Raw genomic sequence first — 288,358 nt, 5'->3', positions numbered from 1 at the left:
TGCTGCTTTTTAGTTGGTAAGTGTAGAAGTTTTTCTTAGCTTCATACTTGGAGATTTTCCGGAAATGCTCCTCGTCTTTTGATTGAAGCTTGATTTCGTGAATAATGGTCGGCAATGGAGAGGCATACTCTTCGCTCCAGGTTTTTGGAGTAGTAGTTTTTCGAATCGAAGAGCAAGAACGCGCTCTCACATCTTCTACGGCTAAGGGGTTCTGCTTGGATTTTTCGGTTGTTTGTGGTGTTGCGTCAAAGATATAGCTAAAGTAAGAGTTATTTTTGGCCAAAGAGAGTCGCTGCTCGACTTGCTCGCGCTGACGTTGGGCACGGGTATCATAGTGACTCATCGAAGTTAACACTTGCTCAATTCAAATTCTATTTGATTTGCTTATTGTTTATATATTAGTTTAATTACACTTTCAAAACTAAATTCATGATCGTGCGCATCTTACTAGGGGGCTCTTGGCGTAATTTTAGATTTTTTTACCGCACTTGGGTACTATTTAATTTTGATTAATTCTGAGCGCTTTACAGAACCACGTCTGCACGGTCCGAAGGTTGATTGATTCACTTGCGTACCACAGAAATCTCTGGAAAATCATGTCAGCTGCTTAGTGATTGTGAATGGCAAATTGGTTTGCTTACATTTGTAAAGTGCTTAAGTGAAGAAAGGAAATTCAAAAGATGTCGCTTGCAAGATTGCTGGACATTGTTTTCTTGCGGAGGGAACAGTTCACCAAGGAAAGGATCGATCGCAGGTTTCTTCGAAGCGCATCGGATCAGCTGGTGAATGCTAACAGCACGTATGCGCTTTTATGTTGAAAATGTAAAAACACAGAAAAATTATAGCTATTCTTATTTTGAACAGATTTAGGTATAACTACCTTGTCTACAAGGACACATTTATGATGATCGAAGAAGACATGCCATATCTTTCTTATTTTGTGTAAACAAGCCAGCTCTTCTTCTTACTAAAAACATTCAAACATACCACAAACACAGCAAAAGTTGCCACTTAATGAAAAATAGAAGTGCTGCATTTCCTCTTTTTAATTTCCACTAAACTCCTCACTGCTTATAGCTGCAATTTTGTCCACTAAAACTAATATTTTTTTATGTTCATTTAATATAAAAAAACTCAATCAAAATAACACATTTAAGACTAGGTGGCATCTCGCTTGCTCGGGACAGTTTTGTGCGTTACAAGTGAATGACATAATGCACTAGAGATTTTCTATACATTTTGTATAATTAAGAATCGCGAATTAAAACCTTTGTTATATTAAAATGTGTTAACACAGATTGTTATGAAATTGAATGACCTTTCCAAAGCAGTAACATTTATTATGCATAACAAGCTTTATATTAGTGAGCTTGATCAAATCTCCGGCAAAAATGATGGAGATTTAAAAATCATCTTGAACTGGGGTCTGTGTCACCTTAAATCTCCTAAAGTTGGTTTTCGGTTGGTTTCGAATTCTGTGGCACCCCTGATTATACCCTTTTTTCACAATTTTAGTGTGCTCATACAAATGAGCGAGTCAATTAAGAGCAGAACAAGAAAGCGATATTTTGATGATTTTGGAAAAGTGGAATGCCGATAAAATGAAGAACGCAGATATGAATAAATGATAAAATTAAAAAAATTAAATTAAATATATGCAATAAGCATGCATAACTATGAAATTACAAACAGACAATGATAATTATTTTAACGTATTTCTTCATTTTATTTGGTTAAATTCGCTTTAATTTGTTTTTGTCATATTTATACCCGTTAATTAAAACATAAGTAAAAGGGTATATTGTGTTCGTTGGAGTGTATGTAACAGGGAGAAGGAGGCATCTCCGACCCTATAAGTATATATATTCTTGATCGGCATCAACAGCCGAGTCGATGTAGCCATGTGTGTCTATCCGTCTGTCCGTCCGTCCGTCTATCCGTCTGTGTGAGTGCCTAGATCTCAGAGACTTTAAGAGATAGAGATACCAAATTTTCACCCACAGACTTGAAATGCGTTGGAGCAGGTCAAGTTTATTTTAAATTTTTGTCACTGCCCATTCCGCCCTCATAAATCGCGAAATCCCGTTCATTCGTCTGTATAAACAACAGTATCAGAGACTATAAGAGATAAAGGAACCAAATTTGACACACAGATTTCTATAAACCAAACGCAAACCAAGTTTATACACACCCACGGTTTATAAGATCCCAGTGAAACTGAAATTCCCTGTTCTTGATTTTCCCTAACGTTTACTTGATGTTGTTGTCATTTCTTTGACGTTTTATTGTTAGTGTTGTAATAATTCTGCCGGCGTCAACTGCCTGCTGCTTTTTCAAAACATAAAATTGGAATCAATTGCTACATTATTGTTAAGCAAAAAATTTCAGCTTCCGTGGCTCAGAGTCGCCGAGTGTGGCAGACAAGCAGAACTTTTCAGTTCGGGGGCCCCGGTTCGAACACCACTAGAACTGTCATAAATAAAACAAAAATTTAATACAAAATAAATTAAAAGAAAAAAACAAAGTAAAAATTGTAATAAAAAAAGAACAATTAACAAAAAAATAACAAAAAAAAAACTCAAAATGAAAAAAAAAAACGTTTGAAATAATTTTTTTTTAGTTTAGTGCCTGGGGATTTTTTGGCAGAATTCTACGAGGAGTCACCAACGTTTCTTGTTAGGGAAACATTGAGAAATGTATATGGAAGATTCCTCATTCCTCGTTCCTAGGAACTCCCAATGTTAAATTCCTCAATCATTTTCATACAAACGGATCGACGTTTCCTCAATGACCAGGGAATGTTCCTCAACTTAGCTTATGAGTGTACACCGGGAGCGTCGATTTGATTTTATGCATGACACTATCAAGCCACACTCGGTCGAAGGCCTGGGAGACGTCGAGGAATATTGCACTGCAGTTTTCCCGATGTTCGTATGCTGTACGTATTTCTGATGTTATTCGGTTAATTTGCTCGATAGTTCCATGATTTTCTCGGAAGCCAAATTGATGTGTTGGGATTATGTTGTGAGTTCTCAGATGAGGAATTATGCGCGTCAAAAGGCATTTTTCAAAAAGCTTAGACAAGCACGGTAGTAGGCTGCTGGTCTATACGATGATGGTATTGTATTATCTTTCCAGGTTTGGGAATCATTATAATGACAGATTTCTTCCATTTTTTTGGGAAGTAGCCGAGTGTTGTAATCGCGTAAAAAAGTTTACAGATGAGGGAAATAGCACAGTTTGGAAGTTCAATGATCATTTTTTGAGTTATTAGATCGCAGCCTGGGACTTTCTTTGGTTTCATCTGTTCTTTTATGACTTTTGCAATTTCATTTGGCCTAAATTCAGGTGGTTCAGGTTCGCCAGGACTATGAGATGCACAGGATGATAGTAAAAACGAATTTGTTGCGGGATTTGGTTGGAATACATTACGTAGGTGAGCAGCAAGTGTGTAAGCTCTGTCTTTGTCGCTATGGGCCCAGCAGCCTGAGGAGTTTCTTAAAGGCGTTATCGTTACGATCTGCGCACTTAGCGTAGGGTGAGCCCTCCTGCTTGGTACTGGTTGGTGATAATTATTCTATGTATCGGCGTTGGGCATCTGCTTCGTCTTGCTTTAGAGCTTTACTGAGTCTGCGTGAAGCATCTTTAAAGCGTTGTTTTGTAGATGGCGACCGGTGAGACTGCCATTCACGTCGCGATCGTCGCTTTTGCAGAAGAAGCTGTTCTATTTGAAGATTAGTTTTGCGTTGATTGGTGTGCACATGCGCGTGTTGTGGAGTAGAGATTTTAGCTGCTGCAACAAGTACAGACTCTAGTTAATCAGCAGAGCAGTCGATGTCCGCTTCGATGTTGAACTGCGGGGCAATATCGAGGTTAGAGCTAACGTATTTCTTGTACTTGAGCCAGTTGGTTCTGTGTGTTGTAAGTCTATTAGAATATGCCACATATTCCGGGGATTGGAGTAGATTTAATAACACGGGGGAGTGGTTGGATGAAAGATCTAAAAGTGCTTATCAGATTGCGTGGAATGTTTTTGTCACAGCAAAATCTATTAAGTCTGGTTGTTTGTTAGGGTCTGTTGGACAGTATGTTGGACTACCCGGGGAAACATAGTTGAGTTTTTTTGCTTGGTTTTATGATTGCGGTGTATAACTGCCTTCCTTTTGTGGTCACAAGGCGAGAGCCTCAGTGCGGGTGTTTCGCATTGTAGTCTCCTGCTGCTATAAATCGCTGTCGCAGTGAATTGTAGAATTGCATGAATTGATCTTTAGAGATTGTAAAGCTGGGAGAACAGTATACAGCGGCAATAGTCAGATTGCGGATGTCCGATTGTAAAATTATAGATGTGGCTTGTAGATAGTTTGCCGCAAGCATTTTGTGGAATTCATGTTTGATGCGGTTTCTTATTAGAATACCGGTTCCGCCGTGTGCTTTTCCATCCGGATGATCTGTACCGTAGAATATGTAGCCGCATATTTGAAAGTTATATTTGTTAGTAAGGTGCGTCTCAGAAATCAGCATTACATCAATGTGATTGTCGTATAGGAATTGGGTAAGTTGGCGTTAGCGTTCCACAGAGATATTCGTAGAGGAGCCATTGATTATTTGGATTGTTGAGATGTAAGCATCTGTGTCAAGGTGTTTTGATTTTGCATGAGATTTTTTATAGTTGATCTCATAAACGACATGAACTCTATCATACTTTGTTGTGGGGTGAAAATCATCAAGGAGTTGATTTTTGAAGGCCAGATTTTAAAGCATTAGCGAAAGATATGCCGTTGATAGTGTTTGCGGGACCAAATGAGGACCTAGCTGTTTTGCCGAAAAAGACGTCGGGTGTAGTTTGGAATGCTGTAACTGCACCTGGCAGGTGCTGATGGCGCGCTGTTGGTACTCGTCGGTTGCGGCTTTTTAGTTCGTTGTGCACTGGACAGCCTCTGTAGTTAGCTGTGTAATTTTCACCGCAGTTACCGCACTTTTTTGTAGTAGGGTCATTCTTGTTGACTTGGCAGGAATCAAGGCCATGGGAGTCTCCACAAGCTACACATAACGAACGCAGAGTGCAGTACGTCCTGGTATGCCCATATTCCTGGCAGTTTGAGCATTGAACTGGACCATTCCGTTTTTGTGGTTCCTCAACAGTGATCCGGCGATGCAGCAGGAGCTGTAGTTTGTAGATTGATACCTTTAAGTATCACCTGTAGGCCCTTGCTGCTTTTTAGTTGGTAAGTGTAGAAGTTTTTCTTAGCTTCATACTTGGAGATTTTCCGGAAATGCTCCTCGTCTTTTGATTGAAGCTTGATTTCGTGAATAATGGTCGGCAATGGAGAGGCATACTCTTCGCTCCAGGTTTTTGGAGTTGTAGTTTTTCAAATCGAAGAGCAAGAACGCGCTCTCACATCTTCTACGGCTAAGGGGTTCTGCTTGGATTTTTCGGTTGTTTGTGGTGTTGCGTCAAAGATATAGCTAAAGTAAGAGTTATTTTTGGCCAAAGAGAGTCGCTGCTCGACTTGCTCGCGCTGACGTTGGGCACGGGTATCATAGTGACTCATCGAAGTTAACACTTGCTCAATTCAAATTCTATTTGATTTGCTTATTGTTTATATATTAGTTTAATTACACTTTCAAAACTAAATTCATGATCGTGCGCATCTTACTAGGGGGCTCTTGGCGTAATTTTAGATTTTTTTACCGCACTTGGGTACTATTTAATTTTGATTAATTCTGAGCGCTTTACAGAACCACGTCTGCACGGTCCGAAGGTTGATTGATTCACTTGCGTACCACAGAAATCTCTGGAAAATCATGTCAGCTGCTTAGTGATTGTGAATGGCAAATTGGTTTGCTTACATTTGTAAAGTGCTTAAGTGAAGAAAGGAAATTCAAAAGATGTCGCTTGCAAGATTGCTGGACATTGTTTTCTTGCGGAGGGAACAGTTCACCAAGGAAAGGATCGATCGCAGGTTTCTTCGAAGCGCATCGGATCAGCTGGTGAATGCTAACAGCACGTATGCGCTTTTATGTTGAAAATGTAAAAACACAGAAAAATTATAGCTATTCTTATTTTGAACAGATTTAGGTATAACTACCTTGTCTACAAGGACACATTTATGATGATCGAAGAAGACATGCCATATCTTTCTTATTTTGTGTAAACAAGCCAGCTCTTCTTCTTACTAAAAACATTCAAACATACCACAAACACAGCAAAAGTTGCCACTTAATGAAAAATAGAAGTGCTGCATTTCCTCTTTTTAATTTCCACTAAACTCCTCACTGCTTATAGCTGCAATTTTGTCCACTAAAACTAATATTTTTTTATGTTCATTTAATATAAAAAAACTCAATCAAAATAACACATTTAAGACTAGGTGGCATCTCGCTTGCTCGGGACAGTTTTGTGCGTTACAAGTGAATGACATAATGCACTAGAGATTTTCTATACATTTTGTATAATTAAGAATCGCGAATTAAAACCTTTGTTATATTAAAATGTGTTAACACAGATTGTTATGAAATTGAATGACCTTTCCAAAGCAGTAACATTTATTATGCATAACAAGCTTTATATTAGTGAGCTTGATCAAATCTCCGGCAAAAATGATGGAGATTTAAAAATCATCTTGAACTGGGGTCTGTGTCACCTTAAATCTCCTAAAGTTGGTTTTCGGTTGGTTTCGAATTCTGTGGCACCCCTGATTATACCCTTTTTTCACAATTTTAGTGTGCTCATACAAATGAGCGAGTCAATTAAGAGCAGAACAAGAAAGCGATATTTTGATGATTTTGGAAAAGTGGAATGCCGATAAAATGAAGAACGCAGATATGAATAAATGATAAAATTAAAAAAATTAAATTAAATATATGCAATAAGCATGCATAACTATGAAATTACAAACAGACAATGATAATTATTTTAACGTATTTCTTCATTTTATTTGGTTAAATTCGCTTTAATTTGTTTTTGTCATATTTATACCCGTTAATTAAAACATAAGTAAAAGGGTATATTGTGTTCGTTGGAGTGTATGTAACAGGGAGAAGGAGGCATCTCCGACCCTATAAGTATATATATTCTTGATCGGCATCAACAGTCGAGTCGATGTAGCCATGTGTGTCTATCCGTCTGTCCGTCTGTCCGTCTGTGTGAGTGCCTAGATCTCAGAGACTTTAAGAGATAGAGATACCAAATTTTCACCCACAGACTTGAAATGCGTTGGAGCAGGTCAAGTTTATTTTAAATTTTTGTCACTGCCCATTCCGCCCTCATAAATCGCGAAAACCCGTTCATTCGTCTGTATAAACAACAGTATCAGAGACTATAAGAGATAAAGGAACCAAATTTGACACACAGATTTCTATAAACCAAACGCAAACCAAGTTTATACACACCCACGGTTTATAAGATCCCAGTGAAACTGAAATTCCCTGTTCTTGATTTTCCCTAACGTTTACTTGATGTTGTTGTCATTTTTTTGACGTTTTATTGTTAGTGTTGTAATAATTCTGCCGGCGTCAACTGCCTGCTGCTTTTTCAAAACATAAAATTGGAATCAATTGCTACATTATTGTTAAGCAAAAAATTTCAGCTTCCGTGGCTCAGAGTCGCCGAGTGTGGCAGACAAGCAGAACTTTTCAGTTCGGGGGCCCCGGTTCGAACACCACTAGAACTGTCATAAATAAAACAAAAATTTAATACAAAATAAATTAAAAGAAAAAAACAAAGTAAAAATTGTAATAAAAAAAGAACAATTAACAAAAAAATAACAAAAAAAAAACTCAAAATGAAAAAAAAAAACGTTTGAAATCATTTTTTTTTAGTTTAGTGCCTGGGGATTTTTTGGCAGAATTCTACGAGGAGTCACCAACGTTTCTTGTTAGGGAAACATTGAGAAATGTATATGGAAGATTCCTCATTCCTCGTTCCTAGGAACTCCCAATGTTAAATTCCTCAATCATTTTCATACAAACGGATCGACGTTTCCTCAATGACCAGGGAATGTTCCTCAACATTTCCTCAATATTTCTTTGAGGTCCAGTTCTACTGGGATAATACGTTTTTTGTGGGTATTAGAGTTGCAAGATGCTATTATCTATTATCCTACTTAATCGCAGCAAGATCCGACAAGTAGGACAGCACGGTTTATAAGATAATACGTTTTTTGTGGGTATTAGAGTTGTAAGATGCTATTATCTATTATCCTACTTATTCGCAGCAAGATCCGACAAGTATTAACGTGCCGAAGTTCTTGAAGCAAAATAAGCTCCTTAGAGTATGCAATAGTTTTAATATTGTTAGACTTAACAAAAATGCATCAAATAATTCTCAACTGGTTCTGACAACGCAAATATGACATTCGGCTTGAATCGCCAATCGAGGCAACCCAAATGGTACTGATGATCGGGACTGGCATCTCTTGAATCAGCTGTACCATGCCATGCTCCACGACAGTAAACCAACAAAAGACACAATTTTTTGTTTTTGCCTAACTTATCTCATACAATATTTTGTAAACCATAAAAGTTTGAATTGATTTCAAACTATGCAGAAGTTTTTTTCTTAGACCTGAAGCAGTTCCCAGTGGATCAAAGTGCGAACATTGAGCGAGCATGTCGCAAAATTTTCGAAAATGAGCTTAGAATCGGACAAGTTGCGGACAACAAATGAGCGATGACTGAAGTTCCGCAAAGCTCTCGTTTTAGAGCTTAAGAACGGTCGGTAATCGGATCATAAGCGAGCGAAAAATAAAGTTCCGGTCAACACTCGCCAGCAAGCTCATCAGCGCGCAGGAAACGGACATGAACATGTTGCAACTCAACACTTTCGTTATGTCGAGTGCGATGCTGCTTCGGGACGGTAAATAAATGACTTCGGCCTACAGAAATAAGTTTCGGCCTACGACACGACAGAAAATGTATTGACAACAATTGTTGTTGTTGTTATGTTTTTGGTTGTGTCGTCCGCTGTGTTTTGCGTTCTCCATGCAAGAAGAAAATTGGCAAGAAGAAAATTGTGAAGAAGAAGTAAGTATTTAACTGCATTCTACTTATATGTTTTATATATTGGTGAAAGCTGCGGAGCCTTAACCAACAACAACAACAACTTAATAGTTTGAGAAGTTTTGCTATATTTATAACTTGTATGTACGTATTATACCCTTTGTTTTTTACATTAAAGCGTGAAGCACTACACCTGCTAAGATCGCTACAATTTGAAGTGGAGTTTATTTATTTTTATAACATACACATACATATATATACATATATAAATTGTAAATAGTAATTGTTCTTTTATATATATTTGCAGCGGCCTTTTAACAAAAATTTGCGTTGGAAGATTTTGATCGGACTACCCAGAGATTTTTCCAATACACCCACGGTCCTTGTCTAAATTAAACAAAAAATTTAAAACAAACAATATAATTTAGATGTAGTTATAGATTATAAATTATAATGAATTTGTATTTTTAGCTTTAAATATAAAAATATATTTTTAACCGTGCTTTTTTAATAGGGCAAAAAAAAACTCATAAAATTATTGCAAATTATATTTTTTTCGAATTACAAATGATATCATTGCCGATACTGTTTCGATATTGTTTACGAGTTAAAAACAATATCATTTAAGATACGTTTTTAATATCATTAGCGTATCATATAATCAATTACTCCCGACTCGTTTTTAATATAAAAAGCGTCCGACAAAAGTATCGGAAAAGGCTCGCAAACGATACTTTTGTAAGCTATCGCGAAGGAGCGTTTCGTTGCCACAAACTAAAAGACAGATGATTCGTGTTATTATCGTTCTCGGATACTCAGCTGAGAGTTTTGCACGTTTTAGATCCGGAAAAGTTATCACAAAAGGCTCGCAAACGATACTTTTTCGAGCTATCGCAAACTAGCTTTTCGGTGCCACAAACTGAGCGAGAGGTGATTCATTTTCCTATCGTTCGTGGATCTGAAAACGGACGTTTTGTCCGCTTGAAACCCGCAAAGCTATCATTAATGATTCCGTCAACGAAGTTTAAGCCCACTGGGGTTGCTTCTTGAATGAAACCTGAAGCAGTTGCTAATATAAAGCAGTTGATAACCTGAGAATGTTTAAACAATTGTGAACACGAAGCAGTTGATAACCAAAATCAGTTTTTAACCTTAAGAATCAGCTAATTTTCAAATTTGGACAAAAGCCTTTCTTTTCGATTCTCATAATAAGGAGGAGGAGGCAAATTGAGCAACAAGCCATGCCCCAATAGGGGATTCAGGTCCTATAATAATACATTTAAATAATAATAGTAAATTGTTTACAATTGTTTACAATACTTTTATAAATATTTAAATTAAGTAACGGGTATCCTATTGTCGGGATCTCGACTATAGCCTTTCCCACTTGTTTTTTTTTTATGAACAGCTGATTTGGTTTAACAGGGCTCAAGGGCGCAGTGTCGCTTAAATACGTATATCGATAACAAAAATACCAAAATTCTGTACATAACATAACAGCCGATTTTCAGCGAGGAAAAAGGGAAAACGTAACGATTTCAGCTCGCTCCGAGTGTAAACTAGGCTATAATAAAAAACAGTTTTAGGAAGACCCCAAGAATTTAATTCTTTTGACTTAAAACTGCTGGCGATGCTAAAGAAAAACTTTCCGGCAACACTTATTATTTCTGCCGCGCAAAAGCTGTATGCTACATAGGTTTGCTGCTATATCAAGATATTGCTGCTGTCGTAATTCAACTCTACGTAATCACTGCGGACGGAAGTTCGCGAAAATAAAACTCCCCCTTTTTTCAAACCGTATAAGCTACAGATATGTCCTATAAATCGTTGAAAAGCTAAAATTGGGGGCTTTTAAACTTTTTTTCTAAAGTGCTCAGGTACATTTTTATAGGTGAAAAAATTTTTGTTGTCTCACATTTTGACGATTTTAAAAAAATTGACACATGACATCTTTATCAAACTTTCATATGTTTTATAGGCTATTTCCACGACCACTCACATTTGCCACATTTGCTCACATTTGAATGAGCCTCATATTTGGCTTTCCACGACCAAATGTGAAACTGTGAAGACACTTAAAGCAAAGCAGCTGTTCGACTAATGTGCACAAATTATAAAAAGCAGACAATAACAACATTTTATTATTTATTATGATATTATAATTGGCGCAAATTTAATGCCCACCGATTTTATTGATGAAAGCAGCTGGTTAAGGTGATAATTGCTTTTTTTTAAGAGTTTATCGATAAACATCGCGTGCTCGATAAAAAAATACTGAAATTCGAATGACAAAAAATCGGCTCATTCATTATGAATGAGCCAAAATGATCATTCGGATTTTGTACTGAAATGAAGTCCACATTTCGGCCAAATGATGAAAATGGCGTCGAATGAGCCAAATGTGCTGTCGTGGAAATAGGCTATTAGTCAATGAAATTCTGCATTTTATTTACACATATCTGTAAAAATTAAATTTCACAAGATATTTAGGTGGATTGAAAAGTAAGATCCTTGAGAATGAAAAACATTTTTTGTTTTCAAATTTTTTTATTTTATTCATTGTTTTTAGAGTGATACCCTTATTCCACTGATTTTCAAAATTTTTGATCCCGCCCGAAACATAATTTTCCAGAAGGTCTACAAAATACTACTCTTCGGCGTCTATAATATCCTTGCGCGATTTGAATTTTAAATTTATGAATCATATTTTGTGGTTTGGGAAGTGATAATTGTCCAAGGAACTCAAATCGGGTGAATCAAGTGGATGCGGAGGCAATTGAAGCTCAAATCATTGATTTTAGCCATGGTTTCGATGTTCGTGTTTGTGGTCCGGAGTCAGCAAACGCGTTCCCCGTCGGCAGATTAACATTTTCGAATGCAGAATCTCTTCTAAAATATGGAGGATGTGCTCAATACTAACCCTTGTAGAATCTGCTATCTCATGCACCTTCACTTTCTGGTCATCCAACATCATGTCATGTTTTTTTTTAGATTGTTCTGTGTATTGTCCTCCTGCATTGGAGGACCTGCCGATGAGACCTTCATCGACAGTGGAGTTCCGGCCACCATGAAGCTATCGAAACAAATATTCACAGTGTAATCCGAAGGATCATTAGCCTCATAATATTTATCCAACTTTTCTTAAGTTTCCTTCGCCGTTTTCCCTCTCAAAAAATAAGTTTTTATGAGAAAATGAAAATTTGGTTTCCCAAACTCAAAATGTTGCCAAACACGTTAACAAAAATTGTCTGTCAAAAAAGAACTAATGTCTATATCGCTCTGAAATTTTATATGTCTGCCTAAATATGAATGGACTACAAGGCAAAATAGTTATTTAAGCGATATCAGCGCATTAAGGCTGTCAAGGAGGTTACTATTCACCCCACCTATTATAGTATACATATTACGTAGTGTTGATATAAGACAGCAGCAATAACGTGACACAGCAGCAAACCTGTGTAGCAGACAGCTTTTGCGAGGCAGAAATAATCAGTGTTTCCAGACATTTTTTCAGAAATTAACAGTGTTGCCAGAAAGTTTTTTTTTGCATAGCATTTTTGGCAGTTATAAGTTTAAAGAATTAAATGGTTGGGGTTTGTTTTTTTATTATTAGTGAAATAACAATCAGGAACATATGAGACAAAAAAAATTTTGATATCTTCCAAAAAAAACCTCTTCAAGAGAGTAAAAGTCTAGTGACGAAAGTCTAGATGCCACAAAATTTCTGATATCCAATTTTGTGAGCCCTGTTCAACCAAATCAGCTGTTCATAAACAAAACCAAATGACAAAAACTAATTTTACCAAATAAAATGCAGGAAAGCGTTAAATTAATTATGTTTGTTATTTGTATTTATGTAATTTCATAGTTATGCATGATTATTTCATATATTCGATTTTATTTAATTAATATAATCGTTGAAGAAATTTCTATTGAATTTTGATATTTATATTTTTATATTTATTTATATCTGCGTTCTTCATTTTTTCGGCATTTATAAACTGCACCTTATCACTGCGGACGGCAGTTCGCGTTAGTGACGAAAGCATCACGAAGGGTGCGAAAGGCGACTAACTATATATACAGCTAAGTTGGAAAATTTGCAACGACTGTCCGATCAGATCGAGTTATATACCGATCGAAAGGTTTAGTCTTTACTTACAAAATGGCATACTAAATACTTTTTTACTTACTTTTTCTAACCAACTTGGGTCATGAGATACGGGGGTGCAAGTAGGAGGGGATAAATTTAGATGATTGCAGCTAATGGGGCTGTTGGGGCCTTTTGGTAAAATTTTTTTGGAATTCTACTTAAAATACGCGTCGATTAATTCCTCAATCACCCAAAGCCCATAACTGGTTCAAAAGATAAATAAATTTGAAAATTTTAGTGGACTTATCAAATTGAAATGAAAAGTCAGTTTGTTTGTCTGTTTGTCTGTTTGCATCAAAGCGCTAAAGGAGCTTAAATGTAATGATGGGCATTTATTCCTTTTCGAAAATCTAGAAATGTTTGTTTTACGACTTTTTGAAAAAATCGCTAGTTTAGCGGGAAAACGCTAAATCCCGCTAAAATTGAAACCTCAACAGTTTCCAAACCATAAAAGCTACCGTTATGTTCTATATATCATTGTAAAGGTGTGATTGAGGGCTTTTATGCTTACCTTTTTTTCTAAAGTACTCAGGTAACATTTTACAGGTGAAATAAAGTTTTTTAGCTTACTATTTGGCGATTTCTGACAAAACGGCTCTAACGATTTCTGTTAAATTTAAATATGTTGTAATACGTACAATTTCGCGTTTTTTGGTTTGAGAAACATAAATTTTGGTTGAGGGGTTTGGAAGATATTACCTGTTAAGTGAATAAATACATACGAAAACCTTTTTCGTTTTATAAGATATCTCAACCAAACTGATACAATATGCATTTTACTTGGTTTTACATATCCTTTCCAAAGTTGGTTCAAATCGGACCACTATATCATATAGCTGTCATAGGACCGGTCGGGCGAAAATCAAGTCTTAGTATGAAAAACTTTTTTTGTTTTATGAGAAATCTTAACCAAACTAATACAATATGCATTTAACTTCGGTTTATATATCCTGACAAAAATTGGGTTAAATCAGACCACTATATCATATAGCTGTCATGGGACCGATCGGTCCAATATTAAGTCTTAGTATGAAAAACTTTTTTGTTTTACGAGATATCGTAACCAAACTAATATAATATGCATTTAAATTAGACTTATATATCCTGACCAATGTTGGTTCTAATCGAACCACTATATCATATAGCTGTCATAGGGCCGATCGGTCGAAGTCCGAGTCTTAGTATGAAAAACTTTTTTATTCATAGTTATTACGGGGTCTCCGACAGTAACTTAACTTGGTTTTATATATCCTGACCAAAGTTGGTTCAAATCGGACCACTATATCATATAGCTGTCATAGGACCGATCGGTCCAATATTAAGTCTTAGTATGAAAAACTTTTTTGTTTTACGAGATATCGTAACCAAACTTAGAGAATATGCTTTTAAGTTAGACTTATATATCCTGACCAAAGTTGGTTCTAATCGAGCCATTATATCATACAGCTGTCATAGGGCCGATCGGGCGAAGTCCGAGTCTTAGTATGAAAAACTTTTTTTTTTCATAGTAAGTACGAAGTCTCCGACAGTAGATGCTCGGCTGTAGCAACGCGAGCAAAGCGAGCAGGGGGTGGAGCCCCCTAGTTTTTCTTTATAATTAAAGAAAAAAAATTTTTAAATATGAAATACGTTCAACAACTAAACAACTTTTACTATTTGCCTGCATTAATGATAAAGTTACAATGTCAAAAGCAAAAGCAATTGCAAAAATTTCTGATATCCCACAAAAAAACCTTTACACGAGGTAAAAGTCCAGTGACGAAAGATTTCTAGCAAAATTTCTGATATCAATTTTGTGACGAACAAAATTCAGTTTAATCTAAAAATTTTAAATAAAATATAAATTAATAAAAAGGCGAAAATTGGCATTTAAAATATAAAACAATAAAAAAAGGCGAAAATTGGCATTCGGCACTGCGCAAAAAGTAATTTTCATGTACAAAGAAGCTCACCCTTTTTGCTCACAGTGCACAATGCCAATTTTCGCCTTTTTTTTATTGTTTTATATTTTTAAATGCCAATTTTCGCCTTTTTTTTATTAATTTATATTTTTATTTAAAATTTTTAGATTAAACTGAATTTTGTTCGTCACAAAATTGATATCAGAAATTGCTAGAACTCGTACCTCGTGTAGAGGTTTTTTGTTTGTCCACTTTTCCAAAATCATCAAAACAACGCTTTCTTGTTGTGCTCTTAATTGGCACGCTCATTTTTTTCTTTGTTGACTGACGAAAATAGGTTTAAAACCTAGTTATATTTAACATAACGTAATGTCGATACCGAGAGTTACGTAGCGAACAGTTTTTGATTCCGCGGTCGTTTCGCTCTAAGTGTAACCAGGCCTTAAGACTTGATTTTCGCCCGATCGGTCCTATGACAGCTATATGATATAGTGGTTCGATTTGAACCAACTTCAGTCAACTAATGTGCATATTCTAAGGGTTTCGTTATAATACCTCATAAAACAAAAAAGTTTTTTATGCTAAGACTTGATTTTCGCCCGATCGGTCCTATGTCAGCTATATGATATAGGGGTTCGATTTGCACCAACTTCGGACATGAATTAAAAGAATTTCATATGCTGTTAGTTTGGTTAAGATACATATCTTATAGACTTGATTTTTCCCAAGCGAAATGTGCATTTTCGAGATTTGTTAAGAAGACACATACATATAAAACATAAATATGTGTTGATGTTAATGTACATAAAAAAAAAAATTATCAACAAAACAAAAAAAAACATTTATCAAAATACCATATAAAAGTTGACGGAACCGGAAATCGATCCCACCACTCAATTGTAGAAGAAAGTTTAAGACTTCGGGCCACTCAGGGTGTTGCGTACAACTTGCCAAATTGCCATATTGGTTTTACAGTACTCCATTTCATAATTTCAAAAATGTTTATTAACATTAAATGTTTATATTATATATCATCATAACATTAATAAATACACATTGATTGTCAATGCAAAATTGTTTAAATAAAAAACAAGGCTGCAAACCTCCAAAATTTTGTTAAAGGTTCCGTTCGGAGCTTCGAACCATAGAGCAAGACATCGGTTCGGTTCGCGAATCGGTTTAAATACCCCCTGAGCCCAAGGTTTGGGTTCAAACCTTGGTTCAATGTCATACAAAAAAAATATTTTTATTATATATCTTTCTCTACATTTTGAACTAATTGAAAACGGTCATCCGTTTTTAAAATAAAAATGGAAAACTAATAAATATTTCTTTTCGAATATTTTTATTATATATTAAGAATTGATTGTCTGACGTTTAAACTGCTATTTTACAGAATTTTGTTAAACAATGAATTTGTGGAAAATTTAATTATGACCAAATAGATTGCAATTTTAATCGCCAAAAAAAATATATTGACTAAATCTATCGATTTGTGAATTAGACTTCTAGTAGGTAATATTATTATCTTATGTTTTGTAAAAAAATAAATACAAAAATGCAACTTGAAGTATTCTTAAAAAGCGAAAAACTGAAGACCGTCTGTTGACGGTCTTGTCGGTTTAAGCGGAAAAAGTACGGCCGTTCGCTTGCATCACAATGGAATATCGTACGCGAATTTTAACGATAAGTTTTGTCATTTCTTGCTTCTAAAGTTCTTTTTCATTTGGTAATCACTAATATAATTATAAAAATGCAATTTACTTGAATTTAAGTGTCTATTATTTATAAAAATATATTAATAGTAACAAATTTTAAATGAACATTTGCTTGAGTTGTTAGTTTCGGTTGAAGCGATGCTAAGTTTAGCAGTGATAAAAGTGATGGGACTCCGATTATGTTGTCGACAACATTTGATCTAGAAACACATACTATTCCAAAACCATTAGAAAATTGGAAAATTGTTGAAAAATAATAATTCCGATGCATTTCTTAAAGATTTAAGCCTTTCATTCAATGCTTCCCAAGACACTCAAGCAACAGTTTCACCTGAAGTGTGGGTCCTATATCCATCGACATAGAAGAACTATCCTCATCAACAACTGCATGCTTCAAGCCATTCTAAAGCATTCGATCTTCATTGCCCATACTTAAACCAACTAGTCCCCAAATCCAGTCTACTTCCCGCCCAGTTCTGCTCCAAGATTTAAGCAGTAATTGTTAGTTCGGTATTGTGGGAAGATAACAAGTGCGGTAGGCTGGAATGTATATATTTTGGAATAGCACCACTCCTCAGAGCCAATTCCAATTAGGAAAGAGCTAAAGCACCTCAATTTGGGAAGATGCTGAAGCTATATATAGAAATCAGTTGCCTGCAAATAAATGAGGAATACAATAATCACATTTGAAGGAGTCCCTTTGATGGACGGCCTTATGGGTAGTTACAATCCAAGGACGAAGATAGGAAACCTAAATTCATTTCGTGAACATGAATACCACTAATGCAAACATATTATACAGGTGGGTTCTTGTATAGAAAGTTTTCGAATCAGAGTATGTGATCGGAGAGCAGCTAAAGCATGCAGAGTTCCTGACAAAAAATAGCAAAAGGACTTGTGTCCTTCAAGGAAATGGCATGCAATGACTTGACCGGCTTAGCAATCACTGGTAACGAGCTGTTCTTCTGATATCAGATAAAGATATGATAATACAAATCATTTTTCAATATGGCTGGATACAATTTAAAAGTATGCATATATTTAGTATTTTGGTAGAAGTTAATGCTCAATTTATACAAATCAGTCTCCCAAAATTTTTTTTGCGACAACCATTATAAAAATAAATATATTTTAAGACATCTAACTTAACAAATTAATGTAAGCAGGGATTTTCCACATATTACATAGTAGCGGTCAACTCAAGCAATTGTTCATTTAAAATTGCTAATAAATTGATATATTTTATAATAATTATTTGAATTGATCCCGCCCGAAACATAGTTTTCCAGAAGGTCTACAAAATACTACTCTTCGGCGTCTATAATATCCTTGCGCGATTTGAATTTTAAATTTATGAATCATATTTTGTGGTTTGGGAAGTGATAATTGTCCAAGGAACTCAAATCGGGTGAATCAAGTGGATGCGGAGGCAATTGAAGCTCAAATCATTGATTTTAGCCATGGTTTCGATGTTCGTGTTTGTGGTCCGGAGTCAGCAAACGCGTTCCCCGTCGGCAGATTAACATTTTCGAATGCAGAATCTCTTCTAAAATATGGAGGATGTGCTCAATACTAACCCTTGTAGAATCTGCTATCTCATGCACCTTCACTTTCTGGTCATCCAACATCATGTCATGTTTTTTTTTAGATTGTTCTGTGTATTGTCCTCCTGCATTGGAGGACCTGCCGATGAGACCTTCATCGACAGTGGAGTTCCGGCCACCATGAAGCTATCGAAACAAATATTCACAGTGTAATCCGAAGGATCATTAGCCTCATAATATTTATCCAACTTTTCTTAAGTTTCCTTCGCCGTTTTCCCTCTCAAAAAATAAGTTTTTATGAGAAAATGAAAATTTGGTTTCCCAAACTCAAAATGTTGCCAAACACGTTAACAAAAATTGTCTGTCAAAAAGAACTAATGTCTATATCGCTCTGAAATTTTATATGTCTGCCTAAATATGAATGGACTACAAGGCAAAATAGTTATTTAAGCGATATCAGCGCATTAAGGCTGTCAGGAGGTTACTATTCACCCCACCTATTATAGTATACATATTACGTAGTGTTGATATAAGACAGCAGCAATAACGTGACACAGCAGCAAACCTGTGTAGCAGACAGCTTTTGCGAGGCAGAAATAATCAGTGTTTCCAGACATTTTTTCAGAAATTAACAGTGTTGCCAGAAAGTTTTTTTTTGCATAGCATTTTTGGCAGTTATAAGTTTAAAGAATTAAATGGTTGGGGTTTGTTTTTTTATTATTAGTGAAATAACAATCAGGAACATATGAGACAAAAAAAATTTTGATATCTTCCAAAAAAAACCTCTTCAAGAGAGTAAAAGTCTAGTGACGAAAGTCTAGATGCCACAAAATTTCTGATATCCAATTTTGTGAGCCCTGTTCAACCAAATCAGCTGTTCATAAACAAAACCAAATGACAAAAACTAATTTTACCAAATAAAATGCAGGAAAGCGTTAAATTAATTATGTTTGTTATTTGTATTTATGTAATTTCATAGTTATGCATGATTATTTCATATATTCGATTTTATTTAATTAATATAATCGTTGAAGAAATTTCTATTGAATTTTGATATTTATATTTTTATATTTATTTATATCTGCGTTCTTCATTTTTTTCGGCATTTATAAACTGCACCTTATCACTGCGGACGGCAGTTCGCGTTAGTGACGAAAGCATCACGAAGGGTGCGAAAGGCGACTAACTATATATACAGCTAAGTTGGAAAATTTGCAACGACTGTCCGATCAGATCGAGTTATATACCGATCGAAAGGTTTAGTCTTTACTTACAAAATGGCATACTAAATACTTTTTTACTTACTTTTTCTAACCAACTTGGGTCATGAGATACGGGGGTGCAAGTAGGAGGGGATAAATTTAGATGATTGCAGCTAATGGGGCTGTTGGGGCCTTTTGGTAAAATTTTTTTGGAATTCTACTTAAAAATACGCGTCGATTAATTCCTCAATCACCCAAAGCCCATAACTGGTTCAAAAGATAAATAAATTTGAAAATTTTAGTGGACTTATCAAATTGAAATGAAAAGTCAGTTTGTTTGTCTGTTTGTCTGTTTGCATCAAAGCGCTAAAGGAGCTTAAATGTAATGATGGGCATTTATTCCTTTTCGAAAATCTAGAAATGTTTGTTTTACGACTTTTTGAAAAAATCGCTAGTTTAGCGGGAAAACGCTAAATCCCGCTAAAATTGAAACCTCAACAGTTTCCAAACCATAAAAGCTACCGTTATGTTCTATATATCATTGTAAAGGTGTGATTGAGGGCTTTTATGCTTACCTTTTTTTCTAAAGTACTCAGGTAACATTTTACAGGTGAAATAAAGTTTTTTAGCTTACTATTTGGCGATTTCTGACAAAACGGCTCTAACGATTTCTGTTAAATTTAAATATGTTGTAATACGTACAATTTCGCGTTTTTTGGTTTAAGAAACATAAATTTTGGTTGAGGGGTTTGGAAGATATTACCTGTTAAGTGAATAAATACATACGAAAACCTTTTTCGTTTTATAAGATATCTCAACCAAACTGATACAATATGCATTTTACTTGGTTTTACATATCCTTTCCAAAGTTGGTTCAAATCGGACCACTATATCATATAGCTGTCATAGGACCGGTCGGGCGAAAATCAAGTCTTAGTATGAAAAACTTTTTTGTTTTATGAGAAATCTTAACCAAACTAATACAATATGCATTTAACTTCGGTTTATATATCCTGACAAAAATTGGGTTAAATCAGACCACTATATCATATAGCTGTCATGGGACCGATCGGTCCAATATTAAGTCTTAGTATGAAAAACTTTTTTGTTTTACGAGATATCGTAACCAAACTAATATAATATGCATTTAAATTAGACTTATATATCCTGACCAATGTTGGTTCTAATCGAACCACTATATCATATAGCTGTCATAGGGCCGATCGGTCGAAGTCCGAGTCTTAGTATGAAAAACTTTTTTATTCATAGTTATTACGGGGTCTCCGACAGTAACTTAACTTGGTTTTATATATCCTGACCAAAGTTGGTTCAAATCGGACCACTATATCATATAGCTGTCATAGGACCGATCGGTCCAATATTAAGTCTTAGTATGAAAAACTTTTTTGTTTTACGAGATATCGTAACCAAACTTAGAGAATATGCTTTTAAGTTAGACTTATATATCCTGACCAAAGTTGGTTCTAATCGAGCCATTATATCATACAGCTGTCATAGGGCCGATCGGGCGAAGTCCGAGTCTTAGTATGAAAAACTTTTTTTTTTCATAGTAAGTACGAAGTCTCCGACAGTAGATGCTCGGCTGTAGCAACGCGAGCAAAGCGAGCAGGGGGTGGAGCCCCCTAGTTTTTCTTTATAATTAAAGAAAAAAAATTTTTAAATATGAAATACGTTCAACAACTAAACAACTTTTACTATTTGCCTGCATTAATGATAAAGTTACAATGTCAAAAGCAAAAGCAATTGCAAAAATTTCTGATATCCCACAAAAAAACCTTTACACGAGGTAAAAGTCCAGTGACGAAAGCAATTTCTAGCCCCAAAATTTCTGATATCCAATTTTGTGACGAACAAAATTCAGTTTAATCTAAAAATTTTAAATAAAAATATAAATTAATAAAAAAAAGGCGAAAATTGGCATTTAAAAATATAAAACAATAAAAAAAGGCGAAAATTGGCATTCGGCACTGCGCAAAAAGTAATTTTCATGTACAAAGAAGCTCACCCTTTTTGCTCACAGTGCACAATGCCAATTTTCGCCTTTTTTTGTTTTATAATAATTCGCCTTTTTTATTAATTTATATTTTATTTAAAATTTTAGATTAAACTGAATTTTGTTCGTCACAAAATTGCTATCACTAGACTTTTACCTCGTGTAGAGGTTTTTTTTGTTTGTCCACTTTTCCAAAATCATCAAAACAACGCTTTCTTGTTGTGCTCTTAATTGGTACGCTCATTTTTTTCTTTGTTGACTGACGAAAATAGGTTTAAAACCTAGTTATATTTAACATAACGTAATGTCGATACCGAGAGTTACGTAGCGAACAGTTTTTGATTCCGCGGTCGTTTCGGTCTAAGTGTAACCAGGCCTTAAGACTTGATTTTCGCCCGATCGGTCCTATGACAGCTATATGATATAGTGGTTCGATTTGAAGCAACTTCAGTCAACTAATGTGCATATTCTAAGGGTTTCGTTATAATACCTCATAAAACAAAAAAGTTTTTTATGCTAAGATTTGATTTTCGCCCGATCGGTCCTATGTCAGCTATATGATATAGGGGTTCGATTTGCACCAACTTCGGACATGAATTAAAAGAATTTCATATGCTGTTAGTTTGGTTAAGATACATATCTTATAGACTTGATTTTTCCCAAGCGAAATGTGCATTTTCGAGATTTGTTAAGAAGACACATACATATAAAACATAAATATGTGTTGATGTTAATGTACATAAAAAAAAAAAATTATCAACAAAACAAAAAAAAACATTTTAGCAAAATACCATAAAGAAGTTGACGGAACCGGAAATCGATCCCACCACTCAATTGTAGAAGAAAGTTTAAGACTTCGGGCCACTCAGGGTGTTGCGTACAACTTGCCAAATTGCCATATTGGTTTTACAGTACTCCATTTCATAATTTCAAAAATGTTTATTAACATTAAATGTTTATATTATATATCATCATAACATTAATAAATACACATTGATTGTCAATGCAAAATTGTTTAAATAAAAAACAAGGCTGCAAACCTCCAAAATTTTGTTAAAGGTTCCGTTCGGAGCTTCGAACCATAGAGCAAGACATCAGTTCGGTTCAGAATCGGTTTAAATACCCCTGAGCCCAAGGTTTGGGTTCAAACCTTGTTCAATGTCATACAAAAAAATATTTTTATTATATATCTTTCTCTACATTTTGAACTAATTGAAAACGGTCATCCGTTTTTAAAATAAAAATGGAAAACTAATAAATATTTCTTTTCGAATATTTTTATTATATATTAAGAATTGATTGTCTGACGTTTAAACTGCTATTTTACAGAATTTTGTTAAACAATGAATTTGTGGAAAATTTAATTATGACCAAATAGATTGCAATTTTAATCGCCAAAAAAAATATATTGACTAAATCTATCGATTTGTGAATTAGACTTCTAGTAGGTAATATTATTATCTTATGTTTTGTAAAAAATAAATACAAAATGCAACTTGAAGTATTCTTAAAAGCGAAAACTGAAGACCGTCTGTTGACGGTCTTGTCGGTTTAAGCGGAAAAAGTACGGCCGTTCGCTTGCATCACAATGGAATATCGTACGCGAATTTTAACGATAAGTTTTGTCATTTCTTGCTTCTAAAGTTCTTTTTCATTTGGTAATCACTAATATAATTATAAAAATGCAATTTACTTGAATTTAAGTGTCTATTATTTATAAAAATATATTAATAGTAACAAATTTTAAATGAACATTTGCTTGAGTTGTTAGTTTCGGTTGAAGCGATGCTAAGTTTAGCAGTGATAAAAGTGATGGGACTCCGATTATGTTGTCGACAACATTTGATCTAGAAACACATACTATTCCAAAACCATTAGAAAATTGGAAAATTGTTGAAAAATAATAATTCCGATGCATTTCTTAAAGATTTAAGCCTTTCATTCAATGCTTCCCAAGACACTCAAGCAACAGTTTCACCTGAAGTGTGGGTCCTATATCCATCGACATAGAAGAACTATCCTCATCAACAACTGCATGCTTCAAGCCATTCTAAAGCATTCGATCTTCATTGCCCATACTTAAACCAACTAGTCCCCAAATCCAGTCTACTTCCCGCCCAGTTCTGCTCCAAGATTTAAGCAGTAATTGTTAGTTCGGTATTGTGGGAAGATAACAAGTGCGGTAGGCTGGAATGTATATATTTTGGAATAGCACCACTCCTCAGAGCCAATTCCAATTAGGAAAGAGCTAAAGCACCTCAATTTGGGAAGATGCTGAAGCTATATATAGAAATCAGTTGCCTGCAAATAAATGAGGAATACAATAATCACATTTGAAGGAGTCCCTTTGATGGACGGCCTTATGGGTAGTTACAATCCAAGGACGAAGATAGGAAACCTAAATTTATTTCGTGAACATGAATACCACTAATGCAAACATATTATACAGGTGGGTTCTTGTATAGAAAGTTTTCGAATCAGAGTATGTGATCGGAGAGCAGCTAAAGCATGCAGAGTTCCTGACAAAAATAGCAAAAGGACTTGTGTCCTTCAAGGAAATGGCATGCAATGACTTGACCGGCTTAGCAATCACTGGTAACGAGCTGTTCTTCTGATATCAGATAAAGATATGATAATACAAATCATTTTTCAATATGGCTGGATACAATTTAAAAGTATGCATATATTTAGTATTTTGGTAGAAGTTAATGCTCAATTTATACAAATCAGTCTCCCAAAATTTTTTTTGCGACAACCATTATAAAAATAAATATATTTTAAGACATCTAACTTAACAAATTAATGTAAGCAGGGATTTTCCACATATTACATAGTAGCGGTCAACTCAAGCAATTGTTCATTTAAAATTGCTAATAAATTGATATATTTTATAATAATTATTTGAATTTAAGTAAATTGCATATTATTATAATTATATTAGTGATTACTAACTCAAAAAAAACTTTAGAAGCAATAAATAGCAAAAGTTATCGCCAAAAGTTGCGTGCGATATTCCCTTGTGATGCAAGCGAACTGCCATATTTTTTTCCGCTCAAACCGCCAAGACCGTCTACAGACGGTCTTCAGTATTTTGCACCTAGAAGTCGTTCCAACCAACGGAAAATTATGAAATTTAAAACTTAAGCTAAGTTAACCTATATCTACTTATAAAATAAATATCAACTTGATTGAATGACGATTTCGATTTTTCCTGTTAGAGGGTTAAAGAAAGAGAGAGTTCTTTGTTTGAGCGAATTACACGTGTTTTATTTTGCTCGTAAAGTTTTATCTGTTTCTGTGAATTATAACACACCGTTTTTTATATTTATTGATCTAAAATTGTGCATTAGTGAACAAGCTATCGACTTGCTGTGTAAGTTGTAATCATTTGTGCATTGTGGTCCTAATATAAAGCATTTTAGTTTTGATAAACTTAGTTTTGCAGTTTCCCTTAAATAGTTACATTCTTGTGCGTGTGTTTGTTTGTGTATTTCGGCTTTTGCTTTACACCTCGCTCACACAAGTTTGTTGTTATTGTAAGCACAGCGATTGATTTTGTTTGTGTTTACATCTCCTTATCTCAGTTTCGGCTCTTCGCACATCTTAATACATTTGTTTGTGCGTGTGTTCGCTGTGGCATTTCGTTTTTGTTTAGCAGCGAACTCTCACAAGCAAATTGTTGTTGTGTTTTGCTCTCTTGTTTAGAGCTTCAGTTGAGGGCCTCCCGCTCTATTTAAGTGCGCAATTTCTACCTATTCTGCCTATTGAGTATTTGTTTAACCCCTGTTGGAAATATGTCGTGATGCAAGAAAAACTGCAATATCAAGTGTGCTGATGATTCTGAGCAACCGAGATTTATTTTTTGTTGGTTGTGTGAAAATATCATGCATGCAAAGTGTGCTGGTCTTACAGGTCGAGAATGTGATAAGATCATTGGCGAGCCAAAAAGTGCTTCTTAGGTGAACTATTTCGAGTTCGGTTCACGTTACTTCTGGTGTACCTCAAGGTAGTCACTTGGGGCTTTAATTTTTACTCTGTTCACTAACGATCTACCCACTATTCTGTCCCATTCATATACATTAATGTATGCGGATGATGTAAAGCTTATCTTTTCATACACTGACCCTCTTCCTCATAATCGTCTACAAGACGATTTGAACGCTATGCAACTATGGTGCTAGGCCAATAAGTTGTATCTCAATTGTTCAAAGTGTATGTTCATGACATTTAGTCGTACTAGGCCCTATTTAGGTTCTTAAACGATTGACAATACCCCTTTGCAACGTATAAAATCTGTAAAGGATCTTGGAGTCTTATTTGATTGCAAATTATGCTTCAATTTGCACATCTCCACTATAGTTAATGACGCCAAAGGAGTACTTGGTTTTATTAAACGTTGGTCGAAAGAATTGAATGATACTTTCACCTCTAAACTCCTTTACGTTTTTTTAGTTCGTCCCATCCTGGAATACTGTTCATGCATTTGGAGCCCACAGTATCAAATAAACCAGAATCGAATTGAATCGTACTCCCATAGGCTTCGTCTTCTCAATCTTCCGTCTTTAATTAATCGTAAGAAAACTCTTGGTGTTGTTTTTCTTCACAAATTGATTATTGGCGAGATTGATTGTAGTTCCCTTCTGGCCCGCCTCACCTTTTCGGTCCCCCGCAGGTCTACTAGGAATTACAAGCCTTTATTTTTATCTACATGCACAACTGATTACGCTTCACACGATTCTCCCTCTCCCTTCCCTAAAATCCGCAATTTTCCAATACCTATCGTTAAATCCCTGACCTTACTAATACTAATAACTTGTTATGTTACTTTATACTAATCTAAAATTCATACTATTGTTTTTAACAATTCTAATCTTAATTAATCTGATTGGGTTTTTCTGGGTTTTCCCCAATCCTAGCAACAAATGTTGGGTCACTTATAATTTTTGCTTACCCTAGATCTAACTTTAATTTTTTTTTCTTTACAGTTCATAATTTATTTTTAATTGCATTTGTATTTTTAATCTTTAACTTAATTTTTATACTTGGTAATTTTTGTCTTTGCCGACAGCTTTTAGTCGTGCATAAATAAATAAATAAAATATACAAATAAATTTTTATGTTAATTTAAATTTATTTGGTGTTTTAAGGTCTTTTTCGAGTAGATCAGAAATTTCCGCCGGAGGAAAGTTTTGAATGGAATAGTTGTCAAATTCTTCTACTTCTCTTTTCGGCACCGAAATTTTTAAATGGAATTTTGACCCACCAGAACGTTTTCTGGTCTACTCGAAATAGATTAGAAAACCATATTATGTTGTCTAAAATTAGAAAGCCTCCGAGCTGATAGCTATAAAATCTATTACACAGATGGTTCAGTAAACATCCGTCATACCAGTTTTGCTCTTTTTCAGGCCCTAGAACTGGCCGCAGAAAGTTTATATACGGACAAAGTCCTCTCGTCTCTTTCAGCTGAGTTACTTCTGCACTGAGCGTAAAAAAGGGTGAGCTATCACGAACATAATAAATACTCTTTGCGCAGTGCCGAATGTCAATTCTCGTGTTTTTCTTTTTTTTTTATTTATATTTTTATTTAAAAATTTTATATCAAACTGTATTTCGTTCGTCACAAAATTGGATATCAGAAATTTTGGGGCTAGAAATTGCTGCTGTCTCTAGACTTTACCTCGTGTAGAGGCTTTTTTTGTGTGATATCAGAAATTTTTGAAATTGCTTTCACCTATAAAATGTTACCTGAGTACGTTAGATAAAAAAAGGGGGAAAAGGATGCAATGAGAACAATAAGAACTTAGCCAAGATGGAGTGTTTATTTTTTGCCCTCTGAGCATCAAGTCGACTCATAGGTGGAAAGTCCAGTAATGTTCCTTACACCCCTTTCCTTCGGAATTGGACCTCCTCGTGGTATCCCCTGGTAACGTACAGTTGTACGGCTTAATTTAAGCGGCGACAGCAATCCCCGTTTCATCCAATAAAACGATATCTTGTCTACAACCTACCCTTATCCAATACCTGGGCAAGGGTCTTTAAACGGCCTACCCTCAAGTCGGGGGCGTTACGGGACCCGTACCCGATGACTAACAAAATTCGCAACAGAGGGGTTAATTCTAGCTGTGTTCGGACGGAGCCTTCCCGGAGGCCGGGCAACCCCGAGTCCTAACTAGCCTTGCCAAGATATGGGGCACTGCCTTGGTCGACCACCCGTCTCCCCACCACCTTTCGGGCCCGCGGCGCTTGCCTGTCGAGCAATGTGGGCGTTTATGATCATACAATGAACCCCCCAACACCCGCCTCGGATAAACCGAGACACCAGGAGGATGTCGATACTAGTGATATCGACGAGGAAGCACTACTCGGCTCCAGCCAGAAGACGTTAGTGCAACAACCAGGGGGTGTTGCTCAGACGAGCACGCCCCAAACCGACAACACCACCAACGACCATCGCTGCTAATCCCGAAGAGAATGGTAAACCGAAATCAGAATACCAGCTGCTCAAGGCAAAGGCCAGTCGTTGCCGTTTCGTTCTGCGTAAGATCGCAAAGAACGAGGCAGATGAATCGATTGACCCGCGCGACGTTGAGGACAAAGCACGTTGTCAAGATACGATAGCTAAGTTAGTAGCACAACCCCTGCAAACAATTGAGCGACTGTACAATCGCGGGTCGCCGAAAAGAGTCTTCTGGGAGTCGCGCGGGAGATTGATAGAAGATTGAATCTTCCAGGCGACTGTTTAGCGATAGTACGTTGTGTATCGATAACGAAGAAATGAATTAAGTACCTAAAATAACGGTGGCGATGACAACTTCTCCTTCTTTCTTCGTCATTAGCAGAGCCTTTTGCGTTGCGCACTTGAGAACTGTGCGTACCAGAAAACACGTGTTTTAGAAATATGAGATCTCAACACATTTTTTCAGGTAAGTTAACATAGAAAAATAATAATATCTACAACATATTAAATATTTAATTTCTTGCACAAGTGCCAAAGTCGCGCCTACTCAAATTGCCCTTCACTAAAATGACGGAACTTGAGAACTTTAATGAAGTCTTGCAATCAAACGAGACTATGTAGAGCCAATTGGTAAGTCAATCCATAAATATATATATATATATATATATATATATATATATATATATATATATGTATACGAATATTTATATTTCCAATTTTAGACTTCCGATATACACAATCATGGTGGAAAACATGAGGCTTCTTTTACAAGAAACGCTTTAAAAGCCATACTAGCCGATGAATTGGCGTTGGGTTTGACATGGCGTGGAACAAATTCTAAACCCAGCATCCAACAGCCTTATCTGTTTTCCATAATTAGAGGTAAGGGCTTTATAACTTTTCGTATATTTTATACATATAATAATCTTTCTCTTTATATTTTTCAGACATCGAACATAAAAAATCTCCTTTAGCTACCGATGAGGAAATTAATAAGATGCGTCAACAGTATTTGGTACATGCACAGGACCGAATTAACAAAAAATTAATTAATTGAAAACTATGAATAATTAATATTGATTTCTCATTTATGAATAAATAATATTTATATAATATGTATAAATAAGAATTATAAATTTATGGTTATATTAGGGAGACTCTTCTGCGAGTCTTCTGCGCGACGCTTTTGCGATACTTTTAGGCGTCTCTTAGGCGATACTTCTGGAAGACTCTTTTGCGACCCTTCCGGAAGGCTCTTCCGCGATACTTCGAAAAGACTCTTCCGCGACACTTCGGGAAGACTCTTCCGCGACTCGCCTAAGAAGTGTCGCGGAAGTGGCTCACTTTCTCCCGAAAATGTTTGCTGGGACGAGCTAGCTTAGCAGCGGTGCAGGCCACAAAGTCGATGCCGAAACCAAAGAGGGTGGCGAAGGAGAAAGGGAAGCGCAATAGGTCCCAAGAGGAGGGGCACAATGCGCCAAAGAAAGCGGGGGACGCACTTGGTGAGCCCCGGGCTACCTCGTCTGGCAAGGCCGAGACCAGGACCTTCAGCGAGATTTCCAAGGATAACCTGTCCATGGCTCGCATCTGGCTACCCAAGGGGCAAACGGATCATGACAAGCTGATCCGGACGCTGAGAGCAATGAACCCAGACATCAAGACCGATGACTGGGCCGTCTTCAAGGCAGAGCAGGTCATGAAGGCGAGCCAGCCATTCCTTTTGTTGATCAATGAGGAATGTCTGGCGCAGCTGGAGGCCGAAGACAACAGATTGTGGTATGGCGTACGGAAAGCCAAGATTAAGGTTTTCCGTAACGAACCGCCAGACAACATTCTGGAGGAGGTCGACGACGCCAGTGGGCTGTTGGGCGACCTGCTGCTGGCCGAAAAGTCGGATGTCGATACCGGCACCGACAACACCACCGATCCAACACAATGATGCCAAAAATCGTGCAGATAAACCTAAAGCGTAGCAGGGTCGCTTCAGACAATCTGTTGGTCCTTCTCCGCAAGGAGGACATTGACATTGGCATCATCCAAGAACCCTGGACGAGTGACTCCAAAGTCATGGGCCTGGCAACAACAGGCTACGAAACCTTCTACCCAAACACCGAAGGTAGCCCGAGGGCTTGTTTACTAATAAGATAAATATTTAAAGCACTTTTAATCCCTAGTCTGAGCAACGAGGATGTGGCAGTTGTCAGAATCGAGCTGAGCCAGGGCAAAGCCCCACCAGCATCAGTGAAATGACTCTTCGAACACGCGGAGAAGAACCGAATAGACTTACTGGTAGGCTGCGACGCAAACTGTAGGCACACAGTATGGGGCAGCTCCGAGAACAATGACCAAGGTGAGTCCCTCTTTGATTACATTATCAACAGGAATATTACTATCTGTACCAAAGGCAGCACCCCAACCTTTGTATTCCCCAGTAGTGAGGAACACCCGGGTTGGGAGGAGGTCCTGAACTATGTACCAAGAGCCTGGAGGGAGGCGAAAGTAAAATTCATTCCGAAATTAGGAAGAAGAGGGCATGTCCTCGCAAAGGACTACAGACCCATAAATCTTACATTATTCAGCCTTAAGACGTTGGAAAGAAAATTGGATATTCATATACATAATAAGATTGAGGGGAAACAGTGCAAAGCCCAACATGCGTATACAAAGGAAATCCACGGAGACAGCACTCACGAAGTAGTGCGACAGGTGAAAGCATCCCTTGCAGCGAAACAGTACACACTGGCCTCCTTCTTGGACATAGAAGGAGCCTTTAATAATGTAAAAGCGGATTTCATCCTGAAATTACTCATAAATCCCAGATGTCGAGGGATACATCGGTTCATAGATCGGGTCTATGCTGAAGAGTAGGAAATAACAGCCAACATAGGTAGCGATAATCTCACGCGATACGTGAGCAGAGGCACACCTCAGGTGGGCGTACTGTTTCCTCTACTTTGGCTAATAAATATGAATAAGATACTTCAACAGCTAAACAAAGGGGGGGTCAGAGCTATAGCCTACGATGACGAGGTGGTATTGCTCGTATCCGGACTCTTCGTGGATACAATCAGCAACATAATGGAGGGAGCACTTAGGAATCTAAACGACTGGGCTACTTCGTGCGGCCTAGGTGCAAACCCAGATAAAACAGAACTGAAATTTTTTACTAGGAAAACAAAAGTTCCCAGCTTCAACCTGCCAAAAGCTCAACGGACGCACGCTGAAGCTATCTCACAAAACAAGGTATTTCGGAGTAATACTGGACCGCAAGCTATCATGGAAATTAAATATAGAAGAAAGAGTTAGGAAAGCATGCATAGCTTACTTCTCATGTAAGAAAATCTTCAGCGAAAACTGGCGGTTACACCCAAGAATGACATTAGTCAGTAGTCAGACCCATACTAACATATTTATTTATTTATGCATGACTAAAAGCAGTCAGCAAAGAAAAAATGACCAAGTATACAAATTAAGTTAAAGATTACAAACACAAATAAAATTAAATATATATTATGAGCTGTAAGAAAAAAATTAAAGTTATATCTGGGGTAAGCAAATATATATAAATGATCCAACATTGCTGCAAGGATTGGGAAATAACCCAGAAAAACCCAATCAGATCAATAAAGACTAGTGTTGAATGTTAGACTATTATTAAGTAACATAACAAGTTATTATTATTAGTAAGGTCAGGGATTTAACGATAGGTATTGGAAAAGTGTGCATTTTAGAGAAGTGAGAGGTCGAGAGAGTTCTGAGGAGAACACGTGAAAGAGGCTATTATAGTTGGTGCATAAAGCACGAAACGAACTGTGTGAAGCGTAATCAGTTGTGCATGTAGATAAAAATAAAGGCTTGTAATTCCTAGTAGACCTGCGGGGGACCGAAAAGGTGAGGCGGGCCAGAAGGGAACTACAATCGATCTCGCCAATAATCAATTTGTGAAGAAAAACAACACCAAGAGTTTTCTTACGATTAATTAAAGACGGAAGATTGAGAAGACGAAGCCTATGGGAGTACGGTGGTAAACGAAGGTTGGGATCCCAGTTAAAACCGCGTAAGGCGAAAACAAGAATTGCTCTTGAACTGATTCAATTCAATTCGATTCTGGTTTATTTGATACTGCGGGCTCGAAATGCATGAACAGTATTCCAGGATAGGACGAACTAAAGAGACGTAAAGGAGTTTAGTAGTGGTTGGCGTCAAATAAAACTCCAAGATCCTTTACAGATTTTATACGTTTCAAAGGGGTATTGTCAATCGTTTAAGAACCTAAATAGGGCTTAGTACGACTAAGTGTCATGAACATACACTTTGAAAAATTGAGATACAACTTATTGGCCGAGCACCATAGTTGAATTGCGTTCAAATCGTCTTACAGACGATTATGAGAAAGAGGGTCAGTGTATGAAAAGATAAGCTTTACATCATCCGCATACATTAATGTATATGAATGGGACAGAATAGTGGGTAGATCTTTAGTGAACATAGTAAAAATAAGGCCCCAAGTGACTACCTTGAGGTACACCAGAAGTAACGTGAACCGAACTCGAAATAGTTGACCTAAGAAGCACTTTTTGGCTCCTACCTCTAAGTAGGTGGAAACCCAACGTACAAAGGCGGGAGGGAAACCTATGCAATTAAGTTTGTCAAGTAAGAGGTCATGGTTCACAGAGTCAAAGGCTTTACTGAAGTCAGTGTATATGACATAAGTTTGCCTTTTCTCTGAAAATGCATCGTTTAACAGGGAGGTAAACTCAAGCAAGTTGGTCGTAGTGGATCGACCCTTAATAAAGCCGTGTTGTGCAGGGAAAATGATCAACTTACTTTGATGCTGCAAAAAAGAAACAAGGATTTTTTTTAGAAATGGCTGACAGCTTTGCAATGCTTCTGTAGTTCGAAATATCAGACTTACCACCTTCTTTGTGGAGGGAAATGGTATAAGATTCTTTCCAAAGATATGGAAAGATTGAAGATTCAAGGGATAGATTAAAAAGCTTATGCAACGGAGCAGCTAAAAGAAGAACAACATTCCTTAAGGACACAACTAGGAATGTTGTCTGGCCTAGGAATGAAAGAAGATTTTAAAGAGCTAATAGAAGAGATTATAGTGTTGTAAGAAATAGAGGGAGCAAACATTGTGTAGATTGAAAAATAGAATAAGGATAAGATGAGTTGGAAGTGGAGATTGGAGAGTAGGTGGATTGAAAAAAGTTTGCAAATAGTGCAGCTGCTGCAGAGTCGTTGGTGGCATTATCTATCCCATGAATAAGAGAGGAAGGTAAAATGGGAGATTTACGCTTCAAGTTAACAAATTCGTAAAATTGTTTAGGGTCACGGGAAAACTGTCTTTTGAATCGAGTTAGATAGTTCTCGTAACATAGCGAGTTTAAATTGGCGAAGTCCGACTTGGCTACTGTGTACTTAGACCATTCAAGACTTGAACCAGACTTCTTATATTTTTTAAAATATTTGGATATATTCTTTAAATAAGAAAGTCTATGTGAAAACCAAGGAGGCGTTATAGAACCAGACGGTGGAACATAATTTGGAATGCACACATCTAAGAGTGCATTTAGGGTGTCATTGAAAAAACTAAGGGCAATATGGATGTCAGTAGCTTTTTCTAAAAAGCACCAGTCGGTAGCAAGGATAAGGTCATTAAGCAATGAATAATTTCCCTTGCGAAAACAACGACGAGGTGATTGCTGATATAATAGAGGTGGACTAAAAGGTTTTGAGATTGAGATAGAAATTTCAATAGTAGGACGATGCAAATAATAAATAAGTCGTTATCTTTGACTTGAAGATTAATTACTTCAATACAGGCAATATGCTGCAAGTAAACTGCCGGAGAAGCTTTTGGAGGGATATAAAAGCAGGTGATAAAAATTGATCGAGTTGAAAAAGTAACTTTGACAGCAACAATTTCAATATCAGTAGTATCAGTTCAATATCATTAAAAGTAATGCCTTCTGACTGAAGTGCCGATTTAGTGGCAATAAGTACGCCACCACTTCGAGTCGGTCGATCATTTCTAAAAAGATAATTATTTGACATAACTTCAGAATCAGATATTGTAGGACTTAACCAAGTTTCTGACAAAGCAATTATATCAGAATCAAGGACATACTACTCAAATATAGATTTTTGAGCTTAGTAAGGAGGCTCCCAACATTTTGATAATGAATACAGGCAAAATCGGGGCACAGGTCTAGTTTTTTGAAGCCGTATTGGTGGGCTCCTGTACGTTAGAGCTGCCGGCTGTAAGAGAAACAGGCAAGGATTCACTACGTTTTTTGGGCTTAAACTCATGGACAATCATGTGGTGGCAAGAATTTTGGATCACAAATGACAGTAAATGAGTAGTGAGGGACACTTTAATTAAATTTAAGTTGTCTGAGTGATAGAATCACCTGCAGAAGGTGTAAGAGAATTGAATAGGTTAACAATACCCGGAGAGGCCGATAAAGACAAAGTTGGCGAAGCGTCTTGATAGTGACGACATGCCAATGGAGTCACGGAAGGCTGAGTAACTGGTATAATAGGTGGAACTTCTAAAAATTTAGAATCATTTATATTGGCTAAGCAACTCCAGAATAGAGTCAAAATCACTCGAAAGAAGCTTAGCCATTTTATTAAGTTTTGAGAATTGGTTTCTCACAGAACTATACATTCTTGAGAAATCAATTTGTATGTCGATGCATACTGGACAAGACCATTTCACTGCACCACATTCCTTTTTAGAAACGGCAATGATCTTATCACATTCTCGACCTGTAAGACCAGCACACTTTGCATGCATGATATTCTCACACAACCAACAATAAAAAAATCTCGGTTGCTCAGAATCATCAGCACACTTGATAGTGCAGTTTTTCTTGCAGCACGACATATTTCCAATAGGGGTAAACAGATAAAAAAAAATAGGCAGAATAGGCAGAAGTGCGCGCGTAAATAGAGCGGGAGACACTCAAATGAAGCTCTAAACAACAGAGCAAAACACAAAAACAATTTGATTGTGAGAGCGCGTTGCTAAACAAAAACGAAATGCAACAGCGAACACACACACAAACAAATGTATTTCGAAACTGAGATAAGGAGATGTAAACATAAACAAAAACAATCGCTGTGCTTATAATAGCAAGAAACTTGTGTGAGCGAGGTGTAAAGCAAAAGTTGATATTCACAAACAAACACACCAAAGAATGAAATTATTTAAGTGAAACTGCAAAACTAAGTTTAGCAAAAATAGAATGCTATATATTAGGACCACAATGATTACAACTTACACAGCAAGTCGATAGCTTGTTCACTTGTGCACAATTTTAGATCTAAAAATATAAAAACGGTGTATTATAATTCACACAAACGGATGAAAACTTAAGAGCCAAATAAAACACGTCTGAATCGCTCAAGCAAAGAACTCTCTCTGCAACAGCGAACACACACACAAACAAATGTATTAAGAGGTGCGAAGAGCCGAAACTGAGTTAAGGAGATGTAAACATAAACAAAAACAATCGCTGTGCTTACAATAGCAAGAAACTTGTGTGAGCGAGGTGTAAAGCAAAAGTTGAAGTTCACAGAAAAACACACCAAAGATTGAAATTATTTAAGTGAAACTGCAAAACTAAGTTTAGCAAAAATAGAATGCTATATATTAGGACCACAATGATTACAACTTACACAGCAAGTCGATAGCTTGTTCACTTGTGCACAATTTTAGATCTAAAAATATAAAAACGGTGTATTATAATTCACACAAACGGATGAAAACTTAAGAGCCAAATAAAAAACGTCTGAACGCTCAAGCAAAGAACTCTCTCTGGTAACCGAAAAAATGGTCCTGTCGATTATTCTGGCAAGGGCAAACAAAAAGAATGTTTTTGTTGGATTCAGCGACCTAAAATTTATCACTCCCGAAAGTCTCATTAAGAAATTCAAAAAAAAAAAGCTCAGGACGGTTCGGGTTAATGTTATAGGCTATTTCCACGACAGCACATTTGGCTCATCCGACGCCATTTTCATCATCCGGCCCGAATGTGGACTTAATTTCAGTACAAAATCCGGATGATGATGTTGGCTCATCCATAATGAATGAGCCGATATTTTGTCATTCGACCCCGTGTATTTTAGTATTTTTCTATCGAACACGCGATGTTTATCGATAAACTCTTAAAAAAATAGCAATTATCACCTTAACCAGCTGTTTTCATCAATAAAATCGGTAGACATTAAATTTGCGCAAATTAAAATATCATAATAAATAATAAAATGTTGTTATTGTCTGCTTTTTGTAATTTGTGCACAGAAGCCGAACAGCTGCTTTGCTTTGAGTGTCTTAACAGTTTCACATTTGGTCGTGGAAAGCCAAAAATGAGCCACATCCAAATGTGACCAAATGAGCCAAATGTGAGTGGTCGTGGAAATAGCCTATTACAATGGGTGCGTTAAACAGAACTCATCAGTCAACAATCATCCATCACCTATCAAAAAAATTGTGATGGACTTCTGGTGAACGTTTTGATGAAAATTTAAGACATAATCAAAGTTGTCATTTCATTTTCAGTGTGTTGTTGTTAATAGTGTCATTTGACAATAAAAACAGAGCTCAAGTTCGCCAAAAACTTACCTCTAACAAAATAGAAAGGCCGCCAAAACAAATAAACTCCATTATAAAATGGATTTTTACATTTGTTATTTTGTAACCATAAGCGGAAGAAACGTTGGACTGCTTTGTAAGAAACACTTTCTTGCTTCTCACGCAGAGGACTGACACACTTCGGTGTGTAGGTCTGAATCAGAGAACTGAAACGGGTAAGAGATGTTCGATCAGACTCGAACATTGACTCGTACTCGTTGTGATTTTTTCACTTTGTTCAAGCGATCGGATCGGATCGTTCGAACTGAGCGTTTGATTCGAATGCTGATCGTTTGTGAGCGTTCGTTCCGATCCAATCACGCTCGAGTAGCAATGATCGAAATGATTTTTGAGCGTTTGTGAGCGTTCGTTTCGATCGAGTCACGAGTCATGATCGAACTTGCTGGTTGATTTGATTTGATTCATACCCGTTTTGTTCAAACGATCGGATCAATCATCGAGTCATACTCGAGTTGACTCGTTCAGAAAATGTGCGAGGCAGAACGCGCACGTGGCCGCGTTTGCGCTTGCAATGATATGTATTTATGCGCGTAAATATGTATATACATAAATGCAATAGTATTTATGCTTAAGACGTTTATTGTAAAATTAATTACGGGCTGCGTATACATACGTACATACATATGCATATACATACATACATACATGCAATTACATATGCCCATAATAAAATAATACTATTTTAATTTTTTTAATGACTGGAAAAACTATCAAACTTTAAATTATTTAAAATAAATTATACTTTTATAATATTAATTAATTTATTTTTTTCATTTTACTTTTAATTTAAAATTTAAATTTTTAGCAGACATTTTTTATCATTTTATTTTATATTTTATAAACTATTCTAAGTTGACATTAAATAAATAAAAAAATATTTAAAACTAAATAAATAATAAATAAATTATAAATAATAGTTTTAATAAAATGTGTGTACATAATTGCGTTCATATAAATATGCATTTACATAAATATAATATAATTACATAAATATAAATGTGTGTACATGTATGCGCACATTTACTCAGAAGAAGAAGCAGAAAAAAAAATACAAAATCAACAGTGTCGTTTTCGATCGTACTCGAACAATCACAATCAAATCAAATCAGTCAGCAAGTTCGATCATGACTCGTGACTCGATCGAAACGAACGCTCACAAACGCTCAAAAATCATTTCGATCATTGCTACTCGAACGTGATTCGATCGAAACGAACGCTCACAAACGATCACGATCCATGACGATCGTTGCTACTCGAACGTGATCAGATCGAAACGAACGCTCACAAACAATCACAATCAAATCAGATCGTATGACTCGAACGCCACTCGACCCGAATTGTTCGAAAGCAAAAAAAATCATACCCGCGACTCGATCGTAAACAAAGAGACCCGTGACTCGATCGAACCCGTTGCGACCGAGTCTCTGAGTTGATTTGATCGAACTTATCGCTGTGGTGCTCAATCATACTCGAACTTACCCGTTGCAGTTCTCTGGTCTGAATCAAACCAGGCAAGACTTGCCTAATGTTATTGGACGAAAATGCCGATGGTGTTTCAACTCAATAACAACAACAACAACAACACACAAAGGGCAAGATCAGCTTTTACAGCTATTTTGTCAATTTTTCGTCTTAGAATTTTCAACTGGTTCTAACGACGCAAGATTGACATTAAGCGGTACTGATAATAGAGATTGGTGTCTCTTGAAACAGCTGTGTGCCGAGTCATGCTCCTTGCATTTTGCAAGTGCTTTGTGTGTTGTTGTTAATAGTGTCAATTGAGAATAAAAACAGACCTCAAATTCGCCAAAAATTACCTCTAACAAAATAGAAAGGTCGCCAAAACAAATAAACTCCATTATAAAATGGATTTTTACATTTGTTATTTTGTAAAAACAAATAAACTCCACTATAAAATGGTTTTTTACATTTGTTATTTTGTAACCATTTCGTTTGATGTTACAGCTGAAAATATATTTCAAAAATAACAGAGCAATTTTGCGCATAATGCTTAATGAAATAAAAGCCGAAGAGCAAGAGGACAGATTTGAAATAATAGATGATATGACGTTAAAAGAAACAATTAAGTCATTGTTGCACGCTCATTTAATAATTTATATGAAAAGATTTAAAGCATTTTTCGAAGCCAATTTCCTACAAGTAGGCTGCATATCCTCCAAAGACCAATAAATTTGTTTTAGTATGTATTTTCAGTATTTTTTTTTTAATGGTAATTGTCTATTCGATGCACGACCTCTCAAAAAAATACGAAAAAAAAATCCTCAATGGACCGCGATTTATCGTGAAATGTCATGAAATTATTTCTTCTGGGTCATCCGCGGTCTCTTTTCAAATGCACTTTAAAGTTTCAGTGTAAAAAACATGATTAATCAAAGTAGGCCTTTCAAAAATTGTTTAAATTTATTGCTGCATCCCCAAATAAAAATGCACTTGGTGGTAATCATTTGTTCTATATTATTAAATTTTGCTTAATTTGAAAATTAATAATTAAACCGCTATGTTGTGAAAAGGCAAAAACCCCATAAAAAAAAACCCTACACGAGGTAAAAGTCTAGTGACGAAAGCAATTCCTAGCCCCAAAATTTCTGATATCCAATTTTGTGACGAACAAAATTCAGTTTAACATAAAACTTATAAATAAAAATATAAATTAATTTAAAAAAAAACGAAAATTGGAATTGTGCACTGTGCGCAAAAAGGGTGAGCTTCTTTGTACATAAAAGTTTTTGTACATAAAAGTTTTTGCGCAGTGCCGAATGCCAATTTTCGTTTGTTTTTTCAATCATTTATATTTTTATTTAAAATTTTTATGTCAAACTGAATTTTGTTCGTCACAAAATTGGATATCACAAATTTTGGTGCTAGAAATTGCTTTTGCCACTAGACTTTTACCCCGTGTAGGGGTTTTATTGTGGGATATCAGAAATTTTTGCAATTGCTTTTACTTTTGACATTGTACATTGTCATTAATGCAGGCAGATAGTAAAATATATAAATTTAGTTGTTGAATTTCTTTCATATTTAAAAAAAATTTTTTTTTATTATAAAGAAAACTAGGAGGCTCCGTCCCCTGCTCACTTCGCTCGCCTTGCTTCAACGATCATACTCTACTGTCGGAGACCCTGTACTTACTATGAAAAAAAAGTTGTTCATACTAAGACTTGGATTTCGCCCGATCGGTCCTATGACAGCTACATGATATAGTGGTTCGATTAGAACCTACTTTGGTCAGGATCTATAAGTCTAACTTAAATGCATATTCTATTAGTTTGGTTACGATATCACGTAAAACAGAATACTAAGACTTAATATTGGACCGATCGGTCCTATGAAAGCTATATGATATAGTGGTCCGATTTGAACCAACTTGATATAAGACCAAGTTAAATGCATATTGTATCAGTTTGGTTGAGATATCTCATAAAACCAAAAAGTTTTTCGTACTAAAACGTGATTTTCGACCGATAGAAAAGTGTAAATATTCAGTTAACAGGTAATATCTTCCAATCCTCTCAGCCAAAGTTTATGTTTCATTTATCAAAAAACGCAATTTTACGTACTACAACATACTTACATTTAATAAAAATCGTAGAGCCGTTTTGTCAGAAATCGCCAAAATGTAAGCTAAAAAACTTTATTTCACCTGTAATATGTTACCTGAGTACTTCAGAAAAAAATAAAGCCTAAAAGCCCCCAAACACACCTTTCCAATGATATATAGACCATACCTGTAGATTCTATGGTTTGGACATTTTAGCGGGACTTAGCATTTTTCCGCTAAACTAGCGGTTTTTTCAAAAAGTCGTTGAACAAACATTTCTAGGTTTTCTTATTGGAGTAGATCCTCATCATTACACCAAAGCTTTTTTAGCGCTTTGATACAAGCAGACAAACAAACAAACTGACTTTTCATTTCATTTTGAGAAGTCCACTAAAAATTTCAAATAAATTTATCTTTTGAACCGGTTATCGGATTTGGGTGATCGAGGTATCAATCGACGGGTATTTTGAATTAGAATTTAAAAAATAAAAGATTTAACCAATAGGCCCCAACAGCCCCATTAGCTGCAATTATTGAAATTTTTTCCCTCCCACTTACACCCCCGTATCTCATGACCCAGGTGAGTTAGAAAAAGTTTTAGTATGCCATTTTGTAAGTTAGGACTAAACCTTTCGATCAGTATATAACTCGTCATATTTGCACAGTCATAGCAAATTTTTCAAATAAGCAAATAGTTAACCACTAGCAGAATTTTGTAGATCCAGAGACCCGTGCACATTCACAAAATTTAGAGAGACTCTGGCGACATATGCGCGCCAATATTTCACATTATGGAAGGAGGAAGAAGCACTGTCTTGGATACCTCGCAAATTCCACTTTCACAAAAGATATAAGGATCCATGAAGCGTTCAAGGCCTTTGGACGTCTTTATGATCCGGCCAAGTAATCCTTGGTACAATTTTTTAGTATGAATTTTAATCGATATACTTACTAAATATCCGTCTGTTCGTATGAACTAAAGGATTTTAGAGAATGTAAGAGTTAGGCGTACATTTCGAATGTGGCCTTCCTATAGTTTCAGGCAGATCCAGTAAATATTAAAATTTTTCCACGCCCACTATGGAAGGCGTAGTTCGCAAAAAACCGAGACTATTAATAAAACTTGGTGGTGATATGTGAATACTGGCAAGTGTATTCCTATTGTCAAGTTAAGTTTAAGTTGATGATTTAGTTATAGATGAAAAGACGTCTTATTGGTCTTAAGGCTTAATCGAGAGTGTTCTCTCGGTTTTATTCAATTTTATATTTGGCCTATTACATACAATATTCTAAGTGAGCTCTGCCGCTAAGAGCGTCGGCAGAGAGAGAGAGAGAGTTTCAGTACATATGTGCCTATGCAGTTATGTATATACATATATATGTACAGATGGTACATACTCAAGAAGTGCTTACGCTAGCCATCTCACGCTGCGGCCAGTCCGCATAAGTGACGGATTCTATTACTGCAATTATGTATATTTATGATTGTATAAACACAGCAACAAAGTGTCGTTATGTTATGAATTGTTACTCTAACTTTTAAGTTGGGCATATGACTTGTTATATTGTATACTCTACAACACTGTGGGCATATGCTCATTTGGCATAAAACATACTACACCTCCCTTTTTAAAAAAAATAACGTAATATATTGTAGTTATTTAATATAAAAATTATTATAAGTATTATTTTTATATCTTTTATATACTATGTTGTATATAAAAAAAATTTTTTTTTGTGTAACTTATACTATAATATTTTATATAGACTTCGTTAGTTTTTTTTTTTTTCTCTGTCAGAAAAAAAAAATATGATGGAATTTTTTTCGAAATATAACGTTTTTGTCTTTTATATCCAGGAAATTTTAAAATTAAAAAAAAAATTATTTATTTTATTATTATTAATGCAATATTTTTATTCTGTTGCACATTTTTTTTTTATTTATTTTAGTTTTGGTTGGCCAAACAGTTTTCATGAAAACTACAGTTTGTTTTAAACTTTTTTTTATCCTATATCTTTTTTTGCTATTTTATTATTTCTTTTATTACTATTATTTTGTTTTCTATTTATATTGACCTGTGGTCCTATTATAAGATTCTAATATATGCCTTTTCTTCTTTAAATGATCTCTATTTCTATTTTAAAATTAATCTTTTTATCATTTATTTTGCTTAATTTTATTTTTTCTAAAAGTATTCGAGCTCTCTTATACGCGTTTTCTAGTCTAATCTTAACTTCTTTGGAATAATCCTCTATATTATATATAGGTTCTATGGTATTTACGCTGTTAAATTGTATTGGTAAGTTATTTTGTCTACCAAATACTAGTTCATATCGGCAATAATTATGATTTACTGATGGTGTTGTGTTAAAACAATACACGAAATACTGTAACCATACGTCCCAATCAGTTTTATCTACTGAAATATATGAACGAATGTACTCATTGAATGTCCTATGACTTCTTTCAACGGTACCTAATGTCTGGTGGTGGTTTGCTGTAGATGTTATGTTATCTTTTTTTAAATAATTGCACAAGTCAGTTTTGAACGTCTTCATTGGACCGTACTTCAGAATAAAAGATTCGAATATGGCTTTTGCGATAGTTGTTGCACTTTTGTTTGCAACAGGAATTGCTACTAAATACTTTGTCAAATCACATATTAAAGTGATTGCGTATTCATTCCCATTTTCCGAACGTGGTAGTGGACCAATTGTGTCTACTATCACTCTGTCAAAAGCATATTGTGGAGTTTCGGTTATTATCATAGGTGATCTTGTTATTTCGTTGATTTCGACGTCAGGCATTTTGGACATTTATTTATGTACTCTTTTACATGTTTAGTCATGTTTTTCCAATAATATTGTCTCTTTATTTTTGATATCGTTTTATTTATGCCTGTATGACCTCCTTAAATTGGATCGTCATGGAATGTAGACAATATAGCTTCTTTTTCTTGTTCATTATTTATTTGGGTCACCGGCTTGAGTAGCGCTACTCTTAATGATTTTAAATTTTTATTGCCCATGTGTTTGAAAGTATTTATTGAAATTTATTCAAGGATCTTTTCGCTCGGTGTCACTTTTAGTTGGCTGATTTTAAAAACACCGGCTTGCCATTCAAGCCTTCGGAAAAACTGACCTAAATCGAGAATTCCATTGGAGTACAAATCGCTAACATTAATTCTTGCTACAACTGTTTTTTCATGTTTCAATAAACATGTCGAATCTGTTATTCGCAAGGTCACTACTTTTCGTACCTCGTCATTTGTGATGACTTCGTATACGTTGGGCTTAGAAGCTTTTTCAAGACTTTGCTTTGGCAATAGTTTTTGTTTATTTTCTGCGCAGAAATTGTTTTGTCTACTTTGGTGCCTGGTAGTGACGTTCAGGACTTTTCTATTCATGTCAATTAAGTCGGATATTGTTATCCTAGACGTCCTAGGGCGTCTGCCACAAAATTATCTTTCCCTCTCAAATACTCTACCGTAAAATCATATTCTTCTTATTCGAGTCGCATGCGTGATAATTTTGAAGTTGGGTTTATCATAGAAAATAAATATGTTAAAGGTCTGTGATCAGTTCTTACTGTAAAATGTTTGCCATATATATATGGTCGAAAATGTGTTATTGTCCAATGTATTGCTGCTAGTTCTTGTTCTGTAGTACTCTTATTGCTTTCACCTCACACTGGGCCGGATTGCCGAATAAGTGGCATAAAGTCGAGAATTGCATATATCGAGCTGAAACTTGTCATATTTATTGAATATACCACTCTTAATATTTAAGCAATTTTTTGAGTCAGCTTGACCACGCCTACCCCGACTGCCCATATAAGACAACATGACGTATACGTGATTTAAATTGTATTTTGTTATTTTATACTTCTGTTTATTATTTTCTTATGTAGCATACTTATTTTTATTCTTATTATAAACATGATTTTTTTGTGTGGCTTGAATAATAGGAACAATAGGAACTATATTAATCTGCTAAATTTATATTATTAGATTGAAAATGTAAGATGCACACAGGCATTAAAAACTTAAATATATATATTATTCAGTCGTTCTCTACAGCTAATTCAAACGAAAATGGATTTATCTGATTTGATTCCGAATCATCTGAGTTATCCGATATCATTAAAACTATAGTCATTTGATCAAGACTTTGTATTATTATGGAGTGCTTTAAAGAGATCAATTACATCTTGCGGAAGGGGTTGTTTGTTATTTCGAGCTGCCCTTTTCTTAATACACATGCTAGAGACAAGAGGATCTGATGAGTCCATAGATCCATAGAAATTTCGCATCTCCGCGTGATTTTCCAAAACAATTTGTAAAGACTTTGATAGCCCTGTGAATGCTTTTCTCTGAATGTTCGCACATTACGGCTGCACTTTTGCAGATTGGACTTAATATAAATTTAGAAGCTTTTTGATTTTTTTGTTAATTTCACTTCTTTTTTCGTCGGTCAATTCACATTCATTTAGTTGGCTAAATATGCGACCGCTGTCGATCCATACGTCCAGCAAAGTTGCATGACAAGCGCATCTAGAAAATTAAGCCATCGGAAAAGTCGCAAAAAGCCGCAAACCGGATTGTTATTATATTTGTATGAATAGGTTATACTTTTTTTTAACATACATTACACATCGCAGAAATACGCAGAAGACTTTTTTTTTCTCTACAGAAGACAAACACTTTGGTTAGATTTTTTCTTATTGGACAACACAAAACAATACACATGTTATCACATATAACAAATTTTGACACAAAATCTTTTCATTCAACTCAATTTACATACCTCGGTCTTCAAAATCCATTTTTAATAATAACCAATTTGCTTATCGTGTGGAATTGCCAAGCGCACAAAGTCGACAAAAGTTTCCCGCCAATTTTGTCACAAAAATCAGCTGTTTAATCGGATGACTTTGGAGCTTGATAAAAAATGCCAGGGTTGCATTTTTAGCAAAAATATTTATTGATGCTTTCTACAGAGGGAATCTAGTATATATGTTAAATAAAAATGTAGATTTTCTTCAATTAAATTTTCGATTTTATGCCACTTATTTGTCAATCCGGCCCAGTGTTCAATGTACAGAGGCTCGTGCGCAATTGTAAGGTATTGCAATGCGAACGCAAAACAGATGGATTGTCAGTCGACGAACTGAGTTCTAGTCTTTGATGTGTAACACGGATGGTGTAACTGGAGTGTTTTGCAGCCCATTGGAAAGCACTACGATTGGGGAGAGCTTAACTAAAGGACAGCACGCTATCCTCATTGAACCCGTATTTTGATGCTGATGACCAAGTTATTCGGCTGGGAGGCAGACTTCGTGATGCTACCAAAAATGGAAAAGTACCCGTATATACTTTCGTATAAGCATAATTTTACGAAATTGGTAGTACAACACGCAAGCACTTTGCATGGAGGTGCAGCGTTGACCTTAAACTATGTACGATAGAGATTTTGGATAGTCAATGGAAGAAATGCAGTATGTTCAGTAAATTTTTGGTGTGCTATAAGTACAAGCCCCGCTTAACTGAACTGCAAATGAGAAATTTGCCTGGAGTAAGTGTACGACCAGCATCAGCCTTCACAGCAGCAGGCGTTGACTACGCTGCACTCATAAATATATCACCATCCAAAGGCAGAGGACGAACTGCACTTAAAGAATATATAGCGGTATTCATTTGTTTGGTAACAAAGGCAGTTTATTTAAAGTCAGTTGGGGACTTGACATCCCAAGCATTTATCGGCGTATTACATCGGTTCATGGGAAGGCGAGGACTGTGTCGAGATCTTTACAGCGATTTCGGTATTAGCTTTATCGGCGCAAATAAGAAAATACAAGCAGATAAGTTGGCGTTTCAAACATACATATCAAAAACGATCATGCCGAGTTTTTTAGACAACGGAATAACTTGGCATTTTAATCCTCCCTCCGCAGTGCACTTCTGCGGACTTTGGAAGGCCGGAGTAAAATCCATGAAGTACCACCTTAAGCGTTGTATTGGAGATCGTGTTCTTACGTTCAAGAAGATGTCGACGGTGTTAATTCAGATCCAATCCTGCTCAAGTTCGAGACCACTGTGTCCGTTGTCAAATGATCCAGACGACCTACTAGTGTTAACTCCGGGTCATTTTTTAATCGGCGAGGCCCTTATAGCACCACCTCAGTACGACGTTCAAACTTAGTTTGACGGACCGTTGGAGAAATTGTCAGTATTAAGTGCAGCAATTTTGACGACGTTGGAGTACCGAGTATATGTCACGATTACAGCGTAAGCCAAAGTGGGGTCAAGCTAAAAAAAACTTGGGGATAGGCGAGTTGGTTCTTATAAAGGAAGATCGAGTGCCATCAAACCGATGGATTCTTGGATGAATCACACCCACGCATTGTGGAGCCGATGTTTTGATTCGAGTAATCACGTTAAAAACACAAAATGGTGCTATGGAGCAGCCAATAGCGAAATTGTGCCCATTGCCTATTGATAACGATTTAATAGATAGTGACCCTGAATCCACACTATCTAGTTAAAATGTATCTTTTTCGTTCTAGCGTTTTGAGCGTTTCAGGTACTACTTGATGGAGCCATGAAACCGTAGAGCTGGAAGTGATCTGATCTGATGATGCCTGTAGCGATCATCAAAGGCGGAAGAATGTTTGCACTGCAAACTAAACAAAGAGCACAGTTCTGCAATAGCAGCAACGCGCTCTTTACAAAGAGAGCGAACAATGCGAAGTGTGCGAGCGACGGAGAGCAAAAAGTCAGCAGCAGACACCATGGTCTGCGCTTACTGGAGATGCGCCGTTAGTTGTTCCGTTTTCGATCCAGTTAGCTTGTTAACTTTGTTAAATTCGGTGAAGAAAAGGCGCGCTTGCTCTCAATTTTTGTAGAAAAACGTCTGTCAGCCCAACAAGTCAATCGCAACTCTGTTAGATTTAAGAATTTTATTATAAACATTTTGTTAAAGAAATCTAACAGTTTCTTAGTTTGAAAGTGGACAATTCGCCAGGTGTTGGGAGCCTCAAAGCCGCCACGGTTGGATAACATACCGCTGGCCGCATCATACAAATCTAAGCAGTCTGGGGCTCCGCACTGGGCGCTGCCAAGGGCCAGCACACAAAGAATATTCTACTCATTTCTTTGCGAGGGCTATTCTTAATATTCTGAGACTTCTCGCAAGATATGTCAATTTATAATCATTTTGCGGGAAAAATGATTGATTCTAAGGCCACACTAACTTATATGTTCATGTTTATTTATAAACATTCTGCGGCGGGGATAATAATTATATTAATTCTAATATAATGGACTGTATTCTTTTTATTTTACCAACATTTTGAAATTGGAAATCTTACTGATTCTAAGGCCGCACAAATTATAAGATCATGTTTATTTATAAACATTTTGCGAAAGAGATTTTTTTTAATTCCTTCTGATTTAATGGACTGTATTCTTGTTGTTGTTGCCGCGAAATTTGATGTTAATAGCTGTTCGGATTTTTGTATATTTTAAAAATGCGCAAATAAGGGTATATTGTGTTTGGCAGAATGTATGTAACAGGCAGAAGGGGGCGTCGCAGACCCCCAAAAGTATATATATTCTTGATCAATATCAACAGCCGAGTCGATTGAGCCCTGTCCGTCTGTCTTTCCGTCCGTCTGTTTGAACACGTCGATCTCAGAAACCATAAAAGCTAGGGACTTCAAACTTTGTATGTAGGTTCCTGGATACCATAGGCATATAAAGTTTGTTTTTTTTTTTAATCGGACCACTATATATGCATCTGGGCTGGTATTATATACCCTGACCAAATTTGGTTAAAATCGGTCTACTATATCATAAAGCGGCAATAGAGACGCTCTATCGAAAATTAAGTCTTAGTATGAAATAGTTGTTTGTTGTTTGAGATATCTTAATTAAACTGATAGAATATGCATTTAACTTGGTTTTGTCCATCCTGGCTGAAGTTCGTTCAAATCGGTCGACTATAACATATAGCTGTCATAGGACCGAGATTTTTGTTTTTTTTTAAGACATCCTAACAAAACTTATAGAATATGGATTAATGTTGGTTTTGTACACTCTGTCCAGATTTGGTTCAAATCGGTTCCATATATCATATAGCTGCCATAGGAACAATTGGTCGAAAATCAATTTTTATAAAAGAGTACCTGGGCTCGGGGTATCCTACTGTCGCTGTATCCTACTGTGCTCGACTGCGACGTCGATCGTCGCTGCGATCAAGCTTCCAGTCACAGTGGAAGTGCCGCGACAGTTGAAAATACACGTGCAAGCACGTGCAAGAGGCATAGGTTAGAAGGAAATCAAGTTTTCAATCAACGATTTACGATAGCTGGACTTGGCAGTTTTAAGCATCTCCCAAACCAGAGCGAATAAATCGCAGCGTCAGCGGCGCGAATAAACCGCGTGATGTTTTCCGCGCCAAAATCGCAAGTGTGTTCACACCGCGGCGAATTTATTCGCGGTTTCTTTATTCGCAAAAATGTCTTCGTCAAATGACAGCCATGAAAAAAGACATTGCGCATAAACAGCTAAACGCATAAACGCTAATAAAAGTGAATGATTAAAATTTAAAAACTGCTTCTCGTATTATATTATTATTATTATATTGTATTAAAAGCCAAAATATAGTAATTTAACATGTAAACAAGGCAAAAATTCAACACACGCATCACATGTGACGTCATCAGCGCAGAACATGATCAAATTTCTGCGCAATCTAATTTTATCGTTCTTGGCGGCAAGCGGAAAAAACGCTGCATGCGCGGATCTGGAAAAAAACGCTGCAATTTCGCCGTCGAAACGAATTCGCTCCGCTTTGGTGTGCATACGTTCATAAGACGCAATGTTATTATATATTCGCGCCGCTGCCGCTGCGATTTATTCGCTCTGGTTTGGGAGATGCTTAAAGCAATTCGATCTGTCCCAACCTCACAAATGGACTTCTTATTTGGAACGCTTCAATTTATTTCTGCTGGCCAATGATGTTAAAGAAGAAGATAGGAAAAAGACGGTTTTTCTGAATCTCGCTGGCGCGCAGTTATATGAGCTCCTCACATCATTGGCCTCGCCAACAAAGGTCAGTGATTTGAATTTATCTCAAATTTGCAAGCTCCTCACCGACCACTTGTCTCCACGACCATCGGAGATTGCGGCTTTCTGTCATTTTCATAAACGTGATCAGCAAAGTGATGAGACCGCAAGTAACTACATGGCAGCCCTGCGTTCGTTGGCAAAGGATTGCGTTTTCGGAACGGCTTTGGACCGCATGATGCTTGACCGTTTCATTTGTGGCATGAAGGATGAAAACCTGCAAAGAAATTTTCTGGCAGAAGAAGCGTTAACCTTGCAACGAGTTTTAGATCGTGCCATAACCAGCGAAGCCGCTGCAGCAAGTGCCGCTGCCATGAGACATGAAAGCGAAGTGGAAACCACCGAATCAATACATGGTGTCTTGGCAGGCCGCTCACGGCCAGTTCAGCGTAGTCGCGGCGACAATGAGCAAGCGTGTGCTGGCTGCGGTGGTCATCACACCCGAAAAAGTGCCCTCATCAAGTGGCATCAAGGGCCATTTGCAGCGTCGCACCAATACGTCTAGGGACAGCGCAACAACGTATAGTACAACAAACACACGCGGTAACGTCGAGTGCTGCAAACGCACACAAAGGAGCTCATCGAGTAAATCAAATACTACCGCTACTTAACCAAAAGAAATCGGTATCCATCGTTATCAACAGTCGCACCTGCACTTTTGAGGTGGACTCGGGGTCACCTGTGACCATCATGATAGCGTCAACATGCCGCTACATTTGGCCCAAAAGAACTCTGAATCTCCCCAAATGCGATTTGGACCTAAAAGACTACCAAAAAAAATCCGATACCTGTAAGAGGAGCTGCCGACGCGATTTATCTATTTTGACAATCAACGCAAAATCGAGAGTTTGCCGCTAGTTGTTGTGTCTGGTGGTGACGCGAATTTACTCGGTTGCAACTGCTTTGACGCCCTTGCCATACGAGTTGAAGAAAAATTTTCGATAACGAGCAACACAACTATTAAGGATGTACTCAGCCAATTTAAAAATTGTTTTCTCCCGACCTTGGCCGACTGACTGGGCCGCCGTTATCGTTATGCATCGATGCGGCTGTTCCACCTGTACGATTGCCTCCACGCCGTATACCTTGCGCACTCATAGAGTTGTAGAAGAAAAAATAAACCGCTTGTGTAAGCAAGGCATATTAGAAAGCGTTGAGTACTCGGACAGGGCAACGCCAATCGTACCAAATCTCAAAAGGGACGGCTCGATCCGCAACACGGCTTTATTAAGGGTCGGTCCACTACGACCAACTTGCTTGAATTTACCTCCTTGGTGAATGATGCATTTTCAGAGAAAAAGCAAACTGGTGTCATATACACTGACTTCAGTAAAGCCTTTGACTCTGTGAACCATGACCTCTTACTTTACAAACTTAATTGCATAGGTTTCCCTCCCGCCTTTGTATGTTAAGTTTCCACCTACTTAAAAGGTAGGACCCAAAAAGTCCTTCTTAGGTCAACCATTTCGAGTTCGGTTCACGTTACTTCTGGTGTACCTCAAGGTAGTCACTTGGGTCCTTTATTTTTTACTCTGTTTATTAACGATCTACCCACTATTCTGTCCCATTCATATATTTTAATGTATGCAGATGATGTAAAGCTTATCTTTTCATACACTGATCCCCTTCTTCATAATCGTCTACAAGACGATTTGAACGCTATGCAACTATGGTGCTAGGCCAATAAGTTGTATCTCAATTGTTCAAAGTGTATGTTCATGACATTTAGTCGTACTAGGCCCTATTTAGGTTCTTAAACGATTGACAATACCCCTTTGCAACGTATAAAATCTGTAAAGGATCTTGGAGTTTTATTTGATTGCAAATTATGCTTCAATTTGCACATCTCCACTATAGTTAATGACGCCAAAGGAGTACTTGGTTTTATTAAACGTTGGTCGAAAGAATTGAATGATACTTTCACCTTTAAACTCCTTTACGTTTTTTTAGTTCGTCCCATCCTGGAATACTGTTCATGCATTTGGAGCCCACAGTATCAAATAAACCAGAATCGAATTGAATCGTACTCCCATAGGCTTCGTCTTCTCAATCTTCCGTCTTTAATTAATCGTAGGAAAACTCTTGGTGTTGTTTTTCTTCACAAATTGATTATTGGCGAGATTGATTGTAGTTCCCTTCTGGCCCGCCTCACCTTTTCGGTCCCCTGCAGGTCTACTAGGAATTACAATCCTTTATTTTTATCTACATGCACAACTGATTACGCTTCACAAGATTCGTTTCGTGTTTTATGCACTACCTTTAATAGCCTCCTCAGAACTCTCTCTCCCTCTCCTTTCCTAAAATTCGCAATATTTCAATACCCATCGTTAAATCCCTGACCTTACTAATACTAATAACTTATTATGCTACTTTATACTAGTCTAACATTCATACTATTGTTATTAGCAATACTAATCTTAATTGATCTGATTGTGTTTTTCTGGGTTTTCCCCACTCCTAGCAACAAATGTTGGATCATTTATAATTTTGCTTACCCCAGATCTAACTTTAATTTTTTTTCTTTACAGTTCATAATTTATTTTTAATTGTATTTTTATTTTTAATTTTTAACTTAATTTTTATACTTGGTAATTTTTTCTTTGCCGACTGCTTTTAGTCGTGCATAAATAAATAAATAAATAAATTACAATCGATAGTGGATGAGCACTCAGCAATGCTCCAAACAATTAAAACAAATTTGGGCACCTTCAAGTAAATAGATTTAATTCGGGATTTCGTCTGGTCCAGGAATTTTTAAAAAATGCCTTGAAAACACTGGTATTCCTGGCGTGCTACCGTATTTCGACGACATAGTGATCATGAAAAAGTCTGAGCTGGAGCTTTCTGAGAGGGTGCACGACGTTCTCACACGTTTCGACAAGGCGTGACTACATTTACGCCAAGATAAATGCGAGTTTGGCAAACCGTCTATTGAATTTCAGGGTTTAAAAATCGATGCATTAGGAGTTCGACCGTCTGCTGATGAAATTAGGTCAATTCGACATGCACTAACACCAGAAGACAAGAAACAACTGCAGTCTTTCCTGGGATTACTTAATTTCTAGCACATAAAGCAACGTTGGCCGAGCCTTTACATTGTTTACTGGATAAAAACGCTAAGTGATTTTGGAAACAGGAGCATGCAGACGCTTTCTCTGCATTAAAGGAGCTAATCACATCAGACAAGTAATTAGTGCACTACGACAGCCGATTGCCATAGTGCTTACATGCGACGCATCACCTTACGGATTGGGAGCGGTTCTTAGCCACAAATTTCCGGATGGATCTGAAAGACCAATTTCCTTTTACTCGCGCACATTGTCCAAGTCTAAACGAAACTATGCACATATCGACAGAGAGGCGGTGGCATTGGTAGCAGGTGTTAACAAATTTCATAACTATTTATATGGACAGTCATTCACTCTTATCACCGATCACAGGCCACTGCTAGGAATATTTACAACGTTAAAACCAGTGCCAAAAGTAATTTCTAACATAATGCATCGCAGATCTGTATTCCTATACAACTATAATATAATTTATCGCAAAGGAAGTAAAATGGGTAACGCGGATTTCCTAAGCCCAATATCTACCACAGATGAAATGACGACAACAGAGGAAATCCTCATGATTGATCTGGCAACTGCGCCTGTCGTCAATCCGGAACTATTGGCGTCATATACAACGAAAGAAAGTTAAGGGCTTGCAGTTATGTATGGTGGCCCAATAAAGACGCAGAAGTCGAGGAAATCGTAAAGAGCTGCTCCACGTGCCAGGAGGTTCGGAACCAGCCACCAAAAGCGCATATTCATCATTGGGAATCAGCTAAGCGCGCCTGGTCACGCCTGCATGTGGACTCTGCAGGGCCTTTCCGGGGCAAAACATTCTTCTTAGTAGTGGATTCACATTCTAAATCAGCGGTGGGCCAGAAATTTGCAATCGGGAGCACTACAACAACATCTACAGCAAACACATCTTCTGAAGTCATAAATTAAAGCAAAATGAACACATTTATGACTCTGTGCGTCGCGACGAAAAATCTGTGTGGTTGTTGTTGGTTTTAGCAAACCAAAACAATTATACACTAAAAGAAGTTCTAATTAATTTTATTTGCAAGTCGAACGCTTATTTTGTGTTAAAAATCAAAAAGCATCAAAACCAACTTTACTTTTTCACACAGTGTACAAAACGCTGCTGAAGTCATAAATCATAGCAAAATGAACATTTTTATGACCGTACGCGTCGCAGCCGAAACTCGAGCATTTGCTATGTGTTTGTTGTTTAGTTTTATTGGGGGTCATAAATGATTTGCGCGCAGCGTCAGCCGGAGCACTGGGAGCAGCGAGAGCAAGGGCTTGCCCACCGCTGTTCTAAGTGGTTAGAAGTTTCTGTGGTCAGCTCAACTTCGGCTTACTGTGCGATTAAATTACTCTGTCAACTGTTTGCTACACACGGACTACCCGATGAACTAGTTTTAGATAACGGGACGGCATTCACGTCAGCGGATTTTAGAATGGTCATGGAAAACAACCTAATTCGTCACACTGTCTGCACCGTTTCACCCGGCTACGAACGTCCAAGCAGTCCAAGAAAGTATGGTTTAGAGCACCAAGAACTATTTAAAGAAGTTTGACTACAATACCGACATTAATTTGAGCCTTGCCAGATTCTTTTTTAGTCAGCACATCACGCCATACGCAACGACGAATCGTTTTCCTGCTGAACTATTGTTTGATAGAGAACTCAAGACATACTTTGACAAGATCCAACCTACAGTGATGTCGCTTGAAAAAAAACAAGCCAGGTTATGCATACTAAAGGTTTCGTTTGAGGTTCTCCGGCTTGGGCTAGAAATTACTCAAATGGCCCCAAGTGAACCAAAGGATGGGTAACTACTCAAACTGGATCTATTTCGTATACAGTTCGTTTAAATGACAGCCGTATAGTTAAGCGACATTACGATCAACTTCGCACTCGCCTGCCGTCACGCAACCCTGTAGACAACAAAGACTATGCTGCCACTGACTGCAGTGAGTCTGAACATGTTCCACTACAAGGATCATCATGTCTTGTATCTTTCCCTGTGCCCGACCAGCCTCCAACTAATGCACCGTCAGGCGTGCTATGCAGATCTGGACGTAACCGGCAGCCCCCACAATTCTACGAAGCATCTGGGTGTTAAGGAGTGTTGTGTATGTCATAGGCAGTGTTGACAACCCTGTGTCAACAGCTGTCGTGACTTCGACACTCTTTCGGTTTTTCCCAGGTGATATCAGACGGTCACATTGGTCACCACAGCGCTGCTTCTGCGGTCATCAATTCAACGCAACTTAATTACACTTGTTCATTTTCCATCTTGTAATTAATAAATAAGCTCGAGCATATTTTATTTCACGGTCAGCAGAGCTTCGATCATAATCGATTTTATGTTAGATAAAAAAAAAAGTAAAGTACGATAAAGAAGCATCCTTTACTCAAACCATTTTTTTTTATTGATATGTGAACTCTATTAATTTTATTATACTCTATATATCAATGCCTAAACTTAAGTTAATAACCTAAAATTTGCATTGACATTCAAAATTAAAGTCGAACTTCTTCTGTCGCTTCATACATAGGGACGAACAGGGAAAGCGATATGACAGAATCTAATACAAAAAAAAGCTAAAATTCTACTTTAGCCTTACTGTAATTTATGCAAAATGTTGAGTCTCTACCTTTAAATTTAGAGTATATGCTAAATATTGGACCGCTCAACGAATTTTAGACTGGTATTCCAGTTCGATCCTTTATCTTGCCAAGTACATTTACATGTACTTTCGAGAAACCGCTTGACTTTTTACTTTGCGCAGGTGGATTATCGATAAGAGGTAGCACTGCGGTAGAAATGCCTAAATCCAACGAAGCAGATGACAATGGCGACGAGTGCTTTGAGTCATTCATATGTATGGAGCGTTGAGTACTAGTGTCATGTGACAGAAGCAACTCATTGCTAGTAGGTCTTTCATGCTCTGAAGAAGGAGTGTTAATGGGCTGCAGTTTAATAATCTCATCATCAATTGCCTTAAATTGCCAACTCCAGTTGGCACGATAAAGGAAAGGCCGGTGATCAAATCGATTATCGTCAGGGCTATAACTCTCTGCATGCACTGAAGGAGTTAGTACGGTCATTTTATGGCGATTTATAGCGTAACAGCGAAAAAAATGCTTAACTTTATCAGCCACTTCTTTGGGACTCAGATCGCCCTTCCAGGTGGCAACCAGTTTGCAGAACATACTGTAGGGTCCGCAAAAAGATTGTTTGCGTAGGCGTCCATACTCGCTTAACTCTGCATAGCTCATTCCCATGTCTTGCTCGTCGGTTTGTAAAAGTTGGCCGTTTTCCTGCAATGGCTCTAGTTCGGCAGTGGGCGGCGCCTGGATGATGCTTTCCAGTGCAGAAAGATTGTACCTGCAAGATTGTAAATTATGATGCACAATGATAATGGTCATTAATAATTAAATATTGTATTCCTAACCTTTCTTTGGCGTACACCAAAAATCGTCGCAAATCCGACTTTGCTATGCCCCCAATTGGATTAATATCTGCTGAGGAGCAATCATACTTGGTCAAATAACCACGTAGTGATTCGTCAACATTGGCCGAACCCAAGACAAGCAGACCACCTGGACGATTGCGGACCCACAACATTAGTTGAGCAAATACATAGGCAAGTACCATGCGTATGCGTGACTGAATATTCTGTAGCGCCAGGTTTTGTCTAGCGCAGCCACCTTGGGTACGAAAGACTGGCGTCAATCCGGTTACCACATTGAAAATACCCAATAATGCATTTACGGCCAGATCGATGCTGATTTCAATATGGTAGCTACCTAATTGGCTAGCCAGTTGCGCAGCACGACTTCTCGTTTCTTTGCTGCTGTTGACACTTCCCATATAACAGGTGACTAGCAGTCGGCTGCAAAGTGATGCCGCATTATCCGGCGTATAGTCAGTATCGGCTAGGATTTTACGTATGTCGTAAAGAACCTGTGCATCGCCATGTTGTACAGCGTGAACTACTTGTCGACACATGGAGTATACTATTGTTGCTGAGCTGCTGGAGTCAACGCCGCCACTAAGTGGTAGGAAAAAACCACCCTGTCCGGAACGCCGTAAATAGTCCCAGAGCCAGCAGGCGGGTCCCAAGGCAATCTCCTCTTCAACCGTGTGGCTGGTGTAGTGAAGAGGCGGCGTTGATGTTATGAATATGTCACTGCGTGTGGACATCTCAAAATCGCAACGAATTCGCGGGTATGCTGCCGCTTTAGCAGCTGTTATGCAACGCGAACGCTGACTTATACGATGCGCACGAATGTCTTCCAAGTCAATGGTGGCGAGTGTTACCTCTACATCTTGAAGAGCAAATTGCTGGCTACGCGCTAACAGCTCACCATTAAGCGCAATGGTCGAGCAACCATTAAAATATACTCGTTGGCCGTCACATCCGCGCAAGTTGCTAAATAGATAAGCTCCTCCAGCCTTGAAACTAGCGTTGCGTATGAGATCGGCAGTAATATGCGCTTTTCGAAGCTCCATATAGCTAGCGGATCCGTTTACTATTATTTCCACGCCCGATAACGACATGTCGATGTGCTTACTGCTTACGTTCCACAGTTCTTCACATATCTCATAGCCGATGCAGGTATCGCGCGTCTCTATGACAGCATCACCGAAAGGCACCGTTTGCTGGCCTGTATGTTGGGTGATAAGGAGTGGAAGCAGATACTCTTCCGTTTTTAAGGCTTTCGTCCAGGCGGTAAACCAGCGCGTTTCACGATAGTTACCATCGTCACACATTGCCATCTTGGGACGAATCAACAATAGTTTCCGATTAAAAAAAGCCACGCGGCAATTGTACGCAACGTTGTGATGCATCACTGGCATGCCTACATCCACAAGCATATTTTCGCTGTAAAACAAAACAAATTTCAATAAAAACAAACAATAAAAAACCCTTTTTGTCATTTTTAATGGGTACAGGGTATAACTAGGTCGTATGCTAACCAAAAAGGTGACATCATGATTTCCAAGAGTGTCTCCCACGAATGCAGAAAAGTATCCGACTCACGAAAATGATCCTCGCAGCTGTAACCACTATGAGAATATAAGAAAATATAACATTAGAGTTTTGGGTATGCATAACATATCTATGTAAAAAGACGATTTATGAGCGGTAAATGTCTATAATGTCGGTCTTATCTCAAAAATAAAAACCCAAAACACAAATTGCAAGATTTTTTAAAAATAAACCAAGTGAGACTTCAATCTCATTTTTACTGTTAAAATCATCATAAACCGCCTCATATTTGGGTTTTTATTACTTTTATTTTTTGAGATAAGACCGACATTATAGACAGTTACCAAATTGTATCACTATTAAAAATCGGGTGAAGGTCTGTTAATGGGGGCCTTGCTTTCAAAAAAAAAAAAACAACAAATAGAGGACGATTTATCAAGAATAGCCATGAAAATAATTTAAAGACTTAACTAGTTTACTTTTTAAAAAACTTTTTAGTTTCCATAAAAATGAACTTTTTTGTTATTGTTTTGTGCAACTTGTCATTATGGTGGCCTGTTTACCAACACCGGTTTGGTCACACGCTCATACGGTGGTATCTCAAACACCTGCATTATCTAGGGAGTGGGGGATGTAATAAGTGGGCCATAGACAACATTTTTTTTATCGATCAATTTTTGGTTAAGGTCTAATAGCATGGGCAAACTCAAAAAAAAATTGTGAATCCGCCAAAAATCAAGCAACTCACTCTCACTTAGAGTTATAAGAGCTATGACGGGCTTACATACGAGCACAGAGGGTCATAGTTGACAGCCACAGGGGCACAAGGAAACGTGAACACAAATGCTGTGACATCAAATTCAAGTGGCACAGAAACTGTGTCACTTTCAATGTGAACACCAGTGTCATTCCGTGCCTCACATTTTCTGTGGCAGACGCTGGCACGGATTTTACAGAAAATAGTTTGACGGCTGTTTCAGTGCAACCAGCTCAAATAAACCCCTTTTTTCCCGTGGCAAGCATATCGAGCAAGTTATATCTTTTGGGACACTGTGGTACGACCAAATATGTTTTTTTAAGCAATTCTTGTATTTTGGAATGCATTCTATTTTGTTTTTGTGTTCATTTTCTAACTTTTAAATTAATTTGATCTTGTAACTGATTCTCTAATTGACAATGTGATTTAGGCTCAAGGAGATATGACGCTTTAAAACGTAATACTCCGCCGCTCTAAAAACAACATATCTCCAAAGTTTCACAAACAGCATATCCCTGCAATTGAGTTGTAGTAATTTACTTTTTTCACACCGCAATAATAAAGTAAAAAAGAGCATTTTTAGATTTAAAACATTATTTACTACTTCATATTGTTTTTCACATAATTTTACTTTTTTATTTATTTGTATTTGTAATTATAAATTTTTTTTTTTTTCATATAATATCACATAATTTTTAATTTTGATTTCAGATAGTATACTGCAAGCTATTAATTTTATTTTTATTTTTTGAATCACTACTTTAAGGCCAATATAGCTAAAAAAAATAAAATAAAATAAACGTAATCATAAAACGTTTTATTAACCCGAATAGCCCCAGCGCGCTGCGGGCATTAGACATTTGGTAAAACTTAAATTTAAGGCAACATATTAACATTAGACTAACTTTAATATGATATTCTAAGAGTAAATTGTTATCTCTAACTGATAACAAGTTGATTGAAACAATCTCTTGAAGGTAGCTAATCGAAAAATGCGCATTAAATTGCATTCTGCAGTGCAAAAGAACGGCATTTGGCAATTAGTCGCAAGTAAATTTAAATCGTTCAACTAATTTTAGTTCTGAGCTATGTGCAATGCACACATCATTACAAAGGTAAAAAAGTGCTCTTTTTAATTATGAAAAAAATTAGGAAAAATTTTTTTTTGTTACCATATGGTAACGCTAGTACCGACAGGGTACAGGTTTTTTTTCATACATTTTGTTCGCAATTGGGTATTGTTTTGTTCACAAAATATGATTGTTCCTATGACAGCTAAATGATATAGTAAACCGATTTTAACCAAATTTGGTTAGGATGAATAAAAATAACTTACTTGAATATTCTGTGAGCTTGGTTGAGATATCTCAGAAAACAAAAAAGTTTTCATATTAAAGGTGAATTTGACCCCGATTGTTCCTATGACAGCTATATTTGATTTGAACCAAAATTGGTCAGATATACCAAGGAGGAGCCCCCGTGTTGGATAAGTCTTTGTTCATTGGACTTTTTCGTAGTTATTTGTATTTTGTAGTATTAAAAACACCAGTAGCCTGTTGGTACTAGCATTACCATATGGTAACAACCGAAAAAATGGTCCTGTCTATTATCCTAACAAGGACGAACAAAAATAATGTTTTTTCGGATTCAGGGACCTCAAAACAGTCCTGAAAGTTTCATGAAGAAATTTGCTCAGGGCTATTCGGGTTAAGCATTGGAAAATGTTGTGATGATCAAAGGCGCACAGTGGGACATTCTCTGATTTTGCTGTACAAAAATCATATCTTTTCAACCAATTAAGATATTTCAAAAATTTAAAAAGCATTTGATAACTTCTTGAGCTTTATAATGAGTCTTTGCACTGCGTGATAGGACCACTGGTTGATTCAGGGCTTTCGGTCAAAGTTGAAAAATATTTTCAGTGCATATTTTACATGTAAAATTAAAAAAAAAATTAATTTTTTTTGCACAAAATATACATTTCATTCTTTTTTCATTCTTTTAACAACATTTATTAGTATTTTAAATAGTATTCTTATGCTAATTAAAAAAAAAAAAACATTTTTTTATTTGAAAAATCTCTTATGATGCCTTGCATAGCGCAAACGTATGTAATTGCACTGCGCTCTTCTTCTTCCATCAGCATTTTATTGCGAGGTTGCATGGGATAGTGGCCAAATGTGGCGAAGTTTTTTTTTTCTTCCACTTAAGTTCAAAAATACCCTAATTTTAGTGCTATTTTGAAACACCGCTGGGATAAAAATTAAAGAAGTGAAGAAACAAATTTCTCAGACATTTGATTAGAAATGAACGCAACTTTTCATATAAGACTAGAAACATAAAGATCGGTTGCATAACTTGTCTACAACTCAGCTTTAAAGTTAGCACTTTTTGTAAAATTTGCACATTTGTGCGCGCACTGAAAAATTGGTCAACTTTGAGTGGATGCCCACAATTTTTACCTGATTTCAAAAATCTTTTGGATTTGTAATTTTTGAAGATTTCTCTATCGAATGCATTTATTTTTTTTTAAATCGCTTTCATCGAAAAAATGATTTAAATACAGTCCCACCCCCTTCTGTCCCACTGTGAGGCGTAGGAAAAATTGTTTTTAAGAAGAGCCGTTTGAAATGTTTGGAGCTCATTAAATATCAGAGATTTCATTTTTCGGAAATATGTATTTCCGAAATCACAAAAGTCAACTGCCATAATTTATTTTCAATAACAACAAAACTATTGTATTAACTTAAACGTATGTTTTATATAATTACACAAGGCAACAAATTTGAAGTTTTTGGCTATTACAAGAACTAAACCCACTTTATTGGATAGATTGGATATGACGAAAAACATTTTTTTTTTTAGAACTTTATGGGGAGTGCAGTTTTAGAGACAACCCACTAATCATAATAAAAGTCAATTGTATTAAAATGTGAAGTAGAAGAAAGAGAGAACATACATGATAGCGATGTACTATGACAATGTTTAAAAATATCGTAATCTGTGGTTGAAAGAATGCCAGATCACCACAGTACTCGCTCCTAGACTTTAAGTCGTGAAGCGAACGGGAAGTCTTATTGTGCGGCGAGGTCTGACTGTTGGTGTCCGATTTTTTTGATCGATTGGCGGATTTGCAGATGAAGATGATGATGTTGAATCTGGAATCACTGGCGATGATGGTGCATCTGAAACAAATGAAGTTGAGTGCCCCTGTGACTCAATAAAAGCTGGTTTGAGACGATCAATCGATACATTGTTATCTCGACCGTTAATTACAATGTTGAAAAATGTTGGCTGTTTTGCTTTTACTTCATAAGGTCCATCGTAGAAAGGCTGTAGAGATGCACGTACCGTGTCGAAACGTAGAAAAACATGCGTTGCTTCGTCTTAGTCCTTGAATACGAAGGGCTTAGAGGTGTCGTGGTGAGCTGTTTGTACTGGACGAATGTCGTTCATCATTTGCGCTAAATCTTTGGCGAAATCGGCTGGAATTGGCTATTGGTTTTCCACACCAATAGTCAGTTCTCCAGGAAGTCGCAACGTTGTGCCATAAACAAGTTGTGCTGCTGTTGTTGGGATGTCGGGCTTATATGCTGATCGTAGTCCGAGCAATATTTTTGGAAACTTGTTGGGCCACCCGCTCCTATTTTTACACATGATAGCTGCTTTTAGAGTGCGATGCCAGCGTTCGTTGATTCCATTGGCCTGTGGATGGTAATCTGTTGTGCGAAGATGGTTGACGCCGAGAAGTCTTGATAGCTCATTGAAAAGCCTGTACTCAAACTGCCTGCCCTGAGCCGTGGTGATGCGAAGTCCAATTGGCGAAGTTGCCGTGGTGAAGCTTTCTCGGGCTTCTGTACAAAGGCGAAAACCAATGGCTTTTGGACAGTTTGGACATCAAATGCTCTTCCCTCCAGCATGTAGCGAAAGTGTTTGATGCTAAGATAGATCGCTAGAAGCTCACGATCATATGTGCTGTAATTTCGCTGAGTGTCAGTGAGTTTAACGCTGAAAAATCCCGTTGGTTGGTATTCTTTGTTGACAACTTGGTAAAGTACAGCGCCAACTGCTATGGTGCTTGCTTGCGTCAGTGCTCAGTGAAAGGAAAGCATCTGGTGATGGGTGAACCAGGAGTCGTGCTGTGGCAAGTGATTGCTCTCATTCCTCGAAGTGCTTGGTAGTTTGTTCTGTCCAGTTTATAGGGGAAGAGTCGTTCTTCTTATTGCCTGGAATGGGATGTAGCATTGGTGCTTGATGTGTTATGGCTTTGGGCAAGAGTCGTCTATAGAAATTAATCATTGCCAAAAATCGTCGAAGTTCGAAAACCGAAAATGGTCTTGACTTTGTCAGGCAGCGGTGTGATGCCGTTTGTGTCAACTTGGTGTCCAAGGAAATTGATAGAAGTTAGCCCAAAACGACATTTGCCAGGATTGATAGTGAGATGAAAACGTCGAAATCGCTCGAAGACTTGTCTTAGGTGAATCGCATGTTGTTCCATGCTGTCTGATGCGATGGCGATGTCGTCAACGTAGACGAAAACTTAATTTAAATCCCTAAATGCTGAGTCCATATAACGTTGGAATGTTTCTGCACCGTTGCACAATCCAAACGTCATATACGTGAACTCAAATAATCCAAACGGTGTGGTTATTGCTGTATTCGGGACATCACGGGGTATGATTGGAATTTGCTGGTACGCACGGTTAAGGTCGAGCTTTGAAAATATTTTCTTGCCATAGAAAATATGTGTGCAGTCCTGTATATGTGGTAGCGGGTACCGATCCGGGACTGTTTGTGCGTTTAGGGCTCTGTAGTCGCCACATGGCAGCCAATCGGCTGTTGCTTTACGAACTATGTGTAGAGGTGATGCGTACGAGCTTTTTGATGGTTGACACACGCTGATTTTGAGCAAGTACTCAAACTCTTCTCTTGCAGCTTTAAACTTTTCTGGAGTGAGACGACGTAGCTTTGCAAATGTCGGCGCACCCTTGATGTTGATGCAGTGCGTCATGTTAGCTTTTGTTGGCTTAGGAGCTGAATCGTCGATTAATGTCGACGAGAAGGTTGAATTGATGCAGGAAATTTGATCATATGATTGGTTGTGTGGTATCAGCAATAATAAAATTACATGAGCATGGACAACGTAACCCAAGATAGAGGATGAGGCGAGTTGTACCATGCGTCTTAATTACTGAACCATTAGCTGCAAAGAGTGGACTTTCGTTAGAGGATGTATATGCTGGGCGCTGCTGCCAAACTTATTGTGGTACCAGCAAAATTGATTTGATGAGTTGCTTGCTTGCGGTGTGCTGCTGCGGTTGTTGCTCTGTGATCGACCACGACTGCGTGCGCGTCGATTGTTGTTGTTGTTGCCAAGAATCTGGGAGAGCTTGCTGTTAATTTGCTTAAACATCTTATCCTGCTCGTCGTTGCGTTTCTCGAGACGGCTGATTTGAGCTGAATGGAACCAGCTGTGTGATAGAGCTGAGATGTTGTCGCCTGATGCGTAGTTCAGCGAGTCCATGACAGCATCAGCTGTGGTAGCAAGCTGCGACAGCGAAGTGTTTGGTGCGCTCTCAAGCATTCCCACAATGAGGGCGCGAGCTGCAGGAGGTAAGCGTTTGATCTAATAACGGACAACAGGTTCGCCGTTAGTGGGATTTGTTCGCTGCAGCTGGCTAAGAAGATGGCTAGGGCGTCCATCGCCGAGCTAAATTCCGGTGGCTAGCTTGTCAATACGAACCATCTCAGATTCTACAAATTTAGCAAAAATTGCTTGCTTGAGTGTGGTGTACGGATTAGCTTCGTGAAAAAAATTTCGATATTAGTAATACATAGTGTGGAGTTGTGGAAAGGGCATCTTGACGAAAACAGAATTGACATTGGCTGTGTTTTCTGCTTCGCTTTCGGCATCAGTAAAACTTTAATCGTCCGGCATTTTGAATTGAGCCTACTACGTAGTTGCAATTCGTGGAACGCTTGTGTGCATGTGTATGCGTGTGTGAGAGAGAGAGAGAACATATATGATAGCGATGTACTATGACAATATATCGAAATATCGATAAATTATGTATGTTTAAAAATATTGTAGCCTGTGGTTGAAGGGATGCCAGATCACCACAACTTTTTAAAATTTAGCCTTTTTTATTACTTTTTTCATAGGTGCGCCCACATTTGTCATCATTACTAGAAATTGTTAAAACCGTATTTCAAAAGCCTTACTTTTTCTGAAAGCCGATGAATATATGCTTAATTCATTTATTCAAAGTATAATATTTAAGCCAGTAGTTTAAGAGACATAAATTTTTGAATTCATAAAATAATAATTTTTTTACAGCATTTTTTTTACTTTTTTTTTCTTTAAAATTCAAGGAATGTCGAAAAATTACATAACATTTAATTTTCATTTTATTTGCATACCTGCATTAATTACACTTCGTTTATTAATGAACCTTAAAATCTATGGGGAGACGGCGATATAATATTATTTTGTGTATAGCAACATTACCGTATTTTCAGTATGAAAATTTTTTATGATTTTTTAGATATCTTAACCAATCTCACACAATATAAATTTGTTGTTATTTTACACATTTTGACCATATTTGGGACAAATCGGTCTACTATATCAAATAGCTGCCATAGTAGAGATCGGTTCAAAATCAGCTTTTAGTATGAAAACATCTGATGTTTTTTAAGATATATCATCCAATCTCGTTTGTGAATCTGGTAACGATTTTATATCCCTATAGAATTTAATTCAAAATGGTTGTCTTTTCAATATAGCTGCCATAGTGACGATCAGTCGAAAATCCAACTTTAGTATGAAAAACTTTTTTATTTTTTAAGGTATTTCAACCAAACTCACAAACTGTGTATTCTATATTGTCCCTTACAATTTTGGTTCACATCTGTCCACTGTATCATATAGCTTCCATGGGACCGATCGGGCTCAAATCAAGTTTAAGTATGAAAAACCTTTTTGTTTTTTGAGATATCTTAACTTAACTGATAGAATATGCATATAAGTTGATCTTATGCATTCTTACAGAAGTTGGTTCAAATCGGACCTCTATATTATATAGCTGTCATAGGACCGATCGGCCGAAAATCAAGTCTTAGTATGAAAAATTTTTTTGTTTTATGAGATATCTCAATCAAACTTATAAATTGGGTATCTTTAATTGCCCATTACATACTAACCAAATTTGATAGAAATCAGACCACTATCATATAGCTGTCATAGGAACGATCAATACAAACGGTCGATAAGCAACCTTTAGTATGAAAAACTTTTTTTTTAAGTTATCTGTACCAAACTTACAAATAATAAGCCTCGTATTGCCTTATACAACCTGTCCAAATTTGGTTGGAGTCGGACAACTATAAAATTTAGCTCCCATTGGACCAATCCGTCGAAAATCAACCTTTGCGTAAAACTTGTTTCATTGCTTATATGCTAATTACTTAGCCGTCTCTCCATAGATTGTAATCAAAATCGGTTTTGGCATTCTCGAGTAATGATGACAAATGTGGGCGCCCCTCTAAAAAAAGGTTCGCAAAAAGAGCCAGCTTTTTCAAAAATTCTAAAAAAATCTCACCATAAATAAAAAAACAAAAATGTTTTTCGTCGTATGGGGCCCCAAATCTATCCAAAAAAAAGTGGGTTTGGTTCTTGTAATTTTTTGGCTGTTGCCTAGTGTTATTAAATTCATTAAAAATATGTATGAAGTCGAACTTCCCTAACTCCAATCACCATTATCCAAAGAAAACGTTTTTTATTTTTTAAGTTTATCACTGCGGACGGCAGTTCGCGCTAGTGACAAAAGCAGCACGAAATGTGCGACAAGCGACTACCAAACTACTACGACTAACCAAACTAACAAAATGGCGTGCTAAAACTTTTTCTAGTTCACCTGGATTATGTGATAAGGGGTGTAAGTGGGAGGAGAAAAATTAAAATGGGGAATTGGAACCTTTTGTTCACATTTTTAATTTTTTATAAATTTAATTTAAAAATATGCGTCGATTGAATCCGAATCCGACAACTAGTTCAAAAGATAATTAATTTTGAAATTTTAAGTGGACTTCTCAAAATTAGATGAAAAGTTAGTTTCTTTGTTTGTCTGTTTGTATCAAAGCGATAAAAAAAACCTTAGATGTAATGATGGGGATTTATTCCTTTTCGAAAATCTAGAAATGTTTGTTCTACGACTTTTCGAAAAAACCGCTAGCTTAGCGGGAAAACGCTAAGTCCCGTTATAATTGAACCTCAACAGTTTTTAAACCATAGAAGCTACAGATGTGTTATATATATCATTGGTAAGGCGTGTTAGAGGACTTTTAGGCGTGCCTTTGAATTTTTTTCTAAAATACTCAGGTAACATTTTACAGGTGAAATAAGGTTTTTTAACTTACATTTTGGCGATTTCTGACAAAACGGCTACAACGATTTTTGTTTATTTTCAATCTGTTGTAACACGCAATATTTCTCGTTTGTTGATATATGATATACTTAAAATTGGCATTCGGCACTGCGCAAAATATAATTTTTATATACAAAGAAGCTCACCCTTTTTGCGCACAGTGCACAGTGCCAATTTTCGTTTCTTTTTTTTTTATTAACTTATATTTTTATTTAAGATTTTTATATTAAACTGAATTTTGTTCGTCACAAAATTGGATATCAGAAATTTTGGGGCTACATAGTATAATACGTAAATTTATTTGTTGAATTACTTTTACATTTAGAAAAAATTTGTTTCCTTAATAATAAAAAGAAAACGATGACATAAATTTAATAAGCGTTGCACGAAACTACAACTATAGTAATTTAATTAATTTAACCTTGTTTAACAGCGAATTAAATAAAAATCAAAACTTAACTGTATGGCAACCCTGACTTTTACTGCAACACAATACAAAATTTACTGGCAGCACTGTTTTTTTTTTGCCACTCAAAGCTGTCTGCTACATAGGCTTGCTGCTATGTCACGTTATTGCTTCTGTCATATTTCAAATCTACGTAATATGTACATATACACTTAAATGGTAATATCTTGAGAATGCGAATTTTTACAGATATGTGTGATATACTAAAAATTTTATTGACTTTAATGTTTTAAAATTATAAAATTATATAAAATCAATGATTAAGATGTTGAATGTAATTTTTTCTTAAATCGCCAAAATGTGAGACAAAAACCTTTTTTCACCTGTAAAATTTTACCTGAGCTCTTAAGAAAAAAAGTTCAAGGGTACGCATAAAAGCCCCTAATCTTAGCTTTCTAACGATTTATAGGACATATTTGTAGCTTATATGGTTTGGAAACTGTTATCTAGATCTAGCGTTTTCCCATAAACTAGTGGTTTTTCCAAAAGTCGTCAAACATTTCTAGATTTTCGAAGAGGAATAAATCCTCACCATAAAATCTAAGCTTTTTTAGCGCTTTGATACAAACAAATAAACACACAAATAAACTGACTTATCATTTCATTTTGAGAAGTCCACTAAAAATTTCAAATTTAATTATCTTTTGAAGTAGCTGTCGGATTCGGGTGATCGAGGAAGCAATCGACGCGTGTTTTTAATATAAATTTTTAAAAAATAAAAAATTTTACACAACGGCCCCATTAGCTGCAATCATTGAAATTTTTCCCCTCCCACGTACACTTCCTTATCTCATGAACCAGGTGAGTTAGAAAAAGTTTCTTTATGCCATTCTGTTAGTTAGGACTAAACCTTTTCATCGGTATGTAACTCGATCTGATCGGACAGTCGTAGCAAATTTTTCATATTAGCTGAATATATTGCTAGTCGCCTTTCGCACCCTTCGTGCTGCTTTCGTCACTAGCGCGAACTGTCGTCCGCATTGACTCACAGATTATGTATTTGAGACTGCCTGTTACACCCTGACCAAATTTGGCCAACATCGGGTAACTATATCATATAGCTGTCATTGGAACAGCTGGATGAAAATTAACTTTAAGTATGAAAATTATTTTTCTTTGTTGAGCTATCTCAACCAAGCTCACAGAATATATATTTTTTACAATATGTCACACCCTGTTCATATTTGTTCATAATCGGATGACTATATCGTATAGCTGCCATATGAATTTTTTTTTTAATTTTTGCAATATCTTAACCAAACTCACAGATTCGTTTTTGAACACCATATCGAACTTCTCTACCAAATCTAGCAGCGTGCATACAATTATTCGTTTGTTTTACAAAAAAAAGTTATATTATATAAATTTGTTTTGTTTATTGCCTTCAGCAAGAAATTTCCAACGACAAAAAATTTCAAATTTTATTCGGATATATGATAACTGATAATAAATGCTTCGTACGAACGGTGAAAAAAAGGAGTAGTCTGATCTTTCAGAAGTAAAAAAGGCATTACTGATTAAAAAACCTGTCGAATAAACCCAATGTTAGAAATATCGACCCTTTGCTCTTAAATGACAGAAACTGCAGTTAAAATGTCTTCTCTTGCACATACTTGTGCTTCTTTCATTCTTCTCTTACATACAAACACGTTAAAGTGATCGGATATTAGAATCAACAAATTTGTGCGGTGGTTACGAAATTTTTAACAGATAAAAATTGAGTGTCAGAATTATCAGGCTGTTCGAATTAACAAGTGTCTGAATTATTGAAATAGTACAGTATATCATTTTTTCGTTAAAGAAGTTTATTTAAGAAAAATATTAGAAGTTCTCCTTTTTCACGCTTCAATTCCGCGATCGAAGCGAGCCGGGGGCGGAACCCCCTAGTATTTTATAAATTTGTTACTTCTTCTTGCATTCAGCAGGAAACTTCCAACATTAAAATGTGTCAACATTTTTTTAAATTTTATTATAACTGATAATAATTGCTTCGTACGAAGGTTGAAAAAGTCTGATTTGCGTAGGAAGGTATAATGTCATTAAGCAGGTACTGATTACTGATCCATCAGGAGTAAAGAAAGGATTACAGACTAAAAAAAAACCTGCTGAATAACCCCAATCTTAGAAATAACGACCCTTTGCTCTTTAATGACAAAAACTGCAGTTGAAATGCCTTCTCTTGTACATTTTTTTGCCACTTTTATTCTTTTGCATACCAACACGTTAATGTGATTTCAGAATCAACAAATTTGTGTGGTGCGCTTTTCCGGCCAAGTCTAGCGTTATTCCTTTGCCATATCTGGCGATTTCCCCAAAGTCCAATTGCAGGAACACATTTAAAACAGTGGCCAGCGTGAATACAATAATTCGATTTTTTTTTCAAAAAATTTTAAATATTAAAAATATTGTTGGTACTTGATACATTCAGCAGGAAATTTCCATAAACAAACAAATAATTACTTCGTACAAAAGGTAAAAAAAAATGTAGGATTCTGATATGTATAAGAAGGTATCTTGTCATTAAGCAGGTACTGATTACTGATCCATCAGTTAAGAAAGGATAACTGATTAAAAACCCAGCCGAATAAACCCAATTTTAGAAATAACGACACTTTGCTCTTGAATGTCAGAAACTGCAGCTCAAATGCCTTCCCTTGCATATAGTATTGCTACTAGTATACTTTTCTTACATAACAAGTTAATGGGTTCGGATTTCAGAAACAACAAATTTGTGTGGTTACAAGATTAGTAAGTAAAAATAAATTAAACGTCCGAATTAACGGGTTGTCCGAACTAATAAGTGTCCGAATTATTTAAATTGTACAGTAATTTATTTTTGCGTATAAGAAGTTTATTCAAGAAAAGTTTTAAAAGTGTTCTTCTTTTCACGCTTCAACAATAAATCAATAAATAAATATTTACGGAGATATTGGCCTGTCAATTATAACGTAAACAACACAAGACATACGAAACACGACACACGATAATTAAAAAAAAACTCTAGCTAGATAGGCAAAAAATAAGCTGACAAAGAAGCTGGGTTTAAAAACTCTATTTTCCTGGGAAAATTTAAGAAAATAACTGCTTTAATGTTAATATATTAATTCTAAATTGTAACTTTTTAATTTATGAGATTTATATTGTATTTATTATATGAGATTCTTGTTAAAATAATAATAGTAAGTGTTCAAAAAAATGAATTTTTTTACCGAGGAGCTTTGTAAATCTTATGTCAGTTGATTCGTCCAAAAAAAAATAATAAAAAAAAAACGAAAATTGGCAGTTGGCACTGCGCAAAAAGTAATTTTTATGTACAGAGAAGCTCACCCTTTTTGAGCACAGTGCACAATGCCCATTTTCGTTTCTTTTTTTTTTATTAATTTATATTTTTATTTAAAATTTTTATATTAAACTGAATTTTGTCCATCACAAAATTGGATATCAGAAATTTTGGGGCTAGAAATTACTTTTGTCACTAGACTTTTACCTCGTGTAGAGGTTTTTTGTGGCATATCAGAAAAGTTTGCAAATATACCCACAAAAAAACCCCTTCACGAGGTAAAAGTCTAGTAACGAAAGCAATTACAAGCCTCAAAATTTCTGATATTTAATTTTGTGAAAAACAAAATTTAGTACAACATAACAATTTTAAATAAAAAAAAAATTAATAAAAAAAAATTGAAAATTGGCATTGCGCATTGTGCACTGTGCGCAAAAAGGGTAAGCTTCTTTGTACATAAAAAATTACTTTTTGCGCAGTGCCAAATGCCAATTTTCGTTTTTTTTTTTGTTTTTTTTTTTTATTAATTTTTTTTTCTATTTAAAATTTTTATGTTTAACTGAATTTCGTTCGTCACAAAATTGGATATCAGAAATTTTGGGGCTTGAAATTGTATCGTCACTAGACTTTTACCTCGTGTAGGGGTTTTTTCTGGGATATCAGAAATTTTTGCAATTGCTTTTGCTTTTGACATTGTCATTATTGCAGGCAGATAGTAAAATATATAAATTAAGTTTTTAAATTTCTTTCATATTTAAAAAAAATTATTTTTTTAAGACCCCGTACTTTAAAAAAGTACAGGGGTCTATTGGGTTTGTTTTAAAAATATGTGCGTAACAGGCAGAAGGAGGCGTGGCAGACCCCATAGTAAGTATATATATTCTTGATCAGCATCAATAGTCGATATAGCAATGTTTGTCTGTCCGTCTGTCTGTCTGTCTGTCCGTCTGTCTGTCTGTCAGTATAAAGTAAGTATAAACACCTAGATCTCAGAGACTATAAGAGCTAGAGACACCAAACTTGGTATGTAGGTTCCAGTTTGTTTCAAAACTTGGCCACGACCCCTTTATCGCCCACAAATCGAAAAAAAAATGTTCATATCCAAATTATAAGAACAATTTAAAAGCTAGTGACACCAAATTAGGTATGTAGATTCCTCAATATGGCAAGCACATCAAATTTATTTCTTTTTTTAATCGGACCACTCTATCATATAGCGCCCATAGGATAAATCGGTCAAAAATCAAGTTTTAGTATGAAAAACTTTCTCTACTAAACATGGCCACTATGAATACCTTCGTATGCCATTTGGATTAAAAAATGCACCCGCAACCTTTCAACGTTGCATGAACAATGTTTTACGACCGTCACTAAATAAACATTGTCTGGTATATCTTGATGATATAATTGTATTCTCAACATCCTTAGAAGAACATTTGCAATCACTTCAATTAGTTTTCGAGAAGCATTCCAAAGCAAGCAAATCTCCAATTACAACTTGATAAATGCGAGTTTCTAAAACAAGAAACTTCATTCCTAGGACACGTTATAACTAAGGATGGAATAAAAGTCAATCCTAATAAAATCAAAGCAATTCAGAAATATCCAATTCCCACAAAAACCAAAGAAATAAAAGGTTTTCTTGGATTAACCGGTTACTACAGAAAGTTCATTCCAAATTTTGCAGACATAGCCAAACCAATGACAGCAGTACTTAGAAAAGACTCAAAAATTGACATTTAAAATCCTGAATACATTAGAGCTTTTGAAAAATTAAAACAACTAATTTCTAATGACCCAATTTTAAAAATTCCAGACTTCAAAAGTAAATTCGTTTTAACCACTGACGCAACTAATGTAGCTCTTGGAGCAGTACTCTCTCAAGACGGACATCCCATTAGTTTTATTAGCAGAACTCTCAATGACCACGAAACTAACTACAGTGCCATAGAAAAAGAGCTTTTAGCCATTGTATGGACAACAAAAACTTTTAGACATTACCTACTAGGACGACATTTCGAAATCAATCGTGATCATCAACCATTATGTTGGCTGTACAAAATGAAAGAACCAAATTCAAAATTAACCCGATGGAGAGTTAAATTATCTGAATATGACTTTGACATAAAATATATAAAAGGAAAAGAAAACCACATGGCTGACGCTCCATCACGAGTAAAAATAGAACAGACTTATTTCGGAGAAGAAACACAACATAGCTTTGACGAAGACATAGGTAATTTAATATTCACTACAGAGAAACCAATAAACACATTTTAAAGACAAATTATATTTTCTAAAGGCATTCCAAACATAAAAAAAGAAAACTACTTCAAAAAATTAATAATTCACATTACATACGATAACATGACTAAAGATAAAGCCGAAAAATATTCAATAGACCATTTTTGCACAAAAACCAGTGCAATGCTTATAGACAGTGATGCAGATTTTGAAATAATTCAAAACGCACACAAGGAAATTATTAACACTAGCCATACTAAAATTCTTCCAAGTCTCATTCAATTAAAAAACATTAACTCCTATGCCGAATTCAAATAACCCATTTGAAAACCCTTGAAAAACTCCTACACCCCGGAATTCAAAACAAATAAACTTTTTTGTGAAACCTATTATTTCCCTAACAGCCAAATATTAACACAAAACATAATAAACGAATGTCATATTTGCAACTTAGCAAAATCAGAACATAGAAACACAAAAATGCCAATGAATTTTACACCCAAGCCCGAACACTGTCGTGACAAATTTGTAATTGACATTTATTCTTCTGAAGGCAAACATTACCCTAGCTGCATGGACATTTATTCAAAATTCGCCACTCTTGAAAATATTAAAACAAAAGACTGGATAGAATGCAAAAATGCATTAATGCGTATATTTAATCAGTTAGAAAAACCAATATTATTAAAAGCTGACCGAGACGGCGCATTTTCCAGCTTAGCACTAAAAAAATGGGTTGAACGTGAAGGAATAGAAAGTGAAAATAGAATAGAAAGACTACATAAAACAATAAATGAAAGAATCAGAATAATTAACACTTTAAATGACGAAGAAAATAATCTCAGCAAAATAGAAACAATTCTTTACATTTACAATCACAAAACAAAACATGACACAACTGGACAAGCTCCTGCACACATTTTCTTATATGCCGGACAACCAAATTAAGATACCCAAGAAAAAAAAGAAAAAGTAATAAATAAAATTAACAGTGACCATTATCAAATTACTAACAGAAATAGAATTATACGCTACTATAAAACACAATTTAAAAAACTAAAGAAAATTAACCAAATTCAAATTCCACAGGTTTCTACTTCATAATCATACTATCGTTCACCCTCTTTAACATATGTCACACCCAACAAATCCAGATAAATAACTTGGACACGGATCACGGATACTTGCTATTTTCAGACAAATCTTTAGAATTACCAACAAGGTTCGAACATCACTCATTGCGAATTAACGTAACTGAAATAATAATAGCAAACGAATATTTCCGTAGATCTATTCCTTTATTTAAAAATTCAACACAAATTAATCACTTATACAACAAATTACAGCAAGAATTAAATGGTATAATCTTTCATCATGAAAATCGTAATAAACGCGGACTGTTCAATGTAGTAGGCTCATTATACAAATTCCTTTTTGGTACACTTGACGATAACGACAGAGTAGAATTCGAAAAAAACATTAATAATCTATCTTTAAATATTGTTCAAATTAATGAAATAAATGATATAGTAAACATAATCAACAATGATATGAAAAGAATACAAGAACATCAAAATAAGAAAAATATACAAGATACTTTTACTTACCAATTATCACAATTTATAGAATATATAGAAGACATTGAAATGGGTATGCAATTGTCAAGACTAGGACTTTTCAATCCAAAACTACTTACCTATGACAAACTTGACAGCGTCAATAACCGAAACATACTACTAATTAAAACATCCACTTGGATTAACTACCAAGATAATATCATACCAATTATATCCCATATTCCAGTTGACTTTCAGTCCACTAACACTATCAAAATTATCCCATATCCTGATCATAATGGCTATCAACTTGATTACATTAGTACTACTTCCTATTTTGAAAAAAATAATAAAATTTATAATCGAGATAATAAACCAGTAATTGACGAATGCATAACAAAAATTTTACTACACACAACACCAATTTGTAACTTTGAACGCATAAATAACAAAGACATGATAAAATACATTGAACCAAATACCATTGTAACTTGGAACATAACTAATACAACTGTAAAACAAAATTGCCAGAAAAATAATGTTGATCTTAATATTCAGGGCAACAAAATTATAAGTATAAATCAATGCAAAATGCAAATAAATGACATAATTTTAAGCGACAACTATCTACAACCAGAAGTTGATCTTACACCATTGTATCCCCCCTTAGAAATAATTAAAGTTAAACCCATCAAGCATGATGACATTGTAAAAATTGTATCACAAAATAATGTCTTTACGTATCAATCATCATAATCATAACCATCATATTCATAATTATATTCTTATATCTAAAATATGTATCTTGTTATCCCATAATGTTAATCCATAAAAATTTAAGAAACAAATTCACGAACCCAAGAACCAAACAACGCCATCGGTTCGTCCAGAAGAAGAAGAACAAAGAGACACAATTATCGAGATGACACAAACAACATTGCCAAAACTTTACCCTTCAGTGTCACCTTGACTCGCAGGCTCGCCTTTTAAGGAGAGGGAAGTGACATATTCTATGTCTACGTTATACATAATATATTCTATGTCCACGTTATACATAAGTCTAGACACCAAAATCCCCATTCCAATAATGTTAACTTTCACAATTATCTGTTAGTCTTAATTTGTTCTTGAATAAATGAACTCGTCGTGTAATATCGCCTTGTCTTTTATTTTATAATAAATTCAACTTAACCGTTAGAGCTGTGAGCGGTTTTTATAAGATTCAAACTCACAGTAAATAGAGAAAAATCTAATTATATTCATATTCTTGATTAGGTTCAACAGCCCAGACGATGTAGCCCTGTCCGTCTGTCTGTCCGTCTGTTTGAACGCGTCGATTTCAGAGACTATTAGATCTAGAGACTTCGAAATTGGTATGTACGTTCCTGGATACCGTACAAAATCTAACCCCTATATCATAAAGCTGCCATTGGATTGATAGTTCTAAAATGATGATTTATTAGGATAAACTTCTTTGTTTTTATATTTCTCATCCAATCTGACACAGTATTCTTCTGGGCCCGCGGGTGTTGAGCATTATCCTGTTAAGTGCTTGCCCGATGATTGCTGCTTTCTTGCCAGCATATTCAAGGTGCTCTCTAAAGCTCAGCCTTGTGTCGATGATGACCCCAAGATACCGGATGGCTCTGGTCGATGTGATGGTGACTCCCCCGACGTGAATGCGTGCCACTTCTACTATCTTACGACTGCTTATTAAGACCGCTTCAGTTTTATGGTCCGCAAGTTGGAGTCCCACGGAGAACAACCAATCCTCAACCGCTGCTGCTGATGAACTGCAAAGTAACTCAGCCTCATGCAGATGTTTTGCAGTCATCATAAGCGCGACGTCGCACACTGGGGCAGGAGGCCGAAAAGCGTGGCAAAAATCATTTTTTTGACGAAAGCGTTCGTAAAAAGTAATAATGGCATTCGATAGAAAAAAGTTGAAAGATTTTTGAAATCAAGTAAAATTGTGGGCGTGACAGCCTCTCAAAGTTGACCCATTTTTCAGTGCGCCCAAAAATGTCAAAATTTTATAAAAAATTCAAACTTTAAAGCTGATTTCATGACAAGTTATATGACCGATCTTTATGTTTTTGTTTTCATATGAAAAGTACATTCATTTCTAATTAAATGCCGTAGAATTTTGTTTCTTCACTTCTTGACCTTTTATCCCATAGATGTTTAAAAAAAGCACTAAAATTAGGCTATTTTTTGACTTTGATGGAATAGAACTAAAATTGGACTCATTTGAACTCGATTCCACTACCACAGGAGTCTTTGTTAATCAATTCTCTAACGAAATAACCCCGGTCTTTCATGCATCTGGGTGCGCCTAAGCACACTTTTAGTCGAAAAACTGAAGCAACCTCGCAATTTACTAGTGTGAGAAGAAGAGCGCAGTGCAATTACATACGTTTCCGGTATGCCTGTCTGTTAATGAATAAGATGCAAAAAAATAAAGATGCGAATATAAAGCATTTGCATTATTGTAACTTGTACCTGTTTTAAAATCGTTTAGATCCGTTTTTGCGCAAATTATGTTTGGGAAATTTTGAGCAGGTATGTACTACAGGTTAAAACCGATAGTTGAGGAAATTTATACGAACTTCTATCTGTTCTGATGCAGTATGAATGGAGATCACTGCCTTTTCTTTTTCAATAGGGTTTTAGTTTTTTACCTAGTTAATGAATCAAAGGCAAAATTGGGTAAACTAGGTGTTGTTTTTTTACCTAATTAAAAATGAAGTATGTACCAGTTTAATGAATTGTTTTACCTAATTAAAGAAAAACTATTTATTGAAATGCAGTCAATGTTGTTAGACAGTTCATTTTTGACTTCATAAGAGCCATTACATAGCTGGAACTGCTTTTTTCTTGAACAGTATTTTTAAATATAATTCAGAAAATTTTCGTCAGTACTAGAAGTGAAGTGTAATCATGGCTTAAAATCATTCAAAATGTTTCGAGATGTTCATTACCAAAAAAAACAAAGCTGAATTCCAAATGGCTATACTGAATGAATTGAAGGTACCCTTAGAAGATGTGTCAGCTGAGTTAATAGTCAAAATTACCAACATTTATCGGAACTTGGACAAAAAATGGCAAAAATGCCAACGATCAACAGAAAAGTTTCAAAGAATCTTTTTGGACTGGCTTAATGACGTTACGGAATTTGAGGTGGCAGAAGCAATATCCACGGAACATGTGAAAATGCAGTAAAGGACAAAATCGGATATTACAAAAGCAGTGAAGATCGCAAGTCCATTACGGCTGAACAGAATAAAGGAAAGCATTCCAACGCCACCCGGCAACAAGTTGTACAGTTGACGAAGCGTTTGCTTTATTTATGGACTTGGGGTTGACGAAGGAAAAATATTACATTTTACGAGGCTCCATACTTCGACATAATATCGATGTTCTTCCCGTATATAAATAAATTGGATTTGCTAAAAAGGAAGCCGTTCCAATTGCCAATAACCAATGTATCTGTTGAGGTAGGACTTCAGGATTTGATAGATCACACCGCTAGACGCCTAATACAAAGTTTGCCTGAGGAAGAGGTTGAGCTGCTTCCCGAACAAATTACATAACTGAGCAAGTAGGGATGTGATGGATCGACCGGCCAAAGTGCATATAAGCAAATAATACATACAGAAGACGGAACCATTTCTGGTGAAAAAATGTTTATGGCGTCTCTAGTTCCCTTACGACGAAGAAGTAAAAGCTCTGAGCATTGGAGAAATCCTCGACCATCCTCTGTTTATTACTACCGTCCAATTTTCTTCAAATATGCTAAAGAAACAAGCGAACTGACGCAATCAACTAGAGACGACATGGATTCACAAATAGATCGATTGATTCCAACTAATATTACAACCAAGAATGGGAAAACCTTGAAAGTTGATTTTTCGTTTTTTTTTCACCATGATTGATGGAAAAGTCTTAAATGATGTTGCAAATAATAAGTCAACCCTGAGGTGTGCAATTTGTAAAAAGACTCAATCACAATATTCGAAAAAAGGCGATTCAACGAAGGGAAATAATCTGGACGATTCAACGAAGGAAAATAATCTGGACGATTCAACGCAGGATAAGGAATGCTATAAGCATGGAATTTCTCCATTACATTGTAGAATAAAGTGTATGGACTTTAATTTAAAGCTTGCGTACACACTTCCACGGCCAGGAGAAAAATATGACGATAAACAAACACAGAAGGAAATCAGAGCTGACTGGAAAAAGATTATTCAAGCAGAGTTTACTAACAGGCTTGGATTAAAGGTGGACTACCCAAAGCACAATTATGGATTTACCAATGATGGGAATATGTCCAGAAGATTTTTTGTCATTCACAACGACATTATTAAAAGGCTGTCTGTTATCCTTAATGTCATAAATTTTAAGAAATGGATAAATTGCTCAAAATCTGAAGAGTATGCATCAAAAACAAAGCAACTTTTGATTGAAATGTACCCCAAGAAGTTGCTTACACCTACCGTTCACAGGATTTTGGATCATGGAGGAGATTTAATTGAGTCCGAAGAAGTACAGGAATGCAAAAACAAGGAATATAAAAAGTTTAAATACACGAATACTTGCAAGATTTCACGTGAGAGACAGAATGAAGACCTTTTTAATATGCTGTCGGCCTCTTGAGATCCACTTTTTTCATCCTTTAGACATGTTAAATCACGAAAGAATTTAGAAGAAAATAATTATAGTCCCGAAATGTTAAGTTAATTAGATAATAATCCAAATGTTGATGAATATTTTGAAGAAAATCAGGCATAAAATAAATATTTACACAGCTCAGCTCAAATTTTTTTTTTTATTTTGTTATTAGGTTGTTAAAACTATTTAATATGTTAAAAAATATTGTTTAATAATGAAATAAGATTAAAATAAATATACTACACACAAAAAAAATTGTTTTTTTTTAAATTTTACATATCAAAAATGCACCGAAAATATTTTTCAACTTTGGTCAACAACCCTGAGTCGCCCTGTGGGCAAAACACCCAGTATAAACATTCATTTTAAAGCTTATAAAGCTTTTCTATCAAATGCTTTTTAAATTGTGAAAATATCTTCACTGGTTCAAAAAATATGATTTTTGCAACGCAAAATGAGTGTCTTTCCTGCGTAATAGGCCTACTGGTTGATTCAGGGCTTTCGGTCAAAGCTGAAAAATATTTTCAGTGCATATTTTACATATAAAATAAAAAAAAATTATTTATTTTTTGTTCGAAATATAAATTTCAATCTTTTTTATTCTTTAAACAGCATTGGTTAATGTATAAAAAAGTTTTGTTACGCTTATTCCAAAAGAAAAAAAATTTTTTTTTTGATAAGTCTTGTATGATGCTTTGCATAGCGAAAACGTATGAATTTGCACTGCGTTCTTCTTCTTCTCACACTAGTAAATTGCGAGGTTGCTTCAGTTTTTCGACTAAAAGTGTGCTTAGGCGCACCCAGATGCATGAAAGACCGGGGTTATTTCGTTAGAGAATTGATTAACAAAGACTCCTGTGGTAGTGGAATCGAGTCCAAATGAGTCCAATTTTATTTCTATTCCATCAAAGTAAAAAATTTGCCTTATTTTAGTGCTTTTTTTAAACATCGCTGGGATAAAAAGTCAAGAAGTGAAGAAACGGTATTTAATTAGAAATGAATGTACTTTTCATATGAAAACAAAAACATAAGGATCGGTCATATAACTTGTCATCAAATCAGTTTTAAAGTTTGCATTTTTTATAAAATTTTCACATTTTTGGGCGCACTAAAAAATGGGTCAACTTTGAGAGGCTGTCACGCCCACAATTTTTACCTGATTTCAAAAATCTTTTGGATTCGTAATCTTTTCTCTCTCGAATGCCATTATTATTTTTTTCGGACGCTTTCGTCAAAAAAATTATTTTTGCCACGCTTTTCGGCCTCCTGCCCCAGTGTGCGGCGTAGTAAAACGCCTGAGAGCCAGAAAGGCAAAACTGCGTAAACTGCTAAATAGCAACGTGCCGTGGAGCACAACTGTGAAATTGCACGCGGAGCTCGATCACATCAAATCGTTGCTAACAGAAAACAAGAAGCAAGAGCCGATGCACACAACCACCTACACTGCAATACAAAATATATGTAAAATACTAATCAACACTCCACCACCCCAAGCGAAGGAAATACCAACATTAAAGAAGACATGCCCGAATGACTGCGAGGGACCTTTATACTCGCCGTATTTCGAATAAACTTGTGCAGCCTGCACCGGTGCCCCAACACATAAGCAGTAGCAGCCTGTGCAGCCAGCACCGGCTTCGTCTAGCGCGACAAGCTAGACCCGGAGCAATGAACTGACAGCGCTTCTAAGAGCGCCCACCGATAACAAAATATTTTTTTTCAATGCACTGCGATGCATAAAATTTAATTTTAAAATTTAAAATTGTAACATTGAGCGGAATAACATCTGCCCAATTAGAGTGCGGCCTGTAAAGCCACACAAACACTAGGCAGGAAATAATGTAAACAAAAAAATATATTAGGTGCGCAACTAAGTTCCCGCTGTTTGTCAATAGATGCTGCCAACAGTGTGTGCTAGTCGATTCTAACATAACGTAAACGTTATTAACCAAGCTTAGACATATGGTAAACAAACTGCTTCGACACATTAGTGATTTTTTTTTTTTTTATCATACACTTTTCGTTTTGTGAAAATGTCTGATTTTGTGCCGAATAATCGTCATTTGCGGGAAGTGTTAATTTTCCTCTTTCATTCGAATAAAACAGCGGCTGAAGCGCATCGAGAGCTACAAAAAGTTTACAAAGATGCTGCTTTAAGTGAAACAACTTGCCGAGATTGGTTCCGTCGCTTCAAAGACGGTGATTTCAATGTTGACGACTGTCCGCGTGAAGGAAGGCCAAAAACCTTCGAAGACGCTGAATTAGAGGCATTGCTCAATGAGGATCCGTGTCAAACGCAAAAAGAACTTGCTTCAGTATTAGGAGCTATCCGCCAATCCATTTCCAAGCGATTGCATGCTTTTGGAATGATTCAGAAACAGGGGACTTGGGTTCCTTATGATTTAAGACCAAGGGATGTTGAACGTGGTTTTTTCGCCTGTGAACAACTACTCCATCGGCAAAAAAGGAAGGGTTTTCTTCATCGTATCGTGACGGGTGATGAAAAATGGATTCATTACAGCAATCCAAAGAAAAGAAAGTCATGGGGACTGCCCAAGTCATGTCATGCCTCTACGTCGTCGCCTCGGCCGAGTATTCACGCTGCGAAGGTTATGCTATGTATTTGGTGGGACCAGGTTGGTGTTATTTATTATGAACTGCTAAAACCAAGCGAAACCATCACTGGGGATCGGTATCGACTTCAATTGAAGCGGCCGCAAGTGAATCTACAGCATGACAACGCTCGGCCTCACGTTGCCAAACCCGTTAAAACCTACCTGGCAACGCTGAAATGGGAAATCTTAACCCACCCGCCATATTCTCCAGATATTGTGCCGTCCGATTATCACCTGTTCCGATCGATGGCACATGGACTAGCTAACCAGCAGTTCCATACATATGAAGACATAAAAAAATGGCTTGATTCGTGGATAGCCTCAAAAGATGAACAGTTTTACCGCGACGGTATACGAGATCTGCCAGAAAGATGGGCAGAAGTAGTAGCCAGCGATGGGCAATACTTTCAATGATTCAAATGTAACCATTTTTTCAGAATAAAGTTGTATTTTCATTAAAAAAAACAGCGAGAACTTAGTTGCGCACCATAAATTAATTAATTTCAAAATCAACTAAAGATATAAGTTAACACGAGCAAGAGAGCTTCGGTCAGCGGCGACAAAGTTGCAGCCGACAACGGCGCTAGACCGGACGCGGAGTATGCGACAGTCAGCAGATTCCTGGAGTTGAACGGCCGGCGATATCCATTGACGTCGCACGCGCGCTCTGAGTGTCCAACAAACAACGGTCGCTAGATGCTGACGCTGCATTGGGCTGGGAACAGAATCGTTGCAGCGGAGTCTTGAAGTCAGCGGTCTCTGGGGCTGACATCCGATACCGACATTGACGTCGCACGCGCGCACTGAGTGTCCAACAAACAACGGTTGCTAGATGCTGACGCTGCATTGGGCTGGGAACAGAATCGTTGCAGCGGAGTCTTGAAGTCAGCGGTCTCTGGGGCTGACATCCGATACCCTTGCATGCGCATTGCAAGTGATCAGTGATGGACGACACGATGCGCTGACACTGGGCTCTGCCGGCAGTGCGGCCGATACATTAAAGCTTCGCGGGATAGCTTTAGCTTAGAGTTAAGTTAGTTTTTTAATTTGGATCTGCAACGGCCTTCACGGGTGTTGTCAATTAACTCAACAGTTAAGTCTTCAACTGCCCTCACAGGTGTTGTTAATAAATCCAACAAATAATCTAACATAACTCTGTAATATTATAATGAATTTGTCTTAAAAATAAATAACTACGATTGAAATATAAACGAGTCTGGTTAATTGGCGCCCAACGATAAAAGTACCCGCGAACGAAAATCAAAAGATTTTCCAAAAAAAGAAACGAACAAACCGTAACGCGCCGCGGAAATATTTTTTCTTTGTGAAAAAAAATCAAAACACTTAACTTACAAAAGTCTTTAGTGACACACAATCGCGACACAAAAAGTACTTGCGAGACGACACAAAATTTTTGTAAAAAAAAAAATAAATAAAAACACAAACGCAAACCTATAACGCGTTGCGTGGTGTAACAATAAAAAAAAAAGAAAAGAAACAATTTAAAAGAATTTTATTGGTGACAAGTTGTGCGTGACAAGAAAATACCCGCAAAAAATTAAGACTGTGAATAATAAAGGAAAAGCTAAATCGAAATTTTTTATGTTTTTTAATTTAAAAAAAAAAACTTAATATATTTTTTTTTGTTTGTGAGAAAAAAATAACAAAATAACTGTTTGCATTATCCGCAAAAAATGTGAAACTTGACATAAAATTGTGCCGACTAACAAAAACTGCCTGCAACAAGATTAAGAAAAACTTATTAGAAACCTGCAGTGAAATTTTTATTTTAATAAAAAAAACCCAGAAGAAAGTACATTGTCGCACCGAAACTAAAGCAACAGCGACCGTGCCATCAGGAATTAGCAAGTCAAAAATTCGACACAATCATGTAAGTGAGATGTTCACTAAGAGCTGTTAAATAAACGATTTAATAAAAAATACAATCCCTTTAAACCCTAAGTCGTGTTGTTCGGGCTTCAGTTGGTCTGAACGGGACAAACAGAAATAATTTACAAATAGTGAAATATTGTTCAGCTGTGTTTTTTTTCCAAACCTCTGCTAGGTATTGATGACCAATAATTAACACTTTCCCATGAGCAGCGACGAGGATTTTACTGAAAGTTATAGGGAAATTTTAAACGAATAAAATGAGTACGGATACGGTCGGACAGTTACAGGGAAAGAATAGCTTTGCTAAGTTCTCGTTTATCACCACCACCAAAAAGTCACAGTATGGCAGTCACTCCTGAAATGATTTCCAACATGGAGGCCGCTATCAAAGAGGCCCTAGAACAGCAAAAGTTAAAATTTCGAGCACAAATAGATGCCTTAAGAAATGAAAGGGCAGAAAGAACGGTAGCTGGCGTGCAACCAGAATACCAGAGAGCATTTATTGATCGGGACGTCAAATGTGACGAGCCCCTGGACGCAGTAAAAACGGTGCCAGAATTCGACGGCAGCCAAGCAAATTACGTCTCCTGGCGACAGGCTGCACAGGCAGCGTATGAGCTGTTCGAGCCGTACGTTGGAAGCAGCAGACTCTTTGAGGCGGTCCTAATTATTAGGAACAAAATAAAGGGGGACGCTGACGCGATGCTCGCGTCACACAATACGGTATTGAACTTCAGGGCTATAATAGATCGGCTTGACGATACTTATGCTGACAAGACTCCTATACAGGTGCTGACACAGGAGCTTAATTTCTTGAGGCAGGGAGAACTTCCCCTCACTCAGTATTATAAAAACATCCAACAGAAGCTCACACTGTTGACGAACAAAACACTCATGACACTAGATACGGTTTCCGCCACCATCTTGAACAAAAAATTCAGAAAGGATGCCTTGCCACGGGATCTGCCATCAGCATTAGCTCTCGCTCGAGAAGCAGAAGCTAGTAACGAACGGGACATTTTTGCGGCAACTTTTGCCAAGCACTCTGAAGAAAGAGTACAAAAGCCCCCAAGTCAGAGAAATTCGTCTTGGCGCAACAGCGCCCAGCAAAACAGTTTCCAAACCCAGCAAAAGAGTTCTCAATTCGCGAAAACTCAGAACCAAGACCAGGTGAACGCAAGTTCATCTAGCGGCAAACAACGCTTTGCTCAGGCCTCAGGTTCACAGACTTTGTCTGCCCCAGAACCTATGGACGTCGATTCGTCCTCACGTTTCAGGCAGCGCAAAAAATTTTAACAAAATAGTAACAACACCTTCGGAGGTAACTCCAAAAGAGGCCAGAAGATAAATTATACTTCACAAGAGCCAACAAACAACCAAGAATACGAATCGGCTGCCCAAGACGCGGTAGAGGTCATGAATGATGACCTCTCGGATATAGACAGCTGCAATTTTTTAGAAGTCAGTTCCTGTTACCGTTCATCACGATAACAGTAGCAGGGCGCACGATCAAATTACTCGTGGATACAGGGGCTTCGAAAAACTACATCAAGCCACTTCCAGAGTTAAAACACATAGTGCCCGTGGAAACCCCTTTTAAAGTAAAATCAATTCACGGCAGCACTTAGGTTAAAAAGAAATGCCTCATTCACCTTTTCGAAATAAAGACATATTTTTTTATCATAAACACTCTTAAGGATTTCGACGGCATAATAGGCCTCGATCTTTTATAAAAAGTAAATGCAAAAATTGACTTCACATTGAACATAATTAAAACAGACTACAGTTCAGAACCCATTCTATTCACATACTCGCCAGACGTTAACTTTATTCAAATTGACGACAGTGATGTCCCAATCGCTGTCAAAGAACCTTTCGATAAAATGATTCAGCAGAGAATAAAAGCTTTCGCAGACCCCAACGAGGCTCTGCGTATAATATCAACACTATTCCAACAATACGAACTGATGGAGAACCGGTATATTCTAAATTATACCTTCACCCAATGGGAGTCGCTGATTTTGTCAATGCAGAAGTTAAACAATGTTGATAAATAAGGAATTGACGAACAAGGTTTCCGAAAGAAAAGATTGGTAATTGATTTCAGGAAACTGAATCAGAATACAATCGATGACAAATACCCGATTACCACAATCTCGACGATTTTGTCAAACATGGGTAAGGCTCAGTATTTTACAACACTGGACCTGAAGTCGGGCTTTCATCAGATTGAACTTGCTGAAAGAGACAGGGAAAAAACAGCATTTTCTGTTAACAACGGAAAATAAGAGTTCTGTAGATTACCCTTTGGGCTCAAAAATGCCCCAAGTATTTTTCAGAGAGCCATCGACGACGTCCTTAGGGAAAAAATAAGTAAGACTTGCTACGTTTACGTAGACGATGTGATAATCTTCTCTGAAACAAAGGAAGACCACATTAAGGACATTGATTGGGTTCTCAAAAGTCTTCAAGAAGCGGGCATGAGAGTATCACAGGAGAAATCCAAGTTTTTCAAAAAAAAAGCGGGATAAAGACTTCGCCGGATAAAATGCAAGCAATTTCAAACTTTCCAATCCCACAAACTCTTTTCGACCTTAGGTCATTCTTAGGCCTCTCGAGCTAATACCACTGTTTTATAAAAGATTACGCAAAAATCGCCAAGCCCCTCACGGACGCATTGAAAGGCGAAAACGGTAAAATAAGTTAAAACCACTCGAGAAAGGTGGAAATTAAACTCAGCGAAAAACAACTGCAAACCTTTTCCAAGCTAAAAAATATTCTGGCTTCAGAAGAAGTTCTGCTGACATACCCGGACTTTAAGAAACCATTTGACTTAACAACTGACGCTTCTAGTTATGGCTTAGGGGCTGTACTATCCCAAAATGGCCGCCCCATTACAATGATTTCTCGCACTTTACGCAACAGCGAAATCAATTTTGCAACGAACGAGAGAGAACTCTTGGCCATTGTGTGGTCTTTGAAAAAACTCAGAAACTACCTCTATGGAGTCAGAAATCTAAACATTTTCACTGATCACCAGCCACTTACCTTCGCGGTGTCTGACAAAAATCCCAATGCTAAGATAAAGCGCTGGAAAGCCATTATCGATGAACACGGCGCTAAAATTATTTACAAGCCTGGCACAGAAAATTTCGTTGCTGACGCCCTATCGCGTCAACACATAAACGCGTTGGACGAAACTCTCAATACAGACATGGCGACTTGCCACAGTGAAGAATCACTCACAAACACAATAGAAACAATAGATAAGCCGGTTGACTGTTTTTGAAACCAAATCATTTTGGAAGAAACAGAGACCCTGTGCGTAAAGCACTTCATTCTATTTAAAGAAAAAACCAGGCACATCATACAATTTTCTGACCGCGATACATTATTTCAAACCCTACTTGACGTGATAAAAGCCGACGTAGTAAACGCAATACACTGCGAGCTACCAATTCTGGCGATCATCCAACATAGGTTGGTCGAGGCATTTCCCTCAACAACGTTCAAACATTGCAAATTCCTTGCTATCGACATTGTCGACCCTTCAGAGCAGAGGGAGAATTTGACGGCAGAACATAATCGTGCTCATCGTGCAGCCCAGGAAAACATAAAGCAAGTTCTGAGGGACTATTTTTTTCTGAAAATGAATCGGCTAGCTACAGAAGTAGCACTGAATTGTAAAACCTGCTCGATGGCCAAGTACAATCGCCATCCAACAAAACAAGCACTCGGACAGACCCCTATCCCATTATATGCTGGGGAAATACGACGTATTTTCAACAGACAAGAAATTCTTTCTCACCTGTATCGACAAATTTTCAAAATTCGCCATAGTACAGCCAATAGAGTCTCGGGCAATAGTGGACATAAAAGCCCCAATATTACAGTTGGCTTACATGTACCCGAAAATAAAAACAATCTATGCGACAATGAGAAATCTCTGAACTCGGAGACAGTTAAATCCATTCTATTTAACAATTTCGATATCCACATTGCAAATGCACCTCCGCTTCATAGTACGTCTAACGGTCAGGTTCAAAGATTCCACAGCACCCTGACAGAAATAGCTCGTTGCATCAAAATTGATAAGCAACTCGAGAATACGGTAGAGCTCCTACTTATGGCTACCATAAAGTACAATCGGACAATTCACTTAGTAACGAATAAAAGCCCCATTGAAATTATTCACTCCGCTCTTTCACTTAAGGCTCAGGAAAAAACTCTGGAGCAAGTAAATAAAGACAGGGAATACAAGTCTTATCAGAAAGGCGATAAGGTCTGGGTAAAACAAAACAAACGCCTAGGCAACAAGCTCACGCCTTTATGCTCTGAGGAAACGATAGAAGCGGACCTCGGGACGACGGCCCTCATTAGGAGAGGGTGGTCCGTGAGGACAACATTCGTTAAAAACCGGCAAGGACATTTCTTTACCTTTTTGTAGTTTTACGCTTTACAAATTAGCTCATACCTTTTTTTTCATCGTTTCTATTTTAACATATAGGTTAGGACTTCGGACAGTACTACTGATAACAGCCACAGCTTTCGTGGCTGCCGTGACCAAATTAAACGACTACTCGCACGCACGCCACATACCTATAGAAGAAGGGGACGTGACAATCTGGGACAAATTTGGATACCTGGGACATACTACTAACATTTTTCTTACCAAGACTACGCAGACAAGACTCCAACCGCACTGAACGCCTTCACCATGGACCACCTGACTAAAGTACTTGACGCCGACCTCGGACGAATTAACACTCTTATAGCCTCTTATAGCTACACTGAGGGTTCACCATAGACAGGCTCGCAGCATAAACCTACTAGGTACTGCATTAAAGGTAGTTGAAACAATCCTGGCGGAGAATAGGATAATTATCTCAGACTTAGAAAATTTACTCTTGACCCTTACATTAGCCAAAATTGACCTAATCAGCCCAACTATCCTTAACAACATCGACATTAAAGACCTGCTAAGTGAACATCTCACAAATATTAGCGTAGCAAATGTTTTAGAAGTATCTAGTATTAAGGCTTTTCAAAATAACGATATATTACATTTTTTAATTAAGCTTCCAATCCCTCAGCAAGTTTGCAAAAAATTAAATATCTACCCAGTACAATTTAATAAGGTAGTTTAAGATTTTTGAAGATGGTAACACGGTCGCTGATTGCGGCACACACACCTTCGCCGTGGGAGATCCGAGACGCAGTGAGCACCACTTTCTGCAAGAGGATCAAGACGGAAACATGCGCCCAGCAGCTGGTGTCCGGAGCCACAGCCACATGCAACACACACACTGGACGTTTGGAACCTGTCACGCTGGTTGACGAGGGGATGGCAATCATAAACGACGCAACCATGAACGTCGTGTCGTCCGATGGAACAACACAACAAATCTCCGGAACTTACCTAGTCACGTTCCCGGACTATATCTACCTGAACGGGAGCCAAATCAACAATCACCTCGGCGTCCTGAAGAAGAGCCCAGTCGTTTCGGCGATGTCTCAAGTCAACGTGACAGCGCACCGAGAGAGGCTTAGCTTACCGTTCCTTCACCAGCTAAGCATCAAAAACCTCCAACACATCGGTAACCTGAAGCAGGAGCTGCTATCAAAACACATCCTGAGCAGTTGCGCCACGGCATTCGTTATTCTCGCCTTCTGTGGAATCATTTGGTTAACTCAACGCCGCCTAAGCTGTTGCCCTACGTCAAGTGAAGCATTGGACACAGAGGCCGCCGTAAGGAGTACCGAGGACGGCCCTCACTTATCCGTGGGAGGAGTTAACACGAGCAGAGAGCTTCGGTCAGCGGCGACAAAGTTGCAGCCGACAACGGCGCTAGACCGGACGCGGAGTATGCGACAGTCAGCAGATTCCTGGAGTTGAACGGCCGGCGATATCCATTGACGTCGCACGCGCGCACTGAGTGTCCAACAAACAACGGTCGCTAGATGCTGACGCTGCATTGGGCTAGGAACAGAATCGTTGCAGCGGAGTTTTGAAGTCAGCGGTCTCTGGGGCTGACATCCGATACCCTTGCATTGCAAGTGATCAGCGATGGACGACACGAGGCGCTGACACTGGGCTCTGCCGGGATTGCGGCCGATACATTGAAGCTTCGCGGGATAGCTTTAGCTTAGAGTTAAGTTAGTTTTTTAATTTGGATCTGCAACGGCTCTCACGGGTGTTGTCAATTAACTCAACAGTTAAGTCTTCAACTGCCCTAACGGGTGTTGTTAATAAACCCAACAAATAACCTAACATAACTCTGTAATGTTATAATATAATTGTCTTAAAAATAAATAGCTACGATTGAAATATAAACGAGTCTGGTTAATTTATATACAGCAGTATAAAAGTAAAAAAAAAAATTTGTATTAAATTATATATGTCAATAGAAACAAACAAAATAAGTAAATCTGAAGAAATATTTGAAAATTATGTACAAAATGGGCTTAGTAGATGTAAAATCGGTAGATTCGACAGCAAATGTAATAAACAAAGTCGAAGTCGATAACACCGACCTTAAGTTAATAAAAATACCTATTGCTATTATTTTCATAATAATCATAGGACATCTATTATATAAATTGTATAAGCTACACAATAGATGCATTAAAAAACGATATCAAAGCCAGGCAAATGACCTAGACAAAATTTAAAACAAATTTATGGTAAACAGTAACAAAAATTTTCTAAAAATAAAAGAAAAAGTCCAAAAAGAATACATGAATAATAATAAATAATTATTTGATTGAAAATTTATATATGTTTTTGCACATTTTAATAATTTATTTTAAAATGGAATGGCTTAATATTAATGCCGCATTAATTAAAATAAGAGAAAATTTTGATAAATCATACAAGTGTCTTCCACAAAATAGGACTATTTCAAACGAGACTATAAGTAGACACGCAACAATACTAGTTGCATGTTTTAACCAAGCTCGTTCCAAGATACACGACAAAAAAGAAAAGTTAAATACTCAACATTGGTCGAATGTATCAAGATTTTTGCATAGATTAAAAACTAACTTAAATAGCATTAAATCAAAATATTCGCTAGACATAACTATACCTTCGATTTTGACTACTCCAGTATTAGTCGAGAATGAAACAAACACAGATTTAGAGACAGTAAGCGAATCTGAAATCGCAAGCGGTTCAGATACAAATATAAAAGAAGAAGACCTAGGCGATCTTACGATACCAGCGGTAAGCACACTAGCCGAACTATCTGAGTCTGAGTCACAGTCTATTACTGAAGTAAAAACTCTAAATATGGCCATGTCACAAGTAGAATTTCTTAAGCTAGCCTCTTCACTCATACCTGAGTTTAGTGGAAAGTCTGAGAATCTACAAAGTTTCATTGATGCTCTTAGTTTAGTGGATTCACTAAAAGGAACACATGAAGCTACAGCAGTCAGTCTAATAAAAACTAAACTCAAAGGCCATGCTCGAAACTTAATCAATACTGAACAAACAATAGTGTCCACAATAGACAAACAAGAAAGCGGTATAAAAGGCGAATCAGCTAAAGCATTATCCGCTAAATTGTTCAATCTGCAGCAAAAGCAAAAGACAGCAAGTCAATATATTCAAGAAGTTGAACAGCTGACAAGGGCTTTGCAATCGGCACATATGATTAACGGTGTTTCGCAAGAATATGCCGAAGAACTGAGCCTACAAGTTGCTGTAAAATCAATCATAGCAAACAGCACAATTGACGAAGTTTGGTCAGTAATGAAATCACGAAATTTCAACACAATTAATGAGATCACAACTGTGTTCGTCGATAGTTGCACAGACGCAGTAGGACACCCAAATATAGTCCTATATGCTGCGCAGCAACAAAGATATAAACCTAACCGGGGGTATAACCGCGGAAACTACCGTGGAAATTACCAAAATAATAGTAATAGATATAATAATAATAATAATAATTATGGCAACAATAGAAATAGAGGCAAATATAGAGGAAACTCTGGAGGCCGCGGTAATTCAAACAGAGGCCACAACAATAATAGTGGCAAAAACAATAATGTGAGAACTGCCCAGAATGCTGCGGGAAACTCACAACAGCCCTTAGGTGCACAGCAATAGACAGTAAAAAGGTTCATTCGATTAATCTTAGTGTAAATATATTCGTAACATTCACAAACGTAGCTACAGGGAAGAAATATATATTTTTGATAGATACTGGTGCAGACATATCTCTGTTAAAAGACAATTCAGACGCTTTTAATGATATAAACACGAACAACAAAATAAATATTCAGGGAATCAATCAAGGATTAATTCAATCTAAAGGACTGACATCCTTAGAAATACAAACAACTAAATATATAATTCCACACAGCTTCCATATTGTCGAATCAACTTTTTCTATACCGTGTGATGGAATTTTAGGAATAGATTTTATTAAAAAATATAATTGTCAACTAGATTTCACACCTTCAAAAAATCTGCTCATAAAAGGACCAGACAATCTAAACTATCCTATATCCCATAAATTACAGCTCTGGTAACAATACAATAGTGTTACCAGCCAGATCCGAAGTTGTCCGAAAAATTAAGTTAACTTCAAATAAAGATAGCATTTTAATTCCGAACCAGGAAATTCAACCTGGTATATATGCAGCAAACACAGTCGTATCAACTGCAAATGCATTCGTCCGTTTACTTAATACAACTAGTACCGATCAAATGATTAGTATAAATAAATTGAATTATGAACCATTAGCAAATTATAATATATCCGAAATAAATAATGAAACTAGAACGAACGATGTTATGTCAAAGTTATCTAAAAATTTTCCAAAACTATTTAATAAACAATTAAAAGAACTTTGTTGTAAATACACAGACATATTCGGACTTGATACCGAATCAATAACAACCAATAATTTTTATAAGCAGAAACTAAGATTAAAAGATGATGAAAATGTATATATAAAAAATTATAGAAATCCTCATAGTCAAAAGGACGAAATTCAAGCTCAAGTCGAGAAATTAATTAAAGATAGAATTGTTGAACCTTCAGCCTCAGAATACAACAGTCCACTGTTACTAGTACCAAAGAAATCCATAGATAACGAAAAGAAAAAATGGCGATTAGTAATTGACTATCGCCAAATTAATAAAAAAACTACTATCCGATAAATTTCCACTTCCTAGGATCGATGATATCTTAGATCAATTAGGAAGAGCAAAGTATTTCTCTTTCCTTGACTTAATGTCATGATTCCATCAGATTGAGCTAGCCGAAAACTCTTGAGATATAACATCCTTTTCAACGAGCAACGGCTCTTATTTGGTTTGAAAATAGCTCCAAATTCATTCCAAAGAATGATGACTATTGCATTCTCTGGACTTGAAACATCACAAGCATTCCTTTATATGGATGACTTAATAGTAATGAGTTGTTCCGAAAAACATATGCTTAACAATTTAATAAGTGTTTTTGACATGTGTAGGAAAAACAACTTGAAGCTACATCCTGAAAAATGTTAATTTTTCATGCATGAAGTCACATTTTTGGGACACAAATGCACAGATAAGGGAATCTTGCCAAATGACAAAAAGTTTGATGTCATATTAAATTATCCAGTTCCACATGACTCTGATAGCGCTAGACGTTTTATAGCATTTTGTAATTACTACAGACGATTCATCAAAAATTTCTCCGATTATTCTAGGCATATAACAAGATTAAATAAAAAGAATGTTCCATTTGAATGGACTGATGAATGTCAAAATGCATTTGAATATTTTAAAGCTCAATAAAGCCTACTCTGTTACAATACCCAGATTTTACAAAAGAATTTTGTATAATCACAGATGCAAGCAAGCCTGTGGTGCAGTGCTAACACAAGCCCACAATGGAACTCAACTTCCAGTAGCTTACGCATCGAGAGCATTTACCAAAGGAGAAAGTAACAAAAGTACGACGAAACAAGAGTTAACAGCTATTTATTGGGCAATCACCAAATTAAGACCCTATATCTACGAAACTCATTTTATAGTAAAAGCAGACCATAGGCCATTAACATTTTTGTTTTCAATGACAAACCCTAGTTCTAAATTAACGCGTATGAGACTTGAATTAGAGGAGTATAATTTTACGGTAGAGTACCTCAGTGGCAAAGATAATTTTGTAGCCGATGCATTGTCACGGATAACAATATCTGAACTAAAAAATATACACAATAAAGTCCTGATAGTCACTACCAGGTATAAAAGCAGACAAAAATTCTGCGCAGAAAACAATAAAGTAGAGATGCCAAGGCAATCTACAGAAACAGCTTGCTTGCTATAATTTTTTTTACCATGTTTAAAGAAACATAGCATATCTTTTTTATGCAAGGTCACTACTTTACGTACTTCATCATTATTAATGACTTCGTATAGCCCAACGTATACGTATAGCCCAACGTATACGTATAGCCCAACGTATACGAATAGCCCAACGTATACGAAGTCATTAATAATGATGAAGTACGTAAAGTAGTGACCTTGCATATAAAAGATATGCTATAGTTTTTAAAACATAGTAAGAAAATTATAGCAAGAATTGATATTGGAGATTTATATACTAATAATGGAAATATTGACTTAGGACAACTATTTCCAAGGCTCGAAAAAGAAGCCGGTATATTAAAAATCAGCCAATTGAAAATTGCACCGTGGGAATATATCTTTAAAAAGTTTCAATAGATAATTTCAAAATTATGGGCAATAAAATATTGAACACATTGAGAGTAGCGCTACTCAACCCGGTGACCACATTAACAAATGTTAAAGAGAAAGAAGCTATATTGTCTACACTACATGATGATCCAGTACAAGGAGGTCACAAAGGCATTGCAAAAACCTTGGCCAATGTCAAAAGACATTATTACTGGAAAGGTATGACTCGTGATATAACAGAGAACATCCAGAAATGTCAGAAATGTCAAAAAGCAAAAACAACAACAAATATTAAGACCCCTTTAACAATTACTGAAACCCCGAGTGATAGTGGATACAATTGGTCCACTACCCAAGTCAGAAAAAGGCAATGAATATTCAGTCACGCTCATATGTGAGTTGACTAAATATCTAGTTGCTATACCTGTCGCAAATAGAAGCGCAGCAACTGTTGCAACAGCAATATTTGAATCATTTATTCTCAAATACGGTCCAATGAAGACGTTCATTTCGGACATGGGAACGGAATATAAAAATTTAATTATAAATGAGTTGTGCAAATATTTAAAAATAAAGGATATAACATCAACTGCACATCATTATCAAACTGTTGGAACAATAGAAAGAAGCCACAGAACATTTAACGAATATATACGATCCTATATATAAGTAAATAAAACTGATTGGGACGTATGGCTTCAATATTTTGTTTATTGCTTTAATACAACCCCCTCTATGGCGCATAATTATTGTCCATATGAGTTAGTATTTGGTAAGACTAACAATCTACCAAAGTATTTTAACAGCATAAGTAATATAGAACCTATATATAACATAGAAGACTACGCTAAAGAAAGTCTGTATATATTAGAAGTAGCATACAAAAGAGCAAGAAATATGCTCGAATTAAATAAACAGAAAAATAAAGAATTATATGATTTAAAAACTAGGAACATAACTCTATCAATAGGAGATAGTTTTACTAAAAAATTAAGTAGGCCATAAGCTAGATTTTAGATACACAGGGCCCTATAGAGTTGAAAAAATAGAAGATAATGATAATATAGTTATTTCCGGAAGTAAGAGTAAAAAACAAACAGTTCATAAAGATAGGTTAAAAATTTTGAGTTCATAACAGACACAAAATAAAATAAAAAAAAAATAAAGAAAATAAATGAATTATACAATATATGCAAAAATATATATATACCCAAAAAAAAAAAAAAAAAAAACACTAAATACATTATAAATACATTACAAATATAATAAATCATTAAATTTAAAAAAAATTTTATATAAAATAAATTTAAGTAAAATAACTCCACTTAATTACGTTATTTTTCAAAAGGAAGGCAAAGAACATAAAAGTTTTTCATAGGGCAGCTATGTTATATAGTCATCCAATTTAGACCAAATTTGAGCAGGGTGTAACATTTAGTAAAACATACATGTTCTGTGCTCAACAAACGAAAGTAATTTTCATACTAAAAGTTAATATTGATCCAATTGTTCCAATGTCAGCAATTTGATATAGTTACCCGATGTTGACCAAATTTGGTCAGGGTGTAACAGGTAGTCTCAAATACACATTCTCTGAGTTTGGTTCATATGTCTTAAGAAACAAAAAAGTTTTTCATACTAAAGGTTTATTTGAGCTTGATTGTACTTATGAGAGCTATATGATATAGTCAACCGGTTTTAACCAAATTTTGTCAGGGTGTAAAATATGGTAAAAAAAAAATACATATTCTGTGAGTTTGGTTGGGATAACTTACAAAACAAAAAGGTTTTTTTTTTAAATTTAATTAAATTAAATTAAAAAATAAAATCTTGCCTTTACAGGGGTTTGATCCAGAGGAAACTTGTTAATAAAGGTTAATTAAAAAATAAAAATTAAGACTTGACTGCCCTGGGATTCAAGCAATGACCTCTTAAGCTTAAGTCTATACACCATCCTTTGCGCCACCTAGGTAGGCTTTCTGACCAAACGCGGCTATATGTAAATCAAAATAAACGCGAACTTTGGCCACAATTTTGACGCACTTGCAGGTCGAATTTTACACAACGCCGTTTCAAACGCCGATGAATTTCTCATATCTGTGTTGTGGTAAAATTTCAATCTTGTATCTGGAGCCGATGGGCCTGTGCAATGCTCAGTCATTTGGAAAAAGAGAAATATATATATAGATGAACATAAAAAAATGAAAGGTTAAGTTCTGTTACAAAATTGCAGCTCTAAGCAGTGGAGTTTCGTGTAGATTAAAAAAGTTAATGCAGCACTTATATTTTTCATTAAGTGGCAACTTTTGCAGTTTTTGTGGTATGTGTGAATGTCCTTAGTACGAAGAAGAGCTGGTTTGTTTACACAAAGTGGGAAAAGCCGCCAAAAAGGATCTCAACTATAGCCTTTCCCACTTGTTTAATATTATTTTACGCTAGGTGCTTAGGGCAAAACATCGTACACCGCAGCAGGTCGCAATTTTTTTAAGTTTAATGGGGAGGCATGTGGACATTGCTGAAACAGGCTGTGGATGGAGTGGAAGGAGCCCAGGCATTTGGACTTTCGTCCGAGAGCTTTGCCATTGTATTCCCAAGAAGACGGTAATGTTACACATGCTACTATGCTGAGGAAAACAAAAATTTTAACAAAAGTTTAGTTCAGAGAGCCCAGTTAAAAAGCTAAAATTGGAGAAAAGGGCACTCGATGTGGAGGAGCCATTGGAGACGCCACCCAAATTGCCGGCGAGTGCTGGTACGAGTGGTAGCAGCAAGAGAAATGCATTCGGATTATCAGCGCTTGTTGCTGAGGAGAATCTGACAAAGAAGCAGATCTCCAACGATTTTCGTAGCCTGAATGCCACGGCGAAGACAGGCGTAGAGGCCATCCTACAGATGTGCAGTTTCATGCAACAGCAGCTGGAGGACTATGCACAGGACAAAAACCTGGATCTGCAGCAATCAAATACAAATTCCATTTCTCAATCAACCAATTTATTACCTCAACATGCTAGGACCCATTATAACCCACATGTATGTGAAATATCTGCCTCACAATCAACATCTGTATCCAATAGTTTAAATCTTAATGTCACGCCAGCCGGTACGGCAGCCAATCCACTGACAACCGAACCGCCTCGCCTTTCAAGGCCTCTCCAAGGCATTCTCCCTCCGAATCCTAAGAGACATGTTTTTATCTCTAGGCTTTCTAAAGATCAGTCTTCGTATGATGTTAAGGCTTATGGCCAAAACAAAATACAAGATGCTGATATTTCAGTGGATAAATTTAATTTCATTATTTAAAATATCGTGCTTAAAAAGTGTTTTTGCTAATTTTTCAAACACACTTTTGGCCTGAACATATCTTTGTGGCTGAGTACAAAGGAAATGCAAATCGAAAAAGAGATCGGAACCCGATATCAGGTTATATCTTCAAACGTAGTCCCAAAAAACTAATTTACTCTATCTCTTTAGCTTACCAAAATGTACGAGGCCTTAATAGTAAGCTGTCTAGCTTATTTCTAAACAGTCATTCCTTTGACTTTGACATCATCTGTTTTACTGAGACCTGGCTCAAACCTGCTACATCAGATTTTTCTATTGTTTCTTCTAAATATACTACATATAGATGTGATCGTATTACTCGAATTGGAGGTGGAGTACTGGTATCTGTTGACTAAAATCTCGCTTCGGAACCGATTCCAGCCACTTTTGATTAGGACATTGAATTCATTTGTGTAAAAGTAAGTTTCAATAAATTTCCTATTTATTTAACATGTTCTTACATTCCGCCCCCTGCTGATGAGACAGTGTATGATACTCATCTAAACGTCTATTAACAGTACACTCGACCTGCTATTTGTATTGCATACTTCCAATACCATTGTATGTAGGATTGACCCATTGGTTATGCCGAAGACCCATACCATCCAACTCTTAATACATGCATCTATTTACCTTTGCGTTCAGATGTATTATCATCTGATACCGCTGTGCGCAGTCGGTGTACTCTAAATTCTTTACTTGATATCTGCGTTCCGCTCCAAGCTATTTAAAAAAAATAAAAAGGCTGTTACTTTGTGCTAATTTTCTGCTCCCGTCAGATTTTCTTATCAAAATACATGAAATGTTTATCGAAAGTTTTCTTTGTTATCAATGTGCAACAGCAGCAGCAGTTTTTCAATAACAGTTAATTTATTTTAATTTATTAGATAGTTTTAATTTAATTTCCTATCTGTGCTGTTCATAACTTTTATCATCGATAATTCGATTATCAGGTGGTGGCAGATAAATGTATTAAAGCGTTCACAAGGAAGTAGCAGTAGCATAAAATTTGTGTGATACTTGATCATGGAGCATGTTTTCTGGTAAATGCGACCATTGCATTAATACTCAAATATCCCTTCCGGTTTAAATACTGATGATCGGCATCTGGCGGCCTCATTAGTCTCACGTGTGTTCCGTCGATGCACCCAATTATTTTTTAGAAATATATTAAAAGTGATATATCCAAACTAATATAGAAAGACTGTTAAAAATAACTGCTTTTAAATTATTTTGATACCTCTAACAGTTTAGCTGCTACCCGATTCTTAAGTACCCTTGCACGAAATAAGCTGTGAGCCACTGTATATCGAAATCTGTTCAAAATAAGAATAGCTATAATTTTTCTGTGTTTGTACATAATCAACAGTGGATCCGAAAATACCTGCGCTCGATCCTTTCCTTTGCCAACTGTTCCCTCCGCAAGAAATCAATGGCCAGCAAACTTGCATCTTTTAAATTTTCTTTCCTTACTTAAGCACTTTACATATGTAAACAAACCAACTCGCATTCACAAACAATCGAATATGAGACTAAGCAGCTGACATGATCGCAGGGTTGTCACACAACTTACATTTTTTTACGGTCAAAATAATTGAATATTTTTGTACTTATTTTACAAGCGATTAGTCACAAAAATATTTTTATTTTTCCACTGATCAAATATCACTGCGGACGGCAGTTCGCGTTAGTGACACAAGCAGCACGAAGGGTGCGGAAGGCGACTAACTATATATACAGCTAAGTTGGAAAATTTGCTACGACTGTGCGATCAGATCGAGTTATATACCGATCGAAAGGTTTAGTCCTAACTTACTAAAAAACATACTAAAACTTTTTCTAATTCACCTGGGTCATCAGATACGGGGTGTGTAAGTGGGAGGGAAAAAATTTATATGATCGCAGCTTATAGAGCCATTGGGTCTTTTTGGTAAAATTTTGTATTTTTTAAAAATTTTTATCAAAAATACGCGTCGATTGATACCTCGATGACCCAAATCCGATAACTGGTTCAAAAGATAAATAAATTTGAAAATTTTAGTGAACTTCTCAAAATGAAATGAAAAATCAGTTTGTTTGTCTCTTTGCATCAAAGCGCTAAAGAAGCTTAAACGTATCGATGGGGATTTATTCCTTTTCGAAAATTTAGAAATGTTTGTTCTACGACTTTTTGAAAAAACCGCTAGCTTAGCGGGAAAACGCTAAGTCCCGGTAAAATTGAAACCTCAACAGTTTCCATACCATAGAAGCTACAGATATGTTCTATATATCATTGGAAATGTGTGTTTGAGAGCTTTTAAGAGTACCTTTTTTTCTAAGGTACTCAGGTAACATTTTACAGGTGAAATAAAGTTTTTTAGCTTACATTTTGGCGATTTTTGATAAAACGGCTATAACGATTTCTGTTAGAATGCTGTAATACGTACAATTTCGCATTTTTTGGTATTTGAAAAATAAGTTTTTGTTGAGGGTTTGGAAGATATTACCTGTTAAGTGAATAAATACATTTTTCTATCGGTCGAAAATCACGTTTTAGTACGAAAACTTTTTGGTTTTATGAGATATCTGAACCAAACTGATACAATATGCATTGAACTTGGTTTTATATATCCTGACCAAAGTTAGTTCAAATCGGACTTCTATATCATAAAGCTGTCAAAGGACCGATCGGGTCACAATTAAGTTTTAGTATGAAAAACTTATTTGTTTAGTGAGATATTTTAACAAAATTGATAGCATATGCATTAATTCAGTTTTCAAAATAGTTTTTTTATTAATTTATATTTTTAATTAAAAATTTTTGATTAAACTGAATTTTGTTAGTCACAGAATTGGATATCAGAAATTTTGGGGCTAGAAATTGCTTTCGTCACTAGAATTTTACCTCGTGTAGAGGTTTTTTTTGTGGTAATACTATACCTTTGGGATCGACTTTAAGAACAAGACAAAAATAATTATACATTTCAGTACATTTTTTGGTGAGCGGTACTCTTTGTTGCCGTTCTCGTTTTGAGCGTTTACTTGGACTAAATACTTCGGTGTCAACTAAGACGTCACCTTAAATAAGTATACCATGTACCTGAGCACGCTCTCGTCAGCTGTTTTTATCGAAATATGTACATGAAATATTTATCGAAAGTTTTCTTTGTTGTCAATGTACAGCTGCAGCAGTAGCTGTTTCAATTATACACAATGTATGCTGCCTGCTCTGCTCATAAATTTTATTATTGATAAGCTGGTTATCAACTGTTGTTAACGATATTATTTTTTTTCACCGTCGGAAGAAAAATGTACTTACATATGTCATTATTGTGTATTAAGTAAATATTTAGCATATTGTTGCATTTTCAATGGCACTTAGTAGTTGTATATGAGAAACAGTTGGTTTTGTAGTTCTTTTTTAAAGCGATAAGTGTTACGTAAATTTAAAGCTCGCCAAATCACTGTTAACGTTAAAGCGCATTAAAATAGTGTTTATAAAGGCGGTTTAAGGTTACTTACTTTCAATTAAAGCAACGTAAGGCACTGTAAACACATGGTAATAGTGTGCACCAGGAATTATCACAAGTATTAAATTTTTGTGATACTTGATCAGGGAGCATGTTTCCTAGTGAACGCACCCAATGTTAAGATGCTTGCAGTAATCATTATTATAAATATCTTAAAACTAATTTACATCAACACAATAAGACTAAATTATTCGATAATTATTTAATGAAATTTAGATCGCAAGGCAAAAAACACGCCTAACAACGACGAAGATCGAACAAATATGACTAAATTTTTAGCCGAGTGTAAGGGATCAAAAGCCCCGACATGCTCCCCTTGCATATGCTCTTGATCTTCTCCAGGGTATAATCAAAAAATTTATTTTATTAGTGTAAAGTGGCGACTGTGTAGAAAACTTTGATGAAAAGAGTAGTATTGATAAGTGTAATCAGCTAACGAGACGTTGTTTTTAGTCATTCAGTAGCGTACTACATATAAAGACAAACACTTCGTGCCTGTCACAACGACTATAATGTGCGACGTCAACCAGAGTCAAAAATTTGCTATACTGGACTGCGATGGCGGGAGCGATGACGCTTGGGCCCTACTCATGCTTCTCCACGCGGAACAGAGCGGATACCTTCAGCTGTTGGCAGTGACCACTACCGGATGTGGAAATACAACTTGTGAGAACGCGGCCCGTAATATGAGACGTATACTTAAAGCTTGCTCGAGAGAGGACGTAAGTAAATAATTAATACATAAGAGTATAATCACTTTTATGGGCACAACTCTACCATGTTGTCATAAATTATTTTTTATATACATACATTCATATGTATAAGCTAGAGGTGGTATTTTTAGTTCAATTCACTGAATAAGTTCAATCGTTCATTTTCGAGTCGTGAACTAAATCTGTCATTTCGTTCACTAGGGCTTGAACGATGAACTATCACAAAGAAAATATCACTGGATAAAAGCACTAAGCAAATAACCTATTGAGAAGTCATCCCATACAACTGAAAGGGTCTCAGCTAACAGCATGACAAGGCGTCCACTGGGAAGTTTTTCGGTGGACGTGTTGTCTGAAATTATTTTTGGTTTCGATTCAGTTGGCTGGCAGAGATCGTTGCTGGCACAGCAAGCGAAACACAAAACATGCGTGCTATGAAATACCGAAGCTAAGGGAATAATTTTGCCGACGAGACCACCATATACTTATTTCATCATGGCTGAGACACTTTCAGTTGTATGGGATGACTTCTCCATAGGTTATATGCTTAAGGCCTGGCTACACTTAGAGCGAAACGACCGCAAAATCAAAAACAAACGATAAATGCCAAAAAAAAAAAAGGAAGAACGCAGCAGATATGAATAGATTTAAAAAAAATAAAACAATACTTTCTTCAATGATAATATTAATTAAATAAAATTGAATATATGCAATAAGCATTCATAACTATGAAATTACATAAATACAAATAACAAACATAATTAATTTAACGCTTTCCTGCATTTTATTTGGTTAAATTAGTTTTTGTCATTTTGTTTTGTTTATGAACAGCTAATTAGGCTTAACAGGGCATAAAAACAAAGCAGGGTCGCTTAAATACGTATATCGATAACAAAACATAACATAACAGCTTATTTTCAACGAGGAAAAAAGGGCAAACGTAACGATTTCAGTTCGCTCCGAGTGTAAAGTAGGCTTTAGTGACAAAAGTCAACATCTGACTTTGGGGGTATTTCTGAAACAGATTTAGATATGGGTTCGTTACAGATTTGGTTTCGCCGACCAGCTGCTCACAGCTGCTCTATACAAAATGTGAAGTGTGACCAGCCAAATTAAAAAATACCGAAAATGTGGTCACACTAAAAGTTTTCACAAAATCTGCTCTGAGGCAGATCAAAATATTGGTGAGATTTCTGAAACAGATTCGGATTTGGTTTTGTTACAGATTTGATTTCGGCGATCAGCTGTTCACAGCTGCTCCATAAAAAATGTGTAGGGTTGCCAGAAAAATTTAAAAAAATATACGGAAAGTGTTGTAACCCTAAGTGATTTCACCAAATCAGGTCTGAGGCTGAATTCGCTTTGATTTCATTTCGATAGTATGTGAGACAGTGCATTTCAATAACATAATTTGGCCACACATGGTGTTTGTTAACATTTTGTTGCGATTTTAATATGACGAATTGCTTGATAACACTAGGCAACAAATTTGAACTTTTTGGCTATTATAAGAATCAAACCCACTTTTTTAATAGATATTTAATTAAGAAAATTATGATTATTTCTTAGCTTTTTTTTTTAGCTTTTTTCACTTTAAAATTCGAGAAAAAGTCAAAACAAAATTATTACATTTTAATTTATTTTATTTGCATAGCTGCATTAATTACACGTCATTAAAGATATCATTCATTAAAATCTATGGAGAGACGGCGATATAATAATATTTTGTGTCTAGGCATGTTTTTGTCGACTTTGATGACTTCCTTGTGGAGCGGCATGACCTTGGGTATGAAATTTTTTTGTAATTTTTGAAATATCTGAACCAATCTCACACAATATCAATTTCTTGTTATTTTACACATTTTGACCATATTTGGCTCAAATCGGTCTACTATATTATATAGCTGCCATAGAAACGATCGGTCGAAAATCCATTTTTAATATGAAAAGTTGTGTTATTTTCTGAGATATATCAACCAATCGCACAGGTTGTATATCTGGTAATAAGTTATATATCTCTACCAAATTATGTTCAAAACGGATCACTATTCAATATAGTTGCTGTAAGATCGAACGGTCGAATATCCACCTTTGGTATGAAAAACTTTTTATTTTCTAAAACAGCGGTGGGCAAGCCCTTGCTCTCGCTGCTCCCAGTGCTCCGACTACAACAACAACTTTTGACGCTGCGCGCAAATCATTTATGACCCCCCAATAAAACTAAACAGCAAACACACAGCAAATGCTCGAGTTTCGGCTGCGACGCGTACGGTCATAAAAGTGTTCATTTTGCTATGATTTATGACTTCAGCAGCGTCTTGTACACTGTGTGAAAAAGTAAAGTTGGTTTTAATGCTTTTTGATGCAAATTGTGTATTCTATGTTGTCCTTTATATATTCACCAAATCAAGTTTTATTATGAAAAACTTTTTTGTTTATTAAGATATCTTAACTTAACTTATAAAATATGCATATAAGTTGGTCTTATGCATCCTTTCCGAAATTGGTTCAAATCGGTGCACAATCACTGCGGACGGCAGTTCGCGCTAATGACTTTAAAATTTAAATTTTTCTATCGGTCGAAAATCACGTTTTAGTACGAAAAACTTTTTGGTTTTATGAGAACTCTCAACCAAACTGATACAATATGCATTTAACTTGGTTTTATATATCCTAACCAAAGTTTGTTCAAATCGGACCACTATATCATAAATCTGTCATAGGACCGATCGGTCCAATAATAAATCTTAGTATGAAAAACTTTTTTGTTTTACGAGATATCGTAACCAAAGTAATAGAATATGCATTTAAATTAGACTTATAGATCCTGACCAAAGTTGGTTCTAATCGAACCACTATATCATATAGCTGTCATAGGACCGATCGAGCGAGATCCAAGTCTTAGTATGAAAAACTTTTATTTTTCATAGTAAGTACGGGGTCTCCGACAGTAGAGTATGCTCGGGTGTAGCAACGTGAGCGAAGCGAGCAGGGGGCGAAGCCCCATAGTTTTCTTTATAATTAAAATAATTTTTTTTTAAATATGAAATACATTCAACAACTTAATTTATATATTTTACTATTTGCCTGCATTAATGATAAAGTTACAATGTCAAAAGCAGAAGCAACTGCAAAAACTTCTCATATCCCACAAAAAAAACCTCTACACAAGGTAAAAGTCTAGTGACGAAAGCAATTTCCAGCCCCAAAATTTCTGATATCAAATTTTGTGACGAACAAAATTCAGTTTAATCAAAAAGCTAATATTTAATTTTTTAGAAGCGATTTTCAAACGCCGCACTATGGCGTATTTCAGGAAATTAGGTGGCAAAAATTTTTAACTTTAAAACCCAGTGAGATATCGGTCTAAAATTTAAAATATATATTCTTAACAGTTCAAAGAAAATTTGGACCAAAAAATGAAAGAAGGCGCGGCATAGGAAAGTGCGTAAATTAACGTTCAAACGAAAAAATTTCATGTTTTTCGACATTTAAAAAGCGATAACAAATTTTAAAAAAATTTAATACAACATAACTTTTTTTTTTTTTTTTGGTTTTATTTTTAGAATATTATAAAGGTGCTAAAAAAATTTAAGTTAAAAAGAATGTCTCTTTTACCTTTAATTTGCGCTCTTTCTCATGACACGCTTACTTCTATTTTGTGGTCGGCATTTTCTCTGAAGTGTTCTTAATTGAATCTCCAATTTCAGACCGATATCTCGCCCAGTTCAATAGCTAGGACCTTTTCCTATCAACTTCAGCCAATCCTGCTATAGTAAAGCATTTGAACGTTCGAAATTATTTGCTCCTGAGCATAGGCTATCTCTAAGGCCTAACATGAAAAAATACCGTGGGTTGTGTTACTAAAAGTCAAAAATCTCCAGTCGGGCACAATTGTTGCAATGTTTTTTTTTAGTCCCTTCTTGAATATTCACAGAATCAAAAACAAATGTCGAATTTGGTGGACTCGACTGGACTCGGTTTTGAAAATCAACCTTTAGTTGAAAAAGTGCCCAAAATTATAGATTCATAGCAAAAATAAAAATATATATTTTTAATATCCTTTTTTTTATATTATCTATTTACTTTTAAATATAAATCAGTTTAATAAATAAAAAAAATTTTATACTAAACCTCCCCTCGATTTAAAGATATACTGATCAAAAGTTGCACTCAAAACGCATATTTTCTCTAGTTCAGAAATGTTTCGAAAATTACCCTAACTTTTACTTTTACTTTCCTGAAATACGCCATAGTGCGTCGGTAAACTTATGTTAATCACGTGGAAAAAAAAAAAAATTTTACTTTAAATTCTCACAGCAGAACAGAGTTGCATTTAAAAGCTTTCGTGAAAATCTTTCCAAGTTCTCAAAAGAATTTTAAATTAAATAGTACAAAAAAATCACCGGAATTTAAAAATTCTGACTATCGTGTTGCTAGATCCGACGTTTGGCTCACTGTGCAATGGCAGCTATATGATATAGTAATCTGATTTTACCCAAATATGCTTAGAATGTATAAGAAAACAAAGTTTTGATAATCTATAAAATTGGTTAAGATATCTCAAAAAACACAACGATTTGTTATACTGCAGGCCTAGTTACACTGGAGCGAAACGACCGCTGAATGAGAAACTTTATATAAAAAAACAGCGATAAAGTTTTATACTTTTATTTTTACGTGGAGTTTTCATTCCGCGATTCTTTCGCTTACAGTGTAACAAGCCCTTAAAGATCAAAATCACTCCACCTGTATGTTATCAAAACTGTAAAAAACATCCCTAGCTATAAAATGTTTTAACGTCGTTTCTTCATAGATTTTAAATATATTTTAAACGACGCATACTAAATGCAGCAATACAAATACAAGTTCAAACCATATGTGTCACATTTTTTCGTGTTTTTCTAGAATTGTTAAGTCAAAAAACCGTGGTACAACTATCAGATTATATTCAAAACTACGTAAAGCGGTTTCCATTACACACTGGCCAAATCGCGTTATCTTTGGCATAAAGTCGAAAAATGCAGACATCGAGTTGAAACTTGGCATACTTAATAAATAATAAGCAAAATATGTAAACAACATTTTGAGGTCATTTGACCACTCCTTCTCTGACCGCCCATAAAAGACCACATTGCGGGTACATAATCTTCATATAAAAACGAAAATGGCAGAGATTTATAATAATTTTTGATAGTGTAAAAAACTCAAAAATATGAAAATATAAGTATTAAGTGAATTATGACTAATTTTTAGGTAGTCTAAACTACATTTACATTCGGATATTGTCGATCAACCGTTCAGCAGCGTTGCATTTGAGAACTCAAGCTTACATGCAAATTGAAAGTACCGAAAAGTCCGCAAAAAGCATTACAAATATTAAATAATAGACACTATCTACTTTATTTTAACATAATTTGCAAGTCGCAGAAAACCGCAGAAAGTTAATTTTAACTCCACAGAAGACGCGCACTTTTGTTGAGCTTTCGTGATTTTTGGATAAAATAAAACAATACACATAAATGACAAATAGAAAATTTATAAAAAAATATTTTTTGGTTTTTCCATTCTACAAACTCTGACCTTCAATATCCATTATTTACAATAAGTTTTGCTCCAAAAGCGTGCAAATGCCAAGCGAGCAAAGTCAACAAAAATTTCCCGCCAATTTAACCAATGCGAAAAGCTGACTTAACACCTGACTTTGTAGCCTGATAAAAATTGCACGGTCGCAGTTATATCGAAAATAATTATCAATTATTCATAGATAAAGTTTTTACTTTGCTTCTGTTAAACTAATATTTTGTATTATTTCCATGAAATTTTCGACTTTATGCCAAATATTTCGCGATTTGGCTCAGTGTGCATTAGGGACATAACAACTTTATCTTATAATAAAACACAGAAATATTGAAGATTTTGAGTTCCAATATATTGTGGGTGTGCTGCAATGCATTACATTTTATGAATGAAATTCGATTTCGGTCATATGTTCACCACGAGACTTTTTACAGTTCAAGTTCATCCAATTTTGGAAACAAATAGTCTGCCACGATAGCGCTCTTAAAGTTGCGACCACCGACTCAGAATTTCGGTAGTAATTTTGACATTAACAGTTCATTAAAAAAGTTTTTGGCTGCGTTCATATACAGATACGAAATTGATATGTCCCTATTGGAAAACTGTTTATAATTACATTGCAGGTATCCCATTCTCGAGTGATGTTGACAAATGTATGAGCACAAAACGGAAAAACTCTACATAAGAAAAATAAGAATGTATAATAAAAATTATATTAGATCAACTTTAATGGATATTCTATAATGCTACTTAAGCAACTCAAAACGAATTCTTGGTGTTCCTGAAAACAAAAAACCATTGATTTCTCCATACTAAATACTCCATTTTCTCCATTGCTTTCAAAAAAATTCTTAAGAGATTTGACATGATTAAATATTTATTAAATTGAAATAAAATATCTTTAAATTGAATTAAAATGCATAAAAAATAATGTTCGAAAATATTAAATCACTAAAATTTTAGGAACACCAAAAATTGGAACGGTTGTTTTCAAAAACATTTCTCTCCAAAATCTCTAGAGATTTCTGGAACCCACCTGAATATAGACCTATTGGGCCTGTTTCGGGCAGACCAGATACAGGAAGCCAGTGTTGCCAATGCAACACATAAAAATAAACAAAAGTGGAATGGTAACTCTGTTGCGTGCATTGTTTAAATTAAAAAAACGTACTGCTGATTAGAACACATTGAGGAGGCATGGGTAATGGAAAATGTAGGATATTCAATGTTAAGTAACTCAATATATTTATATATTTTCTAGATTTCTCTATTTTTTAAATAACAATAAATAAAATTTAAATAAATAGAGTTCACAGATGGTTTCAGTGGTATCCTTTATTGTAGCTATTTTATCCTAGTTGAATAATTCCAAAAATATTTGGCTTGTTTTCAAATGAATGGCGGCTATTTTTGTCATATGGTGTAAGAAGATTGAAAATTTCATTCTTCTTACAGGCAGCCTAGTGAAAGTCAGCTGTTTCACTAACAGTGTTGTAAACCGACAAGCCCTTTATCTAACTTCCACACCGTTTTTTTGTATGGAGTTGACACCTCGCGAACAACATTTTTCAACTTTCCGCCGGCGAAAATTTCTGGTCTACTCGAAACAGGCCTATTATCACATTAATTTTATTTTTCCCGCATAGATTCCCATTTATCTAGGCGCAGTGGAACCATTAATTGGCAATAATGTCGCTGACAAGAAGTATTTTCATGGATGTGATGGATTCGGCGATTGCCTGGAAGAAAAAAGTTTTGAGCATGTGTCCAGCTTTGTGCAGTCCAAGCACGCTGTCGTCGCAATTCGTGAGCTGTGCCAAAAACGACCCCAACAAATAACAATTATTGCGATAGGTCCCCTTACCAATTTGGCACTAGGCTACTCTATGTATGGAGAACACTTTGGACGTGACATCAAGGATATTTACATTATGGGGGGAAACTATAAGGGTGTCGGAAATTCATCACGCTGTGCAGAGTTCAACTTTCATTCGGATCCCGAGGCGGCTCATTCCGTACTACTAAAAACACGCTGTCCAATTACCATACTGCCATGGGAGCCGTGCACTAAAGACTATTTCAACATATCACTTGTAAATAACTAATTTTCTGTCACTAGATTCCGACTCACATTCATTTATTTTTTTTAGAGTTGGCGACTGGATGAATTTGGTAGTCGTACTGGATTTCTTAATCAACTTGCCATAAATATTCTAACCAAGGTAGAAAGTGCACAGTGGCTGCCCGTGCAACAACATGGGTTTGATTGTTGGAATCCATGCGATGCGTTATTAGTGGCATCATGGCTTTTTGATAAGCAATTTGTCCAGAAAAACAGCACTTGGCATGCAACAGTCGATTTAACAGGCACATACACCCGTGGACAAATGGTACTTGATCACTTAAGGGAGGTAGAAAGATTTCCAGAAAATGTTCGTGTTATTGAAAAAGTCGATGATGTGTCTTTCAAGCATATTATTGAGTGGATTGCTGGCTTACGAGATGCACGTTTCTTATTTGTCTCTAAGTAAATGAACATCTGTATATTCATTTCACAAACAATACCCAATAAACTACGACAATAAGGGCATTGCATATATAAATGATTGGTTATTTAAATAATTACTAGGGGTCTCCTTCACCTGCTTGCTTGAAGAGTGAGAAAAGGAGCACTTCATATATTTTTCTTGAGTAAACTGCATCAACACAAAAACAAACTACTGTAGAATTTCAATAATTCGGAAATATGAAATATAATATAAAATATTATACCTGGACACAAATTTGTTGTTTCTGTAATCCAGTCACATTAGCGTTTTTGTATGTAGAAAAAAATTAAAGTAGCAAAGTAAAAAATTAAAGTACTAAATATGAGCAAGGGAAGGCATTTGAACTGCAGTAAACGCACATTATATACTCTTGGCGTATTTTTACTTCTTTTAAGAACTATAGGTCGTTTTTTTTAATTGTCAACAATTAGACGGTTTGAAGATTGCAATTGACCGAAAGCGACCAGAATTGGCCAATAGAAAAGGTATAGCGTTCCATCAGGAAAACGCTAGACCACACACATCAATAATGACACGCACCAAACTTAGGGAGCTTAGGGTGGAAGTTTTAATGCATCCACTATACAGTTCGGATCTAGAACCAAGCTATTAACGTAATTTTTTGTGCTTACAAAATTTTCTTAATGGCAAAAAAAATCAATCAATTGAGGACTGTGAAAGTTAATTGATCGAGATTTTTAACAGCAAGGATCAGAGCTTCTTCAAGAGTGGAAGTTTAAAACTATGTTATCCTTAAAATGGCAACACGTCTTTGAACAAAACAGGACATAGTTGACTTAAATCGGACAACCCAAGCCGTTATAAATGAAATGTGAAAATAGGGTCTAAAAATGGATTTCTTTTTCCCCAACCTAATAATATAACATTTTATGTAAAAAAAACGAAAATACTTATAATTGCAAATATTCACGCTGCCCGCTGTTTTAAATGTTTCCCTGCAATTTGACTTTGGAAAAATCGCCAGATACACATAAAACTGGCAGGAAAAAAACAAGATTTGACGGGAAATATGCTAGATTTGGCAAAAAACTTCGAGATTTGGTGGGCAAAAGCTAATCTGTGAGTTCGGCTATGAGACGCAAGAATCAATAAAGTTTTTCAAACAAAAGTTTAATGTGAACAAGATTGTTCCTATGACAGCTATATGATATACTTATCCGAATGTAACCAAAGTTGGTCAGGGTGTAACATATGGTTTAAAAAAAATATATTCTGTACGTTTGGTTGAGATATCTTAAGAAACAAATTTGACCCCCTCGCAATTTGAATAATGCAAAACGCCGTCTTATTGCACTATGTGCTGTGAAAATTTCAGCCCCTAGATCTTATGGTTTTTGCTATGCAATGATCCGTGAGTCAGTTAGTCAGTCAGTGAGTCAGGGCAAAGATTTTTATATATATAGATATTATATGACCATCACAAATTAATTTAACAACTACTAATATATTTTTCCCGTCGAGTTCTATTTCATAAAATATATAACATTTTTTTGCAGTCCATGGGCTGTAATCTTAAATTACACTATGCAACAGCCAAAAACTAGCACGAACCAAACCCATTCGGCACTGCGTGAAAAGTTAAAATACCCGTTACTTAAAAAATAAGTAAAAGGTTATATTGTGTTCGTTGGAATGTATGTAACAGGGAGAAGGAGGCATCTCCGACACTATAAAGTATATATATTCTTGATCAGCATCAATAGCCGAGTCGATATAGCCATGTGTGTCTGTCCGTCTGTCCGTCCGTCCGTCTGTGTGAGCGCCTAGATCTCAGAGACTATAAGATACAGAGATACCAAACTTTCACCCACAGACTCGAAATGCGTTCTAGCAGGTCAAGTTTGTTTCAAATTTTTGTCACCCCCCATTCCGCCCCCGCAAATCGCAAAAACCGTTCGTTAGTCTGAATAAACAACAGTATCTCAGAGACTATAAGAGATAGAGTAACCTAATTTGACACACAGATTTTTATAAGCCCCACGCAATTCAAGTTTGTTTCAAATTTAAGCCACGCCCCCTTCCTCCCCCACAATTCGCGAAAAACCACCACACCCACAGTTTTTAAGATAATACGTTTTTTGTGATAATAAACGTTATCTGTTAGTATTATCTATTATCTCACTAAATCGCATCAAGATCGAACAAGTAGAACAGCAGTTATGGCGATTTAATGTTTTCAAAGTAATACAAGTAATTTATTGAAACAAAAGGATCTCAGAGACTAAAAGAGATGGAGTAACCAAGTTTGGCACGCAGATTTCTATGTACCCCACGCATCCTACAGCAAGATCAGACAAGTAGAACAGCAGTATTAACGTTCTTAAGTTCTTGTAGCTAAATAAACTCCTTAGAGTATGCAATAATTTTAATATTGTTAGACTTAACAAAAATGCATCAAATAATTCTCAACTGGTTCTGACGACGCAATTATGATATTGATGCAACCCAAATGGTACTGATGATCGGGACTGGCATCTCTTGAATCAGCTGTACATTGCTATGCTCCACGACAGTAAACCAACAAAAGACACAATTTTTTGTTGTTGCCAAAGTTATCTCATACAATATTTTGTAAACCATAAAAGTTTGAATTGTTTTCAAACTATGAGAACTTTTCTCTTAGACCTGAAGCAGTTGCTACTTGAATTAAACATAAAGCAAAAGCCTAGTCGATATACCTTTTTGTGTCTGTACGTACATCCATCCGCCCGTACAACAAACCTCTTTATGAGGCAAAAGTCTAGTGATGAGAGTCTTTCCATGCCCCAAAATTTCTGATATCCAATTTTGTGACAAACGATATTCAATTTAACCCGAACAGCACTGAGAAGTTGTTTTCGAGTTTCTTCATGAAACTTTCAGGCCTGATAAATTTGAGGACGCTGAATCCGAAAAAAAAACATTTGTCAGGATAATAGACAGGACCATTTTTTCGGCTGTTACCATATGGTAACGCCAACAGGGTACAGGTATTCTTAATACTACAAATTACAAATATTTGAAAATAAGTCTAATCAACAAAGTTTTATCCAACAGGGGGGCTCCTCCTTGGTTCAAATCGGTGCACTATATCGTATATATAACATAGCTGTCATAGGAACAATCGGGGTAAAATTTACCTTTAGTATGGAAAACTTTATTGTTTTCTGATATATCTCAATCAAACTCACAGAATATGCATATAAGTTGGCTCCGTACATCCTGACCAAATTTGGTTTCAATCGGTTCACTACATCATATAGCTGCCATAGGAACAATCATATTTTGTGAACAAAACAATACCGAAATGCGAATTAAATGTATGGAAAAAACCTGTAACCTGTCGGTCCTAGCGTAAATTTACCGAGAAAAAGTGTTGCTTATTCGGAACTATTTTTATAATTAAAAAGAGCATTCTTCACCTTTCAAATGATGTGTGCATTGCATTTAATTCAGAACTAAAATTAGTTAAACGATTTAAATTTACTTGCGACAAATGCCGTTTTTTTGCACTGCAGAATATAGTGAGCAACTTAAAGCGCATTTTTCGATTAGCTAGCATCAAGAGATTGTTTCAATCAACTTTTTGTCAGTTAGAGACAACAATTTACTCTTAGAATATCATATTATAGTTAGTCTTATGTTAATATGATGTCTAAAAATTAAGTTTTAGTAAATGTCTATTCCGTGTTACCATATAGTAACGCTGGGGCATTCGGGTTAATATATAAATTTAAAACAAAATAAATAAATTTAGAAGAAAAAAATTACATTCTGCACCATGCGCACAGAGGTTGAGCTTCTTAGTAAATAAAAACAAGTGGGAAAGGCTATAATCGAGATCCCGACAATAGGATACCCGTTACTTAATTTAAATATATATAAAAGTATTGTAAACAAATTTTTTTTTAAGAAAAAATGTTTTTTGAGAATTAATTATTATTATTTAAATTTATTATTATAGGCCCTGAATCCCCTATTGGGGCATGGCTTGTTGCTCAATTTGCCTCCTCCTCCTAATTATGAGAATAGAAAAGGAAGGCTTTTGTCCAAAATTGGAAAATTAGCAGCTTCTTCAGGTTAAAAACTGAATTTGGTTATTAACAGCTTCATGGTCACAATTGTTTAAACATCCTCAGGTTATCAACTGCTTTATATTAGCAACTGTTTTGGTTTAATTCAAGTAGCAACTGCTTCAGGTCTAAGAGAAAAGTTCTCATAGTTTGAAAACAATTCAAACTTTTGTATGAGATAACTTTGGCAACAACAAAAAATTGTGTCTTTTGTTGGTTTACTGTCGTGGAGCATAGCAATGTACAGCTGATTCAAGAGATGCCAGTCCCGATCATCAGTACCATTTGGGTTGCCTCGATTGGCGATTCAAGCCGAATGTCATATTTGCGTCGTCAGAACCAGTTGAGAATTATTTGATGCATTTTTGTTAAGTCTAAAAATATTAAAACTATTGCATACTCTAAGGAGTTTATTTAGCTTTAAGAACTTTAGCACGTTAATACTGCTGTTCTACTTGTCTGATCTTGCTGTAGAGTAGCATGATGAATACTAATATCAACCATACCCAACAATTGTAAGGGTATTTTAATTCAAATTAAACAACAACCCATTTAGCGACACTTTGTTGCTAAACATAACTCAAACCAAAGTACAATTGAAATATGATCGTCCACTCATAAGTGGCCTGTCCATAGCGTGATATATGCAACGTCTGCATATTCCATCGCATACCATTTCTTTGTATTGTGTAATGTATATGTACAATGTATATGCTTTAAGTGCAGGCATATATGTATACGATCGCTGCATGCTCCCGCTCTGCCGCTGTACTCAGCGACAGAGACATATATCCAAAAACCCTAATGTTAAGCTCTAATACATATATACTTTATGTACGCCGCTGCGCTGCCGCCGGCTTCAGCAACGTAGCAACGCGCAGCATTAGGCTAAGTGAATATTAAAAGATCATTGAATAAAGGCACCATAAAGTATTCGGACGTGTTTTTCATCGGGTAGTAAAAACCTATCTTTTACAGTAGGATGCTTGGGGTATATGGAAATCTGCGTGCCAAATTTGGTTACTCTATCTCTTTTAGTCTCTGAGATCCATTTGTTTCAATAAATTACTTGTAAGTAATACAAGTAGTACAAACATTAAATCGCCATAACGGCTGTTCTACTTGTACAATCTTGATGCGATTTAGTGAGATATCAGATAATACTAATAGATAAAACGTATTATTTTAAAAACTGTGGGTGTGGTGGTTTTTCACGATTTGTGGGGGCGGAAGGGGGCGTGGCTTAAATTTGAAACAAACTTGATTTGCGTGGGGCTTATAAAAATCTGTGTGTCAAATTAGGTTACTCTATCTCTTATAGTCTCTGAGATACTGTTGTTTATTCAGACTAACGAACGGTTTTTGCGATTTGCGGGGGCGGAATGGGGGGTGACAAAAATTTGAAACAAACTTGACCTGCTAGAACGCATTTCGAGTCTGTGGGTGAAAGTTTGGTATCTCTATCTCTTATAGTCTTTGAGATCTAGGCGCTCACACAGACGGACAGACGCACATGGCTATATTGACTCGGCTGTTGATGCTGATCAAGAATATATATACTTTATAGGGTCGGAGATGCCTCCTTCTCCCTGTTACATACATTCCAACGAACACAATATACCCTTTTACTTATTTTTTAAGCAACGGGTATAAAAAAAAAACTCAAACAAAACAACAACAAAAATAAGCAATTTTGTATGGAAACTTAACAGATATAAAAAAAAAAACTAGTTGAGTCTCCAAACTAATTTTTTTAGCTAAATTCTTGATAAATTGCCCGCTATTTCGGGTTTTTTTATACCCTGAGCCCATTGAAAATGGGCAAAAAATGGTATGTGTTTGGCAGAATGTATGTAACAGGCAGAAGGAGGGGTGGCAGACCCCATAAGGTATATATATTCTTGACCACGATCAACAGCCGAGTCGATCTAGCCCTGTCCGTCTGTCTTTCCGTCTGTTTGAAAGCGTCGATTTTAGATACTTTGGAATGCAGATTTGTGAATACCATTCGCAGGTCAAGTTTGTTTCCAATTTTTGATGCCACGCCCCCTTCGCCCACAAATTGCACAAAACGATTTACAGGCGCAATTTTTTACATAGCACTCCCTAACTGAACAATCAGTTGAGAAGTATGCGTATACGACCCTAAAAATTTCAAAGCGATTGACCCATAAATAGAGAAGTAATTTCGGAATTTACATTTAATTCAATAATTACATTTGCATGGCAAATCAAACGTGCGAGCAAGACAGCATGTATACGTTTGTATGCAAGGCGCGCATAAAGACAGTACGAAATATAACCCATTTTCTTTTGGGTTGCGATTTCAAGTACTATATGACCTAGAGACTTCAAATTTGTTATGTAGGTTCCTGGATACCATACGCAGGTCAACTTTGTTTTCAATTTTAAGTGCCACGCCCCCTTCGCCCACAAATCGCACAAAACGATTTACAGGCGCAATTTTTGACATTGCACTCCCTAACTGAACAATCAGTTGAGAAGTATGCGTATTAAACAACACTAAAAATTTCAAAGCGATTGACCCATAAATAGAGAAGTTATTTCGGAATTTACATTTAATTCAATAATTACATTTGCATGGCAAATCAAACGTGCGAGCGAGACAGCATGTATACGTTTGTATGCAAGGCGCGCACAAAGACAGTACGAATTAGTACCCATTTTGTTTTGGGTACCAAATAAGAATCAAGCGATAAGCAAAAATATTATCGATATCATGTAATGAAAGTGTTTATGTATAATTTATGTATATACAAATATACAATTTGATTAAAATATAATTGTGTTAATATATAAATCTCACAAAAAAAACCTCTACACGAGGTAAAAGTCTAGTGACGAAAGCAATTTCTAGCCCCAAAATTTCTGATATCCAATTTTGTGACGAACAAAATTCAGTTTAATCTAAAAATTTTAAATAAAAAAATAAATTAACACAAAAAAAGCGAAAATTGGCATTGTGCACTGTGAGCAAAATAGGTGAGCTTTTTTGTACATAAAAATTACTTTTTGAGCAGTGCCGTTACCTGAGTACTTTAGAAAAAAAGTTTAAAGGTACGCCTAAAAGTTCTCAAACACACCTTTCCAATGATATATAGAACATATTTGTAGCTTCTATGGTTTGGAAACTGTTGAGGTTTCAATTTTAGCGGGATTTAGCGTTTTCACGCCAAACTAGCGGTTTTTTCAAAAAGTCGTAGAACAAACAATTCTAGATTCTCGAAAAGGAATCAATACCCATCATTACATTTTAGCTTCTTTAGCGCTTTGATGCAAACAGACAAACCAACTGACATTTCATATCATTTTGAGAAGTCCACTAAAATTTTCAAATTTATTTATCTTTTGAACCAGTTATCGGATTTGGGTGATTGAGGTATCAATCGACGCGTATTTTTAAGTAAAATTTTTAAAAAATACAAAATTTTACCAAAAGGCCCCAACAGCCCCATTAGCTTCAATTATTTAAATTTTTTCCCTCCCACTTACACCCCCGTATCTTACGACCCAGGTTGGTTAGAAAAAGTATGCCATTTTGTAAGTTAGGACTAAACCTTTCGATCGGTATATAACTTGATCTGATCGAACAGTCGTAGCAAATTTTCCAACTTAGCTGTATATATTGTTAGTCGCCTTTCGCACCCTTCGTGCTGCTTTCGTCACTAACGCGAACTGCCGGCCGCAGTGATATGTATTTTTGCATTGCAAAAATCAGCAGAAGCTGATAGCTATTCATGAAATTGCATGAGAGAAAAAGCGATCATTTTGCAGCACTACTTTTGCATCTTTGCCGAGTACTCAAAGCTGCAAAATAATAATTTTAATTATTAATATTTCCGATTCCTACACATATATATAATAAGTATCTGCTTATTATCGTTGTAAAAAAAAAACATTACATTTTCCGCTTTAAGAATCTCATAAAATTTGACATAGTCTTTTATTTCAACATTCGCGCGCACTGCAGCAGCCTTTGGCAGGCTCAAATTTGTTGCGTAAGAGGGAGAGAGTGAGAGAGGAAAATGGGTGCTGCCAGATTGCAGGCTGAGCGAAGTTGTAGTTTGTGGCCACTCTTGACACACTACATCTATTGCAAGCGATTACGATACGACTTGCGATTTACCAATTTCAAATTAATTTTAAATAAGTTTAATATAATACCGAGTGATGTATTAGTTCAGTGAGGCATTAATAACGTAGTCTGCAGTGATAAGCACAGTGATTTAAGAAAACCGAAAGTTGTTCATAGTTTCGCGTGTGTAATTTTTATACCCTGAGCACATTGAAAATGGGCAACAATCAACTTTTATAAAAGAGTACATGGGCTCAGGGTATCCTACTGTCGAGCGTGCTCGACTGTAGCCGCACCTCACCGCGAGCGAAGCGAGCAGGGGGCGGAACCCCCTTTGTTTTGATTTGGAGATGGCCCAGCAAAATATACCTTTACCCAGATTTGATTGCAGATCAGCTGTTCACAGCTGTTCACAAATGCTCCATACAAAATGTGTAGGGTTGCCAGCCAAAATAAAAAAATTCAACGAAAAGTGTGCTAACTCTAAGAGATTTCTCGAAATCAGATATGAGGCTAATTTCGTTTTTATTTCATTTAGTTAACATGTGAGACCGTGCATTTCTTTAACATTATTTGGCCACACTTTGTGTTCGTTTAAATTTTGTTGTGATTTTAATATGGCGAATGTTGAATGCTTTCTGCACTCCAAGAATTGATAATTTAATAACTATATCGACCACTTTTTGCAAAAGTATCGTATGTTCCAAAAATTGTAAATTGTTGAGGAGACATTTTTTTTAGTTTTGTCGTGTTAGGGTGAATACATCGCTTCCAAATTTTAACTGCACATAAATGTTTTTTAGCTTTTACAAAAAAAATAATTTTGGAAGACTATATGCATCTTTTTTCTTTTTATCCAACAAATTGGAAAATAATTTGCATTTTCATATCTTTATCTTATGTCAGATGAACAGCTCGTTTCCAGTGATTGCTTAACCGGCTAAGTCATTTCATGTCATTTCCTTGAAGAAAAAAAAGGCTTTTTGCGATTTTTATAAGGCTCAGCTCAGCTTCGGAAATTTTCCATGCAAGAACCCACGTGTATAATATGTTTGCATTAGTGGCACTCATGTTCACGAAATTATAGAAAAGTCCCTCATCATATAGTAGAATAGCTTTCTTAATGTTTCTGCTCTTCGTCCTTGGATTGCAACTGCCCATAAGGCCGTCCATCAAAGGGACTCCTTCCAATGTGATTATTGTATTTCTCATTTATTTGGAGGCATCTGATTTCTATATATAGCTTCTGCATCCTACCATAATGCAGTGCTTTAGCTCTTTCCTCATTATGATTGGCTCTGAGGAGTGGTGATATCCTAACATATACTTATTTATATAGATGCCAGCCTACCGCACTTGTTATCATTTCACAATACCGAACTTATGATAACTCCCTGAGTCTTGGAGCAGAACTCGAAATCAGAAGTAGACCGGATTTGAGCACTAGTTGGTTCAAGTATGGGCAATGAAGATCGAATGCTGTAGAAACGCTTGAAGCATGCAGTTGTTGATGAGGATAGTTCTTCTATATCGATGGGTATAGGACCAACACTTTAGGTGAAACTGTTGTCTGAGTGTCTTGGGAAGCATTAAATGAGCGGCATAAATCTTGAAGGAATGCATCGGAGTTATCATTTTCAATAATTTTTGCAATTTTCTAATCGGTTTTAGAATAGTCTGGGTTTCTAGATTGAATATTGTCGACAACACAATCGGAGTCCGATCAGTATTATAACTACTAAACTTATCATCGCTTCCAGAGAATCTACCCAGCAGTTCCAGACCTCCAGGAAATGTTGTGGAATCCATGTGGATTTGTCCCTAATCGATAAGGAAACCATGTGGACAATTTATGAAAAACGTTATGGACTTTAACACTTCGTTCAATAATGTGTGTGACTGACACATAGATGGCGGCACTAGTACTAAATCTGTAGCGACCCAGTGGCGGCCTCTATCGACAGAATATAAAAGCTAACACCAGAACATATAAGCAGCGCCAGCAATTATCGATAACTTGAATCGCCCCTTTTGAATCAATCTTCTAACAGCGACGCGCACAATATTTGTAACAAAAAGCTTTCTAAATTATTCAATAAACAATATTATCCGAAAACAATAATTAGTGGTTATAAACAACCATAGTGGTGACCCCGACGTGATCTGCGACAATCTACATCAGTGCAGCACAAAATACATTTTGCCAAAGAAGTCTTGCGGTCGATTTCATCAGGTGGTGAAACACCCGCCATTTTGTATGCACGCACCGCGTTACAACTTACGCGCATTAAAAGGAAGGCGACTAAGTTTCTGCGAAGAAGGAAATCAAAATCAAATTGCAAATTTGGCTAATCCGGACGCATTGGCCCAGCAGCTTCAAGATTTGCAGCTACAGCTAGAGGACCTCCGCACAAACATTCCTGTGCAAAATGCGCCCCACGAGCCGCCGCAACGTGCCAAAATTCATCTGCCTAAGTTTACACGCAACAGCCCTGAGATATGGTTTGCACAAGTGGAACGCGCGTTTCGCCTGCACAGCGTTAGCGATGACACTGACAGATTTGACTTCGTTGCAGTGCATCTCGAAGAGGATGTGGTATCGTCGATAGAAGATTTGATTTTACGTCCACCTGCTACGGACAAATACGATACATTGAAGGAACGTCTACTGCAGAGATTCGCCGAAGCTCCAGAGTCTAAGTTGCGACGTCTTCTGCAAGGTGGAGGAACCTCTGGCCTAAAACCATCCGAGATTCTGGCTCATATGCGCCGCCTCGCTCCGGACCCTGGCAGTGAAAGCGTAATACGCAGTCTGTTTTTAGCAGAAATGCCTCAGACGATTCGGCCGCTACTTTTAGTGTGGGATGAGAATGACATATGTAAGCTGGCCAAGCTCGCTGACAAGATGCCCGAAGCTGTCGGCACAAGCACTACGTACGCAATTTCGTCCTCGCCACAGTGCCCTCCACTTGCGGAGCACACAGTAAAAGCTGTTGGCGGCTCTGGCAATCTGAAAGAGATTTCAGACTCTTTGCGCTGTCTGACTGAAAAGTTTGAGAACATGCAAAAAGACATCAAGCGCCTACAGTCCAATCAGTCTCGTAACCGAGGCCGCAATCAGTCACGCAGTCCTGCACGGGATCAGCAGAACTTAAGTTCAGGAAACGCCGATCGTCAAGCCGACACGCAACAGACAACACTCTGTTTTTACCACCAGAAGTTTGGCGATAATGCACGAAAATGTCGCTTGCATTGCTCACTTCATCAACCAGCCTTAAACTAAATCAGCTGTCGTCTACGGTGCTGGCCGGCGACAGCAACACCTCAACCAGCGACAACTCCATTTACATAACCGAACGCCGACTACATATTAATGACCAATCATCCCGCACCAAATATCTCATCGATTCCGGATCGGTGGTCTCTTTAATACCACGAGCGTTGGTAAATCATAAGACCAAACAAGGCGATCTTCTCTTATACGCAGCGAATCACACGCCGATTTTCACATACGGATATCAAATAGCAAAGTTAAACTTGGGACTCCGTCGTAACTTTACATGGCCCTTCATCATCGCAGACGTACAAACGGCAATCATTGTTTCAATAATTCGTCGATGTCACAAATCCGTCCTTAAAAACTACACATCAGCACGACGTTTGTCACTATATTGAGACTAACGGCTGTCCAGTGTCAGATCGTCCCCGTCGACTCGCGGGTGAAAAACTAGATGTCGCTAAGAAGAAATTCAATTTTTTAATTGAACAAGGTATATGTCGGCCTTCGAACAGCCCATGGTCCAGCCCTCTGCATATGGTGTCCAAAAAGGATGGCGGTTGGCGAGCTTGCGGCGATTACCGCAAACTAAATGCTGCCACGACACCGGATCGATATCCCATCGCCCATATCCACGACTTCACCGAGAACTTGCACGATAAAACCGTATTCACAACGCTCGACCTGGTAAAGGCATATTACCAAATACCGATGGCCGAAAACGACGTCCAAAAAACTGCTGTATGTACTCCATTTGGTCTCTTCGAGTTCATGTACATGCCTTTTGGATTAAAAAATGCAACACAAACGTTTCAACGATTTATGGACAATATTTTCCGTGGAATCGATTTTGTGTTCTGCTACATTGACGACATACTGGTTATGTCAAATTCCCTGGCTGAACATCAAGAACACCTTCGCACAGTTCTACAAATTCTGCGTAAGCACGGCTTATGCGTCAACCTCAGTAAATGTGACATAGCTAAATCAGAAGTTCGTTTCCTGAGCTATGTTATCAACCAGCATGGAATTAAGCCACCCACGGATCGTATTGAGGCTATCGTAAATTACACACGTCCAGAAACCATCAATCAGCTCGGACGTTTTCTTGGCGTCATAAACTATTATCGAAGATGCTTACCAGACACATCGCACTTGCAGGCTCCCCTATCGGAACTCTTACGAGATGTCAAAAAAAACGATCATCGCAAAATTGATTGGACACCGGAACTTTCCACAGCCTTCGAAGCTTGCAAGCAAAGTGTGGCCGACGCAGTGCTTCTTGCATTTCCGACTTCAAATGCAAATCTTGCCCTAGTGTGCGACGCATCTGATATTGCCATCGGAGCTGTTTTAGAGCAACAATCAGGCGACGATTGGAAGCCACTGGGATTCTTCTCCAAGAAGCTCAGCAACACAGAGAAGAATTACAGCACCTACGACCGAGAACTTCTAGCCATTTTCGAAGCTGTAAAGTACTTCAAGCACATGCTCGAAGCTCGCTCCTTCATCATCAAGACCGATCACAAGCCGTTATTATACGCATTTCAGCAACGCCCCGAAAAGATGTCTCCGCGACAACTTCGACAACTAGGATTCATCTCGCAATATACCACGCTGATTGTACACATAAAAGGCACAGACAACTCTGTCGCGGATGCATTTTCTCGACTTTGTACAATCACTTCACCGACAGCAGTAGATTTGGCGCAGTTCAAACAGGCACAGGAGGCTGATCCAGAACTGGAACAATTACTGCATAACAGTTCATCCCTAAAACTTCAACGAGTACGCTACGATGAAGATATATCAATCTACTGCGATATATCGACTGGGTATGTTCGACCATAGGAACCAGAGACGCTTCGACAACAAGTATTCACCTTTGTTCACAATCTGTCTCATCCGAGTGGGAGATCCACGCTGCAACAGATTCGTCAAAAATACGTATGGCCATCGATGAATCGGCAAGTTATAAGTTGGTGCAGAAACTGTATGGCATGTCAACGATCGAAAATACATAAGCATAATCACCTCTTGCCGGACAAGATCAATGTCCCAGGTGGAAGATTCGATCACGTATACCTAGACATCGTGATAATGCCGCTAGACCAAGGTTATCGTTACTGCTTAACAATGATCGACCGTTTTTCCCGCTGGCCTGAAGCCGTACCACTGAAAGACATAACAGCAGAGACGGTAGCAACTGCGTTTTGGTCCACTTGGATAGCACGATTTGGAACTCCAAAGACGATTACTACCGACCAAGGCACACAGTTTGAGTCCGCTATTTTCAAGGAGCTGGCTCAACTTGTTGGTAGCAAGCGCATACACACGACGGCGTATCACCCTCAGTCCAACGGCATGATTGAAAGGTGGCACAGATCTTTCAAATCAGCTCTCATGTGCAACGCCGGTCCTTCGTGGCTACAATTATTACCAACAGTATAACTGGGACTTCGTACTTGTTTCAAACAAGATCTGCAAGCGTCCACTGCAGAGATGTTGTATGGAGCACCGCTTCGCTTGCCAAATGAATTTTTCGAGGATCTGGACTCAAACACGAACCCTGTTACATTCCTGTCAAAGTTTCGAGAGCACATGCGACAAGTACGACCAACGCAAACATCGCATCACATTAAGGAGAAGATGTTCTTAATCAAAGGAATCGAGCAGTGTTCGCATGTATTTATTCGAGCCGATGCCGTCAAGCAGCCGCTTGAACCACCGTATTCGGGTCCATATGAAATTATTCAACGTCAAACTGACAGAGTGTACTTGTTAAAGGTGAACGACAAGGAAACCGCAGTGTCAGTCGACCGTCTAAAGCCCGCTTTTTTTATTAAGGATGACCACGGCTTAAAGGCGCAGCAGGAACAACCCAGTACCTTCCGGACGTACGAAAAACGTTTTCGCGTCCGATTTTCAAATTCGTGAGTCCTTCACTGGAGGGGGAGTACTGTAGCGACCCAGTTGCGGCCTCTATCGACAGAATATAAAAGCTAACACCAGAACATATAAGCAGCGCCAGCAATTATCGATAACTTGAATCGCCCCTTTTGAATCAATCTTCTAACAGCGACGCGCACAATATTTGTAACAAAAAGCTTTCTAAATTATTCAATAAACAATATTATCCGAAAACAATAATTAGTGGTTATAAGTAACCATAAATCAATATTTTTTTTCGAAAGTGGCAACCTTTTTAGGCTTACTGTCAAAATTATATGTTAATCCGACCATTTGTTTACAAGTTACAGTGCTTTAAGTGACGCTACTTTTGAGTTTAAAAAATGAATTCAAAGCAATTGCGTGTGCTGATTTATCATTGTTTTTTAATGAAAAAAAATACTGTTCAATGCCAGGAATGGCTTGAAAAACATTATTCGGACTCTGCTCCATCAAAAAGAAGCATTTGTTATTGGTATGCCGAATTCAAACGTGGTCGTACAGACACCGATGACATTCCATCTACTGGAAGGCCAAATGACGCTGTTATTCCGGAAAACGTTGAAAAAACACTGAAAATCATTATGTCCGACCGTAAAGTGAAAGTGAGGGAGATTGCTGACATTCTAAAGATATCAGCAGGCAGTGTACACACCATAATACACGAACATTCGGGTATGAAAAATGTGTTTTCCAAATGGGTGCCGCGTTTGCGCACACCGGAGCAAAAGCCACAACGAATCGATGAATCAAAGAGCTGTTTGGACATGTTTACGCGCAATAAGTCGGAGTTTTTTAGTCGGTACATCACAATGGATGAAACATGGATCCACCATTTCACTCCAGAGTCAAATCGACAGTCTGCTGAGTGGCATGCAGCCGGTGAAAGCCGCCCAAAGCGACCAAAGACGCAGCAGTTGGCTGGCAAGGTTATGTCGTCTGTATTTTGGGATGCGCATGGAATAATACTCAACGACTATCTCCAGAAGGGGCAGACCATCAACAGCGACTATTATATAGTGTATTGGAGCGTTTAAATGACGAAATCGCAAAGAAACGGCCTCATATGGCGAAGAAAAAAGTGTTGTTCCACCAAGACAATGCACCGTGTCACAAATCAATGAAAACGATGGCAAAATTGAACGAATTGGGCTTCGAATTGCTTCCCCATCCACCGTATTCTCCAGATTTGGCCCCCAGCGACTACTGGCTCTTCGCAGACCTTAAAAAGATGCTCCGTGGCAAGAGATTTCGCTCAAATGATGAAGTGATCGCCGAAACTAACGCCTATTTTGAAGCCAAAGAAAAATCGTTTTACACAGGCGGTATCGAAAGATTGGAAAAGCGTTGGAATGATTGTATCTCCCTAAAAGGGGACTATGTTGATGAATAAAAACGAATTTTGGCAAGAAAATGTGTTTTAATTAATTAGTCACATTATTGAACGAAGTGTTAACACTATGAACGAGGACAGAGGAAACCAAACTTGGTATTTCCTAAGGTTATCCTCACATAAAACATTTAGGACTCCTCGTGGAACTCTGCCGAGAAATCCTTAAGCATTTAAGTAATAAAAAAATTTTTTTTTAACTAGCATTTTTTTAAAATTTTTTTTTTTTTGCTCTATTAATTTTTTATTTTAGAATTTAAAACTACATGTATCAAACTTTGACGACGGGCGCATATTTATTTAAATTTATTTATGAAAACTGTTCAGAGCGGGATTCGAACCCGGGAACCCAAACTGAATATAGGTCTGCTTTTGGCGAGTCGGCGACTCTAACCATTACGCCACTCGGCCTAAAATTTCTCGACTAACAATAATGTACCAATTGTCTAAAATTTTAAAGTGCGGACGAGCAGCGGCCAGTTGACGCTGGCAGAATTATTACAAAACTAACAACAAAACGTCAAGAAAAGACAACAACTTCATGGACAACGTTAGGGACAATCAAGCAAAGAGACATTCACAACCACAGGGTATCAACTCAAGCAATTGATCATTTAAAATTGCTTATAAATGAACATATTTTATAAATAATACACACTTAAAATTAAAAAAGTTGGATATTAATAGTTATGTTTGTGATTATTCCATTTATTATCTAAAAAGGGTTAAAAGTTGGTACTCACAGCGAAAAAAATTCCGTTCGCTGGGATAAACTCCATAGAAAAAAAACAGTGGCGAAACGAAAAAAAAATTATCTCGCTTGAGTTTCGCTCGTGCGGTACTCACAAAATGCATAAAAAAAAGAGTTGCCAAATAAGGTGTGGCGTTTTTCAACTCTGTAGGCAACAGCTGATATTTCTCTGTCGACCGAAAAAAATATATAGCGTGTTCATTATTTCGACAGCCATTAGATAAATATCAGCTGTTTGTTGTGGACGCACAAACAAATAAAAAAGGACGTTCGGACTTCTTTACAACACAGAAAAAGATAAAGTTGATAAAAGAAGTGGAGAAGCACCCGATTCAATATGACTTAAAAGAAAATAACACTTCGAAAGCAATTCTTATAGATTGACCCAATATGCGCGACGCCTGCGTTCTTCCTCCTCTGCTTCCTTCAGCATAGGCCATATGCTAACAGTCCCGTCTCCATATCTTAAAAACTTTCCATTTTATTTATTTTTCAAGTTTGACGCCTTATAAAATGCGAACAAATCACAGTTGACGCACCAATGCACACTGGGCCGGATTGACAAATAAGTGGCATAAAGTCGAAAATTTAATTGAAGCAAATCTACATTTTTATTTAACATATATATACTAGATTCCCTCTGTAGAAAGCATCAATAAATATTTTTGCTAAAAATGCAACCCTGGCATTTTTTATCAAGCTCCAAAGTCATCCGATTAAACAGCTGATTTTTGTGACAAAATTGGCGGGAAACTTTTGTCGACTTTGTGCGCTTGGCAATTCCACACGATAAGCAAATTGGTTATTATTAAAAATGGATTTTGAAGACCGAGGTATGTAAATTGAGTTGAATGAAAAGATTTTGTGTCAAAATTTGTTATATGTGATAACATGTGTATTGTTTTGTGTTGTCCAATAAGAAAAAATCTAACCAAAGTGTTCGTCTTCTGTAGAGAAAAAAGTCTTTTGCGTATTTCTGCGATGTGTAATGTATGTTAAAAAAAAGTATAACCTATTCATACAAATATAATAACAATCCGGCTTGCGGCTTTTCCGATGGCTTAATTTTCTAGATGTGCTTGAGTTCTGTCATGCAACTTTGCTGGACGTATGGATCGACAGCGGTCGCAACTCTACCGCGCTTGCTGAATGGATATTTGGCCAACTAAATGAATGTGAATTGACCGACGAAAAAAGAAGTGAAATTAACAAAAAAAAAATCAAAAAGCTTCTAAATTTATATTAAGTCCAATCTGCAAAAGTGCAGCCGTAATGTGCGAACATTCAGAGAAAAGCATTCACAGGGCTATCAAAGTCTTTACAAATTGTTTTGGAAAATCACGCGGAGATGCGAAATTTCTATGGATCTATGGACTCATCAGATCCTCTTGTCTCTAGCATGTGTATTAAGAAAAGGGCAGCTCGAAATAGCAAACAACCCCTTCCGCAAGATGTAATTGATCTCTTTAAAGCACTCCATAATAATACAAAGTCTTGATCAAATGACTATAGTTTTAATGATATCGGATAACTCAGATGATTCGGAATCAAATCAGATAAATCCATTTTCGTTTGAATTAGCTGTAGAGAACGACTGAATAATATATATATTTAAGTTTTTAATGCCTGTGTGCATCTTACATTTTCAATCTAATAATATAAATTTAACAGATTAATATAGTTCCTATTGTTCCTATTATTCAAGCCACACAAAAAAATCATGTTTATAATAAAAATAAAAATAAGTATGCTACATAAGAAAATAATAAACAGAAGTATAAAATAACAAAATACAATTTAAATCACGTATACGTCATGTTGACTTATATGGGCAGTCGGGGGCAGTGACTCAAAAAATTGCTTAAATATTTAGAGTGGTATATTCAATATATATGCCAAGTTTCAGCTCGATATATGCAATTCTCGACTTTATGCCACTTATTCGGCAATCCGGCCCAGTGTGCAATGTGACCATTCAACATTTGGTTACTTTTTGGTGTTGCGTTGGTCCCTCTTATTTTCGTCGCTGAGCGTCAAAATTTATCACTTTTCTATTTCACTCCTCAAATACTTAACGACAAACGATAGTTTTCGTGTTGTTTTTCTGTGTTTGTTTACAATTCTTGGCTTAAGTCCAAACTCCAAAAAAAAATAAATTTAAAATTTTATTAGGATTGTTTTAACGAATATGTGCGTAGCAGGCAGAAGTAGGCGTCGCAGACCCTATAAAGTGTATATATTCTTGATCAGCATCAATAGCCAAATCGATATAGCAAGGTCCATCTGTCCGTCCGTCTGTATGAACACCTAGATCTCAAAAACTATAAGAGCTACAGACACCAAACTGTGTATGTAGCTTCCTCTATATTGCAAGCAGATCAAACTTGTTTCAGAATTTGGCCACGGACCCTTCACCGCCTAAAAATCGACATAGAAAATTTCATATCCAAATTATAAGAGCAATTTAAAAGCTAGTGACACCAAACTTGGATTGTAGATTCCTCTACATTGCAGGCAGATCAAGCTTGTTTCTTTTTTCGATCGGACCACTATATCATATAGCGCCCACAGGAACAATCGGTCGAAAATTGTTTTATGAGATATCATAACCAAACTTTAAGAATATGCATTTAAGTTAGTCTTATACATCCTTACCGAAGTTGGTTCAAATCAGACCACTATATCATATGGCTGTCATAGGACCGATCGGGCGAAAATCAAGTCTTAGTATGAAAACTTTTTCTTTTATGAGATATTGTAAACAAATTGACAGAATATGCTTTTAAGTTTGTTTTATATACCATAACCAGTTCAAATCGGTATAATATATCAAATAGCTGTCATTGAAACAAGTAGTCGAAAATGTAATACAGTGCTCTGCAAGGGCATCAAGCGTCAAGAATATTTTTGCATTTTTAGCAATCTTAGCTGTTCCATAGTAAGTTCGGGGACTCCGACAACTCCGTCCAACTAGTTTGTTCTTTTAAAAATATTTTTGTTATTTGAAAGCATTGCAAACATAGTTTGAGAAACACCACCTTTAGGTTGCTTGTAGAACACACACTCCTATGAGCAATATAATTTCGTAGCTAAGTAAGTATTTGTAAGGATTTCAAAATTTTTTATAAATTAAAATTTTTTCGGAGACTAGCCTTTTTACGCACTCAGCATACAAGATCCTTAAAAAAAGATTATACAGTAAAGTGGGTAATTTCTTTTGCGATAAAACGGTTGTCAAATTCATAATCTACGACGAATTCTAAGAAGGTTCCCAATAAACCGTCGCGCTGTGGGTGATTTTTTCGGTTTAGGCGGCATAGAGTCCAAGATTTCATGGTAGCATAATCAAAAAATGGTTTAATTTACTGAATGTAGATACTTCAGTTAGATCAAAAAAATTATTTTTTTGTGAAAACTCTGTAAACTCAGCTAATTTTTCATAAAACGTGCTTTTGAAATTGTGCCGCCCAATGTATGGTGTCTTTTAAAAGCTAATAAATAAGCACAACTGTTAAAAGTAAAATATCTGCTGTCAAAAGTAAATTTATATGTGTTGTGTTGTTGTTGTCCACTGTTATTGTTAGTATATTTTATCATAAAAAATCTAACCAAAAAAGTTGTGTTCCGTGGACAAGTGGATGACAAGTTTTTTGTTTTGCTTGCACAAATTCTGGGGCGGGAAATAAAGTCGTGGTCCAATTGACACATTTTTTTATTTCCAAAAATCTTGTTCAATATAGGTAATATTTGTAGAAAACTTCAAGTGCATAGCTTTACTTTAACAGTTTTTGCCAACATGTCGAACTTTTGACAAGAGCCGAGTGGGGAGGGGGTGATCCAATTTCAAAAAAAACTAACAAGCGTACACAAAAAATTTCAAAAAATGTATGCCGCCCAAATCGAAAAATCGCCTATAGTGCATCGGTCTAAAATCAAAACAGAGCTTTTGAAATTAAATGAATTTTTTTACTCCATACAAATTGACGGACTCTGTTTTTCAAATTTTTTACAAACCAAAAGCTCAAAAAAGCCGTTGTCGAATCGCAAAAGAATGAAGAATGTTTTCTTTTAAATGTTACAGTTATTAAGTTATTACAGTGGTCGGCATATTTATTTTGACACAATGTAAAGTTAAATCTACTCATAATTTGAACTAACTTTATGACGATTTTAGCATCAATGAAAAGGTCAATTAAATCCTGTTTGAATAATTAAAAATTATTCTTAACCCATTAAGTACCCATTGAAAATGTTGACAGGATTTAAATGATCTTTCCATTGATGCTAAAATGTTCATAAAGCTAGTATAAATTATAAGTAGATTTAACTTTACATTTTGTCAAAATAAATATGCCGACCACTGTATGTTTTAAATATACTAATAATGAAGATAACTCATCTTTGTGTATTTCTGGCGTATGTACGTATCAATATATAAGTATAATGTTATATAAATTGTGAGCCTCGAAAGAACACAAAATGTTCGTACTCACCAAACTTCCAACTCAGGTCCAGTGCGATAACTAGCGCCCATGTCCTTGGCTTCTAATATGGATTGCAATATTCGGGCCATATTTCCTTCAAAGTCCAGAGCCCACTGGTTTAAAGTTGAGACAGCCACTGTTACTTTATGGACCATATTTGCTTCTTGCCAATTGTCGAATTTATCAGTAAAATTGGCAGCTTAAAATGGGCAGTTTAAAATAGGCAGTTGAACTGAAATAAAGTTACAGGTAAATTTATTGTTTCCACAGCTCGACGAGATTTAAAGTTATTCTGTCATATCAATCGTGTCGTGCAAACACATTTGCTATATTCGTTGCTATTGTTTTTGTTGTGGCTATTGATCAAACAATGAAATCGGTTTAATAGTTTTTCTGCTGACGCAGCCGACATCTATTAATAGACATTTATAATAATATATATAACTCGTCACAGACTCTAAGACCACAAAAAAATTCTTTGCGCATTATGAAAATATGAATCCCAACAGGTATGTATTATAACAAAATTTTACCAAGGACATGCAGAGATACATGTATACATACAGTGGCATGCAAAAAGAGTACATGTTTGCGTAACTACACTACAAGTATATACATATAAAAATATATAAGGTCGTGTAGTTACGTGACAGTCATACAAAATTTTTAATAAAAAAACAAGTGGGAAAGGTTATAGTCGAGATCCCGACTATAGGATACCCGTTACTTAACTTAAATATGTATAAAAGTATTTTTTTAAGAATTTTTTTTTTTTTAAGAAAAAAGGATTTTGTTATTTTATATTGCCTGAATCCAGTTGAGAATTCTTCCAAATAAATTCCGAATGAATTCAAACCGAATAAAATATGCTTCGTCAGAACCAGTTGAGAATTATTTGATGCATTTTTGTTAAGTCTAATTATATTAAAACTTTTGCATACTTTAAGGAGCTAATTTTGCTTCAAGAGCTTCGGCATGTTAATACTGCTGTTCTACTTGTCCGATCTTGCTGAGATTTTATAGGATAATAGATAATAGCAACTTGCAACTCTAATACCCACAAAAACGTATTATCTTAAATACTGTGGGTGTGGTGGTTTTTCGCGATTTGCGAGGGCGGAGGGGGCGTGATAAAATGTAAGACACACTTGACCTGCGTGGTGTGTAGAGAAATCTGCGAGTCAAATTTGGTTATTCTATCTCTTTTAGACTCTGAGATCCTTTTGTTTAAAGAAATTACTTTGAAAACATTAAATCGCCATAACTGCCGTTCTACTTGTCCGATCTTGATGCAATTCAGTGGGATAATAGATAATACTAATAGATAACGTTTATTTTCACAAAAAACGTATTATCATAAAAACTGTGGGTGTGGTGGTTTTTCGCGATTTTCGGGGGCGAAGGGGGGCGTGGCTTAAATTTGAAACAAACTTGATCTGCGTAAGGTATATAGAAATCTGTCTGTCTAATTTGGTTACGCTATCTCTTATAGTCTCTGAGATCCCTTTGTTCAAACAGACGAGCAAAAGGTTTTTCGCTATTTGCGGGGGCGGAGGGGGGCGTAGCTTCAATTTGAAACAAACTTGATCTGCGTGGGTCTATATACGCCCCCGAAAATCGCGAAAAACCACCACACCCACAGTTTTTATGAGTGAAAGTTTGTGAGTGAAAGTTTGGTATCTCTATCTCTTATAGTCTCTGAGATCCTTTTGTTCATACGGACAAACGGACAGACGGACAGACACAAATGGCTATATCAACTCGGCTATTGATGCTGATCAAGAATATATATACTTTATAGTGTCGGAGATGCGTCCTTCTCCCTGTTACATACATTCCAACGAACACAATATACCCTTTTACTCATTTTTTAAGTAACGGGTATAATAAAAACAAGGGTGAAAGGCTATAGTCGCAATACCGACCATGGGATACCCGTTACTTATTTCAATATATATTAATGTACTTTATAGAAATTACTACCTAATAAAAAATGTTTCATACTTTTAGATGATTGTTTTGAATTAATTACACTAGGCAACAGCCCAAAAATTAAACGAACCAAACCCACTTTTTTGCTTAGATTGGGGGCCACAAATGACGAAAAACATTTTTTTTTTTTTATGGCTGAGTTCTTTCACTTTTTCCTAGAGGTGCGCCCACTTTTGTCATCATTACTTGTGAATGCCAAAAACAATTTTCAAAAGCATTACTTTTCCTAAAAGCTACTGATACTGTAATTCATCTATACACAGTCTAAGATTTAAGCCAGTAGTTTTAGAGCCATCAATTTTTGAATTATGAAAATTATGATTTTTTGGTTAGCTTTTTTTTTTAGCTTTTTTTATTTTAAAATTCAAGTAAAATTTGTAAAAAAAATGAAGATATTTCAATCAAAATTATAAATAAGGTATAGTTAATTGCCCTTTATATCCTAACCGAATTTGATAGAAATCGGTTCACTATATCATACAGCTGCCATAGGAACGATCGATACGAACGGTCGATAAGCAACCTTTAGTATGAAAAACTTTTTTTCTTTATAATTTATCGACATCAAACTCACAAATTATGGATCTTGTATCGTCTTATATAACTTGTCCAAATTTGGTTGGAGTCGAACCATGGGGCCGATAAGTCGAAAATCTAAATTTGCGTGAAACTTGTTTCTTTGTTTATATGCTAATAACTTAACCGTCTCTCCATAGATTTGAATGAATCATATATTAGACGACGCGTTATTAATGCAGCTATGTAAATAAAATAGAAAAGAAAATGTAATTCTTCTTTTTTTCAAGTTTTCCCTTGAATAAATTGGTTGGTTTGGCGACCTTTTGTTAAATTGAGTTGGTTAGCTGGCTCGAGTTCTTGATGTTTATTTTTATTTAAATTTGCCGATATATTTCGACCACCATCGGTAGTCGTCTTCAGGGCGACTACAATGAACATTTAAACATTAAAAAAATAAATTAAAACATTGAAGCATTGAAAACATTAAACCTCATAGTTAATATTAATTCTAATTAAATAAATAAATGTACATTCTATTGTTGGTTTTACAAGTCCGCTTTCGTCGGCTTGGAGTTTGAGACTGATGTTTATGTAGTAAGTGTCGGTAAATAGGAGCGCAGTTGTCAGTGTCTGTTTTGTAGTTTAGTCGTTGGCTTGCTGGTGTGTTTATTATATGTAGCATTTCCAGGGTGTAACGTTTTTTGTAGTGTTGTTCTTGTTGCAATATTTTTGTATCTTCTAAATTTGCGGTGTGTCCGCTCTCTATGCAATGTGTAGCTAACGCTGTTTTTTGTATGTGTGTTTGTAGGCGGAGTTTGCTGTCTGACTTATGTTGTGATAATCGTGTTTTCAATTTTGATTTGGTGGTGCCAACTTAGACTTTGTTGCACATATTTGTAATGTTGCCACTGCATGGTATTTTGTATATTACATTGCTTTTGTCCATTGGTTATATTTTATCTTTTGTTTTATTAAAAAAATATTGTGTAATGAGTGTGAGTTTGTGTGCTAATTGTATTCTTTGTTTGTCATAACATTCTGATTTGTTGAATATTTCAGATAAATTGGGTATATACATAAGTGATCTGTGATTTGCCTTGAATCTTAAAGTAAAAAAAGCTTAAAAAATGTAAGCAACAAATCATCATTTTCTTAATTCAAAAATTGATGGCTCAAAACTCCTGGTGTAAATCTAAGACTGTGTATGAATGAAGTATAGATATATTCATTAGCTTTCGGTTTTGGCATTCACAAGGAATGATGACTAAAGTGGACGTACCTCTAAATAAAAAGTTAGAAAAAAAAAAGCCAAATTTGGTGACTCCAACTCTTATAGTCTCTGAGATCCCTTTGTTTATACAAACGAACAGACGCGTGTCAAAAATTTAAAACAAACTTGACCTGCTCTAACGCCTTTGGAGTCTGTGAGTGAAAGTTTGGTATCTCTATCTCTTATGGTTTTTGAGAACTAGGCGCTCACACGGACGGACAGACGGACAGAGACACATGACGACTCGGCTGTTGATGCTGACAAAGAATATAAATACTTTATGGGGTCGGAAATGGTCTCTGAGACCCCTTTTGTTCAAACTGACGAACGAACGGTTTTTCGCTATTTGCCGGGACGGAGGGGGGCGTGGCTAAAATTTGAAACAAACTTGATCTGAGTGGGGTATATAGAAGTCTGTGAGTGAAAGTTTGGAATCTCTATGTCTTATAGTCTATGAGATCCTTTTGTTCATACGGACGGACGGACGGAAAGAAAAACATGGCTATATCGACTCGGCTATTAATGCTGATCAAGAATATATATACTTTATAGGGTCTCTATAAAGAGACCTCTTACGAGGTAAAAGTCTAGGGACGAAAGCCTTTTCGTGCCCCAAAAATTCTGATACCCATTTTTTTGACGAACAATATTTTATTTAATATATAAATTAAAACACAATATATAAATTAAAAAAAGGTGGAGCTGCTTGATACATACAAATTAGTTTTTCCGCAGTGCCGAATGTAATTTATTTTGTTAATTTATATACTTTGTTTTAAATGTTTATATATTAAACGGAACATTGTTCGTCACAAAATTGGATAACAGAAATTTTGGGGAATGGAAAGGCTTTCGTCACTAGGCTTTTACCTCGTAAAGAGGTTTTTATTTGGAAGATATCAGATATATTTGAATTTCATATGCTTCTGACATTGATAATTTGAAAGAAGGATATTAAAATGCTTACTCCAAATTTAAAAATCAATTCACAATTAGATTCAAGCAGGATACCAAGCTCTCAGGCATTTTAAGGCCTTTCGGCACGCCGAAGCTGGCGAAATTAAATTTTAGACTGATTGTTCCAATGACAGCTATATGATATAGTCAACAGATTTGCAGAAAGTTTGGTCGGGATGCATAAGACCAACTTTAATGCACATTCTGTCAGATTGAGATATTTCAAAAAACAAAAAAAGTTTTTTGTACTAAAACGTGATTTTCGACCGATCGTTCCTATGGCAGCTATATGGTATAGTGAACCAAATTTGGTCAGGTTGCTTAAGACCAACTTAAATGCATTATCTGTCAGATTGGTTTAGATATCTTAAAAAACAAAAATGTTTTTCGTACTTCAACGTGATTTTCGACCGACTGCTCCTAAGACAGCTATATGATATAGTGGACCGATTTAAGCCAATTTTGGTCAGCATGTTTAAGGCTGACTTAATTTCATTATCTGTCATATTGGATATGATATCTTTAGATTTCTTAAAAAACAAAAAAGTTTTTTGTACTAAAACGTGATTTTCAAACGACCGAAAAATGTATAAATTCAGTTAAAAGGTAATATCTTCCAAACCCCCAACCAAAAATTATATCACTGCGGACGGGAGCTCGCGCTAGTGACGAAAGCAGCACGAAGGGTGCAAAAGGCGACTAGAAATATATCCAGCTAATATGGAAAATTTGCTATTGCTACTAGTCTAGTCTACTAGTCTAGTCACTAGTCTAGTAAACTCAATTATGTAAACTTACTGCAGTTGGCAAAAAGCCTACATGCCTTTTACTTAAAAATAGCTTTTTTGCGCAGTGCCGATTGCCGAACTATTTTTATTTTTAAATATGATTATAATATTTATATAATCTTCATATTTAATTTTTTATTGTTCGTCACAAAATTTGATATCAGATATATTGGGGCATCTAACCTTTTGTTACTAGACTTTTACCTCATGAACAGGTTTTTTTAATTGCCTTTATATCATATCGTCGATTGATGATACAGCGTTTTAAAATATAAAAAAAGTCAAGTTCACTCCACCCTAATAGTCTTTTTACACTGAGACCGGTATGACGCCGTAACGAAAAAAAAGCCGGTATAGAGCCCTTAAGTAGGCCTTTACCATACATTAGCGGCGTCATTAACGACGATTTTTTTGACAAAAGTTGGCAGCCCTGGCTAAAAATTGATTAAAAATCGATTTACCACCACAAAAAAGGCCTGTTAATATTTGAAATATTCCTTGTAAACCGTAAATTCCTCATTAATTCAATTATGCATTTAAGTAGTCGTCGGACATACATGATGGATCCGTTGTATACATTTAAATACAAACTTTATGTACAATTTATAATAAATTTGGTAATGAGCAATTTACAATTTGACAATTAGACATCAAAATATCGGCCTTTTCATCAGTGTAAACGACTTTCGCCGTAAGCTAAGGCTTTTTGCTTACCGGCCTTAGTGTAAATTGACTATAATATGCGTGTGTATTTATAAATACTATTTATTAAATAGAGTATTTGATTATGAAAATTATTTAGCCACGAGAGTAGGCAAAATAGTTTTGCAACAAGAAAATGCAATGCCATTTCTTATTCTGACATTGCTCGTTTGCTCAAACATGAGAATGATTGAGAATGTTTAATTAAAAATACCCGTCGATTGATACCTTGATCACCCAAATCCGTCAACTAGTTCAAAAAAAATTAAATTTGAAATTTTTAGTGGACTTCTCAAAATGAGATGAAAAGTCAGTTTGTTTTATTGTCTGTTTGTATCTAAGCGCTTAAGAAGCTTAAATGTAATGATGGGGATTTATTTCTTTTCGAAAATTTTCCAAATCATAGAAGCTACATATATGTTCTAAGTATATATCATTGGAGAGCTGTGTTTGAGGGCTTTTAGGCGTACCTTTAAACTTTTTTACATTTTACAGGTGATATAATTTTTTAAAGCTTACATTTTGGCGATTTCTGACAAAACGGCTCTAACGATTTCGCGTTTTTTGGTATATGAAACATAAATTTTGGTTGAGGGGTTTGGAAGATATTACCTGTTAAGTGAATATCCCACAAAAAAACCTCTACACGAGGTAAAAGTCTAGTGACGAAAGCAATTTCTAGCCCTTTCGATCGGTATATAACGATCTGATCGGACAGTCGTAGCAAATTTTCCAACTTAGCTGTATATATTGTTAGTCGCCTTTCGCACCCTTCGTGATGCTTTCGGCACTAACGCGAACTGCCGTCCGCAGTGATATACATTCTTCTATCGGTCGAAAATCACGTTTTAGTACGAAAAACTTTTTGGTTTTATGAGATATGTCAACCAAACTGATACAATATGCATTTAACTTGGTTTCATATATCCTGACTAGAGTTGGATTAAATCGGAGCACTATATCATATAGCTGTCATAGGACCGATCGGGTCAAAATTGGGTTTTAGTTTGAAAAACTTGTTTGTTTAGTGAGATATTTTAACCAAATTAATAGCATATGCATTTGTGTTAGTTTTAAAAATCCTGACCGAAGTTAGTTCTTATCGGACCCCTATATCATATAGCTGTCATGAGACAAATCGGGCGAAAATCAAGTTCTACTGTGAAAAACTTTTTTGTTTTATAAGAAATCTTAGCCAAACTAATACAATATGCATTTAACTTGCATTAAATTAACTATGTTTGCTGACTAATTTGGACTTGCTTATTGCTCACGGGCTTGTTCAATGTTCATATTTTGTGAACAAAATGATTGGATGGCTCTCTGTCAAAATGACAAGTAGTGTTAACATTGAAGGCAGTCATTTTGTCTAGACACAGCGCTGTGAAGCACAATTTAAGTGACGCCTGCGGAAACACTTTGACTGGTGTTCCAAGTTGACAGAAACTGCCATAGAATATGATGCCACAGTGTGCCCCAAGGTAAGCCACCATAATGGTTTTTGCCGCGAAAATTGCGCATAGTGTACTGACCGAAAATACAACACCATCAAGTATGCCAAGCAAATTCAATTAAATCATTTAAAGCAGGCGGAGACAGATATTTCGTCAAGCACAGATAAACACATAGAGACAGGCAGGACATTTTAATTTGAACACGAGAAAATCCGGTTAAAATAATCTCGAATTTAATCATTATAAAATTTTAGAACGAAGCAGTACAAAAAAATTTTTTATCGTACAGCATTCATCATATAAAGAAAAATTTTTGGCGGCAAGGAGCACTCCGAGATTTCTAGGCAGGATCAGCGCAGCATGCAGAAGTGCGCCAAGGACAATTGGGTGGCAAATGCAGCACATCAAAACATTGAGACCCAATTCCAGAAGCAATGTGATGGTGAGTCAACGTTCAACCAATAATATAGTATTAAATAATAATTGAAAGCTCAATTGTCGGAATTCAATTTAAATAAAAACTAGTTGAGACCCCAAACTAATATTTTCTCTAAATTAATCGTAAATCGCCCTCCATTTGGCGTAGGCAGCCGCTAACACACCATTACCCAAGTATAAAATACGAATAGCTTCTCTTTAAAAATGGGAAGCTCGATCTTGATTTTAGACCAAACCTTTTTAGAACTCGTCGTAGATTACGATATTGACAACCGCTTTGTCGTAAAATAAATTGATCCATTTTAATGTACATAAAGGGTGTTTTATTAAGAGGTACAGAACTTCGAATTGAAATAAAACACAAGAAAATCGTTTCAATGTCCATCAATTTGGCTTTATTGGAAGCATACTTTTATGCCATGAATGTTTAAATATGATTTATTGCATGTGGCCGCCGCGGCTGGCTCGAATATAGCCAAGTCTAGAGGTCCAATTTTGAAGCACTTTTTCGAGCATTTGGCTTCCAAGTCCCCTAACGTTTGTGGTTTGTTGGCGTAGGCGAGCGCAAGGGCGAAGGCAGGGAGGGCAGTTGCCTGAATGCTCTTTTAAGATTATGTCTGGTGAGTGCGTACATAAAACTACTCTCCGAAAAAGTTTTAACTTATATAGTTTTTCAAAAAATTCACGTCTACTAATAACTAATGTTAGTTGAAATTGTAAATAATTTTATGGAAGTCGACTTCAGTGACTTTGGAAATACATATTGTATATCAAAAATATGAAATCACTGACAATTTGTAAGCTCCGAAAGTTTCAATCCTAAAATCATTTCTTTAAAAAGTCTCTAGAGATTTTTGGTGTGTTACAAAGAAACAAAATTTTTTGCTTTACAGCGGCAATTTTTTCTTCGGTGCTCACAATTTGCAAGCGTTGTTATTTTGTCAACCTGTTCATGATAAAATGGCAAACCAAACTGAACATAAATGACAGTAGAGTTGCCAGATTTAACAAAAATGCAGCTTTATCTCTACTCGAAAAACCAACCTCTTAAAAAAAACACCCTTTATATAACATTAATATGAAATATATACTCATATAATGAAAAAAAATTTTTTTACCGAGCTAAAGTATTAGTAATTTTCATGCAATCGAATCAGTTGTTGATACTCAAGAATAGACATCGGGGAATAATACCGTAAAACGGTAGTGATTAATTAATTCATATGAAGTTCAAGAGCGGAACCGAAACAAATTATTTGTTAAGGACCGAACGCCGATACGAGTTTATTATCCGATCGATGTTGAGTTTTTTAGTTTTGTGTAAGCCGAATCTGCAATCCCCATTTATGAAATCGACCCTTGCACGACTATAGGATGTTACAGTACTTTCAAAATCTACTTTCTGATCCCATATTGCTCTAAGCTTTCAAACAAATCACCTGTTAAAATATTATAACGGAAATCACATTAAATATTCCGTAATTTAACTGTCGATTTTGTCTTATGCTAATTGTTTTTCCATTAATTGGAAAAATACGGTGTGTTCCATAAAATTTTAATTCCGATAGGCAAGTTAATTAATTTTGAGGTCCAAACGAGAGTGTAAATTTTTGTAAACATCTTTTTTCGATTTACAGTCAATTTTATTCTTATTTTCAACGAGCAAAAAATGCATTAAATTATAATAAAACCAACTCCAACCCCTGACTACTTTGCACGGCAATCCCCTGCTCGCTCCGCTTGCGAAATTGAAGGCTAAAAAGAGTAACACTTCATATATTTTTCTTGAATATTGGCAATTCTTCAGAAATGTCAACCGCAGCCAAAAATTTAAAATTGATGAAAAGCTCACATCTTGTGAAATTTTTTTGCAGAAACATTTTCAAGTTACTTGTTTAAACATTTTACAGTTCATTGGTTCGAGGATACCAACTGCATCTCTTAATAAATTCAGTTATTCTTAAATTATTTATTGATTTATAGTTGTTTTTTAGGTAATTTGGAGCGCTGAATTTAAATTTGCACTTGTTTTGTTTCTATCAGCTCGACTTTTTGCGATATACCGTTATTTCCAAAATTAAGGCACTGCCACTAAATATATTGGAATATCTGGAAAATTTACCAGTTTAAAAGAATTTCCAAAAATCGTCAACAATATTATCTTTAAGCCGTGCCCACATTAACATTAACTTTTCCTAGTAGTTTCAGAGATATCGTTGATGTTATACGAAAAAAAAAAATCAATTTTGAGCAAAAAAAAACTGTTTATTAAAAATTCTTTAAACAAAAATAAACAAATATGAAAGTTGTAGTCTAAAAACGTTTAGCTTAACATGTTTCGAATTAAAGGAACTTTATTTCAAGGTAATCGGCTCACAAAATCAAACATTTCAATAAAGTTACTATAAATCGAAAATTTTTTTTCATATGATTTTCTTTAATTATCGCGTTTGAAGGGTTTGAAAATTTCTATGCAATCTCATGGGTTTTGGGTTGGTCATTGAAATAGATTAAATCACACAAAAAAGACTCACTTACAGGTCAAATTTGCAAAACGCAGACTTATCTCCCGATGAAATTATCTTAAGATTATTGTGGCCAGCTTTCAAGGTCGTACGTCAAACCGTTGGGCTGTACAATGCTAAGTCAGTCAGTGAGTCAGTCAGTCTATATATAAATAGATTTAAAATTTTTATATTATTTTTGTGGGATATCAGAAATTTTTGCGATTGCTTTTGCTTTTTATCATTAAATATATAAATTTAGTTGTTGAGTTTCTTCATATATAAAAAAAATTTTCTTTAATTATAAAGAATACTAGGGGGGCTCCGCCCCTCGCTCGTTTCTCTCGCTGTGAGGTGCGGCTACAGTTGAGCACGCTCGACAGTAGGATACCCTGAGCCCAGGTACTCTTTAATAAAAGTTGATTTTCGACCAATTGTTCCAATTGAACCGATTGGAAACAAATCTGGTCAGAATGTACAAAGCTAACATTAATGCATATTCTATCAGTTTGTTAAACATATCTCAAGAAAACAAAAAAACTAAACTTTTCAAACTAAGACTTAATTTTTGTCCGATCGGTTTTATGACAGAAGATATAGTGGACCGATCTAATCGAACTTCGGTCAGGATGTACAAATCAAAGTTAAATGCATAGTCTATTAGTTTGGTTACGATATCTCACAAAACAACAATCTTTTTCTTACTAAGACTTAATTTTCGATTGAGTCTCTATTGCAGCTATATGATATAGTAAATCGATTTGAACCAAATCTGGTCAGAATGTACAAAACCAACATAAAAGCATATTCTATCAGTTTGGTTCCGATATTATATTTTATATTTTTTTTTAATATACATAACACTAGGCAACAAATTTGAACTATTTGGAACAAAACCCACTTTTTTTTGATAGATTTGAGGCCATAAATGGATTTTAAATAAAAATAAAAATTTTTTAAAATCACGCAATTTTGCACTGCGAAAAAAGTATTTATTATGTATTCGTGCTAGCTCACCCCTTTTGCGCACAGTGCAGAATGCCAATTTTCGTGTTTTTTTAAATTTAAATATTTATTTAAAAGTTTTATATTAAACTTAATTTAACTTAACTACAAAATTGGATATCAGAAATTTTTGAGCTGGAATATGCTTTTGTCACTAGACTTTTACCTCGTGTAGAGGTTTTTTTGTGTGATTTTAATAATTCGAGCACTAGTTAATTCGGAAAACACGATAATTCGGACACTCAAATTTTGTCTATGAAATATTCGGTAACCCGGACACCACACAAATTCAAAATATTTTTTTTTGTAAATAGTCCTGGAGTATTTTTCATTGTTTTGAGAACTATATTAAAATTATTTTATTTACCAAAAGCCTACCAAAAATGGCATGCTTATTTTGGCTCAACTGAATAGGTTCACCAACTTTGAGTTTACTTTGTGATCAAATCTTTTTTGGTTATTAATTTAGGGGTTTTACAGCTAAATATAAGTAAAATGAAACACATAGGTCAATAAACTTACTTTGAAAAAATTCATGTAAAAGAATGTCTCGATTTTGAACTAAATTACCGTATAATCGCTAATACAAATGTGGTCAGAGCCAAAATGATTATTATGGTATGTTTACATAGGGGCACAATGCGGCATCATATTCTGCGGCAATTTCTGACAGCCCGTGACTCTAGTCAAAGTATTCACATTGACGTCACCTGAAATGTGCTTCATAGTGCCAAGCCAAAAAGACTGCCGTCAATATGAACACTAATTGTCATTTTCACACAGCGCACTGGGGCAGGAGGTTGAAAAGCGTGGCAAAAATCAATTTTTTGACGAAAGCGTTCGTAAAAAGTAATAATGGCATTCGATAGATAAAATTTCAAAGATTACGAATCCAAAAGATTTTTGAAATCAGGTAAAAATTGCGTGACAGCCTCTCAAAGTTGACCCATTTTTCAGTGCGCGCAAAAATGTGAAAATTTCATAAAAATTGCAAACTTTAAAACTGATTTGATGACAAGTTATATGACCGATCTTTATGTTTTTGTTTTCATATGAAAAGTACATGCATTTCTAGTTAAATGCCGTAGAATTTTGTTTCTTGACTTGTTGACCTTTTATCCCAGCGATGTTTAAAAAAAAGCACTAAAATTAGGCTATTTTTTGACTTTGATGGAATAGAACAAAAATTGGACTCATTTGGACTCGATCCCACTACCACAGGAGTCTTTGTTAATCAATTCTCTAACGAAATAGCCCCGGTCTTTCATGCGTCCAGCTGCGTCTGGGGAAGTTATAACAATTACATACGTTTTCGCTATAACAGGCATCATACCAGATTTTCAAATTTTTTTAATTTTTTTTTTTTTTTCGTAACAAGCGTAATAAAACTTTTTTATATATTAAAAAATGCTGTTTAAAGGTTGAAAAAAATTAAAAATAATATTTCGGACAAAAAAAAAGATTTATTGTTTAAATTTTACATGTAAAATATGCACTGAAAATATTTTTTTACTTTGACCGAAAACTTTGAATCAATCAGTGCGCCTATCAAGCAGTGCAAACACTCATTTCAAAGCTTAAAAAGTTTATCAATTGCTTTTTAAATTTTGAAAATATCTTCACTTCAAAAGATATGATTTTTGCAACGCAAAACGAGGATTGCCCCACTGTGCAGCGCCACGGCTTTAGAAAGTTCACAAAAATTGAACATTGAACAAGTTCGTGCGCAGTAAGCAAGTTCCACAAAAAGAATAAAAACAAGCAAGTGGTGTGCTTTTTCGTACAGCAAATAAAATTAATTTTATGCATATTTATCAAATAATGATTATATGTGAGCTTTTCACACAACTTCGCTAGCATCCCTTCCTTCTTGCGGGTCACATTATCATTGGCAATTAAAAAATATTCATCCAATATCACCTTTTGCTTCTTTAGGGAATCAATTTCAAGATCACATTAATTTTAAAATTATAAAATGAACAATAAATCCATTTCAAAACACAAGACTTGTCAAAATAACATAGTCGTGCCACAGTGTCCCAAAAAGAACCAACTTACTCAATATGCCTACGGGAAAGCTAGCTATAATTATACTATCTGGACCTAAACATTATGGAGAAAATATGGGGAGTGTTGTACACGAGGGTGACAGAAAATTTGAATGTACCGCGACCTTAATTGACGAGATTAAAAAAGCCTGGACCGCGATTTCGCTTCCAGTTATTGAAGAATATTTAAGATCCTTGCCAGGTCGTATTTAAGAAGTGATACTTAAAGCAGGAGGACTTATTATTAAATTATAGTGAATTAGTATATACTTAATAAAAAATTTACCCAAGCTTTGAATTCACGCGATAAACATTTTTTTTTTTAATTTTATTCTCTTGAACCTATTCAGTTGAGCCAAAAAATTTTAGCATGTAATTTTAGGTAGGCTTTTGGGAATTGAAATAATTGTAATATTTGTACTTTTGGTAGAAACCGGAAAGTTGTACATCTTATGAGCAACTAAATTATCTATCAAATAAAAATGGTTTCATCAAAATTAAAGTATTGGTTCAAAAGATCAGGCCAATTTAATTTGACGAAAGTCGTGAACTTATTTAGTTGAGCGGCAGTGTAATAATAATAATGTAATAATATATAGTATAATATATTATAATATTTTGTTTAAATTTTAAAGTTTTATGTAATATTAAACAGTTAAAATGTTCTTAAATTAAATTCTAGATATGGGCATTTTCACAGAAAGGTACACCAGGACTGAAAAATTAAAAGTTATCCAAACATTTTTGTTAACTTTTTTTATTAAATAGCAATATTCAAATTTTATTAATTAAGGAGTACACGTCGTTTCTTAGACGCATTGTCGAGAATTTAACCTCATAATTTAAGTTCGTGGATTGTTCAGCTTTGTTCATTTCTAAAAGCATACATATTCTCTTTAAAGTTAAATTTTCTAAGAATAATAATGTAGGTGAACTCTAATCGCAAACAATTTTAATAAAGCAAGAACTAAAGAGAAAAAATACTAATGGGGAAAGTAAATTTCAATCAGCCGTAAAATATTGATTTCTTTTTAATGATATTTCTATGTAACGTCATGTCATCGAAAAAAGATTTTCTTAGTTGTAAATTATATAAATTTGTATTATAAATTTAGATTTTGTTTATTTTTTGACCGTTTTTTGTAAATTAACTTACAAAATGGAAAGTAAGTAGGTTATTTAATTAATTCAGTCCTTAATTATCAAAAATCTAAACAACATACAAAGAAAACACTTTAATTCTGAGTCAATAGTTTGTTAATTACTACGTAACGTGTCATACTTAGGATAATAAAAATTAAGTGGGAATAGATTTTTTTTAATTTTTATGCGAAAGGTCTTGCCCAGTTCGCAGAGTTTTGCGTTTCTCAATCCCAACTCAAATCAAGTTCCATTTTTGTTACGTAACGTCATCACATATTTTTGCCTATATCTTTTAATCGGAAAGGTCGATTATTTTTATCTTTTTTATTAAATATTCCAGCTGAATCGCTAATTAGATATATGGACATTTTTTTAATTTTGACCTTTTTAATGTTTTTTGTCACGTTTTGCCGTTCGAATGTAACGTAACGGGGCTGTGGAAATGCCCATATACTATCTAATTGTAATTTAATAATTAACACGACCTTCTTTTTAAATATAACTTCATATATATGATATCCCAAAGATTTATAAAAGTTTCAATTTACTATACGTGTATTTAAGGAAAATAGTTGCCCAGACAGCTGAAAAGTCTATCAAAACTGGTCAAATAATTCGGAAAGTTCGTGAAAACTCTTTTATTATACAGTTCTGAATACACTTCCGTTTTTTTCTGATAAAATCGACAAAATTATACCACATTTACAAGTGCGTTGGTGACTTAAAACACATTATTCCTTTCCTACATCTTGGAAGTAGTATTTAAACTCGTGACGACCATCCAGATTAAATGTTTTCTCATTAGAAAACCTAATAATTTTCTCTGTTCATGCTAAACGCTCTCAAGCAAATCGAGTGCGTGAGGCTTTACGCACATCATTGAGATGTGGTTTTTATACCCTGAGCCCATTAAAAATGGGAAAAAAAAGGGTATAATGTGTTTGGCAGAATGTATGTAACAGGCAGAAGGGGGCGTGGCGGACCCTCAAAAGTATATATATTCTTAATCAGGGTCAACAGCCGAGTCAATTGAGCCATGTCCGTCTGTCTGTCCGCCCGTTTGTTTGAACGCGTCAATCTCAGAAACCATAAAAGCTAAAGACTTCAAACTTTGTATGTAGGTTTCTGGTTAGCATAGGCAGATCAAGTTTGTTTTTATTTTTGAACCGGACCACTATATCATATAGCTGCCATAGCTGTTTGTTGAGATATCAAACCAAACTAATAGAATATGCATCTGGGCTGGTATTATACATCCTGACTAAATTTGGTTAAAATCGGTTAGCTTTATCCTATAGCTGCCAAAGGAACGATACATCGAAAATTAAGTTTTAGCATGAAAAAGTTTTTTGTTTTTTTGAGATATCAGAACCAAACTAATAGAATATGCATCTGGGCTGGTAATATACATCCTGACCAAGTTTGGTTAAAATCGGTCCACTATATCATATAGCTGCAATAGAGACGCTCAATCAAAAATGAAGTCTTAGTATGAGATATCTTAACCAAACTGATAAAAAAAAATGCATTTAACTTGGTTTTGTCCATCCTGGCTGAAGTTCGTTCAAATCGGTCGACTGTATCATATAGCTGTCATAGGACCGATTGATCAAGTTTTAGTATGAAAAAGTTGTTTGTTTTTTTAAGACATCCTAGCCGAACTGATAGAATATGCAATTAAGTCAGTCTTATACATTCTAACCAGATTTGGTTCAAATCGGTTCCATTTATCATATAGCTGCCTTAGGAACAATTGGTCGAAAATCAAGTTTTATAAAAGAGTACCTGGGTTCAGGGTATCCTACTGTCGAGGGTGCTCGACTCTAGCCGCACCTCACCGCGACCGAAGCGAGCCGGTGGTAGGCGAGCGCAGCGAGCAGGGTGCGGAGCCCCCTTGTTTTTTGTATTTTTAATGTCATCCAACGTTTGACACTTCGAATAATGCGTTTTTCAGTAGCCCCACTGGCACAGTTACACCGCATTATTCCCTGATTTGCGAAACCAAACGTGATACATTTAATGCAGTCTAATGATAAGTTTTCTTCTTTTAAAGGTAACTATTACCTTATTTTGGCTTGGACCTATTTTGTTCTAGCGATTTTCGGTGATTTAATTCAAAATCGACACATCCTTTTATTTGTAATTTTTCATAGTTAGTTGAGTTTCGCGGTTAACTCTTTGTAAATGTAGCTGAGAAAACTCTTAATTAATAAACATAAGAGTTTAAACTATCTCTGCCGATGACAAAGTTAACTCAAAGTTCGTAAACCTATTCAGTTGAGCCAAAAAAAGGTTCGTCTTTATTGCAAGCAGGTCAAGTTGGCTTCAAATTGCCGCCACGTCCCCTTAAAAGCCCAAAAATCGAAATTTAAAATTTCATATCCAAGTTATAAGAACAATTTAAAAACTAGAGATTCCAGACATTGCATAGAAGTGTCGGGAAGTGTACTAGATATTTGCTGAAAGTTTTGGCAGTTATTATAACTTGATAACATAAAAATGCTGTTCTCCTTTGGCGTAGTGAACTGAATCGCAAGCTCAGGCAATGTCCACGAACGCGTGCTTTTTTATTAAATGTTATATGTTATATCGACATATTAAAGGGGTATTCCTGAAACAGATTCAGATTTAGTTTCGATTTCGCTTAATCAAATCTGTATCAGTTTCAGAAACGACCCCTTTTGCACATAGAATTGATTTCGATTTCGAAAATTTAAAAAAAAAAAACGGTCGAAAACACAAACTGACAAAAAAAACTGTGGAAACTGTTTTTTTAGACTTTTTAAGGTATATGTCTATTGGTTCGGTTCCACCTAAAAAAAATTTTTAAAAACCCCAAATATGGGGTGATTAATCATAAATCTAGATGTTTTTTTTTTTGGTTTAGGGTTTCATCTGGCTATTTTTTTTACATTTTTGAAATTTTCAAACAAAATGAACTTTTGCATGGTTGTTTAGTAAAATTTGTCTCTACTAAGCTCCGTACACAAGTAGGTTTTTAAACATCTGCATAATCTACATCCTAGGGGCTTGGGTGCATGTAAAAAAATTATTATTTTTCTATGCAGATTTTACCATAAAATTGACAAGTCCATAAGATGTAGATGGTAAAAAGATCATAAAATCGACAAGTCGGAGAAAATTAGTGCTGGTAAACGGGCCATAATAGTAACAAGTTGCAACAAACAAAACAATAAATAAGTCCATTTTGTATTGAAATTTTAAAAATTTGTTATAAAAAAAAACCAGATAAGACCCAAAACAAAAAACATCTAAATTTATAGTAAATCACCCCCAATTTGGGGTTTTCTTATTTTTTGGGATGGAACCGAACTAATAGACATTTACCCTTTTAAATAATAGTTTGCTTGCAGAATAGTCAATAAAGAATAATACTATTTGTTGAAGAGAATAGAAAAAGTGATAAATTTGGACGCTTAACGACGAAAATTAGTGTGACCAACGCAACACCAAAAAGTAACCAAATGTTGAATGGTCACATTTTATAAAGCGCCAAACTTGAAAAATAAATAAAATGGAAAATTTTTAAGATATGGAGACGGGATTGTAGGCATATTATGCCCTATGCTGAAAGAAGCAGAGGAGGAGGAACGCAGGCGTAGCGCATATTGGGTCAAACTATAAAAATAGCATCATAATGCTTTTTCACTTAAGTAATTTTCATTAAAGTCTCCTACGTTATGAGAAAGTCCAAACGACATTTTCTTATTTGTTTGTGCGTCCACAACAAACAGCTGATATTTATCTAATTGCTGCCCAAATAATGAACGCGACATACAATTGGTCAGTCGACAGAGAAATATGAGCTGTTGCATATAGTGTTGAAAACCGCCACACCTTATCTTTCAACTCCTTTTTCATGCTTTTTGTGAGTGCCGCACCAGCGGAAATAAAGCGAGATAATTTATCTTGCGTTCGGCCACTGTTTTTTTATATGGAGTTTAGCCTAGCGAAAGGAATTTTTTCGATGTGAGTACCTACCCTCAAGCAGCAATTTTACACATTATCAGCTCCTGGTTTGTCTACGTCATTTAAATCTATATGCGTGCTTTAGCTTCAATTCTCAAGTCGATTTTTTAGCTGTCATATCCATCTGAGACACCTATAGTAATTAATCTAAATTAAATATATAGTTTCTTAATTACCAATTCTTGAAGTACTGGAAACTTTCAAAATTCTCCACATTAAAATCGCAACAATAAGTAAGCAAACACCAAGTATGACTAATGTTATCGAAATACCGGTCTCACATATTATCAAAATGAAACCAAAACTATTGGGGTAGTCCTGATTTGGTTTCGTTAAATATTTATTTTCGCCGATCAGCTGTTCCCAGCACAATGCTAACAAACATTTTTGGAATTGTGAAATTGGTACTGTAATATCCTCTGCACACTGAGCACATCTACGGGGAACGCATGGGAATGATGGTAGATGTGAAACACCAATTCACACTGTCAACATCTACCTTCTACCATCAATTTTATTCCTTGCGTCGTAAAGAGTAAGTGAAAAACTTTTTGTGAACTTTTTTTTGTGAAAAATTAAAATGTTGCTCGCTAATATGGAGCATAACAACAAAATGATTAGCAATTTAATGCTCTCGTCCCAGAGGTCTACAACAATCTCATTCATCTCTGCAGACCACTTCACCCGGTTAGCAGTTGATTTATTTCCAGCTTTTGATTAAAATAAACGGATTGTTACAAATAAAATGTATATCATGTTTAAAATGTATATCATTCCTCTATTTTTTACCGTTCATTTAAGTTGACATTGTTTACATATTCGTAGCGAACGTCAGATTTCTAGTGCTTCTTTCGATAACTATTGGCTTGAAACGATTGGAAACGTATGGGACAGAAACATCAAAGGGGAGATGGTGGAACAAATGGAAAATTTCGGAGCGGGTAAAACTATGGGACCATCACGAGAATTGATGGTAGATGGCAGATGTTGCTCAGTGTGAATTGGATATAACAAACAATATCGCAATTTGGCAGATATCACTGCAGACGAAGGATGCGAAATGCGACTAGCAATATATACAGCTATTATGGAAAATTTGCTACAACTGTCTGATCTGTTTGAATTATATACCGATCGAAAGGTTTAGTCCTAACTAACAAAATGGCACACTACATTTGCTTACTCACCTGGTTCATGAGTTAAGGCGGTGTAAGTGGGAGGGGCCAAATAGGAAAAGGAACTGGGCCAACTCAGAAAAAAAGAAAACCTCCCAAATAGACAGCAATTTATCATGAATTTAGCCGAAAAAATTTGTTTGGGGACTTAACTTAAAATTGTTCGAAATAACCACATTTCTTGTTGCCACCTAGTTGAAAGCTAAAAAATTGTTCGAAAGCTAAAAAAATCATCGTCGGTTCGGTCTAAATTTAACCAGAAAAAAAATTGTTGGCTTCATTAGTCAAGAAATGCGGTTATTTCGAACAATTTTTTACCTGTTCAACTAGGTTGCGACATGGTGTGCACAGCCAAAATGGTAAAAAAAAAAGGGGTTGGAATGTAAAATTTTAGATTGACAGAATAGGCAGCACAATGTCCCGAGCCCGATCCGATTGAAAATCTTTGGTCAAATGTTGAACGACGACTTGCCTAGTATGATTTAGCCCCATCCGCCAAAGAAGATCTTTAGAGCAGTGCACAAGTGGAGTGGAATCGAATTCCAAAACAGATATTTGGGAATATGGTAGAGAATGTATCAAAGATTATGTTTAATATCTTCTGTTTTCACGAAAAGTGCAAAAGTGAGTATATGCTATTTGTTTTTGTTTTTTATTTTCCACTCCTTAAAAATAACTATTTTATGTTTGCTATTTACTAATAATATAAAACATATGGAAAAAATAATTTTTTGCCTGTTGCTTTTATAGTTTTGTTATTGAAGATGCCGAATGACAAAGTTTGTGAACTTGTACTCAATTTGGCTCCCCACTGCATAAAATTTGTCGACAAAACGTAAAGTTAAGTCTACTCATACTTTATACTAACTTTATGAAGATTTTAGCATCAATGGAAAGGTCATTTAAATCCTGTTTGGATGATACAAAATTTTCCTCAACCCATTAAGTACCCATTGAAAAATTAGAATTATTAGTCAAGAAATGTGGCTAACCTTTTACCTTTTCAACTAGGTGGCGACAAGAAATGTGGTTATTTCGAACAATTTTTTTACCTTTTCAACTAGGTGCCGACATGGTCTGCACAGCCAAAATGGTTAAAAAGTGGCTTGGAATGTAAAATTTTAGATTGATAGAATAGTCAGCACAAAGTCCCGAGCCCGATTCGATTGAAAATCTTTAGTCAAATGTTGAACAACGACTTGCTTAGTATGATTCAGCCCTTTCCGCCAAGGACGATCTTTAGAGCCGTGTTCAAATGGAGTGGAATCGAATTCCAAAACAGATATTTGAGAATATGGTAGAGAATGTATTAAAGTTTATAAATTAAGTCAACAAAACCTTTTTTCTATGTCGAAATAATTTAAAATATTTAATATCTTCAGTTTTCACGAAAGGTGCAAAAGTGAGTACATGCGAGTTGTTTTAGTTTTTATTTTCCACTCCTTGAAAAGAACTATTTCATGTTTGCAAAAATAACCAGTGTTGCCAGAAAGCTTTGTAGCCTTTGTTGTTGCATAAATGACTCGTCGCTAATCCGAATGTAATTGTTTGTTGCCTTATTTTTTCGTATACACAGAAAACGAAAAACTTCTCTTTGTTGTGATTTGTTTTACGCATCTATTCTATTCGCATTTTTTCATTTGTAATTTAATTTTTTCACTTGAAAAAACATGTTCCTATTTTTTTCCAGTGTACACATTGAAACAAAAAAATTTAAGTTGCGTGCGATTTATTTTATTTGTATTGGTGCGGGCACATCCATATGGCAGTTTTAAGCACCCCTGGTATAATGTGTTTGGCAGAATCCTCCAAAGTATATATATTTTAGATCAGGATCGATTGAGCCATGTCTGTCTGACCGTCTGTCTGTCCGTCCGTCTGTTTGAGCGCGTCGTTTTTAGAAACCATAAAAGCTAGAGACTTCAAACTTGGTATGTAGGTTCCTGGATACTATAGGCAAATCAGGTTTTGTTTTTATTTTTGGATCAGACCAGTATTTCATATAGCTGCCATAGAAACGATACATCGAAAATGATACCAAACCAAACTGATAGAATATGTATCTGGGCTTGTATCATCCATCCTGCTGAAATTTGGTTAAAATCCGTTTACTATATCATATAGCTGCAATAGAGACGCTCAATCGAAAATTAAGTCTTAGATGAAAAAGTTTGTTGATTTTTAAAAGAAACACAAAAGAAACCTCTACACGAGTTAAAAGTCTAGTGACGAAAGCATATCCAGCCCCAAAATTTCTGATAACCAATTTTGTGACGAACAAAAATAATGCTTATATAACTACATATTTTCAATAATAATATAAATTAATTTAAAAAAACACAAAATTGACATTTGGAACTGCGCAAAAAGTAATTATTATGTTCGTGGTAGCTCACCCTTTTTGGGCACAGAGCAAAATGCCAATTTCGTGGTTTTTTTTTTGAAATTTATATTATTATTTAAAATTATTATATTAATCTTTATTTTTTCGTCACGAAATTGGATATCAAAGAATTTGGGGCTGGAATATGCTTTCGTCAATAGACTTTTACCTCGTGTAGCGGTTTTCTTTGTGGGATAGCTAGATAGATAAAAAATTTTTGTTCTTGGAGATATCTTAATTTAAGTTTAACTTATATATAATTTGTAGAAATCGGACCACTATAACATATAGCTGCCACGGGACCGATCTGTCGAAAATAAACCTTTGCTTAAAATTTTTTTCTTTGATTATATGCTAATACTTTAGCTGTCTCTTTTGGATTTTAATTAACCATATCTTAAACAACGCTTAAATCATGCAGCTATGTAAATAAAAAAGAAAAGAAAATGGATGTAATTTTTATCGACTTTTAATAAAATTTTAAAGTAAAAAATCTTGAAAAAAGCTAAACAAAAAATCATAATTTTCTTAATTCGAAAATTAATGTCTCTTAAACTACTGGTTTGACTCTTTGAAAATAGGTTTTGGCATTCTTGAGTAATGATGACATATGTAATTTTTAAAAAAGACTAAAAAAATCTCACCAAAGGAAACAAATGTTTTTCGTTATATGGGGACCCATATCTATAAAAAAAAATTTGGTTTCGTTCGTGTAATTTTTTGCCTGTTACTAATCTGCCAGATTTGTTGAAATATCTAAAAAAAAAAAAAAAAAAAAGGTTTTTCGCACTAGAACGTGATTTTCGAACGATCTTTCCTATGGCAGCTATATGATAAGGTAAAACGATTTAAACCAAATTGGGTCAGAATGTATAAGACTGACTTAATTGCATATATATCAACAAATTTGACAGATAATGCATTTAAGTTGGTCTTAAACATCCTGACCAAATTTGGTTCAAATCGGTTGACTATATCATACAGCTTTCATTGGAACAATCAGTCTAAAATTTAATGCCTCAAGCTTCGGCGGGCCGAAAGGCTTCTAAACACCTGAGAACATGGTATCTTGCTTTGATGTAATTGTGAATTGATTTAAAAATGTGGACTAAGCATTTTAATATCCTTTTTCAAATTATCAATGTCAGAAGCATATAAAATTCAAAAACTTCTGATATATTCCAAAAAAAAACCTCTACGAGGTATAAGCCTAGTAGCGAAAGTCTTTCCATGCCCCAAAATTTCTGATATCCAATTTTGCAACGAACCATATTAAACTTAAGACAAAATATATAAAAAAAAAAAAAATTTTCATTCGGCACTGCGTAAAAACTAGTTTTTATAGTATGTAATAAGAAGCTTAACCTTTTTGCACATGGTGCCTGATATATATACACATTTTATCACATTTTCTCCACCTCATTCTCTCTTCTTCCTTCCCTATACCTTTTGAGATATCCCCAACTAATACTTATTCTTCTTCTAATACTATTACTAATACCAAATCTAAAATTTATTGATCTGATTAGTTTTTCTCCAATCCGTGCAACAATAATTGCATCACGAAACAACAGTATACTCTTTTTTGCCTATACTATAAATGGGCTCAGGGTATAAAAAGCCTGCGGCTACAGTCAAAAAAATAAGATGATAGCCTTGAAAATCACGACAGCGTGCAAAAATAGAAAACACATAAATATTGTGATCATGATCATTGCCGCATGCTCTTGGTGATATAATTGCGTTGCTGGGACGCTTGGCTGCCACTTCAGCTAGCAAATTCGTGACACCTGTTTGGTATATGTCCAACAGTAAAATAATAAGAAACAAGATCAGATCAGTGGGCATTCTCATTCACACAATATAAATGTATTTATTTACATACAATTTTTGATAAATTAATTAATAGCGTCAGATGGCGTTGATTTGATCCCAACCAATTGTTGTGAGAGCTTAATATTATTTGTTAAGCGTAGTTTATGGAAAGTTATTGTCGTATCCAAGGTTGGTTGCAGTTGCTTGGATTTGTGTATCATATAGAGCATGAGTCAATGTACATGGCAAGTCTGTTTACCTTGCAAATCGTCTTCGAATAGGCAACGATAGCGACTAGCTAGTAGTCTTGTTTATTTTTTTTAACAGTTGCCGTTTTTGGCTCGAATGCGACCTCAATGGCACTGAACGACTCAGTTTGATTTTGCACAACGTGATGAAATGCCGCAAAAAATGCCAGAAGTAGCAGACGAGCGTGATAGTGAAATGCAAACGAACCTAAAACAGTGTTGTAAATTAAATTTGAATGTGATCCAATAATGAAGAAAATAAATCAATCAAAATACCTTGACAACGTTATAATTTATTTTTTTTTTTTTGTTTTTGAAGCGTGAAATACTTTTGCTAATTAAAAGAAAAACGGCACTTCTCATAACACCACCAACCACAAAATACTCAACCATATTATGGACATTAACGGATTTAGTGGTGGTCGCGTACAGTATTTACAGGCTCAGTTGTTTCCTGTCTGCACACTAACAACATCCAATGGAGGTAAAATTCATCCAATACAAATCCCGTACGAACAAAAAAAAAACAGTAAAATCGACTATAATTTACCCTATCATAGTTTATGACGCCGATCGAAACTAAGGTTTTCGATAATTAAGATGCAAATCAGCTTCCTGGAAACACAACGAGAGAGTCATTAGGATGTAATGGGGTCTTCAAAATAGTTCTTCGAGTCGAATTGATATGCGTAAATGTTTTTGATTGGTCTAGGTTTTTATTGGCGATATTTTTAGGTTAAAGAGTATACTGTATTCGTTGGAATGTATGTAACACGGAGGAGAAGGCACCTCCGACCCCATATAGTATATATATTCTTGATCAGCATCAACAGACGCGTCGTTATAGCCATGTCTGTCTGTCCATCCGTTTGAGCGCCTAGATCTCACAGACTACTATACATGCTACGCAGATTTTGTTTGTTTGTTTGTCACACAACTTTCCGCCCCCGATCTTCCAAAAAGTTGATGGACAAAGCTCCAATTGCTGTGCACGGTGGCGAATCGAATCATTCGGGTCCCCTTAAACACTTTGCTCTACAGCGGCAATTGTTTCTTCGGTGCGCACTGTTCGACGTCTCTGCGGATGCGTATTCCCACATAGAGTAAACGTAGTGCGAAAACGATCCAGGGTTAACCGAATAAATTGGTCTGATGGACGATAATGTCGACCATCAAATGGACGGAGCTTGCGGAGCTTCGCGAACTGAACCATTATTTTCGAAATAAATTTGCACAATTTGCACGCGTTGTTCTTCTGTCAACCTGTTCATGATAAAATGGCAAACCAAACTAAACATAAATGACATTAGAGTTGCCAGATTTAACAAAAAATTTCAGCTTTATCTCTACTGGAAAAGCCAACCCCTTAAAAAAAAACCCTTTAGCTTAAAGAGCTATTTGAAAGGCATACAGACTAATTTGATTTCTCACTCGATGACATATTGCCGTTGATGGATTTTTGTTTTCTTTGTAAACTTCAAAGGTTGTACTTCATGGTTCCATATAACTGCATCAGATTGGACATTTTCAGACGGTTTTAAATGCCTGCCACTATAATATATACAGACATAATAGTGGAAATGTATACACTGTAACTGAGCAACCTTAGAAAAATAAAATACTTATTTATGTAAGTTTGAATTATTATTTTTAAGGAGTATTTAGTTGAAAGTAAATGGTTTGCCATGTTTTATATTAGATAGTTATTACTTCAAAGTATTTTTAAGTGTTTATCAATAATTTAACTGTTAACTTTAAATTTTTGCAGTCATGATTATATTTTTAAATTTTAAAATTCGCTAAATAACACTATGCAACAGCCCAAATCTGAATTGAACCAAACCGACTTTTTTTGATAGATATTTCTATGGCAAAGTTTTTTTTTAGATTTTTTTTTTTATCTGGCTCTTTTTTATCACTTTTTCCAAGAGGTGCGCCCATTTTTGTCATCATTACTTGTTAACGCCAAAAACAATTTTCAAAAGCTTTGTTGTTTTTTATAAGCTTTTTTTTTTTTTTAGCTTTTTTTACTTTAAAGACCTGGTTACACTTAGATCGAAACGACCGCAGAAGCAAAAACTCCATATAAAACAAACGGTATAAAAAAATTTTACGATTTGCAGTTTGATATTTGGTTTACACTTTTCGCTACGTAACGCTACGTATCGGCATAACGTTGTGTTAACTATAACATGGCACTTTTAAAGCCACTCTTCGCAATTTCGTATTGGAAATAGGTTTCACCCCTATTTTCGTCAGTCAACAATGAAAAAAATGAGCGCGCCAATTGAGGGCACAACAAGAAAGCGTTATGATGATTTTGAAAAAGTGGATAAGGTGCAGCTTATAAATGCCGATAAAATGAAGAACGCAGATATGAATAAGTATAAAAAAAATAATAATATAATAATAAAAGCATGCATAACTATGAATGTAATTTTAATTTCAATACAAATAACGAGCATAATTAATTTAACGCTTTCCTGTATTTTATTTGGTTAAATTACTTTTTGTCATTTTGTTTTGCTTATGAACAGATGATTTGGTTTAACAGGGCTCAATAAAAGCGCACAGTCGATTAAATACGTTTATCGATACATAACATAACAGCTGATATTCAGCGAGAAAAAAGGGCAAACGTAACGATTTCAGTTCGCTCCGAGTGTAAACTAGGCTTAAAAAACTTCCGTTTTAACCTCTTTTTGCAAAGCTGCATTGTTTGAGCGTCGTTTAAGATATGATTCATTAAAAACTAAGGAGAAACAACGATAACATTTTATATCAAGGGATGTTTTTGTCGATTTTGATGACTTTCTTGTAGAGCGGCATGACCTTTAGTATGAACATTTTTTGTGTGCTATGAGATATCCTAACCAAGCTCACAGGAAATCATTTTGCTGTTGTCTTACACATTTTGACCACATTTGGTTCAAATCGGATTTCTATATCGTAAATCTGCCATAGGAATGATCCGTCGAAAATTCATCTTTAGTATAAAAAGTTGTTATATCTGGTAATGTGTTATATATCCCTACCAAATATGGTTCAAATCTGTCCACTATATCATATATCTGTCATGGGATCGATCAAGTAAAATCAAGCTTTAGTATGAAAAACTTTTTTGTTTTTTGAGATATTTTAACTAAGCTGGTAGAATTTGCATTTATGATGGTCCTATGCATCCTGACCGAAGTTGGTTCAAATCGGTCCACTTTATCATATCACTGCGGACGGCTGTAGCCAAGTGTTATCAGTCCGCCAATTTAAGGTACGCGAGATAGCTAAGAAAGTAGTCATCGCAAAAACCGCGTGAATTATATCCCAGACGAAATAATGGACATGAAAAAGCTGTCTGCAAGATGGGTGCTGCGTTTGCTTACATTTTTGTTAAGATAATGCGTCATTTTACATCTTAAACTTAAAGTTGCGCTTGACGGACAGAAATTTTCAACAAATGAGATGGCTATTACCTTCGAAATCAACCATTTTAAGGAGCCGGACGGCGAATAATTTTTGGAGGGTTTAAAATTGTGGTAGCGTCTTTGGAAGAAATGTGGTGACTTTTAAGAAAACTAGCTTAAAAATTAAAAAATATTTAAACTGCTTACCTCATTACTCATCAGACCACCCAGGTAGTAACGATAGGTCGAAAATTTAATACAGCGTTCAAGGGCATCTTTGGTGAGCCAACCGGCAACAAAGTGTCTGGACACAGGATATCCTACTGTGAACCGCGTTCGAGCCCTTGTTTTTATTTCTAGCTTAGTCAAGCAATTTTTTTGTTTACATCATAATAATATTTGGCTAAGATCTGACTTCTATATTATATAGCTGTTCTAGAAACGATCACTCGAAAAATAAAAACAGGGCTCTGGGAGAGTATAAAATCTTTGGCGGATTTTCTTCAGATCTTTCCCATTTTCCTCAGATCCCTGAGCACAATCGGTGTTTCGACAATTGACATACAATTTTTGCAATTATTTTTATTTTGAGCTAAATCTCTATTTTAAGAAAGAGGTTCGGCGCGCGTTCGTGGTAAATTAATTTTAAAGGCTCGATTCAAGAACCGAAACGGTTTTGCAAAGTTGGATTTGGTTTGCAGCCTTGATTTGTATTTATAAATATCGCAAGCTTTTAATTAAAAAAAAACGTAACCCAAAACTTGATAATTTTCAGAAATCTTATTAAAAAACCTTATTGCTGTACTATGGAAGCCAGCACACTGAAGAAACTCATAACTGTTATTTAACAGCGAAGTAGATAGTAGGTATGTATCTGATGGGCAGTTTAAGCAAATAAGCTCGAATTTTGGTTACTTTGAGCTATGATCCTTTTGTTGAAAGGATTCGATATGGACATTTAAATGTGTGCCTGTATTTTAGAAGTACCACTAGAACAATGCATGTCAAACTAAAGGGTTTTTTTTAGAGGTTGGTTTTTCGAGTAGAGATAAAGCTGACATTTTTTTGTTACATCTGGCAACTCTATCGTCATTTGTGTTCAGTTTGGTTTGCCATTTTATCATGAACAGGTTGACAGAAGAAGAACGCGTGCAAATTGTGCAAATTTATTTCGAAAATAATGGTTCAGTTCGCGAAGTTTGCTGCAAGCTCCGTCTATTTTATGGTCGACATAATCGTCTATCAGACCAATTTATTCGGTTAACCCTGAATCGTTTTCGCACTACGTGTACTCTGTGTGATAATACGCATCCGCAGAGACGTCGAACAGTGCGCACCGAAGAAACAATTGCCGCTGTAGAGCAAAGTGTTGAAGCTATTGGAGCTTTCTCCATCAAATTTATGGAAGATTTTGCGCAAAGATCTTGAATATCCAGCTTGTTCAAGAAATAAAGCCGTGAGACCATGCAATTCGTCGTTATTTTGGTGTATGGGCCAAAAATGAGATAAATCTCGATGCTGATTTTCATCGCAAAATTTTATTCCGTGATGAGGCTCATTTATGGTTGAATGGCTACGTCAATAATCAAAATTGCCGCATTTGGAGTGAGAATAATCCACATGAGACCCTTGAGACGCCATTACATCCACAAAAACTGACTGTTTGGTGTGCTCTATGGGCTGATGGAGTCATTGGGCCGTACTTCTTCCGAAATTATGCTAGAGAGTGAGTTACCGTTAATGGAAACCGGTATAGAACCATGATAACCGACTATTTTGCTCCCGAATGGGATGGCATGAATGTGGATGAAATATGGTTCCAACAAGACGGCGCTACATGCCACACAGCGCACGTCACAATCGATTTATTGAAGGAAACATTCGATGAGCGCATAATTTCGCGGAATGGACCTGTCAATTGGCCACCAAGTTCGTCTGATTTGACACCATTGGATTATTTTCTTTGGGGATATGTGAAGTCGCTCGCCTACGCCAACAAACCACAAACGTTAGGGGACTTGGAAGCCAACATTCTTCACGTTATTGCCGACATACGGCCCCAAATGCTTGAAAAAGTGCTTGAAAATTGGACCTTTAGACTTTGCTATATTCGAGCCAGCCGCGGCGGCCACATGCCGGAAATCATATTTCGACATTAATGGCATAAAAGTATCCTTTCAATAAAGCCAAATTGATGGATATTAAAACGATTTTCTTGTGTTTTATTTCAATTCAAATTTCTATACCTCTAAAAAAAAAACACCCTTTGTTGCCTTAGTCGAGCGCATTCAGCAGTAGGATACCCAGTGCCCTGGCACGAAAGTACCCTGTTATGTATTTGAAGACAATTACCTTGATACAGTAAACATTCTTTATAAGCAACCGTTAAAAAAGCAACATTCTATTGTAGCAACCTCTGTATAAGCAACTTTTTTCATTTCAAATTTTCTATACAAACAACTAGTATTGTTTTTTTTATTACAACTCCATACTTCCTCAAAAATGGAGAAAAAAAAAACAGAAAACCGATTTCTTTAAAAAAAAAAGATTAATTTTTACCGATTTCTTAAAAAAAAAAAAAATAAATTATTAATGAATTGATGGCAAGAAATCATCAGAGGTCTACAGAAGGCTTAATGTCCATAACCGTACCACCAAAAAAAACTCTTGTTTTTGCGATGAATCCGAGAAAAGCTGTTTTTTATCGACTAAATTAATATTATTTTAACAAATAAAATTTCTAATAATCTTTATGTCGCAAAGCGGATTAAATTTAAAATTTATACTCCTTTTTTCTATATAAGCAACTTTTTCTTTATAGGAAACTTTAAAAAAAAATAGGTTTTTGTGAGTGAGTGAGTTTGTATATCGAACCATATTTGCATAAATAACGTAAGCGCCAAAAAGCAAATTTTACAGAAGAGAGTAACTATGAGTAAATCGTCTGTCGTGTTTCTTATGCCGCTTGTCACTGACGTTATAATTGACAAGTCAATATCTTCGTAAATTTAAACAATACAAATTTAATATTTTGTGTGCAGATGCGGTTGGTAATTATGAACACATTTGCATCACAGCACAAATTTCGGAAAAACGGCGCTTACGCTATTTATGCAAATAGGGCTCGATATAATGTTTACTGTATAACATATAAGTCATATGACTTAATGAATTCGACAACTACAACTACAATAAATTCTATCACCTTATCCTACCGACTGCACTGCCGTTTTTGTATAAAAAAAATTGCCGTAATGAACTGTTCATATACACATGTAACAATTTGACAAATATAAAATTCTGGTCAAGATGTGTAATACCAACGTAAATAAGTATTCTATATATCGCAAAAAACCAAACTTTTTCATACTAAAACTTGATTTTCTCTATGGCAGCTATATAATAGTATAATGGTACCGATCTACCTCAAATGGCAGAGGCTCAGACGCCTAAGGTCCAGAGATCAAGTCGCCGTGTGCATCAAATACAGAATTTTATTGCTTTTTTTAAAACTTGTTTTACAGAACAAAGACATTCGATAAAATTAAAAATAAAATATATTTTGCATTATGCTGTTGATTTTTATTCTTCGTGTTCTCTGATTTTGACACTGAAAAGAAAGAAAAGGGCTTCAGCATAAAAAAATTGTTTATTAGCTGTTAAAGCTGCTGTTAACAAGCAACGATCATTATGTTAATCGCATTCATAAAATGTTATATTATATTAAATTTTTATTCAGCACTATCTCAATAACCCAAACAATTTATGATAAGGCACTGTTCAAATAAACGGATTGTTTGGATTAGCGAGATTGCTTAAAAAAACTTGTTTTTATTAGATTCTGTTTGATATTTTATTCTATTTTATTAAATATTTATTGTATTTATTAATTAAATACAGTCTTTTCGGGTTCCGTGTGATGGATCAGTAATCAGTATATGCTGAATAACATGATACCTAATAATACAAATCAGCCTCGCTTCGCTCGCGGAAAAGAAGGGTGAAGGGAGGAGCACTGCTTATATTGATTTTGAATAAACTTCTTTAACGCAACAATTAAATACTGTACAATTTCAGTAATTCGGACACTTATTTAATTGGACAATAACAATACAACAAAAGCAACTCACAAATCTAGACATGAAAAAAAAAAATTTAATTCAATTTTGTACTTCCTCATGAAATAAAATTTATTTCGATGACACTTAAGCTGCAATAACCGATTATAGTTAAGAAAATTGTTGTTTAAAAATTAAAATTAAAAGCTTTGGAAATTTATTCATGAAAATTAAATTATTTTCTAATGCTTTGGTAAAGTCTTCTGTTTTTCCTGATGACCTCGAGATGTGCAATGATCAGTCAGTAAATAGATAAGTCAGGACAAAAAATTATATACAGATATTTTTTTTTTCGAAAAAAAGCGAATAAAATTAAATGCACGCTGCCCGCTGTCTGCTTTTCCAAAGTGTGAGCTTTGACCCCTTTGCAATTTGAATTTCGCAAAAAGGACTTCCTTTTGCACGACAAAATTTTCTAAGCTCTGTTAGCCTCTTAGGTCTTATGGTTTTGGATGTGCAATGCACTATGTGCGATTTTTTTATTTTTGCAGCTTAACTCTATAAAGCTAGAGACTTGAAATTTTGTATGTACTAAGATAGAATTTAAATTTTTTTTCTTTTAGTTGCATCGTGTCCCCCATTTTTTTCCCCATTATACTGAAAAATACCGATTTTTTTTTAGTATATAAAAATTGATTAAAAGTACACATTACTCTAGATAGTTTTGTTAATAACACGGTGTAACAGTCAAAAAACTTCTGGGATGCGACATAGTGTAGGTTGTAGATATTGTTAAATGCAACATTGTCGCATACTAGAAATTTGTATAACGGTAAAAAAACCCGTTTTTTCGAGGTTGATAGAGTTAAGCAATCATTTGTCTTAAACTATGCATCCTACAATATACGATACTTCGTTAAAAAGAAAAAAGTAGCACCTTTCCAACGGTGTATTACACTACAAACTTGGATTAAAATTGAGGGAGCTAAGTGGAAAAATATATGTTTTTTTTTTTCGGATTTTTGCATTTTCAACGTACTTTGAAAAAAAATTAACAAGTCATCTTTCTATATATATATATATATATATATATATATATATATATAAATAGAGTTGTTTGTCCAACTGACTGAGCATTGCACAGGCCAAACGGTTCATTGTTAACACAACACAGATATAACAAATTCATCGGCGTTTAAGACGGCGTTTTGGAAAATTCGACCTACAAGTGCGTTAAATTCAAGGTCGTTATTTCCATCGTATCGAATATCAGATACGAGCGAGACAACAGAAACCCGGAGAGCCATTCAAGACATACATCGTGAAGATGCGCTTGCTCATGAAGCGGGCAGAATACACAGGGGCACAAGAACTGGACCGGGCCTACGTAAACCTGCTCGAGGAATATAAGCTGTACATTCGACATTTTCTCTGAAGTGTTCTTGTTTCTCAAATTTTACACCGATATTTCGTCCAGTTCAATAGCCTTTTCCTATCAACTTCAGCCAATCATGCTATAGTAAAGCATTTGAACGTTTGAAACTATTTGCTTATGAGCATAGGCTATCTCTATGGCGTAACTTGGAAAAATACCGTGGGTTATGTTACTAAAAGTCAAAAATCTCCAATCGGGCACAATTGTGGCAATGGTTTTTTTTTTTAAACTCATCTTAAATATTCACAGACTCAGAGACAAAAGTCAAATTTGCTGGACTCGGTTTTGAAAATCAACCTAAAGTTGAAAAAGTCCCCAAAATTATAGGTCAAAAGGAAAAAAAAAATTTTTTAATTAAAAAAATAAGCACGAAAATTGGCATTCGGCACTGCGCAAAAAATAATTATTATATTCGTGGTAGCTCACCCTTTTGGCGCACAGTGCAGAATGCCAATTTTTTTTGTTTTTTTTTTTTAATTTTAAAATTTTTTATTAAACTTTATTTTGTTCGTCACAAAATTGGATATCAGAAATTTTGGGGCTGGAATATGCTTTCGTCACTAAACTTCTACCTCGCGTAGAGGTTTTTCTGTCGGATATTTAAACATTCGCAAAGTTTTCAAGCAATATTATGCAATGCACTATTCAGAACAAGCAGCTGACATTAAAAAGCTGCCAAAAACCAAGCGAAAATAATTTTGAAAAATATTTTCATGTTAGGTGTACATTTATTTAGAAGAAATATTGAAAAAATTTTTTTAAAATATGCCGCAATAATCGAAAAATCTCCCATAGTGCAATGATCAGTGAGTCAGGACAATGAGTTTTATAAATAACTTTAGATATAAGACTGTTAGATTACGGTAGATAAATTTGGTAAGCAAAATGCAAGTTTTATGTGATAAATTACATATGTACATGTGTACATGTACTATTAAAGCCTCTATATTATTATTTCTAACTAATATATAACTAAGATATAAGACCGTTAGATTACGGTAGATAAACTTATATTTATATATTTATATATTTATATATTTATATATTTATATATTTATATATTTATATATTTATATATTTATATATTTATATATTTATATATTTATATATATTCATATACTTATATACTTATATACTTATATATTTATATATTTATATATTTATAAATTTATAAATTTATAAATTTATATATTTATAAATTTATATATTTATATATTTATATATTTATATATTTATATATATATATATATATATATATATATATATATATTATATATATATTTATATATATATTTATGCTTTTAGTACAGATAACCTTGGCTCAGGGTATTCTACTGTCGAGCGCTCTCTACTGTAGCCGCACCTCACCGCGAATGAAGCGAGCCGGGGGCGGAGCTCGCTTTTTTTAGAAGTACGTACACATTTGTCATCATTTCTCGAGAATGCGTAAGCCGACTTTACGTTTTTAGAAAGCTAATGAATATATCTGTAATTAATTAATAAGCAGCCTAAGACTTAAACCATTAGTTTAAGAGCTATCGGCTACGAATCGCGAGAATCAATAAAGTTTTTCATTCAAAAGTTTAATGTGAACAAGATTGTTCCTATGACAGCTATATGATATACTTATCCGAATGTAACCAAAGTTGGTCAGGGTGTAACATATGGTTTAAAAAAAATATTTTCTGTAAGTTTGGTTGAGATATCTTAAGAAACAAATTTGACCCCCTCGCAATTCGAATAATGCAAAACGCCGTCTTATTGCCCTATGTGCTATGAAAATTTCAGCCCCTAGATCTTATGGTTTTTGCTATGCAATGATCCGTGAGTCAGTTAGTCAGTCAGTGAGTCACGGCAAAGATTATTATATTTATAGATATTATATGACCATCACAAATTAATTTAACAACTACTAATATATTTTTCCCGTCGAGTTCTATTTCATAAAATATATAACAACATTGTTTTGCAGTCCATGGGCTGTAATCTTAAATTACACTATGCAACAGCCAAAAACTAGCTTGTCACCCCCCGTTCCGCCCCCGCAAATCGCGATAAACCGTTCGTTCGTCTGAATAAACAACAGTATCTCAGAGACTATAAGAGATAGAGTAACCAAATTTGACACACAGATTTCTATAAGCCCCAAGCACATCAAGTTTGTTCCAAATTTACGCCCTCTTCCGTCCCACAAATCGCGAAAAACAATCCAGCCCACAGTTTTTAAAATAATACATTTATTGTGGTAATTAACGTTATCTCTTATTATTATCTATTATCCCACATCGCAATAAGATCGGACAAGTAGAACGGCAGTTATGGCGAATGTTTTCAGTTCAAGTAATTTCTTTAAAGTACTATTATAGATATTGAAATAAGTAATGGGTATCCTATAGTAGGGAACTCGACTCGCACAAAACTCCAGACATTATGGGCAGATTTTCCATTAGTTTCGTTTTCTGGGCCTGGGACGCCAAGTGGCAAGCAGGAAAATTCACGTATGGGCATTGACGCTGCCGTATATAAGAGATTTGACATTTTCATATATGCACTGTTTTTTGGTTTAGTCCACAACAAAACGTCTAACAAGCAACAACCAAAGACAGCAATATACCGAGGTGGGCAAAATTATTTACACAATGAGAAAGCTTTCACATATTTTATTAATGCATCATTTTGTTCTTGTCGCTAAAAATATTTTGCAAAATTAAGTGTTGTTATAGCTTTTTTGCAATAAACTTTCAATATGTACCTATATAAAAGAGGGCTCGCTGTGTAAATCTTTGTGTTCAATTTTCTTTAAAAAATCATTAAATCATTTTTAAGTTTTAAGTACATATGTACATATGTACGTGAATTTTTATATTTTAAAAAAATTTTAAATTTTAAAGAGTTAAAGGCTGTGTGTTTCCATAATCATTGTTGCAGCTAGAAATTTTCTGTTAAGCCAAAAATTTGGTGAAATGTTTTTAATAGATGATTGGATATAGAAAAAAATGTTATGTTAATACATTTTTTCTTTTGACAAAGTTGTTCAATTCACCATAGTTCTTGATAATAATATAGCTCCAACCACAAAGCATTAGCAGCTCTGAGAATTCTTTCCTTTACGTTGATTTGCGGATGTTTGGGTAAGTTAGTTGGCTATTTTATTTTATACACAAATTTTAGTAAGCACTATACTAAATACACAACTTGTGTGTTTGGCTGCGATCCCTTAAGAAACAAAAAAGTTTTTAACCCAAAAAAAGTGTTTAGCTTATTTCCCAAAATTTTATTCAAAACAATCGTCGTCTCTTTGATCAGCTTTATATTCGAGACTGCAAGAGTTAGAGCAACCAAATTTGGTGACATTACTCCTAGAATGTTGACCTATATCAAGTTTATTTTAAAAGTTGGCCACTCCCACCATAGATTAACATTTTTATGATGTATGCGATTTGTTAATAAACAACGAATATATTAAGCAAATAAGTTTCGCTTTGCACGCCGTGGTACGCACAGTCTGGAGGGGTGGGGGTAACAGCAGGTACACATCAGAGAACTGCAACGGGTACGTTGGAGTATGATTGAGCACCACAGCGACAAGTTCGATCAAATCAACTCAGAGACTCGGTCGCTGCTTCTTCTTCTGAGTAAACGTGCGCATACATGTACACACATTTATATTTATGTAATTATATTATATTTATGTAAATGCATATTTATATGAACGCAATTATGTACCCACATTTTATTAAAACTATTATTTATAATTTATTTATTATTTATTTAGTTTTAAATATTTTTTTATTTATTTAATGTCAACTTAGAATAGTTTATAAAATATAAAATAAAATGATGAAAAATGTCTGTTAAAAATTTAAATTTTAAATTAAAAGTAAAATGAAAAAAATAAATTAATTAATATTATTAAAGTATAATTTATTTTAAATAATTTAAAGCTTGATAGTTTTTCCAGTCTTAAAAAAAATTAAAATAGTATTATTTTATTATGGGCATATGTAATTGCATGTATGTATGTACATATATGCATATGTATGTACGTATGTATACGCAGCCCGTGATTAATTTTACAATAAACGTCTTAAGCATAAATACTATTGCATTTATGTATATACATATTTACGCGCATAAATACATATCATTGCAATCGCAAACGCTGCCACGTGCGCGTTCTGCCTCGCACATTTTCTGAACGGGTCAACTCGAGTATGACTCGATGATTGATCCGATCGTTTGAACAAAACGGGTATGAATCAAATCAAATCAGTCAGCAAGTTCGATCATGACTCGTGACTCGATCGAAACGAACGCTCACAAACGCTCAAAAATCATTTCGATCATTGCTACTCGAGCGTGATTGGATCGAAACGAACGCTCACAAACGATCAGCATGGTCGCGGACGATTTGATTCGAGCTGACCGTTCGAATCAAACGCTCAGTTGGAACGATCCGCTCCGATCGCTTGAACAAAGTGAAAAAATCACAACGAGTACGAGTCAATGTTCGAGTCTGATCGAACATCTCTTACCCGTTGCAGTTCTCTGGTACACATGTTATGTTAATTTTATAATAACATAATATAATATTAGTTATACATGTTACATGAATGTTACATTAATATAGTATAATTTATCTTATACATGTTATATGAATGTTAGTTAATTAATTTTATGTTAATATACATTTCTTCTGTTAATCCTTTATCACCTAAGACCACCTACAGACAGTCATCACTAAAATCTAATTATATCTGAATCTAAACGTTCTTGCGCTCTAGCCGTCAAATATGCAAGCTTGAATGCGATCAGTAAAGTATTTTGAGAACCACGGCATTTTGCGTCTCAACTTTGTAAAAGAATGTGCAAAAAGTACTTGGAATTTTTGTGACTGTGTACAATAAAAAAAAAGGGGGCTCCACCCATTGCTCGCTTCGCTCGCCTACCCCCGGCTAGCTTCGCTCGCGGTGAAGTGCGGCTAAAGTCGAGCACGCTCGACAGTAGGATACCCTGAGCACAGGTACTCTTTTATAAATATTGATTTTCGACCAATTGTTCCAATGGCAGCTGTATAAATATGCAGCTATATAATATATGAAACCGATATGAACCAAATCTGGACAGAATGTACAAAACCAACATTAATGTATATTGTGTCAGATTGGTTGAGATATCCAAAAAAAAACAAGAAGTTTTTTCGTACGAAAACTTCAATATCGGTCTATCGTTCCTATGGCAGCTTTATGATATAGTGGTCCGAACCAAAAATAAAAACAAACTTGATCTGCCTATAGTATCCAGGAACCTACATTCCAAGTTTGAAGTCTATAGCTTTTATTGTTTCTGAGATCGACGCGTTCAAACAGACGGATAGACAGGCGGACATGGCTCAATCAACTCGGCTGTTGATCCTGATCAAGAATACATATACTTTGGGGGGTGTGCCACGCCCATTTATTTGCCCATTTTCAATGGGCTCAGGGTATAAAAAGTACTTTACAGCAGTACAATTGAGTCGGGAATTTTTTTGGTAATATGTTATACCGTCTGTGGACGGTCTTAGTGGTTAAGGTGAAAAAAATGTTCCCCAATTGCAATATTTTGATTTAAATATATACATGTTGGCGTAGGTGTTTTAATGTTTTTATTGTTATTTGACAATGTCATTATAAATCGAAACAGAGCCTGCGATACAGGCCAAAAATTCAAACTTTCTTTGAAAGTGATATGGAATCTGAGGAATTGGATAAGAAAAGCATAGATTCACCCCCGCCGAGCTGCCATCTACCAGCTTAGCCGTTGCACTATGGCGTATTTCAGGAATAAGGTGGCAAAAATCTGTAACTTTTGAGCCCGGTGAGGAGGTATCGGTTTAAAATTTGAAATATATATTATTAACACTTTAACGAAAATTTGGACCACAAAATAAAAGAAGGCGTGGCATATAAAATGCAATAACAAATTTAAAAAAAAAACTTAAATTTTTTATTTTTGTTTTTATGTTTAAAAAACTATAAAGCAGTTGCTTAGATCAATAAGTCCTTTTTAACTATAATTTACGCCCTTTGTCATGACACGCCTACTTTTATTTTGTGGTTGGAATTTTCTCTGAAATGTTCCAAATATATATTTTTAAATTTCAGACCGATATCTCACCCAGTTCAATAGCTAGAGCTTTTTCCCATCAGCTTCAGCCAATCCTGCCATAGTAAAGCCTTTGAACGTTTCAAATTATTTTCTCCTGAGCATAGACTATCTCTATGGCGTAAAATGGAAAAATAAAATGATAAAAATAAAATTTGGCAAATATCAGGAGAACCATATCCACTTTTTTTATACATTAGGGGCCCCAGATGACAAAAACAACTATAAAAATTTTTTTATTGTAAAGTTTTTTTTTCCTTAAATTTTTTAGGTCCAGCTATTTGTTTTTAGTAGTTTTTAAAGGTGCGCATACATTTCTCATCACTACTCAAGATTGCTATAGCCGATTCTATAGTTGTACCGCTATAAATTTTTAGTTTTTAAAAATTAATTAAGAAAATTATGTTTATTTTGTGGGTATTTGTACGATTTCTTGACATAAAAGTCTAGAATATTTAAGAATGCATTGAGTTGAGTGATTTTAGTGATTTTAATTTGCCAAGTGAAAATGATTCCGATTTTCAGCCAAAGCACTGTGGCTTAGTCCGGATAAGTAGGTGGTAATAATCTGTAACTTTTAAACAAGAATACATATCGGTTTTAAATATAAAATACATTTATATACATATATATAACATGATATAGAAGTAGGTGTGGCATGATAGGGGGTGTAAGTTATTCTTTGGTGTTTAGTTTTTTAGTTTGGTCTGAATGCATAAGACCCACTTTTTGACATTCTGTCAGATTATCGTTAGGAGTGGTTAATATATTTAAAAAACCAAAATGTTTTTTATACTAAAACGTGATTTTTGACCGATCGTTCTTATGGAAGCTATATAATATAGTTGACCGGATTGAACCAAATAAGGACAACTTAAATGCATTATTTGTCAGATAGGTTGAGATATATCAAAAAACAAAAAAGTTTTTCGTACTAAAACGTGGTTTTCCACCGAACTATGTCAGCTTTATGTATATGATATAGTGAACCGATTTGAACCAATTTTGGTCAGGATCTATAAGACTGACTTAAATGCATTATCTAACAGATTGGTTGAGATATCTCAAAAATCAAGAAACGTGATTTTCGACCGATAGAAAAATGTCTATATTCAGTTAACAGGTAATATCTTCCAAACTTCTCAACCAAAACTAATGTTTCATATACCAAAAAACGCAATTACAACATATTAAACAGAAATTTTGTTTTAAATTTATTTAATGTTATGTGAAAAACTTCGATGTATCGCTTTCGGTTTAAAAAAGCGGTGGGAAAGCCCTTGCTCGCGCTACTCACAAAACTCGAACCGGTAAATTGGCTTGCTCGCGACTTTTGACAATACAACAACAATTTTTGACGCTGCGCGCAAATCATTTATGACCCGCAAATAAAACTAAACAACAAACACAGTTTCGAGTTTCGGCTGCGACGCGTACGGTCATAAAAGTGTTCATTTTGCTATGATTTATGACTTCAGCAGCGTCTTGTACACTGTGTGAAAAAGTAAAGTTGGTTTTGATGCGTTTTGATGCCTTTTGATTTTTACCACATAATAAGCGTTCAACTCGCAAATAAAATTAATTAGAACTTCTTTTAGTGTATAATTTTTTTGGTTTGTTAAAACCAACAACAACCACACAGATATTTTGTCGCGACGCACAGAATCATAAATGTGTTCATTTTGCTTTAATTTATTACTTCAAAAGTTGTGTTTGTTGTAGATGTTGTTGTAGTGCTCACGATTGAAAATTCCTTGCCCACCATAAGACCTAGGAATCTGAAATTCACACAACATTGATGAAACAATTGTATCGTGCAATAAGACGGTGTTTTGCCAAATTCGAATTGCAAGGGGTAATATTCGGTGTGGAAGATCACACATTGAGTAAATTCCTAAGTGTAAAAAACTTGAATTTTAGAGATATTTTAACCAAAGTTACAGATTGTTGATTTTACTATATTATACATGCTGACAATAGGAACAACCGGGTTCAAATTATTCTTTAGTATTTTTTTATACCCTGACCCCATTGAAAATGAGCAAAAAAGGGTATAATGTGTTTGGAAGAATATATGTAACAGGCAGAAGGAGTATTGGCAGACCCCATAAAGTATATATATTCTTGATCAGGATCAACAGCCGAGTCGATCTAGCCCAGTCCGTCTGTCTGTCCGTCTATTTGAACGAGTCGATCTCAGATACTATAAGTGCTAGAGACTTCAACTTTGGAATGCAGGTTTGTGAATACCATACGCAGGTCAACTTTGTTTCCAATTTTTGATGCCACGCCCCCTTAGCCCACAATTTGCACTAAACGATTTACAGGCGCAATTTTTGACATAGCACTCCCTAACTGAACAATCAGTTGAGAAGTATGCGTATTAAACGACCCTGAAAATTTCAAAGCGATTGACCCATAAATAAAGAAGTTATTTCGGAATTTACATTTAATTCAATAATTACATTTGCATGGCAAATTAAACGTGCGAGCAAGACAGCATGTATACGTTTGTATGCAAGGCGCGCACAAAAACAGTACGAATTAGTACCCATTTTTTTTTGGGAACCAAATAAGAATAAAGCCATAAGCAAAAATATTATCGATATCATGTAATGAAAATGTTTATCTATAATTTATGTATATACATATATACAATTTGATTAAAATATAATTGTGTTAATATATAAATATGTATTTTTGCATGGCATAAATCAGCAAAAGCTGATACTTATCCATGCTTGAAATTGCATGAAAGCTGCAAAATAATAATTTTAATTATTAATATTTCCGATTCCTTACGCATATATATAATAAGTATCTGCTTATTATCGTTGCAAAAAAAGCTTAGCATTTTCCGCTTTAAGAATCTCATAAAATTACACATTGTCTTTTATTTCAAATTTCGCGAGCACTGCAGCAGCCTTTGGCAGGCTCGAATTTGTTGCGTAAGAGGGAGAGAGTGAGAGAGGAAAATGGGTGCTGCCAGAATGCAGGCTGAGCGAAGTTGTAGTTTGTGGCTACTCTTGACACACACTTCATCGATTGCAATCGATTACGATTACGACTTGCGATTTACCAATTTATCAATTTCTAATTCATTTTAAATAAGTTTAATATAATACCGAGTAATGTATTAGTTCAGTGAGGCATTAACAACGTAGTCTGCAGTGATAAGCACAGTGATTTAAGAAAACCAAAAGTTGTTCATAGTTTCGCGTGTGTAATTTTTGATACCCTGAGCCCATTGAAAATGGGCAACAATCAACTTTTATAAAAGAGTACATGGGCTCAGGGTATCCTACTGTCGAGCGTGCGACTGTAGCCGCACCACACCGCGAGCGAATCGAGCAGGGGGCGGAGCCCCCTTGTTTTGTTTAACTAACTAACAGTCATGTTGACTTATGTTAATATGAACTACAGGGCCCCAAAGGTTTATTGGCTGGGCTGGAAAGTCGTTGAGTTGGAGGTGGGTTCGTTAGCAAGGATAGCTTGGTGTTGTGGTTTGCCTTTTGTTGTGCTATCTCATTTTTAATATAATAATGTATATAATGTTCCAAGGCTGCAAACCGGTTCTGAACCGAACCTCGCAGAACCGGTTCGGGTTTTTAAGCAATCCGAACCGGATCATGAACCGAAACTTTAATATTATATACTCTGTGAACCCAAACCTGAACCGAACCAATTTCATAAGCAAAAGGTTAGATTCGACGAAAAAATTACATACATTTTATTAAAGATGTTAAAATACATCGAAATATCGACAGCTCGACTGTCACAGCGATTATCGAGTAATTCAACTCGACGATCTATCGAGTTAATTAAATCGACTTCCATGAAAACATTGACAACTCACTGGATTTTGTTCGTCTCGTAGCTCTGATTTTATCCGGTTGACTTGCTTGATAGCTTCATGTTTTTCTAGGAAACCAAATTGATGTGTTTGGATTGCATTGTGAGCTCTGAGATGAAAAATTTTGCGCGTCAGGAATCATTTTTCAATTAGCTTTGGCAAGCACGGTGGTATTCTAATTTCGTTCGGACGAAACTCAGATGGTTCTGGAGTATGAGTTGTACAAGATGATAGCTCAAATTTTTTGCGGAATTTGGTTGAAATACATTACGTAAGTGAGCAGCAAACATATTGGCTCGGTCATTGTCGCTATGGGCCCAGCAGCCTGAGGAGTTTTTTATAGACGTTACTGTTGGGTGAGCCCTCCACAAAGGATGCTTTGTACTGTTGACGATAACTGCTCTATGTAGCGGCGCACAGTGGGGTCATATCTCATTTTGCGTTGCAAAAATCGGTAAAAGTCTATTAGTTTGGGCCAACTCCAAATCAAAAATAAAAAAAACCCCAAATTGAGAACGATTAATCATGAATTTAGCTAAACAAATTTGGGGACTCAACTAGTTTTTTTTTTAGTCTTTAAAGTTTCCACTCAAAATTGCCAATTTTTGTAGTTGCTTTGTTCAATTTGTCACTACAATTGACCGTTTACCAACACTAGTTTTGTTTGCCTCGTCCATTTAATGGCCTGTTTACAAAGTACATTATGAATTTGTGAGTTTTATTTGGAAAAATCTCAATAGAAAAATAAAACAATGAAAAAAGATAATAATTTTGAATATTTGGGCAAGCTCCAATTCCAAGAAAAGTTTGAAGAGCCCTGGAGAAGCATTTTTAAGATTTGTATAATCAAGAAGTGTGTGTGCAAACGTGAATATATTGCGCCGCAGGAAAACATTTTTTTTTAAAAAGTTTGCGATTTTTTTTTTTTTTTTTTAATTTTTGTCTACGGTTCTTTATTTACACTCCCTAATACCTCTAGAATGAAGTAAATAGAGATGTTTAAAAAGCTACTTGTAGCCGTGTGACCAACAAAAAAGCCTTAAAAAGAAATTTAAACTTGAAAAAAGTAAATGAAAAACTACCATAGAAAGAAAAGATGTTCTTTGTCATTTGAGCAGTGCGCCCAATTTAGCTATTTCCCCGCTAGATCTATCGGGTTGCAATTGGCAAATGCGGAATAAATTGTAAAATAGTGGCTAGCGGGAATTATAGCTATTTTCAAAGCAAGGCGGAACTAACCATTATTGAAGAGATTCTGTTCCAATACTCACACTTCCACTTTATTAAGTGGTCCAGTTTAAAAAATAGTCCAACTACGTAGATGCAACAGGAAAAAAAAAATTTTCGGCACTGGCATCACTTGCGTTAAGCTTTTTATCACTGCTGAAACTAAACTAAACTTTGAAATAGAATGGCTGTTCAAACATTAAACTCAATTTTACACATAAGATACGGACTACGCAAGGAAGATAAGTGCTGTCATATCCACTGCGGACGGCAGTTCGCGCTAGTGACGAAAGCAGCACGAAGGGTGAGCAAGGCGACTAGCAATATAAACAGATAATATGGAAAATTTGCTATGACTGACCGATCAGATCGAGTTATGTACCGATCGAAAGGTTTAGACCTAGCTTACAAAATGGCATACTAAAACGGGGAACCGCTATTTCCCGCTAAAATTAAAACCTGAACAGTTTTAAAACTATCACTGCGGACGGCAGTTCGCGCTAGAGAAGAAAGCAGCACGATGGGTGCAAAAGGTGACTAGCAATATCAGATCAGATCGAGTTATATACCGATCGAAAGGTTTAGTTACAAAATGCCATACCTTTTTCTACCTCACCTGCGTCATGAGATAAGGTGTGTAAGTGGGAGGGGCAAAATTAAAATTAATTAAGGCTGTTGGGGCCTTTTGGTAAAATTTTGTATTTTTTATTAAAAATACGCGTCGATTGGTACCTAGTTCACCAAAAATGCGATTACTGGTTCAAAGATAAATATATTTGAAATTTTTTGTGGCGTTCTTAAAATGAAATGAAAAGTCAGTTTGTGTGTTTGTATCATAGCGCTAAAAAAAATTTAGATGTAATGATGGGGATTTAATTCTCTTTGAAAATCAAGAAATGTTTGTTGTACGACTTTTTGAGAAAATTGCTAGTTTAGCGAGAAAACGCTAGATCCCTCCAACAATTTCCGCCAACAATTTCCAAACTATAAAAGCTACAGTTATGTTCTAAATATTGTTGGAAAGGTACAATTGAAGGCATTCAGCACTGCGCAAAAAGTAATTTATTTGTTTGTGGAAGCTCACCCTTTTTGCGCACAGTGCAGAATGCCAATTTTCTAAAGTACTCAGGTAAAATTTTACAGGTGAATTATGGTTTTTTAGCTTACATTTTGGCGATTTATGACAAAACGGCGCTTACATTTTTATTTATTTTCAATATGTTGTAGTACGTAAAATTTTGGCTAAGGGATTCAGAAGATATAGCCTGTTAACTAAATATATACATTTTAATCTTATTTGAAAGAGAATAGCAACAATAAAGCAGGCGTAGCAGACAGAGCTTGACAGTGTAGCTGACAGCTTTTGCGTTGCAGAAATACCTAGTGTTGTCAGACTGTTTTCTTTGTTGTTTTCTAACAATGCGGACTTAATCAAGTTTAAATGAATTAAACTAGTTGTGTCTTTGTGCAACGCATATTAAATTTTTTTCTCTTTATAATTAAAGAAAAAGGTAAAAGTCTATTAGCCTGGGCCAACTCCAAATAAAAAAAACCTCCCAAATAGAGGGCAATATATCATGAATTTAGCCGAAAAAAATTGGTTTGGGGACACAACTTGTTTTTTGTTTGTTTTAAATGTTTGAAGTTTCCATACAAAATTGCCTATTTTTGTTGTTGCTTTGTGCAATTTGTCCCTACTATGGACCGTTTACCAACACTAGTTTTGTTTGACTTGTCCATTTTATGGCCAGTTCACTAAGTACATAATGGATTTGTGAGTTTTGTTTGGAAAAACCTCAATCGAAAAATAATATGATGAAAAAAGATAATAATTTTGGATATTTGGCCAAGCTCCAATTCCAAGAAAAGTTTGAAGAGCACTGGAGATACATTTATAAGATTTGTATGACGTCATATTACATATATTGCGCCGCAGGGTAATTTTTTGTCTACAATAATCTATTTACACTCCCTAACACCTCTAGAATAAAGTTAATAGAAATGTTTAAAAAGCTACTTGTGGGCGTGGGACCAAAATAGTGTTGGCAAACGAGCTGAAAAGTGACAAGTTGCACAAAGCAACGACAAAAATAGGCAATTTTGTATGTAAACTTCAAAGATTAAAAAAGAAAAACTAGTTGAGTCCCCAATTAAATTGTTTTGGTTAAATTCATGATAAATCGGTCTCTGTTTGGGGATTTATTATTTTTGACTTGGAGTTGGACCTGACTAAGACTTTTACCAAGAAAAATTACAATGTCAAAAGCAAAAGAAATTGCAAAAATTTCTGATATCACACCAAAAAAAACTCTACACAAGGTTTAAAAGTCTAGTGAGGAAAGCATATTCCAGGCCCAAAGTTTCTGATATCCAATTTTGCGACGAACAAAATAAAGTTTAATATAAAAATTTTAAATAAAAATATAAATTCATAAAAAAAAACCCGAAAATTGATATTTGGCACTGCGCAAAAAGTAATTTATATGTTCGTGGTAGCTCACCTTTTTTTCGCACAGTGCAGAATGCCAATTTTTTGTTTTTTTAATCTATAATTTTATTTAAAACTTTTATATTAAACTTTATTTTGTTTGTCACAAAATTGAATTCAGAAATTTTGGGGCTGGAATATGCTTTCGTCACCAGATTATTACCTCGTGTAGAGGTTTTATTTTTTGATATTAGTTTCATTTAAATATTTTATTATTTAAAGAAAAAAAAAAAAACGTTAAGCGTATTTTGCAATTATTTATTTTTCGGCACTTTTTAGATAATATTTTTTAATATTATATTTTTCTTATTTAAGCTGGCTTCCTAGGAAATTTTCTTTCGAAGGGTCTGAAGACTAATCAGCTAGTACTTAACACAGATGAAAAAACATTAAGACCTATTGCACGATTGAAGGAACCGCGTGATCTTTTCGCACTGCCGAAGGACAAGGACAATGATTGCTCACAGCAGGCCCCCAGATGGCCGATAGAATGTCAGGTGAGTGATAGAAGCTTCTCAGTACGATAAAATGATCATGTTGGTATTCACTATATCCTCCTTGTCCGTCCCTCTGTTTCTATGCATACACGCTGATATATTCAAATATTTTATTTGCTTTAATTTGATATGTTTAAATCTTAAGAAAAAATACTTTATTTTTTAAATATTATTGGTTCTCAGGTTATTGAGGAGCGCATTATACACATTCCCTACGTGCCGCCCCATGCAGAACCACTTAATGTTTTGACGGGTAATGAGCTGAAGCCGCGTCCAGTAGGCGAGGAAAATGGCATTATTGTGTTTAACTACTGTCCCATAAGTGCAGTCAATTACGTGAGTATTATACCTTTATTTACCTGTATAGTGCATGCATGCACCACCGCACTACCTAATATTGGGTGGGTCACCTATCAGATGTAGGATCTGGGTAAACATTAGTTGCTGGGACGTGATCCTAATTAAAATGAATTTAAACAACCAAATAGGAAAACTCTTATGCCAAACCCAAAGCAGAGGATAAGTCTAGCGACGATTCAGATGATTCTTCAGATTCAAGAAACGACTTTACACCAGTCATTCATAGAATGACGCAACATGATGAAAATGGTCAGATTAACAGCGTGTCTAAAATATTAAGTAGCGTAGACGATCGCTCGACCAGCAACTCGCAGGATGACGATGACTACGATACGAGTGGTGAAAGCAACGAAACGCATGAGAGCACAACTATCCAAAATCTTATCGAAACCAAGAAGACTGCCGTATCTGGTATAAGTTCTATTAAAGGTTGCAGAAATATAAACAGCAAAGATGCCATAGAAATCGACGATATTTGGAACAACACAAGTAATGAGTACAAACCCGCCTCGCCTTACTACGTACTCAGTCAGTTTGGAAAGAAAGTATCCAAGGCGGTTATCGATAAGCTCATCGATTATGACCAGCAGTCCACAATTGATAGCAATTCCACTTCAAGCAAGGTACACAATAAATTTGCGGTCACACCCTTTAAGCTCCCCAAAACAAATATTACGCGTTTGGAGGTGGCTTTCCAAAGCAGCTCCCGCCAATTATCTGATGCTCCACCAAGTCGCAAGAGCGTGGTCCATGTGATCGGTAACTCGGATGTGGATAAAAATGGCAGCGATGACAGGGATAGTAGTGACAATGTCAAGGATGTCGAGCTAATTAAGGGCGGCGGTAAAAACTCTTTCAATCGTCTGGTCGGTGGCGCTGATAAGATAAAAACAAGTTCAAGCTACGTTTCAGATACGGATACACTAGTGGGAGAAGAAAACGTTTGCAGACTAGCATGTAAGCGTCGATTTATCAAAGAAAGTGTATTACACACAAACTGTGGTTACTTTTACACTCACGATTACACTAGGCAACAGCCAAAATCAAACATGAGCCATACCCACTTTTTTTGATAAGTACACGTACATATGAAACAATAATTTAAAATTAAGAAAACTTTATTCAGGTAATGGTCTGCTTGGCCGGGCCTATCTAAAAAAACCAAAATAGAGGGTGATTTATCATGAATTTAGAGGTAAACATTAGTTATACATCTCAACTAGTGTATTTTAAATTTAATTTTAAGATTTCAATAAAAAATCAATTTTTTTTATTGATGCTTTGGTCAACTTGTCAATATTATGGCCCGTTTACCAGCACTTATTTTCTCATGTGTGCGAAACACTTAACTAACGAAACACTTGAACGCATAGGTCTCGCGGACAATGTAGTTAAAAGCGGAGCTAAAAGCCAAATTACACAGCCACACAAAAAAAAATTGTTGTTCTGATCTGGGGGTTTCACTATGATTACTATATTGTTTTTAGGTCACGGAATCTGAATGCGAATTCCTTTTTGGCAATTTTTAAAAATTCAAAATGGCGGACACTTTTTTGAAAACTTCATCGGATTCGCATGAAAGTTCTTACTCTGGGTTTTCGGGATCGCTGAATACGAATATTTTAGTTTTTTTTTTGATTTGAGGGGAATTGGGAAGGCCAATTTTTTAAGCAAACTTAATCTGCACAACAGAGCAGTACTGTCACCAAATTTGGTAGCTCTAGCTCTAATAGTCTCTGAGATCCAGGTTATTATGTATATGACAACAACATATCTCCTTAAATATATTCTTTGTTTACACTAGGCAACAGCCAAAAAATTACACGAGCCTAACCCACTTTTTTTTTTTAAAGATATGGGGCCCCATATGACGAAAAACATGTTTGTTTCTATGGTGAGATTTTTTTGAAAAAATGTTTAAAATCTGGCTATTTTTTCTTACCTTTTTTATAGAGGTATCCCACATTTGTCATCATTACGCATTCAAACAGACGGACAGACAAACGGGCTTGGCTTAAACAAAATAGGCCCGTGCACCAGACTATTACCTGTATTGATACTTGAGAAGTCGCAACCAATCTTAGAGAGTGGATATTTGGCGATAAATAGATTTCACACATTTGTCATTTTGTGTTCTCACTACTTTTTCTAAATTCATGAAATCAAAATCAAATCAGTGTGCAAAAAAAAGTCGTTTCGTCAACCGATTTCAATTTGCTTAAAGAGTAAAAGTTTGCGATTACCTAAGCATAGCTAAGCTTCAATGAATTATTTATGAAAAAAGGTATTCTTCTCAAATTTTTACTTAATGGTTTAATTGTTTTTGATGCAACTCCGCAATTCAGATCTTTTTTTTTTAAATAATAAAACTGGATTTGCTCTCAGCGTTCGATGGTAAGGGGGCAGTACAATTGCCTTTGATTCAAACACCGCTCTCCAAACGAGCGGTAAGCGTAGCGGCAGCAGTTGCAGCTGTTGCAAGGGGACGTCGCCGTGGCTTTGCGCGAATATCGAACACTGATATCGGGCGCAATCATAAAAAAACAAGCACCAACACTAGCACCAATGAACTAAGCAGGGATAAGTCCACTCAAGATATAAAAATTAATGAGAAGACATCGTTTCAATTACAACCAATTTCCTATGATATTCCCCAAATGCAGTTTAGTCGCTCAGCGGTGGGTGGTGCCAAATTTGTGACCAACTGCCATCCAATGAATGCAGAGGAATACGATAGTCTAGAGTTTGAGTCACGCTTTGAATCGGGGAATCTGGCAAAAGCAGTGCAAATCACTCCTACGTACTATGAACTTTACTTAAGACCCGATCTTTATACAAGCCGGTCTAAGCAGTGGTTCTATTTTCGCGTTCGACGCACTCATCGAAACATGTTATATCGCTTCTCCATTGTCAACTTGGTTAAGTCGGATAGCCTTTATAACGATGGAATGCGACCTGTCATGTACTCTACACTGGGTGCTAAAGAAAAGAGCGAGGGCTGGCGAAGATGTGGCAACAACATTTCATATTATCGTAACGACGATGAGTAAGTTTAGAGACACATTAAATGTTGGGACCTGTTTAACTAATGAGGAACTATAAAATTCATCCTCAGAAGTAACAACAACACTAATGAGGAAGAGGAGGATAATTCAAGTTATACACTCACATTCACAATTGAGTTTGAACATGATGATGATACAGTGTATTTTGCCCACAGTTATCCTTACACCTACAGTGATTTGCAGGTATTCAGAGCAACATCAAACATTTGTTACGAATTCTAATTCTGTTCTTACATAGGACTATTTAATGGAGATACAGCGTCATCCAGTGAAGTCGAAATTTTGTAAGCTACGTCTTCTCTGCCGTACAATAGCTGGCAACAATGTGTATTATCTCACCGTCACGGCACCTTCTAATAATGAGGACAATGTGCGGGTAAGGAAATATATCGTTAGCAGTTCGATTGTATTCATCAGGGACTGTACTTAAATGTTACAATTTTTATTTTAAAAAGAAAAGAATTATTTGGGAGTTTTCTATCTGTAAAATTAAATGCATGTCGTTATAAAAATAATACAGAAAAATCACTCAAAGCAACAAAAACTCTGTGACATTGATCGCTAAAGTATCTTTTTTATTTATAATTATTGTTTGTATTTAATTTAACAAAAAGCAATTGAGCTAACCAATCGATCAAAAAATTTCATATTTGATCACTCAACATTATAGTTCGAAAAGGGTTTTTAAACAATTGCCAAAGCAGAGTGCACCACCAGTGGAGTGCACACAAATACTTCATTATACAGTACATTATTTTTTTACTTTGAGTGATTCTTTTGGGTTTCTTTTATATTGAAAAAAATCTTACCTGTAAGTCATAACTAAAAAGTGATTTTTAATAATGGAGGCAATTATCAAATCATCCCTTTACCTGTGATGATTTTATATAAATTTGCCTATTACGTCTTTTGAAATCGCGAAAAAATCTATATTCTTCGTTAAAATATATAAATCCTTATTATTACGATACTTATATTTGATTGGTGATCAAAGTTATTTGCTGAATGCCACTAATAATTACATGTGGTTTTTATTCTCTTCACTCAAATAAAAATGTACATTTCATAATATTTTTATAACCTTTATAATAGGGGTCAAAAATAAGAAATAAAATTTAATTTTATAATAAATTGAAAATTAAAGTTTATCCAATTCTTAAAGATTTTTCTATTTGGACAAAAAATTTTTTAAGGATCAATTTTGTCAACTTAATCACGATCTCTAATTACTTTTAACAGCGCAAGAAATCAATAGTGGTATCGGCTCGTGTGCATCCTAGTGAGACCCCATCCTCGTGGATGATGAAGGGTTTGATGGACTTTATAACTGGCGATACAACGGTCGCTAAGCGACTGCGTCACAAATTTATCTTTAAACTTGTGCCTATGCTAAACCCAGATGGCGTCATTGTGGGAAACACTCGCAACTCGCTAACTGGCAAGGACTTAAATCGGCAATATAGAACTGTTATTCGAGAGACATATCCATCGATTTGGTATACAAAAGCCATGATTAGAAGGTAAATAGCCTAATACAACAAGGGTTTATGGCAATACAACAAAATTGATCTATGTCTACAATTTCAGGCTGATTGAGGAATGCGGTGTGGCAATGTATTGTGATATGCACGCTCATTCACGCAAGCACAATATATTTATCTATGGCTGCGAGAACAAGCGCAATCCTGAGAAAAGACTTACTGAGCAGGTCTTTCCATTGATGCTGCATAAAAACAGTGCCGATCGGGTGGGCTTAAGGCTTACAGTAATGAGGGCGGACTGATAAGAAATCGGCTTAAGTGGGAAAACACCTTCTTTTAATTAAGTTAAATTTTTGGTTAGATAGTTTCATTCATCAACTGATGGCTGTTTACGTTTCATGAATTTCAGTCACACTGTTATTTTGGTTAAATATTAAAGTGAACATGAACAATAAATGTTCTTTTTCATAAAAACGCCGAAATTGTATGAGTTGGGCTAAGTATTTGTTTCGTACCTACCATATTCTTCAAAAAGATTTCCCATAGATTTCACTAAATGGAAAGAAATTTCAATATAATTAAATTAATAAAAATAGATTATTTTGGGGACCTTCATTAATCTATTTATTTTGAAAGCTTAATAAGCCGCTAAATAAAGTGAATTACTCGAAAAGACCGATACTTAGACCGATTACTTATCAGCTCAACCTCGTAATAATGTTTATTATTATAATTCTAAAACTTTTTTCGGCAGTTTTCGTTTGAAAGCTGCAAATTTAAAATACAGCGGAGCAAAGAAGGCACAGGACGCATTGTTGTTTGGATGCTTGGTATCACAAATAGCTATACGATTGAGGCGTCTTTTGGCGGTTCCTCGCTGGGATCGCGTAAGGGCACCCATTTCAATACACTGGTAAAAATAATCTAAGCCTCACCAAGAATATATTTATAAATAATATATATTTTGCAGGATTATGAGCACATGGGACGTGCATTTTGTGAGACTTTATTGGACTATTGTGATGAAAATCCAAACAAAGTAAAGCGACATGCTAAATTATTTAAGCAAATCAAAAAGATAAGAAAACGAGAGAAACGCGAACAGAAAGCATTGAAATTAAAAAAAATGGCTGATCAGGGATGTATTATAAGCGACAAGTTGAGAGTGAAACGTTCTGTGGAGAAAAGCGTCTCCTAGGAATATGTCCTTCACTCATTACACTAGGCAGCAGTCAGAAAGCCACAGGGACAAAACCCACTTTGTTTTATAGATATGGGGCGCCATATGGTGTAGTTTTTTTGTATTTTCAAATTTTGTTGTTTTTTTTTTTAGCTTTTTTCATCGGTGAGCTTTAATTTTTTATAATTTCTCAAGAATGCCAAAGCCAATTTGAAATAGCCCTTTTTTTTCAGAAAGCTAATGAATATATTTGTAATTGATTCATAGAGTTTCGAATTTTAGACAATAGTTTACAGTAATACGATTTTGTTTTAGTGCCGCTTCTCCATCGATTTTAATAAATAATAACTTAAACTACGCCTAATTAACGATACTATGTAAATAAAGGTTCAATCGATATACAAGAAATTTTCTTCGAATCGTCCTAGTACTTTAAAGTAAACCAAAAAAATGTAAAAAGAAAACCTAAAGAAATAATTATAATTTTCATAATTAACAAGCAGAAATATTCATTAGCTTTCAGAAAACGTAAAGTATTTTTCAATTGGCATGCATTCTCGAGCAATGATATCAAATATAGGTGGACCTTTTAAAACAGCTTAGAAATAACCAAAGCTAAAGTAAAAAGTATTAAAAGAAAACCAAAGCTTAAGTTAACAGTATTTAAAAAAAAAACCGTAAACAATTTTTAAAGTTGGTTTTTGTCATCTGGGGCCTCACGTGTAACAATAACATAACAGTGGGTTTGTACCCAGTACCTCGGAAAAATTTCACTTTTGTTTCCTAGTGTTATTACATGTACACAGATACACCCCGATTTAAGCATACCTCCTACGCCAATTGCTTTTTGCTACATGATTGTCCAATTTTTGATGTTGTTTGGTTTTGCCATGTGTACTATATTGCTGATTACCCCTGACACCACATAATTAAAAAAATAAAATCGAAAATATAGATCGCGTGGCTTGCATTGGCTTAGGCCGAATATTTATTTATATGTATTCTATGTTAAATACAATAATGTTGCCAAAATAATTAATTTGAATGCTATCTATCGCCCATCGCCGTTTTTGTATATTAGTTTTTTAAAAGAAGCTTTCGCAATCAATCTTATAGGTAACAAATTTAAAAGCAATTTTGTATATACGAGGGCTGCTTAATAAGTTCCCGTAGCCTACGAGTCAACTACCATAAGAAAACCATTATAGTAATCTTGAATATTTTTTGAAAAAGAATTTTTCAACGAAAACAAGAAAGAGATCGAGTCAAGATTTGACTACGTTGTGATTCTACTAACGCAAGTGACACAAAATGTTAAGGCTGCCCAAAAAGAGGGGGTCACGCCAAAAACCATCGATAAAATCCATTGATTAATACTGAACGATAGAAGTATTTAAGTCCGTAAGCAAGCTGAGGTTGTAGGCATCATCCCCCTGTTGCAATTTTCTGCTTAGAAACCAGAATTAAAGGCTGAGCTTGATTCAAATAAATAGGACCACACATACCTTTTTTGTTGAGGACCTTAAAATATTCTATTATTTGAAAAGAAGAAAAATAAATTGTAAAAAAGCTGGGAAAAAGAGTTGAATGGATCTATATTGAGAAATAATGTTTCTTGGCCGAAGAAAATTTTTATTTAAAAATTCACGGACTTATCAAACATCCCTCGTATATTGACAAGGGCCTATATGCGTCCGCTGGTCTGACAGCCGATCCAAAATATGGACATATTATATTGTATACAGGAATAAATACACATATGCTTTGCTACACAGCAATATATACATAAGTAAAAGTATACTTAGCATCGAAACGCACATTTATCGTTTAGACGTACAATTTTCGATTAAATTATTTTTATCGTATACTTAAGTAGAATGTTTGTTTGTAGTTTTCATACAGCTTGCCGTATACTGTTAAAAATAAAACTATTTTGTTCACAATTTTAACATAACCTTATTATTATATTTTTTCATTTTGGTTAGTCAACATTTTTCCACTAATCCTAATAAATTAACATTTACAATAGATTTTAAATTTACTCAAACAACAGGAAAGACTACGTTCCAAAATAATTGAAAGACTGATGCGCGAAGGCTCAAGTGCCGATGAACCGTTAAACATACCGTTGTCTGATTATTCCAGGTAAGTAAGATTGTAAGTAAATAAATGTAGATTGGTTGTTTTAACGTCGGTTTAAAATAAACTTCAAGTTAAATATTAAAATTTAACCATAATTAAAATTGTTTTGATGCATTTCGGAAAGTGTTATTTGAAAGTGTTTATATGATTAATATTGCTTAAATTGAAAAGCAACCAAAAGCTGTGCCAGGAACACCGTCAGATAGTTTTGCGTTACATTTCGCTCGTTGGAGGATTGTAAAAACTTGTACATAGCAATTTAAATATATTTTTAATGTTCATTAACCCAGCACAACTCTCATTATTGTCGAAAAATAAGGACCCTGGATGTTAATCTAAGTCAACAGACAAATTCGAAATAGTCGTTCAAACAAGCTTTTTTATAAGTAAATATAGGTTAAATACGCTTTTATACTATTTGAAATATTTTTATTCATAGGTAAATTTTTATACCCGCTACTTAAAAAATAAGTAAAATGGTACATTGTGTTCGTTGGAATGTATGTAACAGAGAGAAGGAGGCATCTCCGACCCTATAAGGAATATATATTCTTGATCAGCATCAACAGCCGAGTCGATATAGCCATGTCCGTCTGTCCGTCTGTGTGAGCGCCTTGATCTCAGAGACCATAACAGATAGAGCAACCAAATTCGGCACACAGGTTTCTATAGACCCCATTTCTATTGACACGCCCCCTTCTGTCCCGCAAATCGCGAAAAACCACCACACCCACAGTTGTTAAGATAATTCGGTTTTTATGGCAATTAACGCTATCTATTACTATTATCTATTATCGCACTGAATCGCATCAACATCGGACAAGTAGAACGGCAGTTATGACGAATTAATGTTTTCAAAGCAATGCAAGTCATTTCTTTAAAGTACTTTTATTTATATTTGTGTCAGACTTCTTACAGTGTTTGCACCGTTTGTTTTTCTTTCTTTATTAACTATCATATCTTATGTCCGAAATCTGATGAACATCTCGTTTTCCAATGGTTGCCAAACTGATCAAACGATCACTTAGCTCGAGTCGAAAGCTTTTTCAGCAAGCGACCGCTTGCATAATATATATGGATTAGTTGACTTATGTCCACGAAATGGTAGAAAAGCCTAATCATAATGTTTTTGCTCGTCTATAGACGGTCGTTTTTCAATAAATTAAAAACAAATAATATCAACTTCTATCAGTAAAACTCACCAATCGATAAATTTAATAAATATATATTTTGCGATTGAAAGTAAATTTTTTGGTCATAATTATTTGTAGTGTTTTTAAGAATATGAATGATTAAAAAATTGCTGTATCAAACCGTCAAGAAATCACTTGTTAAAACATAATTACACTCGGGAAACAATAGGCATTAGTTTTGCCTCTGTAGTTTAAAAATGGAAGACCGTCTTACCCGTTAGAGGGTTAATATCCAATATGGTTAAAATTACTCTTTTAAGATAAGAAAATGCAATTACTTATCAGAAAAAGTTAGAAATGTGGGTGGATTTCCAATATTTTCTTAGTTAATTGGAACAACACTCTTCAGGTTGCACCAGCCTATTATGAATATAAGTAGACAGATCGCTTAAAAGACTAGAGATGAGTTCATTAATAACACCTGGTGGTAATGTATTTAGTGAATCAAACTTTTGAAAGATATTTTGGTCGACTGTTTGATAATTTATGGGTAATGTCTCAAATTTCATCATCATCAAAATATCTTCCTTTTATAATTTAGCGATGAGGGCAACTGCAGCTCCAGTTCCGATAATGAAGGCAAACATTCAATAACAGCGTCGGACTTAGAAGGCCCTTGTTGTGCACCCACCCGGGCACCACCAAGTTCGCCTGAGGTCATGCATGAGATTCGCAAGGTAGGTGTCGCTTTGATAAAATTATAGCTTTGAATTCAACATTTATAGGATTACGCCAACATCTTCACGCACCTTTAATAGTTTCGTGTACGACGTATGCACAAGGTGATGCATGTTTTGGACCAAATATACTTTTCGCCGGTTCTTCAGCGGAAGTTCAAGGCGCTTGTACGACTTAAACGACGTCGACATAAATTGGGATGCAAGTCAAACAGTTTTAAGCGTGTTACTGATGGCGGTAGTGAAAAGGGTCCAAGTTCACCCAACGGAATTGTTAATGAGAAACTTACGGCCAGCGATATATTCGAACGATCTGAATTTACCACTAAAATAAAACGACCGTCAGCAGAATCCGAAGTGGAATCCGAGAGCAATAAATCTAAGACCTCGGATTTAGTAACAGATGTTGATAATGATTCCATTCAGATCAACAAACAGCATCTCTCCCGTAAGCGAAACAAGAAAAAGAAACACATGCCCACAGAAATGGGGAAATCTAAAGTATTAAATCGCAAAATGCGCATTGATCGCAATTTGCGACTTTGGCTGGCAAACAGACGCATTTTTATTTTTCGACGGAAGAAGGTACATGTAACTCACATCACTAAAACCAAAAAATTCGGTACGCCGAAGAATGCACTCACTTTTAACATAATGAATCATATTGCTTCAACCAATTATTTGATTTGAATCTTGGTGAAGTGAATGATAAATGAGCTGAAAATTTAAACAGTCACAAATAGCAACAGTAAGTAAGACGGCGGTTCGCGCTAGTGACGAAAGCAGCACGAAAGGCGACTAGCAATATATACTGCTAATATGGAAAATTTTTCACGACTGTCTGATCAGATCGAGTTTTCAGTCTCAGTCTTTACTAACGAATTGGCTAAAACTAAAACTTTTGCTAACTCACCATGCTTATGAGATAAGGGGGGTAAGTGGGATGGACAAAACTCAAAAGATTGCAGCTAATGGGACCGTTGGGAACATTTGTTAATTGTTTTATATTTTCTGAAAATTCTTATCAAAAATACGCGTCGTTGATACCTCAATCATCCAAATTCGACAACTGACTCAATAGATAACACTAGGTAACAGCCAAAATTTGAATTGAATCAAACCGACTTTTTTGGATAGATATAGGGACCCACGACGAAAAACATTTTTGTTTTTTTTTCTTTGGAAGAGTTTATTTTAGAATTTTTTAAAATTTGGGCTTTTTTCTTGTCGTTTTTTAGAAGGGCGCCCACTTTTGTCATCATTACTTGAGAATGCTAAGACCGATAATTAAAAGTTTTACTTTTCCTGAAAGCCTATGAATATATTTGTGATTCATCCATACACAGTTTAGGATTTAAACCAGTAGTTTTATTTTATTTTTATTATTTTATATGTTGTTTGACAGGAGTCAGGCCTTACACAAAAAACAAAAACGAAAAATTCCTGCCAAAGTTTTACTTATGTGAAATTCGACAGATATTTTTAATTTCCGGGCCTGCTGGATAGTATGCTTTAATGTGAAATTTTTAGTGGCCTTCTCAAAATGAAATGAAAAGTCAGTAAGTTTGCCGAACTATTTTTATTTATAATTATAATATTTATATAATTTATGTATTAAATTGTATATTATTCGTCCCAAAATTGAATATAAGAAATTTTAGGTCATCTAGACTTTTGTTACTAGACGTTCACCTCGTGAAGATGTATTTTTTTTTGTAAGATAATACTTAAGCAGGGCACTGTGGGCGATTTTTCGATTTGGGCAGCATAAAGTTCAAGCTTTGATAGTATCATAATCAATAAATGGCTTTATTAAAAGTAGATACTTGCGTAAGATTAAATATTTTTGCGGCTGGGCGACAGCCCTTTTTTTAGGACGGCTTTTGCAAAGTCAGCTGATTTTTCATAATACGTGCTTGTATAATTTAGCGCCAAATGACTTTCGAAAGCTAAAAGGCAAACTGTAAACAAAATTAAATATGTTAAATATGGATAAATATTCTTGTATTCTTATATAAGTATATGTGTTGTTGTTGTCCACTGTTATTGTTAGTATATGTTTTCTTGCAAAAATCTAACCAAAGAAGTTGTGTTCGGTGGACTATTACGTTTGTGGTGTACGTTTTCAGTATCCTTTCTTGCTTCATTTTAAATAAATCGCATTTAAAAAATGTTATTTTGCTTGTACAAGTTCAGAGGCGGAAAGTGAAGACGTGTCTGCAAATTAGAGTAAGTTAATTTTTCTATTTATTTTATACCGGCATTTTGAAAGTCAACAGGGTCAATTTAATTTTAAATATTTTAAATTCTTTATTTTACGATCCATCAAAAAACAACAATTAGTACGAAAAACTTGTTTTTCAGGGTATCTCTACCAAACTCACAAGATGTGCATCTACTATCGTCTTATACATCCACACCAATTGTGGTTAAATAAAGAAAATGATTTGTTCTGCATTACCTACTCCGAATTCTTTTTCTATTGAGTTATGGCAGGCAGACTTGCAATATATGAGCGAAATGTATGTACACATTTATGCAATGCTAATTATATTTATTATTGTTTCAGAACCGACGGCAACGTGTGCGCAGTAAGCCCCCAAAGAAACGTGGCGAAGTGGCACGCACTGCACTAGATTTGCCAACGACAGACCCAGGATCAGATCTGCATTTCTCTACAGACGATGAGGAGCTATCGCCGGTAACAGGCAACGTAGGATTCGGGGTAGTCGCTCCACTACGGCACACTTTACTTCAGAGCGAGTTGCAGCGTCGTTATATTGAAGAAATTGGCGATATTGTTGTGCAGAAACCTAAGCCCACGCTTCATCATATGCCGCCAGAGTTGATAGTAACAACGCCGCCAAAGTTGACGGGACCCGGCGGCGGCGGCGCCGATAAAAAGTTGGAAGTTTACAATCTAACGCCGCGTACTGCTCCCGAGCGGCAACAACAAGGGGAAGACAGTCAGCTAAATAGTCATTTTATCGCTAAAAACGCTCGACGCACTTTCTCTTGGCATAATCTCAATCAAGAAAACGGACATGCCAGACAGAATTTATATACCAGCGATCCCAAGCCGATCATGAAGATGCAGAGGGCGCCACCACGATGGTAAGTTTCTTAAACAAACAAGTTTCTAAAACAATATACAGCTAATATTGACAATTTGCTACGACTGTCGGATCAGATCGAGTTATATACCGATCGAAAGGTTAAGTCCTAACTAACTAAATGGCATACTAATATTTTTGCTACTCAACTGGGTCATTAGATAAGGAGTGTAAGTGAGAGGGGCAAAATTTAAATGATTGCAGCTAATGGGGCTGTTGGGGCCTTTTGGTAATATTTTATATTTTTTTAAAATTCTTTTCAAAAATTCGCTTCGATTGATACCTCGATCACTGAAATCCGACTACTAGTTCAACAGATAAATAAACTTGAAATTTTTAGTGGACTTCTCAAAATGAAATGAAAAGTCAGTTTGTTTGTCTGTTTGCATCAAAGCGCTAAAATACCTTAGATGTTATGATGACTTTGTTAAAAACCCGCTAGTTTAGCGGGAAAACTCTATATCCCGCTAAAATTTACAGATATGTCCTATATATCGCTGGAAAGGTAATTTTAAGGACTTTGAGACGTACCTTTAAACTTTTTCTAAAGTACTCAGGTAACGGCACTGCTCAAATACGGTTTTTTAGCTTACAATTTTTATTAAAAATCGTATAAATCGTTTCAGAACGAACGGTTTTTTTGTTTTTTGAGATATCTCAGAATGCATTTAAGTTGGTCTTAAGCAACCTGACCAAATTTGGTTCAAATCTGTCCACTATATCATATAGCTGCCATAGGATCCGTCGGTTGAAAATCACGTTCTAGTACGAAAAATTTTAAGTAATAATGAGCTCAACCTTTTTAAGCATGGTTAACATACAAGGTGGCGCAAAAGAAATCACCCTATTGGAAGATGCTCTCATTTTTGCAAATGGCCGCCAATGTCAAATCTGTTTTGACATTTGTGGACTAGACAGATACAGAATACAAGTGAATAAGCCATGGAGCGATAAACTCCCCAAGAACGCGGAATAATTGTGTCTATTTTTTTGCGTAACAATTCGTCCGTGGTGTTGGCGCAGCGCGAATTCCGTCGCCGATTTCTCGGCCGTCCGACACCGACTGCGCAAACACTGCGCCGTTTAGCCACTAACCTTGAAGAGTATGGGACCACACGAGACGTTGCCAGAGTGGCCGGCCCCGGAGCGCCCGTTCTGCCGAGAATATCGCCGCTGTAGCCGAGGACGTCGAAATGAGCCCCGAAACATCGACCAGACGACGTGCCACGCAATTGGGCCTCAGCCGGCGGTCCCTGCAACGAATTTTGGTGAAAGATTTGAACATGTTCCCCTACAAAGTTCGGTCCGTGCATCAGCTGCTGCCTGCCGACCGCCAAATCCTCAATCTCGACACCGAAGTGGACGATTTTTCGACCAAAATCATAATGAGCGATGAGGCTCATTTTCCCCTCAGCGGGTACGTGAACAAGCAAAATTATCGCTTCTGGGGAACCGAAAATCCGCGAGTGATGCACGAGGAGCCATTACACCCGCTCAAAGTGACTGCGTGGTGCGCTGTTCACGCTGGAGGAGTCATCGGGCCATTTTTTTTCGAGAACGCCGCGGGTCAAACGACAACAGTGGACGGTGCGCGCTATAGGGCAATGTTGACCGAGTTTTTTCTGCCCGAACTGGACGAATTAGGACTGGTGGACATGTGGTTCCAACAGGACGGAGCAACAGCACACACTGCACGAGCCACAACCGACATTCTGAAGGACGCGTTTCCGGGTCGCTTAATTTCGCGTTTTGGCGATTTGCACTGGCCCGCCAGATCGCCCGATTTAACGGTCCCGGACTTCTTTTTATGGGGTTTTTTGAAGTCCCGTCAACAAGCCTGAGACCTTGGAAGCCCTCAAGGAAAATATCCGACACGAATGCGAGAATTTATCGCCCGAAACGCTCGCCGAAGTGATGGAAAATGCCATAAAACGAGCCCGTATGGCAATCAATTGTGACGGCGCCCATTTGTCCGATATCATCTTCTCGACTTAACACAATTAATTCTAAAGGTATAAATAAACATAATCAAAAAACAGAATCGAAGTTTTTCATTTAGAAAAAAAATAAGAGCCAAACAACATCGGATGACTTCTTTTGCGCCACCTTGTATATTGTAATAAGTAACGGGTAAACTATGGTCGGGATATCGACTATAGCCTTTCCGACTAGTTATTTTTATAATTATTATTAGATTTTAATCGTATTTCTTAGATAAATTTTGAATTTAATTGGTCTTTTGTCGTCTGCTAAATTATCAAATCTGTCTACTATATAGCACTTTACCCAGCAACTTTATACCACTTGCACAGCAAAGACATGGAACTGCCGGCAATGCTGACGATTTACATCTGAAACTATCATTAAAGAAGAAGATTTGGATGGGGGCCCATGTGGAACCAGATAACCGACCGCTGGCTTGGTACAAGGGTCATCATCAATCCAAGGCACATGCTCAAGCAGGCAAAATAATGGCTTCAGCAGCAGCAGCGGCTACTTTTCGTAAATCAGGAGGAGGTGGACAGGGACAGATGCGGACAGATATGTTTGCTGCAAGCAATAAGCTATCATTGACATCTGGCGGGGGAAGAGCCGCAATGCCGCCCACTGCAGGGTTACCCTCTACTTATATGGGTGCACCGCGTAGGCCTCGCAAATTAGAGCAGATGGATTTGTTCAAGTAAGTTTACGAAACGTCCGTAAAGCTTTGTTGGACTATAAAGTTTATTCGGTAGAGTATAGAGCAGTGCTGCCCGAGAAGACATAACAGAAAATTGTAAAAATATTGGTGTTCTTTACACTAAACGAATTGAAGTAGGTCTGTAGCGACAAATACCTGTACCACTGCGGACGGCAGTTCGCGCTAGTGACGTAAGCAGCACGAAGGGCACGAAAGGCGACTAGCAATATATACAGCTAATATTGACAATTTGCTACGACTGTCCGATCAGATCGACTTATATACCGATCGAAGGGTTAAGTTCACACTAACAAAATGGCGTACTAAAACTTTTTCTAACTCAGCCGTTGGAGCCTTTGGTTAATTTTTATTTTTTAAAAATTCTCTTTAAAAATAGGCGTCGATTGATACCTCGATTATCCAAATCCGACAACTGGTTCAAAAGATAATTAAGTTTGATATTTGTAGTAGATTTTTCAAAATGAAATAAAAGCCTGTCAGTTTGTATGTTTGCTTATGATGAGGATTTAATCCTTTTCAAAAATCTAGAAATGTTTGTTCTACGAATTAAAAAAAAGTAAAATAACCGCTAGTTTAGCGGGAAAACGCAAAATACAGCTAAAATTGAAACGACAACAGTTTCCAAACTATAAAAGCTACAGTTATGTCCTATGTATCGTTGGAAAGGTACAATTGAGGGCTTTCAGCGGCACTGCGCAAAAAGAAATTTATTTCTTTGTGGTAGCTCACCCTTTTTGCGCACAGTGAAGAATGTCAATTTTCGGTTTTTTTTTTTTTATTTTGTTCGTCCCAAATTGAATTTTAGAAACTTTGGGGCTGGAATAGGCTTTCATTACCATTTCACCATTATCCAAAGAAAAAGTTAGAACTACGGACACTTCGAGTTATGGAACTTTTTTAAAGTTTATTTAAACAAACTACAAACTAATGACTACAAACTTATAAATTCAAATTACGTTAAAAATTTCAAATTAAAGTTCATGAACTTCGTCTTTCCGAAAGCTATTTCACCAGCCTATGCAATTGTTAATTGTAACAAGCATTAAACAGAATCGAAAATAAAACGCAATTTATTGGTGATTTGGAATACGCTTCACATGATTCGTTTCGTGTTTTATGCACTACCTATAATAGCCTCTTTCACGTTTTCTCCGTAGACCTCTCTCTCCCTCTCCCTTCCCTAAAATCCGCAATTTTCCAATACCTATCGTTAAATCCCTGACCTTACTAATACTATTAACTTGTTATGTTACTTTATACTAGTCTATTATTATTAACAATACTTATCTTTATTGATCTGATTGGGGTTTTCTGGGTTTTCCCCAATCCTAGCAACAAATGTTGGATCATTTATAATTTTTGCTTACCCCAGATCTAACTTAAAATTTTTTTTTTTTCTTTACAGTTCATAATTTATATTTAATTGTATTTGTATATGTAATCTTTAACTTAATTCTTATACTTGGTAATTTTTTCTTTGCCGACTGCTTTTAGTCGTGCATAAATAAATAAATAAAAAATTCGACTTACAGAACTACGTGCCAATATTTTTGTTCGAGTTATGGACAAATTCAACTTATAGAAGTTCGACTTACGGGAGCAGAATTGTTTGTTAATTGCTCAGTAAACGCTATTTCCACCCAATTTTGGTCGAGTTAGAGAAGTTCGACTTCAATTGGTTAAATAAAATAGTAAAAATTTAAATAAAAATTGTAGGTAATGGTTCGCTTACAGTTTCATTATATGTTATTACCAGGGTATCAAACCGAATCGAAAATCGGTTAAAGTTATGGTTTCGGTTATGTTGGTATTGTGGTTTTTGGCTTTCGGTTACTCAAAATCGTTACTACGGGTTTAGTAACGGTTACCGGTTTTAGCAGGTTTCGGTTTCGAAATAGCGGTATGATTTCGGTTTATAAAAAAATGTAGCAGAAATTAGCTGGATGAATGAACTCAAAATTACGGTGCTAACTTTGTTGTTAAAGAGCTCAAAATAAATGAATTAATTTGATTTTAAATTTGACTGAACTTTAATGAATTTGAGTTCTGGTATGACAAAACATAAGTTTGATTGATTACGAATCTGAACATTTAAAACAATAAGAATATACTTCTCTGTACTTTATGCATATTCATTCATTCATTCATTTGGAGCTTCTTAGCTCCATATGTCATTTTGAGTTAATTCAAGCAGCTCTGTAGTGTTTACACTACTCTACTTGGCTCTATCGAGATCTATTCTCTGCACTCTACTGAAAGAACTGTACCCGACGCGTCGCTATAGAAATGTGTGCAAAAGTACGAAAATACATTTTGTTTATTTGTTTATTTGTAGCGCCTGCTCACAAAAGCTGCTGCTGTGGCAGCAGGAACACAAGAAGTTGCAGCCAATACATCATGCGCGCCTTATGGGTGGCACCACAGTCACCAGCGCCAAGCTAGAGAACGCGCAGGTGATGCACGGTTGTGGTAAGCCCAAAGTGAGAACCAAAACAGGCAGCTGCAGTGAAGTCGTCCATGTTAATATTAATGTTAATGGATCTGAGTCGGTTGGAACGGGAACGGCAAAGGGCAAGCGAAAGTCAAGTGTAATCAAAATAGCGGAGACAACACAATTGCTTACACGGTTTTCACGGACACGTAACAATATTGGAGTCTCTTCCAACGCTATTGTACAGAAAAAGCAACTTACGCAGATGCAACGCTTAATATTTAAGAGTCAGCCGGGGAGTGTAAGTGAGCAAATGCAAAATGCTTCTGCCGATGGTTGCGTACAACAACACCAACAGAAACAACAACAACATTCCGTTCATAGTAGAAGAACAACCGGTAAGTTTAAGACTGGCGGCATTGTGGTTACAGCAGTGCAACAGTCGGCGGCTAACAACACAACAGGAAGTGGTTGTGTTTCAAGGCGAATACGCCATTCCAGTGGCATGCACAAAAAATGTGGAAGTAGCGGGGAAACCGACGGTGCAGTCAATATGCTGCAGCAATATCGCAACAGCAGCTCCGTACAAATGAGTAACAAACCCGCAGCGGCCATTTCACTGGATACCGCTAGTCTTGTACGTAAGGTCAAGACCAAGTTGAAGAAACGCAAGTCTCGCACTCTGGCAAATGCCGTCGCTACCGCAGTGGTTAAATAAATGAATGAAAGCATCATAATTAATACACTTGGACATTCCTCAGCCTCCTTCTGGCCAACAGCGTAAATAGCGCCGTCTCTTATACAGCGAGACTCTATGTATTTGTATGTAACATTTGTTTCAGACCCAAATTTTAGTCAAATCAACATAAACTTATACTTATATATAATTCGCGGTCATAGCATATATAAACAATAATACTCTTTGAATAAGCAAAATGTCAGCAAATGAGCAAAATTTATGAGGCATTATTTACACACACTTATTATTCAAAAATGAATTATTTAAGAACAGGATATTAACTATTTTGGCCACTTCCTCTTTTATATTAAAATTTGCAATAAAAATTACAATTGTTTTGATTTGACTTTATTCTTTAAGGTATGGGATAAACCAACAGTTCACATCATAATCCTTTTCAAAAATCTAGAAATGTTTTTTCTACGAATTAAAAAAAAGTAAAATAACCGCTAGTTTAGCGGGAAAACGCAAAATACAGCTAAAATTGAAACGACAACAGTTTCCAAACTATAGAAGCTACAGTTATGTCCTATGTATCGTTGGAAAGGTACAATTGAGGGCTTTCAGCGGCACTGCGCAAAAAGAAATTTATTTCTTTGTGGTAGCTCACCCTTTTTGCGCACAGTGAAGAATGTCAATTTTCGGTTTTTTTTTTTTTATTTTGTTCGTCCCAAATTGAATTTTAGAAACTTTGGGGCTGGAATAGGCTTTCATTACCATTTCACCATTATCCAAAGAAAAAGTTAGAACTACGGACACTTCGAGTTATGGAACTTTTTTAAAGTTTATTTAAACAAACTACAAACTAATGACTACAAACTTATAAATTCAAATTACGTTAAAAATTTCAAATTAAAGTTCATGAACTTCGTCTTTCCGAAAGCTATTTCACCAGCCATGCAATTGTTAATTGTAACAAGCATTAAACAGAATCGAAAATAAAACGCAATTTATTGGTGATTTGGAATACGCTTCACATGATTCGTTTCGTGTTTTATGCACAACCTATAATAGCCTCTTTCACGTTTTCTCCGTAGACCTCTCTCTCCCTCTCCCTTCCCTAAAATCTGCAATTTTCCAATACCTATCGTTAAATCCCTGACCTTACTAATACTATTAACTTGTTATGTTACTTTATACTAGTCTATTATTATTAACAATACTTATCTTTATTGATCTGATTGGGGTTTTCTGGGTTTTCCCCAATCCTAGCAACAAATGTTGGATCATTTATAATTTTTGCTTACCCCAGATCTAACTTAAAATTTTTTTTTTTTCTTTACAGTTCATAATTTATATTTAATTGTATTTGTATATGTAATCTTTAACTTAATTCTTATACTTGGTAATTTTTTCTTTGCCGACTGCTTTTAGTCGTGCATAAATAAATAAATAAAAAATTCGACTTACAGAACTACGTGCCAATATTTTTGTTCGAGTTATGGACAAATTCAACTTATAGAAGTTCGACTTACGGGAGCAGAATTGTTTGTTAATTGCTCAGTAAACGCTATTTCCACCCAATTTTGGTCGAGTTAGAGAAGTTCGACTTCAATTGGTTAAATAAAATAGTAAAAATTGTAGGTAATGGTTCGCTTACAGTTTCATTATATGTTATTACCAGGGTATCAAACCGAATCGAATATCGGTTAAAGTTATGGTTTCGGTTATGTTGGTATTGTGGTTTTTGGCTTTCGGTTACTCAAAATCGTTACTACGGGTTTAGTAACGGTTACCGGTTTTAGCAGGTTTCGGTTTCGAAATAGCGGTATGATTTCGGTTTATAAAAAAATGTAGCAGAAATTAGCTGGATGAATGAACTCAAAATTACGGTGCTAACTTTGTTGTTAAAGAGCTCAAAATAAATGAATTAATTTGATTTTAAATTTGACTGAACTTTAATGAATTTGAGTTCTGGTATGACAAAACATAAGTTTGATTGATTACGAATCTGAACATTTAAAACAATAAGAATATACTTCTCTGTTCTTTATGCATATTCATTCATTCATTCATTTGGAGCTTCTTAGCTCCATATGTCATTTTGAGTTAATTCAAGCAGCTCTGTAGTGTTTACACTACTCTACTTGGCTCTATCGAGATCTATTCTCTGCACTCTACTGAAAGAACTGTACCCGACGCGTCGCTATAGAAATGTGTGCAAAAGTACGAAAATACATTTTGTTTATTTGTTTATTTGTAGCGCCTGCTCACAAAAGCTGCTGCTGTGGCAGCAGGAACACAAGAAGTTGCAGCCAATACATCATGCGCGCCTTATGGGTGGCACCACAGTCACCAGCGCCAAGCTAGAGAACGCGCAGGTGATGCACGGTTGTGGTAAGCCCAAAGTGAGAACCAAAACAGGCAGCTGCAGTGAAGTCGTCCATGTTAATATTAATGTTAATGGATCTGAGTCGGTTGGAACGGGAACGGCAAAGGGCAAGCGAAAGTCAAGTGTAATCAAAATAGCGGAGACAACACAATTGCTTACACGGTTTTCACGGACACGTAACAATATTGGAGTCTCTTCCAACGCTATTGTACAGAAAAAGCAACTTACGCAGATGCAACGCTTAATATTTAAGAGTCAGCCGGGGAGTGTAAGTGAGCAAATGCAAAATGCTTCTGCCGATGGTTGCGTACAACAACACCAACAGAAACAACAACAACATTCCGTTCATAGTAGAAGAACAACCGGTAAGTTTAAGACTGGCGGCATTGTGGTTACAGCAGTGCAACAGTCGGCGGCTAACAACACAACAGGAAGTGGTTGTGTTTCAAGGCGAATACGCCATTCCAGTGGCATGCACAAAAAATGTGGAAGTAGCGGGGAAACCGACGGTGCAGTCAATATGCTGCAGCAATATCGCAACAGCAGCTCCGTACAAATGAGTAACAAACCCGCAGCGGCCATTTCACTGGATACCGCTAGTCTTGTACGTAAGGTCAAGACCAAGTTTAAGAAACGCAAGTCTCGCACTCTGGCAAATGCCGTCGCTACCGCAGTGGTTAAATAAATGAATGAAAGCATCATAATTAATACACTTGGACATTCCTCAGCCTCCTTCTGGCCAACAGCGTAAATAGCGCCGTCTCTTATACAGCGAGACTCTATGTATTTGTATGTAACATTTGTTTCAGACCCAAATTTTAGTCAAATCAACATAAACTTATACTTATATATAATTCGCGGTCATATCATATATAAACAATAATACTCTTTGAATAAGCAAAATGTCAGCAAATGAGCAAAATTTATGAGGCATTATTTACACACACTTATTATTCAAAAATGAATTATTTAAGAACAGGATATTAACTATTTTGGCCACTTCCTCTTTTATATTAAAATTTGCAATAAAAATTACAATTGTTTTGATTTGACTTTATTCTTTAAGGTATGGATAAACCAACAGTTCACAAATTATGGGCAAAACTATCATTTATTAATGTCTTTAAAAAACTATGTGCAATGCAACCAAGCGATAAGATATTAAAGTCCAATGCTATAATGATACTCAACCACCAAACGGATTTGACAGCCGCGGCTTATGACTTAGACGCCTTACATACCACTATTTAAAGCTGTGCGATTTTTCTTTGATATCCGTCAAGGCGTTGTTAAACAAATCAAAGAAATTGTTATGATGCAATTAGGTTTGCGAATGTAAACAATTTGTTTCCTGAATATGACCTCCAAGGATGGCCCTTAATGATGGGCGAAATGTAAGTCACTAAAATATGTAACAAGTATTTTAAAGTATATGTCACAACGGTACAAAATTATCAATAGTAACATTGCCAACTGCCATTCTTTTAGAGGAAAACATAGTTGTTTCTGGTGGATTTTTTAATTTATTTCTATTATTATTTTGTGTAGTTCAACGATATGGCAATGGTCTATTGAGCTGGGCCAACTCCAAAAAAAAAACCCAAATAGAGGCCGAATTTATCTTCAATCAAGCCGAAAAAATTGGTTTGGGACTTAACTTTATTTTTTTTTTTAATCTTTGAAGTTTCCACAACAAACAGTTGATATTTATCTTATTGCTGCCCAAATAATGGACGCGAGATTTAATTGGTCACTCGACGGAGAAATATTAGCTGTTGCCTATGGTGTGCAATAACGCCACACCTTATCTGGCAACTCCTTTTTTTATTCTTCTCGTGAGTACCGCACCAGCGGAACTGAAGCGATATAATTTATCTTGCATTCCTTCAATGTTTTTTTTATATGGAGTTTGGCCCCTAAAGCTACGTACTCACATCGAAAAGATTCCGTTCGCTAAGTCAAACTCCATATAAAAAAAAACAGTGTCGGAACGCAAGATAAATTATCTCGCTTCAGTTCCGCTGCTGCAGTACTCACAAAAGGCATGAAAAAAGAGTTGCCAGACAAGGTGCTGTGCTTTCCAACACTATAGACAACAGCTGATATTTCTCTGTCGACTGGCCATTTTAAATGTCGTGTTCAATATAAGGACATCCATTAGAGATATTTCAGCTGTTTGTTGTGCACACAAGAGCTAATTCATTAAATTTAAAATTGCTGAAATTAAAGTGAAAAGAAGACGCTTGGACTTCTTTAAATCAGACGATAAAATAAAGTTGATAGAACAGCATTTCGATAAAATTTTTATAGATTGACAAAATATCCGCGTCGCCTGCGTTCCATCTTCTCTTTTTCCATCAGTTTGGGGCAGTATGCCAACAATCCCTTCTCCATATCTTAAAAACTATTCTTTTTATTTATTTTCAAGTTTTGTCGCATTTTAAAATGTAAACAAACCACAGCTGACGCTCCAATGTGACCACTCAACATTTGGTTACTTTTTGGTGTTGCGTTGGTCACACTAGTTTGCGACGCTAGGTGTCCAAGTATATCACTTTTTATTTCGCTCCTCACAAACTTTAGTTTCCTTCCTTCAGCTGCCTATGATTTCGTACGGGAATGGAAGTGCGTTTTCAAATTTCCTCATGCAAACATGAACCTCACCATGGTGGAAACCCAGTATTAGAGCTGGGAGTTTCCGATTATTTTTCGACTCGATTCAAAACGATTTTGAATCACTTAAAATCAATTAAAAATAGATTTATTAAGAAAATTGCACTAATTAAATTCTTTTAATTCTTCTCATAAAAATCATATATACACATTATATTTTTTATATATTTTAATACATTTTATTTGCTTTACATATTTTATAATTTGTTATTTATAACTAAATGCAACAAAAAAATATAACTAAAAAAATATAACTAAAAAAAAAGCACATATATTTAGCAACATAGATTTAGCCCAGACTTGGAAAATGAAAAAAACTTTTATTCTGCGTATTAAAGCGGGATCAAACCAATTGATTTATTTAAACCCAATCGACTTACGCCAAAAAATATTTTGAATCGATTTAATCGATTAAAAATCGAATCGAGTTACATCTCTACCCAGTATAACAGTCTTTAAAAGACTTATTTTTTTTTACCTATTAAAAAATTCTTTAATCATGTTGAAATTTTAGGGTTATAGGACCATATCGAGTAGACTAAAAAACGTTTCAGAATTTGAAAATAAATTCATGGCAACCTTTCCTCAGCCGGAGATTTCTGGTCTACTCCATTCGGGCCTTAAATGCTGGGCTGACTGTATAGGCTATTTCCACGACCACTCACATTTGACACATTTGCTCACATTTGAATGTGGCACATTTTTGGCTCTCCACGAACAAAAGTGTAACTGTTAAGACATTTGCCATTCACGAAAAGCAAATTAGCTGTTCGATTTCTGTTCAAAAAATTATAAAAAGCTGACAATAACAACATTTCAATATTTGTTTTGGTGTTATAATTGGCGCAAATTTAATGTCTACCGTTATTATTAAACATAACAGATGGTTGATGTGATAATTATTTTTATTTCACGAGTTAATAAATGATAAAATAATAATTAATGATAAAAAATGTACTGAAATTCGCCGGGGCGAATAGCAAAAAATCGTAACATTCTTTATGAATGAGCCAAAATGATCATTTTTTGTACTGATATGAAGTCAACATTCGCGCCGAATGTGCTGTCGTGGAAATAGGCTATAAGACTAGAAGACCAAATCGACTTGGCCATTGAGGATCAAAAAAAAAAGAAATGGAAATTTGCAAAGACACGAATAGAAATGTTTGATATTGAAGGCAATCGTTTGAATTGGTAGCACTTTATATGTATATTTTATTAGAAGCTGGTATACGGTCGACAGGCTTGCGAAAGGGGAACTCCGGAAAAAGTATGGAAATCTCTCGTAGCGCAGCGACTTCACTGTCTGATCCGTGGCAGGCATTCCGGGTGTCTGACAGTCCGTAGAGAGCGCGTATGCAATCCGGCTGGCTGTATACTGCCTTAAAGACCTTTGTGGGACCCATGAGAATTCGCCATTTTTGAATGCACGCCTCAGATTGTAATATGAGAGCGTAGCAGGGACCGCTATGATCATCAGAATTACCGAACATTAAATGGGAATTGAATTGAGCAGTTAACTATTACCACTAAGCAAATAACCTATAGAAAAGTCATCCCATACAACTGAAAGTGTCTCAGCTAAAAGCATGACGGGGCGTCCACTGGGTAATTTTTCGGTGGACGCGTCGTTTGAGGGAAATTATTTTTGGTTTCGATTCAGTTGGCTAGCCGAGCTCGTTGCTGGCCCAGCAAGCGAAACACAAAACATGCGTGCTATGAAATACCCTTTAGCTATAAAAAATAATTGTCTTTAATATTTTATAAAGAAAAACATCGTAAGTCGAATAATTTTATAAATGTAGATAATAAAAAATATGCGATGTGTTGTTTTTATAATTTTAAATATTTTTTTGCGCTTGAAATTTCTTCATTAAAAAAATTTCAAATTATCTTGCTCAGTTTACAAGTTATTAATTAATTTTATAATTTTTATGTTTTATGGGATGACTTCTCTATAGGTTAATTGCTTAGTGCTATTACGCACCTGCGCATAAAGCTGCTTAAGCGATGATAGAAGAATCGGCTTTTGTGCTCAGCATAAAAACGATCTGATAGTTCCTTCGTTAAACGCACTTCTTTGGCTCTAAGTATAGTAAAGTTGTTGCCTATTAGTGTCTTTATTTGCTGTAGAGCGTAACTATTACGAAGAACGTGTGGCTTAAGTAGCGCTAATGTAATTTCCATCATTAAATTAAGTGCTTGCAGTTTTTCCCACAATATTTTTGCTGTAGAAAATATCTTCGATGTTATATAGAAAACACTCGCTATTGTTTAATTCAACACTGTTGGGACTCATGCATGCAATAATAAATTAAACAATGAATGAATTTTTTGGTTAGTACTACAAACGCAGAATTTAACCACAGAACCACGTATTTATCAAAGTTTGTTTATGTTAAATAAAGTAGTGCTGGGACTAGATTTTTTTATAAATCGATTAGTTCAGTTTGATTTATTTCTTGTAAGAGTCGATTTTATGTAGAGTTGTCGCTTCAGCTGAGTATGGACATAAGATAAAAGCTGTGCGCTAAATGTCAAATCCATATAAAAAAAACAGTTGCTAAATTAGCTCGACAGAAATTCAGCCAGCGTTTTAGCTGGTTTGTTCGGAGAACGGATAACACAGAGTTGCCAGATCAAGAAATTGTCGTTTTGCAACACTGCCAGCTTTTAGCTCGGGTGACTGCGAAAATATGGAATTGTTCAAACATTTTACGCCTGTCAAGCTAAAAATAGCTGTTGTTCATTTGAAAACAAAACGAAGACGTCCTGTGTTTTTCAACCAGGACAAAATTTCAAGAATATTAGCTAAAACTGATACAATTTGTCAGCCCAAATTATATAAATTATATATTTTTGTTAATAAAATTGAAAAATACGCACATAAATTTTATGTGTCTTTGCATATTCGTCCTACTTTAATTAAATGTCAAAATATCCTACACTCCTCAATGTAATCTAAACAGTTGTGCGTTTCTAAAATGTAAACAAAGCACAACCATGATGAAATTATAATAGGTGGTGGCTTCACTTGACGTAGCCTCTTTTTCGGTTGCTCAGTTTGAATGTAAACGTCAACGTGAGCAGTTGTGTGAAAAATGTCCCCTGTGTGTAAAATTTGTCGCTCAAATTCAAATCGTTTGATTCGTGTTCCGAGAGACATAAATAAAAGAAACATATGGATAAATGCAACAGGAACAATATTAGAAGCCGACAAGCCGACTTACAGCGCTCAAAATCAAAATGAGTGAACAGTGAAGAAAGCCAAACAAAACAACTTTACCATCATAATTTTGGTTGCGTTGGCAACACTGATATTCGCTCGCCGACAGCTAAATATTGAGCACTTTTCCTTCGCTTGTGTCAAATCGTATGTCCATACTCAGCTTTCGATTTCAAAAAATTCAAATGAAATGAACGAGTGAACTTCAGGCAGTAAATAGCTAGGTCTAACCACAAAGCAAACAACCTATAGTTTTTATTTCATACAACGAAATTGTAAGGACATTAAAACCATCCATTTTTCTTGTCCATAGTAAATTTTTGTCTGTGGACATTTTCGTTGCACGAAATGAAAACTATATAGGTTACTTGCTTAGTGGTCTAACTTCATATAAAGCTAGGACATACAATACAGAAGCAGTGATGATCTTCCTCAATATGGGATTTTTGGCATATTGCGCTATGAAGAAGAGGAGAAGAAGGAACGATGGCGTGGCGCATCACTCCATAAGAATTAAAAATTGCGGTAATATTCGAAAATATTACTCAAAAAAAGAAATTCGCGTTTTAAGGGTAATTTTCGATTCCACAAAAAAAAACCTCTACACGAGGTAAAAGTCTAGTGACGAAAGCAATTTCTAGCCCCAAAATTTCTGATGTCCAATTTTGCGACGAACAAAATTCAGTTTAATCTAAAAATTAAAAAAAAAAAAATTCAAATTAATAAAAATAAAAGCAAAAATTGACATTGGGCACTTCGCTTTTATTTTTTTTAAATTTATATTTTTATTTAAAATTTTTAGATTAAACTGAATTTTGTTCGTCACAAAATTGGATATCAGAAATTTTGGGGCTAGAAATTGTTTTTGTCACTAGACTTTTACCTCGTGTAGAGGTTTTTTTTTGTGGAATCGAAAATTACCCTTAAAACGCGAATTTCTTTTTTTGAGTAATATTTTCGAATATTACCGCAATTTTGTGGGATATCAGAAATTTTTCAATTGCTTTTGCTTTTGACATTGGAACTTTATCATTAATGCAGGCAAATAGTAAAATATATAAATTTAGTTGTTGAACGTACTTCATATTTAAAAAATTGTTTTTCTTTAATTATAAAGAAAGACAAGGGGGCTCCGCCCCCTGATCGCTTCGCTCGCGGTGAGGTGCGGCTACAGTCGAGCACGCTCGACAGTAGGATACCCCGAGCCCATGTACTCTTTTATAAAAGTTGATTGTTGCCCATTTTCAATGGGCTCAGGGTATAAAAATTACACACGCGAAACTATGAACAACTTTCGATTTTCTTAAATCACTGTGCTTATTACTGCAGACTACGTTGTTAATGCCTCACTGAACTAATACATTACTCGGTATTATATTAAACTTATTTAAAAATAATTAGAAATTGATAAATCGCAAGTCGTAATCGTAATCGCTTGCAATCGATGTAGTGTGTGTCAAGAGTAGCCACAAACTACAACTTCGCTCAGCCTGCAATCTGTCAGCACCCATTTTCCTCTATCACTCTCTCCCTCTTACGCAACAAATTTGAGCCTGACAAAGGCTGCTGCAGTGCTCGCGAAATTTGATATAAAAGACAATGTATAATTTTATGAGATTCTTAAAGCGGAAAATGCTAAGTTTTTTTTACAATGATAATAAGCAGATACTTATTTTATATATGTGTAAGGAATCAGAAATATTAATAATTAAAATTATTATTTTGCAGCATTCAGTGCTTGGCAAAGATGCAAAAGTAGTGCTGCAAAATGATCGCTTTTTCTCTCATGCACTTTCATGCATAGCTATCAGCTTCTGATGATTTTTGCCATGCAAAAATACATATTTATATATTAGCACAATTATATTTTAATCAAATGGTATATGTGTATATACATAAATAATACAATAACATTTTCATTACATGATATCGATAATATTTTTGCTTATCGCTTGAATCTTATTTGGTACAAAAAAAAAAAAAATGGGTACTAATTCGGACTGTGTTTGTGCGCCCCTTGCATACAACCGTGAACATGCTGTCTCGCTCGCACGTTTGATTTGCCATGCAAATGTAATTATTGAATTAAATGTTAATTCCAAAATAACTTCTCTATTTATGGGTCAATCGCTTTTAAATTTTCAGGGTCGTTTAATACGCATACTTCTCAACTGATTGTTCAGTTAGGGAGTGCTATGTCAAAAATTGCGCCTGTAAATCGTTTAGTGCAAATTGTGGGCTAAGGGGGCGTGGCATCAAAAATTGGAAACAAAGTTGACCTGCGTATGGTATTCACAAACCTGCATTCCAAAGTTGAAGTCTCTATCACTTATAGTATCTGAGATCGACTCGTTCAAATAGACGGACAGACAGACGGACTGGGCTAGATCGACTCGGCTGTTGATCCTGATCAAGAATATATATACTTTATGGGGTCTGCCACCCCTCCTTCTGCTTGTTACATACATTCTGCCAAAAACATTATACCCTTTTTTGCCCATTTTCAATGGGCTCAGGGTGTAACTAGGGGGTTTCGGTACCTGCTCGCGTTGCTACAGCCGAGCATACACTACTGTTGGAGACCCCGTACTTACTATGAAGAAAAGGTTTTTTATACTAAGACTTGGATTTCGCCCGATTGGTCCTATGACAGCTATATGATATAGTGGTCTGATAAGAACTAACTTCGGTCAGGATATTTAAAACTAACCTAAATGCATATGTTATCAATTTGGTTAAAATATCTCACTAAACAAAAAAGTTTTTCATACTAAAACCTAATTTGACCCGATCGGTCCTATGACAGCTATATGATATAGTGCTCCGATTTGATCCAACTTTATTCAGGATATATAAAACCAAGTTAAACTCATATTGAGATATCTCATAAAACCAAAAAGTTTTTCGTACTAAAACGTGATTTTCGACCGATAGAAAAATGTATTTATTCACTTAACAGGTAATATCTTCCAAACTTCTCAACCAATTTATGATTCATATACCAAAAACGCGAAATTGTACGTATTACATCATATTAAAATTTTACAGAAATCGTTAGAGCCGTTTTGTCAAAAATCGCCATAATGTAAGCTAAAAAACTGTATTTCACCTGTAAAATGTTACCTGAGTACTTTAGAAAAAACGTTTAAAGGTACGCCTAAATGCCCTCAAATACACCTTTTCAATGATATATAGAACATATCTGTAGCTTCTATGGTTTGTTGAGGTTTCAATTTTACCGGGACTTAGCATTTTCCCGCTAAACTAGTGTTTTTTTTTCAAAAAGTCGTAGAACAAACATTTCTAGATTTTCGAAAAGGAATAAATCCCCATCATTAAATTAAAGCTTTTTTAGCGCTTTGATACAAACAGACAAACAATGAAACTGAGTTTTCATTTCATTTCGAGAAGTCAACTGAAATTTTATTATCTTTTGAACCAGTTATCGGATTTGGGTGATTGATGTATCAATCGACGCGTATTTTTAAGTAGAATTTTTATTAAAAATTAAAATTTGTACCAAAAGGCCCCAACAGCCCCATTAGCTGCAATCATCAACTCCATATTTAACAAACATTCCATTTCCATTTAAAATAAATAAGTACAGCTGACGCGCCAATTTTACCACTTAAAAGTTTGTTACTTGGGGATGTTCTGTTGGTCTCACTAAATTTCGATGGTCAGAGCGAAAATATATATGACACATTTTTTTCGCTCTGCCTTAACTTTGGTGAGTAATAGGATTTATGAACTAGATTTTCCAAAGCCGATTTTTTATAACAGGGGTGCTCTGTGCCTATACAAACGACGCACATTTGTTTTTGTTGTGCACATAACATATGGAAGTGTTTGAGCTTACACATTAGTAGGCTCCTAGTGCAAATTGACAAATTACACAAACAATTTTTGACTTTTCGTTTTCCGTCCCTTTCGATCCTTTCAAAACAAAAACAATGACATGTCGCCGAGCTCAGCAACAACAATTTTATAGCCTTTGTTGTTGCATAAATGACTCGTCGCTAATCCGAATGTAATTGTTTGTTGCCTTATTTTTTCGTATACACAGAAAACGAAAAACTTCTCTTTGTTGTGATTTGTTTTACGCATCTATTCTATTCGCATTTTTTCATTTGTAATTTAATTTTTTCACTTGAAGAAACATGTTCCTATTTTTTTCCAGTGTACACATTGAAACAAAGAAATTTAAGTTGCGTGCGATTTATTTTATTTGTATTGGTGCGTGCACCAATTTTGAGGACCCCTGTTTTATAACATGCAGTAATGAACTACTCGCATATATGTATAACTTGTATTCTTTGCAGCATAATTATTGGTAATAGTTTGTAAGCCTGGTCCATCTCGAAAAAAACACCCAAAATAGTGGGCGATTTTTCATGTATTTAGCGATAAAAATATGTTTGGAGACTTAAATACTTTATTTTTTTAATTATATTTTAAAATTATCATACTCTTGGGCGGGGAACAGGAATTATTGTACTTTTATATAGTATAAACTTTGTGAGGTATTCAAAAAACTCAGATATATATATTATATTATATTATATTTTGGTTTCGTCGATCAGGCGTTCACAGCTACTCCATACAAAATTTGAAGTGCGATCAGAAAAATAGAACAACGTAAGGAAAATCTGGTCGTACAAAAAGTTAACGAAATCAGCTCAGATTTAGATTTCGATTTGAATATAATTTTAATGTTTGTGTGACCGTTCACTTCGATAATACTTTTTCGCCACAATTGGTTTTCTATTGCATTGCAAATTTGCGTCAAAGTGTCATCATTATGTGACGATTGTTTGATAATTTAAATTGAGCTAAGCAAAAATGTAGGAATCCGTGGAATGATAATAAATAAACGCTGCCCCTACCTGAGGTGCCCGAAAAAATTCCTACGTAAAATTGATATATTAGCTTCATTTGGTACCGATATCAATGAGGATTTTGTTGGTAATGGTCTATTAGGCCAAGTGGCTGAGCCAACTCCAAAAAAAAAAAAAAAAAAAAACCAACCAAGAGGCTCATTTATCATGAATTTAGACGTAAATTATTAGTTTGGGGACTCAACTAGTTATTTTTTTTTAATCTTTAAGGTTTCCATACAAAATTGTCTATTTTAGTTGTTGCTTTGTGCAACTTGCCACTTTCCAGCCCGTTTACCAGCACTGATTTGGTCACACGGTCACAAGTAGCTTTTCAAACATCTCTATAACCTACATTCTAGGGGGGTTGGGGAATGGAGGATTCTCACTGTTGCACACACTTAATGAGCATTCATAGCTTATAAATCCTTCTTCAGTGGTTTTCGAACTTCTTTACGAATTGGTACTTGGCCAAATATACAATACAATGATATTTTTCATCGTATTATTTTTCGATTGAGATTTTTATACTCATAAATCCATGATGTACTTGGTAAAGGAAGATACACACATCGAAAAAATTCAGTTCGCTAAGCCAAACTCCATATAAAAAAAAACAGTGTCGGAACGCAAAATAAATTATCTCGCTTCAGTTCCGCTGGTGCGGTACTCACAAAAGGCATGAAAAAAGAGTTGCCAGATAAGGTGCGGCGCTTGTCAACACCATAGGCAACAGCTGATATCTCTCAGTCGACTGACCATTTATATCTGTTGTTCAATATAAGGACAGCCATTAGAGAAATGTCAGCGTTTCGATGCAATTTTTATAGATTGACCCAATATGCGCGTAGCCTGCGTTCCTCCTTCTCTTTTTCCTTCAGTTTAGGGCAATATGCCAACAATCCCTTCTCCATATCTTAAAAACTATTCTTTTTATTTATTATTCAAGTTTAGCGCATTTTAAAATGTAAACAAACCATAGCTGACGCCCCAATGTGACCACTCAACATTTGGTTACGACGCTAGGCGTCCAAGTATATCACTTTTTTTTTTGGTCCTCACAAACTTAAGTGAGTACCTACCTTTAGATATGAAATCATGTTCCTTTCAAATTTCGATTTTTTTTTTCTTAAATTCTTAAAAACGAACATTTTAATGTTTAGCATAATTTGTTTTGGCAATTTTCACATAATTTTTAGCAATTTTTAGAAGTTTTTTTTTTTCCAAATCTAGCAATTTTTGGTTCGGAAATTCTGGCAGCACTCTTCTAAGCTTCTTAACTAAAAAATTTATTTGTACATATAATACCAAATACATATCTCTCTGTCTGGATACATAAGGACATGTATGTGCAAAGAGGGCGAGAGATGAATATTCTAATTTTGTATGACTTTTCGACGCGCGGTGCTTGCGCGCAATCAAAGCACTATGGGGATTTAAAGCAGTTTTATGAAGTTAATTAATAGCTTGTAAACTGCGAAAGCTACTCTAATGTTGTTTTATTAGTATTACTACTGCGGACGGCAGTTCGCGTTAGTGACGAAAGTATCACAAAGGGTGCGAAAGGTGACTAACAATATATACAGCTAAGTTGGAAAATTTGCTACGACTGTCCGATCAGATCGAGTTACATAAATACCGATCGAAAGGTTTAGTCCTTACTTACAAAACCGCATACTAACTTTTCTTATTCACCTGGGTCACGAGATACGGGGATTTAAGTGGGAGGGGAAAAATTTATATGATCGCAGCTTATGCAGCCGTTGGGGCTTTTTGATAAACTTTTTTATTTTTCAAAAATTCTTATCAAAAATACGCGTCGATTGATACCTCGTAATCCAAATCCGCCAACTGGTTTAAAGGATAACTAAATTTTAAATTTTTATTATTTATTTATTATCCTTTTCGATAATCTAGAAATGTTTGTTCTACGACTTTTTGAAAAAACCGCTAGCTTAGCGTGAAAACGCTTAATCCCGCTAAAATTGAAACCCCAACAGTTTCCAAACCATAGAAGCTACAGAAATGTCCTATATATCATTGGAAAGGTGTGTTGGAGAGCTTTTAGGCGTACCTTTAAACTTTTTTCTAAAGAACTCAGGTAACATTTTACATGTAATTTATAGTTTATAAGCTTAAATTTAGACGATTTCTGCCAAAACGGCTCTAACTATTTCTGTTAAATTTTAATATGTTGTAATACGTACAATTTCGCGTTTTTTGGAAGATATTACCTGTTAAGTGAATAAATAAATTTTTCTCTCGGTCGAAAATCACATTTTAGTACAAAAAACTTTTTGGTTTTATGAGATATCTCAACCAAACTAATACAATATGCATTTAACTTGGTTTTATATATCCTGACCAAAGTTGGTTCAAATCGGACCACTATATCATATAGCTGTCATAGGACCTCATCGTGCACGTCCAGTGATAGCATGTGTGATCAACAGCGCAAACGATCTGCCGCCGAGCTGGCATCTTCCAGCTTTGAGTATGAGCAGCATGTCGAAGATAGTTTGGAGAATGATTTTCGGGATTCGGCCATTTACAGCGATGACAACAATGAGAAACGCAGCGTTGACTATGAGCTGAAAAGACCTCGCAGTCCTCCACCACCTCCACCAACAGGCGGATGTGGCTCTACACATCATGCGCCTCCTCAGATAGGCGTAAGCTAGGTTTAAGTCTAATTTTGATCCGATCGGTCAAAAACTTGTTTGTTTAATGAGATGTTCTAATCAAATTGATAGCATATGCATTTAAGTTAGTTTTAAAAATCCTGACCGAAGTTAGTGCTTATCGGACCATTATATCATATAGCTGTCATAGGACCAATCGGGCGAAAATCAAGTTCTACTGTTAAAAACTTTTTTGTTTTATGAGAAATCTTAACCAAACTAATACAATATGCATTTTACTTGGTTTTATATATCCTGGCGAAAGTTGGTTCAAATCGGACCACTATATCATATAGCTGTCTGTCGCGGGACGAATTAGTTTCTATTAGTAATGTTGTATTTTAGCATCGATAGTTTATGTTTAGTATTGGAATATGCATTTTGGCATTTTGAATTCCCAACTGTGCTGGTCACTCTTATTTATATTTAAGGAATTGTATTGGAATTTTGAGTGACTTGTTATTTGGTACGCGGGATGGGAAGCAGTCACTGCGGTAAGAATTAAGTTATAAATTTTGTACTGTTCTAAGATGAATTTGTTACAGAATAAAATCTTCCTCCTCCATATATCATTGCTCATAAATTGCGTTTGAGTCAATCGATAGGCGTCCATCAGCCTGAAAATTCCGAGCAACTTCCCTCCGTGAACGACAGGCCGTTTTCTTTTATTCGCAGACCACATGTGCGGCGTCTGACTTATTCGCCACTACTGTGATCTTGGAGTTTGCAGGGGCAACTTGCGCTGGAGACTGACGTGGTGCAGATATTAAAACTGCAGTGTGTGTACGCTGGTACTGACCACTGCGCAACACAGGCCAAGGGCTTCCACCCCAGCTAGAGAGTTGTCAGATTCCTGGGACGAAAGTTGACGATGGCTACGCAACATTCACCCAGAAGAAGCGCCCGACTACTTGACATGACCCAGACTACCACTGCAGATTCCGCCATACCAACGGCGACGTCTACAGTGAGGAGTGCGTCAAATGAGCAGCAGCAGCACACACCTCTCACATCCGGAGGTTCGACTGTGCAAACTGCCGCTGGAAGTTCCAGCGCAAGAGCGGTGACGCAAGGGAAGTCCGCCCAGCACAGCAGCGAAGCTGAAAAAAAGGGACACAAGTGATACCCAAAATGCGCGACTGATGCAGAGGATCGCCATTTTGCAGAAGGAGCTACAGCTTGCAACGGTGAATCAGGCAAGAAATCCCGCTGGACGCAGCAACGTTGGAGTGAGCAGCGCAGCCAGCACGCTGGCGCCATCTTTGAGTGCAAATAAGCCGCTGCAAAGTGCGTGCACCATGACGCCATCTTTGAGTGCAAATTTGCCGCTAGCAGTGAGTGCAAATCAACCGGTGCAAAATGCGTGCATTATGGCGCCAACATTGAGTGGAAACTTACAGTTGTCTTTGAGTGGAAACTTGCCGCTGCGAAGCAACGGAATTGGGCAGACATCTTTGAGTGGAACTTTGCCGCCATATTTTGGCGCGTCGTCCACACACTTAAACGGATTATTGCCGCCAACATCAAACTGTTATGTGACTATGAGCCACGCAAGGCCATATGGATCGGAGCATACAGCTATTGGATGGGCGTCAGCGCACTCGACTACAGGGGATGCCAATATGGTGCCAACACCATCAACTGTAATATGCGGATCTACGACGTCGACTATTGCCAGATCTTCCCGAGATTGGAGGTCAGCCTGAAGATTGGCCCATATTCTTCCACGCATGCACAGAAACAACTGCAGCATATGGCTGCACGGATTTGGAAAACAACTTGCGATTGCTGAAGGCGTTGAAAGGTGAAGCACGCGACACTGTCAAGTCACTGCTTATCCACCCAGGCAACGTGAACGCTGTGCTCGAGCAACTACGCTTCCGGTATGAACGTCCGGAGCAACTCATACGTAGCCAACTTCAAAGCGTACGCGAGGTGCAACAGATTCAGGATCACCAGTTGATGAAAATAGTTCCGTTCGCTACACGTGTGAGTAATCTCGCAGCCTTTCTTCAGTCAATCCCTAATGGAGAGCAGCATTTGGGAAACCCTACCCCAATTGAGGAACTGGTCACCAAACTGCCGACGGGCAGGAGAGTGGAATGTTCAAGATTTGCTGCAACATTGAATACTTACCCGACGATCGTACACTTCAGCAGGTGGCTGAGCTAACTTGCAAACGTCGTTTGTACGATCTCGGATGTCGAGGTAAAGGAACCAAAACGTCGAATGCTGCACGTGGGCACCGATCGACAGGATGGAAATTGGAACACACATTGCCCAATATGTGACGGGCAACATGGAGTAAAAAATTGTAAGGATTTCAACCGAGCTTCACCACCAACGAGGATTAGGCTTGTGAAGGAGCACCGGCTTTGTTTTTCGTGCCTACGCGGCGGTCACATGGCCAGATCCTGTGGTGTCGACAGCGAGTGCCAAGTGAATGGATGCCACAGAAGACATCACCCACTGCTGCATGGAGCTTTGAGTACCTTATCAATATGGAGAAGAAGATGAAACGAGGTGTACAATTCGCAGAAGCCTATAAGCGAATTATGAACAACTACCTGACCAAAGGATACGCTCGACGCTTGGAAAGCCATGAAGTCGATTTGGGAAAAAGCGACAAAGTTTGGTACCTGCTACATTTTGGAGTTGTGAATCCTAACAAGCCAAAAAAAACTTCAAAGTGGGCGACGTATCACTAAACTCAGTACTGGAGAAAGGTCCACAACGCTACAAGGCACTGCCAGCCGTGCTCTTCCACTTTCGGGAAGGCGCCGTTGGAGTTTGCGGATACATCAAGGCGATGTTTCACCAGGTGTTGATACAGCCACAGGATCGATGTGCACAGCGATTTCTTTGGAGAGACGGCGATAATCGACGGAATCCAAGTGTCTACGAAAAGTGCGGCGCATTACGTGAAAACCATTAATGCACTGGAGCATCAACACAAGGATCCACGAGCAGTCAAAGCCATTACGGATTACCACTACGTAGACGATTATGTGGATAACTTCGCGACAGAACTGGAGGTCATCGCTGTATCAACACGGGTGAGAGACATTCACGCTAATGCTGGATTCGATTTGTGCCAATTTCCTTCCAGCTCGCCATTTGTGATCGACGCCTTGGGCCAACATAGGGGTTCCAAAGGACGTCAGATGGAGCGACGCTGAGGAAAAGATATTGGGAATGTACTGGCGGCCAGCCACGGATGTCTTCAAATTCAATGTGAAGTTTCATAAAGTCCCGATCAAGGCGTTGAATGGTGAACGAATCCCTACCAAGAGGGAGTTCCTGAGTTAATAATGTCAACATTTGATCCGTTTGGACTTCTGTGCTGTTTTTTGATTATCGCCAAATTGCTGCTGAGAGAGATTTGGCGACGAGAAGTTAAGTGGGACGAACCACTACTGGATGGAATCAGCGATGCCTTTGAGAAGTGGCGCCAAGAGATAGCCAACGTAAAGAAATTTCGATGTCCACGCTACTACTTTGGCCCAGGAGTAATTGCAGATACGCAACTACACATATTCGTGGATGCAAGGCAATCCGCGTTTGCCGCAGTGGCCTATTGGAGGGTCACCAGCGAAGATGATGTTCGAGTACGTTTCGTGTGTGCCAAAACGAAATGTGCTCCGAAGAAAACCATGTCGATACCACGACTGGAGCTGCAAGCTGCCGTTCTGGGAACCCGGTTGATGACTACTGTGAAGCAGGATCACAGCATCGCTGTCAGCAATATCGTGCTCTGGACAGACTCAAAAACAGTGCTGCACTGGATTAGTAGCACGCACCGCCGATACAAACAGTTTGTTGGAAATCGTGTGGCGGAAATTTCAGAGTCGACGGATATAACACAGTGGCGATGGGTGCCAACCGCCGAAAACGCAGCAGATGACGCAACGCGGCCGCGATCCAAGGTGGATCTAAGCCAAGGATCCCAATGGCTAAACGGGCCTGCGTTTTTGCGAGAGGCAGCCAACAATGATACCGGCAAAGGATGATACCTTCGATGACGAAGAGGAAATGCCAAGTGAGTTTGCACTGGTTGCTGCAAACGACTTCCTTATATCCTTTCAGAGATTTTCGAGCTACAACCGTTTGTTGAGAGCCACTGCCTGGGTACAGAGATTCATTCGGAGATGCCGTGGACAGTGGGAGAAGCTCGAATGCTACTGACTCACAGCAGCTGAGTGTTAGGACGCGGAGTACTTGTTGATACGACGGTCATAATGTGAGGCATCCGGCTTGAGGCACACCGGCATCCATTCTCAGAGCTTATAGCGAAGCACTACCATGTGAAGATGAAGCATCAGAATCTGGATGCTACAATAAGCGAGATTCGGACCAAGTCCTTGGTGACGAATCTGCGGCGCTTATTGCAACGGATTGCCTTCGCATGCGCTACATGCAAGCTACAACGGGCACAGCCAGCGCCACCTATGATGGGTTGCCGGAGGGCCGCCTGGAAGCCAATGGATGGCCATTTAAATATACCGGACTGGATTATTTTGGACCACTGCTTATGACAGTTGGACGCCGCAAGGAGAAGCGGTGGGTCGCCTTGCTTACGTGCCTGACCACAAGAGCGATTCATCTGGAGCTGGCCCACGACTTGTCCACCGACTCGTGCATCATTGCCATGAGGAACTTTCTATGCAGTCGAGGACCAGTGTTAAAACTACGCAGCGACAATGGAAAGAACTTCGTTAAAGCTGACCGGATGTGTTGGAGCCGGAGAAGATTCAGGATGAGCTGTCGACCAGGGGAATCGAGTGGATCTTCAACTGCCCTGCAAATCCCTCGGAAGGGGGAGTATGGGAAAGAATGGTGCAGTGCGTCAAACGTCTAAAGCACACGCTAAAGGAGATGGCACCTAAGGAGCACGTTCTTCAGTCTTTCCTGATAGAAGCAGAGAATATAGTGAACTCTCGCCCGCTTACCCACTTGCCGGTTGCGGTGGATCAGGAGGCTCCTCTGGCGTCGAACGATTTGCTGAAGGGAGTAGCAAATGTGCCAGATACGCCTGGAATCGACGGACAAGAAACAGAAAGATGTGCAACAAGGAAGCAGTGGTGTATCGGTTCTGGAAGAGATGGGTGAACGAGTATCTGCCAACGCTCGTGCGTCGTGAAAAGTAGTGCCGGAGCACCAAACCTATGTACACGGGAGATGTTGTGTTTATTTGCGATCCAGCCATGCCGCGCAGGGAGTGAGCAGTGCCGAATGCCAATTTTCGCTTTTTTTTTTATTAATTTATATTTATATTTAAAATTTTTAGATTAAACTGAATTTTGTTCGTCACAAAATTGGATATCAGAAATTTTGAGGCTAGAAATTGCTTTCGTTACTAGACTTATACCTCGTGTATAGGCTTTTTTGGTGTGATATCAGAAATTTTTGCAGTTTCTCTTGCTTTTGACATTGAAACTTTTCTTAAATAATAAAGAAAAAAAAACACATAAATTTAATATGCATTGCAGGAAGACACAACTAGTTTAATTCAACTAAACTTGTTTAAGCCCGCATTGTCAGAAAACAAAAAAAATTGTCTGGCAACACTAGGTATTTCTGCAACGCAAAACAAAACAAAACTGTCTGGCAACACTGGTAATCAGGTCTGCGGCTGATTTCGTTTTGATTTCATTTCGATTTTATGTGAGACCGTGCACTTTAATTTGGAGAATGTTGAAAGTTTCTTGCATTTCAAGAATGTATAATATAGTAACTATATTTTTATTGCAGATTAATTACCAAAGATGTACCAGATGGATTTAACAGCTAAGAAAGGGCTGTGAGAATTGAAGCTAATGCACGAAAATAGCTTAAAAAGACGCAGATAAAAAGAAGCTGTTAATGTCTAAAGTTGCAGCTTAAGCATTGTAAACAAATAGAATTATTCAAATTATACTATTCTGCAACCAAACTTATAATAAAAAGTCTTAGAAAAACAAATTTCACGCTTTAATTTGTCAATTTGTGTTTTTCCATCATATTTTAAATTCTCGAAATCAAAATCAAATCAGTGTGCAAAAAGGGTCGTTCCTGAAACTGATTCAGACCTGCTTAATCCAAATCTAAATCAAATCCGAATCTGTTTCAGGAATCCGACTAATGAATTATTAACAATATTATTTTTCGATTGAGATTTTTCAAAATAAAACTCACAAACCCACGATGTCCATGGTAAACAGGTCATAAAATGGACAACAGTGACAAGTTGCACAAAGCAACAAACAAAATAGGCAATTTTGTATGGAATAATAAATAAATATAGGGTAGGTACTCACATCGAAAAAATTCCGTTAGCTGGGAAAAACTCCATATAAAAAAACTGTGGCGAAACGAAAGATAAATTATCTCGCTTGAATTTCGCTAGTGAGGCTTTCACAAAAGGCATAAAAAAAGAGCTGCCAGTTAGGGCGTTATTCAGCACTGTAGGCAACAGCTGATATTTCTCTGTCGACCGAAAAATATTAGTCGTGTTCATAATTTGGGCAGCCATTAGATAAATATCAGCTGCTTGTTGTGGACGCACAAACAAATAAAAAGAGGACTTCGTTATAAAGGAGGAGACTTGAATGAAAATGACAAATGAAAATAGCAACTCGATGCAATTATTATAGATTGACCTAGTGATGTAAAAAGACATCGTTGCATCGCACATCAAATTTCATTAAACGATATTTCGCGATGCTTTAAGATATTTTTCCAGAAACCGATGTTCATCGATGCATCGAAGTTTGACAAAAACATCGGTCGTAACGCTTAAAGCATCTCCCAAACCAGAGCGAATAAATCGCGGCGGCAGCGGCGCGAATACATAATTACATTGCGTCTTATGAACGTATGCACACCAAAGCGGAGCGAATTCGTTTCCACGGCGAATTTGCAGTTTTTTTCCAGAGCCACGCATGCAGTGTTTTTTCCGCTTGCCGCCAAGAACGATAAAAGTAGATTGCGCAGAGATTTGCTCATGTTATGCGCTGATGACGTCACATGTGATGCATGTGTTGAATTTTTGCCTTGTTTACATGTTAAATTACTATATTTTGGCTCTTAATACAATATAATTATAATAATATAATACGAGAAGCAGTTTTTAACTTATAATTATTCACTTTTATTGAAAAATATTTATTAAAAATCATCACATGTGACGTTTATGCGTTTAGCTGTTTATGCGCAATGTCTATTTTCATGGCTGTCATTTGATGAAGACATTTTTGCGAATAAAAAAACCGCGAATAAATTCGCCGCGGTGTGAAAACACTTGCGATTTTGGCGCGGAAAACATCACGCGGTTTATTTGCGCCGCTGCCGCTGCGATTTATTCGCTCTGGTTTGGGAGATGCTTAAGACTGCTATGAAAGCATAACATACAATAAATATGATTGCTACGGAAGCACTATATGTTATAATTATATTATAAAACATTGTTAATCAAAAATATGGATTTTCGGAATTGGCTCAACTGAATTTAATGTGATATTATTTATTTCAAACATTTTAAATAAAAAACTGTTAATGTTATGAACACAAAATTTTTATTATTTTATTAAATTCAAATATTTGATATATGATATCAACGCTTAATTAAAAAAAATTTTTTTTAATGCAATTTTGTTAAGACACCATTTGTGATGACACCATCGATGCATCGAAGTTTTTGAATGATGTTTTTTAAACCATAGAATTATCATTTTGAAAACATCGATGAACATCGACATCGAAGCTTTGACCCAAATTTATATCACTAGATTGACCCAATATGCGCGTCGCCTGCGTTCCTCCTGCACTGCTTCCTTCAGCATAGGGCATATGATAACAGTCCCGTTTTCATATCTTAAGAACTCTCCATTTTATTTATTTATTTCTCAAGTTTGAGGCTTTATACAATGTAAACAAAGCACAGCTCACTAATTTTCGTCGCTGAGTCCAAATGTATCAATTCTTCTTTTTCGCTCCTCACAAACTTTAGTGAATACCTACCCTTAAAAAAATTTTTGAGTCCCCAAACCAATTTTTCGGCTTAATTTAAGATAAATCGCTCTCTATTCAGAAATTTTTTTTTTGTTTGGAGTTGGCCCAGCCCAACAGATTTTTTTGTTTGTAAAAAGAAAAAAATTAGGTTGATTCGAATTATGGACACGCCGCCCCGTAAATTTCATTGGTCAAGACTTGACTTCGTTGTGATTTTACTAACGCAAGTGACACAAAACGTTAAGGCTGCCCAAAAGAGGTGGTCACGCCAAAAACCATCGATAAAATCCATGGATTAATATTGAAGCTGAGGTAGTAGGCATTTTTCAATGGCAATTTTCAGCTTAGAAACCAGAATTATGTGACTCTATGGTGGTGCGGAAAATTGTTCAATACTCATATAAAGCATATTCGTTAAAGAATCCCAAAGAATAGGGATAAGTAAAAGTGCCAAAAATCGCGTCTATCGATGAACTTTTTTTTCGCAAATATAGGACAGGTCGTGGACATTTACCCTGTATTTGGAATACCTCTATTATCTGTCTAAAATGATTTCGTTGATTGTAGGATTTCTAAAACATTGAGTTATCGATTTTATTGATATCGTCTCCGTTTTAGAAATTAGTACTTACACATATATGTAAGTGAATGTTATATATGTGTAGAAACAAAAAAAAATTCCGTGTTATAAACGTCAAATAGAAAATCGACATACAAAATACAGATGGGAAACTTTGTGAGCAGGCAAAACGCAGCTGTCGAGGAAGCAGACTACACCACTAATCATGCCTACAAATATCCGCCTCGAGCAGGAAACTTCTTTGGCACTCACTTTATCATGGGCGGTGAACGCTTTGACACGCCTCAGCCCGAGTCGTATTTGTTTGGCGAAAATGCAGACCTCAACTTCCTTGGCAATCGTCCCACAGCTTTTCCCTATCCTCCACCACAGGCCAATGAACCAACCAAAACTCTAAAGAGTCTTGTCAACATACGGAAGGAATCTGTTCGCTTTGTGCGAGTGCCAAATAATAAGAAACAAAATTCTACTGAAGGAGACTGTATTGATACTTTGCAGCAAAACGATAAGAAAACTGAGATAAATGAAAGTATCCAGACGGTAGTTGATGGCAATGTGCTATGCAATGTAGCAGACAAAGAAATGGGGCCTCCAAACTCTTGTTATAACATTGAGTTTACCTTTGACTCTGATGCAAAGTGTGCCATTACTGTGTACTACTTTTGCACAGAAAATGTCAGTCCTAGCGGCGTCACACTGACTCAACGTGAGGGTCTGACATTTTCGTCAGATACGTACCATTATGAGAAAGGGATAAATCAATGCTTTTCACAGCCCAGCCACGTATTCAATCCGCAGTTAATACACGAGGATGATCTCGTGTACAACGCTGGTCGCGACCAGTACCCTGTAGCTATACACTGCGTTATAGAGGAAGGCAACGAAGAATGTCGTCAGTCGCATACAACCATTTGTGTGATTGACCATCATCCAGAGACAAGGACATTTGTGCTCCGTGCTCTCAAACAAAAGATATTTGTGGACGGTCTATGCTACCTATTACAGGAGATTTACGGTATTGAAAATAAGGCGGTAAACAAGTCGTCTCAAGATGAAGAGATTGACGACCATGGCAGTGAGTGTGTCATCTGCATGAGCGAATCTCGTGACACACTCATTTTGCCCTGCCGTCATCTGTGTCTATGCAATTCGTGTGCCGACTCTCTGCGATACCAGGCTAACAATTGCCCCATTTGCCGTGCACCATTCCGGGCTCTGCTGCAAATACGAGCGGTACAAAAAGGAATCAGTACACACATGCTACATCAGAATACACCAACCTCAGTGGCTGGCGAGTCCGCGCCTATTGATATTCCATCGGGATACATCCCTGTCTCACTTATTGAGGCGCTTAATGGACCGCCACAATATGTGGCACGCGCCAGGTATTTAAACAAAAATTAGGTAAAAGTCTATTAGTCTGGGCCAACTCCAAATCAAAAAAAAAAAAAACCTCAAATAGAGGGCAATTTATCATTAATTTAGGCGAAAAAGTTGGTTTGGGGACTCAACTAGTTTTGTTTTTTTTTAAGTTCGAAGTTTCCATACAAAATTGACTATTTTTGTCCCTACAATTGACCGTTTACCAACCCCATTTTTGTTTGACTTGTCCATTTTATGGCCTGTTCACCAAGTACAGAATGGATTTCTCAGTTTTATTTGGAAAAATCTCAATCGAATGAAAAAAGATAATAATTTTGAATATTTGGCCAAGCTCCAATTCCAAGAAAAGTTTGAAGAGCACTGGAGAAGCATTTATAAGATTTTTATGATCATGAAGTGTGTGTGCAATCGTGAATATAACGCGCCGCAGGGAAAATTTTTTTTAAAAAAATTTTGCAATTTTTTTTTAATTTTTGTCTACGGTCCTCTAATTACACTCCCTAACACCTCTAGAATGAAGTTAATAGATATGTTTAAAAAGCTACATGTGGCCGTGTGACAAAAGCTGTGTTGGTAAACGAGCTGTAAAGTGACAAGTTGCAAAAAGCAACAACAAAAATAGGCAATTTTGTATGGAAACTTCAAAGATTAAAAATAAAAGTAGTTGAGTCCCCAATTTAATTCTTTTGGTTAAATCCATGATAAATCGGTCTCTGTTTGGGGTTTTATTATTTTTGATTTGGAGTTGGCCCAGACTAATAGACTTTTACCAAGAAAAATTACAATGTCAAAAGCAAAAGAAATTGCAAAAATTTCTGATATCGCACCACAAAAACCTCTACACAAGGTCTAAAAGTCTAGTGACGAAAGCATATTCCAGGCCCAAAGTTTCTGATATCCAATTTTGTGACGAACAAAAAAAAAATTTAATAAAAAATTGTAAGTAAAAATATAAATGTATGAAAAAAAACCGAAAAAAGTAATTTATATGTTCGTGGTAGCTCACCCTTTTTTCGCACAGTGCAGAATGCCAATTTTCTGGTTTTTTTAAGAATTTAGGTTTTTATTTAAAATTTTTAAATTAAACTTTATTTTGTTCGTCACAAAACTGGATATCAGAAATTTTTGGGCTGGAATATGCTTTCGTCACTAGACTTTTACCTCGTGTAGAGGTTTTTTTTGGTGTGTTATGAAGTGCCAGCAGTATGCTTAAAAAAGATGGGGACCAATCATACCTACATAAGTTCAGCTGCAGAACAGTGCTGCCTAATTCTTTAAGAAAAACAGGAAAGAGGGACAGCAATATTTTAAAAAGAGATAGAAAAACAGGACAAATCTCAAAATTTCAAGTTTTTCATAGTTTTTAAGTACACATGTATAAGATCATGCATCAGTTTTTGTGTTATTGCTGTTTATGCCGCGATTTTGTCAATTTTCGACCCTTTAAAATTTTAAAATTAGAAAAGAGTCTTATAAATATTGTATATATATAAACAAAAGAAACAAAGAGTAAGCATCCAAAGCAAAGAAAATATATGATTTAAGTGTTTTTCAATACTTTAAAAAACTTGTAGGCACCTTAAAACTAGCTTTAAAAAAATAGCTAACGGAGATTTGTAGTTGGCGTTACTGCAATCGACAACTTCGCAGCCAGCCCTATAAATCACGATTCCGAAATTTGTGCATACTTCTTACACCCCGTACTTAAAAAAAGTACGGCAGTCTATTGGGTTTGTTTTAACGAATATGTGCGTAACAGGCAGAAGGAAGCGTGGCAGACCCTATAAAGTATATATATTCTTGATCAGCATCAATAGCCAAGTCGATATAGCAAAGTCTTTGTCTGTATGAACACCTAGATCTCAGAGACTATAAGAGCTAGAGACTTGGTATGTAGCTTCCTTTATATTGCAAGCAGATCAAGTTTGTTTCAGAATTTGGCCACGCCTCCTTTACCGCCTAAAAATCGACATAGAAAATTTTAAATTCAAATTATAAGAACAATTTATTGCAGGCAGATCAAGTTTGTTTCAAAATTTGGCTACGCCCCCTTAACCGCCTACAAGTCGACATAGAAAATTTTATATTCAAATTATAAAGGCAATTTAAAAGCTAAAGATTCCAGTTTTTCCACAGACGAAGAGAAAAGTGTCCTAGATTTTTGCTGAAAATTTCATTCCGTTCGGACAGTAAATAGCCAAGATATTCAAATAATAAATGTTGCTGTTTGATTCGATAAAGGAGCGTTGGCTGTAACTTAAACTTTAATTACTTGATAACATGAAAAGTGTGTTAACATATAACAAATTGGCGTCCAATCAGACATGGGCTTCCGTGGCGTCGTGGTGGGCACGAAATTGCAATCGGAAGTACTACAAAAACGTCTACAACAAACAAAACTTCTGAAGTCATAAATTAAAGCAAAATGAACACATTTATGACTCTGTGCGTCGCGTTGTACACTAAAAGAAGTTATAATTAATTTTATTTGCAAGTCGAACGCTTATTATGTGGTAAAAATCAAAACGCATCAAAACCAACTTTCCTTTTAAGTTTAAGCCACTTCAGATGGTTGGCCTTTTAAATAGTGCGTCTGACGGTCGACAAACTAGCGTTAACACCTGCTGATTCCTTTATTTTCGCAATAGACTTTGTCGAATTAGATGCTATTCTTAACATTTATCGCTCTTCTCGAGAATTCAAGGCATTATTTCGACCTTTATATTGATATATTCATCTCTCGCTCTATTTGCACATACGTGTCCTTAAGTAGCTAGACAGAGAGAGGTGTATTTGGGCGCTCAGGCTCATCTCTATGTATGCGTGCATCTTACAATAAGTGTGTGCATATGTATGGGCTGCTGAAAAAATTGACAACATCGCTTTGTTTATAAGTTGCTACCCTTCAAAATTAGTATGTAAACTCTAATACCCTGTACAAGTAAATTTTTCAATGAAAAAATTTATTAAAACAACACATCGCATTTTTTTATTATCTACATTTACAAATTTATTAGATTTACGGTGTTTTTCTTTAGAAAATATCAAAGACAATTATTTTTTATATCTAAAGGGTATTTCATAGCACGCATGTTTTGTGTTTCGCTTGCTGTGCTAGCAACGAGCTCGGCCAGCCAACTGAATCGAAACCAAAAATAGTTTCCCTCAGAGTAATATACTTATTTCATCATGATTTTAGCTGACCCACTTTCAGTTGTATGGGATGACTTCTCTATAGGTCATTTGCTTAGTGGTCTAACCCAATGACAAACAAAAAATACATGTTTTTGCAAAGTCATTTCGATAAGCTTCGATAGCTCAGTGTTGCATTGAATGTAAATTACGTTTATAGTGTTATTAAATAGGTACATTTTTAAACTATGAACACTACTTAAAATTGGATTTCTTGCGAAAGCCATTTCTCCAATAGAGCGCTATTAGTTAAAATAAATTTGCTGCTTCTAACCAGTGACGCGCAGTGTAAATGTTATGTTAAAATTCTATATAAATTTACCATGTAAATTAATGTTTTTAGTAAATTTATCTTTTTACTTCTTTTGATTTAATTATTTTATTTAATTAAATTGTGGGCTTCAATTATATTACTATATAAATTAGGTGTTCGTTAATTCATTTATTTCAACATTTTGCATTTAATCTCTGTTAAGGTTTTGCATAGGCTTAACATTCCCAAATATTCATGTACGTTTTTATGTATGTTGTATGTTTATATATATGAATGTTTAGCTAGAAACTTCTTTTGTTTTGGCGCTTACTTACATTTGTATGAATGTTTGGCTGCTTTTGGATAGTAAGTACGGGGTCTCCGACAGTCGAGTATGCTCGACTGTAGCACCGGCCGACTAGCTTTGATTCGTTTACAAGTAAATCGAGTCAACCTATACATGGATGCCACTCATTTTTTTTTTAATATTAAATGAAAAATTTATCGAATATTTAAAAGTATAACAGAAATTAAAAAAGGACAGATGTCCGGATAGGGAATGTATCAGTAAAATTCAAATTCATTTTAAAAAGGGACAAATCTGTCCGGAAAAATGATGATATGGCAGCACTGCTGCAGAAGACGACATGCTTGACGAACTTGAGTTTTCAAAAATACTGGACTTAATCAATAGAATATACCGTTTCACTACTGTATCAGTTTTTTTTTTAGCTACCGACAAAATTTTTTGGCTATTTATAGCTTATTTCAAAGGCTAGTTTAGATTTTTTATGACCCGTAGAGTAGACAACATTCTGTCAATAAAGGTGGCTTTGGTTCATGTTAAAAGAAACTAGTCGGAAAGGATATAGTCCAGGTCCCGACCATAGAATACCCGTTACTTATTTCATTATATATAAAAGTACATTATATAAATTACTATCTAATAAAAACTACTTCATACTACTGATAAATAATAATTCTTGAGTCCGAAGACTGCAGCTTGTACATCAACACTTGAACAACAACAAAGAAATATCAAAGTGTGTTATTAATAGATAACAATGAAATGGATTCTTTTAGTGTTAAAGGAGTTCGAACTTATGTTAGCTGACCACTGAATGCAAAATATCATTGTCGATTCACCTAAAAGACCGTCAAGTTCGGCGATTTCCATATACTGATGTTGTACTACATTTCCTGCGAAGTCATCCAATAAACTGTCTGAAATTTGAGCCAATAAATTTTTGTTATGTATACATTTTTAAAAAAATGTTTCTGCATTTTTTTCAAAAGGACAAAGGTCCATATCACGCAACCAAGAAGTTCAAAGCTTCTTATTTTGATTGGTTGATAATTTTCGACCTGATTTTAAAAAATAAACTTCTGAACCGCTCGACAGTAGGATACCCTGAGCCCAGGGACTCTTTTATAAAAGTTGATTTTCGACCTATTGTTCCAATGGCAGATATATGATATATGGCACCGATTTGAACTAAATCTGGTTCATTAATGCACATTCTATCAGTTTGGTTAGGTTCTAATAATCGGTCCTATGACAGCTATATGATATCGTCGACCGATTTGAACAAACTTCGGTCAGGATGTACAAAACCAAGTTAAATGCATATTCTATCAGTTTTATTAAGATATCTCAAAAAACAAACAACTTTTAAGACTAAGACTTAATTTTCGATTTAGCGTCTCTATTGCAACTATATGATATAGTAGACCGATTTTAACCAAATTTGGTTAAGATATATAATACCAGCCCAGATGCATATTCTATCAGTTTGGTTCTAATATTTTAACAAACAAAAAACTTTTCCATACTTAAACTTCATTTTCGATGTATCGTTCCTATGGCAGCTATATGATATAGTGGTCCGATCCAAAAATAAAAACAAACTTAAACTGCCTATGGTATCCAGGAACCTACATTCAAAGTTTGAAGTCTCTAGCTTTTATGGTTTCTGAGATCGACGCGTTCAAACAGACGGACGGACGGACAGACAGACAGACGGACATGACTCAATCGACTCGGCTGTTGATCCTGATCAAGAATATATTTGCCAAGAATACATTGCGCGTTCTCACAAGCAAATAATTTTTGTGTTATGCTCTCTTGTTTAGAGCTCCTTTTGAGTGCCTTCCGCTCTAATTACGTGCGCTATTTTGCATATTTATTTTTCTGTTTAACCCAGGGACAGCCACCCATACACTCACATGTTAGCAGCACGCGAATTTTGTAAAAGGAGTCGCGAGGTTTTAAAAAAATAAATTAGTTGCAAATAAAATACGTCAAGCGGGTTTGGTGTGCAAATATCAACTAACTCTTCTTTATTGATCATGTTTTAAAGACAACTTAAATTAGGTTTACAAAAGTGCTTAATAGGTTTTCTTATAAACTATTCTAGTAGACATATGTAAGATCGTTGGCCTTTAGTTAGCCTGAATTTAATAACAATCGATGAACTATGCATTTCCTGTTTACTGTGTTATATAGCTTATTTGGATTTTGTATTTCTTTCGAATTATTTTGGTTGGCATGTGTCAGATCGTTGACCTGTTCATTTCCTGTTTATTGTATTACTTTAAAATATATCTTATTTAGCATTTAATGAGTTAAGCAATTCTTGTACTTTATTATTAAGAAGTGGTAAAGGCGAAATTGGGTTTTGGACATATGTGGGAAGTGAAGTTGGGTTATACGTAACTTCTCCCCCCTTTAGATAAGAATTCTCCTGAATTCTGTTGTTATTGAGCTGAAATTTAATTTTATTATTTTCCAATATTTTCTCAAAAGTGATTTGTTTGGTGAAATTTTGTGTTTGGTTTGATTTTTCATATAACATTTTTTTCTTATCTAACTCGTATGAATTTGTGAAATAATTATTTTCTATACCTTTCGTATAATTTGTAAAGTGTATTAGCATATTTTTCTTCATTTTAATTTCTTTGTTGTTACAATTTTGATATAATGTTTCGTTATTTGCGTTCTTAACTACTATAGTTTCTTCATCTAGCTCTAATATTTGCATTTCATTTTTATGTATCAATTTGCAATTTTTCTTAAATATACAATGTTAACTTTTTCGCATTTATTTCAATTTTTTATTTGTTTTATAGGTGTATGTTGAATTTTTATATTTAAATATCAGTTCTGATTCCTGATCTATGTCAAAATTTTCTTCATTAGGCACCGGTATTATCTGTTGTATTTTTACTGTTATAAAGTTCTTTGGGATTTCTATTGCGAAGACTAAAAGATTATTTCTAAACATAGCTGTAGCTAACTCGATAAGGTTTAGTTTGTTAAAATCGATATTGTATTTTTTAATTTCGTGCTCCGTTAATATGCTGGGGTGTAATATATTGTATCTAGCAGAAGCAACGTTATCCTGTAAATGTTCAATCTTATTTTTTATTAACTGAATTTTTATCTGTTGGTCATAAAATAAGTTCTCCTGATATCTGTCATTTTCGAATTTGCTAATTGCATTCAATTGTCTCTTTATTGTATCTCTATCTGATTTAACTATTTGCTCAATGTATTTTATTGTATCGTTGAAATACGTATTTATGTAAATTTGCTTGTTTAATGCTTCATCTGTTTCTTGCATGTTTTCTCTAAACGTTGAGATATGCTTCTCAACTTCCTTCCTGTCTTCCTCGTCAATTGTTCCGAATAACCATTTAGCTGAACTACCGACTACATTAACTAATCCTCTCCTATTGCGATTGTGGCTACCATATAGGGTGTATAACTTGTTTTTTGTTTCCGTCAGTTCCGCTTGTAGTATATGTCTGTTGTCATTGTTCGTCATTTATATATTCTTTTCTATTTCATTTAAAATATTATCAATGTCTTTTAGATTTATTATGTGTACAACTATATCCGTTGTAATGATTATCTCTTGGTTTTTCATTTCTATTTGCGCATACCCGTCCCGATCAAGTATTTCTTGAGTCGTTAGTGTTCCCGATGTTGTTGTTATCGACACCGTCATCAGTATTACCGTCATTACCATGGTTATCGTTAGTATTTTCTGTAAATTTATAAGGTCGTTTAATATTTATTGGGTCAATATTACTGAGGTTTGCTTTTTTGAATTTCGGAGCTTTGTGTCTGACTGCCTTGTAGTTCTTTATAAAACCCTTTTTACGTTTTTCCTCATAATATTCCCTGTTACTGTTGTGCTTTTCTAACATTTTTTGTTTAGCGCTATCTATATTTTCTTTTATCTTTGTCAATTCTATCTTATTGTTATGGGCTTCGCTAAGGGTACATTTGATTGTGGAATGATATCTTTCGTTGTAATTTCTCACTGCTCGCTGCATAATTTGCTTTACTGACATATTCGCTACTTCCGTTTTATATGTAATTCTAAACTTTTCTGCTAGTGAATTATGTAGTCTTTCTACATCTGAATTGCCAGTGTGACTATTAGGTTTTGTTAAGTGTAATTCTATCCCTTTTTGTCTTAGTAATTCTTTAATTCTGAATGAATCAAATTCGTTGTCAGCTATTATTTTACCCGGTTTACCTATTTTCGTAAAATGTTCCTCCAATTGTTCTACTATAGTGATATGATTTCTATCATTTAATGGGTATACTGCTGCAAACTTTGAAAATTTATCTATAATCGTTAAAAAATGTGTATTTTTCATTACATATTTTACTGAATTTGTTTTTAATAGGGTTTCTATCATATTTTATTTATTTACAAAAATCGCATTGATTTATAACCATTTGCACCAACTCTAACAATTTTGGAAAGTAAATTTTGTTTTTAAATTGGTTATATGTTTCCTGAATTCCTGAGTGCATACTTTCTCTTACATGATAAAACGAAATTTGTCTTACTGCTTCTGTTTCATGTTCAATGTTTTGCTATAAATATTATTGATTTTCCATGAATTGTTTTATACTCGTCTGTTTTACTGTCTGTAATAATTATTTGTGTTTTATATTTGTTAACTATTTCCTCTTTTATAAAATAATGATTATGTTAATTTTCTTCTGCTGAATGTACTGTTGATGTTGAGAGATAATCTTCAATGTTTGCTATCACGTTAATGTCTGAAATATTATCGTTGTATTCATTGTCTCTTTCGTTTTCGGTTTTGTTCGTATAGTCGCTGTCTTCCAATCTACTAAGAAAATCTGCCACTCTGTTCTCTTTTCCTTTCAAGTAATCTATCTCGAATTGATATTCTCCTAATTTTAATAACCATCTCTGGTGTCTAGGTGAAATATCTTTACCTTTATGTTTTGAATGTAAGAATTTTATTGGCTGGTGGTCGGTTAATATTTTGAATTTATTCCCGTAAAGGTATGGTCTGAAATAATTTACGCTCCATAGTATTTCTATAAATTCTTTGTCTGTTGCTTTGTAATTTTTTCATGATTGTTCAGTATTCTTGATGCAAAGCAGATCGGATGACCGTCTTGAGACAAAACAGATCCAATTGCATAATTTGATGCATCTGTGGTTAATGTAAATTTTTTTCGAAATTGGGATATCTTAAAATTGGGTGAGAGCTGATTAAATGTTTTAATTTTTCAAATGCTTCGACATAGGTGGGGTCTTTTAAATTTATTTTAACATTTTTTTTTCAAATACTTGGTTATTGGCTGTGCTACTTTAGCATAATCTTTTATAAATTTTCTGTAATAACCTGTTATACCATAAAACCTGTTAAACTTAAAAAACTTTTTATTTGCTTCTCTGTTCGTGGTAACAATAATTTTTCTATGATCGCAATCTTATTTGGATTTGGCTTAATGCCCTCTTTTGTAAGGATATGTCCTAGAAATTCAGTTTCCTTTTTCATTAAATTGCACTTGTCAACCTGTATTTTTAAGTTAATCTTTTCTAATATCTGGAAAATTTCGTTGATAGCTTGAATGTGTTCCTTTAATGAGGTGCTGAAAATAAGTATATCATCTAGATACACGACGCATTTCTTATTAATATGATTCCTAAGTATTTCATTCATAAGTCTCTGAAATGTGGCAGGGGCATTTTTTAACCCAAATGGCATTCTTATAAACTCGTATAGCCCATGTGGCGTTACGAATGCCGTTTTTTTTCTGTCTTCTCTTACTAAAATCTGATGATAACCTTTGGCTAAATCTATTGTAGTGAAGTATTGAGCTCTTCCCAGCTTATCCAGGATTGAATTAATGTTCGGAATAGGAAATTTGTCATCAATAGTGATTTCATTTAATTTCCTGTAGTCTATTACTATTCTAAACTTTTTCTTTTCTGAATTGTCGATCTTCTTCTGGATTACTATAAGTGGGCTGGAATATCTTAAATTGCTTTTTCTAATTATACCCTGTTCTTCCATTTCTTTTATTTGTTTCCTGACTTCCTCCTCGTGTTGTGGTGGATATCTATAGAGTTTTGAGTTTAACTGGTCCTCTGTAGTGGTCCGTATTTCGTGTTCAATTTCAGTCGTACTAGTTAGTTGGTCTCCCTCTTTAAAAAATAGTTTATTAAATCGTTGTACAATGGCTTTAATTTCTCTGACTTCTTCTTCATTTAAGTGATCGAGTTTCAAATTTTCTAAGTTTGTACTGCTGCTTTCTAATACAGAAACTTCTTCGTATTGATATGGATTGTTTATAATTACGTTTTCTTTATGATTTAAAATTAGAACCTTCTTCTTAATGTTAATAAAAGCATTCAAAAAATTTAGGAGGTCTATCCCTATGATAAAATTGTATTTTCTTCCCTTAAGCGGGGCTAATTTCCATCGTACTCTTGCGTTATTTGGTAATTTAAATTATTTTGGTGCTGTGGTATGAATTTCGTACGCTATTACGTCTTTGCTGTTAATTGTAGTGTATGATATGGGTGTATTTAGTCTCATTTTTCTGTAACCGTTAATCTGGTCGCTCACTAAGCTCAAGGTAGCTCCTGTATCTATTAATGCAACGTATTTCTGTCTGTCTATGTTAAGTTCTATTAGTGGTAACCCTTCCGAGGCGGCTTCGTAAAAAAACGGTATTATTGAATTCTGCCTGTTGATAGTTTTCCATTTGATTACTACCGTGTTCATCGTTGGAGTCATTGTAGTCACTGTTGTAGTTGTCGGTTTTGTATTCGTTATGTTTCGTTATATTTCGTTATGCTCAGTATTGTTTTGGTATTGGTTGGATTCTATGTTATCTACCTCCATAGGTATCACATTCGCTGGCCTATTCTGCCTGGATTGATGTGATCCTGTTTGCTGATAATTCTGATTATTTTGGTACTGCCTACTTTGTCCGGAATAGTTGCCTCTAAAATTCTGAGGGGTATTATTCTGTCTAACCTGTCCAGAGTTGTTGCTCTGATACTGTTGTTATTGGTTATTATTGTTTTGTTGTGCATTTTGCATTGGGTTGTTTTGCTGATTATATTGTTGTTGGTTATTCTTGCTTTGTTGTGCATTTCGCATTGTGTTGTTTTGCTGATTATATTGTTGATTGGTATTCTGGTTGTTGTTCCTATAATTGTTTTTATTAGGTCTAACTTTCCTATAATGATACCTAATGCAACTATTCTCATACCTGCGTTGCATCATTATCTTTAATATAGTGCTCAAATCTCTTACTTCGTAAATCTTGTCTAGTAACGTGCCTTGGGTCATTTCTTTGGCTGTGTTCACTAGTAAACTTTCGACATTACTTAAGTCTATAAAATTATCATTCATATGATATACAATTAATTCGTCAGTATTATATTTAATATTTTGAATTTCTACTGCAAGCTCGCTCACCGAATTCACTCTCAGGTCACAGATCCTTTTGTAGATTTGATGAGGCTCCGTGTCTGGTCTGTATCGCAGCTTTGATCAGGTCCCAGTTGTCTGGTTCAGGAATATTTATCACCACATTCGAATAATCACTGGACCCTCTTTAATTAAAAAGGATCCTACCGGTTGCGCCAATTTTGTAAAAGGAGTCGCGAGGTTCAAAAAAAATAAATTAGTTGCAAATAAAATACGTCAAGCGGGTTTGGTGTGCAAATATCAACTAACTCTTCTTTATTAAAGACAACTTAAATTAGGTTTACAAAAGTGCTTAATAGGTTTCCTTATGAACTATTCTAGTTGACATATGTAAGATCGTTGTCCTTTAGTTAGCCTGAATTTAATAACAATCGATGAACTATGCATTTCCTGTTTACTGTGTTATATAGCTTATTTGGATTTTTTTTTCTTTCGAATTATTTTGGTTGGCAAGTGTCAGATCGTTGACCTGTTCATTTCCTGTTTATTGTATTACTTTAAAATATATCTTATTTAGCATTTAATGAGTTAAGCAAATCTTGTACTTTATTATTAAGAGGTGGTAAAGGCGAAATTGGGTTTTGGACATATGTGGGAAGTGAAGTGGGGTTATACGTAACTCGCGTGTGTGCGTAGCAACAGACACAACGCGTGTAAAAAGAGAGAAAAATATGCTTGTATTGGTGACGGCCGCTGCTCTGTTCGTGTGAGGCAGCTCTGCTTCAGACTGACAGCCTATGCACCGTGCACGCGACGCGGCTGGCCCTGGTTTAACCCCCATTGGAAATATGTCGTGCTGCAAGAAAAACTGCACTATCAAGTGTGCTGATGATACTGAGCAACCGAGATTTATTTATTGTTGGTTGTGTGAGAATATCATGCATGCAAAGTGTGCTGGTCTTACAGGTCGAGATTGTGAAATGCAGTGAAATGGTCTTGTCCAGTATGCATCGACTTACAAATTGATTTCTCAAGAATGTATAATTCTGTGAGAATCCAATTCTCAAAACTTAATAAAATGGCTAAGCTACTTTCGAGTGATTTTTACTCTAGTCTGGAGACCAGCAGTTCCACCTAGCAGTTTCCCCTAATTTACCAGTTATTAAGCCTCCCGTGACTTCATTGGCATCTCGTCACTATCAAGACGTCTCGCCAACGTTGTCATTATCGTCCTCTCCGGGTATTGTTAACCTATTCAATTCTCCTACTGCATGCAAATCTGTACTTGAACTAGTATGTAAGCACGCTTGCCAATCCCTAAGTAGAAACACTCACGCGTTTGTTTAAGAACTGTGTCGTTTATTCGGTTTGTGTGGGGTTTTATAGGTTATCTTATGTACTAAAGGATAGAGATCACTATTGTGATATAATATTCTTTACTCATTTCTTCTCATTGAGTAAATTGGTCTTATGTGACGGAGTTATTTCTTATCTATTATGTATTCAGTTTTGTTTATGTTTACCTTGCCCATCTATTTCTGAGCGCCAGGATCGCTTCACATGTGGTAATCCAACGCCTCGGTGACTTTTTCAAGTGGCAGCGCATTCCGGGGGTTGCTTAAATATCATGTTCATTTATGAGCTCCTACAACTTCTGCAGGTGTTTCTATCACTCAGACAACTGCATCAGCCCAAGTTATCGTGTCTTCGGTGCGGGCTAGATCTGGTCGGAAGGGTAGGACTAATAACGTAGCTGCCTCTACATCTGAGATCCCTATTTTAAATGTAGTTGCTCCTCGTAAGCAAGTATTTGTGTCTAGGTTATTCTCGGACAATACTTGTGAATCTGTAGCGGCATAAATTTTTAGCAAAGTCCTTTGATTCTGATTAATTGCTTTGTCAGAAACTTGGTTAAATCCTACAGTATCTGATTCTGAAGTTATGTATGGTGGCGTACTTATTTCCACTAAATCGTCACTTCAGTCAGAACACATTACTTTTAATGTGAGTACTGATATTGAAATTGTTGCTGTGAAAGTAACTTTTTCATTTCGATCAATTTTTATTACCTGCTCTTATATCCCTCCAAAAGCTTCTCCGGCAGTTTAATTGCTTAATTTTGCCTGTATTGAAGAAATTAATCTTCAAGTCAAAGATAACGAGTTGCCCACAAAATATCCTCTACACGAGGTAAAAGTCTAGTGGCAAAAGCAATTTCTAGCCCCAAAATTTCTGATATCCAATTTTGTGCCGAACAAAATTCAGTTTAATATACAGATTTCAAATAAAAATATAAATTAATAAAAAAAAAATACGAAAATTGACACTGTGCGCAAAAGGGTGAGCGTCCTTGTACATACAAATTTCTTTTTGCGCAGTGCCGAATGCCAATTTTCGTTTTTTTTTTATTTATTTATATTTTTATTTAAAATGTTTATATTTAACTGAATTTTGTTCGTTACAAAATTGGATCATCATTTGAGCCGTTTTGTCACAAATCGCCAATATGTAAGCTAAAAAGCCTTATTTCACCTGTAAAATGTTACCTGAGTACTTAAAAAAAAACTTATAGGTACGCCTAAAAGCCTTCAAACACACCAATGATATATAGAACATATCTGTAGCTTCTATGGTTTGGAAACTGTTGAGGTTTCAGCTTTAGCGTGATTTAGCGTTTTCCCGCTAAACTAGCGCTTTTTTCAAAAAGTCGTAGAGCAAACATATCTATATGTAAGTTAGCACTAAACCTTTTGATCGGTTTTTAACTCGATCTGATCGGACAGTCATAGCATATTTTCCAAATTAGCTGTATATATTGCTAGTCGCCTTTCGCACCCTTCGTGTTGCTTTCGTCACTAGCGCGAACTGCCGTCCGCAGTAATTTATTGTGCATGGTGATTTTAATTTGCCTAAAATTTCTTGGTAATTTTTCAGTTTTTCAAATTATTGTTCAAATTGATCCCTTAAACCAAGATAATGTTTTAGATAACTTGCTTGAACTCATTGTTTCAAATGAAATGGAAATATAAAAAAAGGCCCCAAAATACCCCCATAATATTTAGACGTATTGTAGATAAATAAGTTCTTGTTATGTCCAGGTAATTACATTTTGCTTTATTTTATGAAAGTTAACATTTTAGCATGTAACCTCAAAATTCAAAATGCAGGGTTTGCTTTTCACATGAAACTTTACGAAGGTAAAAAGAGCAAATGAGGTTGCTTTTTTGAGCTACTTTGAAACGATAATTGTTAGCATTTTTTTAAGCCTATTAAACGAATTTTATGAGATAAAAGTTTCAGGTTTTCTTTAGTCTTTTACATATTAGAATTAAATAGAAAAAATCATATTTGTTCATTACACTGAAAATTTGCGTTTTACAGCCGAGTTTTCTATTTGATTTGGTAGTCTAGCGTTGACTAAAATGTCATAAACTTACAATCACTTTAAACTAGTGAGTTTGGCCTTAAAATATAAAAAAATAACAAGGTTTTTGAAAAAGGGTTTTTTCTTACCGATAATTCATATTATTTCTATATGATATAGCTTACCGACTTAGATGAAATTTTACCAACACGTTAGGAGCATAGTAGCACGCCTAACCTGCAAGTTTGGTGTGGATAGCTTGAAAAAAAAAATTTGCAGATCGCAGAATCCAGAAAAAAGGCGGCACCCCGCCCACTTTTTTGGGACATTTACGAATTGATATTATATGCCCAATGTTAAAATCTAAACCAGCGGTGGGCAAGCCCTTGCTCTCACTGCTCCTAGTGCTCCGACTACAAAAACAACTTTTGACGCTGCGCGCAAATCATTTATGATCCCCCAATAAAATTAAACAACAAACACACAACAAATGCTCGAGTTTCGGCTGCGACGCGTACGGTCATAAAAGTGTTAATTTTGCTATAATTTATGACTTCAGCAGCGTCTTGTACACTGTGGGAAAAAGTAAAGTTGGTTTTGATGTGTTTTGATGCGTTTTGATTTTTACCACATAATAAGCGTTCGACTTGCAAATAAAATTAATTAGAACTTCTTTTAGTGTATAATTGTTTTGGTTTGTCAAAACCAACAACAACCACACAGATTTTTCGTCGCGACGCACAGAGTCATAAATGTGCTCATTTTGCTTTTATTTATGACTTCAGAAGTTGTGTTTGTTGTAGATGTTGTTGTTGTGCTCCCGATTTCAAATTTCGTGCCCACCGCTGATCTAAACCAAAAAAAATTTATTGGTCTCGAGTTATTAATTAACAAAAAAAAACACTTCACGAAATAAAAGTCTAGTGACGCAAGTCTAGATGCCCCCAAATTTCTGATATCCAATTTTGTGACGAACAAAAAAAAGGTTAATATAAAAGTTATATAAATATTATAATCATAGTTAAAAATAAAAATTGTTCGGCAATCGGCGTGGCGCAAAAAAGCTATTTTGGGTAAATGGGATGTGGACTTTTTTGCGCAATGCACAGTGGGCGGTTTGGTCGATTTTTATAATTTTAATAACTCAAAAACCAAAAGATTTTTTTCAAATTTTTTTTTATGTGTATGCATTTTGACCCAAAGCCCATAAAAAAATTTTTAGTTTCATTTATTTTTTTTTAAATAAAAAAATTTTTTTTATATTGTTTCTGAAAATTTGACAAGTTTATATGTAAAAATATTTATTCAGAGTCGGTGCTCAAATTCGATTCCGAATTATTCGGCGTATTAGAAAACTTTAATAGACGATTTTTACCTAAGTTTCAGTGTATTTCAACCAAACATGATTGCTGAAATGATCCACAGCTTTAACAGCTGCAGACTGGTCAATTTACACAGAAGACGATCCATATTTTCAGACAAAATCAAATTTACTGTAGTCTACGATAGTCCCACAAGGTTTTACTCCACCAAAGTTAAGACTTACTCACAAAAAAGGTTCTTACAAAGGTTGCTATTTTTGTTCTATGGGGGATTTTTTTTTAATTTTAAAACAAATCCGCCATTATTTTTTCTTAATTTTTTCTTAGAGGTGCGCCCACTTTTGTCATCATTACTTGTGAACACCAAAACACCATAAACTTGTGATTGCCAAAACCGGTTTTCGAAAGTTTGTTTTTCTGAAAGCTTTTGAATATATCTATATTTCATTTATACACAGTCTTAGATTTAAACCAGTAGTCTTAGAGCTATCAAATTTTGAATTTAGAAAATTATGATTTTTTTAAAGCCCTTTTGCACCCTGTGCCCATTGAAAATTGTCAAAAAGGGGTACAATGTGTTTTGGCAGAATGTATATAACAGGCAGAAGGGGACGTGGAAGATCCTCCAAAGTATATGAATTCTTGATCAGGATCAACAGCCGAGTCGATTGAGCCATGTCCGTCTGACTGTTCGTCTGTTTGAACGCGTCGATCTCAGAGACCATAAGAGCTAGAGACTTTAAAGTTGGTATGTAGGTTCCTAAATACCATAGGCAGATCAAGTTTATTTTTATTTTTGGATCGGACCACTACGTCATATAGCTGCCATAGCAACGATACATCGAAAATGAAGTTTTAGTATGAAAAAGTTTTTTGTTTGTTGAGATATCCGAACCAAACTGATAGAATATGCATCTGGTATTATATATCCTGACCAATTTTGGTTTAAATCGGTCCACTATATCATATAGCTACCATGGAGACGCTCACTCGAAACTCAAGTTTTAGTGTATTTCGCACCCTTCGTGCTGCTTTCGTCAATAGAGCGAACTGCCGTCCGCAGTGATAGTGGATAATTTCTTACTAAAGGTCATTCTTCTTCATAAGGAAGTCATAAAAATCGAAAAAACATCGATACAGATAAAATATTATTATATCGCCGTTTCGTCATAGATTTTAATGAATCATATCTTAAACAACGCGCAAATAATACAGCTATGTAAATAAAATAGAAACGAAAATTTAATTAATGTTTTCCTTGAATTTTAAAGCAATAAAAGCTAAATAAAAAAAGCTAAGCATCATTTTCTTAATTCATAAGGTTCTAAAACTACTAGATTAAATCTAAGGCTGTGTATGAGTGAAATATAGATATATTCATTGACTTTTAGATAAAGTCAATCTTTCGAAAATCGGTTTGGCAATTACAAGTAATGATGAAAAAAGTGGGCGCATCTCTAAAACAAAATAAGAAAAAAATTTCAGATTTAAAAAAAAAAGAAAAACTGCCATAGAAAAAACAAAAAATGTTTTATAGCTATAAAAAAGGCGGGAAATGCTCTTTGTCACAGCTGTATTTACATATGTTGATCAAAAATATCGATTAAAAATGTAAAGATAACATTTTTATGCGCATTGAACATTTTGATATGGTAGATTTCAAAGAACGCAAAATTGCATATTGTTACGCTAGATCAGCCAAAAAGCCCACTGTGCAATGTTCCGAATGGCGAACTATTTTTTTATTTATGATTATAAAATTTATACAATTCTTAGATTAAATTTTTTATTGTTCGTCACAAAATTGAATATCAGAAATTTTGATGCATCTAGACTTTCGTCACTAGACTTTTACCTCGTGAAGAGGTTTTTTTTGGGAGATATCAGAAGTTTTTTTGCTTCGAGTGTTTCTCCTGTTATTTCCCTAATAAGGCCTGGATACACTCGGAGCGAAACGACCGCGGAATCAAAAGCTTTATATAAAAAAACAGCGAAAAAATTTTAGGATTAACAGCTCAACAATGAAAACAAGTGGGCGTTTACAGTCGAGCGCGCTCGACAGTAGGATACCCTGTGCACAGGAACTCTGTACTGAGGTTGATTTTCGAGCAATTGTTCCTATGGTATCTATATGATATATGGAACCGAATCAAACCAAAATCGGCTAAGATATCTACAAACTAAAACTTTGCTCAGCCTGCATTCTGGCAGAACCCATTTTCCTCTCTCACTCTCTCTCTCCCGCAACGAATTCGAGCCTTCCAAAGGTTGCTGCATTGTGCGCAAAACTTGAGATTTTTAAAGCAGAAAATCTTATTGTAATGTAAATGTTATTGTAATGTAAATGATTATTGAAGGTTGCGAAATACACTAAAACTTGATTTTCGAATGAGCGTCTCCATGGTAGCTATATGATATAGTAGGCCGATTTGACCAAATTTGGTCAGGATGTATAATACCAGCCCAGATGCATACTTTATCAGTTTGGCTCGGATATCTCAACAAACAATAAACTTTTTCATACTAAACTTCATTTTCGATGTATCGTTGCTATGGCAGCTATATGACGTAGTGGTCCGATCCAAAAATAAAAATAAACTTGATCTACCTATGATACCCAGGAACCAACATACCAAGTTTGAAGTGTCTAGCTCTTATGGTCTCTGAGATCGACGCGATCAAACAGACGAACAGTCAGACGGACATGGCTCAATCGACTCGGCTGTTGATCCTGATCAATAATATATATACTTTGGGGGATCTTCAACGTCCCCTTCTGCCTGTTATACACATTCTGCCAAAACACATTGTACCCCTTTTTCACAATTTTCAATGGGCACAAAGTGCAAAAAAGCTTTAAAAAAATCATAATTTTCTAAATTCAAAAATTAATAGCTCTAAGACTAGTGGTTTAAATCTAAGACTGTGTATAAATGAAATATAGATATATTCAAAAGCTTTCAGAAAAAATAAAGCTTTCGAAAATCGGTTTTGGCAATCACAAGTTCCTGTTTTTTTGGTGTTCACAAGTAATGATGACAAAAGTTGGCGCACCTCTAAAAAAAAGTAAGAAAAAAATGGCGGGTTTTTAAAAAAATTTAAAAAAAAACTCTGCCGTAGAACAACAAAAATGTTTTTCGTCATTTGTGGCACCAAATCTATCCAAAAAAGTGAGTTTGTTCGTTTAATGTTTGGGCTGATGCCTAGTGTAATTGTCAGATTGGATTGTTAGCGACTTGTGTTTTGTTATTATTAAAGTTCAAGGTATGTAATTAAAGAAAAACAATTATTTTGTGTTATTCATTTGTGTTTTAATATAGCAACCTTTGTAAGAACCTTTTCGTGAGTAAGTCTTAAAAAACCTTGTGGGACTATCGTAGACTACAGTAAATTTGAGTTTATCTAAAAATTTGGATCGTCTTCTGTGCAAATTGACCAAAATTATCTGCAGCAGTCTGCAGCTGTTAAAACTGTTGATCATTTCAGCAATCATGTTTAGTTGAAAATACACTGAAACTAAGGTAAAAATCGTCTTTTAAAGTTTCGAATCTGAATCTATTAAACTTGTCAAATTTTCAGAAAAAAATAATAAACAATTTTTTACAAAAAAAAAAAAATTAATAAAATCAAAAATTTTTTTTTTTTTTTATAGGCTTTTGGCTTAAAGTGCATACACTTCAAAACAAATTAAAAAAAAAAATCTTTTGGTTTTTGAGTTATTCAAATTATTACATCGACATACATACATAAATCGACCAAATCGCCCACTGTGCATTGCGCAAAAAAGTTCACAATTCTTTTACCGAAAAATAGCTTTTTTGCGCAGCGCCGATTGCCGAACAATTTTTATTTTTAATTATGATTATAAGATTTATATAACTTTTATATACAATTTTTTAGTGTTCGTCACAAAATTTATATATCAGAAACTTTGGGGAATATAAACTTTCGTCACTAGACTTTTACTTCGCGAAGACGTTTTTTTTTTAAGTATATCATATATCAACAAACGCGAAATATTGCGTGTTACAACAGATTGAAAATAAACAAAAATCGTTTTGCCATAAATCGCCAAAATGTAAGGTTCATAACATTATTTCACCTGTTTAATTTAACCTGAGTACTTAAGGATAAAAGTTCTAAAGTACTCTCAAAAGCTCTTCAAAATACCTTTCCAAAGATAGAATATCTGTAGCTTCTATGGTTTGGAAACTGTTGGGGTTTCAATTTAAGCGGGATTTAACGTTTTCACGCTAAACTAGCGGTTTTTTTAACGTCGTTGAAAAAACATTCCTAGATTTTCGAAGAGGAATAAATCCCCATTATTACATCTAAGATTTTTTTTTTTTTAGCAATTTGATACAAACAAACTGACTTTTCATTTATTTTTTGAACCAGTTATCAGATTTGGGGTATCGAATATCAATCGACGCGTATTTTTAATTAGAATTTTTAAAAATAAAAAGTTTTACCAAAAGGCCCCAACATCCCCACTAGCTGCAATCATAGAAATTTTTCCTCTCCCACTTACACCTCCGTATCTCTTGACCAAGATGAGTGAGAAAAAGTTTTAGTATGCCATTTTGTAAGTTAGGACTAAACCTTTCAATTGGTATATAACTCGATCGGACAGTCATAGCAAGTTTTTCAAATTAGCTGTATATATTGCTAGTCGCCTTTCGCACCCTTCGTGCTGCGATTCCAAAAAAATGGCAAAATTCCCATTAAGCATCTCTGAAGATTTGCATCATCCTACTATAGAAATTTCTATCTCAATCTCTAAACCTTTTAGTCCACCTCTATTATGTCAGCAATCATCTCGTCGTTGTTTTCGCAAGGGAAACTATTCATTGCTTAATGAATTTATCCTTGCTACCGACTGGTGCTTTTTAGAAATAGCGACTGACGGCGATATTGCCCTTAGTTCTTTCTATGAGACCCTAAATGCACTCTTAGATGTGTGCACTCCAAATTATGTTCCAACGTCTGGTTCTATAAAGCAGCGGTGGGCAAGCCCTTGCTCCTGCTGCTCCCAGTGCTCTGACTACAACAACAACTTTTGACGCCGCGCGCAACTCATTTATGACCCCCCAATAAAACTAAACAACAAACACGCAGCAAATGCTCGAGTTTCGGCTGCGACGCGTACGGTCATAAAAGTGTTCATTTTGCTATAATTTATGACTTCAGCAGCGTCTTGTACACTGTGTGAAAAAGTTAAGTTGGTTTTGATGCGTTTTGATTTTTACCACATATTAAGCGTTCGACTTGCAAATAAAATTAATTAGAACTTTTTTAGTGTATAATTGTTTTGGTTTGTCAAAACCAACAACAACCACACAGATTTTTTGTCGCGACGCGCAGAGTCATAAATGTGTTCATTTTGCTTTAATTTATGACTTCAGAAGTTGTGTTTGTTGTAGATGTTGTTGTAGTGCTCCCGATTGCAAATTTCGTGCCCACAGCTGCTATAAAGCCTCATTGGTTTACACCTAGACTTTCTTATGTAAAGAATATTAAATCTAAATATTTTAAAAAATATAAGAGATCTGGTTCAAGTTTTGACTGGTCTAAGTACACAGTAGCCAAGTCGGACTTCGCCAATTTAAACTCGCTATTCTACGAGAACTATCTAACTCAATGCAAAGACAGTTTTCCCGTGACCCTAAACAATTTTACAAATGTGTTATCTTGAAGCGTTAATCCCCCAGTTTGCCTTCCTCATTTTTTCATGGACTAGATAATGCTAGCAACGACCCTGCAGCCGCTGAACTATTTGCTAACTTTTTTCAATTCACCTACTCTCCAATCTCACTTCCATCTCATCTTATTCTTATTCTACTTTTCAATCAAACACTATTTTTGCTATCTCTATTTCTTATAACACTATAATCTCTTCTATTAGCTCTTCATTCATTTCTGGGCCTGACAACATTCCTAGTTGTCTCCTTAAGGAATGCTGTTCTTCTTTAGCTGCTCCGTTGCATAAGCTTTTTAACTATCCCTTGAATCTTTAATCTTTCCATATCTTTTTAAAGAATCTTATATCATTCCCCTCCACAAAATAAGGTGGTAAGTCTGATATTTCGAGCTACAGAGACATTGTAATGCTATCAGCAATTCCCAAATTATTTGAAAATATCCTTGTTTCTTCATTGCAGCAACTCTGTTAATCGAAAATTTCCCCTGTACAACACGGCTTTATTAAGGGTCTGTCCACTACGACCAACTTGCTTGAATTTACCTCCCAGGTAAATGATGCATTTTCAGAGAAAAAGCAAACGGATGTCATATACACTGACTTCAGTAAAGCCTTTGACTCTGTGAACCATGACCTCTTACTTTACAAACTTAATTGCATAGGTTTCCCTCCCGCCTTTGTACGTTGGGTTTCCACCTACTTAGAGGTAGGAGCCAAAAAGTGCTTTTAAGGTCAACCATCTCGAGTTCGGTTCATGTTACTTCTGGTGTACCTCAAGGTAGTCACTTGGGGCCTTTATTTTTTATTCTGTTCATTAACGATCTACCCACCATTCTGTCCCATTCGTACATATTAATGTATGCGGATGATGAAAAGCTTATCTTTTCATACACTGATCCCCTTCAACAAAATCGTCTGCAAGATGATTTGAACGCTATGCAACTATGGTGCTCGGCCAATAAGTTGCATCTCAATTTTTCAAAGTGTATATTTATGACATTTAGTCGTACTAGGCCTTATTTAGGTTCTTATACGATTAACAATACATCTTTGCAACGTATAAAATCTGTAAAGGATCTTGGATTTTATTTGATTGCAAATTATGCTTCAATTTACACATCTCCACCATAGTTAATGACGCCAAAAGAGTACTTGGTTTCATTAAACGTTGGTCGAAAGAATGTAATGATACTTTTACCACAAAACTCCTTTACGTCTCTTTAGTTCGTCCCATCCTGGAATACTGTTCATGCATTTGGAGCCCGCCGTATCAAATAAACCAGAATCGAATTGAATAGCGATTCTTGCTTTTCGCCTTACGTGGTTTTAACTGGGATCCTATCCTTCGTTTACCACCGTACTCCCATAGGCTTCGTCTTCTCAATCTTCCGTCTTCGTGTTTACTTCGTCTGTGTTTACACACTTTTACATATATTTAAAGTCATTCAATAAAAAAAGATTTGAAAAAAAATATGAAATTGCATTGTATTAGTGGTAGTTCTTGTCAGGAATACATGCGAGTGTTGGCAAATTAAAATTAAAATTTTCGTGCCATTACATTGTGTAGTGTTTTTGTTGCAGCTTTTAATATAAATCGGTCTTAGTAAATTTGAAAACGTTGACAACATTAGTCATCGTTATATGATACGCTCGTTTAGAAGGGTTGGTCCAACTAAAATTAAAGCCGAGCTGGATTTTACTCTAGGGTTCTCTGACCCTTAGCTTTCAAGAATAAAGTATTGGGTGTTCATTATACATCTCGACAAAATAAGGTGGCCTCTCCCGAAATGGTAAATAATTCTTAAGAAAGCTGAATGGGTAGGTATTTTAGAGTGTGTTGTACTTCGCATATTGTTGGTAAATGTGGAAATGAAGAAATATGCGAAAGATGGATACCGTTTTTGCCGATATCACTGAGCAGCAATATCGAACGATACCCAGTTTTTTTTTTATTTTATACATTTGGGGTCCTATATGGCCAAATTCATTTTTTATTTCTATCGTGTAGTTTTTTTTAAATTTTTTTTAAGTTCAACTTTTTAATAAGGGTTGATAATATATCAATACATCGATATTTTTTCAAAAACTGATTTATTTATATCGTAATATTTTTTTTGTCCGAATATCAAATATGCGACATATTTTGGGATATTTTTCCGTTGGTCACTCTGTAGTCTGGGTAGCGAGTAGGGTTGCCGAATATTTTTTACATATCGTATTGATAAAATTTTTTGTTTTGAAAAAATATCAAAATTATATTTAATACATCGATTTAAGATATCGATTTATTTGATATTTTTATTATTTCCTTTTTTCTCACAAAAAGTGATACACTTCCCCAAAAGAAGAAATGATACGATTAATATAATATATATATTAAGCATGCATAACATTGTTTTTTTCTTTAATTTTAGTATGTGATAAGACACATTGTTTATAACTTCGATATAAGTATGTAATGAGATACTAAATTTTTTTCATATTCGATGTAAACAACTAAGCGAATTTGATTATATTAACTAAAAAACATTAAATATTAATATTAAAAAGAGCGAACTTTTAGTTCCAATACTTTGATTTCATGGACTTTAAAAATACGCTTTGCGTTATGTGAAGATTTGTCATTCGGCTACGAGAGTCACAGATGACAAATTTTATAGCGAACGCTAGCCGTTTCGAAGGCACTGCGCTACCAGGGCTGATGAGGTATCTTAAGGCGATTTTATAAAGTCCAGTCGTGGACGCCTTATGCGAATTCTAGAATTGCAAATATAAATATATCAGTTTTGGAAAAATATCGATATATTGATATTTTGATACATTATCAACAACCGTAGCAGCGAGCGAAAACGACCCCGAAGATAGTGAGCTGAAGTTATATCTCAGCTTGCCGGCTGCTTCATGGGAAAGTTTTCCCTTGCAATTCTGGAATTCGCATATGGCGTCCATTCCGGGACTTTATGAAATCGCCTCAGTGCCTTCGTCCGCTATAAAATGGGTCATCTGTGACTCTTGTAGACGAATGACAGAAATCCACATAACGCAAAGCGTATTTTTAAAGTCCGTGAAATCAAAGTATTGGAACTAAAAGTTCGTTCTTTTTTAATGTTATATAATTAAATTCGCTAAGTTATATTACATATTTTACATTACATACTAATATCGAAGTAATAAACAATGCATCTTATTATATATACCATGTTTATACAATGCATTAAGTTGCTTTAACTGAAAGCGAGTTCCTTAAACCGCCTTTGTAAAAACTTTTTTAATGCGATTTAACATAAACAGGGATTCAGCGAAGCTCGCTTTTTAAACGTATAAGCACTTATCGCATTAAAAATGTACTACAAGACCGTTTGGTTGTATAACCAACTACTAAGTGCCATTGAAAATGCAACGATATGCTAAATTTTTAATTAATACCCAATAATAACATAGTAAAGTCGCACGTAAAAATACTTAAAAAAATGTGTTGTAAGAACTTACGGTTTAAGTTAAAATCAGGTTAAGCTGCTCTATAAACATGGTAATATACTAAAATCAAAGTTATAAGCAATGTACATACTAAAATAAAAGAATTAAACAATGTTATGTAAGCTTATTATATAATATATAATCTATAAATCGTATTATTTCTTCTTGTTGGGCCGAGTAGGAAGAGAAGGAAATAATAAAAATATCAAATATATCGATATTTTAAATCGATATATTAAATATAGTTTTGATATTTTTTCAAAAAAAAAAATATTATCGATACGATATTAAAAAAATATTCGACAGCCCTTTTTTTAATATAGGTGAGTTTGGCTGACTCGAGGTCTGGTTTTGTCGGTTGACACTATTAAGAAACACTTGCAAAAAGCATGGTTCGGCATACAGCTGTTTCAAAAACAGTCTCTATCGTCAGTACCGTTCCTTGATTTAAACAGCGACCCAAGATTAATGTCAAATTGTCGTCGTTAGTACCAGTTGAGAATTTGAAGGCGAAAAATTGACAAAATATCTGTAAAACTAATATCGCCCTTTGTGTGTTGTTGTTGATTTCGCTGTTATTGAGTTGAACCACCGTCGACATTTTTTTTTTTACTCCCATATTTGTCATCATTTAGAATGCTTTACGTTTTCAGAAAGCTGATTAATATATCTGTAGTTAAATTATACACAGTTTAAGATTTAAACCAGTAGTTTTAGAGCAGCGGTGGGCAAGAAATTTGCAATCGGGAGCACAACAACAACATCTACAACAAACACAACTTCTGAAGTCGTAAATTAAAGCAAAATGAACACATTTATGACTCTGTGCGTCGCGACGAAAAATCTGTGTGGCTGTTGTTGGTTTTAACAATCCAAAACATTTATACACTAAAAGAAGCTCTAATTAATTTTATTTTGCAAGTTGAACGCTTATTATGAGGTAAAAATCAATACGCATCAAAACCAACTTTACTTTTTCACACAGTGTACAAGACGCTGCTGAAGTCATAAATGTGTTTTGTGTGTGTTGTTTAGTTTTATTGGGGGGTCATAAATGATTTGCGCACAGCGTCAAAAGTTGTTGTTGTAGCCGGAGCACTGGGAGCAGCGAGAGCAAGGGCTTGCCCACCGCTGTTTTAGAGCTATAAATTGTGGAATTAAGAAATATATGATTTTTTGTTGGCTTTTTCTTTCAAATTATTTTTCAATTTTAAGACTCTAGGACAAGAAAATTTTTAGGGGGTTAAAGCCCTTATTTACAAACCTAAACTAATTGAGCGTTGTTTAAGGTAAAATTGAATAAAATCGATGGAGAAACGGCATTCAGGTGTGTGCTACAAATCTCTAACAGCGCAAAAACAACCTCAAAAGCTGTTGTTTGTGTTCCTGAAAACAAGCAACCATTGCTTTCAATGCTTGTTCTCACTTGCTCATTTTTGCGCACTTTGCTCGAGTTTTCCTCTGCGCTCGTAGTTAGGTAGAGCATTTTGCGTTATTGCTCATCTTTGAGTTTGTTCTCAACGAAAATACACGCCTATTGAATTAGCGCCACAGTTAAATAGTCATTTTAAAAATTTTGAAAGTGGCTAATTAGAAATTATAGCGAACTATAAAACCATTTTGAAGATGTCAAAAGCCAGGAAGCTAAATGCAACTATTTTATTATATAATTTTTTTATTCAAGATTTATGTACTATCTTAAGAATTTCTAATGCAGAGAGAAAAATACAATTCTTTTTTAATTTATTGTATATTATCATTAATTAAAGAGTCTTGTTTGAATTAAAATGTTATTTTTGTTTAATTGCGTGAGGTGTGCTAAGAGCAGTGAACAATCCGAGCAGCTGAGCAATATGAGTGAGCAACTGAACAACTGAGCAAGTGAGCAACTGAACAATCTGAGTGAGTTGACTCCGCCAAAGAAAAAAGAACAAGTGAACATGTTCACCTAAATGAGCAGAGTTTACCCAACACTAAACGCAACCAAAGCCAACTAGGCCACACGAACCACTATATACTTTACACGCCTTCTGCCTGTTACGCACTTTCATTTTTTGGAAACAAATTTAAAATATTGAAATAAACTGTTATTAGTTGCAATAGTATCTACAACCAATTCTGTAAAATTTTATTCCAACATGAAATGTTTTCACTAATTCACTATTAGCATTGATATATTATTTATTTGATAATATCCTATGCCCATCTCGTTTTGCAATAGAAACATTGATCAGGATAACACGGAAAATGTCACGGTGGCCGCTTCAACGATGACATGTGACGACATTAGGACGACATCGCCGGTTAAATCTAGTAGCCGCCGGCCTAAGATAAAGAAAAATGCCTCGACTTGCACTGCCACAAATGAGGTGGGCACCCTTACAAATAAATCTAACGGTGCCTCTACTGCTTCCGTTCTCCAAGTTGAAAGCGATCCCAACAAATCCACTATCACCTTCAACTCGTCAACGTCTACGCCCACACTTACTTGCTCCCCAAAAAAACAGGAGATGCATTTAATAAATGAGCGTCATAATGGTCTTAAATACCAAAAGCACAACGTTGGCGTCGACGATGAAGACAGCGAGAATGAAAAATTGTCGCCATTGCTGTCGCCGGGTAGCAAAAGCAAAAAGCAAGTAGTGGCCAGTTTGGGCATTCGAAACGATGACGTCATGGACTCAGACCGTCAGAACAATGATGTGGTTGTCAGCGGTGGTGGTGAGAAAGAAGTTTCCGTTCACGATGCTGTGTCTGTCTCTAAAAAAAGGGACTCAATCAAGCGAGTTAAGCATAGGCCCGATCTTGACCAGAGGAAGACACCCGTCATAGAGCCAGGATTTTTGGCGACTAATTTGAGTGCTGAAGATTCAGATTACTATACACCCGAGGACACACAAAATACCATACTAAGTCCGTTGTGTCAGGCCGAGCGCGCCAAGAGTGGTGATTCCTTCGGCAGCAGCCGCTGTGGTGTTGAAAGTCGCAATCACAACGATACAAACATGCCTAACGCAATTGGAGTAGGCTATAGCAGCGCTGTGAAAAAGAATCTGAATCTGCACAATAAATCCACTTCTGTGGGTAATATTGTAGGACCCGGAGCTGCAACCACTACTAGCAGCGGTGTTGTTGACTTAAAGATCAATAATGTCAGTTCACTTCCGGGTAATTTAGACTAAGCCTGTCTTAATAATTAGACAAAACGTTAAAAACCTGAGAACATTGAATGTAGTTGTCAACAGAAATAATATAAATGCTTATATACATGATTAAATAAGACCACTGCAACATGAACAAATAAGAGCGCTGCATTTGAGAATGCTCGAATACGTTTTTTTTGTGCCCAGCTGTACGATACCAAGAATATTCCTACTCGCATATCAGGGATCGAAAATTAGAGTTGAGTTAAAAAAAAAATTACCTGATAAAAACTTTGTGGACGAATAGGAAATCTTAGATAATCTATTTCCGAATAAAAATTAATTTTAAATCTTATTTTTATCTAATTAAAATTATGATTAGATAACTATGTTTTAATTTTTATTGAAAAATCAGAATAGCTTTTATTTTGAATATGTATTATTATCAGGAACTGAAAATCGCTGTTGATCAAAATATCAACTAAAAAATCAGCCATAAGAAGTTAAATTTTGTTTGGAATGTACCAAATGTTTTGTTTATTTAATATTTGCAAATATCTAATAAACTTATATTTGAGACTTAAAAAAAAAAATTTAAATGGTTATTTAAAGACTGGTTTTTATAAATCAAATGTAATAGTTCCTTGTGATTAAAAATTTTTAAATAATTATTATTATTGATTTTTATTTTATTAGTTATATCAGCGGTGATATTCACGAAGACTTTTATCCAAAAGTTTTTAAATATTAAGTCTTTGAAGACCTTTTGTATTCCTCAAAAATTATAGTCTCTTCTGACTTTTAAATGTATAAATCAAGAACTGTAATAGAAGTAACTATTTATTTTTATTTATAAAATGAAAGTGTAACCGTTAAGAGCGATTTTTTGCTTACTCCTCATAACAATTATGAAAAAATAATAATATTTTAAATTGTAATGTGTTTGGTAGAATGTATGTAACAGTCAGAAGGGGGCGTGGCAGACCCCCCAAAGTGTATATATTCTTCATCAGGATCAACAGCCGAGTCGATTGAGCCATGTCCGTCTAGCTGTCCGTCTGTTTGAATGCGACGATTTCAGAGACCAAAAGAGCTAAAAACTTCAAACTTTGTATGTAGGTTGCTGAATACCATACGCAGATCAAGTTTGTTTTTATTTTTGGATTGGAACGATAAGTCGAAAATGAAGTTTTAATATGAAAAAGTTTTTTGTTTGTTGAGATATCTTAATCAAACTTATAGAATATGCATTAGGGCTGTACATCCTGACCAAATTTGGTTAAAATCGTTCCACTATATCATATAGCTGCAATAGAGACGCTCAATCGAATATTAAGTCTCAGTATGAAAAGGTTTTTTTTTTTTTTGAGATATCTTACAGACTTTAATATTTTAAATTTTGTCGCGTACCCAACAATTTTTAAGTTGTTATTGATTCTATGGCCTAACAGCATGGACAAAGAAAGGTTTATCCAAACTTGCCACTCAATTTTTTTATAATAATAATGTCCTTCGAAAGAATACGATATAACTCTTGTTATGTTATAACCAGAAATATACCTGCTGTGACCAACTCTGGAAATAATAAAATCAAATAGAGAGGGTATAAACATACTATGCGATAGACAGACATAAGTTAGTAAAATCCGATTTTGGTAAAGTGTATTTGCCTAAAGTTGACATTAATTATTATGATAAAAACTACCAAATTTTTCTTATTTTCCAATTTTCATTTTAAAAATTATAATTGTTCCGTTCCCCTTTACATATTCATAAAAAGAATGGTATTTTTTTTATTTCATATGTCATTCCATTCCAGTCTAAATAGCCCTATAATTTTTTTTTTAATTTAAGGCCTATTTAGACCATATAAAAAAAAATGGTGCGATTTGTTGTTTCAAATTTGGTTTAGACATCTCGCTTTAACCCGCATCGTATGAGCATTACGTTCTGTTATTAATAACATGGCAATGTTATTGCCATACTTTGCGCTGACGTATTGGAAATTAGGTATTAACCCTATTTTTGTTTGTCTTCAATGATAAATATAAGAAGTTAAAAAAAAATTTTGGTTAGGAAACATCTTATTTTCGCTGAGGAGAAATGGCTTTTGTAATGATTTCATTTAATTTCAACATTTTTCTTTTTACCACACAGCTAAAACCGTATGAGGAAGAAAGCTTTTGATTTCACAGTAGCTTAATTTTATTGAAGTCTATGTGTATCACACCGATTTTGTGAAAAATCCAAGGCGGTAAATGGCTTGTATAGGTTGTATTTGCATTTTGATTTGGTTTCCAGTTGGTAACAAAGCTGGCTAGAAGTCCCACGTTTTTCAATGCAGCGTGCTTAATTGCTCCACTCAAATAATTACACTAGGCAACAAATTTGAACTTTTTGGCTATTACAAGAACCAAACCCACTTTTTTTGATAGATATTGGGGCCCCAAACGACGAAAAACATTTTTTTTTCTATGGTGAGAATTTAGAATTTTTAAAAATTTGGCTTTTGGCCAACAGCGATTTTGCAAAGCTTTACTCTTTCTCGGTCGAAAATCCACCTTTAGTATGAAAAACTCTTTTATTTTCTAAGATGTTTTAACCAAACTCAAAAATTATGTATTCTATGTTGTCCTTGACATCTTCACCAATTTTGGTTCGAATCTGTCCACTATATTATATAGATGCCATAGGACCGACCGGTTTAAAATCAAGTTTTAGTATGAAAAACTTTTTTGTTTTTTAGGATATCTCAATCAAACTCATGAAGTGGGTATTTTTAATTGCTTTTCACAGCCTTATTAAATTTGGTTGAAATCGGAGCACTATATCATATAGCTGCCATAGGAACGATCGATACGAACGGTCGATAAGCAACCTATAATACTAAAAACTTTTTTATTTTTTCGGTTATCTGTACAAATTAAGAATCTCGTATCGTCTTATACAACCTGTCCAAATTTGGTTGAAATCGGACCACTATAACATATAGCTGCCATGGGACCGATCAGTCGAAAATCAACCTTTGCGAAAAACCTGTTTCATTGTTTATATGTTAATAACTTAGCCGTCTTTCCATAGATTTTAACGGTAAACATACTTAACGATGGGTAATTAATATAGCTTTATATATAGAAACAAATTTATTAGTTCAAATTACCATCTTAAAGCATATTTTGTCAGTTTAGTTAAAATATATCAAAAAATAAAAAAGTTTTTCATACTAAAACTTGATTTTCGGCCGATCGTTCCTATGGCAACTATATGAGATAGTTAACCGATTTTAACCAACTTTGGTCATAATGTGTAAGACAATACAAAATTTAAATTCTGTGAGTTTGGTTAGGATATCTCTCAAAAAAAAAAAAAAATGTTCATACTAAAGGGGATTCCGCTCCACAAGGAAGTCAACAAAGTCGACGAAAACATGCCTGGACACAAAATAATATTATATTGCCGTCTCTCCATAGATTTTAATGAATCATATCTTTAACGACGCGCAATTAATGCAGCTATGCAAATATAATATAAAATAAAATGTAATACATTTTTTTTGACTTTTCCTCGAATTTTAAAGTAAAAAAAGCTAAGAAAAAACTAAAAAAAATGATAATTTTTTTAAATTCAAGAATTGATATTTCTTAAGTTATTGGTTTAAATCTTAAACTTGATATAAATGAATTATAGATATATTCTTTAGCTTCCAGAAAAGTAAAGCTTTTTTAGATCGGTTTTGGCATTCTCGAGTAATGATGACAAATGTGGGCGCACATCTGAAAAAAAGTAATAAAAAAAAGCCAGATTTTTAAAAAATTCTAAAAAAAAAAAATATCACCATAAAAAAAATGTTTTTTGTGGTTTTGGGTCCCCAAATCTATCCAAAAAAGATGGTTTGGTTCTTGTAATTTTTTGGCTGTTGCCTAGTGCTATACAAAATTGCAATTTAGTTTTGCTTATTAAATGACCATAATAAATCTTAATTGATTTTATCTAATGGCGTACTTAAAACGGCTTTCTACATTTAAATGTATAAGGGTTAAATTGACTAAAATTTTATTTAATTTATTTCTAATCACTAATTATTTCGCGGTGATCACTTTGTGCCTTTAATGCTGTATTTTCTTATAGATATGCTGGACAGCCCAGTTAGCGGGAATTCGTCATCTACTCGAAGCTCCAGTGATAGCTACTCATCCAGCTCATCGACCAAACAATTGCTCAGCTCTAACCCATCCACAACGGCAGCCAACATCATAGTAGATGACAAGACTGCAATACAAAATGCAGTCAACGTTTAAGAATGAATCATATGTACGATAAAAAAATCCATGCTTGACAAGTGTATTATTTATATACACGAAAATACAATTAGTCAAGTAATTGCTTTGACAAAATAAAAAGTGCACATATTTTGTTCTGCAACTTTTGTTGGTTTTTTATCTTTGGGCAAGACCTGCACTATGAGGTACCCGTCAAAATTAAAATAATTACATTTTGTTCCGCTAGATCCATCAAATCGACCACTGTGCATACTCGGTGATATTGTTTGAACTTGGAAATCCGGACAATCACTTAATTTAGACACTGCCTAGATTATCGAGATTATACTGTAAAAAAAAATTTATTTGATATCATTGCGGACGGCAGACCGCGCTAGTGTGAAAGGTGACTAGCGATGTATATAGCTAATATGGAAAATTTGCTACGACTTTCCGATCAAATCGGGATATATAACGATCGAAAGGTATAGTCTTAACTAACAATATTGTATACTTAGGGCCGTTTTCTCATCATAATTCCAAAACCTACTTTACCGATAGGAAACTTTACCGTAAATGTGGGTTCTAACTTTTTTCGTTCTCTCATCTTGATTTTAATATAACATTTAGAATTGTGACTAAGTTGGCAGCTCGGTTCCACAAAAAAATGTCACTCTTTTAAAAATGAGCAACACTTGTCGGAAAATTTGGCGCAAAATTTAAAATCCTGAAATTTTTGCGTGAACTGTGCCTATATATCAACCGCTTTGAGAGCTAGATCAATCAAATTTGGCAGGCAGACTACCATGAATGTGGACTAATTTAAAAGTCTTTAAAATTTTTCCACGCCACCGTTGTCCAATGCAAATCGCAAAAACAATATATATAGAACTCTATTGTTATTAAAGTGTTATTCTTAGCTATTATTTTGCTTATTCTCATTAATATCAGATAAACATCGCGGTAATAAATTAGGATAAATGATGATAAGCAATTCAGGCTCCTAAAAGTTTGCGATAATTGATACACTGCATGGCGTTGTCCTCAGCAACACCGAAATAATCGTAATTGGCGAATGTTAAGCCCTTAAAGCTTGGATGACCTGCCCTGTAACTTATAGCCTGCCTGCCTGCAAATAAATTTTTGAAAAGAAAATCAAAGTTCCCTTGAAAACCAATTTGTCTAGACGGTAAGGTTGCACTATGGGGAATTTTCCCGATATTTTGGAATAAATTCAATTTTTGAAAGTTATTAAAATACATTCTTCATAACAGCAATCGATCCGGAAATGTCCTAACTGTAATGTTACATACCAGAAACTTTAACAGAATTCGCCACTGCTAAGTTATAACAGTGCAAAGACAGGTAATTGTAATTGAAAAGCTCGTCCTGTCAAAATTGTTGCATTTTTGATCAAACTTTGTATAAAGAAAACTAATAGATTTTGTTAATAAATTAAAAAGTTTTGATATGCAATCTGTTTGTACTTTGTGTTTAAAAGCTTGGATGGTAGAATGTGGTCCTATTGTCCTCGTAATTGTATAAAAAAGAGAGCCATCTCACTCGTTAAAATTTAAAATGAAATCTCAACTATAAATGGAGATATAAAAAAAGGTCCAAAATACCCCCATAATATTTAGACGTATTGTAGATAAATTAGTTCTTGTAATGTCCATGTAATTACATTTTGCGATATTTTGCGATATTTTATAAAAATTAACATTTTAGCATGTAACCTCAAATTTCAAAATGCAGGGTTTGCTTTACAAAGGTAAAAAGAGCAAATGAGGTTGCTTTTTTGAGCTACTTTAACGCGATAATTGTTAGCATTATTTAAATACTATTACACGAATTTTATGAGATAAATGTTGGAGGTTTCCTTTTGTTTTTTACATATTAGAATTAAATAGAAAAAGTCATATCTGTTCATTACACTGAAAATTGGCGTTTTACAGCCGATTTTTCTATATGATATGGTAGTCTAACGTTGACTAAAATGCCAGAAACTTACAATCACTTTAAACTAGTGAGTTTGGCCTTAAAATATAAAAAAATAACAAGGTTTTTGAAAAAGGTTTTTTTCTTACCGATAATTCATATTATTATTTTTATATGATATAGCTTACCGACTTAGATGAAATTTTACAAACACGTTAGGAGCATAGTAGCACGCCTAAACTGCAAGTTTGGTGTGAATAGCTTAAAAAACAAAAAATTTGCATATCGCAGAATCCAGAAAAAAACCGGCACCCCGCCCACTTTATTAGGACATTTGCGTATTGATATTATATGCCCAATGCAAAAAACTGTATTGGTTCTCGAGTTATTAATTAATTCCAAAAAATGGCGAAAATCCCCGTAGTGGGTTGATAGCAAGATGAGACGAGCTGCCAACTTAGTCACAATTCTAAAAGTTATATTAAAATCAAGATGAGTAATGAAAAAAGTTAAAGCCTACATTTAGGTCTCCTATGGGTAAAGTAGGCTTTAAAATTATGATGAGAAAACGGCCCTTAAAATTTGAAATGAAAATGAAAGTTAGTTTCTTTGTTTGTCTGTTTGAATCAAAGCGCTAAGAAACTTTAGATTTGATGATGGAGATTTTTTCCTCTTTGAAAATCTAGAAATGTTGGTCTACGACTTTTTGGGAAAACCACTAGTTTGGCGAAAAATCGGCAAGTTCTGATAAAATTGGTTCGCCCACAGTTTTCAAGTTTGCACATTTCTCAAAAGGGCTCCGATCAGTGCGGACGGCAGTTTGCGCTAGAGACGCAAGCAGCACGAAGGGTGCGAAAGGCGACTAACAATATATACAGCTAATAACGACTGTCCGATCAGATCGAGTTATATGCCGATCGAAAGGTTTAATCCTTACTAACAAAATAGCATACTTAAACTTTTGCTAGCTCACCTGGCTCATGAGATAAGGGGGTGTAAGTGGGAGGGTCAAAACTTAAATGATTGCAGCTAATGGGACCGTTGGGGCCTTTCGGTAAAATTGTTTGTTTTTTAAAAATTCTTATCAAAAATAAGAGTCTATTGATACCTCACCGATATTGATATCACCGAAGTCTGACAGCTAGTTCAAAAGATGACGGGTTTTTATTCCTTTTCGAAAAAGTAGAAATGTTTATTTTACGACTTTTGAAAAAACCGCTAGCTTAGCGGGGAAGCGCTAAATCCCTCTAAAATTGAAATATCAACAGTTTCCAAAACAAAGAAGCTACAGATATGTACTATACATCGCTGAAAACGTAATTTAAAGGACTTTTAGGCGTTCCCTTTTTTCCTTAAGCACTCAGGTAACATTCAACAGGTGAAATAAGGTTTTTTAGCTTACATTTTGGCGATTTCTGACAAAACGGATCTAACGATTTTTATTTGTTTTCAATATGTGTTAAAATAAAATTTTGCGTTCTTTGGTATTTGAAACATACATTTTGGCTGAGGGGTTTGAAAGATATTACATGTTAACTGAATATATACATTTTTCGATCGGTCATAAATTACGTTTTATTACGAACATTTTTTTTTTTTTTAGATATCCAAGCCAGTCTTACAGATAATGCTTTTAAGTCAGTCTTATACATCCTGACCAAAATTGGCTCAAATCGGTCCACTATATCATATAGGTGCCATAGGACCGATCGCTACAAAATCAAGTTTTAGTATGAAAAACTTTTTTTGTTTTTGGAGATATCTCAATCAAACTCAAAAATTGGGTATCTTTAATTGCCCATTACATCCTAACCAAATTTGGAAATCGGATCACTGTATCATATAGCTGCCTTAGGAACGATTGAAACGAACGGCCGATAAGCAATCCTTAGCATGAAAAACTTTTTTAAGTTATCTGTACCAAACTTACAAATTATAAACGTCGTATTGCCTTATACAACCTGTCCAAATTTGGTCGGAATCGGCCCATTATTACATATAGCTTTCGTGGTACCGATCAGTCGAAAATCAACCTTTGCGTAAAACTTGATTCATTGTTTATATGCTAATTACTTACCCGTCTCTCCATAGATTTTGATGAATCTTAAACGACGCGTAACTAATGTAGCTATGTAAATAAAATAGAAAATAAAATGTAATAAATTTTTTTCGACTTTTCCTAGAATTTAAAAAAAAAAAACAAAAAAAAATCATCATATTCGAAAATTTATGTCTCTTGAACTACTGGTTAAAATCTAAAACTTTGAATAAGAGATATATTTACTAGCTTTCAAGCTTTTGAAAATCGGTTTTGTCATTCTCGAGTAATGATATGTGGGCGAACCTCTAAAAATAAGATACGACAAAAAAGCCAGAATTTTAAAAAATTGTACAAAAATATGTTTTTTGTCATATGAGGCCCCAAATCTATCAAAACTAGTTGGACGGAGATACAGTCGAGCATTCTCGACTATTGGAGACCCCGTACTTACTATGGAAAAAGCTAAGACAAAAACACAAAAGCAAAAAAAAACTATTTTTTCATACTATGACTTGATTTTCGCCCGATCTGTCCTATGACAGATATATGATATAGTGGTCCGAATTGAACCAACTTCGGTAAAGATGTATAAGACCAACTTAAATGCATATTCTAAAGGCTTAAATATCATATCTCATAAAACAATAAAGATTTACATACTAAGACTTGATTTTGAACTAACTTTGATCAGGATATTTAAGTTACGATATCTCAAAAAACAGAAACGTTTCTCATTCTAACACTTGATTTTCGCCCGATCGATCCTATGACAGCTATTAGATATAGTGGTTCGATTTATATAAGACTAACTTAAATGCATATTCTATAAGTTTGGTTATAATATCTAACTAAACAAAAAAGTTTTTCATATTTACTAAGACTTGATTTTCGTCCGATCGGTCCTATGACGGCTATATGGATGTATAAGGTAAGGATGTATAAGACTAACTTAAATGCATATTAATTTTTCGGCTGTTGCCCAGTGTTATTATTATTATGATTATGATTATGATTATGATTATGATTATGATTATGATTATGATTATGATTATGATTATGATTATGATTATGATTATGATTATGATTATGATTATGATTATGATTATGATTATGATTATGATTATGATTATGATTATGATTATGATTATGATTATGATTATGATTATGATTATGATTATGATTATGATTATGATTATGATTATGATTATGATTATGATTATGATTATGATTATGATTATGATTATGATTATGATTATGATTATGATTATGATTATGATTATGATTATGATTATGATTATGATTATGATTATGATTATGATTATGATTATGATTATTATTATTATTATTATTGTTTATTTATTTATTTGTTTCCTAGTGGTTCAAGTATTAAAGTTGCTTATTGTGTCGCACTAGTCACTATGATGAAAAACAAATTGTCTTTATGGATGTTACAATATGCACAACCATATATTTAAAACAAGTGGGCGGTTACAGTAGATCACGCTCGACAGTAGGAAACTCAGGCCCAGGTACACTCTACTGAGGTTGATTTTCGACCAATTTCTCCTATGGCAGCTATATGATATATGGATCCGAATAAAACCAAATTTGGTCAGAATGTGCAAAACCAGTCTTTTAAGATATCTCAAAAAAAAACTTTTTCATACTAAAAGTTATGACGGACAGACAGGCGGACATGGCTCAATCGATTCGGCTGTTGATCCGGATCAAGAATATATATACTTTCGAGGGTCTGCCACGCCCCTTTCTGCCTGTTACATACATTCTGCCAAACACATTATACCCTTTTTTGCCAACTTCAATGGGCTCAGGGATGTATTTAGGGTAATCCCGAGATGGATAACTTGTTCAGCGTACTCAATTGGTGTGCTTTAAATCATTAGTCTTGGTAAATTCTTCTTTATCAACTTCTTCTTGAATATGACGATGCATTGCGATTTGGCAGGGTTTATTGTCAGACCATTCATTTTGGCCCATTCATTGACCACCCTAATGTCCCTAGTGCAAGTGTCTACAATTTTCTAAAATCATTCAACCTACCACTAACATAAAACTGCACGTCATCTGCATACATATGAAAATCGCAATTCGTCAAATAAAATGAAAAACCATTAATATACATAGAAAACAATAATGGGCCAGAATCGAACCTTGGGGGACACCACGATTAACTGACAATAAGGACGATGAAATGGACGACGTAACAACAGCCTGACGACGATCACAAAATACGAATGGATTAATTTTGTTGCACTAACACTACAGACTATTAAGTTTGGAGCACAGTGTCTGATGATTTACGGCATTGAAGGCCTTACTAAAATCGGGAAGCCTAATGGTGCATTTACACTAGTTGATAAACAAGTCAACGTTGATATCAACTTTATCAATCCTAGTGTTAACAGCTGTCAACTTGATCAACTGTTGCGTTGACAGTAGATTGACAATGCGAGAATCATCAATTGTTGCTCTGAGTGTAAACACAGTGTAAACACTTTGTGTCAACAGTTGAAGATACAATCGGCGCGTTGACAACACAAAATTAAGTTGAGCTCGTGTTCATTCTTTTGCTTTGTGTTGACAAACTTTATGTACAGATTGGAGGTAGCAACACTTCGCTCGCCATCCGATTTATTTAATGTTGTCTGTTATTTCAAGTGTGCAGTCTATAAAAAACAATAACTAATAATAAAATGTTATTAAAAAATAAATATTCATTTATTTATATACATATTTATTGAAAGATATTGTCTCAAATGATCGGAAAAAACCACTTTCGTCTCGATCCAAATAGAGTTCTTGAAAACACATTGCTCGCTTGCATTTTTTTAGCTCTTGCTCTTCCTCGTCCTCAAGAGCTAAAACCAAACGTTGATGCGTTGATAAGTAAATCTGTCCTCCCATGATCTTCTCAAAGGCCTTTGATAAAAATGGCAATATCGACACTGGTCTAAATTCGTCTTTCCCTTTCCCTAAAGGGATAGGGATAATTTGAGCCAATTTCCATTCACTAGGGAAAATCGACACTGTAAGAGCCGTATTAAAAATGTGTGTTATGTGGGGTATTATTTTTGGCAACAGTATCCTTAAGAACTTGGGGTAAATTTTGTCTGGGCCTACAGCATTTAATTTGACTTTACTGATCGCTTTAAAAACGCCAAACTGACTTACACAAGCAAAACTATAACTACTATCACAGTTAAGATGAGGTACGGTTTTGGGATTATCAAGTCTACAAATATATGATTTAATTCATTAAAATCAACCTCTGCATTTATAGACCCATTTTTGTGTTTTCCTTTACTTTATTGCTTAATTTCCTTCCATTTTTGAGAAGAAGATATCACGCTATTAAATTTTTATGAATAGTAAGAACGTTTGGAGGTTGCAATTTCTGATCTGACTCGCGCTCTTAATCGTTTATATTGTAAACTATGGTTTGTTGATTTATACCGCTTCCATTTTGCATTTGCCTCATCTCTGGTTTTTATTAGATTTTTTATATGACCATTAAACCGTACTTGTTGGGTAGGTTTAATGTTTTTTTTTTGATTTCTGGAACAAAACTGTCAAGCAATACCAGAATTTTGATGTTGAGAAGATCAAGTTTGGAGCAATGGTGGAACACAAGTGGATTTCATCGAAAAAAATCTCTATACACTATAGAGTACTTATCACTATATATGGGAATGTCATTTGTCATAAAAGTAAGGTCATGTTTTGAGAATACAGGTACTGAGAATTGGTCAAAGAGATTCCGATATACTTTTATCACTTACAAAAAAATACGTCAAATAGGGTATCACAGGTGCTTCAAAAAAATGTGTTGGCTCAGTTGTATTGACAAGAGTCAAACCTAAAGAGCTAATTTCATCTACGAGATGACGCTCGGTCAACATATTACTGTTAAGATCGCCAGCCAAGATTATACTGCTATAGCTCATTAAAACGTCACAACAGTGTTGTGACAACACGTTAATAAAGCCTGAATAGTCAGTGTTTTTATTTGGTCTGTATGCGGAGCCAATAAGGGTTTATTTGATTCATGCTTGGGTTCTATACTCAGGAATATAAATTCTATTGCACTGTTCACAGGCTGTTTGCATATTTTTTTGCATTTAATGTTGTTCCATACATAAATCGCTACTCCTCCTCCGTGGCCCTCACGATCGGAAAGAAAAAGATTGAATCCTACACAAGATACTAACATATTACTAACACTGGACGTAAACCAAGTTTCGGTATCACAAATTATATCTACTTTTGAATCTTAAAATATAAACGTTAATTCATCGATCTTCTACCTATTATATAAATAACACTAGGCAATAAATTTAAACTTTTCGCTATTACAAAAACCAAACCCAACTTTTTTTAATGGATATGGGGCCCCAAACGACGAAAAACATTTTTTTTCTATGGTGAGATTTTTTTTTAAATGTTTTAAAATTTAGCTTTTTATACCCTGAGCCCATTGAAAATGGGCAAAAAAGGGTATAATGCGTTTGGCAGAATGTATGTAACAGGCAGAAGGGGCATGGCAGGCCCCATAAAGTATATATATTCTTGATCAGGATCAATAGCCGAGTCGATCTAGCCCTGTCCGTCTGTTGAACGCTTCGATCTCAGAGACTATAAGAGCTAGAGACTTCAAACTTCTTATGTAGATTCCTGGAAACCATACGCAGGTCAAGTTTGTTTCCAATTTTGGATGCCACGCTCCCTTCGCCCACAAATCGCACAAAATTATTCACAGGCCCAATTTTTTAAGATATCACTCCTTAACTGAACAATCAGGTGGGAAGTAAGTCTATTAAACGACCCTGAAAATTTCAATTTCGATTGACCCATAAAAAAGAGAAGATATTTCGGAATTTCATTTAATTCAATAATTACATTTGCATGGCAAGTTGAACGTGCGAGCGAGACAGCATGTATTCGTTTATATGCAAGGCGCGCACAAAACCAGTACGAAATAGTACCCATTTTTTTTGGGTATCGAGCTAGAATCGAGCGATAAGCAAATGTATTATCGATATCATGTAATGAAATTGTTGATGTATAATTTATGTATATACAAATATACAATTTGATTAAAATATAATTGTCTTAATATATAAATATGTATTTTTGCATGGCAAAATTCCTTATGACGTCACAATTTTCAATATAGTCGGGCATAAGCTGATTGCTATTCACGAAACTGCATGAGAGGAAAAGCGATCATTTTGCAGCACTACTTTTGCATGGTTACCGAGCACTGAAAGCTGCAAAATAATAATTTTAATTACTTATATTTCCGATTTCTCACACATATATATAATAAGTATCTGCTTAAAATCATTGTAATTAAAAAACTAAACATTTACATTTCCCGCTTTAAGAATCTCATAATATTAGATATTGTCTTTTATTTCAAATTTCGCGCGCACTGCAGCAGCCTTTGGCAGGTTTGTTTGTTGCGTGAGAGAGAGAGAGTGAGAGAGGAAAATATTTTATACCCCGAGCCCATTGATATATAGCTGCCATAGAAACGATACATCGAAAAAAAAGTTATAGTATGAAAAAGTTTGTTTGTTGAGATATAAGAACCAAACTGATAGAATATGCATCTCGGCTGGTACTATACATCCTGAATAAGTTTGGTTAAAATCGAGCGTGCTCGACTGTAGCCGCACCACACCGCGAGCGAAGTGAGAAGGGGCGGAGCCCCCTTGTTTTACTTTAAAATTCGAGAAAAAGTCGAAAAAAATGTATTACATTTTTCTTTTCTAATTTATTTTCATAGCTGCATTAATTACACGTTTATGATATGATACATTAAAATCTATGGAGAGACGACGATATAATATTATTTTGTGTCTAGGCATGTTTTTGTTGACTTTGATGACTTCCTTGTGGAGCGGCATGACCTTAAGTATGAACATTTTTTTGTGATTTTTGAGATATCTTAACCAATCTCACACAATATCAATTTGATGTCGTTTTACACATTTTGACCATATTTGGTTCAAATCGGTCTACTATATCATATAGCTGCCAGAGGTGATCTCGGTTCAGAATCAGCCTTTAGTATGAAAACTTCTGATGTTTCTTAAGATATATCATCCAATCTCGCTGGTGTGTATCTGGTAATGTGTTATATATCCCTACCGAATTTGGTTCAAATCAGTTGACTTTTCAATATAGCTGCCATAGGAACGATCAGTCGAAAATCCAACATTAGTATGAAAAACTTTTTTAGTTTTTAGGATTTTTCAACCAAACTCACGAGCTGAGTATTCTATATTGTCCATTACATCATCACCAATTTTGGTTTAAATCTGTTCACTATATCATACAGCTGCCAAATGACCGACCGGACTAAAATAAAGTTTTAGAATGAAAACCATTTTTTTTTTGGAGATATCTCAATCAAACTGATAAATTGGGTATCTTTAATTTCCATTACAAAGTAACCAAATTTGGTAGAAACCGGACCACTATATCATCTAGCTGCCATGGGACCGATCGGCGTAAAACAAGCTTTAGTATGAAAAACTTTTTTTTGTTTTTTGAGTACCAAACTTTCAAATTGAACACCTCGTATTGCATTATAAAACCTGTCCAAATTTGGTTGGAATCGGCCCACTAGTACATATAGCTTTCGTGGTACCGATCAGTCGAAAATCAACCTTTGCGTAAAACTTGATTCATTGTTTATATGCTAATTACTTAACCGTCTCTCCATGGATTTTAATGAATCATAATTTAAATGACGTGTAATTAATGCAGATATGTCAATAAAATAAAATATGCTTTTGGTCATATCAGTAAATCTATCCAAAAAAAGTAGGTTTGGTTCTTGTAATTTTTTGGCTGTTGCCAGTGTTATTAGACATATAGACCTGTTAACCCTCTAACGGGTGACCGTCTGTAGACGGTCATCCGTTTTAAAATATAAATGGAAAACGAAAAGATTTTTCTTTTCAAACATATTTATTATATATTGAGAATTTATTTTCCGACGTTCTAAAATTTATATGATTATTTTCCAATGAACCGTTATTTTACAGAATTTTGTTAAGCTTTAAAATTGTGGAAAATACCAAATTTAATTATGACCAAATAAACTGCAATTTCAATCACCAAAAAACAATATTTATAGACTAAGTCTACCGATTTGTGAATTAGACTGCTAGTAGGTAATATTATTCTCTTATGATTTGTAGAAAAATAAATACAAAAATACAACTAGAAGTATTCTTAAAAAGCTAAAAACTGAAGACCGTCTGTAGACGGTCGATGATCAGTTTAGCAGTGATTTAAGTGATGGGACTCCGATTATGTTGTCGACAACATTTAATCTAATCCAAACTGACTTACACAAGCAAAACTATAACTACTATCACAGTTAAGATGAGGTACAGGTCTCAGGTACGCATTTACATCCGGTTTTGGGATTATCAAGTCTACAAATATATGATTTAATTCATTAAAATCAACCTCTGCATTTATAGACCCATTTTTGTGTTTTCCTTTACTTTATTGCTTAATTTCCTTCCATTTTTGAGAAGAAGATATCACGCTATTAAATTTTTATGAATAGTAAGAACGTTTGGAGGTTGCAATTTCTGATCTGACTCGCGCTCTTAATCGTTTATATTGTAAACTATGGTTTGTTGATTTATACCGCTTCCATTTTGCATTTGCCTCATCTCTGGTTTTTATTAGATTTTTTATATGACCATTAAACCGTACTTGTTGGGTAGGTTTAATGTTTTTTTTTTGATTTCTGGAACAAAACTGTCAAGCAATACCAGAATTTTGATGTTGAGAAGATCAAGTTTGGAGCAATGGTGGAACACAAGTGGATTTCATCGAAAAAAATCTCTATACACTATAGAGTACTTATCACTATATATGGGAATGTCATTTGTCATAAAAGTAAGGTCATGTTTTGAGAATACAGGTACTGAGAATTGGTCAAAGAGATTCCGATATACTTTTATCACTTACAAAAAAATACGTCAAATAGGGTATCACAGGTGCTTCAAAAAAATGTGTTGGCTCAGTTGTATTGACAAGAGTCAAACCTAAAGAGCTAATTTCATCTACGAGATGACGCTCGGTCAACATATTACTGTTAAGATCGCCAGCCAAGATTATACTGCTATAGCTCATTAAAACGTCACAACAGTGTTGTGACAACACGTTAATAAAGCCTGAATAGTCAGTGTTTTTATTTGGTCTGTATGCGGAGCCAATAAGGGTTTATTTGATTCATGCTTGGGTTCTATACTCAGGAATATAAATTCTATTGCACTGTTCACAGGCTGTTTGCATATTTTTTTGCATTTAATGTTGTTCCATACATAAATCGCTACTCCTCCTCCGTGGCCCTCACGATCGGAAAGAAAAAGATTGAATCCTACACAAGATACTAACATATTACTAACACTGGACGTAAACCAAGTTTCGGTATCACAAATTATATCTACTTTTGAATCTTAAAATATAAACGTTAATTCATCGATCTTCTACCTATTATATAAATAACACTAGGCAATAAATTTAAACTTTTCGCTATTACAAAAACCAAACCCAACTTTTTTTAATGGATATGGGGCCCCAAACGACGAAAAACATTTTTTTTCTATGGTGAGATTTTTTTTTAAATGTTTTAAAATTTAGCTTTTTATACCCTGAGCCCATTGAAAATGGGCAAAAAAGGGTATAATGCGTTTGGCAGAATGTATGTAACAGGCAGAAGGGGCATGGCAGGCCCCATAAAGTATATATATTCTTGATCAGGATCAATAGCCGAGTCGATCTAGCCCTGTCCGTCTGTTGAACGCTTCGATCTCAGAGACTATAAGAGCTAGAGACTTCAAACTTCTTATGTAGATTCCTGGAAACCATACGCAGGTCAAGTTTGTTTCCAATTTTGGATGCCACGCCCCCTTCGCCCACAAATCGCACAAAATTATTCACAGGCCCAATTTTTAAGATATCACTCCTTAACTGAACAATCAGGTGGGAAGTAAGTCTATTAAACGACCCTGAAAATTTCAATTTCGATTGACCCATAAAAAGAGAAGATATTTCGGAATTTCATTTAATTCAATAATTACATTTGCATGGCAAGTTGAACGTGCGAGCGAGACAGCATGTATTCGTTTATATGCAAGGCGCGCACAAAACCAGTACGAAATAGTACCCATTTTTTTTGGGTATCGAGCTAGAATCGAGCGATAAGCAAATGTATTATCGATATCATGTAATGAAATTGTTGATGTATAATTTATGTATATACAAATATACAATTTGATTAAAATATAATTGTCTTAATATATAAATATGTATTTTTGCATGGCAAAATTCCTTATGACGTCACAATTTTCAATATAGTCGGGCATAAGCTGATTGCTATTCACGAAACTGCATGAGAGGAAAAGCGATCATTTTGCAGCACTACTTTTGCATGGTTACCGAGCACTGAAAGCTGCAAAATAATAATTTTAATTACTTATATTTCCGATTTCTCACATATATATAATAAGTATCTGCTTAAAATCATTGTAATTAAAAAACTAAACATTTACATTTCCCTTTAAGAATCTCATAATATTAGATATTGTCTTTTATTTCAAATTTCGCGCACTGCAGCAGCCTTTGGCAGGTTTGTTTGTTGCGTGAGAGAGAGAGAGAGAGGAAAATATTTTATACCCCGAGCCCATTGATATATAGCTGCCATAGAAACGATACATCGAAAAAAAAGTTATAGTATGAAAAAGTTTGTTTGTTGAGATATAAGAACCAAACTGATAGAATATGCATCTCGGCTGGTACTATACATCCTGAATAAGTTTGGTTAAAATCGAGCGTGCTCGACTGTAGCCGCACCACACCGCGAGCGAAGTGAGAAGGGGCGGAGCCCCCTTGTTTTACTTTAAAATTCGAGAAAAAGTCGAAAAAAATGTATTACATTTTTCTTTTCTAATTTATTTTCATAGCTGCATTAATTACACGTTTATGATATGATACATTAAAATCTATGGAGAGACGACGATATAATATTATTTTGTGTCTAGGCATGTTTTTTGTTGACTTTGATGACTTCCTTGTGGAGCGGCATGACCTTAAGTATGAACATTTTTTTTGTGATTTTTGAGATATCTTAACCAATCTCACACAATATCAATTTGATGTCGTTTTACACATTTTGACCATATTTGGTTCAAATCGGTCTACTATATCATATAGCTGCCAGAGGTGATCTCGGTTCAGAATCAGCCTTTAGTATGAAAACTTCTGATGTTTCTTAAGATATATCATCCAATCTCGCTGGTGTGTATCTGGTAATGTGTTATATATCCCTACCGAATTTGGTTCAAATCAGTTGACTTTTCAATATAGCTGCCATAGGAACGATCAGTCGAAAATCCAACATTAGTATGAAAAACTTTTTTAGTTTTTAGGATTTTTCAACCAAACTCACGAGCTGAGTATTCTATATTGTCCATTACATCATCACCAATTTTGGTTTAAATCTGTTCACTATATCATACAGCTGCCAAATGACCGACCGGACTAAAATAAAGTTTTAGAATGAAAACCATTTTTGTTTTTGGAGATATCTCAATCAAACTGATAAATTGGGTATCTTTAATTTCCCATTACAAAGTAACCAAATTTGGTAGAAACCGGACCACTATATCATCTAGCTGCCATGGGACCGATCGGCGTAAAAACAAGCTTTAGTATGAAAAACTTTTTTGTTTTTTGAGTACCAAACTTTCAAATTGAACACCTCGTATTGCCTTATAAAACCTGTCCAAATTTGGTTGGAATCGGCCCACTATTACATATAGCTTTCGTGGTACCGATCAGTCGAAAATCAACCTTTGCGTAAAACTTGATTCATTGTTTATATGCTAATTACTTAACCGTCTCTCCATGGATTTTAATGAATCATAATTTAAATGACGTGTAATTAATGCAGATATGTCAATAAAATAAAATATGCTTTTGGTCATATCGGGCCCCAAATCTATCCAAAAAAGTAGGTTTGGTTCTTGTAATTTTTTGGCTGTTGCCAGTGTTATTAGACATATAGACCTGTTAACCCTCTAACGGGTACGACCGTCTGTAGACGGTCATCCGTTTTAAAAATATAAATGGAAAACGAAAAGATTTTTCTTTTCAAACATATTTATTATATATTGAGAATTTATTTTCCGACGTTCTAAAATTTATATGATTATTTTCCAATGAACCGTTATTTTACAGAATTTTGTTAAGCTTTAAAATTGTGGAAAATACCAAATTTAATTATGACCAAATAAACTGCAATTTCAATCACCAAAAAACAATATTTATAGACTAAGTCTACCGATTTGTGAATTAGACTGCTAGTAGGTAATATTATTCTCTTATGATTTGTAGAAAAATAAATACAAAAATACAACTAGAAGTATTCTTAAAAAGCTAAAAACTGAAGACCGTCTGTAGACGGTCGATGATCAGTTTAGCAGTGATTTAAGTGATGGGACTCCGATTATGTTGTCGACAACATTTAATCTAGAAAATCATACTATTCCAAAACCATTAGAAAATTGGAAAATTATTGAAAAAGATATTTCCGATGCATTTCTTCAAGACTTAAGCCTCTCATTCAATGCTTCCCAAGACACTCATAGCACCACTCCTCATAGCCAATTTCATTGAGAAAAGATGTAAAGCACTGCATTATGGCAGGATGCTGAAGCTACATAGAAATCAGTTGCCTGCAAATAAATGAGGAATATAATAATCACATTTCAAGGAGTCCCTTTGACGGCCTTATGGGCAGTTACAATCCAAGGACGAAGATTGGAAACATAAAGAAAGATATTCTACTATATGATGATTGGTTTTTTTTTTATCATTTCGTGAGCATAAATACCACTAATGCAATCATATTTTACAGGTTGGTTCTTGTATAGAAAGTTTCCGATTCAGAGTATTTGATCGGAGAGCAGCTAAAGCATGCAGAGTTCCTTACAAAAATAGCAGAAGAACTTGTCTCCTTCAAGGAAATGACATGCAATGACTTGACCGGCTTAGCAATCACTGAAAACGAGCTGTTCATTTGATATCAGATAAAGATATGATAATGCAAATCATTTTTCAATTTGGCTGGATAAAAAGGAAAATATGCACATAGTTAGTATTTTGGTAGAAGTAAATACTCAATTAATACAAATCAGTCTCCCAAAAATTTTTTTGAGACAACCATTACAAAAATATATATATTATAAGACACATCTAACTTAAAAAATACGTCTAAATAGGGATTTTCCACATATTACATAGTAACGGTCAACTCAAGAAATTGTTCATTTAAAGCTGCTTATAAATTGATATATTTTATAATAATTATATATATTTAAGTAAATTGCATATTATTAATATTATATTAGTGATTACTAACTCATCTTTAGAAGCAATAAATAACAAAAGTTATCGCCAAAAGTCGCGTGCGATATTCCCTTGTGATGCAAGCGAACGGTCATATTTTTTTACGCTCAAACCGACACGACCGTCTACACACGGTCTTCAGTATTTTGCACCTGACGGTCGTTCCAACCAACAGAAAATTATGAAATTTAAAGCCTATTTAACCTATATCTACTTATAAAATAAATACCAACTTGATTGTTAAAAGCAATCGATGGCACACACATTTCACATTTAACATAGATAAGTTGACACCTACACACCATAAATAAGCTAGACATTTGTATGTAATTTAAGGGAGAATATAATTCAATTCTCGAGCTTAAAAGCGCGAGCAACTTAATGCTAAAAAAAACTTACGAGATAAGAATAAGCATAAATATGATAAAAGTCGAACATGAACATAATAAAAACTTCAAAAGAGAACACTAGACAAGCTTTTACACCTGCTCATTGCGAAAGGCATCGGCACCCGATCGATCTGTAAATGATTGCCGCTAATGGAGCTGTTGGAGCCTTTTGCTAACATTTTTTAAGAATTCTAATTAAAAATACGCGCCGATTAATACCTCGATCACCCGAATCCGACAACTAGTTCAAAAGATAAAAAAATTTGAAATTTTTAGTGGACCTCTCAAAATGAGATGAAAAAATTGTTTGTCTGTTTGCATCAAAGCGCTAAAGAAGCTTAGGTGTAATGATGGGGACTTATTCCTTTTCGAAAATCTAGAAATGTTTGTTCTACGACTTTTTGAAAAAAAACGCTTGTTTAGCGGGAGAACGCTAAATCACGCTAAAGTTGAAACCTCAACAGTTTCCAAACCACAGAAGCTACAGATATGTTCTATATATCTTTGGTGTGTTTGGCGGCTTTTACGCCTACCTTCAAATATTCTAAAGTACTCAGGTAACATTTAACAGGTGAAATAGGGGGTTTTAGCCTTTATTTTTGACGATTTCTGACAAAACGGCTCTAACGATTGTATGTATGTAAGTATGTTGTAGTACGTAAAATTTTGCGTTTTTTGGTATATGAAACTTTGGTATATGATATTTTGGCTGAGGGGTTTGGAAGATATTACCTGTTAAGTGAATACATACATTTTTCTATCGGTCGAAAATCACGTTTTAGGTAGAAAAACCTTTTTTTTATGAGATATCTCAACCAAACTGATACAATATGCATTGGTTAGTTGGTTTTATATATCCTGACCAAAGTTAGTTCAAATCAGACCACTATATCATATAGCTGTCATAGGACTGATCGGGTGAAAATTAGGTTTAAGTATAAAAAACTTTTTTGTTTTATTTAATATTTTAACCAAATTCATAGAATATGTATTAAAGTTAATTTTATACATCCTGACCAAAGTTGGTTCATATTGCACCAGAAAAATCTTCTTCTGACATTGTCTCTAATTTAAACAATGTTATTAAAACAACTTGTTAAAAAATTTAATATTTTATTTATAAATTTTTAACTACAATACCATCATTAAGAGAGTTCTTTGTTTGAGCGAATTAGACGTGTTTTATTTTGCTCGTAAAGTTTTATCTGTTTCTGTGAATTATAACACACCGTTTTTAGATTTTTTCATCTATAATTGTGCATAAGTGAACAAGCTATCGACTTGCTGTGTAAGTTGTAATCATTTGTGCATTGTGGTCCTAATATATAGCATTTTATTTTTGCTAAACTTAGTTTGCAGTTTCCCTTAAATAATTACATTCTTGTGCGTGTGTTTGTTTGTGTATTTCGGCTTTTGCTTTACACCTCGCTCACACAAGTTTGTTGTTATTGTAAGCACAGCGATTGATTTTGTTTGTGTTTCATCTCCTTATCTCAGTTTCGGCTCTTCGCACATCTTAATACATTTGTTTGTGCGTGTGTTCGCTGTTGCATTTTCGTTTTTGTTTAGCAGCGTGCTCTCACAAGCAAATTGTTTTTGTGTTTTGCTCTCTTGTTTAGAGCTTCATTTGAGTGCCTCCCGCTCTATTTTATTTCTACCTATTGAGTATTTGTTTAACCCCTGTTGGAAATATGTCGTGCTGCAAGAAAAACTGCAATATCAAGTGTGCTGATGATTCTGAGCAACCGAGATTTTTTTATTGTTGGTTGTGTGAGAATATCATGCATGCAAAGTGTGCTGGTCTTACAGGTCGAGAATGTGATAAGATCATTGCCGTTTCTAAAAAGGAATGTGGTGCAGTGAAATGGTCTTGTCCAGTATGCATCGACATGCAAATTGATTTCTCAAGAATGTATAGTTCTGTGAGAAACCAATTCTCAAAGCTTAATAAAATGGCTAAGCTTCTTTCCAGTGATTTTGACTCTAGTCTGGAGTTGCTTAGCCAATATAAATTTAGCTCACCACCTGATTCTCAATTTTTATCAGTTCCCCCTAATATACCGGTTACTCAGCCTCCCGTGACTCCATTGGCATCTCGTCAATATCAAGACGCTTCGCCAACTTTGTCTTTAACGGCCTCTCCGGGTATTAATAACCTATTCAATTCTCCTACACCTTCTACAGGTGATTCTATCACTCAGTCAACTGAATCAGCCCAAGTCATCGTGTCTTCGGTGCGGGCTGGATCTGGTCGGAAGGGTAGACCTCCTCGTACTGCAGCGCCTAGCAATAGAACTGATAGCGTAGTTGCCCCTTCATCTGAGGCCCCTATTTTAAATGTTGTTGCTCCTCGTAAGCAAGTATTTGTGTCTAGGTTATCCTCGGACACTACTTGTGAAAATGTGGATGCATACATTTCTAGCAAAGTCTCTGCTAAGGTTTCCATCACCAAATTTAATTTTGCTACGGCCCGGGAAATAGCATCTTTTAAAATAAGTGTCCCCCACGACTCATTTGCTGTCATTTGTGATCCAAAATTTTGGCCACCTCATATGATTGTTCATGAGTTTAAGCCCAAAAGGCGCAGTGAATCCTTGCCTGTATCGCTTACATCCGGCAGTTCCAACGTACTGGAGCCCGCTAGTACGGCTTCAAAAAACTAGACCTGCGGCCCGATTTTGCCTGTATTCATTATCAAAATGTTAGAGGCCTCCTTACTAAGCTTAAAAATCTATATTTGAGTAGTATGTCCTTTGATTCTGATATAATTGCTTTGTCAGAAACTTGGTTAAATCCTACAGTATCTGATTCTGAAGTTATGTCAAATAATTATCTTTTATATAGAAATGATCGACCGACTCGAAGTGGTGGCGTACTTATTGCCACTAAATCGGCACTTCAGTCAGAACGCATTACTTTTAATGTGACTACTGATATTGAAATTGTTGCTGTCAAAGTAACTTTTTCAACTCGATCAATTTTCATCACCTGCTCTTATATCCCTCCAAAAGCTTCTCCTGCAGTTTACTTGCAACATTTCACCTGTATTGAAGAAATTAACCTTCAAGTCAAAGACAACGACTTATTTATTGTGCTGGGTGATTTTAATTTGCCTAAAATTTCTTGGTCATTTTTCAGTAGCACAAATTATCTTGTTCCTTAAATCAAGATAATTTTTTAGACAACTTGCTTGATCTCTCATTGTTTCAAGTGAATTCAATAAGAAATCACAATGATCGAATTCTTGATCTGGTTTTTATTAATGATTTCGCAAATACTGCCGTCTCTAGGATATCCCCATTAAGTGTCCCTGAATATTTACATCACCCTACTATAGAAATTTCTGTCTCAATCTCAAAACCTTTTAGTCCACCTCTATTATGTCAGCAATTACCTCGTCGTTGTTTTCGCAAGGGAAATTATTCATTGCTTAATGAACTTATCCTTGCTACCGACTGGTGCTTTTTAGAGAAAGCTACTGACATTGATATTGCCCTTAGTTCTTTCTATGAGACCCTAAATGCACTCTTAGATGTGTGCATTCCAAATTATGTTTCACCGTCTGGTTCTATAAAGCCTCCTTGGTTTACACCTAGACTTTCTTATTTAAAAAATATTAAATCTAAATATTTTAAAAAATATAAGAAGTCTGGTTCGAGTCTTGACTGGTCTAAGTACACAGTAGCCAAGTCGGACTTCGCCAATTTAAACTCGCTATGCTACGAGAATTATCTAATTCGTTGCAAAAGACAGTTTTCCCGTGACCCTAAACAATTTTACAAATTTGTTAACTTGAAGCGTAAATCCCTCAGTTTACCTTCCTCTTTTTTTTTATGGGATAGATAATGCCAGCAACGACTCTGCAGCCGCTGAACTATTTGCTAACTTTTTTCAATCCACCTATTCTCCAATCTCCACTTCCAACTCATCTTATCCTTATTCTATTTTTCAATCAAACACTATGTTTGCTCTCTATTTCTTTTAACACTATAATCTCTTCTATTAGCTCTTTAAAATCTTCTTTCATTCCTGGGCCAGACAACATTCCTAGTTGTCTCCTTAAGGAATGTTGTTCTTCCTTAGCTGCTCCGTTGCATAAGCTTTTTAATCTATCCCTTGAATCTTCAATCTTTCCACATCTTTGGAAAGAATCTTATATCATTCCTCTCCACAAAAAAGGTGGTAAGTCTGATATTTCGAACTACAGAGGCATTGCAAAGATATCAGCCATTCCTAAATTATTTGAAAAAATCCTTGTTTCTTCTTTGCAGCATCTCTGTAAACCGATCATTTCCCCTGCACAACACGGCTTTATTAAGGGTCGGTCCACTACGACCAACTTGCTTGAATTTACCTCCTTGGTAAATGATGCATTTTCAGAGAAAAAGCAAACTGATGTCATATACACTGACTTCAGTAAAGCCTTTGACTCTGTGAACCATGACCTCTTACTTTACAAACTTAATTGCATAGGTTTCCCTCCCGCCTTTGAACGTTGGGTTTCCACCTACTTAAAAGGTAGGACCCAAAAAGTGCTTCTTAGGTCAACCATTTCGAGTTCGGTTCACGTTACTTCTGGTGTACCTCAAGGTAGTCACTTGGGGCCTTTATTTTTCACTCTGTTCATTAACGATCTACCCACTATTCTGTCCCATTCATATATTTTAATGTATGCAGATGATGTAAAGCTTATCTTTTCATACACTGATCCCCTTCTTCATAATCGTCTGCAAGACGATTTGAACGCTATGCAACTATGGTGCTCAGCCAATAAGTTGTATCTCAATTGTTCAAAGTGTATGTTCATGACATTTAGTCGAACTAGGCCCTATTTAGGTTCTTATACGATTGACAATACCCCTTTGCAACGTATAAAAACTGTAAAGGATCTTGGAGTTTTATTTGATTGCAAATTATGCTTCAATTTGCACATCTCCACTATAGTTAATGACGCCAAAGGAGTACTTGGTTTTATTAAACGTTGGTCGAAAGAATTTAATGATCCTTTCACCACTTAACTCCTTTACGTTTCTTTAGTTCGTCCCATCCTGGAATACTGTTCATGCATATGGAGCCCACAGTATCAAATAAACCAGAATCGAATTGAATCAGTTCAAAAGCAATTTTTGCTTTTCGCCTTACGTGGCTTTAACTGGGATCCCAACCTTCGTTTACCACCGTACTCCCATAGGCTTCGCCTTCTCAATCTTCCGTCTTTAATTAATCGTAGGAAAACTCTTGGTGTTGTTTTTCTTCACAAATTGATTATTGGCGAGATTGATTGTTGTTCCCTTCTGGCCCGCCTCACCTTTTCGGTCCCCCGCAGGTCTACTAGGAATTACAAGCCTTTATTTTTATCTACATGCACAACTGATTACGCTTCACACGATTCGTTTCGTGTTTTATGCACTACCTATAATAGCCTCTTTCACGTTTTCTCCTCAGAACTCTCTCTCCCTTCCCTAAAATCCGCAATTTTCCAATACCTATCGTTAAATCCCTGAACTTACTAATACTAATAACTTTTTATGCTACTTTATACTAATCTAACATTCAAACTATCTATTAACATATCTATCTATACTATTAACAATACTAATCTTAATTGATCTGATTGGGTTTTTCTGGGTTTTCCCCAATCCTAGCAACAAATGTTGGATCATTTATAATTTTGCTTACCCCAGATCTAACTATAATTTTTTTTCTCGTTACAGTTCATAATTTATTTTTAATTATATTTGTATTTTTAATCTTTAACTTAATTCTTATACTTGGTAATTTTTTGTTTGCCGACTGCTTTTAGTCGTGCATAAATAAATAAATAAATAAATATCATATAGCTGCCACAGAACCAATAAGGCGAAAATCAAGTTTTGCTGTGAAAAACTTTTTTTTATATAGGCAATGGCCTATATATACATAGGCAGTGGCCTATCTCTTAACCCAACTAAGTCAAAATGTATCGTAATATATGTCAGAGCAGCTAGATTTTCCATCTTGGTCTTATATTCCGGTAGCACAGCAAGTCCTGAGAATTATTGTTCACTCTGGTTATTGTATTTCGTCCGTCTCGAAAACACGTCTGTACTCTATGAATTGCACAACCGGAAAGAAAGTTTTGTCACTTCACTCAGAAAAAAATCCGGTCGAAACTGTCGAAAATCGTTCCCAAACGTAGTCAAAAGCAGCGTGACAACGGTTGTTCATAGTTCATAAACGATTGTTCATAAAATTTGCTAAGCTTTTGGGTCTTTTGTACGATCGATAGGAACAATTCAGGAACATTTTTAGTACACTTTCGTAACGAAGTGGTATTAGCTTAGGAACAATTTGGGGTTGATCTAAGAACGAAAAAACATCAGAAAGAAATTTTTATACCCTGAGCCCATTGAAAATGGGCAAAAAAGGGTATAATGTGTTTGGCAGAATGTATGTAACAGGCAGAAGGAGGGGTGGCAGACCCCATAAAGTATATATATTCTTGATCAGGATCAACAGCCGAGTCGATCTAGCCCTGTCCGTCTGTCTGTCCGTCTGTCCGTCTGTCTGTCCGTCTGTTTGAACGCGTCGATCTCAGAGACTGTAAGTGCTAGAGACTTCAAATTTGGAATGCAGGTTTGTGAATACCATACGCAGGTCAAGTTTGTTTCCAATTTTTGATGCCACGCCCCCTTCGCCCACAAATTGAAAAAAAAAAAACGATTTACAGGAGCAATTTTTGACATAGCACTCCCTAACTGAACAATCAGTTGAGAAGTATGCGTATTAAACGACCCTGAAAATTTTAAAGCGATTGACCCATAAATAAAGAAGTTATTTCGGAATTTAGATTTAGTTGAATAATTACATTTGGATGGCAAATCAAACGTGCGAGCGAGACAGCATGTTCACGTTTGTATGCAAGGCGCGCACAAACACAGTAAGAAATAGTACCAATTTTCTTTTGGGCTTCGATTTCAAGTACTATATGACCTAGAGACTTCAAATTTGTTATGTAGGTTCCTGGATACCATACGCAGGTCAAGTTTGTTTCCAATTTTTGATAACACGCCCCCTTCGCCTACAAATTGCATAATACAATATACAGGCGCAGTTTTTGACATAGCACTCCCTAACTGAACAATCAGTTGAGAAGTATGCGTATTAAACGACCCTGAAAATTTCAAAGCGATTGACCCATAAATAAAGAAGTTATTTCGGAATTTAGATTTAGTTGAATAATTACATTTGGATGGCAAATCAAACGTGCGAGCGAGACAGCATGTTCACGAATTAGTACCAATGGTACCAAATAAGGCGATAAGCAAAAATATTATCGATATCATGTAATGAAAATGTTAATGTATAATTTATGTATATACACATATACAATTTGATTGAAATATAATTGTGTTAATATATAAATATGTATTTTTGCATGGCAAAAATCAGCAGAAGCTGATAGCTATGCATGAAAGTGCATGAGAGAGAAAGCGATCATTTTGCAGCACTACTTTTGCATCTTTGCCGAGCACTGAATGCTGCAAAATAATAATTTTAATTATTAATATTTCTGATTCCTTGCACATATATAAAATAAGTATCTGCTTATTATCATTGTTAAAAAAAACTTAGCATTTTCCGCTTTAAGAATCTCATAAAATTAGACATTGTCTTTTATTTCAAATTTCGCGCGCACTGCAGCAGCCTTTGGCAGGCTCAAATTTGTTGCGTAAGAGGGAGAGAGTGATAGAGGAAAATGGGTGCTGACAGATTGCAGGATGAGCGAAGTTGTAGTTTGTGGCTACTCTTGACACACTCTACATCGATTGCAAGCGATTACGATTACGACTTGCGATTTAATAATTTATAAAATTCTAATTAATTTTAAATAAATTTAATATAATACCGAGTGATGTATTAGTTCAGTGAGGCATTAATAACGTAGTCTGCAGTGATAAACACAGTGTTTTAAGAAAACCAAAAGTTGTTCATAGTTTCGCGTGTGTAATTTGTATACCCTGAGCCCATTGAAAATGGGCAACAATCAACTTTTATAAAAGACTACATGGGCTCAGGGTATCCTACTGTCGAGCGTGCTCGACTGTAGCCGCACCTCACCGCGAGCGAAGCGAGCAGGGGGCGGAGCCCCCTTTTTCTTTTTTTTAAGCTTAAGCAGTTGTCCGAGGCCTTACCGCAAAGCTACTGCCCTGAATTGGACAGATAGCGTTTGAAATTAATGAATTACGATAAATGTATGTTTTATAAATAAAAAGGGTATAATGTGTTTAGCAGAATGTATGTAACAAGTAGAAGGGGGCGTGGCAGACCCCCAAAGTATATATATTCTTGATCAGGATCAACAGCCGAGTCGATTGAGCCATGTCCGTCCGTCCGTCCGTCTGTTTGAACGCGTCGATCTCAGAAACCATAAAAGCTAAAGACTTTAAAGTTGGTATGTAGGTTCCTAAATACCATAGGCAGATCAAGTTTGTTTTTATTTTTGGATCAGACCACTATATCATATAGCTGCCATAGAAACGATACATCGAAAATAAAGTTATAGTATGAAAAAGTTTGTTTGTTGAGATATCAGAACCAAACTGATAGAATATGCATCTGGGCTGGTACTATACATCCTGAATAAGTTTGGTTAAAATCGAGCCACTATATCATATAGCTGCAATAGAGACGCTCAATCAATAGTTAAGTCTTAGTATGAAACAAATTTTTGTTTTTTGAGATATCTTAACCAAACTGATAAAAAATGCATTTAACTTGGTTTTGTCTATTCTGGTTGAAGTTCGTTCAAATCGGGCGACTATATCATATAGCTGTCATAGGACCGATCGGTCAAAAATCAACTTTTAGTATGAAAAAGTTTTTTGTTTTTTGAAATATCTTATCCAAACTGTTCGAATACGCATTTAAGTTTGTTTAATTTGGCTCTATATATTATATAATTGCCATAGGAACTATTGGTCGAAAATCAACTTTTAAAAAAGAGTACATGGGCTCAGGGTATCCTACTGTCGAGCGTGCTCGACTGTAGCCGCACCTCACCGCGAGCGAAGCGAGAAGGGGCGGAGCCCCCTTGTTTTACTTTAAAATTCGAGAAAAAGTCGAAAATATGTATTACATTTTTCTTTTCTAATTGATAGCTGCATTAATTACACGTTTAAGATATGATACATTAAAATCTATGGAGAGACGACGATATAATATTATTTTGTGTCTAGGCATGTTTTTGTTGACTTTGATGACTTCCTTGTGGAGCGGCATGACCTTAAGTATGAACATTTTTTGTGATTTTTGAGATATCTTAACCAATCTCACACAATATCAATTTGATGTCGTTTTACACATTTTGACCATATTTGGTTCAAATCGGTCTACTATATCATATAGCTGCCAGAGGTGATCTCGGCTTTGAATCAGCCTTTAGTATGAAAACTTCTGCTGTTTCTTAAGATATATCATCCAATCTCGCTGGTGTGTATCTGGTAATGTGTTATATATCCCTACCGAATTTGGTTCAAATCATTTGACTTTTAATATAGCTGCCAGGAACGATCAGTCGAAAATCCAACATTAGTATGAAAAACTTTTTTAGTTTTTAGATTTTTCAACCAAACTCACGAACTGTGTATTCTATATTGTCCATTACATCATAACCAATTTTGGTTTAAATCTGTTCACTATATCATACAGCTGCCAAATGACCGACCGGACTAAAATAAAGTTTTAGAATGAAAACCATTTTTGTTTTTGGAGATATCTCAATCAAACTCATAAATTGGGTATCTTTAATTGCCCATTACAAAGTAACCAAATTTGGTAGAAATCGGACCACCATATCATCTAGCTGCCATACGACCGATCGGCGTAAAATCAAGCTTTAGTATGAAAAACTTTTTTGTTTTTTGAGTACCAAACTTTCAAATTGAACACCTCGTATTGCCTTATAAAACCTGTCCAAATTTGGTCGGAATCGGCCCACTATTACACATAGCTTTCGTGGTACCGATCAGTCGAAAATCAACCTTTGCGTAAAACTTGATTCATTGTTTATATGCTAATTACTTAACCGTCTCTCCATGGATTTTAATGAATCATAATTTAAATGACGTGTAATTAATGCAGATATGTCAATAAAATAAAATATGCTTTTGGTCATATCAGCCCCAAATCTATCCAAAAAAGTAGGTTTGGTTCTTGTAATTTTTTGGCTGTTGCCAGTGTTATTAGACATATAGACCTGTTAACCCTCTAACTGGTACGACCGTCTGTAGACGGTCATCCGTTTTAAAAATATAAATGGAAAACGAAAAAATTTTTCTTTTCAAACATATTTATTATATATTGAGAATTTATTTTCCGACGTTCTAAAATTTATATGATTATTTTCCAATGAACCGTTATTTTACAGAATTTTGTTAAGCTTTAAAATTGTGGAAAATACCAAATTTAATTATGACCAAATAAACTGCAATTTCAATCACCAAAAAACAATATTTATTGACTAAGTCTACCGATTTGTGAATTAGACTGCTAGTAGGTAATATTATTCTCTTATGATTTGTAGAAAAATAAATACAAAAATACAACTACAAGTATTCTTAAAAAGCTAAAAACTGAAGACCGTCTGTAGACGGTCGATGATCAGTTTAGCAGTGGTTTGAGTGATGGGACTCCGATTATGTTGTCGACAACATTTAATCTAGAAAATCATACTATTCCAAAACCATTAGAAAATTGGAAAATTATTGAAAAAGATATTTCCGATGCATTTCTTCAAGACTTAAGCCTCTCATTCAATGCTTCCCAAGACACTCATAGCACCACTCCTCATAGCCAATTTCATTGAGAAAAGATGTAAAGCACTGCATTATGGCAGGATGCTGAAGCTATATAGAAATCAGTTGCCTGCAAATAAATGAGGAATATAATAATCACATTTCAAGGAGTCCCTTTGACGGTCTTATGGGCAGTTGCAATCCAATGACGAAGATTGGAAACATAAAGAAAGATATTCTACTATATGATGAGTGGTTTTTTTTATCATTTCGTGAACATAAATACCACTAATGCAATCATATTATACAGGTTGGTTCTTGTATAGAAAGTTTCCGATTCAGAGTATTTGATCGGAGAGCAGCTAAAGCATGCAGAGTTCCTTACAAAAATAGCAGAAGGACTTGTCTCCTTCAAGAAAATGACATGCAATGACTTGACCGGCTTAGCAATCACTGAAAACGAGCTGTTCATTTGATATCAGATAAAGATATGATAATGCAAATCATTTTTCAATTTGGCTGGATAAAAAGGAAAATATGCACATAGTTAGTATTTTGGTAGAAGTAAATGCTCAATTCATACAAATCAGTCTCCCAAAAATTTTTTTGAGACAACCATTACAAAATATATATATTATAAGACATCTAACTTAAAAAATACGTCTAAATAGGATTTTCCACATATTACATAGTAACGGTCAACTCAAGAAATTGTTCATTTAAAGCTGCTTATAAATTGATATATTTTATAATAATTATATATATTTAAGTAAATTGCATATTATTAATATTATATTAGTGATTACTAACTCATCTTTAGAAGCAATAAATAACAAAGTTATCGCCAAAAGTCGCGTGCGATATTCCCTTGTGATGCAAGCGAACGGCCATATTTTTTTACGCTCAAACCGACACGACCGTCTACCCACGGTCTTCAGTATTTTGCACCTGACGGTCGTTCCAACCAACAGAAAATTATGAAATTTAAAGCCTATTTAACCTATATCTACTTATAAAGTAAATACCAACTTGATTCTTAAAAGCAATCGATTGCACACATTTCACATTTAACATAGATAAGTTGACACCTACACACCATAAATAAGCTAGACATTTGTATGTAATTTAAGGAGAAAATAATTCAATTCTCGAGCTTAAAGCGCGAGCAACTTAATGCTAAAAAACTTACGAGATAAGAATAAGCATAAATATGATAAAAGTCGAACATGAACATAATAAAAACTACAAAAGAGAACACTAGACAAGCTTTTACACCTGCTCATTGCGAAAGGCATCGGCACCCGATCGATCTGTAAATGATTGCCGCTAATGGAGCTGTTGGAGCCTTTTGCTAACCTCGATCACCCGAATCCGACAACTAGTTCAAAAGATAAAAAAATTTGAAATTTTTAGTGGACTTCTCAAAATGAGATGAAAAAATTGTTTGTCTGTTTGCATCAAAGCGCTAAAGAAGCTTAGGTGTAATGATGGGGACTTATTCCTTTTCGAAAATCTAGAAATGTTTGTTCTACGACTTTTTGAAAAAACCGCTAGTTTAGCGGGAGAACGCTAAATCACGCTAAAGTTGAAACCTCAACAGTTTCCAAACCACAGAAGCTACAGATATGTTCTATATATCTTTGGTGTGTTTGGCGGCTTTTACGCCTACCTTCAAATATTCTAAAGTACTCAGGTAACATTTAACAGGTGAATTAGGGGTTTTTAGCCTTAATTTTGGCGATTTCTGACAAAACGGCTCTAACGATTGTATGTATGTAAGTATGTTGTAGTACGTAAAATTTTGCGCTTTTTTTGGTATATGAAACATAAATTTTTTCTGAGGGGTTTGGAAGATATTACCTGTTAAGTGAATACATACATTTTTCTATCGGTCGAAAATCACGTTTTAGTATGAAAAACCTTTTTTAATGAGATATCTCAACCAAACTGATACAATATGCATTGGTTAGTTGGTTTTATATATCCTGACCAAAGTTGGTTCAAATCAGACCACTATATCATATAGCTGCCACAGGACCAATCAGGCGAAAATCAAGTTTTACTGTGAAAAACTTTTTTTTATGAGAAATCTTAACCAAACAAATACAATATGCATTTAACTTGGTTTTATATATCCTCAGCAAAGTTCTTAAGAGATCTTGCATTTCGCTCACGCTGAGGACGTCGCCTCTCTCAAATTTCTTAACGTGCAATTAATATAAGTGTTTGATTAAATTATAATGGCCTATGTCTTAACCCAACTAAGTCAAAATGTATCGTAATATATGTCAGAGCAGCTAGATTTTCCATCTTGGTCTTATATTCTGGTAGCACAGCAAGTCCTGAGAATTATTGTTCACTCTGGTTATTGTATTTCGTCCGTCTTGAAAACACGTCTGTACTCTATGAATTGCACAACCGGAAAGAAAGTTTTGTCACTTCACTCAGAAAAAAATCCGGTCGAAACTATCGAAAATCGTTCCCAAACGTAGTCAAAAGCAGCGTGACAACGGTTGTTCATAGTTCATGAACGATTGTTCATAAAATTTTCTAAGCTTTTGGGTCTTTTGTACGATCGATAGGAACAATTCAGGAACATTTTTAGTACACTTTCGTAACGAAGTGGTATTAGCTTAGGAACAATTTGGGGTTGATCTAAGAACGAAAAAACATCAGAAAGAAATTTTTTTTTTATACCCTTAGCCCATTGAAAATGGGCAAAAAAGGGTATAACGTGTTTGGCAGAATGTATGTAACAGGCAAAATAAGGGGTGGCAGACCCCATAAAGTATATATATTCTTGATCAGGATCAACAGCCGAGTCGAACTAGCCCTGTCCGTCTGTCTGTCCGTCTGTCCTTCTGTCCGTCCGTCTGTCTGTCCGTCTGTTTGAACGCGTCGATCTCAGATACTATAAGTGCTAGAGATTTCAAATTTGGAATGCAGGTTTGTGAATACCATACGCAGGTCAAGTTTGTTTCCAATTTTTGATGCCACGCCCCCTTCGCCCACAAATTGCAAAAAAACGATTTACAGGCTCAATTTTTGATATAGCACTCCCTAACTGAACAATCACTTGAGAAGTATGCGTATTAAACGACCCTGAAAATTTCAAAGCGATTGACCCATAAATAGAGAAGTTATTTCGGAATTAACATTTAATTCAATAATTACATTTGCATGGCAAATCAAACGTGCGAGCGAGACAGCATGTTCACGTTTGTATGCAAGGCGCGCACAAACACAGTCCGAATTAGTACCCATTTTTTTTTTTTTTTGTACCAAATAAGATCCAAGCGATAAGCAAAAATATTATCGATATCATGTAATGAAAATGTTATTGTATAATTTATGTATATACACATATACCATTTGATTAAAATATAATTGTGCTAATATATAAATATGTATTTTTGCATGGCAAAAATCATCAGAAGCTGATAGCTATGCATGAAAGTGCATGAGAGAAAAAGCGATCATTTTGCAGCACTACTTTTGCATCTTTGCCAAGCACTGAATGCTGCAAAATAAGAGGGAGAGAGTGATAGAGGAAAATGGGTGCTGACAGATTGCAGGATGAGCGAAGTTGTAGTTTGTGGCTACTCTTGACACACTCTACATCGATTGCAAGCGATTACGATTACGACTTGCGATTTAATAATTTATAAAATTCTAATTAATTTTAAATAAATTTAATATAATACCGAGTGATGTATTAGTTCAGTGAGGCATTAATAACGTAGTCTGCAGTGATAAACACAGTGTTTTAAGAAAACCAAAAGTTGTTCATAGTTTCGCGTGTGTAATTTTTATACCCTGAGCCCATTGAAAATGGGCAACAATCAACTTTTATAAAAATGTACATGGGCTCAGGGTATCCTACTGTCGAGCGTGCTCGACTGTAGCCGCACCTCACCGCGAGCGAAGCGAGCAGGGGGCGGAGCCCCCTTGTTTTTTTTTAAGCTTAAGCAGTTGTCCGAGGCCTTACCGCAAAGCTACTGCCCTGAATTGGACAGATATCGTCTGAAATTAATGAATTACGATAAATGTATGTTTTTTAAATAAAAAGGGTATAATGTGTTTAGCAGAATGTATGTAACAAGTAGAAGGGGGCGTGGCAGACCCCCAAAGTATATATATTCTTGATCAGGATCAACAGCCGAGTCGATTGAGCCATGTCCGTCTGTCTGTCCGTCCGTCCGTCCGTCTGTTTGAACGCGTCGATCTCAGAAACCATAAAAGCTAAAGACTTTAAAGTTGGTATGTAGGTTCCTAAATACCATAGGCAGATCAAGTTTGTTTTTATTTTTGAATCAGACCACTATATCATATAGCTGCCATAGAAACGATACATCGAAAATAAAGTTATATTATGAAAAAGTTTGTTTGTTGAGATATCAGAACCAAACTGATAGAATATGCATCTGGGCTGGTACTATACATCCTGAATAAGTTTGGTTAAAATCGAGCCACTATATCATATAGCTGCAATAGAGACGCTCAATCAATAGTTAAGTCTTAGTATGAAACAAATTTTTGTTTTTTGAGATATCTTAATATCTTGTGGATCTGCATGACCTTAAGTATGAACATTTTTTGTGATTTTTGAGATATCTTAACCAATCTCACACAATATCAATTTGATGTCGTTTTACACATTTTGACCATATTTGGTTCAAATCGGTCTACTATATCATATAGCTGCCAGAGGTGATCTCGGCTTTGAATCAGCCTTTAGTATGAAAACTTCTGCTGTTTCTTAAGATATATCATCCAATCTCGCTGGTGTGTATCTGGTAATGTGTTATATATCCCTACCGAATTTGGTTCAAATCATTTGACTTTTCAATATAGCTGCCAGGAACGATCAGTCGAAAATCCAACATTAGTATGAAAAACTTTTTTAGTTTTTAGGATTTTTCAACCAAACTCACGAACTGTGTATTCTATATTGTCCATTACATCATAACCAATTTTGGTTTAAATCTGTTCACTATATCATACAGCTGCCAAATGACCGACCGGACTAAAATAAAGTTTTAGAATGAAAACCATTTTTTGTTTTGGAGATATCTCAATCAAACTCATAAATTGGGTATCTTTAATTGCCCATTACAAAGTAACCAAATTTGGTAGAAATCGGACCACCATATCATCTAGCTGCCATACGACCGATCGGCGTAAAATCAAGCTTTAGTATGAAAAACTTTTTTTTTTGAGTACCAAACTTTCAAATTGAACACCTCGT

General features: G+C 35.5%; 7 protein-coding genes and 1 long non-coding RNA gene across 14 annotated transcripts; 5 read left to right on the top strand and 3 right to left on the bottom strand.

Annotated features, from left to right (window-relative positions):
* Positions 1 to 54,815: 54,815 nt before the first annotated feature.
* Positions 54,816 to 201,043, bottom strand: LOC117792076 (glutamine-dependent NAD(+) synthetase). Of its 2 annotated transcripts, XM_034632045.1 has the most exons (6): positions 200,902 to 201,043; positions 130,719 to 130,941; positions 57,395 to 57,484; positions 55,866 to 57,299; positions 55,561 to 55,798; positions 55,143 to 55,496 (listed from the first exon to the last, which is right to left on the bottom strand). In XM_034632045.1, the coding sequence occupies exons 2-6, from the start codon at positions 130,862 to 130,864 to the stop codon at positions 55,287 to 55,289; spliced, it is 2,118 nt and encodes a 705-aa protein (XP_034487936.1). In that variant the 5' UTR covers positions 130,865 to 130,941; positions 200,902 to 201,043; the 3' UTR covers positions 55,143 to 55,286. The 2 variants fall into 2 exon arrangements, with proteins under 2 accessions (XP_034487928.1, XP_034487936.1); XM_034632037.1 differs by having other exon boundaries at positions 54,816 to 55,798.
* Positions 101,081 to 109,743, top strand: LOC117792089 (pyrimidine-specific ribonucleoside hydrolase RihA). The gene is made up of 3 exons (XM_034632056.1): positions 101,081 to 101,569; positions 108,787 to 109,233; positions 109,291 to 109,743. The coding sequence occupies exons 1-3, from the start codon at positions 101,360 to 101,362 to the stop codon at positions 109,669 to 109,671; spliced, it is 1,038 nt and encodes a 345-aa protein (XP_034487947.1). The 5' UTR covers positions 101,081 to 101,359; the 3' UTR covers positions 109,672 to 109,743.
* Positions 155,478 to 186,281, top strand: LOC117792043 (cytosolic carboxypeptidase Nna1). Of its 3 annotated transcripts, none has more exons than XM_034632002.1 (11): positions 155,478 to 155,624; positions 178,065 to 178,246; positions 178,430 to 178,582; positions 178,735 to 179,563; positions 180,992 to 181,652; positions 181,722 to 181,854; positions 181,910 to 182,047; positions 182,911 to 183,191; positions 183,259 to 183,418; positions 183,907 to 184,065; positions 184,123 to 186,281. In XM_034632002.1, exons 1-11 carry the CDS (start codon positions 155,537 to 155,539, stop codon positions 184,348 to 184,350), a joined length of 3,012 nt encoding a protein of 1,003 aa, XP_034487893.1. In that variant the 5' UTR covers positions 155,478 to 155,536; the 3' UTR covers positions 184,351 to 186,281. The 3 variants fall into 3 exon arrangements, with proteins under 3 accessions (XP_034487893.1, XP_034487899.1, XP_034487906.1); XM_034632008.1 differs by having other exon boundaries at positions 155,480 to 155,624; positions 178,735 to 179,229; positions 181,270 to 181,652; positions 184,123 to 184,350; XM_034632015.1 differs by lacking the exon at positions 178,735 to 179,563 and having other exon boundaries at positions 155,483 to 155,624; positions 181,270 to 181,652; positions 184,123 to 184,350.
* LOC117792065 lies at positions 186,391 to 197,669 on the top strand. Its single transcript, XM_034632027.1, has 6 exons — positions 186,391 to 186,477; positions 188,209 to 188,344; positions 188,426 to 188,929; positions 190,914 to 191,458; positions 193,736 to 194,137; positions 196,494 to 197,669. The coding sequence occupies exons 1-6, from the start codon at positions 186,419 to 186,421 to the stop codon at positions 197,305 to 197,307; spliced, it is 2,460 nt and encodes an 819-aa protein (XP_034487918.1). The 5' UTR covers positions 186,391 to 186,418; the 3' UTR covers positions 197,308 to 197,669.
* Positions 198,757 to 200,707, top strand: LOC117792097. Its single transcript, XM_034632069.1, has 2 exons — positions 198,757 to 198,815; positions 199,532 to 200,707. The coding sequence occupies exon 2, from the start codon at positions 199,605 to 199,607 to the stop codon at positions 200,343 to 200,345; it is 741 nt and encodes a 246-aa protein (XP_034487960.1). The 5' UTR covers positions 198,757 to 198,815; positions 199,532 to 199,604; the 3' UTR covers positions 200,346 to 200,707.
* A 2,475-nt stretch (positions 201,044 to 203,518) lies between the features above and the next one.
* LOC117785625 (nucleoside diphosphate kinase 6) lies at positions 203,519 to 204,716 on the bottom strand. Its single transcript, XM_034623734.1, has 2 exons — positions 204,321 to 204,716; positions 203,519 to 203,800 (listed from the first exon to the last, which is right to left on the bottom strand). The coding sequence occupies exons 1-2, from the start codon at positions 204,521 to 204,523 to the stop codon at positions 203,536 to 203,538; spliced, it is 468 nt and encodes a 155-aa protein (XP_034479625.1). The 5' UTR covers positions 204,524 to 204,716; the 3' UTR covers positions 203,519 to 203,535.
* Positions 204,717 to 221,675: 16,959 nt separating this feature from the next.
* On the top strand, positions 221,676 to 255,668 carry LOC117782000 (E3 ubiquitin ligase Rnf157). Of its 4 annotated transcripts, none has more exons than XM_034618907.1 (3): positions 221,676 to 223,071; positions 250,325 to 251,271; positions 255,375 to 255,668. In XM_034618907.1, exons 1-3 carry the CDS (start codon positions 221,831 to 221,833, stop codon positions 255,542 to 255,544), a joined length of 2,358 nt encoding a protein of 785 aa, XP_034474798.1. In that variant the 5' UTR covers positions 221,676 to 221,830; the 3' UTR covers positions 255,545 to 255,668. The 4 variants fall into 4 exon arrangements, with proteins under 4 accessions (XP_034474798.1, XP_034474813.1, XP_034474806.1 ...); XM_034618922.1 differs by having other exon boundaries at positions 250,325 to 251,126; positions 255,375 to 255,633; XM_034618915.1 differs by having other exon boundaries at positions 250,325 to 251,255; positions 255,375 to 255,633.
* LOC117782027 lies at positions 239,254 to 254,489 on the bottom strand. Its single transcript, XR_004617221.1, has 3 exons — positions 254,167 to 254,489; positions 242,362 to 242,370; positions 239,254 to 239,278 (listed from the first exon to the last, which is right to left on the bottom strand). It is a non-coding gene; the product is annotated as an uncharacterized LOC117782027 (long non-coding RNA).
* Positions 255,669 to 288,358: the final 32,690 nt, after the last annotated feature.

Source organism: Drosophila innubila, chromosome X (assembly GCF_004354385.1).
Source record: "Drosophila innubila isolate TH190305 chromosome X, UK_Dinn_1.0, whole genome shotgun sequence".
Taxonomy (NCBI): Eukaryota; Metazoa; Arthropoda; class Insecta; order Diptera; family Drosophilidae; genus Drosophila; species Drosophila innubila.
This window is presented reverse-complemented; position numbering and strand designations above follow the sequence as displayed.

Coding starts and splice junctions, on each gene's coding strand:
- LOC117792076 (XM_034632037.1), bottom strand. CDS start 130,864: ATGGTCCATAAAGTAACAGTGGCTGTCTCAACTTTAAACCAGTGGGCT. Junction 57,485..130,718: donor GGACCTGAGTTGGAAGTTTG/GTGAGTACGAAC, acceptor ATATTCTCATAG/TGGTTACAGCTGCGAGGATC. Junction 57,300..57,394: donor ATCATGATGTCACCTTTTTG/GTTAGCATACGA, acceptor TTTGTTTTACAG/CGAAAATATGCTTGTGGATG.
- LOC117792065 (XM_034632027.1), top strand. CDS start 186,419: ATGCGCGAAGGCTCAAGTGCCGATGAACCGTTAAACATACCGTTGTCT. Junction 188,930..190,913: donor TTATTTTTCGACGGAAGAAG/GTACATGTAACT, acceptor TTATTGTTTCAG/AACCGACGGCAACGTGTGCG. Junction 191,459..193,735: donor CAGAGGGCGCCACCACGATG/GTAAGTTTCTTA, acceptor TCTACTATATAG/CACTTTACCCAGCAACTTTA.
- LOC117792043 (XM_034632002.1), top strand. CDS start 155,537: ATGGACATTAACGGATTTAGTGGTGGTCGCGTACAGTATTTACAGGCT. Junction 178,583..178,734: donor CCATAAGTGCAGTCAATTAC/GTGAGTATTATA, acceptor ACAACCAAATAG/GAAAACTCTTATGCCAAACC. Junction 183,419..183,906: donor ATAAAAACAGTGCCGATCGG/GTGGGCTTAAGG, acceptor TTTTTTCGGCAG/TTTTCGTTTGAAAGCTGCAA.
- LOC117782000 (XM_034618907.1), top strand. CDS start 221,831: ATGGGAAACTTTGTGAGCAGGCAAAACGCAGCTGTCGAGGAAGCAGAC. Junction 223,072..250,324: donor CAATATGTGGCACGCGCCAG/GTATTTAAACAA, acceptor GTTTTGCAATAG/AAACATTGATCAGGATAACA. Junction 251,272..255,374: donor TAATGTCAGTTCACTTCCGG/GTAATTTAGACT, acceptor ATTTTCTTATAG/ATATGCTGGACAGCCCAGTT.
- LOC117785625 (XM_034623734.1), bottom strand. CDS start 204,523: ATGATGGAAATTACATTAGCGCTACTTAAGCCACACGTTCTTCGTAAT. Junction 203,801..204,320: donor TTAAGCAGCTTTATGCGCAG/GTGCGTAATAGC, acceptor TGATGATCATAG/CGGTCCCTGCTACGCTCTCA.
- LOC117792097 (XM_034632069.1), top strand. CDS start 199,605: ATGGGTGGCACCACAGTCACCAGCGCCAAGCTAGAGAACGCGCAGGTG.
- LOC117792089 (XM_034632056.1), top strand. CDS start 101,360: ATGTGCGACGTCAACCAGAGTCAAAAATTTGCTATACTGGACTGCGAT. Junction 101,570..108,786: donor AAGCTTGCTCGAGAGAGGAC/GTAAGTAAATAA, acceptor TTTCCCGCATAG/ATTCCCATTTATCTAGGCGC. Junction 109,234..109,290: donor ACTATTTCAACATATCACTT/GTAAATAACTAA, acceptor TATTTTTTTTAG/AGTTGGCGACTGGATGAATT.